At 38.3% G+C, this 288,358-nt stretch overlaps 20 protein-coding genes and 1 long non-coding RNA gene across 30 annotated transcripts; 10 read left to right on the top strand and 11 right to left on the bottom strand.

Annotated features, from left to right (window-relative positions):
* Positions 1 to 42,547: 42,547 nt before the first annotated feature.
* Positions 42,548 to 44,423, top strand: LOC125489752. Its single transcript, XR_007267215.1, has 2 exons — positions 42,548 to 43,353; positions 43,821 to 44,423. It is a non-coding gene; the product is annotated as an uncharacterized LOC125489752 (long non-coding RNA).
* Positions 44,424 to 58,671: 14,248 nt separating this feature from the next.
* Positions 58,672 to 59,804, top strand: LOC105388147 (protein suex-1). Of its 2 annotated transcripts, XM_048626794.1 has the most exons (4): positions 58,672 to 58,833; positions 58,993 to 59,290; positions 59,486 to 59,575; positions 59,618 to 59,804. In XM_048626794.1, exons 1-4 carry the CDS (start codon positions 58,825 to 58,827, stop codon positions 59,719 to 59,721), a joined length of 501 nt encoding a protein of 166 aa, XP_048482751.1. In that variant the 5' UTR covers positions 58,672 to 58,824; the 3' UTR covers positions 59,722 to 59,804. The 2 variants fall into 2 exon arrangements, with proteins under 2 accessions (XP_048482751.1, XP_011557310.3); XM_011559008.3 differs by having other exon boundaries at positions 59,486 to 59,804.
* A 1,300-nt stretch (positions 59,805 to 61,104) lies between these two features.
* Positions 61,105 to 65,237, top strand: LOC105388146 (ankyrin repeat domain-containing protein 27). The gene is made up of 3 exons (XM_048626791.1): positions 61,105 to 61,346; positions 61,433 to 65,160; positions 65,227 to 65,237. The coding sequence occupies exon 2, from the start codon at positions 61,435 to 61,437 to the stop codon at positions 64,198 to 64,200; it is 2,766 nt and encodes a 921-aa protein (XP_048482748.1). The 5' UTR covers positions 61,105 to 61,346; positions 61,433 to 61,434; the 3' UTR covers positions 64,201 to 65,160; positions 65,227 to 65,237.
* A 3,214-nt stretch (positions 65,238 to 68,451) lies between these two features.
* LOC105381209 (serine/threonine-protein kinase/endoribonuclease IRE1) lies at positions 68,452 to 110,283 on the bottom strand. The gene is made up of 14 exons (XM_048626736.1): positions 110,076 to 110,283; positions 109,847 to 109,964; positions 108,343 to 108,594; positions 107,951 to 108,151; positions 105,644 to 105,884; positions 104,907 to 105,480; positions 99,622 to 99,803; positions 98,836 to 98,985; positions 97,940 to 98,079; positions 97,337 to 97,527; positions 96,959 to 97,092; positions 96,558 to 96,705; positions 92,458 to 92,643; positions 68,452 to 69,767 (listed from the first exon to the last, which is right to left on the bottom strand). Exons 1-14 carry the CDS (start codon positions 110,145 to 110,147, stop codon positions 69,303 to 69,305), a joined length of 3,054 nt encoding a protein of 1,017 aa, XP_048482693.1. The 5' UTR covers positions 110,148 to 110,283; the 3' UTR covers positions 68,452 to 69,302.
* Positions 82,107 to 83,428, top strand: LOC125489765. Its single transcript, XM_048626737.1, has 3 exons — positions 82,107 to 82,164; positions 82,815 to 82,968; positions 83,162 to 83,428. The coding sequence occupies exons 1-3, from the start codon at positions 82,114 to 82,116 to the stop codon at positions 83,329 to 83,331; spliced, it is 375 nt and encodes a 124-aa protein (XP_048482694.1). The 5' UTR covers positions 82,107 to 82,113; the 3' UTR covers positions 83,332 to 83,428.
* A 575-nt stretch (positions 110,284 to 110,858) lies between the features above and the next one.
* On the top strand, positions 110,859 to 138,174 carry LOC105381184 (testis-expressed protein 2). Of its 4 annotated transcripts, XM_048626646.1 has the most exons (21): positions 110,859 to 111,084; positions 111,436 to 111,891; positions 112,256 to 112,359; positions 112,533 to 112,668; positions 112,899 to 113,425; positions 113,507 to 113,594; positions 119,223 to 119,376; positions 120,515 to 120,739; positions 121,002 to 121,075; positions 121,397 to 121,584; positions 122,723 to 122,838; positions 123,239 to 123,395; positions 123,736 to 123,858; positions 125,659 to 125,820; positions 126,346 to 126,535; positions 126,730 to 126,827; positions 127,028 to 127,146; positions 136,018 to 136,102; positions 136,453 to 136,470; positions 137,030 to 137,151; positions 137,861 to 138,163. In XM_048626646.1, exons 1-21 carry the CDS (start codon positions 111,066 to 111,068, stop codon positions 138,048 to 138,050), a joined length of 3,351 nt encoding a protein of 1,116 aa, XP_048482603.1. In that variant the 5' UTR covers positions 110,859 to 111,065; the 3' UTR covers positions 138,051 to 138,163. The 4 variants fall into 4 exon arrangements, with proteins under 4 accessions (XP_048482603.1, XP_048482601.1, XP_048482602.1 ...); XM_048626644.1 differs by lacking the exon at positions 137,030 to 137,151 and having other exon boundaries at positions 136,453 to 136,581; positions 137,861 to 138,174; XM_048626645.1 differs by lacking the exon at positions 137,030 to 137,151 and having other exon boundaries at positions 136,453 to 136,592.
* On the top strand, positions 113,634 to 119,028 carry LOC119693625. Of its 2 annotated transcripts, none has more exons than XR_007267209.1 (2): positions 113,634 to 113,769; positions 118,904 to 119,028. XR_007267209.1 is itself a non-coding variant. In XM_048626648.1 (2 exons), the coding sequence occupies exons 1-2, from the start codon at positions 117,348 to 117,350 to the stop codon at positions 118,939 to 118,941; spliced, it is 1,149 nt and encodes a 382-aa protein (XP_048482605.1). In that variant the 5' UTR covers positions 117,304 to 117,347; the 3' UTR covers positions 118,942 to 119,028. The 2 variants fall into 2 exon arrangements, 1 of the variants encoding a protein (XP_048482605.1); XM_048626648.1 differs by lacking the exon at positions 113,634 to 113,769 and adding an exon at positions 117,304 to 118,458.
* A 3,149-nt stretch (positions 138,175 to 141,323) lies between the features above and the next one.
* LOC105381183 (meteorin-like protein) lies at positions 141,324 to 173,866 on the bottom strand. 2 transcript variants are annotated; one of them, XM_011550865.3, is made up of 5 exons: positions 173,522 to 173,866; positions 145,816 to 146,042; positions 144,775 to 145,068; positions 142,749 to 142,896; positions 141,324 to 142,470 (listed from the first exon to the last, which is right to left on the bottom strand). In XM_011550865.3, exons 1-5 carry the CDS (start codon positions 173,611 to 173,613, stop codon positions 142,215 to 142,217), a joined length of 1,017 nt encoding a protein of 338 aa, XP_011549167.3. In that variant the 5' UTR covers positions 173,614 to 173,866; the 3' UTR covers positions 141,324 to 142,214. The 2 variants fall into 2 exon arrangements, with proteins under 2 accessions (XP_011549167.3, XP_011549168.3); XM_011550866.3 differs by having other exon boundaries at positions 144,775 to 145,065; positions 173,522 to 173,845.
* A 1,675-nt stretch (positions 173,867 to 175,541) lies between these two features.
* Positions 175,542 to 178,141, bottom strand: LOC105381182 (28S ribosomal protein S23, mitochondrial). Its single transcript, XM_011550864.3, has 3 exons — positions 177,981 to 178,141; positions 176,273 to 176,437; positions 175,542 to 175,897 (listed from the first exon to the last, which is right to left on the bottom strand). The coding sequence occupies exons 1-3, from the start codon at positions 178,022 to 178,024 to the stop codon at positions 175,624 to 175,626; spliced, it is 483 nt and encodes a 160-aa protein (XP_011549166.3). The 5' UTR covers positions 178,025 to 178,141; the 3' UTR covers positions 175,542 to 175,623.
* LOC105381181 lies at positions 176,837 to 177,968 on the bottom strand. The gene is made up of 3 exons (XM_011550863.3): positions 177,481 to 177,968; positions 177,199 to 177,399; positions 176,837 to 177,090 (listed from the first exon to the last, which is right to left on the bottom strand). Exons 1-3 carry the CDS (start codon positions 177,744 to 177,746, stop codon positions 176,928 to 176,930), a joined length of 630 nt encoding a protein of 209 aa, XP_011549165.1. The 5' UTR covers positions 177,747 to 177,968; the 3' UTR covers positions 176,837 to 176,927.
* Positions 178,142 to 179,021: 880 nt separating the features above from the next.
* LOC105381180 (transmembrane protein 70 homolog, mitochondrial) lies at positions 179,022 to 180,190 on the top strand. Its single transcript, XM_011550862.3, has 2 exons — positions 179,022 to 179,558; positions 179,917 to 180,190. The coding sequence occupies exons 1-2, from the start codon at positions 179,106 to 179,108 to the stop codon at positions 180,115 to 180,117; spliced, it is 654 nt and encodes a 217-aa protein (XP_011549164.3). The 5' UTR covers positions 179,022 to 179,105; the 3' UTR covers positions 180,118 to 180,190.
* Positions 180,191 to 181,245: 1,055 nt separating this feature from the next.
* On the bottom strand, positions 181,246 to 203,327 carry LOC105381179 (UNC93-like protein MFSD11). Its single transcript, XM_011550860.3, has 8 exons — positions 202,866 to 203,327; positions 191,484 to 191,653; positions 188,020 to 188,196; positions 186,342 to 186,513; positions 185,482 to 185,590; positions 183,016 to 183,141; positions 182,279 to 182,583; positions 181,246 to 181,916 (listed from the first exon to the last, which is right to left on the bottom strand). Exons 1-8 carry the CDS (start codon positions 202,950 to 202,952, stop codon positions 181,701 to 181,703), a joined length of 1,362 nt encoding a protein of 453 aa, XP_011549162.3. The 5' UTR covers positions 202,953 to 203,327; the 3' UTR covers positions 181,246 to 181,700.
* Positions 203,328 to 204,681: 1,354 nt separating this feature from the next.
* Positions 204,682 to 214,450, top strand: LOC105381207 (rho GTPase-activating protein 44). Of its 2 annotated transcripts, none has more exons than XM_038108878.2 (6): positions 204,682 to 205,075; positions 205,274 to 205,524; positions 205,935 to 206,110; positions 207,602 to 207,845; positions 211,151 to 211,300; positions 211,761 to 214,450. In XM_038108878.2, exons 1-6 carry the CDS (start codon positions 205,023 to 205,025, stop codon positions 213,527 to 213,529), a joined length of 2,643 nt encoding a protein of 880 aa, XP_037964806.2. In that variant the 5' UTR covers positions 204,682 to 205,022; the 3' UTR covers positions 213,530 to 214,450. The 2 variants fall into 2 exon arrangements, with proteins under 2 accessions (XP_037964806.2, XP_048482697.1); XM_048626740.1 differs by lacking the exon at positions 204,682 to 205,075 and adding an exon at positions 205,114 to 205,178.
* Positions 214,451 to 214,503: 53 nt separating this feature from the next.
* On the bottom strand, positions 214,504 to 217,671 carry LOC105381178 (tyrosine--tRNA ligase, mitochondrial). The gene is made up of 8 exons (XM_048626741.1): positions 217,293 to 217,671; positions 216,892 to 217,039; positions 216,633 to 216,811; positions 216,217 to 216,433; positions 216,061 to 216,139; positions 215,698 to 215,973; positions 215,259 to 215,447; positions 214,504 to 214,667 (listed from the first exon to the last, which is right to left on the bottom strand). Exons 1-8 carry the CDS (start codon positions 217,424 to 217,426, stop codon positions 214,504 to 214,506), a joined length of 1,386 nt encoding a protein of 461 aa, XP_048482698.1. The 5' UTR covers positions 217,427 to 217,671.
* Positions 217,672 to 220,987: 3,316 nt separating this feature from the next.
* LOC105381177 (phosphoribosyl pyrophosphate synthase-associated protein 2) lies at positions 220,988 to 224,885 on the bottom strand. Its single transcript, XM_038109087.2, has 7 exons — positions 224,726 to 224,885; positions 224,521 to 224,634; positions 224,263 to 224,382; positions 223,771 to 224,059; positions 223,123 to 223,292; positions 222,559 to 222,673; positions 220,988 to 222,212 (listed from the first exon to the last, which is right to left on the bottom strand). Exons 1-7 carry the CDS (start codon positions 224,743 to 224,745, stop codon positions 221,907 to 221,909), a joined length of 1,134 nt encoding a protein of 377 aa, XP_037965015.1. The 5' UTR covers positions 224,746 to 224,885; the 3' UTR covers positions 220,988 to 221,906.
* Positions 224,886 to 225,210: 325 nt separating this feature from the next.
* Positions 225,211 to 238,093, top strand: LOC105381206 (WD repeat-containing protein 3). Its single transcript, XM_048626873.1, has 18 exons — positions 225,211 to 225,478; positions 225,698 to 225,907; positions 226,235 to 226,432; positions 226,597 to 226,770; positions 227,318 to 227,514; positions 229,950 to 230,170; positions 230,478 to 230,598; positions 230,979 to 231,180; positions 231,383 to 231,472; positions 231,581 to 231,718; positions 231,862 to 231,953; positions 234,447 to 234,624; positions 235,060 to 235,215; positions 236,231 to 236,296; positions 236,617 to 236,777; positions 237,190 to 237,412; positions 237,843 to 237,998; positions 238,062 to 238,093. Exons 1-17 carry the CDS (start codon positions 225,308 to 225,310, stop codon positions 237,993 to 237,995), a joined length of 2,751 nt encoding a protein of 916 aa, XP_048482830.1. The 5' UTR covers positions 225,211 to 225,307; the 3' UTR covers positions 237,996 to 237,998; positions 238,062 to 238,093.
* Positions 238,094 to 238,662: 569 nt separating this feature from the next.
* Positions 238,663 to 242,581, bottom strand: LOC105394993 (ecdysone oxidase). Its single transcript, XM_048626900.1, has 4 exons — positions 242,333 to 242,581; positions 242,006 to 242,139; positions 240,419 to 240,582; positions 238,663 to 240,046 (listed from the first exon to the last, which is right to left on the bottom strand). The coding sequence occupies exons 1-4, from the start codon at positions 242,469 to 242,471 to the stop codon at positions 238,663 to 238,665; spliced, it is 1,821 nt and encodes a 606-aa protein (XP_048482857.1). The 5' UTR covers positions 242,472 to 242,581.
* A 1,156-nt stretch (positions 242,582 to 243,737) lies between these two features.
* On the bottom strand, positions 243,738 to 248,139 carry LOC125488521 (ecdysone oxidase-like). Of its 2 annotated transcripts, none has more exons than XM_048626815.1 (4): positions 247,967 to 248,139; positions 246,578 to 246,711; positions 245,994 to 246,157; positions 243,738 to 245,268 (listed from the first exon to the last, which is right to left on the bottom strand). In XM_048626815.1, the coding sequence occupies exons 1-4, from the start codon at positions 248,103 to 248,105 to the stop codon at positions 243,891 to 243,893; spliced, it is 1,815 nt and encodes a 604-aa protein (XP_048482772.1). In that variant the 5' UTR covers positions 248,106 to 248,139; the 3' UTR covers positions 243,738 to 243,890. The 2 variants fall into 2 exon arrangements, with proteins under 2 accessions (XP_048482772.1, XP_048482773.1); XM_048626816.1 differs by lacking the exon at positions 247,967 to 248,139 and adding an exon at positions 246,951 to 247,104.
* A 1,256-nt stretch (positions 248,140 to 249,395) lies between these two features.
* Positions 249,396 to 252,820, bottom strand: LOC105394994 (ecdysone oxidase). The gene is made up of 4 exons (XM_048626898.1): positions 252,694 to 252,820; positions 252,311 to 252,444; positions 251,691 to 251,854; positions 249,396 to 250,887 (listed from the first exon to the last, which is right to left on the bottom strand). The coding sequence occupies exons 1-4, from the start codon at positions 252,818 to 252,820 to the stop codon at positions 249,507 to 249,509; spliced, it is 1,806 nt and encodes a 601-aa protein (XP_048482855.1). The 3' UTR covers positions 249,396 to 249,506.
* Positions 252,821 to 260,560: 7,740 nt separating this feature from the next.
* LOC105394995 lies at positions 260,561 to 287,905 on the bottom strand. 2 transcript variants are annotated; one of them, XM_048627002.1, is made up of 10 exons: positions 287,574 to 287,905; positions 286,752 to 286,904; positions 273,776 to 274,477; positions 273,580 to 273,694; positions 272,642 to 272,772; positions 267,938 to 268,072; positions 267,107 to 267,232; positions 266,814 to 266,934; positions 265,824 to 266,053; positions 260,561 to 265,043 (listed from the first exon to the last, which is right to left on the bottom strand). In XM_048627002.1, exons 1-10 carry the CDS (start codon positions 287,724 to 287,726, stop codon positions 264,969 to 264,971), a joined length of 1,941 nt encoding a protein of 646 aa, XP_048482959.1. In that variant the 5' UTR covers positions 287,727 to 287,905; the 3' UTR covers positions 260,561 to 264,968. The 2 variants fall into 2 exon arrangements, with proteins under 2 accessions (XP_048482959.1, XP_048482957.1); XM_048627000.1 differs by lacking the exon at positions 266,814 to 266,934 and having other exon boundaries at positions 266,986 to 267,232.
* LOC125489812 (insulin-like growth factor-binding protein complex acid labile subunit) lies at positions 269,420 to 286,731 on the top strand. Its single transcript, XM_048627003.1, has 9 exons — positions 269,420 to 269,436; positions 274,451 to 274,666; positions 274,741 to 274,906; positions 275,915 to 276,097; positions 278,080 to 278,303; positions 282,630 to 282,828; positions 283,983 to 284,161; positions 285,812 to 285,981; positions 286,329 to 286,731. The coding sequence occupies exons 2-9, from the start codon at positions 274,640 to 274,642 to the stop codon at positions 286,612 to 286,614; spliced, it is 1,434 nt and encodes a 477-aa protein (XP_048482960.1). The 5' UTR covers positions 269,420 to 269,436; positions 274,451 to 274,639; the 3' UTR covers positions 286,615 to 286,731.
* Positions 287,906 to 288,358: the final 453 nt, after the last annotated feature.

Raw genomic sequence — 288,358 nt, 5'->3', positions numbered from 1 at the left:
CGTGCTGATTTAAGTATAAATTGTTGGATAAAGATTTATTCTTTATGAGTTTATAAAGTAAATAAAATTTTCATTCAGAGAGGAATCACAAATAAATCATTTACAACATGTATCTTGTATTTAGTGGAAACGGAACGCTATAAACAGATTTCAGCCCGGTGACGGCAAAGAAGCTGAAAGTGGTTAAAATCCTCTTTTACCCGTATTAAACTTTCACGTCACGATACAAGGAGTGGTTTTTTACAAGGGCCTGTGGAAAGCTGAAAAGTAGCGTAATTTTGTGGGATCAAGTAGCAAATAAAGCCTCATGTGTTTTCTTGTTTGCAGCACAGTCTGGGAATAATTACAGTTTTTTTTTCAAATACTTCACTTTAAATTACGTAAAAGTATGTTTTTATACCCAGTAGTTATAAACTCGTTAGGTTTTGAAAAATTGAAATTATGGGGTATCTATTAAGTTTGTCGTGTATTCTTCGATGGTAAAGCTAGGTGTATTCTGGTTAGAAGTAATTTGAAGCTGTTTTCACTGGAACCATTTCATTGCTCGCGAGTGTTTATTAGTATTAGTATTTATTATGACACGGCCGTAAATAGAATTGCATCATAATAGTAAGTGATACCTTCAGATAAGTTGATAAAACCTTACCGCGTCTGCGTAATGAGTATATGAAGGGTTTAAATCGGCCAATATCAAATCCTTTCATCGCTTATGTAGCAGTTTCGTACTTATGATATGGCTGAGCAACCGCAAGAGGAGTCAATATCCCCGCGATAGGTTACAACCAGACCGCATACCGCACTAATCCTTAACTTTATCCCTTAACTTACAGTGCAATAGCTGAATTTATAAATGAAGATTAGGTAAGTATTTGTATTTTTTATACAATCAAGAAACTATACTACTATCTATACATAAAAAAAACATTGTTGGAAACGCTTATGCGACCTTAATACGTTATAATATACAAGTAATATGAGGTATATAATATTATAACCTTCCGTGTGAGAGTAACGATGAGTCTATAAAGATATATGACGATCTTTGACGATGTGTCGTCGGTAACACGACCCGTTATGTTGATGTGGGAAGCAATATTTCTTTATCTTTATGCAAATATTAGCTTTTACTGCTTATTATGATGCCTACTTACACAGTTTTATGTCGCGATTTTACGACTCTCGGTTAGCGTTAATCGCCCACTAACAATAAGTTGTTAAATAACTTGATATTTCTGTGAACATGATACGAATTATTTAATGAAGATAAATGGTTGTATGTATATAGTCCACAGTTTTTTTGTATATTGTAACTTGCCCTAAAAAGGGATTAATGTATGTAACTCTTGTAAAAAATACCTAGTGTTGCGATTTCCGTGTTTGCAGTGCTGGTGGCATCTCAATTTGTTGGTGCTACGTGTCTCGTAGCTCGTAGCAGCGCTACGGCGCGGCGTAGCTGCCGCCGCGTAGCACTCGCGTAGCCATTTGTATTTAAACAAGTTCGTATTCTACTTTTATTAATTTAAAAAGTCTGCATTTTTTACGTTGGAAAATCTACATATGAAATGGTTAGTATGAATGCACAATATATATGATTTGATTATTTATAATAGTAAATATTTATAAAAACATCTAAAATAATGAGTCGTTAACTTTTTTATTATTTTATAATTTATAATCCACCATACCTTACACGTAACTTAATTAACGGGGATTTCAGGGACATTTACTGCAGCAAAATTGTAGAATATCAACACAGTAAAGAGGTTTCAGATAAGCGAAAATTCACGAATTTCGTCACCAAGATAAGCTAATTAGAACAGTTTGCGTGAGACAAGCGTGGCATGCTAAAATGTGACCTCGAAACACGTAGAACTGAAAGCATTTCTTTTTTCTATTTATTTATATAGTTTTATACGAGTAGTATCTATCTAATATCGAGATATTTCATTGTTTTTTTTAGTTTCTAACTAATTGAGTAAAACTTATTTATAAATTGTAATTTACGTTTAGTCAAAATGTCTTTAAAGCTTATAATTATCTTAAATATAATTGGATGTTTTTGGTTCATTGTCGATGATAATAATTATGAATGGCAAGTAAACTGCCCTTTATTTAACGTTTTATAAAAAAAAAAAAAAAAAAAAACACGCACTCACGCCTTGTACTAATGTACTCCCTTGCGGGGTAGGCAGAGGTGCATTTCTGCACCCACTTTTCGCCAGAGTGTTATGTTAGTCCCAATGTAATAGGGGGCGGGCCTATTGCCATTTTACGTTACGTTTTATATGATTTTTAAAATTTAATGGATTTATACATGTAATAGGTAGGTATAAAAAAAAATCTTATGTAATTCTTTCATAGGTCCGTGGGTTGTTTCGCGTTTCCCTAATTTATGTAGATTAATAGGTGGTATCTCGCATGAAAAATTCGTTCATTTGTTACACACGTGAGCTAGATAAGCTTTGCATTTTGTGAAACATAACAGAAGGTTTCACTGATAACATTGTAAGAATATGAGTAAACCATATTAAGTATCTAAGTAAAGGTTACACGGACACCTTAGAACGTACGGTCAGGTGCAAAGAAACCTGACCCCCCTCTCATACTAACAATGCTTCTGAGGGGGGTCAGGTTTATCTGCACCTTACATGTACAAATTGTCAGAGATCAAACTTTTCAAAACATATCGATAGGTACCTACCTACACTATACTTGCATTGTTTCACTTATTTTCAGGCATATATCAAATAAAAATGCATCAACGATTGATTATGATTAATGCCTTCTTTTCTTAAAGCAAATATGTCTTATAGGCCATATAGCACAAAATCGTGATTAAAACATACATACACTCCGGAACCCTATTTTTTGCTTATATATATAGAATCTGCATGCTAAATAACGGTCGCTAATATCTTTGTCGTTTTATTTCTTGAATCGCTACACAAAGACAATCGCCCTTTACTCGCATGTCGGTTAATCCGAGACTCGTAAACGGCTTCTACAAGTGCGTCCTGCACTTTGCTCCTTTCACTCTCCACTCGCCGCTGCCGTAAGAGGATTTGGATTCCTTATAAGTCTTTGTGCTGTTTATTTGTTGCTCTATACAGTATATAAACTACATTTTCTTAAACAACATTTTTTCCCTTCAGATTTGCGTCTGGTCATGGTCATCTTAGGTAGGACTTCGGGGATAGTGAATTTAGAACATAGATTTAGAGAATATGGTTATTCCTGAACAAGGCTGCTAATTTTATTTAAATCGAGTGTGGGTTCTTATTGCCGTATCACTGCTGCCGGTTACTGGAACCATTGAGTTGTTTTATGCGATAGCTTTATGGTATGCACGTGCAAGTGAATTAATTACGTAAAAATATTAAAAACCATTTAACGTAATGGAAGTTTGCAACCTCAATAATAAAATAAGGGACAAAAGCCTTCGTTAAAAAGAAACCTTTACCCGCCCTTCAGTAGGAACGTGCCTCAGGAGCAACCTTATTTAATTAATTCATCAGAAGCCCGCACTTCTCTGAGAGTCAATTAAAAAGTCTTTCGTCCTGGTTTCAAGAGTAAGCTTTCATTTTTATTTTAGCGCCACAGTTGCGGGGCTTTGATGCGAGCGAAAAAGTTTTTACCCGATGAAAATATGATATTTTAAGAGAATATTTAAGGTACACCGGGCTAGTAAATAGTCATATTTTGTAATAAAAATACATTATATACTTTAGATACTCCATAATCAGTATTGCGTGGAAGAAATCGCTTTAAGCGATAAGGCCACCATATTATTATGGAGATATGTGTTAGATTAAGTTTTTTGTAATTTTGCCCATGTTTTGTGAACAAATAAAGAATATCTATTATTAGCTATCAATCGTTACCTATCTATGTAAGCGGACCAATCCCATGATTCATGGTGAGTAATTTTAATGCGGCCTCAGAGTGCGCCATACGTTACCGGCCACCCTGTAGTTACTTTTACCAGGTTTTATTGTTTGTTTGGCTTTCAGCCGCCGCCGCCGCCGCCGCCGCACCGAGCTGAGTTATATGCACACCCTCTACCACCATTAGACGATTTATTGCGGGGCGGGAATATCGTGAGAGCATACCTAGGTAAGTTATAAATATATCTATAGCTGTTTTTTATTATGGTTATTAGGTGTTAAGTTAAAAGATGAAAGTTTTATATCGAATAAAACTTTGTAGGACAAACGTCGTAGATATGTAACCAATAGACTCAATATAAACTGATTGTAATGCCACAATATCCCTGAGTAACGTATTTAGAGTGCTCCTGGAATTTCTGTGGAAAAAAACCTTTTAATATGAAGAGGAGCTCGAGGGAATAAACTAGTTATGTATACTATAAATGGACGCGATTTCTGAGAAACCGATGCATTCAGTCCCTATCTATAGCTTCAGTTATTAATCAAAGCTGATAGACGTTAACAAATCCTTGCAAATCTGGTTCACAGGAGAGATGGGTTGAATGCATTGGCCTGTGATCGCAGAAACAAGGCACATACGACGTTGTAGAGTAGTGAATAGGCCACAGAATCGCTTGAAGGACCTGCGTGCGTGATCTCTTTGAGTACTCGTAGAGTTAGTGCCGAGTGCTACATCGATACATGCCGTAGAAATACTAAACAATGTCTTGTAAAGTATAGTTAAGTTACCATTAAGTGAATTTGTAATTTTTTGTATTTTTTTGTACAATTTATGATCGCATAACTTTTGAACAGCTAAACCTATTTTGATCATATTATGTGGCAATCAAAGTTCATCTATTTCAATACAACAAACATAAAACATCCCATGATAATAATTATTGGAAAACCATACAGTGACATACACTAAAAATAAAATTGTATTGGTGAAATCAATGAAAATCACAATAATTTTTGTACATTTTTGAGCGTTAAAGTCTTTAATCGACACTAGCATATCTCCATTTTAGTGTGATCTGTGCCAGCGCCGATGTAGGGCAGGGGAGAGCGGGGACGAGTAGGTGAGGAGACTACAGTTAATCCGCTTTTCAATTTCCATTATCACTGCAAGCGCTGCGTGCCCCACTTTCCCTATTATCCCCTAAAACCTTTGATAGTGGCTCCGCGTACTTAGAACTTTTTACAGCCCCCACTTAGTAAAGGCTGTCTTTTACGATATTCTTAACCGGGATTTTCAAGTTAACTGGTTAGTTTATTGGGTGCTTTTAGTTGTAATGGTTTACGTATTCCTTGGAGTTGCGGTGGTGAGTTAGATTACTAAGCTGCTAGTACTAGGTGATTCCCCTAAAATGTGACTTTTCATGTACGTTCAAAAATTATTGTTTCATACCATTCATTACTACCTAGTAACTTTTCAATATTGTCTTTCAGTTTTAACTTAGTTTCAGTTAAAATTTCAGAAATTGTTGGAATTGTTTACATTTCAAGTTTTGTTCATTCCAACTTTATGATGCAAAGTTATATCTGTTCGTTAAAAGTACTCAATTGGAATTTAAACTCTACATCATATATTCTATTCTATTCTCTGTGGGGGTGTTAGTAGATGACCTGGCTCTCTCGAATGGAACCTTTGTGCATATCCCCTAGGTCTAAACTGCCTTCCCAAGCTTGGACCATGTCCCACCACGCTGGTCCAATGCGGGTTGGTGGGTTCACATATCTAGATGTGCTGAATCTAGATATGCAGGTTTTCTCACGATTTTTTCCTTCAACGTAAGAGCGATGGTATACATTGTAAATTCAAAGAACTTATTGGACATGTCAGCGCCGGGATTCGAACATCTCGGGGCGTCTCTGGCGTGAGAAGCGGGTGCTTACCCAACTGAGTTACCACCGCTCTTCTACAATGTAGAATCTACTCTACATCATATATTACGAGTACTTATTACTATCATGAATGATGAAATGTTTGAAAAGTAGTCAGCTATAATGTTAAACTTTGTTGGTGACGTGACTTGTAATCTGCCTAATTTTTTTTACGAAATTTCCTAATGTCGTAGAGAATAAAATTGGTCCAAATGTTCACCCTTTTTCGGCTACAATACAATACATTTTCAACACTCTGTACAAGACGATGGTATAATTATGTATATATGTAATTGCTATTGTTTAATTGTAAAAATAGCAATTACAAATATATTTTTCTTATGTGAAAATAGTGTGATAGTGACAAATTATAACAAATTTGGCTATCAATTGTTTAGAATGACGAGTTGTGTGCCCTGCTAACGGCATAACGTTGACTAACGGGGCACCCTGTATAGTGCGCATGTTTTATGTAGGTAATGCTCGTTTATCTTCGTAAATTTTATAAAAACCTTTATATTATACCTACAGCATCCGGTTTCGTGCGTTTGAATATTTGGGACGCTTTCCAGTATCATGAAATATTGTTTGTTAGCGGCTGAAAATAAAGCTGCAAGCCTGATATGGCGGCGTGAGAGTTTTTAGAGATCCATAGTCATTTGGCCAACATGGAACCCTTGTATTTGAACCCTTGCACTTCTGAAGCTATTCTAATGAAACATAGAGTTAGATGAATTTACAAAACCATCAATTAACTAAAGTAATTCGCAAATAATAGGAATGTATCATTTCAGTGCATTTACCTAAAATTTAAAGCTACGGGACCACATACAAATGGACTGTAACACTTGTGTAACTAACTTATAACATCTTTGAGAGTCACAGTCTCTGTCTTGTCGCGAAATCAAACGGGAAGCTCAAGACCGGTTGCGATGCAAATTCACTGTGGATGAGGATTCCCTCTACTCTACAGGTTGTTAAAATGACTAAGCTTGATCATCAAAAATTGTAGATAGGAATAATGTTAATTAAATAAATAAACACTCACGCCTTGTACTAATGTACTCCCTTGCGGGTTAGGCAGAGGTGCATTGCTGCACCCACTTTTCGCCAGTGTTATGTTAGTCCCGATGTAATGGGGGGCGGGCCTATTGCCATTTTACGGGCACATCCAAGACCCGAGAACAAATATCTGTGTTTAAACTAATAACTGCCCCAGCCGGGAATCGAACCCGGGACCTTCGTCTCAGTAGTCAGGGTCACTAACCACTACGCCATTCGGTCATCTGTTAATGAACATGATAAAATATTAAAGTAGAGGGGACATATATTACATTCAAGGCATTTTCACCGTTGAGGCAGACTAGGATCTGTACCTGACTGCCAGGGCGCGCCAGATGTATATGTATAAGAAACAGGTGATACGTCACTCGCGGAGTACCCACATGACATTAAATACATGGGATAAGGTCCCCGAACCTTTACCGACTAGATATAAAAAAAAACATATAAAAACAAAATTAGCGTCCCATAGTTTGCAGGTAAATCGGATTGCTTAAATGGGGCGTGTGTGGCGTGTTTGTTTAATCCGGCGGCGACAATCGAGTTGTGTCCATAATGTATGGATTTGCAACTAGCAAACACAGCGTGCAGCGTGCTATCAGTGTTTGCGAATCATACGCGTGAAAATGTAGGATTCAAGTGAGTACCCCGATCATAAAGAGGGATATTTTAAACTAGCTGTTCCCGCGAGCTTCGCTTCGCCTTAAGAGGAGAGTATAGGTTCGCGATCCTAGCGAAATAGGTATTTAGGAAAAGTATTGCTGTCGCTCGTGCACTCGCCCGCGCCGGGCACCGCACACACACATGCAAGTAGCGTCACGCACACATCGATGGACGCTGCCGATGCCGCGCCGCCACCGCCGCCGCGCCACCGCGCCGCCCCGCGCCGGTTGGCGAGAAATTGCGACCAAACACGGAGTGTCTTCGTCTTACCTTCATATTATTATTATTTCTGTGTTGTGATTGTGAGTTGTGACCTTGTGAGCGAAACTTGAAATTATTGAAGATAAATAGAAAGAAGTATAAGTAATCCCATCAAAAACAATACTTGTCAAAAAAAACCAAGTCTCGTAACTCAGTTGTTCTGACGGTAAAAAGTTGTGAGATCCATGTAATACCAAGTCTTATCCACGCACGCATCTCAATCTTAAAAATCTTTAATGTTTTATATAAATATACGACTGTAGCAATTAACAATGTCGTAACTGACTTTTGACCATTTTTCAGTTTATTGCACTAGAAGGTCATAATATCAATAAGGAAGGTGTTAGGAAAGTTTCAGCTCTTAATTATGAATATTTCCCGATTTTTCTTGTGGAAAAAAGTCGGATCTGTTCATGGCGACCGCTTAACACTGTCGGTAAGTATGTTGCGACACTGTTCCCGGGGCGGGCGAGCGGGGCGGCCGGTCATATCTACCACTTCCCGCCATGTTAGCGGGAGGAGCCCAAGTTGCGTTATACAATTTTATTATGTGGTCTTTAAGATCAATTAATTTATAAAAATAATGAAACTATAATGTCTTGCTTTAAATAATGGTAGACTTAGTGTATCAAGGAACGGGTAAAGATCTCAAGACAATGTATGACAGAATTTGAAGATTTGTGTACAAACATGTTCCATTAAAACGGATACAATTAAACAAATATATATTTTTATAGCATCTCACATTAACATGCTTGCTTAATACAATGTATTTTTTTTAACAATTAATATTTTATTAAATTTTCGTATGGAAGTTGTATAAACAGTACTGAACAGGTAACATTGTAGCAAACGGCACATCCAACAGTATTAACTGCGCATTATTTTAATTTTGAGTCGGATGTACCACATCCCACATTGTTACTTGCTTGCGTTTCAAGTACTACTGTTGTATATGGTATTACCGACTTTATTATTTGTTCTTCTTTCCCTTGTGATTGTCGGATATGGAAGAACCGACCTTGTTATTTGTACATAATGTAAAACTATTGAGTTGGATGTGGGACAATGTACCATTATTTTCTGTTAACGTTGTAAAATCTCGACCGGCTCTCTATAAAAGTTAGAGCCCAGCCTCACTAGAACCTCATTGACCGCGTTACCAGCAACATGTCCAAGCTGTAAGTATTGAAATTTATGGTACCTAACTCACTTGGCGACGGTGTGGCATCGTCGCTAATACCATACATTTCAATATACCTACTGCTTGGATACGTAGTTGCTGATGTGACCATGGCCTAGTAAGGAAGGCCTCTTACTGAAAATTTATTAAGGGCAGATTTTTCGAATACAGTTAAAAGCTCTGGTATCTGCAAAAATAGTTTACTTTAATTTAACACTCACATCTTTAGAAATCCCATACATACTCGTAATATTCCAGAGTAGGTAATTCTGTATGAAAAAAAAAAAAAAAAAAACACGCACTCACGCCTTGTACTAATGTACTCCCTTGCGGGGTATGCAGAGGTGCATTGCTGCACCCACTTTTCGCCAGAGTGTATGTTAGTCCCAATGTAATAGGGGGCGGGCCTATTGCCATTTTACGGGCACATCCAAGACCCGAGAACAAATATCTGTGTTTAAACAAATATCTGCCCCGGCCGGGAATCGAACCCGGGACCATCGGCTCAGTAGTCAGGGTCACTAACCACTACGCCATTCGGTCGGTAATTCTGTATGGTAAACTGAAAAAAAAGATAATTTGCGTAGGTATGTCCCTTAGACTTTTTTAGTTGGACTGAAGGAGCACGTGGTTCATGATTTCAGGAGCATTGCTTTTACATTCTGTATGTTTATAGGTACCGATATTTTATTATTTATTTGTTGTGTTTTGGATAACAACCGTCAGTAAAATTCCTATTGGATTTGAAGATGAACTAGTGCAGTCACGTGCACTGTAACTTGCAGGTTTCTCGGCCTCTTACTGTACAGCTGCAAGGATACGAGTATGCTAGATCTTTAGTGATAACAATAATAAATGACATCAGCGTAGGGAACAACACTCTCATGAACATCCAAACGAGATTTTTGAGACACTTTCTGACTCCTCATTACAGAGTTCCAGGCTCCAATAAATTTATCTGAATTCCCACTTTCACTTTCTATAACCCCCTTACATCTCTCGTTAACAGAATACCCAAACAATACAAACTCATTCTATCGTGATCTTACACTCAGTCACCGTTTCATCTCTTTCAAACATCATTACTTTCGCCTTTCATTCCCTTCATTTTTAAACATCATACCGGAAAGTTACTTATTTTTGCAGCTGTTCTACTGACGATGATAGTAAGACTTAATTGTCAGCGTACAGCATGCACTTAAGAAGTAACTTTTCGATTCGCAATCCTCTTTATCATCTTTTATATCCCTAACATAACTTTCTTCAAATAAATGAAACACCCAAGGCGAAGCACACATTAAGCAATAAGCAGGGCTTAACACCCCTGTGGATGCTAAACCAGTCAGTGTAGGCTCTATTTATCCTAAAGCAAGCCAAAGTCCCTAAAGGGATCCCAGTGGTCGCGTCAATTGGCTGTCCACTCCATAAACGGACATTGTGTCCTACAAATCATTCCTCCTTACTATAAAAGCATTTCCTAAATCTAAGAAGGCACAGAACTCTGTTAAGCCAGGACCTATCTGTGACATTATACGTAGTGATAAGATCGTAATCCACAAATCCCATTCCCTTTCTTCAAATACCATGCCAACACATACAAGATTTTTTATTCTCTGTCTCCCTATATACCCTTTCAATCAATATTTTTGCATACAGAATCAACGATACTTAAGAGGCTGATGCCACGGTGAATGTTGCGGACCTGGAGAGAGCCTTTGCCTTTATGCAAAGGAACTATGACCGCTCCGTTCCAGTTACCTGGCACTGTACCGCAACACCAGCACTCATTGAGGAGTTGGTAAATCTCAGTTGCAGCCTATCCCAATGAGCGCCACAACACTCGGTTCTCGGACTTCCTCCTCCAACCGGCTACCCGCCTACGGTCCAGCGGGCAGGAGGGTATCCCACCCTGCGTCTGTCTGTTCGTGGTTTCCACTCGAGAACTCGTCTACCCCAACTGTTATCGATTCTTCGGCAGATATGACCAGCCCACTGCCACTTCAGCTTGCATATTTTGACAGCTATGTCGGTAACCGTAGTCCTCTGACGGATAACCTAATTTCTGATACGATCTATCAAAGAAACCTCAAGCATAGCTGTCTCCATAGCACGCTGAGCGATTTGAAATCGGTGGACCAGTCCTACCGTCAGTGTCCAGGTCTCTGCAACATACGTTCTCACTGGCAGGACTCACTGCTCTGAGGAATGGCCGAGGAGAATATGTGACGAAGTTTCCCGAATTTCCCGTTCTTAGCATGCCTTAAGAAAATGCGACATTCAGTTTTGTGTCTAGAACTATAAGCAGATTATTGTTGCATTATTATAATTGATAACTAAAATTTATCTTAGAAAATAGAAACAAAATAATGGAAAACTACAATTTTCATGGAAACATTTATTCAGGAAAGCATAAATCCGACATCGTAAAGAATATAAAGTCCACTTAAAATAGCAGGATTTCCCACTTCCGACAAAATTTTGAGTACCAAGTTCAGTGAACATTGTTGAATCTCCCACTACCAACAAAATTTATAATACCAAGTCCAGTTAACATTGTTGGATCTAACTCTTCCGACAAAGTTAATCTGGGATTTGACGGTTAATAATGTCACATGTGCCTTTTTTCACCTTTCCTATCAAAAATACTAACTTTTTATCTTACTACCTTGTAGCACATTTAAATCTAAGTCACCATGCCGAATTTGGTTAAGATAGATAGAGTAATGTAAATTTTAGAACTATTTTAGTCATATTTAAAACTTAAAACGGCTCTACTGAAAAGTAGCGGTTTTTCACTTACGACATTGTTAATTGCTACAGTCGATATTGACTCGGCCATCGCATGGAAACACGTGTTAATTAAATTATTTAGTGACAATTTTTTTTTGACAAGTACGTATTGTTTTTGATTATTTTATTATTTATTTATTTATAATCATTGCAGTGATACATAGGGTACAGAAGAATTCCCACAAAACCAATATTTTTGGTTTGACTGTGGGTAAACGGTGACATTTTAATTATAGTGCCACAAACTTATCTGTTCCGGTGAGAGCGAACTAAATTGGTCCATACCTCATTACTTACTGTACTAATGAATTTCATATTGACATAGATTATATGGACCAATTTAGTTCGCTCTCACCGGAACAGATAAGTTTGTGGCACTATAAGCTGTTATTTAAAAATTAACAAAATAAACAATATATTGACTGTGTCAAGTGAGCAGTGCAAGGAAGGCACCACTCTCAATCATAATAAGTTTTATGGGATCTCATTTCTTTTTGTATTTTGTAGACAGTTCTACTTTTTTTTCTTTTCGGTACTTTCTAGGTACGTAGGTGCGTTAACTTAGTTTGGTAGGTACCTACCTACATAAATCACAAACTTGAGATAAGAATCAAGAATCTTTATTTTAATGTACGTAATGAATAAACTTAACTTTGATACTTCGTACTGCATCAAATTTCCCTAATTAAATTTCAACCTTAGTTTCCTATACACAAAGTTCATTGTACATTAAGAAAATTTGACTATATATGTGTGCTTTGTCCGTAGGTAGGTAATCCATCCTTTGCGGATTTAATTTGCATGACGGGAATTTTTTGCTCGATTTGGCAGCGGCACTATCGTGCGCCTATATTTACTTGGTGGGGGCACTGCCATGCCGTGCCCCCAGATATGTGATTATGAAATTATTTAAGTAGTTATGTACCTATCTAGAAAACTGGACCAAAATTGAAAAATTTTACTCGAGTTGGTGGGGGGCACTACCGTGCCCCCAAATATTTTATTTTTTCCTTGATTCATACACCAAACACTACTTATATTCCAAATTTGAAGCTTCTAGGTCTGCTAGAAGTGCCTTAGAATTTTTATGATCGGTGAGTGAGTGAGTGAGTGAGTCAGTGACAAAATTAATTAAGAAACTTTGACCCGTTATAATTCTTAAACTACTGGTTCAAATTGAATGAAATTTGAAACATACCGTGTCTTTACAATGCCTGCATGCGGTTAGTGAAAATTCAGTCTTCTAGTTTTATCCACAACGAAGTTACAGGGGGTCGAAAATGGCGTGAATTGCTTCGAGAAAGGGATGGTACGGACGTGCCGCTTTTTTGCTCGACTTGGTGGAGGCACTGCCGTGCCCCCACATTAGTGTTAATTTCATGTGAGTAAGTGTGAGTTGAAACATTAAGAAAATGTTACTAAAGGTTAATACAAAAATCCTAAATTAAAAAATAATTTTATCTGAAATTTTTTCAGGCACTACACATTAAAAACATGGTCATTTTTTGCTTGAAAACCTACTAGTACTTTAAACTTTTTCTATTCACATCTTTTGATAACCAGGGTGTCCCAAATTAAAGTGCACAGTATCCAAATTATAGTGACTTAATTTGTTATTCTAAACAACTTTTGTTTTACAACTTTTGTAAATTCGTGAAAAAAAATCTACTGTCTATAGTAAAAAAATCTCATAGCCAACAAAGTTTCTATTAGCAAAAATAAAATTCGCAAACAATCAAAAGTCTTAAAACAAAAGATGTTTAGAATGACGAGTTGTGTCACTATTATTCGGATGTGCAATTTAACATGGGACATCCTGTATATCTATAGATATCGATAACGCAGGCGGGATCCCATCTCTACTATCGACTTCACTATGGACATCCCTATCGTACGTGTGCTTTGCTTCCCCCCCCGACCCTCAATCGTGCGATAGAGAGCACTGCAGCTCGTGACTGACAATAGGTACTTTTCTTGATGAAATTCTGGTTTTGGGAGAAAACGTTTTACACTAACTAAATATCAACCAATCTCTTTTATTTAAGTGTCAATCGCTTCAGCTTAATATATTCTAGGTTTATAGGTTTCGCTTTTAAAAAAAAAATACGTTGTTATTGATCCACAAACGGCTTAATTCAACAAAGTCGCAATCACAAAAAAAACTTTATTTGAGGTGCCTATAAGTTTGAATCTATAGAAAATTTTGAAAAAAGGAAAACCTATAAACCTAGTTATCCCTTGTGTCAATAACATATTAAAAAATCATGGAGATTGGATAATATTTAGGGGTAGTAAAACGTTTTCTCTTTTTGTATGGACGAGCAAGTGCTATACTCTACTCTTAAAAAGTTTTCCCTTGGGAATTCCGGGATTAAAAGTAGCCTATGTTCTTTCCCAGGGTCTAGAGTAGTCTAGACCGTATGTATACCAAATTTCATTTAAATCCGTTCTGTAGTTTTGGCGACAAAGATTAACAGTCAGTCAGACAGACAGACACAGTTACTTTCGCATTTATAATATTAGTTAGGATTAGGATAGTGTAACTCATAATAGTAGTTATTAACATTATTTTATATCAGTACTAATATACATCATGTGGTTAATATTACTTATCCTTTACAGTGTTTTGTATTTATATTATAAGTATGCTTACCGATTTATTTTCTATTTATCTAAATCGATGACCAGTCATAAGAGTATAAAAGAACTATGTACGCTTTTCATAAGGCACCTACCTACAAAATTCTCATTTGGATTAATTCAGTAATTACTCATATAGGTACCTATGCTAATTAATACTCACGAATGAGTCTGATTAGTCATTCATTACTGAGTCATTACCGACTAAAAGCCTGTGGACCCATCACATCGCTCACGGCTCGCATACATGAGCTATCACGAATCTGTTCCATTTATTTACATTTAATGGCTCACGGCCATATTCAAACAGAAGCCCAATGGAAGGGAAATCAGTTCAGCGGCCAGTGATCGAATTGATGCGACCAATGGCTCGGAACATTTTCGTATTGTTCCATTTTCGAATCTAGATGCATGGGAATCCCGCGGTCTGCATTTGCACTCGACAAATTGCAGCCAATATTGGGGCCAATCAAGTTTTACCACAGTCGCACTGTACTTCATTGGCTAAAGAAACTATATTGTACGTTAAAGTAAATTTTATACTCTAACCCCCAAATTCATAGAGCTTTTTGACACTTTACATAGGTTTAAAATTGACGTTGTGATATACGAATTTCATCTTTTTGATTGACGCAAAGAGTCGAAATTCGTGTGTTTCAATGTAAATTTTAACCTTGTTGAAAAATTAAAATACCGTCTATGAATTTGAGGGTAAAGCTTTTTAAAGAGAATAAACAAAATCAAACATAAATTTTAAGTAGAACCTATATTTTCTGTTCCCGTTGCTCCTCTGTGGCATGATGTGCCCTCAGTGTGCATAGTCCTCTATTGTAGGCCACCTCTTTCCTTGTCCAGTACCTGCGTTTATGGAGGACCGTGTGGAAATTCGTTAATGTGTTCGTGATTACAAAAATCAAATCAAACCTCCATGCAAATTGTGCTCTTATATACAAACACAGATTTAATAAGTACTTATAGAAAATATTTTTTACTGCTATGTTCAAATATTTGCGCCAATGTTGGACGATATGCATATTTGTCCCGATCCCGATATGTGTAGAGATAGAGGATAGATGCGATGCATTCCAGATTGTGACGGCGAGGCGTTGAAATAAAATTGGCGGTTTCGGATTTGAATAAGGATTTCAATTCAATTTCCGTGAACGGTTTTCGTGCAAGTGTTCGATGCTTATCTATTTACTCCACTTTATAGCGATTAATGATTTACGAATATACAAAAGTCACAGAACAAAAGTTGTTCAAAATGCCCCCCTGAGTTACCGTATTAGTTTTCGTATTAGTATATAGCACTTTTGCAACACTGTCGTTGATTGACTTGCGTTTTATTTTGTCGATGAATTTATAATTATTTTCAAAGCTTTAACTTTAAAGTTCTTTACCATCATACCAATTCATTTCCATCCCACAATGGGAAAATGGACACAAAGCAACATTTCTCTGATAAGTAAATACCTAGTCAGTTAATCTGTACAATAGCTAACCACATAGCCCGCCAACACATTAGACACAATGTAAACCATTCATAATCCATCCCCTATTACGGACATCAAAGCATGTTGCCGCCGAACTATCGCCATAAAGAGAGGCGCACAAAAGCTCCCACCAACAAAGTCCCATCCCACCTCCTATCCCGCAATTATCTAAATGGCAGTAGGCGCGTCCAACAGCTCAGACTCACTAAACCCGAAATGGATAAAAATATCACTTTCGAATGAGTGTTGAAATTACAACAAAAAACATATTATTTATAATGATGAAAAATTATCTTCTACGGTTACAGCTCATGTTAGTTAGTGACACTATATTCGCGCGATGAGTGCTGTTCGCGTTCAACGACCTCATACTAATTACAGCATCGATTTATGTTAATAATAATATAATTCCCATACTAAAATTACCCATTTAGTATGTAATACGACACCATTTACTGAACGCACCCGGAGGTGTCGCCCCCTCGCGGAATTATTCAACGCCCTTTTAAAATGTGCTTTTAGACGGTTGCGGTAAAGCCGCGCCGTTCGGCAAATTGTAATGGCGGCGAGAGACAGAGGATTATCAAAATTTATGACACGGCAGACGAGGTGGAGACAAAAATGCGTAAATAGCGCGTGTGCGAATAGTCGATTAATAATGCAAGCCGTGGAGACTAGGCGTCGGGGCGCTTTAGCTGCTTGTGTGCTCCTTTTGATGCCTCCCTGTTCCGAGTGGGTTGGGTACTGAAGTGTGAAGAGATGGCCTGTAAATATATTATTTATGACAAATTTGCTGATTAAGATACACTCGCGTACAATGAAAAGGTTTAACTGGCCGTTGGCATTCCATATGTCACTGGATTTATTTTATTGCTCGTGAGTGTATAAATTTAATTATGTAATGTCATGTCGTAGCATTTAGAGAAGTATCACTGGTGTAAACGCAAGGTAGGAAACTTATCTCAAATGAGAAATTTTGTCATAATTAAAAATAGCCTGCGTTTTCAATTAAGTTCCTAAATGTGCCTAGAAATGAACGTCAAGGTGATTTCTCAGAAAGATAGTAAAGTATTTTGTAGATTCTGAGAAAATTCTTGCTAGAAAGCTGCTAACAGTCTTGCAGCGCCCTGATTAAAATTCACTGAATATGCACATGACAGCACCGGGATGAAACTGGATGCTTTTACAGCAAATTAAGTAGATTTTTCTAAAGCAGGATTGCGTAATCTTGATCTCTGCTGTCTTTAAAAAAAACTACCACCGATACAAAATTGCATTTTGAACTAATAATAATCTCCTTACCTTCTTAGTTTGATAGTTTCGATAACCTAAACCTTTAAAAAAATTGTAGGTATATATTTTTGTACACCTAAGTTTATACTAAATAAATCCTTTAACTCAGTACCTACAAATATACATTATGGGGTCTGTTTCCTGCTACATTGAGGGAATCGCATTCGGACAGCATTTGCGCCTTAGCGCACAACCAATACTTCAATGATTTATAATACTTATACATAATATAATTAAAAAAAGTATTGGCTGACGAGACATCACCACAACAAAACCTCTAACAATATTCTCTAATTCTCCTTGGATTAATGGGGCAAGACGTCTGTCGATTAAGCTGTAAAGCGATCCGCCGGTATGCTGGAATGTCCCAGATTAAGCCGAAGCTCAGTGCGATTTACAGCAACTCGATTGAACCTAAGAATTAGCGCCATTTCGAATCTATTTCTTAGTGGGATTATGCTGAACAGAGTTTATGCTAAAGGAGCCACTAACCGCGGGTTCCGCATTTGCTTTAAACTTTTCTTCGGTAAATTGCCAGCCAATAGTGACTGAATTTACGGTACGGGCTAAGTAATTACGAATAATAAGTAAGTAAGTCCTTATTTAAATTACTATTTTTAAAAAGGTTACTAACCTACGTTTAGACTAAAATTGATTGAGATTTTTTGTTCGTTAGAGTAATGCTTTTGAATTATGCATGATTGTGTCGTCAATTTCCCAAAATTCAAACCCCAAAGGCATTTTCATCAGGCCTAATTATAATTTCTATCAGAATTCAATCAAATTCAAAATTTCGTTGTTCTAATTTTGAATGCATAGATTTTGCGGAAACTAATACCTACATTTGGTTAATTAGATTCACATTAGATTACATGCTTAGAATGTGGCACTCGTATTGTTTTTAATTTTACTTACGGTAATTAATGTAAGATAGAAATAATAACAACGCGAGTGCCACAAAAATCACAATTTTTATTGCCCGTGAGTGTATGTAGGTATCAGTCTGCATCAATATAAGTACTACATCAGTGGTCCAATCAAAGGCTAGTCTAAGATACCCATTTACACCTCGGTCGGCAAATAGTCACAACAATTTGACCAAGCTATTCCACAGAAAGGTTCTTCTGGAATATTCTGAGGCTCTTACTATGCATTAATCGGGACATCGGCAGTGTTCGGTTCAGAACAGCGCAGTGGATTATGCCGCCCAGTGCGCTGCGTGATTGCAGGGGTCACTCCAGGGGGTCTAATACAGGTTTGATAGTTTCTCTAAAACTATAAAAGTTTACGTTTTCTTGTATACTAAGTGGCGCCTCTAATGGAAACTATCAGGAAACTTTTGACAGATAATGAAGGCAGATGACAGGAAATAACGTAAACTTTTTTCGGTTTCATAAATAGCAAAACCCCTACTAGAAGTGCAGCTTTACGAAAACAATGTTTAGAAGAGGTAGTTATGAGATCATGAGAGAGGAGATTTAAATGCAACACGATAGAGCTTGCATAGCGCAGCAGCGTCCTTAAATACTGTTTTCGTAAAGCTACGCTTCCAGCTGCGGCCGCTGACCCGGTGACGTCACACAAATGTACCTATATTTATTGTTTGTTGTATTTCTGGTCTTAATTGCCTAAATAAATTGGATTTGTTATATTGAAACACATTTACTTATTTTCGCTGTTTTATTTTCTCAACTTCACTTTTGACACAGTAATTTCTTCTTTTTATACCATAGTGAATCGGACATACCGCCCACCAAAAACATAGTTTTTAAGATAAAATTAACTAAACAAATATACTTAACTAACTTAATATAGCTTATAAATAGCAATGGACTGCATAAAATTTAATAGTTTCTCCTTCCTTTCAATTGTACTTGCATGCCGCCCACCATGACTTACTCGGCCTCAGGTTGTTTCGGCAGTGGTATTATCTTGTACAAAGGTCTCTTCAATTCATTGTTTCCTTTGCACTGTACCGTCACTACTCTGACTATGTTATCTTCTCCTGGGTGAAGATACTTAATTCGACCCAGTAACCATTTAGTCGGGGGCATGTCTTCATTCTTGATGACTACCAAATCGCCTATCTCTGGTGATGGAACTGCTACTTGCCACTTAAATCTCTGAATGCTGCAATGAAGGCTTGTGCGGTAAGATCTGTCACTGCTTCAAGGTGAATTGCCCGAGTAGACATGCATACGAATAAGCAGATGTATCCCTTGTATGCACGTTGTCCGCGCCCTTTGGATGTTCTAATTAACACAGGCCCGGCGTAATCGACCCCACTGTGTTTAAACGCTCTGTGTTGATTGACTCTCGCGGCTGGTAACTGACCCATGAACTGATTCTTGCCTTTAGCTTTGTCTATAATACACGTCTTGCAGTTGTGTATGCATCTTCGAACACCTGACTTTAGACCAATCACCCAGTAGTTAGTTCTTATATAAGCCATCATTGCTTGAATGCCGCCATGAAGAGTTTTCATGTGTGCTTCTTGTATCAATAACCTTGTGATGTGTTGACTACTTGGGATAATTATTGGGTGTTTTGTTTCTTCAGCTATCTCAGCATTTTGTAATTATAGTGACTTAATTTGTTATTCTAAACAACTTTTGTTTTACAACTTTTGTAAATTCGTGAAAAAAAATCTACTGTCTATAGTAAAAAAATCTCATAGCCAACAAAGTTTCTATTAGCAAAAATAAAATTCGCAAACAATCAAAAGTCTTAAAACAAAAGATGTTTAGAATGACGAGTTGTGTCACTATTATTCGGATGTGCAATTTAACATGGGACATCCTGTATATCTATAGATATCGATAACGCAGGCGGGATCCCATCTCTACTATCGACTTCACTATGGACATCCCTATCGTACGTGTGCTTTGCTTCCCCCCCCGACCCTCAATCGTGCGATAGAGAGCACTGCAGCTCGTGACTGACAATAGGTACTTTTCTTGATGAAATTCTGGTTTTGGGAGAAAACGTTTTACACTAACTAAATATCAACCAATCTCTTTTATTTAAGTGTCAATCGCTTCAGCTTAATATATTCTAGGTTTATAGGTTTCGCTTTTAAAAAAAAAATACGTTGTTATTGATCCACAAACGGCTTAATTCAACAAAGTCGCAATCACAAAAAAAACTTTATTTGAGGTGCCTATAAGTTTGAATCTATAGAAAATTTTGAAAAAAGGAAAACCTATAAACCTAGTTATCCCTTGTGTCAATAACATATTAAAAAATCATGGAGATTGGATAATATTTAGGGGTAGTAAAACGTTTTCTCTTTTTGTATGGACGAGCAAGTGCTATACTCTACTCTTAAAAAGTTTTCCCTTGGGAATTCCGGGATTAAAAGTAGCCTATGTTCTTTCCCAGGGTCTAGAGTAGTCTAGACCGTATGTATACCAAATTTCATTTAAATCCGTTCTGTAGTTTTGGCGACAAAGATTAACAGTCAGTCAGACAGACAGACACAGTTACTTTCGCATTTATAATATTAGTTAGGATTAGGATAGTGTAACTCATAATAGTAGTTATTAACATTATTTTATATCAGTACTAATATACATCATGTGGTTAATATTACTTATCCTTTACAGTGTTTTGTATTTATATTATAAGTATGCTTACCGATTTATTTTCTATTTATCTAAATCGATGACCAGTCATAAGAGTATAAAAGAACTATGTACGCTTTTCATAAGGCACCTACCTACAAAATTCTCATTTGGATTAATTCAGTAATTACTCATATAGGTACCTATGCTAATTAATACTCACGAATGAGTCTGATTAGTCATTCATTACTGAGTCATTACCGACTAAAAGCCTGTGGACCCATCACATCGCTCACGGCTCGCATACATGAGCTATCACGAATCTGTTCCATTTATTTACATTTAATGGCTCACGGCCATATTCAAACAGAAGCCCAATGGAAGGGAAATCAGTTCAGCGGCCAGTGATCGAATTGATGCGACCAATGGCTCGGAACATTTTCGTATTGTTCCATTTTCGAATCTAGATGCATGGGAATCCCGCGGTCTGCATTTGCACTCGACAAATTGCAGCCAATATTGGGGCCAATCAAGTTTTACCACAGTCGCACTGTACTTCATTGGCTAAAGAAACTATATTGTACGTTAAAGTAAATTTTATACTCTAACCCCCAAATTCATAGAGCTTTTTGACACTTTACATAGGTTTAAAATTGACGTTGTGATATACGAATTTCATCTTTTTGATTGACGCAAAGAGTCGAAATTCGTGTGTTTCAATGTAAATTTTAACCTTGTTGAAAAATTAAAATACCGTCTATGAATTTGAGGGTAAAGCTTTTTAAAGAGAATAAACAAAATCAAACATAAATTTTAAGTAGAACCTATATTTTCTGTTCCCGTTGCTCCTCTGTGGCATGATGTGCCCTCAGTGTGCATAGTCCTCTATTGTAGGCCACCTCTTTCCTTGTCCAGTACCTGCGTTTATGGAGGACCGTGTGGAAATTCGTTAATGTGTTCGTGATTACAAAAATCAAATCAAACCTCCATGCAAATTGTGCTCTTATATACAAACACAGATTTAATAAGTACTTATAGAAAATATTTTTTACTGCTATGTTCAAATATTTGCGCCAATGTTGGACGATATGCATATTTGTCCCGATCCCGATATGTGTAGAGATAGAGGATAGATGCGATGCATTCCAGATTGTGACGGCGAGGCGTTGAAATAAAATTGGCGGTTTCGGATTTGAATAAGGATTTCAATTCAATTTCCGTGAACGGTTTTCGTGCAAGTGTTCGATGCTTATCTATTTACTCCACTTTATAGCGATTAATGATTTACGAATATACAAAAGTCACAGAACAAAAGTTGTTCAAAATGCCCCCCTGAGTTACCGTATTAGTTTTCGTATTAGTATATAGCACTTTTGCAACACTGTCGTTGATTGACTTGCGTTTTATTTTGTCGATGAATTTATAATTATTTTCAAAGCTTTAACTTTAAAGTTCTTTACCATCATACCAATTCATTTCCATCCCACAATGGGAAAATGGACACAAAGCAACATTTCTCTGATAAGTAAATACCTAGTCAGTTAATCTGTACAATAGCTAACCACATAGCCCGCCAACACATTAGACACAATGTAAACCATTCATAATCCATCCCCTATTACGGACATCAAAGCATGTTGCCGCCGAACTATCGCCATAAAGAGAGGCGCACAAAAGCTCCCACCAACAAAGTCCCATCCCACCTCCTATCCCGCAATTATCTAAATGGCAGTAGGCGCGTCCAACAGCTCAGACTCACTAAACCCGAAATGGATAAAAATATCACTTTCGAATGAGTGTTGAAATTACAACAAAAAACATATTATTTATAATGATGAAAAATTATCTTCTACGGTTACAGCTCATGTTAGTTAGTGACACTATATTCGCGCGATGAGTGCTGTTCGCGTTCAACGACCTCATACTAATTACAGCATCGATTTATGTTAATAATAATATAATTCCCATACTAAAATTACCCATTTAGTATGTAATACGACACCATTTACTGAACGCACCCGGAGGTGTCGCCCCCTCGCGGAATTATTCAACGCCCTTTTAAAATGTGCTTTTAGACGGTTGCGGTAAAGCCGCGCCGTTCGGCAAATTGTAATGGCGGCGAGAGACAGAGGATTATCAAAATTTATGACACGGCAGACGAGGTGGAGACAAAAATGCGTAAATAGCGCGTGTGCGAATAGTCGATTAATAATGCAAGCCGTGGAGACTAGGCGTCGGGGCGCTTTAGCTGCTTGTGTGCTCCTTTTGATGCCTCCCTGTTCCGAGTGGGTTGGGTACTGAAGTGTGAAGAGATGGCCTGTAAATATATTATTTATGACAAATTTGCTGATTAAGATACACTCGCGTACAATGAAAAGGTTTAACTGGCCGTTGGCATTCCATATGTCACTGGATTTATTTTATTGCTCGTGAGTGTATAAATTTAATTATGTAATGTCATGTCGTAGCATTTAGAGAAGTATCACTGGTGTAAACGCAAGGTAGGAAACTTATCTCAAATGAGAAATTTTGTCATAATTAAAAATAGCCTGCGTTTTCAATTAAGTTCCTAAATGTGCCTAGAAATGAACGTCAAGGTGATTTCTCAGAAAGATAGTAAAGTATTTTGTAGATTCTGAGAAAATTCTTGCTAGAAAGCTGCTAACAGTCTTGCAGCGCCCTGATTAAAATTCACTGAATATGCACATGACAGCACCGGGATGAAACTGGATGCTTTTACAGCAAATTAAGTAGATTTTTCTAAAGCAGGATTGCGTAATCTTGATCTCTGCTGTCTTTAAAAAAAACTACCACCGATACAAAATTGCATTTTGAACTAATAATAATCTCCTTACCTTCTTAGTTTGATAGTTTCGATAACCTAAACCTTTAAAAAAATTGTAGGTATATATTTTTGTACACCTAAGTTTATACTAAATAAATCCTTTAACTCAGTACCTACAAATATACATTATGGGGTCTGTTTCCTGCTACATTGAGGGAATCGCATTCGGACAGCATTTGCGCCTTAGCGCACAACCAATACTTCAATGATTTATAATACTTATACATAATATAATTAAAAAAAGTATTGGCTGACGAGACATCACCACAACAAAACCTCTAACAATATTCTCTAATTCTCCTTGGATTAATGGGGCAAGACGTCTGTCGATTAAGCTGTAAAGCGATCCGCCGGTATGCTGGAATGTCCCAGATTAAGCCGAAGCTCAGTGCGATTTACAGCAACTCGATTGAACCTAAGAATTAGCGCCATTTCGAATCTATTTCTTAGTGGGATTATGCTGAACAGAGTTTATGCTAAAGGAGCCACTAACCGCGGGTTCCGCATTTGCTTTAAACTTTTCTTCGGTAAATTGCCAGCCAATAGTGACTGAATTTACGGTACGGGCTAAGTAATTACGAATAATAAGTAAGTAAGTCCTTATTTAAATTACTATTTTTAAAAAGGTTACTAACCTACGTTTAGACTAAAATTGATTGAGATTTTTTGTTCGTTAGAGTAATGCTTTTGAATTATGCATGATTGTGTCGTCAATTTCCCAAAATTCAAACCCCAAAGGCATTTTCATCAGGCCTAATTATAATTTCTATCAGAATTCAATCAAATTCAAAATTTCGTTGTTCTAATTTTGAATGCATAGATTTTGCGGAAACTAATACCTACATTTGGTTAATTAGATTCACATTAGATTACATGCTTAGAATGTGGCACTCGTATTGTTTTTAATTTTACTTACGGTAATTAATGTAAGATAGAAATAATAACAACGCGAGTGCCACAAAAATCACAATTTTTATTGCCCGTGAGTGTATGTAGGTATCAGTCTGCATCAATATAAGTACTACATCAGTGGTCCAATCAAAGGCTAGTCTAAGATACCCATTTACACCTCGGTCGGCAAATAGTCACAACAATTTGACCAAGCTATTCCACAGAAAGGTTCTTCTGGAATATTCTGAGGCTCTTACTATGCATTAATCGGGACATCGGCAGTGTTCGGTTCAGAACAGCGCAGTGGATTATGCCGCCCAGTGCGCTGCGTGATTGCAGGGGTCACTCCAGGGGGTCTAATACAGGTTTGATAGTTTCTCTAAAACTATAAAAGTTTACGTTTTCTTGTATACTAAGTGGCGCCTCTAATGGAAACTATCAGGAAACTTTTGACAGATAATGAAGGCAGATGACAGGAAATAACGTAAACTTTTTTCGGTTTCATAAATAGCAAAACCCCTACTAGAAGTGCAGCTTTACGAAAACAATGTTTAGAAGAGGTAGTTATGAGATCATGAGAGAGGAGATTTAAATGCAACACGATAGAGCTTGCATAGCGCAGCAGCGTCCTTAAATACTGTTTTCGTAAAGCTACGCTTCCAGCTGCGGCCGCTGACCCGGTGACGTCACACAAATGTACCTATATTTATTGTTTGTTGTATTTCTGGTCTTAATTGCCTAAATAAATTGGATTTGTTATATTGAAACACATTTACTTATTTTCGCTGTTTTATTTTCTCAACTTCACTTTTGACACAGTAATTTCTTCTTTTTATACCATAGTGAATCGGACATACCGCCCACCAAAAACATAGTTTTTAAGATAAAATTAACTAAACAAATATACTTAACTAACTTAATATAGCTTATAAATAGCAATGGACTGCATAAAATTTAATAGTTTCTCCTTCCTTTCAATTGTACTTGCATGCCGCCCACCATGACTTACTCGGCCTCAGGTTGTTTCGGCAGTGGTATTATCTTGTACAAAGGTCTCTTCAATTCATTGTTTCCTTTGCACTGTACCGTCACTACTCTGACTATGTTATCTTCTCCTGGGTGAAGATACTTAATTCGACCCAGTAACCATTTAGTCGGGGGCATGTCTTCATTCTTGATGACTACCAAATCGCCTATCTCTGGTGATGGAACTGCTACTTGCCACTTAAATCTCTGAATGCTGCAATGAAGGCTTGTGCGGTAAGATCTGTCACTGCTTCAAGGTGAATTGCCCGAGTAGACATGCATACGAATAAGCAGATGTATCCCTTGTATGCACGTTGTCCGCGCCCTTTGGATGTTCTAATTAACACAGGCCCGGCGTAATCGACCCCACTGTGTTTAAACGCTCTGTGTTGATTGACTCTCGCGGCTGGTAACTGACCCATGAACTGATTCTTGCCTTTAGCTTTGTCTATAATACACGTCTTGCAGTTGTGTATGCATCTTCGAACACCTGACTTTAGACCAATCACCCAGTAGTTAGTTCTTATATAAGCCATCATTGCTTGAATGCCGCCATGAAGAGTTTTCATGTGTGCTTCTTGTATCAATAACCTTGTGATGTGTTGACTACTTGGGATAATTATTGGGTGTTTTGTTTCTTCAGCTATCTCAGCATTTTGTAATCGCCCTCCCACTCTCAGAATGCCCTTTTCATCTAAGTAGGGTGATAGGCTTATAAGTGAACTTCTTTTCTTCACTCTTCCGTCCCTTTTTATCTCTTCTATTTCTCTTCCATAAACCAAGTTTTGATAATATTTTATGCCTTCGCTTAAAATTTTATCCATTTCAGAAAATTCTATATAATTCTTTCTTGGTTCTGTCTCAGTATTCTTTATCATTCTTCTACAATAAGCTAATAAGTACTCTTTTCATCCTTGAAATTGAAGAGAATCTCTCCCAGATAGGTTTTTCTTCCACTGAAGTTGTATGACACGAAACCTTCAATTCTAAGTCTGTGGTTGGAATCTCACTTTTGTCAAATTGTATTGTGTCTTGCTTTAACCAATCAGGCCCAGTCCACCAGATCTTACATGCAGCTACTTCGCTGGCTTTAATGCCTCTCGAAGCGATATCTGCGGGGTTTTCGGCAGACTGAACATGATGCCAATGGTCACCGTCGACTACACGAGTGATGTCTGATATTCTGTTTGCTACGAAGGTTCGCCAATTATGTGAATCTGACTGTAGCCATGCTAGTACTACAGTTGAGTCCGTCCAAGCAAATACTCTCTCTTTCGGTATACTCAATGGCTCCACTATATCTTCTATAAGTTCTGTCAATAGTGCTGCTGCAGAAAGCTCTAACTTTGGAATCGACAATTGCTTTAACGGTGCAACTTTCGTCCGTGCTGCGATCATAGTTACATGAATCTCGTCTTCTTCCACTACTCGCAGGTATGTAACAGCAGCATATGCTTGAGTGGATGCATCTGCAAACCCATGTATTTCTGCCTTTTCTCTGTTTACTAGTGTAGAATTCACCCATCTCGGTACAGTTGCATTCTGCAGATGTATTATCTCTTGTCTGTATGTTTTCCATTCTTCGATTAAATGGTTGGGTAATTCAGTATCCCAATCCAATTCACATTTCCATAGTTTTTGTATCAGCATCTTTGCTATTATTATGACTGGTGACAGCCAACCAAATGGATCGAAGAGGCGTCCTACGTCTGAAAGAATTGCTCTCTTTGTTACAGGATGTCTCAGTTCTGGTAAATTAACAGTGGCTTTGAATTTGTCATCTTTCCTGTCCCATGTCAATCCAAGTATCTTGGTCCTTCGAACCAGTAATACTCAATGGCTCCACTATATCTTCTATTAGTTCTGTCAACAGTGCTGCTGCAGAAAGCTCTAACTTGGGAATCGACAATTGCTTTAACGGTGCAACTTTCGTCCGTGCTGCGATCATAGTTACATGAATCTCGTCTTCTTCCACTACCCGCAGGTATGTAACAGCAGCATATGCTTGAGTGGATGCATCTGCAAACCCGTGTATTTCTGCCTTTTCTCTATTTACTAGTGTAGAATTCACCCATCTAGGTACAGTTGCATTCTGCAGATGTATAATCTCTTGTCTGTATGTTTTCCATTCTTCGATTAAATGGTTGGGTAATTCAGTATCCCAATCCAATTCACATTTCCATAGTTTTTGTATCAGCATCTTTGCTATTATTATGACTGGTGACAGCCAACCAAATGGATCGAAGAGGCGTCCTACGTCTGAAAGAATTGCTCTCTTTGTTACAGGATGTCTCAGTTCTGGTAAATTAACAGTGGCTTTGAATTTGTCATCTTTCCTGTCCCATGTCAATCCAAGTATCTTTATAATCGCATCTTGTTTTATCACTCTGATTGTGTCTTCTCCTTGTATATGGTTCAAAACTTCTTCTGAATTGCTCGACCACTTTTGCATCTCAAACCCTCCACTTTTAAGTATTGTTCCGATTTCTGTACATATCTTTTTAGCTTTCTCTACATCTTCAGCTCCCGTCATGAGATCATCCATATAGAATGAGTGTTTTATCAATGGAGCAGTTTCTGGAAATCTATGGGCTTCATCATCAGCTACTTGATTTAGTGTTCGTACAGCTAGATATGGAGCTGCAGCTGTACCAAATGTGACAGTTGTGAGGTTGTAGTATTTTATGTCATCACTAGGGTCATCTCTCCAGACAATTCGTTGCAGGTCTGTATGTTCTTCAGTCATTTTAACCATTCTATACATCTTTGTTATGTCACCGACAATGCAGATTTTATGCGTGCGCCATTTAGTTATTAGGCTCCGCAGATCAGGTTGCAGTGCAGGCCCAATCATCATTGCGTCGTTCAGTGAGTGACCATTTGAACCCCTTGCTGATGCATCAAATACAACTCTAACTTTAGTTGTCTCTCTGTCTTCGCGAACAACTGCATGGTGTGGTAAATACACTGTCACTTCATTGTCTGGTGTTTTTGACTCCTTCATATGACCCATCTCTAAGGGTGGCTTTTATCAACGTGATAAATGTATTTAACTTTTTATTTAAACACAATTTTTATTTAAATTTCGTAAAACATCTTTTACCACGACTTAAATATGATTAGTAATCTGTTAAACCTAAATGCGGTCAAATGGCTATTTAACTTTACTAAACACATTTATCTACTACGCATGTCATGGCGTCAGTCGCGGCGACCAGCTGACCGACCGGCTGTCAAGAGAACTTTTCCATTTCTAGCATTTTTCCTCAGTGATGTCTAGTTGTTGTCTGTGAGAGATTCAGAGGTCATTGTTCAGAGGTTATTGAGGTTATCTAATAAATAATGGATTTGTGGGATATTTTGTTTGATGACGATGATGAAGAATTACTTCTCTATATGAATAGACCTCGCTCATTACGCTATATTGCAGAAAGAACTAACTTATTTGAGACACTACCGGATAAAATAATTGTTAGGAGATTTCGTTTGACAAAAAAAACTGTATCGCTATTCCATTCTATTCTATTCTCTGTGGGGGTGTAAGTACCTGCACCTGGCTCTCTCGAGTGGAACCTTTGTGCATATCCCCAAGGTCTAAACTGCCTTCCTAAGCTTGGACCATTTCCCACCACCCTGGTCCACTGCGGGTTGGTGGGTTCACATATCTAGATGTGCTATATGCGCACGATGTTTTCCTTCACCGTAAGAGCGATGATATACATTGTACTTAAGTTAAAAGAACTCATTGGTACATGTCAGCGCCGGGATTCGAATCGAACCCGCATCGTGAGAAGGGGGCGCTTACCCGACTGAGCTACCACCGCTCGCTAAACTGTATCGCTTATACTACAAGAAATTCAACATCATCTTGAATTTATTTCCACCAGGTAAGTAGCTAAGGTATTGAAATAATAAAGTTATCTGACTACATAATTATCTTATACTTTTATTTATACCTATAATTATTGTTACAGAAATAATGCAGTTACTCCAATGAACCAGTTGTTATGCACACTCCGATATTATGCAACTGGCAGTCAGTTAATTACTTGTGGAGATGTGATAGGTGTGGAAGAACCAACAGCTTGCAGAATCATTCATAGAGTTACTCATGCAATAGCATTATTGTATAAAATATACATTAAATCTCCTTATACCATTCAGGAACAACGTTTTGCTCTCTATAATGTGCAAGTATGGTTCCAATACATTGCACAATAAATCTTGTTCTTCCCTTGTAAAATTAGGGGCACGAACACGAGAGGAAGTTGCTTGACTATTCATTTTACTTTGAAATCACAACAACAAATAAATACAAACACCACCACGCGGTGAAAGCCGAAATAAGTTTTGTTTTGAAATAAATAGTGTTATTTTGTCTATGTTTGAAATTGATAGATTGACTCCGTTTTACGCTGAGTCGTTTCGAATGTTCAATAAAAAATATGAAGTCTCTCATTAAAAAGATGTGGAACTGAACGTAAATAACAAATCGCAGGATGCTAAACGCATTTAACTAAATAGTAATCGAAATACCATGGTGAATTATGAAGCTAAACATGTTTAGGATAAAATTGTTTAGTGCATTAAACGCAATTAGCTAAATGAATTTATGTAGTATTTAAATAGAAGTTCGTAACAGCCACCCTAAGTATTCGTGTATGACCTTTGTGTATTCAGTTTTCAATTTGTCATTTCTTTTGAATTTTCTCTCCAACTGCTTGAATCTAGCTATAGCTTGCTGCTTGGTATCTCCACACAACTTAACTGTTTCTTCTATACTTTGTTTCAGTGGTAAATGTACTATGTATCTTCCTGTTTCATCTCTTGTAGTACTATCTTTGTAAATATTTTCACACATTTCTTCTTCTTTTGTCATAAGCTTCCTCTTTTTGTATATATCTGTCTCTATTTCCCAGAACTTCCGTAACATATCATTGTCTTCTACCACTTGTCTTGTGATATGTAGGGTTGTCACATTATGTTTCATTATTTCCTCTGTACCTTCTCTCTGACCGGAAAGTATCCATCCCAACATTGTTTTCTGAGCCACTACTCCATCTGGCAGTTTTATTAGTCCTTCTTCTATTATTTTACAGAAGACTTCTGCTCCGAGCAATATATCAATTTTTCCCGGTGTATTGTAAGTAGGGTCAGCCAAATTTAATGTTTGTAGTATTTTCCAATTCATTATGATATCTTTCGACGGTAATTTAGTGGATATTGTTTTCAGAACGTAAGCTGTCACGTTTACAACCTTGTTTGTGTAACTTGACCTTATTTTCATCTCGACCAAATGTTTCAGAGGAATTTTAGTACCTTCTCCGACTCCCGACGCTACACCGTTGATGTCTGTTTTTCTTAGCCTCAATAAATCAACAACTCTCGCAGATACAAATGATGCCTCAGAGCCTTGATCTATTAGTGCTCGCAACGTATGTACCGCCCCATCCTCTGATTCCATTTGAACTTGGGCTGTCGCTAATAGCACTTGAGTACTTGGTTGTTGATTGGAGAAGTGTGCGGTTGTGATTGTAGGTTCTGGTTGTATGGTTGTTTCTCTCGCTCGGTGTAACAAGGAGTGATGTTTCTTATGACAGACGCGACATGTTGTTCTTTGTTTGCATTGATATACATTGTGACTTGGTATTAGACAGTTGAAACATAGATTGTTTTTCTTCACAAATTCTTGTCTATGCTCAACTGTTTGTTTTGCAAATTCTTTACAATGGTACATGTAGTGGTCTCCGTTGCAATACACACATGACCTTGAGTTTACCTTTGCATGTGCAATTTGACATGTATCTTCTTCACTTTCTTCAGCCATGGTGTGGAAAGATTTGTGTGTTTGGGGTCTTTCCCTCACAGACGATGGTTCGGAAGTGATTAATTCGAGTGTTCTAAACTTTGTCTCAAGAAATCTTTGCAGATCTCTCCACGTAGCCATCTTGTCTGAGTCTTCGTTATGTGAGTGTTCCTCCCAGCCTTTCAGTGACTCGGCGTCCATCTTCTGAGATACTAAGAACACTATGATTGGGTCCCAGGAATCAGTAGCTATCTTTAGATTATTTAGGCTGTTTAGGCAATCAGTCGTAGTATCCAACAGTGTTTTTATCTGACTTGCTGACTGGTTGGTAACTTTCTTTTGGCTAAATAATCGTTTCAGTATAGAATTCGCAATCATCTTTTTGTTTCCGAAGCGCCCTTTTAGTATTTCCCATGCCTGTGTATAGTTGCTATCTGTAATTTGTATGTGGCGTAGCAACATCTCCGCCTCTCCGGCGACACTTGTTTTCAGGTAATGTAGTTTTTGTACATCGCTCAGTGATGTATTGTGAACAAGTGCTGTGAATAGGTCTTGGTATGTAGGCCAATCTTCATATTTACCGGAAAATGTAGGAAGTTGTATTTTCGGTAGTGTGGCAAAGGACATTGGACTATGTGATACCTGTGCTGCTGTAGTTGTAGTTGTTTGTGGTAGTGACGGTTGTGTGAGACAATCATAATAATAATAATAATAATAATAATAAGTTTATTTGCCAAAAAGAACACAGTTACAATTAATGTACAAACAGTAGGTATATAGGTACAATGGCAGAGAGTCTGCAGTAGAAATATATGGGGTAGTAACCCCTAAACTAGGCAGAGCCTGTAACTTAGGGGATACTTAAATATCCTTAATTGCTACCGGTATACAACACACATTACTACATGGATTTACGTAGGACATTAATTGGATTGAAATTTTGGGATAAACATTATTTAAATTTAAAGTTAACTTATGTTACTGAAATAAATAAACAATGAACAATGATATTATATAAGCCAAGATATAACTACATTTTACATATAAAATACTACTTATCTAAAACTATTACAATAAAGTTTTGAGCAAATCCTCAATCTCTTCATAGGTTAAGGTTAGCAAAAGTGTTGTGACCTTTCTTTTACACTCAAAGTTATTTGTGTGATAAATATTGATCAGTTTATTTATCTTATTATAGAGTCGAGAGCCTTGAATATCGTAATTTTGACTGGAAAACTTCAACCTGTGCTTAACAGTCGGGAAAACATTTTTGCCTATACGCGAATTACTTATGGCAGCGAGATGTTCAGCTGTAATTGATTTGTGTTTTCGTAATACTGTTTTTTGAATATATAATTTCCTAACTGACAACACGCCACATTCTGAGTACAGTGCAGCAGTTGGATATCGGAATGGTTTAAACATCAACACTTTTAGAAGCGCGCGTTGAGCACGCTCAAGCTTCAGTAACAGTGTTTTCCCGGCTCCTCCCCATGCACTTATACAATAGGTAAGATTAGATTCTACTAGGGCAAAATATACCATTTTTAATGTAGAGAAGTCAGCTGAGCGACGGAGATTTCGGAGAATCGGTAAGGTTTGCTTGTAAATCAAGGTATATGTCTTGAATCTTGAAGTATTCTTCGTTCACAAAGTACTCGATGTCTTTCCTGTCCTCCCGCGGCGTGCACTTTGTGAGATTCTGAAATGCTTCTTTGTATGTACCCCAGTACTGTTCATTATTTTTTAACCTTGTTGTTATGTACCCTTCCGTTAGTCTTTGTTTCGGGCATTTTTTAAAGTTGACTAGCTCTCTTTGTATTATATGAGCCGTTTGATCCAATATATTTAAGTATTCACTTTGTTCTTTGTTCAGTAATGCCATTTTTCACACTGAAATTTACCAACTGTCACTAGTGCACCTTTCCAATTTATTTAGTGTAAATTGATTATCCGGCTCGAAGGACCATTATGTTTGTTGTATTTCTGGTCTTAATTGCCTAAATAAATTGGATTTGTTATATTGAAACACATTTACTTATTTTCGCTGTTTTATTTTCTCAACTTCACTTTTGGCACAGTAATTTCTTCTTTTTATACCATAGTGAATCGGACATTTATTAACACTTACTTTACCGTAAAATCATAATTTTTTGCTTCTGGCGTGTTTAATTTAAAATGAACAATTTTGACATTGCTAAATTAAAATCTGGTGCGATCAGAATCGCAATTATTATAATTAACAAAGTGCCAAAATATGATAGCCTTCTCTGGAAACAAGCATGACCATTGTGTTAGATAAGTATAATAACATTATTATACACCTACGTATAAAAATAGTACCATGCAAGTAACTACATAGGTATGTACTTACTCGTAATACCTAGACCAAACATAGCCGAAAAGTTACGCCAAAGGTTATCTGCAATCGTAATCCATGAATATTTAAACCGGCATGTTAATGGCAAACGCGCAGTTTTTCAGCAATATTTGTTGGTACTTAAAATCCGTCTTTATGTGCTGGCATCCTCGACTGAAGCTCGTGTTAAGGCGGAACTAAATAAAGGTGTGAGCACACTAGGCTAGACCAGTTTTTTTAAATTAAATACTAAACAAATCGCTATAGCTTTTTATCATTAAAGTACAGTATGGTTTTTAAGGTTTTTATCTATCTTGTAGAGCTTTAGATTTAATTATTAATAAAATTACTTAGATCTGATGTTAATTTATAAAAATAGAATAAAAAATATAAAATGACACCATTACACAAATTATTACAGTCCTTATTGTTGTAATTTGTGTAATGTAAGATTTGAGATGATTTACTAGGAGTCATTGACAGCGTTCCTCTATCATTATGTTACGTTGTGATACGCTATTATTTAAATTTTCTTTAATTAGAGACATGCGATGATGAGAGTTGAATAAACACAGTGGCGCTACTCAACGTAGATTTTATATTAGCCATGCTAGAAAGGTTTTACTTTTTTTAGTCAAATAACTGTGCCGTATAGGCAGCCTTACCCCAGCGTCGTGTTATGACGGCTCAGCGCTAATCCCCGCTCCCGTATGAATTACAGATGAGCCGCGCGGGCCAAGTGCGCTGATGTGCATCACGCTCTGTCCTTTCATGCACTCCTGGTACCTGTGATGTGGCTACTTATCTCCTTAAGTAATACTAGGAGGCCATAAACTATTACATATAGGAATAATAATAAGCTAATTTATTATATGCGTTAGTAAAATTACAAAAAGGTGTCAAGGTGAAAAAAAATAACAACGAATAAAACTTTCAGTTTATTCATACATACCTATAGATAATGGATTCCAACACATACGTGGGTAAGTACATTTTTTACTCTATTTCCGGCATAAAAAATATAGAAATGAAACACTCGGTTGTAATGATAAATCCTTATTCTGCCTCCTTCGCACACAATAAATATTACCTACAATATTACTCAAAATTCGGTCTTATTACGATTCACAGAAGTTGGAAATTGCCTTCTGAAACTGACCCTTACGAAGTTATGAAGTTGAAAGTTTCATTTCGCAAGTTATTTCGTGAGCAGTAAATACGATCACAAAACAATACAAACTTCCGACATTGTTCCCAGATCGCAGACCCAAACTCTTATTTAAGTAATCATGCTTTTTAATTCCGCAATCAAGTTCAGTTACTATGGTAAATTTTAGCCAGCCAAGAATAATGTTAAGTCCTTCTTATCGACAATTTACCCAATCACAGTGATACATTCCATACTAAACTCATATTATGAGAAACGAGGCGGTAGATAAACTAAGAACCTAAGACAGCGTGTCCCGTAAATAGTGGTCCACGGTTGTCTTGCGATTTTTATATTTTTACATAAGTAATTACCTAATTTCCAAATGTATTTCCTTGCAGAATGAAAGAAAATACAACCCCTTTAAGTTTGATTTTGAAAACCGTCGGTAAATGTAAGCCGATCATGTTAGCGTTTAAATTTACCAATGCTATTCTTTACTAATATCAAGCTACTTATTTCATCATAGGTCCGGCCGGATTACTAGATGTAGCTAGGAGTTGTTCTTTAGTTCATTTAGTTTCTATATTGTCTGTGATTCGCATTGACTGGCCGGTCACTGGATTCATGCGGATTCATTCAATGAGGCGTTTGTTAAAAAAAAAAAAAGTTCCTTTTTGGAGAAATAGATGGCGTTGTCTGGGGTTGTACCAACTTTCAAACCCTCAGAACACACTCAGATCACAATATGTTATTCTCTGAGGCTAACTTATACTTTATTTTTACAAGTTGCGACGGCACACATTCTCATCTTGTCTTGTAAGTATTTCTTTGGGATCTTATTTAGGATCATACAATAAATAAAAATAGAAAATCAGTTCTCGCACGCAGCACCCGTTCAAACGGCGCGCATAGAGAAAAGAACACAAGAACACTACGTGACGGCGCGGGTAGAACTATTCACAGAATACTTAGCACTATCCCAAGCCACATGCAGTCTGAGCCTCGGAAGGATGGCTCGCGCTACCACCCGACATTTAATCACAACTAGTGAGTTCTTATTCTGAGTTTAGTACTCTTTGCTCTCTATGTAATTTTTGACAGTTGGTACACTGCGTTTTCACGCCATCTATCGGCTTACCCAAAAGCTCAACTGACAGCTGTCAAGGAAAACGGCTCATTCAAGATGGCAGAAAAAAACAAGGATAACTTTTAAAAGACTTCTGTTTGTTATTAGATTCCTTTTTGAATAGTTTGTGTTCCTTATAAAAGTATTTTACTTCAAACTTCCTGAGTGTCTTATTTTCAGCATCTTCTATAGTACCAAGCTAACATTTCAGAATTGAGATGAGTAAGTCTACGCCCACCGGTAAGTGAATTTATTTCTGTGCTTAGTTATGAAAATTGTTATGGATATAACAATATGCAGTTTCTATGATTACTGAAAAGAAATTTACGTATTATTAACCACTATCTTAAGAAATTAATATCACGTAAAGTCCAAATAAGGTTATAAAAGGTAAAAACGCGATCATCACGCTATATTTGGCGAAGATTTTATCATTGTGATTAATTTCATTATCGAAAAGCGCAAAACACAGCTTTATAAGGTAGATTTGTATTAAAACTGTTGTCTTGCAAACAGCAACAGTGAATGCAAAGTACTTTACTTTACTTTATTTGAAATATCGCGTGCGTATTAGGCCTAAATGCAAAATGGAGAATTCGCAATTCCTCCCATTATTGTGAATTAGCAGTAGCAACTGTAGCAAATCAATAATTAATAATCATAAAGTTTATTTCTCTTTGATTTAATTGATCAAGTAATAACTGAATTTTTAGCATGAACTGACGATGTAATATCCTACAGAAAAAAAATCTTAATACCGCGATGTAATATCCACCATGGAATGCCAACCCTACTTTAGAGTATTGTACTCTATATCATTTAAGCGTGATCTATAATCTATAACACTAATAGAGTACGCTAAAATAGCCTTTTTTTTACACATTTTTATTTTTACTAGTCATATAATATTACGCAAAAACACATAATCAAAACCAAAAAAAGTCGACTATTTACTTTGGACGATCTTGAACGCAGCCACTTATGTCAAACGTCAAATGTCACATGTGACAAGTTATTTTGAGAAGTTTTTGAGGTTTGTTTTGTTTGTGACTTTGGTTTTGTTTGTTTGGAATACTTTTATCCATTCGTTATAACGTGATTGATGAACATTGATAACGCCGATCAAGCATCCTGTACTGATAATAATAACGCAAGTACCCCATCTAAAAATCGAAAAGTTTTGACGAAGAAAAAAAAGGACACAGAAGTACACACAACTTTGGGAAAATGAGTTTTCATGGCTAAGAAAAGACTCAGAAAGTGATACAAATGCAAAATCCATAATCTGTGGCGAAGTTTTCTCTCTATTCCATCAGCTGGAGTTGTACACGTACGTAAGAGTGTTTGATTTTTCTTCTGTATGCTATCTGTTGACGAAAATGTTTTGTGTGTGTGTATGCTTTTATTGGTGCCTTAGTGAAGGTGCATGCATCATCTATTTAAAATCTTTTCAGATATATCATTTCATTATACCCGCATGCTTACATTATTTTCTGTCATTTTGTTTTCTTATTTTCGAATCAATAAAAAAAAATACAACATATGAATTAAAACTATACATTGAATGCCTCACCATTGAGACAATAGATAAACAATACTCCAATATACCTATTAGTTATCATACCACCCAGGCGGTTCAACCTGGCTCACAAACTGTAAAATTTTGTTGAACTTCTTTCTTTAGGAAAAACTTTTAACAGGAAAGATAAAGATGTCCTAATAATATAAGTTATCTATATGAAAGTCAAATACAGAGATTAGTCAAGAACATTAAATTACCATTTAGTACCTATTTAATCATGACCTGTAACAGCTGTATTGCATTTTAACGTTACATTCATTTATTATTGTAAAGGTTTAGCATTACATTACTAACTTTCTTGCTTCCGAATATTATTGTGGATAGTAAGTACCTACCTGTATTTTAAACAAGTCAGGATATAAACAATGTCCAAAAGGATCAAATAGCACAGTCTATTCTGTGTAATTCATAGATATTCACATCGCAACAGGCAGGTCAAATCAGAAGTATTAATTAATACTATTAGTAATATCTGCAAAATCCAAGACGTATAATGTATTTTTTCTTGCTTGGCGCGGATCTTGAGCGGCCTTGGAGTGTCTTTTTATTTGAATTAATTTCAAAACAAATTTATGAAATGAAACATAAATACACATGAAATGAATAGAATGATTGATTTCGTAATTAAACCATTTATTCAATTCTTTATTTGTGAACATAGGTAATGTATGAATAACAGGTGTTCAGCAGAATATTGAGATCTGAGAGTACAAATCATGCACACATGCTATTTCCATAATTTAAACATTAGGTACAATAAATAATGACTTAACGAATTGTGTTAATACAAGTACAATAATGCCTCAATTAATAAATATCAATGTTGAATAACATTATTAATTTTATAATGTCATAGTGTATCATCAGTCAAATATTTATGTATAATAATGAGCATTTTCCTACTAGTAACTCATATAATTCCTTTTGAAACAAATCATAACTTAAACTGTGGACCTCCACAGTACCTAATTGGGAATTTCATTAAAACAAATTTTGGTCTCATACACAATATGTTATTTCTTCATCAATGCTGTTTTTACGACGGAAAACTTACGTTATTAATATATTGTGAACTACCTTATTAATCTGTTAAGAGTCTGGGAGACTTTGACAAACAAATATTTGTTTTACAAAAACCGCAACTTCATATATGTATAAAGATGGAAAAGTAAGTATTTTGGCTGTAGTTAATTTGTTTAATTGTATTTTTATTAAAAAGGACACACAAAGATTGTTTACCTTTTGTGCTGAGTGAGAGTGAATGTACATGCAATCACCCATTTTATGACATATTATTATCCGTATTAGTTTCAATATGGGTCTTTTCCAACACCTTTAAGAAGGCTGGACGTCTCAGACAACTTTTAAATCTGATAACATTATTTCCGTAGTTTAAAAACATTAAGTATAAATACATGTTATTATTCTGTTAGTAAATACCACTAGGTCCCTAAGTTTTGAATACTTTATTCATGATCTGCTAAATAAATATAAATTACCATAGGTATATTACAACTTTAATGTTTATGAAGTGTTATATTTTGTATTTTTAAGTACCTACTGCTTTGTTGAGTTTTAAGGAAAAGTCGTTATATCGTATAGGAGACTATGATAATGGAAATTATATGTATTTACTTAGAATTAAAACTAATGTAACACCAACATAGTTGCAATGATAATAATTTATATTATGATTATAAGCAATTTTAGAAAACAATATTTGTATTCCTAGACTTAGCAAAAGCCTTCATCTTTATTAGATAAACTTAAACGGGATTATATCCCATGCATTATCATGATACTATCTTACAAATGTCTAACAACAAACAAATTGCGGAACCTGGAATATTCTCTCTCTTCTTTATTGGTTTTCCATGACTTGTTAATACTAAATATAAATAAAACTAACTATTGACCAGTTTCCATACATAACAATGCTCAGCCTCACATTGATTTCAATCTAAAAATGCTTACATTTTGTGAACTTTAAAACTCAAACTACAGTGTGAAAATATCAATTATGCTCTGTCCATTATATTATTGGTTTTTGGACAGTTGAAATCCCATACATTTTTGACGACTAAAAGGAAAACCAACTTTACTTACCAGACATAAGGAAGCGTCAAAAAAAAAACAAAAACATAGTGGAAGCTATATAAGTCTCTCGAGTTGCGACTTCAACAATAATCACCTTGGTGTGAATCACATAACGTCAACAACACAGATATAATTAAAAACTATACCATAGGTACTATTTGTTTATTTATTTATTAATTTATTTAAATAAGGAACACGACTACTGACCACATATACAGTCTAACTATAGTCATGGAAGTAAAGAGTGCGAATTTGTGGAGACTTTATGTCATTGCCTGTTGAATACTTACAGTTACAGTTAATTATATTAGGAAATAAAATAGCAATTGACTATATCGTTTAACGGATTGGTGCTTAGATGAAGGTAATAGATCAATTTAATACGGTATTTTACAATTAGTTCGGATCAATTTCAGTTCTGGACTTTATAAATAGACTGTAAAGCTTTTGCACAGTCAGTCATCACATCAGTTACTTTAAATATCCCTGTAGGAACTGCCAAGAACCCATCTCATACTATTTGGGCATAGAGCAGTAATTAAAACAAAATATTTCAAATCTATTTTATTTCCTACATTTCAAATATATATTTTATTTGTGACGCCGCTGCCTTGCTGACGTAGAGGTTCAGAATTAATTATACATGATCTTACTTTGCTGGCTTTATTTACAAAAGGAGAAGTCAAACAAAGTGACATTATCCTATATATAATCAAATATTCTATATTCAAAACTCGTAATAAGCCCACGTCCTCATAATATGGCGAGGTTGACATAGTACCTACATACAAATTTCATTCCATTGGGCCTATCATATATAAAGATAAAAATTCAATAAAACAAAATTAAAAAAATAAACACCCTTTACATAAAAACGTAGAAATGATTTGATGAAACCTACTTTCAAATACAATTAACCTAACAGTCCTCCACTATTCATAACAAGTTGAATGAAATACTCTAGATCAATCTGAAGGCAATGACGGAAACAATAAAAAAAAAATTAAAAAAAAAACGAAGTACTTATAAAGAAATGTTTTTAAGAGTCTTTATTGTACTTATCTACAAATAAAAATAGTAGGTTAAATTAATGCACTGTACTTTCTTTGAATATGCTGACATCGATGAAATTTATAATGAAATAGGATATTTAATCAATATTTTGCACATATAAAAAAAAAAAATTAAGTATACAGTAGCGATAGCGGTCACCAAACTAAGCTTGGTCTGTATCTTGAGGTACCATTGGTATCTAAGTATTTTCTAGTTTTAATTATGCCGACACTGAAAAGGCTGTTAATTAAAGGTACGTAAGCACCTACTTGTATTTACCTCTACATATTTTTATTTTATTTAATCCTTTATTGCACAAATATAAAAATAAGTGTACAAAGGGTGGACTTAATGCTACAAGCATTTTCTACCAGTCAACCCACAGGAGGTGTTTTTACCTACTTATATGTGTTTACTTACTTGCTGAATGCTTGATTGTAAATTCTTATCATGGCATGCTAATTATTACCATGCACCATGTAATATGCACAAATATTGTCATGTTATGTAATGATACTCTCAAATATTTATACTCTTGATTTTGCAACTCATATGCATACTAACTCTAATTATATTATATTCATTTGATAGAAAACTTAATACTTAAGATAAGGTCAATTTAAAATAATTAATATAAAATTCCACGAAACTTTAACTAATTATAATATAATCATGTTACAATATAATAGGAATGCCATTACATCAACTAATTTATATATGAATAATTCATAATTAATTCGTGGCAACTGTAACACTTAACTTTTATCCGTGTCTCAAGCAATTAAAAACTTGTAATTGGCTATCATTATTTCAAAATTCTTATAATAAATTATTCGTTAATTTTCCTGTAAATAGATAAAGGTAATAAGAACTATTTATGATAAAAGTACATAATATAATATTATACCTTACTTAACTAGGTTCATTATTAAGCTGTGGATGTAACTTATTACTTGCGACTAATATGCAATTTATTTCTCACTTTTCTATTCTAATTCCTGTTCTTGTTTTAGGATAGGAATATTTAGGGTAACGTAACGTACCTAGGGACATTTTCGACTACCCCAACTTTGAATGAAGCTATCGCAGCGTACAACTAAGATATTAATGTGAAATTTTCTTTATTCGGTAGGATATATAATCTATTATCACTAGTATTTGTGCTTAAGCTTTAGTGTGGCCAGATTTTATTAAATTAAGATAAAAGTAAAAATGCTTGTTTTGACCCAAGGTACGTTACACGTTTGTACCTTGGGACACTGTTTCCTATAGCTTTGTACTATGGAAAATGCAAACTTCTAAATAACTCCTTATATCTCTGTTCTTATTTATTTACTGCATCTCTCTTCTGTCTAGTTTCACTCTGGCACTAATAAGAACAGAGATATAAGGCGTTATTTAGATGTTTGCATTTTCCATAGTACAAAGCCATAGGAAACAGTGTCCCAAGGTACAAATTTAATCGTGTCCCAAGGTACAAAAAAGCAATATTTAACCAAAATTTAAATATCTTTATTTTTAATTAATAGGAATCTTTCAGATAATTGCCATGTCATAAAATTAAATAACTGAAAAGTTATACGTGACATCCATGTCTTTATTTTGAGCATGCCTCAATAAGATAAAGCAACACAAAAAACTATACAAAAGCTACTTTTGACTCCAAAAAACTTCATACTGTCTTCACCACACACTCGATGCTGGTATGATCACGAGACTCACTAGTTTTGCCAAGCGAGTAAAATACTATGCCTAGGATAGAATTTTAATGTGTTTATTTAGCCGGTTTTTAAAATACAATCAATGTCCCGAGGTACAAGCGTCCCAAGGTACGTTACGTTACCCTACATATTGTATGATGAATATGATGATGATAAAGAAAACGATGATTTAAATATGAAGATATAATTGGAATAATCATAAAATGAGAATATGCATATAAAAATCTACATAATGAGAATGGCTGAGGGTCAGCATTGATCTATTAAATCAAGATCGTTAAAACACTTTAATATAATTACAAAGAAAAGGCCGATTTAATATTGAGACACAAGAATATAAGACATAAAATGAAAGGATTGGAATACCTACATTATGAGAACATGGAAAGAAACTTACATTTTATATACATATATTATGAGAATGGCTGTCTGAACAGTATTGTCCTAATAAATCAAAATGTTTAACACACTGTTGTTATTATAATAAATGATGATTTAAATATAAAAATACAAGAATATTATATATAAAATAGAAGAATTGGAATATATTTTGATACTAAGATACCTGCATTATAAATATATTATGAGAATGGATGACCGAACAGTATTGTTCCGATAAATGAAGTTGAATGGTATGCTGAAGTGCAAGCGGTGCTCACACAAGGATGTGATTGGTATGCCGAAGCACAAGCGGTACTCACTGAATGATAATACACACACTTTAATATTGTTATAATAAAAGGTGAATGGTATGCCGAAGTGCAAGCGGTGCTCACACAGGGTTGTGAATGGTATGCCGAAGCACAAGCGGTGCTCACCTAATGATAATTAGTATATAGTGGCTGGTATGCCGAAGTGCAAGCGGTGCTCACACTGGGTTGTGAATGGTATGCCGAAGCACAAGCGGTACCCACTATACTATTTATCTGATAAAGAGTAAGTATGTTGTCCGAGTATATGTGGCTGGTATGCCGATGTGCAAGCGGTACTCACACTGGGTTGTGACTGGTATGCCGAAGCACAAGCGGTACCCACAATACTAGTGACATTTTATATGTAAACTAAGCCTATATTTCTTATAATACTCTTATTAAGTATAATAATACTTTCTTTCACTTTAATGTTACTCAAAATAAATAAAGATTATGTTTAAATTTTAAAAATTATATCAGAAACAAAATCATATCAATATTCAAATAATCACTATTTAATTTACCTACTCGTACGAATTAATTTGATTTATTCTGCTACGAGGCCATTGTCCAGCAGTAGAAGACTAATAAGGAGGCCATTGTCCAGCAGTAGAACACTAATAAGGAGGCCACTGTCCAGCAGTAGAACAATAAACAAAAAAAAAAAAAAAAAAACAACTAATTAATATATAATTTGTGTACCTATTTCAGATTCTGAGGAACAATGAACATACAGTGTAGCCGACCAAAAATTCACCTAGCAACGTTGCAGCGTAGCAGACCAGCGTCAGACCAGCATTAAGTACATCAATAAGAACAGCCGGAATATGGTTTACTAATTACTTATAGTCTCTTTGAGTTTTATTTTAATTATGATTGCTAAGTGCATTTAATATCACCGCATAGATATAATAACTTTATTAATTTTGCTAATTCATTCAGTTTGTTAACATAAATTTAGAACTTGTTAGTTAGCGTTCGAATGGCCGACAGGGAATGGGGACATTCCCAATAACAGGACGGCCGACTGTTAGCGTTTAAATTTACCAATGCTATTCTTTACTAATATCAAGCTACTTATTTCATCATAGGTCCGGCCGGATTACTAGATGTAGCTAGGAGTTGTTCTTTAGTTCATTTAGTTTCTATATTGTCTGTGATTCGCATTGACTGGCCGGTCACTGGATTCATGCGGATTCATTCAATTCAAGATGGCAGAAAAAAACAAGGATAACTTTTAAAAGACTTCTGTTTGTTATTAGATTCCTTTTTGAATAGTTTGTGTTCCTTATAAAAGTATTTTACTTCAAACTTCCTGAGTGTCTTATTTTCAGCATCTTCTATAGTACCAAGCTAACAATCATGCTAATTAGCGTTAATGGCTACCTTTCAAGTTATTCATAATATAATTATTAATAATCATACCCTTTGCAGCACCTCATTTCATAAATGTCGGTATTAGGTACTCGTGTGTTTTATGATACACCAGAAATATATAATGACTGCTGCAATTTGATCTGGCATGTTTCATAAGAAGCTTATAAATACATTGAAGCGAGTGAGGAAATATCTCAATTTCCGAAATATGATATTTTAGGTACCTGCTAATACACCTGCAGTAGTAGTAGTAGTAGGTACAGTCATCTGCATAAGTAGCTATACACTTTCGAACCTTGTCCATCTAACAAACCGCCTATCCATTCATTGAAGCATTGACGTTTCGTCACTTTGACAAGGTACAGAAGTGTATAACAACTTATGCAGCTGACCGTACCTATGTTGTTATAGCATTGGAATTTTGCTGAATTTCTTTAAAATCAAAAGCCTGTAGGAAATCTCAATATTACCTCTATCTCTGTACATAGGTCGTTAAGTCCGTGAGTAGATAGACGAGACTAGGAAGGCAAGCACTGCAAAGCCTCATAACATAACGTACGCAGCGAAGCGTGTGACCGTCCTGGGCATGGCACTGTTGTTTGCGAATGTGCCGCGTAATCGATTAATCGCTCGTATGATTCGAATGAATAGCTCAAAGCGATGCGAGATGCGAATAGCTGTGCATGTTGAGGACACGCCTTCCAGTGCTCCGGCGCGGGTATTTCTGAATAACTCGTATGAATCGATTCGATTTCAGTGATAGCTTAGACGGAATGCGCCTCAATCAATCATAAAATAAACCATTACATCTTCTACACCTATCTGTGGTAGCGTAACTCCGAAACGGCTGACCGATTTTCGTTTTGTTTTTTAGGGTGATAGGTAATGTTACCCGGAGTGTGCTAAGCCACATTTTCATTAAAATAAATTTATATGAACTTATTTGTCGTTTTTAGGGCAGCACGCACCACAGTGTTAACTTTGGTGCATGCAATCTAGATTTAGGGCCACTTGCACACATCTGACAGTGTTTCATTTCGATTTAAAAAACGTCAGTCCAAATAAATTGATGGCATAAATGGAGATTTAACACTAAATCTAAATTTAATATTTTGGTGCAAGTGGCCCCTAATGTTGGTTAGGCTATGTTGAATTAATTTGAGATGCACGAAAGATATAATACTCGTTGGTAGTTTCATAGACTGAAAGTCAATGACTGACTGAATATTAATCCTTTCTCCAAGGAGACAAACTCAAGTCCAGAGCTGGGGCACAGATATATATACCTATCAGGGTTTATCATCGAAATGTTAGTAAGCAAAAAAAATTTTAGGTATTTAGGTATTTACTGTACCATACACAATTTATTTTATTTTAATTGTGCCCGATGTTTTGTTATAGTGTCTTGGAGGGGGTATAGTCCTGAACGATGCCCAACATAATATTTAAGGATAACAATTTTTTTTAAATTATTATTATAAAAAGGTAATTATAAATTACTTGTTATGACAGAAAACAGAAATAACTGTTAATTTTCTTTGCAAAAGCAGCTAGTTATAAAATTCAATTCATTTGTGCACTCTTCCTCAAAGTTGTCGGAATGAAACAAGCATTTGTTTAATTGGCGTGTAAAAATAATGAACTGCAGGTTCTAACGAAGTAAATTAATAAATGAACTTGCCATTCTTTTTTCGTTTTATGTGACAAAAATAATTGAAGCAGGTTTTAACAAAGGCACTTGACGATTCAACGCAGTTTCAACCTACTTAGTGCCAATGTCTCCATAGTTGGTTAGAACATAACCACGGAATAGTGGTTAACTTTTGACACATCTGTCATGAATTTTATATGGGGATGACGTTTAATTTATAAATCAAACCCTGTCCGTTAGATAACCGACTATGGAGAAATTGGCACTTATCATCTCACGTCACAACAATCGAACACAACATCGGATCGGAATATACGTGTTGTTATGTGAACTCGCACTGAAATACATTTCCTGAATTCCCTCTAAACCTGCCTGAAATTATATGTTCTTTTAAAGTTCAATGGACTGTAAAGGATTTTTTTTTAATATAACAAATTCACAACGTACGTAGGTAGGTACTCATACTATGAATTACCTACCTACTTTAAACTCTCCATTTACCAACCACTTTTGAATAAAATTTCAAACTGCACTATGCGCAACCACATCGGTAAATCTGCTTCAGGTACCCACAGCACTTATGTACATGCGTGTATTTTGCATTTTCCCTTAGCTAAGTGCCCTTAAAGGTTGTTTACGTGTGAAGGACTCTTAATAGCTGCTCTGGGTAATGCTGACTAGCACCATGTGTTTACGTGTATCAAAAACGCACTTTGTGAATGCTCCAGCGTTTTGAAGAGAAGTGCCTGCTAATGGTAATTAGGCAGCTAAATTATTCACGATGGTAAATGTGTAAGGCATTGTGAGTATGAGTATGGAAATAGTAATTCATAAATACACAAGAGCAATGAAAAAGTTCCACTGGCCATTGACGTTCCATAAGTCACCCATTTCTCCCATTCGTATGTATTGTTTACATTCTACATAAAATTATATCATGTTACTTGCACACATGAACATTTGCAGAAATGCATGTAAGTATCTGTTTGTAAAAAAAGATAACTTTCCAAATGAGTTGTCTTGGTTTTTGAATATCTTCTTCTTTTTAATTATAATTTTTCACCCTTCACCTCTCACCTCAAGTACCTACACTACAAATAATTGCTACGTTTAAAAAACTCTCTCAACAACAGGGGGAGTTAAGGAACTCTCTATCAATCAGCCGAGCCACGACTTCTCTGAATAGCCAACTAGTGTCAAGCGTATTTCAATTCTGACACCCTGTATCAAACAAGGCGGCGGCCTCACTGCTGTCACGTTCCGAAAACATTACTCGAACCTTTTCAATTTCAACCTTATTCAGCTGAACCAGAATTGACTTTCAAACGTCTTTTCATTGGAGCAGTCGGAAGTGTCGAGGGTATGAGAGATGGGATTAAAAGCTGTATTGTGTTGGTGTTATGGTGGGTATTGGCGTGGGGCTCGTCAGCTAGTGCACACAAGGCACTCGGTATGGAAAGCCCTCGCCGAGTGTATCTAGAGGGTGCTCCGTGGTCCTGCTAATAGCCACTTGCACTCGCCCCCGCGATCGATCATGTCAATTTTGTTTACAAAATTGTATCGCTGTTGTCCAAAAGCCCAGTGAAGCTGTCCTTTTAACTTCAAAAGAACAGTACGTTACGTAGCTACTATATAAATTAAGTATGATTATAAGGTCTTTGGTATTTACAAATTGCATATAACTTTCGATCAAATTTTCTTAATGAATTCATCTGCAATCTGAAAGTTAGAAAAAGAGAATACCAAAACCTCACCGAACTTACACTTTAAAGTGGTAGAGTCGCGGTTCTAGTTACTCATCTCTATCATTTTTTATTATATCTACGAGTTTACATGAAATCAAATAAACAAAAAGCATTTTCAAAAATATTGCGGTGAATATGAATGAACTTTAGTGAAGCATTCCAATTAAATTGTAATAAAAAGTAAAACCCCTTTTTTAATCTATTGTTTCCAGCAAACACTGCATTTGAAATAACTAGTATGTTTCCAAACAATAGGATATGCAATGGCTTAGAAAGAACAATATCAACTTCTGCGTAGTAGTAAACAATGTTTTTTGAAAAGTTTCATTTCACAACGAGTTATACATAGCTATCTATATACTCAAGTTACAGTTTCCACGATAAAAAGTTAGGAAAAAACATGTCAAGAGCGTTTACAATATCCATTTAAAGGGCGCTGTAGCAGGTTCGTTTATTCTTATTTCACTAGCTACAACTAAAAGTAGCATTAGCACTAGGTATATTATCCTAATCCTAATCCTTACTTCCTAACTAATATTATAAATGCTGTGTCTGTCTGTCTGTCTGTCTGTTACTCTTTCACGCCAAAACTACTGAACGGATTTGAATGAAATTTGGTATACATACGGTCGAGACCCTCAGAAAGAACATAGGCTACTTTTTATCCCGGAATTCCCACGGGAAAACTTTTTAAGGCGAAGCGAACAGCTATTATACTATAAATGTTTTTAACTGTCATAATATTCTGTACATCATATACAACGAGACCGCGTTGTTCTATGGTGTATAATAGTGATGGAATTCCCGCATGACTTTCTCTTAAAATATAATAGATACCTATCAAATTTAACCGGAAACTATAAGGGGTCTTGAAACTCTCCGCACTAGAAATCTCTAAATAAACAATATACATACATAGCTGAAGGTTTCTGCGATGTGTTTGAGCAACCCGTAAAGAGCCGGCTCCACCTATTCAGGAAGTGGAGTGCGGTGAGAGGCTCGACAACGCCGATATCTGAATATTGCATTGTGGCAGAAATACTCTGCGGAAAAACCGAAACCTTTCAGCCCCACGCAAATATACACCTAAAAGCTTCCGTGCTTCAGGCGTTTTGCACGATTTTCGGATGAACGATTGCGGGGACGTATCATCGGCGTAAGCGGAAATGGATAGGTCAGATGGAGGCAAATCCTGGATCAATGTTTCATGTAATGACAAGTTAAATACTTGGTTGTGGACGATATTGTCTTCGAAAACTTTTTATCGGTTCAAGTGGTACCTTCCTATGTTTTATTAACAAACTCTTTGGGTTTTTATTTGCTAGGTAAAAAATGATAAAGTAGTTAATTCAGAAGATATCTAATATATTTTTTCCTAAAAGTAGGTACCTACTAATGCTTTTAACTTTAATTTCAACACCGACAGCGTCAGTTAACAATGTTCCGGATCAAATTATACTAGTTTTTAACTTCGTTATATTCTACTCGGCAGGAACGTTTCGTGGCAGTAACTTTGTTAATCGTCATTTTTTACAAAATTGTACCTTCATTTAGGTAGACACTTTAAATTTGCAGTAGGTTTGTTTTATTTACTTACCTCATTTGGGTCTCTCAAAGGTGGATTTTGAGGTAAGGCATATTGTATTAATCTAATATCAAACACTAGAACACCACAGATGCTTTTAGCCTTTTGCATCAATGTAATATTGTATGCTCCTTGGGTCAATTTGTGACTACGATGCCACATGTATACATCTTAGAAAAACTATAACTTATTATAGGTACTTACTGAGAATCGGTCTATTTAAAAAAAGCTACATGAAGTAAATTTTTTTGGAGTTCACTCTAGCTCACGAAAAACGAAGTTTCGGAGCTGTGTGAAACCAAATGCATGACTTATCCCGTTCTTTTGTTTTCTACGAAGCTGGAGCCACCCTTGAGGGGCGCGACATTCCATCTTGGCGGCCGGAGTCCACGAACAAAGCCCGCAGGTCCCGGCAATCAGCTAAGAGCCCCCCCGGCCCTGCAATTATATAAACACCTTTTTCATTTCGCGCATTCTCCTCTCCCCCTCTTAAAGAGCTTTTGTTTAAAATCATAAGAGTTAGGTCGGAGTTCGAGGTGAGATGGCGAAAATGTTGCAGTCAAATAATGTCAGACCGTTTTTTGTATGGTTCGCTTATTATATTTGTTGACCGCTTTTGATAAAATTCATTTATTTTCAGTTTTTTTTTTTTATTGCTATGATAAGTTGTTGCAAAAGTGGTATAGTAATATGCAGTAAGCCTGTTTTGTATGGAGGTGAGTGACTCATGTGGACCTCCTGAATAACTTTTACTCAACAACTTTTGTTAATGCCGATTGGCACACATTTAAAATTCAATATTCTAGCCCATCGTGTGAAAAGTTGTCCGTTTCCAGTATAGCGAGCACAAAATAATGTGCAACAATTAATCATAGCGTTGTGTAAATGCACTCGCACTGCCGGTCAAGCGGCGGAAGTGGCACGCGGGCTGAAACTTTACAGTATGGTATCTTCAAATACTTTGTCTGAAATGAATAGGTATGTACTTACTCATTTTTCTTCTTAGTAGGGCGGTTATGAACACTAGAGCTGAAGTATGGTTTGCGGTCGTTTCTGTGGTAGCGGTAAATGCAAGTGTTATATTGGATCGCAGTATTCTGTTACCGCCAGCGATGGCGGATAACTTTGCGGTTCGAATGGGCCATGCGTTTGTACAAAGCTCCCTGTCTACTCATACCGTGAGTCCGGGGGGTCACTCTATAAGACGAAAAACTAAGTTTCAGAACGCTGCTGCGCGAGCCACGTCTCAGTGTGATAAACGTGCCCATTGCACGATGGCTCTCGTTCTTTTTCGTTTATTACACGACGGATCTCGTTGGTTACTTTTTCGTCAGTATAGAGTAAGGTCTGTCCCCCCAGGTCCGGTGCTGCCCGCAGCTCGCTCACTGGCCCTTCCTCCGCACCCGCAGCGAGGCCGGACGCGTTCCGGACCGTGATCCAGCGCCGGATCCGGTGCCGGGAGGCGAACACTGCTACTGCTTATCGGAATCTTTTTGCACCTGTTCCGAAATGATATTTATGATATGTTATATCAGTATGTGTAAGTCAAAAAGAGTTTTGTGGTTAGGTATAACAAGTTGCAATTAAAAGTGGTATAGAAAGCCGAAACGAAGGACATTAAGGGTGAAAACGTTGTTATAGGAACGAAAAAATGAATTATCGTATTTTCAAAAGTATCGTAGTCAAGTATTTCGGGTAACTATTATAAATAACACCGTGTATAATTTACATACATGGTAAGATGATGGCAGTCGAGATCGGAAACCCAATGGATCGTTAGCTCGCTGCAGTGACCGGAATATCCTGTGTCCGAATACTCCGAACTGAAGCGCCCGCTACTGAAGCAAAAGGGTTACTCCAGTAAAGAACGATCGACAGCTATCACGAGGCAGAGTCGTAGTTCTGCGCCTTTGCGTAGCTCTGAAATATATTTTTTCGTAAGTAAAGTGACCCTCTAGAAACTCTTATAAATTCTTTTGCATTGCCACCGTTAGTATCATATACTTACTCGTAAATTAAAAAAATAAAGTTTTGAAATTAATTAGACATGGCCTCACGAATCTGATTCAAGACCTTACCCACAGAACAGTCGAAACCATCACGAGTATAAGTATTAAATAGAAAGTTGCTGTAATTATTTCGATGTAATAATTAATAACTCTCCTTATATATAATTAAAACCGAGTCACATTTCGCTCCCGCTCGCTCTAGTGGCGCCGGAAGCAGTGCCGCGGCGAGCGCCGGAACCGGAAACGTAAGTTCACAGTCGTTATCCACGCGGGCACTTCCGGCGCGCGGCTATCATTTGTGCCGCCGCGCCGCATCTTCGCTAAACTGGCTGCATTACCTATAGAAATTGTATGAAAGGACCTTTTGAAATTCTTCTTCGTATGACTGTTCGGTGGTTTAACATGTGACTTATTTCGTACTTACTTAAGTTCTGCAATAACCTAAGTAACTATCTATTCTAATGTATTTGTTTGTGATTGTTATTGTATTTCATCCATGGGGTTTCGATAATAATATATTAATTAGGCCCTCCGATGAACTGTCCCTGTATTAACGAATCACTTTTACTTGAAGCTTGGTCCCGTACTACTGCTGCTTTTTCCACCTCCTATAGAAACCTCGTTTACCTCTTCATATAAATATAATATAATAGAAAATTTAACAATAATTACAATACTGAACCTGAAACCGACCGCATTAACCACAAATTGGCAATCAAACAACTGCCATTATAAAACCAATATCTGTGCTCATTAGGCACTTTCCCAAGAGCTGATATTTACTGTCATTTTATTAATGGCTAAAATGGCATGCATACATATACCTACTAACCGTGTTATTAAATATATGTTTGTTGAATACAGCGGCAACATTTTAATGAACCACAATAATTTGGGCGCGAAAATGTATCGCTAAATGCAACGTAGTTCCAACGTTGAGCTACAACTTCCGGGTAGTTGTTGCGGGGCCAGCGGAGCGCGGCAAAATGTGCGCACTGTGACTACACTCATAACGTGTCGTGTCGGGTAAATAATAACTATTTCTAAATGTAGATAATATTTAGAAGACGAGAAAGAGAGCGAGGAGATGAATAGAACACACAAAGAATTTAAAACGAAGCTGCTGGCTTGTTTTAATTACATATTATGCATTACATTGTGTCCAAGAATGGAAACGCCTGGTGTCAGGTAAGCGCTGGATTTCTTCGAGGAGAAGCGGGAAAGAAGAAGAAAAAATCTTTATAAACAATTTACCTCATCCGACACTGATACATCCTCAGATGGGCGTTGTTAGTTGTTATATTGCACGGTTGAGCCCAGCCCTGAAACAAGGGGGTCACCCTATATAACGAAAAACCACGTTTCAAGGCGCTGCTGCGCGGGCCACGATTCTATCTCGTCTCGAATTCACAACAATTCTCGTTCTTTCGTTTTTCATCAGTATAGAGTAACCCTCCAGAACATTCGCAGCGCCGCCGCCGCCCAGAGCCACTGCAGATGAAACCACCAATTTGTATGGCACGCATGCCTGCGCCCGGATATTACGTATGCATGGCCTGCATTCGCAATTATTTAAATTATATTTAAATCTCGCCAAGACTACGTTATACGGTACAAGCGCATTATTACTATTTCAGCCAATTTCCAACGCTGCATTCGACTCGTTAGTTTTGCTGCGTCAAGCGACGCTAATTAATTGCCGTCAGCAATGGATTTTGTGCTTTTATCAATAAATTAATAAAGTTTCGTGATATTTATCGATATAAAAATTAATATAGTAGTCGTTTTTTACACTTAATTTACCACGATAAAGTACATTGAATCTGGGTGAGTTGAAATTGAGCTCTTGAAGGTTACTTAATGGTTAGTAAACCACAGAAAGGTAAGTACAGTAAGTAGGTATAACTCACTCTAATACCTCAATAGTAACACACACAGGTTACATTTTATGTACAATGTTGAACGGGATAAACCACAATGTAGTCAGCGATATATCAAAGGGGCTCTTGTGATATCCTTCAGTCTTTGAGCTCTTCAATGGTCGTCGCGTTGAATTGTATAATATATATTTTCTATTGCATAGGTACTCTCATTTATATAAACCAAGATGATTTAAGATAAGTAACTATATTTTTTAGCTAGTAGCCCATGACCAATTAAAAATACCTTCTAAATTTTAGTAAGCATATTTTCTTGAAACTCTGTAACTGAACATTCTCTGCTGGGATTCAGTCATCATAATCAGTAGCAGCTCAACAATCCGTTATCGCCGGAAGATCCTCGGCGCCAGCTGGAACCGGAAGTGGGGTGCTGATAACGCAGCGGAGAACCACTTCCGGCACGCCAGCGCCATCTCTCGTTGTTCCGGTGCATGTGTAGTTGTGTACACATCTACAGGATACAGCCTTCTATTACGTAAATATGTTGTTAAGTTTAAACTAGGAGATTATTTTGTATATCCAATATTGGTAGACGTAAACAATGCTAATAAATTTCTTATTATTTTTTAAAACACATTACTATGACTGAATTGGCTTGTTTTGAAAAGACTGTATCGTTAATATCGTTATAGATAGATTTAAAAAAACACTGTTCAATAGACATACTTACTTTAAATAGAGAAGCAGAAATATTAGGTCCTTACATATGAAATTGGCGTTTTGTCGTACTGGCCACTTTGATCTCAAATATTACCTTTATGGTTAGGAATTCCAAATTCAAATTCATACAGCTATTTATTTATACTCATGCATTTGTGTTTCAAACCCCCTAATTCATTTGTTTTTTCTTCTTTTGTTTTTTTCTTTGTGTCACTCTGTTTACAAAATGGAAAACTTGAAATATCGCGTTATATACGAGTATGAGTTCCACCGTGGCACCAGTGCTGCAGAAACGGCTCGAAGGATTAATGATGTGTATGGTGACGGTGTCGCAAAAGAAAACACAGTGCGTTTTTGGTTCCAACGTTTTCGTTCTGGAAATTTCGACCTGCAGAACAAGCCTCGTGGACGGCCGGAGACCAAAGTTGATAATGAAGAATTGAAGGCTATTGTGGAAGCGGATCCATCGCAAACCACGTCCGAGTTACCTGCAGGCTCCGGTGTTAGTGATAAAACTATTCTAATCCACTTGAAGCAAATTGGGAAGGTGAAAAAGCTTGAAAGGTGGGTACCTCATGAATTGAGTGAAGAAAACCGACAAACGCGCGTCGACTGCTGCGTTACGTTACTCAACCGGCACAATAATGAAGGAATTTTAAATCGAATCATTACCTGTGATGAAAAGTGGATCCTCTACGATAATCGGAAACGCTCATCGCAATGGCTGAACCCTGGCGAACCAGCCAAATCCTGCCTTAAGCGAAAATTGACTAAAAAAAAGTTGCTTGTAAGTGTTTGGTGGACTAGTGCCGGTGTCGTTCACTACAGCTTTCTTAAATCTGGCCAGACGATTACGGCAGATATCTATTGTCAGCAACTGCAAACCATGAAGATGATCAACTCTACTGATTATACGAGCGGTCTAATTTAAAATAGCCTAGTACGTGGTAATTTACCTACGTAATTATTATGTACGACACCGTTTTATTAATCTTAATGCTGACAACTCTTTTCACATGCTGACATAAAAACCTTGCTGACAAGTCTACAATAGTCTTGTAATAATTTTGTTTTGTTAACCTCATTATGCCAATTTACCTAATATCCTAGTTTTTATTTATCTAATTAAATTTAAACTTTTACACCGTTAGTTTTATATAGATCGGATTAACTAAATTTTACTGTATTATTTTTGGATTTTTTATTTACATTATGTGCTCTTTAAGCATACCTGAGATACAAAGTACATAGCGTACCTTAGTTCAGGTTTGATTATATTAATTTAAGTTCTATAAATAACATATTTAGAATAGTTATAATTTGTATGATTTTTGTGGAATTTTAATAAATTTATCTTATCTTATCTTATCTTATCTTATCTTATGATGGAAAAGCTAGCTGCTAAACAACCGAGGCTGGTCAATCGCTCTAGGCCACTGCTGCTTCAGGACAACGCTAGACCACACACTGCACAACAGACGGCTACCAAATTAGAGGAGCTTCAATTAGAATGTCTTAGACATCCACCGTACTCTCCGGACCTTGCTCCAACAGATTACCATTTTTTTTCGCAATTTGGTAACTACTTGCAAGGAAAAAAATTCAACTCCGGTGGGGCAGTCCAAACCGCCTTCAAAGATTTTATTGATTCCCGCCCGGATGTTTTTTTTAGTAAGGGGATCAATGAACTACCTATGAGATGGCAAAAGTGCATACATAGCAATGGTACATACTTTGATTAATTTAATATATTTCATTTAAAAAAAAAAAACGACTTTATGTTCCTCCTATAGAAAACGCCAATTTCATATGTAAGGACCTAATATTATGTTTACGTAAGATATCTATGTATGCTTTTTCTAAAGTCTAAGGTGAACCAATGCTTAATTGGCAAACCCTATATAATAATTAAGTACACATATCTTGGTAAATACCTCCATGAACGTTGCTTGTGATCACAGTCCGCATAAAACCTATCACTCCGGAAGCGCCGCGGGACCGCGAGTGAGCAACTTGCACGCAACACGGTTCCGCTCTCAGCGCCACATCTGCGGTGAACTTGGGCATCACTGGTGGATTCTATGACAGATAAATCTGTTCTGCCTGCATATATAGACTGTTACGTGATGGTATTGTAATGTAGCCTATTGGTAATCTAGGTGAAAACCTTAGAATGAAGGGACCGTAGAAACTATTTGCTAGAGGTCGAAATATGCTTACCTTTACCTATATATTATTTTAAACTTTACGCCATCTTTTTTATCTATTCCTATATTATTTTATATCTTCTGGTTTCGGAACTGTTAACCAACCCCACCCATAATGCAAACCTCGTGTCTCCTCCCACTGTATAAGGCGTTTAGCCCGGCGGCTGCAATTCTTCAGTCACTTTTCCGTTTGCTACAAATAGTTCCTTTGACGCAAAAGCGGCACTTTGTCCGCGAGACATTTTCCATTTTCACTCACTTCACTTGAATATTTCACAGCACTAAGTATGGCTTCGCCTTTGTTCCATCGCCATCCTTAGTACCTACCACTACCCATTTTTTACGTAAGATTAAGTAAATTTGTCTACTCCGTAAAGATATTTTATGAAGGGAGTAAGACTGTAGCTTTATTAGATACAGCGAACAAAAGAGAGCTTGTGCTAATAGAATAAAATGCATAATGTTTATAAGTAGATAAGTAGGTTTGTATCGAATTGTGCAAGTTTTCTTGTTTCTTCTTTGCTAATGGTGTCTGCCACATCACATCACAAACCTATTATTTAGGCCATCGCGTCAGCACAGCCATCATAAGATTCATAAGTATTTTAAACATTGTTGAATAACGCAAACAAAAACAAATCCTTTAAATCTAGGACTCCGACAAACAAAACATGAAGCGCAATAACAGCAGTCTCACCAGCTCAGCACGCCGTGGAACAAAAACAAAAAAAAGAGCCTGTGCATTATACAAGTGCAACTGTAACCACCACCACCACTAGGCTGCGGGACTCAGAATATAAATTAAGCACTTCATACCCCGCGGAGGGCCGCCCTCAAACATTCATATGACCGCAGGCCGAGCCACTGCCACTGCCAACTACGTTTATACTGGTTTATACATACATGCCTGTTATGTTTATGTTTGTTTTTAATATGAAAGATCCTATGGCTATGGCGCTTATATCTTCCAAGTATGCTGGTAAATGGAAGAAACGTGAAAGGGATCCTGTGTGGCGATTATAAGATTCGAATCCTCCGTTTACGTTGCGTATCGTCAACTGTCACTGTCATAATGTAAGGCAAATTTGTTAGTTCCAAAAGTGTCATTTGTTTTTTCCATGTTAGGTGAAATTTCACCAAACGCTAAACGTATTTAAACGTATTTAGTAGCCTGTCATACGTCTGTCAGTTAGTACAAAATGTATTTAAAATTAGATTTAAATACGTTTAGCGTTTGGTTAAAGTGACCCTTCGTGTAGATTCGAAAATAGTATCGAATCCTGTGCTCGCGCCTCTGTATTACTCTTTATGTCTATGGCGAGTCTATTGGATAAGTAGCCAGCTATAGTGGAATCGCCATAAGCTACGGCATACGTCACACAAGCATGCATCGCTGATAGTAGGTACCTACCGCTACTTAGCACTATGTTAGATTGCTTCTTGTAACAAACCTCAAAGTTAATGTTTTCTGCAAGTTAATGTTACCTCAAAGTTAATATTTTCAGTTCTGTGTTGAATCTACAAGTGCATCTCGAAATCTAAGGTGAACTCCGCTAACTGAACAAGTTACAGCGCTCGCAATTTAAACGAAACTTCGTAATAATTCTACTAATAACTTTCTGGTATGACTTTCGTTTAAATATACTTTCAGTACAGTCACTATAAAATGTCCGTTCTATCAACTGTCCTTCATCTACCTATAGGTATTTGCTTCATTATAGGGAATTTCGATAATAGATATTGCATGCCTATTGCCTACTGTGGTCCAAAAGGTTATAACTATTAACAGTCAGTTAAAATTATAATAAAAAGGGCAAAAGTACAAGTTACAATGACTGCAATGCAGTGGGTTGCTACAAGTTGGGAGTTATGCAGAAAGGCTCGAATCACAAAGAGTTGTTCGCAACTAACTGACTCCGGGAGCCCGTGGCAACTGGGCCTGCGGGCTTCTGAGCAGAGTTATTGAATTATTGTGAATTCAAATAGAGTTGCTGATTTATTTACGATTTCTTAAACTTTTTCGTATTACTTACTTATAATACTCGTAAGTTTTTTTCCCAAGCTTACTTTGTATTTTAAATGTGTAGATAATATTTGAAACTTGTCTACTTCATGTAAATTAACCTACCCTACACAAAGTTAACTCATTGAGCCGACTGAGACAGTCGGACTGACTGACTGTCCTGTCCATCCCTTCTTCTCTTCTCATCGTGAACACAAGAACTGTATGGTTTGTCATCGTGATTTCACTTATCCCCCACAGGGTGCGTAAGTATTATAAGTTAGGTACTTAAGTAGTAAGTATATACCTACATGGAAAAGGTTATTCCCAGCGAAGTGATAAACATTTATCATTTACTTACATTTTGTCGCATCACCCATGACTCACGGAATTATTATGGAAACTGAAAAATTAACACCTTATTACTGGCCTGCCTATAAGAGGCTACTGCAGCTCTGTATATTCACTTAAATTGTAACAAAACATACTCAGAGTCATATAACATTTTCGGTAGTTGAGTGCATACAAACACAATAAAAATGAAGATCGTAAGTAAACCTACCTACTTAAAACGCCTTTATTACTGGTTTATTAGCCCGTTTCCCACTAGATCCTAAGTAGATTTATGATTTAAATTAAATAGTTAATGTTTATTATTACAAAATAACTTGCGATAAAGTATATGTAAAAATTTAATATTGTTTCAGGCTCATTCAACAATCAAGACTTTATTGCTATCCCTACTGGGGATATCCACCGTATTTGCAGAAAACAATGAAAGTAATATTGAAGTTATACCTCTAACAAACACTCAACATGAGAAACAACATACCTCGGACTCGGCCGTTCCTAACACCAATACCAACGTTTTAGATAATAAAAATCCATTGGCTGAGTTAATTTTGAATGACAATAACGAACGGATTAATCATAGTGAGGCTCAGTCAAGAGTGAAAAGGCACTTTCTACCGTATTATCCAGGATACTACCCCTACTACCGACCATGTAAGTAAACCTCTACCAAAAAGTATCTTTAAAATTGATATAAGTATAAGTACGTACATACCTAGCACTTACATATATTATGTATGTCTTACCTATCACCCTGTTCAGTTTACTTTCAGAGTCATCGAATCATGTATAATAACTAGTTACTTACCTATCATAACATTCATAACTGAGCTATTTGTTGTATTTCAGATCCCGTTCCTCTACCGCTAGTAGGTGGTTTCGGGGGAGGTGTGATAATCGGTGGAATAGGAGGCTATGGCTACGGCAGAGGATTCGGTGGCTATGGCAGAGGATTTGGTGGCTATGGAAGAGGCTTCGGAGGCTATGGAAGAGGCTTTGGCGGGCGTGGTTTTGGAGGACATGGATTTGGGTTTGGCGGCGGTCATGGCTTCGGAGGATTCGGAGGACACGGAGGAAGAGGATAACTTATTAAAAAGATAGAGGACCAATTGTAAACTGAAACGAAACGATTGAGCATTTAACTAATAAAAATTTAATTTAGAAGTTACAATGAGATTTCTTTCTTCCCAAGTTCCTAGGTGTATAATCAATTATATTGTTTATACAGTATACCACCTACCAATTTAATAACCGTGGAAATTCTAGTAATATGGTTAGGTTAGTGTGTAATGGCACCGACACACTAGTGGACGCGGCTTACGGACGCGGCCTGATAGTGTGCACGGTCTTTTGAGACAATTTGTGCCCGGACGTCTGAAAGCTGAAGGTCAGTCCAATGTTAGGTACGGTGGCCTGCGCCTAAAAGTATACAGGCGGAGTTTTTAAAATAGCGATCCCTGATGATGAAGGGACCAGCTACATCTGTTATAAATCCGGGGACGTGTTGTGTGTGATGTGTGTAGCAGTGGTGTTTATGTGGATGTGCTTGAGCAGCATGTGAGCTTGAGATCGCTATTTTAAAAACTTCGCCTGTATACTTTTAGGCGCAGGCCACTACGTCCGCGACTTACGTCCGATAGTTTGAACAGCGTAATGTACTACATTCCTTACCTCGATACCTTTAAGTCGCGGCTGTCAGCCGCGTCCGCTAGTGTGTCGGCGCCTTCAGGCTCCATTGGTGCGTTGCGCTACGTTACGACATAAAAATATGTCCGTTCCTTTGAGACGTCGGCGTCGCCACTGCTGCCGCCCCGTCGATCGCGACTCGCAGCGACGACCGACGCAACGATGCGCAACTCACCAATGGGGCCTCATTCTCAGCTTTACTGTTGTTCTGCTACCCTATTCACAGCACACAAGTTCGCTTGTTTTGGTATCGTTACCATCTAACTGAGCAAACTTTTGTGCTGTGCTGTGAATGGGATAGCTGGCTAATGTGTCCACATCCGCCACGCTTCGGTAGTGAATTCTATGGTTCAGAGGTTTTCCCGGGATCCAAAGCATTTGAGTTAATCCACGTTGACTGCTTCCTGAGTTCAGTTGTTTTTTCATGAAAGAGAATACTTAGGTACCTGTCATAGTTAAATAAAGTTATTTTTCTAGGTACTTATCTAATGTCACGAAAGCGAAATCGTTGCTTCGACCCACTTCGAACGATCATCAAGTCGATATCGAATGTCGACTGCCTCTATAATGCATAGAAAAACGCGGACTCGGGTGTAATATAGAATAGAATACTACTTTATTGACATAAAAAAAAACAATTTACACAAATAACAATATACCTATTATGTACCTATCTAACCAGTAAAAGTGAGTGAGTGAGTTAAAACTCTGAATCTTTATTCTGAGCTTTAATAAAACTAATCTGTGACGTATCTGTAACTTTTCACGATGAAAGTCGTTATTCTGTGACGATTTGTGGTGTGGGAAGAAATCGGTGTTGTTCCGGCTCCCTTGTTTTTTTACTCTTTCTAACTTATTTAATTAAATTTAGCCATTTCTGGCGTTTCTACTAAGTTATGTAATTAACAACAGTGGAATCTTAAAAGATAATCTACTCTAATAGTACTTTTTCTTCATAGTACAATAGAAATATGATATTTCTCGAACGACCCATTCCGAAGGATTTATAGTTAAATATTGAAAGGTCTGTAAATTGTAACATTTCGAATGGAAACAACAGCCTTATCTGTACATTTTTTTATGTAATTGCAAAATATTTTATATTTTCAGAAATGGACGGTTCATACGACGAGAATCTATCAGAAAACCCATTCTATGCAGAGTTCAAGAACGAGTATGGAAATTTGTTTCAACACTGCATTTCACAGTCATGGATCATCTGCGTCCCCCGCGTGGGCTGCTCCAGCTCGCGCGTCTACACGGTGGAGGACTTCTGTGCCCACATCCTTGTCCCAAGCGATGAACTGCCTGAGACACACTACAACACCCTCACAGAGAAACAAGTGACAGTCGTCAATAAAGTCATTACCGTAGAGGTCACCAAGGGCCTTCCGCTGCAAAGCCACATTCTCTTTGAAGAAACTTTCTACACTGAAGACTTCATGAAATACAAGGTATGGTGCATAGAGACTCCACTAGAGCCATCAACTGCTACAGGCAGCTCAATAGCTACTGATTACATCTCATCCATCAATGATTGCATAGATCTGCTCTGGACACAGGCGGCTGGCCGACAAGTCTTAGACCAAATAGAGCACAGTGTCAAAGAGTTTCTGAAGAAAAATCCTTCACTCCCACAGTCAGTTGGGCTTCTGCGTGATGCTGTGAGTGAGCTGTACACACAGTGTCTACAAATAGCTCTGCAAAACCGCCGGTTAAGAGAGAAATCTAAATCATGTAAGCAAGTTCTTGACAATATTAAAATAGCTGTTGAATGCTATATGCAGCATTTGCTGTTCAACTACATTTTCAAACCATTATGTACCTGCTGTGCTTATGAAGACTCACATCTTAACAAAAAGATTAGGAACTTGTCAGATATTCAACTGAGAGATCTAGACATCAGAAAGGACCTGTATCAAACAATACCACGGGCAAGACAGATTCTCTCAAAGCTCAACTCATATACCACAGTCTTAGAAAAAGTACTATGTCTAAAGCAGGCACTGAATGCGATCAACAAAGTTGAAAAAGGAGAAAATATCATTCTTCTGACTGCGGATGATATGTTGCCAGTGTTTGTCTTTCTTGTAATCAAATCAAACCTGCCTAATTGGTTCACGCAGGTGACCTACATGAAAGAATTCAGGTTCAGTGGAACAACAAAGGGAGATGGTGATGAATGTGCATTCTTGATCACCACACTAGAGGCTGTAGTACAACACATACAGTCCGGGGCACTGGCAGGACCTCCTAACCCTGAAGCCTATTACTATGAGAGTGACCTTACTGAAGAAAATCTTAATGGAAACCAGAAGAGAAAGAATAGCTTAACAGAATCTCTGTCAACATCAGACACCAATAGCGGGGAAGAAACTCTTGAATATATCTTTGAGTTGATCAAAGCATCTCACACTGAACAAGTAAGAACTATCCTGGAGAGGAATCATAAACATTTGAATGGGATTGAGCAGGGTGGAGACAAAATGTTAAAATTAGCCCTGGAAGGTTTAGAACTATTTGATGATGATGACAGTGATGAGGAAGCCCAACCCAAACTCTGTCACCCATTATGTAACTGCAAGAGATGCTGTAAGAAAATCTCTAAGAATCTCATTAAAACTTCGCCCACAGTAACTTCTCGTGATAACCACTGTCTGACTCCACTGCATGTGGCTTCTATTCATGGCAAAGCGGCCATTGTGGAGACCCTCATTGACATTGGGGCAGAAATAGATGCCAGTGACCTGAATGAATGTACTCCGTTGCATTATGCAGCATCTAGGGGTCACCAGAATGCCCTGTTACTGCTAGTGCATTCTGGGGCAAATATAAATCGTGTCAACATTGATAAGAATACTCCACTGCATATGGCAGTAAATAATGGTCATCTCAACTGTGTCAAAGCTCTCATCTATTTCGCTGAACACAGCAGAAAGGATCTTAAGATAAATTGTGCTAATGATTCTGGAAATACACCACTTCACCTGGCGTCCAAGTGGGGCTATGAAGGAATTGCTGAGTTGTTAATAAAAAATGGAGCTGAACCATCCATTCAAAACCGCTACAATAAAACCCCTTTTGACTATGCACACAACTTGAACATACTTCATATACTAAAGTCATGCACTCCCAACTTGTATGAATACATTCATATAACGAGTTCTAACATCAAGGCCTTGAATTGCAAATCAGACAATCCGGTAGCGGCGAAGCTTCAAGTGGCAACAAACAAAACACATGATGTTCAGAATGCGTCAAAAACAGTTGAAAACTTAAAAAGGATTGAGAGAATACTAAAAGCGATATCCTACGGAGACGTAAAGCTCGCCTGCTTTTACATGAATATAAATTACGTGGCATATGTTAGTGGAAGTAATGAAGCAAACGGCTCGCCGTGTCACCCGCTGTGCGAATGCTCAAGTTGCAGACAAAAATCTGAGTCATCGATATCAGATTTTGATGTGAACTTCTGTGATTCTAATGGCGTGACAGCACTACAGTTCGCATCTCGATATGGACTAGAAGAACTGTGCCGTATTTTGATACTAAACAAAGCAGATGTAAACTTGGCGGACAAAAAAGGCCAAACTGCAGTACACTTATCATCAATAAATAACAAGACGATAGTGTTGCGCCTGTTATTAGATAATGGCGGTAATGTTAATGCTATTGATATGTCAGGTAACACACCATTGCATGAAGCGAGTCAGATGGGAAACATCGGCGCAGTTAAGATATTGTTGGCCTACAACCCCGACACATCAATTATAAACACATCTGGCAAGTCTGCTCTTGATATAGCTAAGGAAAAGGTTCACTTGACTATTATTGATTTGATAGAAAAATATAGTCATCACGGAAACAAGGAGTTTTAGTTCAAAGTTATTAGAATTAGTTATCCAAGTGCAATTATGTATAAGTGCAATAGACATGTAAGTAGGTATGTATAACGTTTATATACATAAGTATAACATTTTCTGTAGGTATGTAGATACCAACTGATAATGACAATATTGATAATTGAGTTCAAAAGAAGATTGTAGAGGACTAGTTGAGTTGAATTACACTACTAAAAACCGGTCTGACGGTGTGTATTTTAGAATTTCAGTTTACTTACATAATTATGCAAAATCTATGCTGCAATGATTCACTCATCGACCTCTAGGCAACTTTTTATACTATGTTTAAGTTAATGTAGCCAGTAATAGGAACTTATGTAACCAACTCGTTTATATCTCGTTGCCTTAGTCGTCGGTATTATTATTCTGTCTTTATCTTGCCTATCATGTAATGAATAGATGAACTGACATTAAAGCTAAATTCCAAAGCTACTCTACATATTATGTAGACTAGTGTAGGTATTGTGGTTGACTAGTATGTGTGTCGGTATTTACCGCGGTACCAGATTCGATTTGCCTTATGTCTCTAGGTCACTTTTCTTAGTAACTAAATACATAGAAATCTGCTTAAACTATCTAACATCTGAATGATGAATATGAAACTGTTAAATATACCTCCTACATATTTCCAACTTGCATCAAACACTGCATTTATTTTATGGTACAAACATATTATTTGTTTAGGAATTATTAATAGTTACTGGTTATCTTATGTATTAACTAATAGTTATTTGAGATGTGCCATTACCGTATAGGTATAGGTTTAGTGCCTTTGCTTGTTTTTGTATGAATGTAATTCAATTAATGGACCCTAATTTTCGAAACTTACATTGCCAAAAAACTGATTAAGCATTGAGAGTGCCACATCGCAATATGTAATTAAATTATAAAGACTGATAAAATTATTTTATAAATACTCCTTTGTTATTTATGTATGTTATTATGACATTTTGTTTGTGGGTTGCAATGTCAAAAATATAATAAAAATATAGTTTATTCAAGGTTTGTATTTATTGTATGTTTGTATTTACTCAACAATCTAAATAAAAGAGTGTATTTTTCAAAAATTGCATTTTATTTCATTGCAAGCCACTGTATTAAATCAAGTTATTATTAGGAACAATAACAAATGTATTTTTATCATTTAACTCACCAAAAGTTAGTTTAAAAATATCTGAATGCATGATTGTAAAAACTCACCTCTGACCACATTTTTGAAACCTTTTCAATCAATTAAAAGTATTCCCTATAGCAATATGCACGTTTTGAGAATAAAATTCCGAATGTTAAAAAAATGAGAGTTTTTACAATAATGCATTCACTGTTAAAATTGAGATTAAACAATCAATATTCTATTGCGCTGATACTGAAATGGGCCTCCGCTGATATGTCCGAGTAAAAAGGTTATTTTCCGTTTTCTTAGTACCGAACACCCAAAACATATTTGATTTATGACTGTATTACGTACTTAATTATGTCAATTCTGAAGGCCTACAAATTGTAGTCGATTTTAAACAAAAAAAGGTTTTACAGCACTAAAATTATAATTTGTGCCTTCAGATCAATATCAATGATAAGTGGTTTAGTAAGTACTTCCATATATTTGCATAATACCTAACTATTTTTAAATACATTTTTGGGGTTTTTCAATATCAAATATGTATGAAAAATTAAAATGTGGCATGCATATACTTTATAACTTTTTTTTTTCATATGTGCTGAAACTCTGCATAACCATACAGTCCACATAAGGCATGTTACAAAATTTTACTATGTGGGTTTGATACCAACTACTGAAAATCACGGTTCTATGTCTAATAATGGTTCTTATAATTAAGATTTCATAATGAACATGAACTGTCACAGTGAGAAAATATTCACAATAAAATTTATTAGTGATTCTATTCATAAAAAAATAACTAGGTACTTATCAATATTTTTTTAAAAATGATGTTAGCACCAAACACAAAATATATTTGTAAAAACTAAACTGGAATGGAATGTTAATGTCAACATTTGCAACGAAATTATGCAACTACTATTTGTAGAATGTATAAAGTTCATAGATAATTAAACCTAGAAAATATTTTACATGATAACTTGATAAGCAAGTTCTTGTATTTAATGAAAGTAAAGTTTTGTGACGTTATATAATTGAATAAAGGATATACCTACTTACTTACAAAAACGCAACATACTACCAAATAAATAACAGTAAGTAGATAATGATGTCGATTCAGAAGGCACAAAATTTAATTGTAGCGATGTCAAAACAAAAAAATAGGGAACTATATTTTTTAACTACATTGGGACTAACATAACACTCTGGCGAAAAGTGGGTGCAGCAATGCACCTCTGCCTACCCCGCAAGGGAGTACATTGGTACAAGGCGTGAGTGCGTGTTTTTTTTGTTTTTTTTTCTATATTTTTTGCCAGCAAAGTTTATTTTTGTCATCAACTTGTATCAGCAAATTAATAGATCAACCACGACAAAATATTTTTATCCTCAAATAAATAAAAAGTGTCCTCTGGTATGAATTAGCAAATAATATCAATACAAAAATCTAAAATAATAGATTGATTGCCAAAAAAATTTATTTCATTATATAAATAAAAACTTTGTTTGCAGAATAGTAGATTTGCCAGCAAATATATTGACTTTAGGTCGCTTAGCTCGCCAACCCCGCACCAGAAGCAAAAAAAACGTGCCTATCGGTCAAAATATGATAAGAGGAAGCGAAGACGGTGCATGGAGAGATCTATGCTTGGGGTTTCTCTGATGAATCGTATCAGATATGAAGTTATCCGGCAGAGGACCAAGGTTACCGACATAGCTTTCAAAATATGCAAGCTGAAGTGGCAGTGGGCTGGTCATACCTGCCAAAGAACCGATGACCGTTGGGGTAGGTAGACGAGTTCTCGAGTGGAGACCACGAACAGGCAAATACAGCGTGGGACGCCCTCCTGCCCGCTGGTCTGACGACCTTAGGCGGGTAGCCGGTAGTGGTTGGATGAGGAAGGCAGAGGACCGAGTGTTGTGGCACTCCTTGGGAGAGGCCTATCTCCACCAGTGGATGATTATTGGCTGATGATGATGATAAGTGAAAGTTTAGGTTTTAAGAATATTGCTTTTGATTAGAAGAAGTTTAAGGTTTAAGGTTCCAGTATTTATTAGAAGAAGGTTGTTTATAATTAAGAATATTGATGATTTAATATTTTTTTTGTTTCATTTAAATATTAAACATACCATCCAGTTATGAGGACATACCTATTAAAATATATACATAAATGTTAACTTGCCACTTGATCATAAATCCCGGCGATATTAAGTGATTAATTGTTGAATTGATTTAAAATTGTTTGGGGGCAAAAATTTGCTGGCAAATCTACTGTTTTGCTTTCAACCCTATTATTTTGCAAATTCAAAACGGATTTAATTGGCGATCGTTTAAATGACACCCAAAAAAATATGCCAGTGAAAGTGATACGAAAAATCTTACAAGAAACTTGTAACAAAATTTAATGATGTGTCTTTCAGAATCGGCATCATTGTTTAGGCACGGAACTTTTTCGAACATAAGTACCTACTAAAAACTGAAGGCGATAATATACAGGGTGGCCCAAAGAGACTACTACTAAACTATTATCTCATAAATCTTACAACTCAGACTTAAACATTTTACTGAGAATTTACATTCTTTAATTTGATACTTTTTCTAACTGAATTAGTCCTTAGTAATGACATAACAGGAATCTTTCAACTTTCTGAAACAATTTACTAATTAGGTAATTTCCGCCCAAGTACCTTTGAAGGCTGTTTTCTGCAAATAATACCCCATTAAGCAATAGTTTATTTTTATTTTTATGTTATTTTGGAACCTTGCGGAGTTTTTAAAATTAATAAGGGACCATGAGAATATCTATTTCAATTTTTAATTTCAAGTAGAAAATTCAGAGCAGTCTAGCTCGATGATATAATTTGAACTTTCGATATAAAAATAACTAACTTACATTACAGCTAGGAAGCTGAAACTTTTATGGTTAAAAGAACAACTTAAGAGGATGACACAAATATAAAAAAAATATTTAAAAAAGTTACCCAAAAAAAATAATAAAACATAATTGATCCACTGAGGTCGATTTTCGTAGAAAATTAGTTAAAAAAATCATAACTCCTAAACTACTAAAAATTGCTGGACATACATGGGGGTGATTTGGCTACCCCTTGACCTAAGGAATCAAACATTTTCCTTTGGACGTCACTCTTTGGGCCACCCTGTATATACCCAGAACTAGAGCTGACAATTGAAAAAAAATACATATTTTCCGTCAGAAAGCCTTTTACCCACTTTTACCCATGTGGCCATCCTCCTCGTCATGCCAATACCCAGTAGAAACGGTCGATTAAGGCGTTTTTTTAGATTAACTTCTAGATTCCTGGTAGGTTCTAAAACATGGAAATAAACTCGACGAGGGATATCACCAGCAGAAAAAAAAACTAATAAATATTACCTAAATACCTACTTAAATGTAAAACCAAAATGGTTGTTTTTGGCCACTGCAGGACCATAAAAAATTTCAATAATCATAAATTACAATAAATAATATAATTCATTAGTTATTATCATGCATTCTCATTTCGAAATAAACGACCACAAAGTAAGTACAAGTAATATTTTTTACAGTCATGGTTTTTTAAATGTTTGATAAATAATTAACCCAGTATGGGTTGGTAGTTTTCGTCATAGTAAATGTCATGAGAATTTTAAAACCCGAGATCTATCATTTATTTATCTCATACGCATACGTAATAATGATCGTTAGGAATCAAATTGTACTTTAGTCCTTTTCATGTTAATATGACAAAACAACTCTCGTTAAAATTCCATTGTGGAATGATTTGCAAAATACTCGCTCCATAGGTACTCGTATACTTAAATACAAAATAAATACAAATCTATACATTACAATCTTAAATCTAAAATTATCTAAATGTAAATAAAATTCAAAACCACAGTTAGTTTCAAACGTAATCTGTGCTCATATCTCTTTGTGCATACCTATAACCTAACCTAAATTCACTGCGGAGGCAGACTCCAGACAGGAACGTCTGTATCTCTTTTCTTCTCTTTCCTTTTATAATATTGTCTATCTCTTAATCTGACGTCATCACTTCTATACCTGTACTCCACATCACCACGGTCTTCCGACCTCCAGTCATTATTTCTTCGCGGCGATCCCATTTTCTTATACCTAGGTTCATCTGTTTCGTCGACGTACACTTTGCTTTTCACGAAGAGTTGGTTCTCCTCTATATCGGTGTAGTCTGGCTGCGCGTTGAGCTCGGGCACGTCGTCGCGGTGCACGGTGAAGGCGGGCGGGTAGTAGGTGTGCAAGATATCCTCGTGGCGGAAGGCCTGCATCTGCAGCCACACGTGGGGCAGCAGCAACGGGAAGCGCCGCAGCCAGTACGTCACGAAGCCGTCGGGCAGCTTGCCGAGACTCGAACGCACCTCCGCTTCCAGCTCCCGGAAGTGGTGTTTCTGTGGATGAAAATGCATGGATTAACCAGTGAAATAACTGTTTGTACTTACAATGGAATGGTAGGTATGATAGATATCTGTGATAAATTATTGCATATCAATAGCCCTCCGGCCCGCTGGACCGACGGCTGGATGTGGGCGGTAGTGGCTGGACGGGGAAGGCCCAGGACAGTGTTGTAGGGCCCTATGGTAGATACATATGTCTAGTAGTAGACGATTACGGGCTGATGATGATGATTATCGTTAGCCTATACTTTGATATATCAAGATAAACATAGGTATCAATTTTATTGGTTATCATGTGGATTACTTGGGGTCAGTTCAAAATAATAACGTCACAGTGAAACGTTTCGATAACATTTAATTTCATTAACGGGTGTTAATACACTAATGAAATAAATGAGCAAGTAGCTATTTAATAAATGAGTTGTTATGTCCATGTTTAATGACACGTGCAACAAAAAAAATCAATTAAGTTAATAGCATAATGTACAACATGTTTTCTTATTAGAAACTTATTCTTTCGACACTCTAATCTAATTGCTATAATGTATCTACATATTAGATAAGTTATATTGATTTATGTTGTGCAGCTTTACAGAAAAGAACACACGGGGTTAAAAAGTCGCATGTTATTCGTTCAAGATGATATTTACAAATGTGTTAAGAATCATAACGATCATAGAAAATGCATTCGGTGTTGTTAGAAATCTTGACTATACGAAACACAATATATTGAGAATTTTATATGCCATCATGATGATAGCTGCTATGGCCATCCTTGATGTACTTTATGATTTTGATATTGAAGAAATAGCCGACACGGCGATTGAGAAGTATTCCGATGAGCACTTATTCGTATCCATCGCACATTCCGTACTGATTATAGTATGGGCTTTGTTGACATCGAAACAGTTTGAAAGACTCACAGTTTCTTTTCACAAAGTTCACCTAAGACTCCTTCCTATATTTGGTGAAGAATACAACGCCAACATCCTTGCACTGAATAAATGTGCGATTTCGTATTTTGTAACTTGCTTTCTACTTCTGCTGTTGAGTCTCAGTGTAGTGCATTATGTGAACTACAGCCTCTTGCCCATGTATGTGCCCATGTCTCTGTACATACTGAGTGGTGTTATCTTAACATGTGACTTGCGCTCAGGTTTTGAGTTCATAGCGTTTAATAGTATTTTGTCAATGTTGTCGGTGCAACTGGAGTTCATGAAGCGAGCATTGCAGGAGATATCCTTCGAGGAAGCCGAGGCCTCACCACGCCGTGAGGAGGTTTTGTTGAAACGACTGTTCGCTCTTACGGAGTGTGTGGAGTACACCGGAGATTGCTCACTTCTCATCAACTCTGTATTTTCACTACCGGTATGTATGAATAGAGTTTGTATTCGTAGGTACTTTGGATAGTTTTATACGAAATTTAATAAACCATAATAGCAGACCCTTCAATTAATACTTATGTAAAGTTGTACAAACATTCGGCCTACGCATGTAAAAAATATAATTATTATATACAAGTGTTCAAATAAGAGGCGATTCCTTGTCAATTTCCTCAGTAGATACATACATTAACTTGATTGAAAACAATGTGAGAGTTCTTAGTGAGTCGTCAGTCGTTTCTCGTCAAAAATGTTCTTCACAAATTCGTTAAACACCATCATAAAAGTAGAAAATGCGTTGGCTATATACAGAAATTTCTCATTAACCAAGGATCGTGTGTTTAAGTTAATATACGTGCTCATTTTGATCATAGTACCGATTCCAATACAGCTTTTGTATCAATGCGATATAGATGTGCTTGTAAAAAATACTAGAGTTAAATATACACACAGTTACATATACTTCACATTATGTAATTCAATAGTGATCGTAGTCACAGCTCTAACTACATCGAAACAGTTTGAAAAACTACACATAAACTTTGTGGAGACCCATCGACTGTTGAATAATTGTAAAATATACCAAAACAATTTGGTTAACTTGGACAAGATAATCAAAATATTATTTTTGTGTTTGTCCGTTATGTGCTCTGTTATAGTATCTTTTGTATGGCTTATAAACAGAACGATGTACCCTGACAATTCGACAATCCCTGTTTTATTGAGTCATTCCATCGTGGTGTTTAGTGAGCTGCAATCAAAGTTTGAATACATAACGTTCTATTGCTGCCTGAGCATCCTGTCGATACAGATGGAGAGCGCGATCCGTATTTTGGAGAACGAGGCTCAGTCGTTCTTGGAGGACAACATACCGGTGCTCGCAGAATGCATACACTACTGCGGAATATCTTCAAGTCTTATAAATATCATATTTTCGTTACAGGTACATTCTGGTATATTGATATAATAATTACTTTTAGCGTGTTACTATTTAAGGGTCAATTCATACGTACCACAACCACACCACAACCACAACCACACCACAACCACGCGGTGTGGTCGGGCGTATATTTTGTATTGACAATGAATAATCCAATTCACACGTGCCACATTTTGTCGTTGTTATCGACCACCTGTGTAATACGACCACATCGCAACCACATCGCAACCACAACGCAACCACATCGCAACGGCAACGCCGCCACGCGGCGGCGGCACCGCGGCCACCTCCTCTCCCTATTAAATGCACAAGACGACGTGGTTACCACATCGCAATGACAGCGACAACGCAACCACATCGACATTTTGTCGCTGCCACAACGCAACTGCAAAAAGCCGCTGTCACACAATTCACACGTAACCACAGCTTGACCACATTTTGTCGCTGCGACGTGGTGTGGTTGTGGTACGTGTGAATTGACGCTAATAGGCCTATTCATGACAGCCACAAATTTTTACTTCATTGTCATCTACATAAGGTACTATCGAGGAATGGGCTGTTCCACATTTTAGCTTAGAACCGTTTGAAACCTGCCCGTCTGTCTGTTGCACACAGCTCGCACGAAAAGTTGTGCACGGGATATGGTTTTGAAATAAGTCAAGAAGCATGTGTTTCCCTGATGGTACTTTTTTATTTTTATGGGTATTTTTATATTTGTAATTGAATAAGTAAAGAATCCTAGCCAACTTCATCATTATACACCCCTAAATATGAATTACGTCGATAAAACAAATAAGTACGTTTCATTATTTTTCCAATTCAATTAAGGTTCAATCAACAAAATTAACCCGCGTATAATGTGTCAAGTAGTCAGTAGTAAGTAACGTCTATAAGATAACTGCAATTTAAATAAAACTAATATGTTGTTTACAAAATCTTTAAAAACCCTTGTGAAAGTGGATAATGTAATGGGGGTCTTCAGGAATTATACTCTAATGAAATACAGGAAAAGCAAATTATTATACCCAATAACACTAATAGTAGTGATCTGCTTGGTGTATTGCTTTTTTGACTTCAACATAGATGGAATTATTAAGAACCTGGAGGGATTTTCCAAAATGCATATCTTATCAACGTTTACCACCTCCATCTTAACCATAATTTGGGCCGTGGCCACATCTCCACACTTTGAAAACCTGCTTAATCGATTCTATCAAATCCATCAGCACTTAATAAAAATTTACGATGTAGCAGATGTGGATAAAGGATTAGCCAAAATACAAAAGCACATGCAGTTAATCATACTATGTATATTATTATCAATGGTGTTGACTTATATAGGTTGCTGGCTATCAGGCAGCATTGTACTGCCTTCTGATCCCCCGATAGACTATTTCATACTGCAAACAATCTCATTATCGTGTGATTTGCGAAATTTGTATCAGAATTTAGTATATATTTACATTTTGTCACTTTTTTCACTTCAACTGGAATTAATATCAAAATCAATACCAAATATATTGTTTGACGAAAATTCGGAGATAAACCCAAATGATAACGAAAATGATATTAAACGTATATCAGTTTTGTCACAATGTGTGGAGTATTGTGAAGATTGTTCGAGGGAAATTAACGAAGTATTTGCAGTTCCAGTAAGTACTGCAATATATTAAATTTGTTTCAGTCCGGCACAGTCCGTATCTTTCGGTTGAAGTGTTTTAAAGTACATACTATCACAACATTACTCATCCCATCTCATTTCAATACATATTATATATAATGTTATGTTAGATGCATTTTTTATGCGTTGCATCTTGAATGATTAAAGAATCCTACCCGACTTCATCATTATACGCCACTAAATTTGAATTAAGTACATCAATAAAACAAACAAGTACGTTTCATTGTGTTTCTAATTCAATTAAGGTTCCATCTATAAAATTAATCCACAATATACCTATAATAATGTGACAAGTAGTCAGTAGTAAGTAACCTGGATAAGATACCTAACTACGATTTAAATAAAAATAATATGCTATTTACAAAATGTTTAAAAATACTTGTGCAAGTGGACAATGCAATGGGGATCTTTAGGAATTATACTTTAATGAAATACAGGAACTTCAAATTACTATACCCGATATCAATAATAGTAGGGATGTGTTTGGTGTATTACTTTTTTGACTTCAATATCGATAGTTTTATTAGGAATCTTGAGGCATTTTCTAAATTACACATGTTAACAACATTTACCTCATCCATATTAACAATGATTTGGGCGGTAACCTCATCGCAACACTTTGAAAACCTGCTTAATCGATTTTATCAAATCCATCTGTATTTAACAAAAATGTACAATGTGGCAGATGTGATTAAAGGATTAGAAACCATATATAAAACCGTCAAATTAATCGCACTATTTATATTTTTATCAATAGTATTCACTTGTTCATTTTTCTTCCTATCAGACAGCATTACACTACCTGTTGATCCCCCGATAGACTATTTCATACTAGATATTATTACATTTTCGTGTGATTTCCGCAATTTATATCAGAATTTAGTGTATTTTTATATACTGTCACTTTTCTCACTTCAATTGGAATTAATATCGAAATCAACACAAAATATATGTTTGGACGAAAGTTCGGAGATGAACCTAAATAATAACGAAAATGATATTAAACGTATCTCAGTTTTGTCACAATGTGTGGAGTATTGTGAAGACTGCTCTAGGGAAATTAACGAAGTATTTGCAGTTCCAGTAAGTGTATTTCGATTTAAGTATTTTAAAGTACATACGACATAAAATTACTTATCGCCTGTAATCGTTCCATACCACATTTGAATAACATGGTACATATAATTAGGATAAAATAGTGCAATTAAACCGTCTTATTAAATCCACGAGGCGGGGGTTGGCATTTGTAGCTCTCGCTACGCTCAGGCGCCAAGCTTCGCCTCAGGGACTGTATATAAGAGGAAAGCCCTTGGATAGCTATGTAATATTGGAGATAGAACTTTCTACGTGTCCATTTCTACTTGTAATCATTTTGATTGCATAAAATGTTTATCGAGTGTCATTTCAACCATATTCGTTGCATTAACAGGTATACACTGCAATGAGTAACATTAATGCAAACAAATTAATTGATTGTCCATTCTTACAATTAACACATTTCATGGCATTTGCGTTCTATCACTTCTTAACACGATGCAACTGATAAAAGGTTTAGCTTTGCTGTTATTTTGTGAAAACGTTTTGGGTATTTTCAGAAATATAACATCTCGGAGCAATATTAATATCCTAAAATGTATCTATGCAGCTTTTCTAGTGTGCGTACTGGTAGCTGGCAACACCACCTTCCAAGTACTCAGCAACACCTGTGCATCCGCACGTATACATAGCTTTCTAACAACCCTCGGCTCCATTTTGAGCATCATTTGGGGTTGCTCTAAATCAAAAGCGTTCGCAAAACTAATCGCATATTTAAAATTAACTCACGAATTTCTGAAACGACACAAGGAATACGTGAGCCGGTTGGAAAAACTGACTTCAGTCATCGTGATTCTTGTGATGTTCTTCACTGTCGCCAACTTTACCGTCAGCATTTATATCTACAACACCCGATTCGGCTACTTGAATATAAATAATGTTTACGTATACTATTTTTTAAACATTGTTTTACTGTCTTCTTTGCTCCGGTGCGCTGGTCTATACATGATGTACTACACTATACTGACTATTGTTGCGGAGCAGTTAGAGTTTGTTCGGCTGGAGTCGAAAATTCACGTCAGCAATTTACTGGGGAGCAGAGCGAATGATACTGAATCACATCGGTATATTAAGCTATACCATCGTGATGATGTTGAGCCAAAATCGTGTACCGAATGGTTCGCGCCGTACACTCACATCTGCGAATGTAGTGAATTGATCAATATCATATTTTCTTTTCCGGTAATTTTTGTTATGTATTGTTTTTCTTTCAGGGACTTGATCCGTCTTATTCCTTTCTCTACTTCATTGCTTCCTTATCTACTTATCTACAAATTAGACAAGAACTAGGGAAATAAGTTCACCATCATCAGACACTTTTACATGAATTTTATACATAGGTACATATTTAACTTTTTTTTCAGATGACGGTTGCCATTGGGATCACCGTTTTCTACCACATCGTTTTGGTCTACGTTTTTACCACGGAAAGCGTTCATGGAGTTAGTATAACATTTTTATAACTTAAATTATTTGTCGTTTGTGTATTGCTCAAAAACAGCCAGCTTTTGCATGGAGCTGTTAGCTCTATATAGATATTACACATTCTCAGGGTATAAAGCTAGACCAGCTGATGCTGTACGGGCTGATGCTGCTGCCCAACCTCCTAGCTCTATGCCTCATCTCTGGCCGGCCAGCTTTTTTATGGAGCTGTTAGCTCTATATAAAGTATTACACATTCTCAGGGTATAAAGCTGGACCAGCTGATGCTGTACGGGCTGATGTTGCTGCCCAACCTGCTGGCGCTGTGCCTCATCTCTGGCCGGCCAGCTTTTGTATAGAGCTGTTAGCTCTATATAGAGTATTATATATTATCCTCAGGGTATAAAGCTGGACCAGCTGATGCTGTACGGGCTGATGCTGCTGCCCAACCTGCTGGCTCTATGCCTCATCTCTGGCCGGCCAGCATTTGTATGGGTCTGTTAGCTCTATATAGAGTATTACATATCCTCAGGGTATAAAGCTGGACCAGCTGATGCTGTACGGGCTGATGCTGCTGCCCAACCTGCTGGCGCTGTGCCTCATCTCTGGCCGGCCAGCATTTGTATGGGTCTGTTAGCTCTATATAGAGTATTACATATCCTCAGGGTATAAAGCTGGACCAGCTGATGCTGTACGGGCTGATGCTGCTGCCCAACCTCCTAGCTGTATGCCTCATCTCTGGCCGGCCAGCTTTTGTATGGAGCTGTTAGCTCTATATAGACTATAATAACAACATCCTCAGGGTATAAAGCTGGACCAGCTGATGCTGTACGGGCTGATGCTGCTGCCCAACCTGCTGGCGCTGTGCCTCATCTCGCGCGCCGGCCAGCGCGTGCACAACAACGCCGAGCTGTTCCGCCGCGCGCTGGCGCAGCTGCTGAACCGCACCAAGCCAGGTCAGGAGCTTTTAGTCCTATGTATAGGGTGTTAAATAAGGGTATAGTGAGCCAAAAGTGACTGGCTCAGGGAGACATTCTGAACAAATTTTGATCTACGAATTAAAAAAACAAATGGTAAATAATGTAGTGACGTGACCAACAAAGTTTCTATGGAGAAGCTCTACATGTGCGGTGTGCAGGAATTCGAATCGGTTTGCTTTATACTCTAAAACGGATTGCGCTCATGCGTATAGTGCTCAGCAATGTTTATCAAAGTCGATTGCACCCTTGAAACTGCTATAACTCCCTAGAATTAATATCGTTTTTAGAACCTATCAATATATACCCTTTATTAACACCCTGTAAAGAAAGCTCTCTTTTGTTACTAAGGTGAGGCGCACTACAAGGCCATGCGGCGCGTGGTGGGCGTGGCGTCGGCGCGGCCCATCCGCGTCGTCATGTTCGGCTCGCTGCGGGTGGGACACGTGCTGCTGCCCACCTCGCTCGCCTTCTTTACGTCCTACCTTATCATTGCGCTTCAGTTCAACAATGTTGTTTAAGTTGTCTTTGTAATTATGTTGTGTAATATATAAATGGTTAAGTTCTTGTTTTTGTTGCGCAATGTAGCATATTCAGATAAAGCATAACGGTATTGAAAGAAACTCTTTGTGTCAATTCGTACAGTATTATTTTTAGTATGATTAATTTTATGTGTGTTTATTTAAACATAACTTATAAATATGGATTAAAAATCACTAGAAATATGATACCAAAGTAATAAAATAACTGTAATACAATTGTCAGTGTTTAAATTTAATAATCCTAACATAGTTTTTATAAAATTTAATGTAGGTACTTACAGTTTAAAGTTTAAACTTTTTGGTCACACTCTTTAGTAATTTCACTTGGTGCTAGTATATTTTTGTAAAAGAAAACAATAATAAATTTACCAATACATATTACTTAATATGAAAAAGTCCTATGCTATCAATCAATGTCACTCAAAGAAATTAACCGCATCGTTACATATGGAATGAATATTAAATGTATTTCTACATTTGTTTGTATTTTTCTAACATGAAACACTACAACATCAACAGTAACTTTATGCCATCAAATATAAAGAAAACGGCTGAACAAAATATTAAGAACAGCCCAGCAATAAAGACATTGCTATCTATCGAAAAAATATTTGGTGTATTCAGAAACTTAAAATATTCCAAGTTGAATCCTATCCTTAGACTTTATTCAATAATTTTAATAATTTCACTGTCGTGTGTACCTTTTATTGTTTTCAAATATAATATAGCACTGTATCAGTATGCTAGAAGAATGAACATAGTGGTTACTTCTATAAACTCAGCGATTTATATAACATTTTGTACTTTAAAATCAAAGTCATTTGCCGATTTATTGTCGAGTCTTAACAAAACTCATGTGAAGATTAGCCGACTTTGTCAACGATACACCGCGCGTTTAAAATGTCTGCACAGAATTATAGTGGGGTGTTTCTGCAGTTTAGCAGCCATCGTGTCTTGCTTTGTAATTAAACAACTTGTCGATGATATCATGCGTGCGCAAGGGTTCAGTTACCAAATATTGATCATACAATTGATCATAATAGCCAATTTATTGCGGGGTACTAGCCAACACCTCATGTACTATAGCATCCTCTCAATTATGTCCTACCAACTGGAATATCTGAAGGACTTTGGAATGAAAAATGAGATATTGCTTTTGCTTACGTACGAAAATAGGAAATCTACTATTACAGTGGATGAGCAAGACGTTGAAGTAACAACTCTTAAAAGTTGGTACCGCGACTATTTGAATATAGTTACATGCAGTACAAAAACTAACGACGCTTTTGGAACAGCGGTTGGTATAGTATCGTTATGATATGTTATTAGTTAGAATGAAATGCTTCATTAGTGCTATTTGCTATTTAATTAATTTGAAAATATGATTTGCTTTTTATTGTACAGTTAGTAAGATTTATATGGATGTATTTCCTACTATTTCAGATGACTCTGTCGATTGGGTTGACACTACTGTGCGATATCATCTTGTTGTACATTATTATTTGTGAAAACGTCCAAATGGTAAGGTTATTTCTATAAAAACTTCATATTTAGTTCTACGGTTTCTAAGGTGATGTGGGAAATGATTCCAGCGTCTCAGTGATCTCAGTCTTTGTGATGAACTTTATTTTATCATATTGTTATTGCAGGGCACAGGGTGCCTACGTGGGTGTTTTAATATTTGATAATGGATGATCTTCACTGTATCATATATTATTGTTATTTCAGGGTATAAACGTGCTTCGTATACTATTGATGCTAAGTATGCTGATGCCATTCTCTGTGCCACTGCTGCTGATATCGAGCGCCGGACAACGCGTGCACAATAACGCCGACGATAACATTAGAGCTCTAGTCAAGTTACTGAACCGTGCCCAACCAGGTAACATTTGCGTGTCAAAATCAAATCGTTTTATTCAAAGTACACTTCTTACATCTTCAAGGTACACTATCGTTAAGTCAAGGTACCATGAGATAATAATGCGCTTTGTGCTCTACTAGCGTTCACTGTTCGTTCGTTGTTGTGTGTTTATTTAAGCGATGAGATTCCATGTGAATGAACAGATCATGCCATTTTTTTTGTTGGTCGCATTTACAGACGTACCTAAATGGCTTTGCCACGTTGTTTGTATTATGCTCTTACATCACAAAATCTGTATACCTATTCTAATTTTCTATTTCATGTTACAGAGGACGCAAACTTCAGCACACTGCGTCGTTTGACGGCTGCCACCTCGACACACCGGGTGACGATCACTCTGTTCGGCTCCGTGCGGGTGGGCCACGCGCTGCTGCCCGGGGCCTTCGCCTTCCTCGCCACGTACCTCATCAACGGGTTGCAGTTCAACAGCATATTGTAGTGTTAATAAACACTTTACTAGCTTATTCCGTTTTTAATTGCATAATTTACCTATTGCAATCTTAGAAAGCGACGGTTATGATTGTAAAACAGATTTCTTAAATATTATTGGCTCGTAACTCGTAACATTACAGTTACTTATTAAATGAATAGATTTCTTGACCGAATAAATATTAATATATATAGTAGGTATCTCTATCCGTATTGGATAGCGGGATGACATTGCATAGGTACTACATAGATAGATACTCGTAGATAAACCTCAACCCGAAACAAAGCAAACGCTAATGGTTATTACATTAATATTTGCCCTGGGCGGGATTCGAACCCGCATCCACGAGCTTCGGAAGCAGGTTAACTGCAGCCTGAGCTATGTTGTCGTACGGTATTAAATTTATATTAAAAACTAGCTGTTCCCGCGAGCTTCGCTTCGCCTTAAAAAGTTTTCCCGTGGGAATTCCGGGATAAAAAGTAGCCTATGTTCTTTCCCAGGGTCTAGACCATATGTATACCAAATTTCATTCAAATCCGTTCAGTAGTTTTGGCGTGAAAGAGTAACAGACAGACAGACAGACAGACAGACACAGTTACTTTCGCATTTATAATATTAGTAAGGATGACAAATGCTACAAATCAATCAATGTCACTCAACAAAATTAATCGTTACAAATGAAATTACTATAAAATAAATTTCGATAAGTATTTGTTTTTTAGTATGAGGCAACACCACCACTTGAACAACACTTAAAAACATCAAATATGAAGAAAACTGTCGAACAAAATATAAATACTCCGAGCGCAATAAAATCATTGATAGCCATCGACAAAGTATTAGGTGTCTACAGAAACTTAAACTATTCTAAATTCAACCTATTTTTTAGACTTTATTCTATGATTTTCATTATATTACTGTGTTGTGTACCCTATATGGTATATAGATATGACATATCGATAGATGAGTACAATAAATCTGACGCCAACGCGAGTGCAACAATTAACTTAGGCGTTACTTGTGTAATCTCGTTAATGTATATATTATTTTCTAGTTTAAGATCAAAATCATTTTCCGCTTTACTGTCGAGTCTAAACAAAACTCACGAGGCAATGAGCAGCCGTTGCCTTCGATACAACGGACGTCTGAAATTTCTGCATAAAATTACAGTGGGATCTGTATCCTTCTTAGTAGCCATTATGTTGTGTTTTATTATCATATCATATAAAACCGAATTTGAGCAAGTGTTCACTTATCAAGGATTCATTGTACAAATTGTTTTATCTACCAACTTATTGCGAGGAACTACACAATACCTAATGTACTACAGCGTCCTATCAGTCTTGTCCCACCAACTGGAATATCTAAAGGAGTTTGGATTGAAAAATGACATATTGCTTTTAAATATGTACAAACAGGGGAAATGTACTATAACTATAGATGAGCGAGATGTTGAAATAAAAACACTTAAATGTTGGTATCGCCACTATGTGAATATTGTTAAATGTAGCAAGAAAACGAACGACGTTTTTGGAACACCGGTAAGGTACTTCTTACAGCTTAGGCCCGGGTCTCCTATTACGCGCCGTAGGTCGCGTCCAGCGTCACGCCGTAGGCCGCGTCACGATGCTCACTACATCTACGCGCCAACGTCGGCGTGTGAGGTAGACCGCATCAGTACATTTCTATAGTGAGCATTGTGACGCGGCCTACGGCGTGACGCTGGACGCGCCCCTCAGCGTAAATAGGAGACCCAGGCCTTAGTTAGAATTAATACATACTAATAGTAATTTGGCCATTTGGTTTTTTAATTTATCTTTAACATTTTAATTGTTCGTTGTCTACATTTTGAACTTATAGAGTTCACTATTTTAACTTGACTTCTAAATGAGCTTCTAAATATGTTTTACACTTCAATTTCAGATGACGCTATCGATCGGCTTGACGCTAATGTGCAATATTATTTTGTTATACGTCATTGTATGTGAAAATATTAAAACGGTAAGAATCTACAACTTGCTTAGAATAAAAACCGGCCAAGTGCGAGTCGGGCTCGCGCACAAAGGGTTCCGTAGCAGCAAATATAATAACCAAAATTACAGTTAAATCAACCTATCTCAAAAACTATAAGAGATACTTTGATCAAACCAAAAATCGTTGAAAGAGTTAATTAGCATGCATCACCTCTATTTTTTTTAGAATTTTATACCCCGTAGTTATAAAAATAGAGGGGGGGGACATACTTTTTACGACTTTGAGAGCTGATATCTCAAAAACCGTTCACTTTAAGAAAAATGTTTTTTAGAAAACTTTATATCATTTTAAAAGACCTTTCCATTGATACCCCACACGGGTATGTACATCGAAAAAAAAAATTTCATCCCTCAGTTACATGTATGGGGGGCCCCACCCCCAATTCTTTTTTTTACTATTTAGTGTCATATTTTTGTAGCGGTTCATACAACACATATTCCTATCAAATTTCATCACTGTAGTACTTATAGTTTCCGAGTAAATCGGCTGTGACAGACGGACAGACGGACAGACGGACATGACGAAACTATAAGGGTTCCGTTTTTGCCATTTTGGCTACGGAACCCTAAAAAAGAGACGTAGTTCTTTGTATAATAATAACATTATGGTAATTTCAGGGAGCAAACACGGGTCGCTTAGTAATGATGTTCAGTGTACTAATGACATTCCTAGTACCGATTCTTCTAATATCGAGGGCCGGACAGCGCGTGCACGACAACGCAGACGGCAACCGGAGAGCTTTGGTGAAGTTACTGAACCGGGCTCAACCAGGTAATATTTAATACATACTCGTCAAACTGATAATTTTTTATTTAAATTTTTACTAAGTTTCACACCTATTGCGCCTAACACTGTAATTGTATTGATCCGAATATGAGATTGCTCGCTTAGACTTTAAAGACGTGTGAACGAGATTTGGCTTCCTGTAACGTTTCTACTTATGGCGTTTTGTTTTCTCTTACAGCGGACGCAAACTTCCCCATTCTCCGTCGATTGACGGACGTGACCTGTACCCAGAGGGTGACGATCACTCTGTTCGGCTCCGTGCGGGTGGGCCACGCGCTGCTGCCCGGGGCCTTCGCCTTCCTCGCCACGTACCTCATCAACGGGTTGCAGTTCAACAGCATATTGTAATGTTAATAAACACCTCATTAGCTTATCTGACTTTTAATTGTAAAATGTATTACAAATGTAGAAAGCGCCCCGATTATAATAAAAGAGATTTCTTAGATCTTATTGGCTAGTAGCATTACACTCCAGTATGTACCTAGTCAGATTTTTTTATTGTAATTTATACCTAAATATACGAAATAAAGGATTTCAATAAAGTCAGTGCTCAAACCATTACGTATTTTTCATCCATTAATGAATAGATTTCTGTGACCAAACAAATATTAATAAATATTGTAGGGATCTCTATCCATGTTGGATAGCGAGATGTTAAACATGCATAGATAGATACATAAACCATAACCAGAAACAAAGCAAACACACTTGCTTATTACTAGAGATGCCACGAATATTCGGCAACTATTCGGTATTCGGCCTATTCGGCCAGTTTTTTCAGTATTCGGTATTCGGCCGAATAGTGCGCACTATTCGGGCCGAATACCGAATAGTAAATAATGTAAAAAATTACTTGTATTTTATTCAAAATCGTGTTTTTATTTCCAAATCACAACATTTTAGTACTTAAAATTAATCAGTAGTAAGTTGTGCTGGATAAAAACGAGCATTTCAGCATTTTTTGGTAGCCCACGATTGCGCTTCTCATTGTAACCATCCTCAGAAAATAACTTCTCACTATAAACGCTACTTCCAGGTGAAGAAAGATAAGTTTTTGCAAATTTCAAAAGGTCGGGATATTGTTTTTTGTTTGCTGTACTAACTACTATTATCAAATAAAAATTCAACTCGTTTGCCACAGCATTCTGCCTCTAATAATAAGTTATTACATGAACGTTTGCCCTGGGCGGGATTCGAACCCGCATACCTAAACATCGAAAGCAGGTCAACTGCAGCCTGAGCTACGTTGTAGTATATTTAATTTATATTAAAAGTAACAAATGCTATAAGTCAATCAATATCACTCAACAAAATTAATCATTACAACTAAAATTACTTTAAAATAAATTTCTATACTTTGAAGCAACAACACTACTCGAACAACACTTAAAAACATCAAAATAAATATGAAGAAGACTATCGAACAAAATATAAATACTCCGAGCGCAATAAAATCATTGATAGCCATAGACAAAGCATTCGGTGTCTACAGAAACTTAAACCATTCTAAACTCCACCTAATCTTTAGACTTTATTCTATGATTTTCATTATATTACTGTGTTGTGTACCCTATATGGTATATAGATATGATATATCGATAGATGAGTACAATAAATCGGACGCCAACACGAGTGCAACAGTTAACCTAGGCGTTACTTGTGTAAATTCATTAATTTATATATTATTTTCTAGTTTAAGATCGAAATCATTTTCCGCTTTACTGTCGAGTCTAAACAAAACTCATGAGCCAATGAGCAGCCGTTGCCTTCGATACAACGGACGTCTGAAATTCCTGCATAGAATTACAGTGGGATCTGTATCCTTCTTAGTAGCCATTATTTTGTGTTATAATATCATATCATATATAACTGGTCTTGAGCAAGTGTTCACTTACCAAGGATTCATTGTACAAATTGTTTTATCTACCAACTTATTGCGGGGAACTACACAATACCTAATGTACTACAGCGTCCTATCAATCTTGTCCCACCAACTGGAATATCTAAAGGAGTTTGGATTGAAAAATGACATATTGCTTTTAAATATGTACAAACAGGGGAAATATACTGTAGCTGTAGATGAGCGAGATGTTGAAGTAAAAACTCTTAAAAGTTGGTATCGCCACTATTTGAATATTGTTAAATGTAGCAAGAAAACGAACGATGTTTTTGAAACACCGGTAATCATAGTTAGAATTAATACATAATCTAGTACATTGGACCTTTGGTTTTTTATTTTATCTTGGTATATTTTAATTGTTCTTACTCTACATTTTGATCTTGTAGAGTTCACTATTTAAATTTGACTTCTAAAATATTATGTTTTACACTTCAATTTCAGATGACACTATCGATCGGCTTGACACTAATGTGCAATATTATCTTCTTGTACGTCATTATATGTGAAAATATTAAAACGGTAAGAATCGAAAACTTACTTAAAATAAAAAAGAGCAGTAGTTCTCTGTATAACATTATGGTAATTTCAGGGAATCAACACTGGTCGTTTAGTATTCATGTTCAGTGTACTAATGACATTTTTAGTGCCAATTTTGCTAATATCAAGGGCCGGACAGCGCGTGCACGACAACGCAGACGGCAACCGGAGGGCTTTGGTGAAGTTACTGAACCGGGCTCAACCAGGTAATATTTAATACATCACAACTCAACCTGTCAAACTTAACAGAGTCGTGAGCACAAGTTTCGATCCTCCGTTAACGTTGCGTATCGTCAACTGTCACTGTCAAAATGTAAGGCAAAGTTAGTTCCAAAAGTGACATTTGTTTTTTCCATATGTTAGTTGGAATTTCACCAAACGCTAAACGTATTTAGTAGCCTGTCATACGTCTGTCAGTTAGTACAAAATGTATTTAAAATTTGATTTAAATACGTTTACCGTTTGGTAAAAGTGACCCTTCGTGTAGATTCGAAAATAGTATCGAATCCTGTGCTCGCTCCACAGTTTTGTTTACTAAGATTAACACAAATTTTGCCAATCACTGTAATTGTATTGATCCGAATACGAGATTGCGCTTCGACTTTAGAGACGTGTGTGAACGAGAATTGGCTTCCTGTAACGTTTCTACTGATAGTTTTTTGTTTACTCTTACAGCGGACGCAAACTTCCCCATTCTCCGTCGATTGACGGACGTGACCTGTACCCAGAGGGTGACGATCACTCTGTTCGGCTCCGTGCGGGTGGACCACGCGCTGCTGCCCGGGGCCTTCGCCTTCCTCGCCACGTACCTCATCAACGGGTTGCAGTTCAACAGCATATTGTAATGTTAAATAAACACCTCATATTATCTTATCTGACTTTCAATTTTAAAATATATTACAAATGTAGACAGCGCCCCAATAAAACAGATTTCTTAGATCTTATTGGCTCTTAGCATTACACTCCAGTATGTACCTAGTCAGATTTTTTTATTGTAATTTATCCCTAAATATACGAAATAAAGGATTTCAGTAAAGTCAGTGGCTCAAACCATTACGTATTTTTCATCCATTAATGAATAGATTTCTGTGACCAAACAAATATTAATAAATATTGTAGGGATCTCTATCCATGTTGGATAGCGAGATGTTAAACATGCATAGATAGATACATAAACCATAATCAGAAACAAAGCAAACACACTTGCTTATTACATGAACGTTTGCCCTGGGCGGGATCCGAACCCGAATACCTAAACATCGAAAGCAGGTCAACTGCAGCCTGAGCTATGTTGTCGTATATTTAATTTATATTAAAAGTAACAAATGCTATAAGTCAATCAATATCACTCAACAAAATTAATCATTACAACTAAAATTACTTTAAAATAAATTTCTATAGTTTGAAGCAACAACACTACTCGAACAACACTTAAAAACATCAAAATAAATATGAAGAAGACTATCGAACAAAATATAAATACTCCGAGCGCAATAAAATCATTGATAGCCATCGACAAAGCATTCGGTGTCTACAGAAACTTAAACCACTCTAAAGTCCACCTAATCTTCAGACTTTATTCTATGATTTTCATTATATTACTGTGTTGTGTACCCTATATGGTATATAGATATGACATATCGATAGACGAGTACAATAAATCTGACGCCAACGCGAGTGCAACAGTTAACCTAGGCGTTACTTGTCTAAATTCATTAATTTATGTATTATTTTCTAGTTTAAGATCAAAATCATTTTCCGCTTTACTGTCGAGTCTAAACAAAACTCATGAGGCAATGAGCAGCCGTTGCCTTCGATACAACGGACGTCTGAAATTTCTGCATAAAATTACAGTGGGATCTGTATCCTTCTTAGTAGCCATTATTTTGTGTTATAATATAATATCATACATAACCGGTCTTGAGCAAGTGTTCACTTATCAAGGATTCATTGTACAAATTGTTTTATCTACCAACTTATTGCGGGGAACTACACAATACCTAATGTACTACAGCGTCCTGTCAATCTTGTCCCACCAACTGGAATATCTAAAGGAGTTCGGATTGAAAAATGACATATTGCTTTTAAATATGTACAAACAGGGGAAATGTACTTTAGCTATAGATGAGCGAGATGTTGAAATAAAAACTCTGAAAAGTTGGTATCGCCACTATTTCAATATTGTTAAATGTAGTAAGAAAACGAACGATGTTTTTGAAACACCGGTAATACTTCTTACATCATAGTTAGAATTAATACATAATCTAGTACATTGGACCTTTGGTTTTTTATTTTATCTTGGTATATTTTAATTGTTCTTACTCTACATTTTGATCTTGTAGAGTTCACTATTTAAAGACTTCTAAAATATTATGTTTTACACTTCAATTTCAGATGACACTATCGATCGGCTTGACACTAATGTGCAATATTATCTTCTTGTACGTCATTATATGTGAAAATATTAAAACGGTAAGAATCGAAAACTTACTTAGAATAAAAAAGAGCAGTATAGTTATCTGTATAACATTATGGTAATTTCAGGGAATCAACACTGGTCGTTTAGTATTCATGTTCAGTGTACTAATGACATTCCTAGTGCCAATTTTGCTAATATCAAGGGCCGGACAGCGCGTGCACGACAACGCAGACGGCAACCGGAGAGCTTTGGTGAAGTTATTGAACCGGGCTCAACCAGGTAATATTCAATACATACTCGTCAAACTTAACAGTTTTGTTTACTAAGATTAACACAAATTTTGCCAATTACTGTAATTGTAATGATCCTAATACGAAATTGCCCGCTTCGACTTTAAAGACGTGTGAACGAGAATTGGCTTCCTGTAACTTTTCTACTGATAGCGTTTTGTTTTCTCCTACAGCGGACGCGAATTTCCCCATTCTCCGGCGATTGACCGACGTGACCTGTACCCAGAGGGTGACGATCACTCTGTTCGGCTCAGTGCGGGTGGGCCACGCGCTGCTGCCCGGGGCCTTCGCCTTCCTCGCCACGTACCTCATCAACGGGTTGCAGTTCAACAGCATATTGTAATGTTAATAAAGAAAGACCTAGTTAGATTACCTATTTTGACTTTTACTACTACGCTACAGTTATAATAGGGAACGAAACAAATTGTGACTTTGTACACTGGTTGGCTGCCTTTATGTACGACTGGTTATAGACGTATTATTGGATATTAAAGGCCGTAAAGGAAACTACAGATATCAAATAGAAATATGATTTTTATAAACAGTTTGATAAGATAACGACTGGAAGGCTAGTAAGTACCTACATTAGACCTCTGAGTTGTTTTCAATTGTTCAAGTTGTCTCTGAGCTTAAAAATGACCACTTCAACAATATATTTTGTTTTCCAAAATAAATTTGTAACAAGCAAGCTTATGCTGAAAGAGTTTTCGGGTAAGTGAGCCACCTGACTACTAGTCAGTCAGTGACTAGGCTTAACGTCTGCTTCCAAAACAGCAATCGGGACCCACGGCTTAACGTGCCGTCGAAAGTACGATAGCGTCCAGAAAAGAAGTACTTGAAAACGATCTGGGCTGACCGTGCCATGTGTTGCTGAACCTCAGTGATCAGTTACGATCACTGAAGCTAGTTCGACTACGGCCGCTTCCATGTAGGGCATACATTAAATTGGGGCAATACAATACGTTACTGTATAAAATACCTATATTTATTAGGGGCTCTACTACAAAAACAAATTTAATATCCTTAGAACGCGCTCAACGTGCAATTCTAAAAGTAGCTTTTCGTAAACCCTACCGTTATCCAACAGACGATCTATACAAAACATGCAAAGTTTTGCGTGTAAGACAAATATTTATCATGTCCACTGCACTTAGATTTCATAAAAATGCCAAATCCTTAGTAGCAATTAGCACAAGATCGCAAAGATTGATGAAATGGAACGTCCCCCTCACTAAAACCAAACTTGGACAGCGGTCTTTTAAATTCCTCGGTCCCTTTCTATATACAGTGCTTAACAAAAACATTAACATCATAAACACTACAAAATACACTTGTAAAAAAACCATCACTAACTGGATATCAACGCTTAACTATGATCAAACCGAAAATCTGCTTATACCTAAATCCTAAGTTGTGCTGATGCTTGATTGTTTTGCTGCTTACTAACACTCTGTTTTTTTTTTTAATGTACATACATTAATTACCGATAAGTACTTAATACTCTCACATGATGTGTACATAATTACAGTTTTTTTTCTTTATTTTTAGAACCACGGAAGAGACTAGTCACCACGACACAGGGAATCCTAGTGTGGTGACTAGAGTAATAGCTAAGCTAAAGATAAAACAACTAGTTTTAAAACCCTTACATAAGCTTATATTGTATACTGTTTTGATGCAAATAAATTATTCTTATTCTTATTCTTATTCTAGACTAATTTATTCTAAGTGCACTCGTACGCTGACAGAAAGAAATCGATCATTGTTACTTCATGTAATGAAATGTCAAATAAAACTGATAACATCACCAAATTGAAAGACCTAGCTTATATTTTCCGTACATAATTCCTTAATTTTGTATATTGTTTTCATGTATAGACGTGAAATTGTAGAGGAAGCAGTATGTACAAAACTTTGGACCGAAATATAAAGTACCTAGCCCCGATAAAGTCAGTGTTACTTGCAGAATATTTCTTCGGTGTTTTCAGAAACAATGCACCTTCGACTAAGTACTTGCAGCTGCTATATACATCAATAAATATATTCGTACTGTGTTATTTTAATGTCATTGCTTTTATATCGAGTAATCCACTATACAAAAAAATGGAAAATGCCGAAAAAATATATCTAATGGTCATTACAACCGAATCAATAAGTATAATGATTTTCTCAATTTTTAAATCAAAATCATTTGCTTGTCTTATGTCGAGTATAAACAAGAATCATGTGAGAATGGGTCATTGTGACACATACAACCGGCATTTGAAGTTCTTACACAGAAGAGTGACTATATCTGTTGTAGTGTCAGTACTTTATCTAACTAAAATTACAATTGATGTACTAATGCACTCATATTCAGACCTGCATGGTCATGTGCACATTTTGATGACAATAAACGGCTGCCGATGGTTCTTCCAAAACCTCATGTACTACAATGTTCTCACAATACTCTCGCATCAGTTAGCAAATTTAAAAGACAATGGCTTCAAAAATCGAAATCCTAACTTTATTCTGCACAGAAAAGCTAAAAATCCTACTACCATCGAAAAAATTGAAGAAAGAGACGTCGCAATATCAACCCTAGTAGATTGGTATAAAACCTATTTCAATATAGTTGAAAGTAGCGTAATCACAAATAACGTTTTCGGTACACCGGTGAATATTTTCATTTCATATTTGTTTCTGTCTATGTTCGAAATTGTACAGCTACTTAATTTTATACTGCATGAACAATACTTACAATACTAATTTCACATAATCTTACGAATTCTAATCTTCTTAAAATTTCAGATGGCTCTGTCAATGTGTACTTCAATATTTTGCAACGTTCTGTTGGCGTACGCAATCATCAGTGGCAGCGTGAGAGATGTAAGATTTCTTATGGTCTAAACTACTCTAAACAGATGTGCAGTAATGGTATATTGCAAGGAATGTCTTTTTTAAGTAAAATTTGGTGACCTGTACGGTACGTCCAGTACATACTGATAATTTTGTCGAAAACTATAAGTTTACGTTTTCTCGAAAACAAAGTGGCGCCTCTAGCGGAGTCATGAAACTTTTGACATCTGTCATTATCTAATGTTTGGACAGTTTTTCGTAAATTGCAAAACCCATACTAGAAATCTCTGAATATAAGTTTCCCTTCAGAACCTATTTTATCTTTCAACCCTGTATACGATCGCAAATATTCCAGGGTCCAAACTTGGGGCGTACAGCAGCTTTTATCTTCTTCATGACCCCGTTTCTGACGTCACTATTGTTGATATCCCGGGCGGGGCAGCGGCTACATAACAACGCTGACACCAACGTGAGAGCTGTGGTGCAGTTACTCAGCCGGGCTCGCCCAGGTAATACCTAGCTAGTATATAGATAGTTTATTCCGCAAATTTTAACGAACACCCAGATACATAGATTAGTTCATTCCAGAAATGTCACTGTAAACTCTTGAAATATTCCTTCCGACCAGTGATATTGTTTCCGACTATAAAATACCTTTATAACTTACAAAAAATACTAGACTTCCGGCTACATGCTGTTAAAGTATTGATGATTATTTGTACTTAAAGTCTGTTTCTTAATCTCAGATACTAAATTGACAGATTCCGAACGGTTCAGCAGCAGTCGATTATCCGGCCGATAGAACGATACGTCACTTAATCTCGGTTTAGGTTAGGTTGTTTTAGTATATCAACCTGAACTTATATGACACGGTACCATTGTAAAACCATATTTTATTCCAGAGAACGAGAATTTCGCGACGCTACGTCAAATAGCGTCGGCGACGTCCACACACCGGGTGTCGATCACGCTGTTCGGCTCGGTGCGAGTGGGCCACGCGCTACTTCCCAGCGCCTTCACTATGCTCTCTAATTATCTGATTACCGGCTTGCAGTTTAATAACTTGTTGTGATGTGATATGTGATGAAATAGATTTTGATCGATGATTTTGCGTTTTATTGTCTTTGAAAACACGGTGTATTTTTTTTTCGCCTCAATGCGAATTGGCCACGCGATACTGATCCATCACACACCTATCATCCACCTACTTACTCATAACCGGCTTCCAGTTTAATAACTTCGGGTGATGCAAAAAGTGATGGAATGGATTTTGATTAAAGTTTAAGTCGCAAGACTTATTCCTTTGAACTCTCAAACATCCCGTATTTTCGTAAACGTCTAAGAAAAGTGTCGATAAAGATTCTGAAAGTTCGTGAAAGTTTCTAAAAATGGGAATTACCATTTATATTACCCGTTGCAAAGTTGCCCGTCAGAGACCCGCCTCACGTTATCATCTATCCTGTAAAACTACACAATCAACAACCACTCACCTTATTCCGTATAGCCCTCAGCAGATGGCTGACACTATTCCCCCTGTAGGTCCGTCTTGCGCGCAGGTCAGCCGCGACCCTCGCGCACACCCGCGCGCGCCAATCACCGCGCACCACTAGTGGCGCCCCCACTTCTAGAGGGTGCGAGTCATTGGCGGGAGATGACTCGACTTGGTCGCTTACGTCCTGGGGAATACAATTAGTTGTGTTCATTTGTTTCTTTTTCGTCGATTATCTGGTGTTTGGCTGAGTAAAATAAGATGTAGGTAATGTAATCATAATGGGTAAAGCGCACGACTAGTGGCGCCCCCACTTCTAGAGGGTGCGAGTCGTTGGCCGGCGATGATTCGACTTGGTCGCTTACGTCCTGGGGGTACAATGGGTTTGTGTTCATTTGTTTCTTTTTCGTTTATTATCTGGTGTTTGGCTGAGTAAAATAAGATGAAGGTAATGTAATCAAAATGGGTAAAGCGCACGACTAGTGGCGCCCCCACTTTCAGCGGGTGCGAGTAGTTGGCCGGCGATGACTCTATTTGGTTGTTTACGTCCTGGGGAGTATTGTACTCCTGGACGTGGATTGTGTTCATTTGTTTCGTTATAGACTAAATAAGATGTATATAATCTAATCATAATGGGTAAGGCGTACCAGCGGCAGCGGGTGCGAGTCTTTTGGCAGCGTTTATCGCCATCTTGTCAAAACGCACGAGACGCGACGCACAAGCGACCGGGTATCGCGAGACTAGTCGCGAACGCATAGAATACCAGTATCGTAGTGTGAGAGTCTCCATATAAATGTATAAATAAATAATAAATAAATCATTTATTGATCCAAAAAACATGTAAAAATATACATCGAGTGAACACTGTAAATATGGTAAACCTTGCCACCTAAACTAGGTTTAAGGCCTGTAATATAGGTGACAAGCTCTTCCGTTAAATCTAAGTAAGAGCATGTGAATGTATACAATTTTACAGACAAAAGTATTGACAAAACAAGAACATTATAAAAATAAAATTAACATGCAAACTTAACTATAATATCTTTTGAAAAACAATTTTGAATGTTGTATCATATATGTATGTATATAATCACTAAGATTATTTATTTTTATATATATGTAGGTATCTAGTTAGTAGACTAAAATTATAAGCAATAGCAGCTATACCTCACAGATAATTAATTTGAGTTACAGTATTTTCATTATAGAAGGAACTACATTATCCCCGAAGGGGGGATATTAATAATTTTTCTGTCTCTTCATAATTAAGTGGTTTGAGCCAGTTTAAAACTATTCGCTTGATTTCAAATTTATTAAGAGCATGAATATTATATAATTTGTTAGCAACATTATAAAGAAATCCACCAAGGTAGGTCTCTAATCTGTTAATGAAACAAGTCTTAAAGCCTTCAGTTTTAGAGATGTTATGGGAACGACGGGTCGCGATGGTGGCACAGGAGGGAGAATAATGCGTAGACGAAGGGTACCGAATTATAGCACACTGGATATATAACTGCCTCACCGTAAGTACACCGCACTCTCTGAATAGGTCGGAAGTTGGGTATCTAATGGGCTTGAAAGAGCTTACTTTCAGTATTGCTCTTTGAGCGCGCTCAAGTGGTAGCAAGTACGTTTTGAACGTACCTCCCCAAGAATTAATGCAATACGTAAGTATTGATTGGCAAAGCGTAAAATATACCATTTTAAGGAGACAAGGGTTAGCTACATGGCGTAAAGTGCTAAAAATTGCCATCAGTCTTCTTATTCTTAGGGTAAGGTTGGCAATATGGTACTTAAATGTAAGATTACAGTCGATAACAACTCCTAAATACTTTATTTTATCGACACTTTCAAGTAGAGTGCAGTTGCAATCCTGTGAAGCCGATGAAGCATCGCCAGGGCAGATGTGAGCCCGGATTTTGAGGGACTGAATTGATTTCCGAGGTTTGCGAATAGAAAAGGACATATACTTGGTTTTATCTGCATTTAACGTCAAACTATTTAAGAGTAACCAATTGTTTATTATGTTAAAACCGATTTGGGCGCAGTTAAAAGTATCGTTCCAGTCGTCCCCTTGAAACAAAAGCGCTGTGTCATCGGCAAAGGTAACGATTTTACCTTTAAGCAAATCTATGCTACACAGCTCATTTATGTATAGCAAAAAGAGAGTTGGCCCAAGGATGCTACCCTGTGGGACACCATAAGTAACAGGTAATGGATCGCTAATGTAATTTCCCACCCTAACAACTTGAACCCTGTCTGTAAGATAGTCTCTGAACAAGTCTAGAGGGACACCACGAACTCCAACGCTTTCAAGCTTACACAATAACTTCGGAACCGATACCGTGTCGAAAGCTTTTGCCAAGTCTAGAAATATTCCTAAGCATTTCTTCCCTTTGTCTAAATTTGTAGCAACAAAGTTAGTCAGGTGCGACACCGCATCGGCCGTTGATTTGCCACTTCGGAAGCCGAACTGATTAGGAGACAAAATAGACATTGACTCGAGGTATGAGACAAGACGGTTGTTCAGCAGACGTTCCAATATTTTTGATAGCGTAGGCAAGATAGAAATCGGTCTATAGTTGTTGATCAGCGTTCTGTCACCAGCCTTGTATACAGGTATAATAATTGCCTTTTTGAAAGCGGTGGGGAAAATACCAGTGGTGAGGGCCAGATTGCAGATATGGGTGAGAGGTGATATTAGGTATTCTTTGTTTTGTTTGATGACTTTAGAGGAGATTCCATCCCATCCTACTGAGCCAAGTAATTTAAGGGAATCAATAGTAGCATTGATTTCAAATTGGTCAGTTGGAATCATTGTAAATGAACTTGGAAGCTCCGCTGGTGGAGAATGACGCCGAGGTATATTGAGGTTAGCTATTTTCTCTGCCAGATTTTTACCTACGTTAGCGAAAAAGGAGTTTGTTTTATTTACAGCGACAGTCGGTGAGCTATCCGATTTCAGTATGTCCTGGGCAGAATCCTTTTTAGGTTTACGGTGAGTAATGCTGTTAATAGCTTCCCATGTTTTTTTGATTCCCAAATTGCTAGCACTTTCTAGTTCATTTCGATCATACTGCCTTTTTATTTTTTTTATTAATTTCCCGCAAAAATTCCTATACCGCGAATAGGTGAGTTTTAAAAGATAATTATCTGGATCCTTCCTAACTTCACTGTGTAGCTTGTCTCTATGTTTGACACAACGAAGAAGACCTGGTGTCATCCACTGCTTTAAAACCACTTTTCTTCTAGGTATCTTGACGTAGATAGTATTTTTAGTGACTATATCCGAGATACACCGGACCAGGTAGTCAGTTGCTATGTTGCAGTCGTTAGAATCTAATATTGGACTAAAATTTAAATTTGAGAGATCTTTGCTTATCGCCGGAAAGATAATTTTGGGTACAGTGGTACATGGTTTGAATTTTTTGAGGTCAGATTTTAGTGAAAATAATATTGAATCATGATCAGTTATAGAGCTCTTTATCACTAAAGTGGTGGTGGCATTATTACTTCTTACGAGCACGTGATCTAAACAGCTGTTAACTCTTGTAGGGATGGTATGAGAGGGCCAGAAACCTAAAGAATGAGTCATGTTTAAGTACTCCTCAGCATGCCGGTCTGTCGTCATAGGAGTAATATCAATGTTAATATCTCCAACTAATAAAATATTTTTATATCTAAGAAGTGAACCGAGAAGCGAGCTTAGAGAATCTAGGAAATTCTCAATTGACTTGTAAGAAGGTGATCGATATATAGAAACTATTGCAGTAGATTCAATGATTGAAACTAGGCAATTAGCATCTTGGAATTTTGGCTCATAAGATTGACTAGATATATCACTTCTGATGTACACAATGACACCATCATTTTGTAAAATATAGTTGCTAGTTATATAGGTGTAGTAACCGTCAAGTGGAGGGGCAGAATTATTTACTGATAACCAACATTCCGTTAACACAATAACATCCGGTAGTAAGCCAATTCGAGTTAGGAGAGTGGAAAAACTGTGAAAGTATGTGACATACTTCGCGGCGACTGACTAGTCGTATCCAAGACTAGAATCGCACGGGCGTATCGTAAAGGGAGAAGGGACCTCACCTGCAAGAAGTTGAGTATGCACTGCTTGCCCCAGAACACGGGGTGCCTCAGCACGGCGGCGCACGGCGGGCGCTGCGGCGGCCGCGGGTGCAGCATGGAGCGGATCAGCATCTTGGTTGTTAGGTGCTCTTCCACTGGTAGCAGGGCTCTGGGGGGTTAATGTTTTATTAGGATAGGAATAGATTTGAATGTAGATCTAGGAGTAGCAGATAGTGGATTTACAAATTACAAAATAGAGATTGGCGGTACGGGACTGGATGGAACCACATTTAACAGCCAAGCACGACAAAACATTTGAAATTACTGTAAAAGTTACATAATAATAAAATTTGGACTTTTAAATTGACTCTACTTTACACTAAAGTTTTCATTTATCGCAGGGTTTATGGAAAGTTACTTACTCAATTTGACTTAAATTATATTCTCCAGTTAGGATGTTAGCTTGTCTTCGAAGAACGTCCCCGAACGGATGTTGTCCTTTAGACAGCACATAGTAAAACACACATCCCAGAGAGAAAATGTCCACTGATGTCGTCTGAAACACATAAACAGAGGTTCAGGAAACAAAAGAAGGTATAGTTTTCACAACCACACGGTACACAGTAATACATACAGCCACACAGGGCGTGAAAAATAAAGCGGAACTAAAAAGCACCTGCTTTTCTTGTAGAAAAAATCGTTCTTGCGCCGTAAAGACTTTGTTTCTCTTTCGCAGTAATTTAATCAGAATTATGCTATTTCACTTTGTTTCACATTTAACTTTGTAACATAATACTCACGGTTCGCTCCCCATTGATCATCTCCGGCGCGATCCAGCCGTCAGTGCCGGTGATCCCCGACCTCCTGGAGAAGCTGACTCGTCCAATGTTGAGCTTCTTCGAGAGACCGAAGTCCGAGATCATGGCCCGCACCTCACCGGCGCCCGACGGCATTGATAGGAGCACGTTGTGTGGCTTTATGTCGCGGTGGACTGGAAAGTAATTATGTCATTTAATTATAGGCCTCAATTAAACATAAACATAACTTTTTTGTGCAATAAAAATAATTAATAATGATGGGAGTTTGGTGGATACATACTGCATTTCGGGGGTGTTATAGGTAATTTTTTTTTTATGTAGCCTTCTTTGTATCGCACTGCTGGAGAAAGACCTACCCAAGTTATAGGAATTAGAACAACAATATTCAATAATAGAGCTCAACATAATATTTTATCCCCTTGGAGCTATGCGGCTCGGCCGATAGTCATCCGAATCCTCTTGTATCATTCGTTCATAAATGCAACCTGCGTAGTTGGCCGCCATTTTCGTTCTGATACTTTCTTAATGTACAATGACCAATCGAGATAAGAGTCTAATAATTTTTATAAAATTAGTCTCTCTCACCAATATCCATGGAATGTAAATGCGCGAGGCCCATGGTGGCCTGCCGCAGCACCTCGACCGGGTCTATGTTGCACTCAAAGTCCAACTTCTTCTCCACGTAGTCTTGTAGAGTGGCAGAGCACAACTCTAGCGCTATGTAGCTGGAAATAAAGTAGAACCTTAGTATACCCTTTTTGCAACACTCTGTATAATAGGAGTCCTGTCTCACTAGGACGCCAATGCGACGTCGCCATTTACGGCGGAATCCATCTATGGCTCTTTTAGTGACGTTGCCAAGCCAAGTGAGGCTTTTGGTAAGGTGGATTAACTAGTTGGATACCGTCCGAGTGAGGCAGGGCTCTAAGTTATGGTATAGTATGGACTGTGCATCAATAATAAGATAAGGGCACACAGTTCGGATAAATGACTCGTGAACAAAGAAAAACTTCCAGCTGCCCTTGCAGTTATATATGTCACTGGAACTTTTTCACTACTTCACAGACGATGTAACAATACTAGTATGTACTGACCGGAACTGCTTGTCGCGCTCGGTGCAGTAGTAGCGGACTACATGTCCGACTCGCGCAGCAGCGACACCTCGCGGTCGTAGTCTATCACTATAGTATATGTAATGTTGATACACAACGTGGCTACACTGACCGGAACTGCTTGTCGCGCTCGGTGCAGTAGTAGCGGACTACATGTCCGACTACAGCAGCGACACCTCGCGGTCGTAGTCTATCACTATAGTATATGTAATGTTGATACACAACGTGGCTACACTGACCGGAACTGCTTGTCGCGCTCGGTGCAGTAGTAGCGGACTACATGTCCGACTCGCGCAGCAGCGACACCTCGCGGTCGTAGTCTATCACTATAGTATATGTAATGTTGATACACAACGTGGCTACACTGACCGGAACTGCTTGTCGCGCTCGGTGCAGTAGTAGCGGACTACATGCGCGTGCGCGTCCGACTCGCGCAGCAGCGACACCTCGCGGTCGGCGAACGTGAAGCACTCGGGCAGCAGTCGTTTTACTGCCACGGAGCGCTTGTCGAATGTTCCTCTGGAAAAGAAAGGCAATACAGTTATGTAACATTGTGTTAAAAACTTTCACGGTGGAATTCTTAGATTAGTCTACCTATAGGTTTATTTTTGAAGCCTTAGCAGGCGATTCACATGGGATTGTTGGATTGTTGCTCATGTGTAGGTATAGTAGATTATTTTATTATGTACATTTGTGGCACTAAATATCTCATTAGGGTTCTAGCTGAAAACCAGCGCTATGGTTTATCATAGCACCAAGCTGAGCTAGAACCCGTTTCTGCACCGGGAAGCAACAGCCTTGCTCATCTTCCTTTACCTTTTTTATTATTTGTTCTATTATTTATTTTTGTGTTGTTTCCGTGTGTGTGTGAAATAAATGTATTTTCTTTCTTTCATTATGCCTTTTAATCGATTATGACATGAGGTGATCTATGCATATTCATCGAAGACTTTGATATGCAGCCATTAGGCTAAAACACACACACACACACTCACTCCTTGTACTAATGTACTCCCTTGCGGGGTAGGCAGAGGTGCATTGCTGCACCCACTTTTCGCCAGAGTGTTATGTTAGTCCCAATTTAATAGGCTATTCTGACAAAATAAGCATTTTGAAAGGGATAATGATTTAACAAGCACAGTCCTATTCACTTACCTATAAACAAAGGTCCCTTCACAGCCCTTGCCCAGCACTTGGTCAGTATTGAAGGTGATTCTGCCGATCTTAACCACTCCGTCGCCGATGTCTTCCAGCTGACCTGTGATCTCCCCGTGCGAAGAAGTAGATGTGTTTGACCCTCGGGAGCCGCCCTGGGATAACTGTTGGAATTCTCGAGCCTGGAATGTTTTATAGAAAATTATTACTTGCGTTAGAAAACAGATAAATATCGATACATAAACAGCCAATGGAATGTTTTAAGACATATTCATACAGCTACATAATATTTTTTTAATATCCAAACATGCCTTTGCGGACTACTTACGTGACTTATACTAATAATATACAAAATTGGATTAGACCGATCTCTCGGGGGAACATGAATGTCCCCGTTATTTTGAACATTATCGGTTAAAAGAAATAAAAAAATGCCCTATAAAGGGGTTAAATAGAGAAAGAGAGAAGACTGCAATCATAATAATAGAAGGACAGGTCTATAATTATTATCAAATTATGTAAGTAGCTTTTCTGATAAGCGTATAATTATTTCTGATTGGCTTGCTCGAAATAGACGGCTACATTGATAATACCTTGTGACCTAGACGGGTGACCTAATATTATTAGGCTAGGTCACAATACAATATTGCTCAAATTTATCGCAATATTCATCAAAAAACAATGTCAACAAATATTTTTACAATGAGAAATAAGTCACTTTCACATGCTGACCTACATATTATGTTGCAGATAAACTTAATGTGGAAAACAATTTATCGCTAGGTAATATTGCATGCATAATTGGCTGATAATAAATCACATTTCTCGCTTAAGGCTGTCACTAAAGCTGGAAGAAAATCAGAATCTGTCAAATCTAGTGAGGGGGGGTTGAGGTATGCGGGGCGTTCTACGGACAATGACATGAAATTTTAACATAGTACTCGAAAACATAAAAGTGAAGACATGCCACTTTGTTAAAAATATACTAAGTAAGTAATATTGTTTTGTGATACGAAAATATTTATTTTTATTTGAAAGTATTTTTAATATTTAATAATTAATTATATATAAAGTCGTACCCGTGCCGATATTTATACAGGTTGTTGCAAAAAGGGTTTAATACTATGCCGAAACCTACGTGTGCAGCATGTTATTGATGTTATTTCTAAGCCAGGAAATGAAATCAGAATGTAAAAAAATCGCGAAAATATTATCAGAGTTTAATAGTTCAGGGTGTTGTATTAAACTCTGCCCCCGTGTAATAAAAAAAGTATAGTTAGCCGAAAGGGCGTTACTCAGGCGTCACTCTGAAAAACTTTTATCCTACGTAATTTTTTATATTCATGAAAAAAACGCTTCTTCATATAATTTTTTTTTGGTCACGTGACCTTTTCGTTAGACGACCTGTTTTTTTTTGGTGTTTCAAAAGCAGAACAGTAGTTTGCAGAACTCTGCATATACAGGGTGTCACAAAAGGTTACGTAGCTGGCAAAGGGATATGGGGAGGTCACCAGAAAAATAATAACATGTAAGTACCCCCGCAAGGGAGTACATTAGTACAAGGCGAGAGTGTGTATTTTTTTTTTAAGTACTTATGTGTATTTGGGATATGATAGAAATAATATTTTTGTTTCTTAAAAACCAAAAAATTTACACCTTGCTGCGCTCTTTTGCTCACTGTAAGTACACCTACAAATATTGCTGTATTAAAAAAAACGGTTTTGTTATAACGATTATTAAAAAAAAGTTATTTTCATGTCAAGGAGTCATTTACCTAATTACGATTTCACTCAACAGCAGGTGAACTGAAAAAATAAGTTCTAGTTCTATCATCACTTTAGATCGCAAACATTGTAACTCCACTTTTCTCGGCGAAAAGTACTCTTTGGTGTCAATAGAAACGTTTTTTGAATTCACATGTTTTCCTCTTTATTCGAAAAAAAAAAAACTGTATTCCGCATTTTACCATTTGTTTTCCTCTAAACCCCAAACCGTGATTTTTAAACAAGAAAACTTAGTAATTATACCCTTTATTCTCATATACAACGTGCGATGTAGGCGAACGTGAACGAAAACTATGCAATAAGCCTTTGTTTTTATTACTACTTTAGTAAATTACAATAACATACTCAACAATGTTAATTTTTTTTTGCAATGTTATGTTGTTAAATTAAGATCTAATATTTTATTAACATGAAGTTACTTTCAACTTTTTTTTGCATCTATGCGTCGAATCACAGCATGACGGCTGCTGCAGCTTCCTGCTGTCCTGTCCTCCAACCAATCCCACCAGTACTGCAGGTTGCGTCGAATACGAGCCATTCTCTTCGACTTGACAAGACAGGTGCTCCCGGAAGGATCATAGATCGCACGGAACCCGTACCGTATAGAGGCAACGGACTCCTTTGCAACAGCCCCCCAGATTCGGAAGTAGCCCATGCACTGCATGGCGAGCACAGCTGCAGCAATTTTTTCGTAATGAATCATTGGGATGTCATCCCCGAAGGAGGCTCTCAGCCTACCTCACGACCTGTGTGACATTAGAAAAATGCACTGTGCTAACGCCGTTTGCGAGCTTGATTTGCAGGACCGCGTTGTATGCCAAGTTCCACAGCAGAGGGGTCCAAGACCTACCGCTGTGGAACTCCGCAACTGAACTTCTTCAGTGAAAACAAACCCTCTCTTTTCGCATCCTTAATGTACTTGTTAGACACGTATGACCTCTGTCAATTTTCTGCAGATAAGAAGACAAGTGATGGTATACAAGAGCCGCCCTAAAGGTTCGCCCTCTAGGGGATAGAGTTGAACGCGGTTACTATTTTTAAGCAAACAGCCAGCGCAACAACTCGCCCGTGGTTCTTATCCTGCTCCGACAGTGAACGAACGCAAAGTATTGTACCCACTATTCGAATCCGCATTTCGGATGCCAAACTGACTGTCCGAAAGGTCGAAACCGTACCACCACAGAGGTATGACTCGTTCGAAGAGCTTATCAGGCTCTTACAGCAATCAGATGTGTCGGTACACTGAAAGATAATCTACAGGCCTGCTTTATTTATTTAGGAGCACTAATGGCCTCCTTTCAGTCATTGAGTCACTGGCACTCAGGCTGCGGTTGAACAGGAAGATAGACTGTCTAAACAAATCATTTTTAGGCTAGTTAAAAAAAACTTTAGGTGGGTAGTATGCCAACTAGAACTACAAATAAAACAGTATTTTTGTCTCCTCTAAAATTTGGTCACGAGGAGTTACGATGATTACGATCTAAGGTGACGCTGACGATATTTTATACAAGGTATTGAAAAAAGGGTATAAAGCTTAGCCAAAAGTGGATTTAGGTGCCATTCTGATCCACTTTTCTTCTACAATTTTGAAAATTCACGTAACAAAACCTTTTACATAGAAACTTATTCGATCACGTGACTTTTTACTATAGAGACCGAATTTATTTTTCGAGAATTTCCAAAACTTGGAGAACAAAAGTTGTTCAGAATAACCCCTGAGTCAAACCCTTTCGGCACAGTATACCCTTTTTGCAACATCCTGTATAGGTAATATCAGGTTTATAAAAGACCTGGGCCTGTAGAGTGAGACTCGGCATGGGGAGTCATAATTTATAGATCTTTTAGGTTGCAGTGGCGAATGGGCACTGGTAGCCCTGCCCTTTTCTATAACTATAACTATAAGTAATTTTATGGCAATTTAAAAATGGTATAACATTTATCTATTTGAAAAAATCATTAAAAATATACATTACCTATCACCCTAATTTAAAAAAAAAATTCAGCTCTTACTTTAAACTTATAACACCCCTCTATTTCCTTCAGGGGTTAAAAAACCTGTGTATTTAATATTTTCTTATGAGTTTTTTTTTAAAAACTAGGCTCTTACATAGTTGTACATAATATTATGCGGTATTTTATTCCACTTGTAACGCATAAAATTCATAGCTACAGTAAACATTTCATTTTTTTCATGGCGAGATACAGTCGCACTTAACCGCTTTTTTGCAAAGCTTGTTAAATAGATTTAAAAAATTATGTAAATTTTAGATCTTCAATTTTTAAAAATACTTACTTATTTTTAACAACCTGTAGTGTACAGACTGCCACATCTTAAAATATATATATTTTTAATTAACTACGGTTTTTGGTTTCAAATAAAACAAATTATGAACTTACTTTTCAACACCCTGTATATTGTGTAGCTTACCTACCATACACAACCGTTAAAATAAAATAAATTACCCCTCAGAATATAAACAGGCTCGCGCTTTGGCATACTGCATTGACCGTATAGTTCTTATTCGGAGAATCTAATAAGTGTCATTATGTGCAATGTTTACCTTTATCTATGCATCTGTAACTCTATAGTAAAAAATGTAAACAAATCGAAAAGGCGAAATGTTTTCTAAGAATTTTCGGCTTTTCTGCATCTAAAATGATTAGAAAATTAACTTTCCATAGCAAATGCATATGTATTATAATACTTGTAGTCATAATTTGTTGATTTAATCAGTTTTTGTGAAATATTTGATAAAAAATAAAATGGCGTGGGTATCGCTCCTAACAGGCCACCACCAGGGCGACGACTGATGAAATCTGAAATCTGTCACGGTGTCATCATTTTTAAACCGGAATTTATTAGTTTTTTGCAAAAAAAGTTGACTTCTGGTCCATTAAATCCAACTCTTTAAGGTAACTTTGTTAAGAATTTAATTACCTACACATACATATAAGATTCCATGAAAATGGGCCCTCTGATTTCGAGGGTTTTTTCATAATAAGTAAAAAAATGGCAAAAGACATGGTGTGTTTGCAATTTTTTTTAACATACTTATTATAATCCTGCACCAATTTATAAGCAACTAACATGATCAGTATACCCTCTGCTACAAAATATATTTTTATCAATGTGATAGAAGCCACCGTTTTTCCAATCTAATCAAGTATATCAAGCCGACTTTAGCATTTTAGCTTTAGGGATCCCCTTAATAAGGTAATTTACTACACAAGGTACACTTTTATCCGTGAACCAAACGAAGCCAATTAATTCATTCACTAATACAATACTACCTACTTGCGTCATCAAGACATTAAGAAAGTCGTGAGACGCAGATTTCTAGGAATAAGCTTTGATTTGTCATACCTACCTAAATAACATAGGAAATTGCAATATACAAAGAATAGAATAATCAATACTGTGATGATGGCAGTTATCATAATGGCAACTATCGTGACACAATAAATATTTGTATCTAATGAACGTAGAAATGATAAACTTACCTGATATCTCAAGTACCAGAAGAGTGTAATGACCAGTCCCACTAGTACTATAAGAGCCACTTTGAGGCCTTTATTCTCTTGCTGGTGAAGCCAGATGTACCCCTGCTTGTACCAGATGCTCGGTCGGAAACTAAACCCGACGAATAAGTCATCAGTTTGAACCGATACAGATATCAAGTTGGATTTAAGATTGGTCTCGTTTTCAACATCTTTGTCTCTCTCCGAATCTGTTTGCACTTGACCGTTTATCAGTTTTATGTTATTATTCTGAGAATCACGCAGGTTGAGAACATTCGTGTTTGGAATCTGTGGCAGCCAAGCAGTGGTTAATTCTGGCACCTTATAATGTCCCAGCAGCAAATATGGCGCCGAAACATGGAGGTTGAGGTCGTTGAGTTTGTAATGCACATTTGTGATTGGCTCGTATTTGCTCTCTTGTTTTTTCGTCTCAGTGGTTGGTCCTTCGAGTAGAAGCGGCGCTGTGTGGCCCGTTGATATGGTGATTGTGTTTTTGTCGACTAAAGACGATAGTGCGTACAAGCCATGATTATGTTCACCTATGTACAATGTAGGGCTGCAAATGAAATAAGCTATTAGAAACTGCTAGAAAAGGCCATGCTGCTATAAAAGTATAAAACACTAATTTTATTAAAATACAAGGGTATTTGGCATCAAATAACTCATACTTTCTGAAGCAAAAACCCCTAAAATTTATTAACAATCCAAAAGGTACTCACAACAATTCAATATTGGAATTCTTGATTCCCTGACCGTTCCTCAACGTCGACGCATCTTCCATGATGTGGTCGAGCGTGTCATCGCCTATAGAGTTGAAGGGGACAGATATAAGGCCATCTCTGTCTAACAAGTACGCCGCCACCACCGGCGTCTCAAAGTTTAGGGCCCACACTAGATCTCCGGTCTTACGGTTGAACGACATCACACGTCCACTTGATGTTGACGTGAAATGTATTATACCTGGAAAGAGTAGTATTTTTAGTAGGCAAATAACTTGATAATGCAGTCGGTCAAAGAGATTGTGTTGTAATCTGCTTATTGTCAAGGTTTCGTGCTAGAAGGTTCTGAATAGATGTTTTATTATTTATCATCACCAACTACCTATTGACTGTAATCAATCCGATGACCTCTAAAGGTATACTAAAAGAGATTCAGATATATTTTAGTTTAGCAGTGTGACTAAAATTTACTTAACCAAACGCCCACATGGAAATTATGAACTGTAAACAAGTTCGAGGCAAGAGTACTCAAGGGGATAATTGGGCAGCAAATGTCACTGCTGTTCATGGTAGGCCTCTCTCAAAGAACGCCAATAGATAAATAAGAACCCCCTAAAGAAAGCTGAAAAATAGTGTGCAGTTTTAACCTACATAATGTTATTTATGGGTAAGCGATAAGGCATCGTTTGTATCAAGATATACGCTACACAACAGCATTTTCATGCACACCACTCATGTAAAATGAAATTACACTCAATCATCTGTCGGAATGTTTTAAAGCTACGACCGATAATGATAACGAAATTACCTACCACGTGTTGGCCCATGTGTGCGGCTAATACGTTCGATGTGAATTTATTTATTTATGTCTACTCAATCTGTTTCGGTTCGTATTAGTGTGAACTGTTAAAAATATTGTATGGTGGTATTTGATATAAAAGAAGAGTTGAGTCAGTTAGAACTCTATTACTACGTTGGGAATAAAACGTTACATCCTAGTATATCCCTTTAAGTACATTCACTTACTAACTTACCGATTGGCAAGTTAGTTTAGTTACTAACTGCTAAACAATAAGGTAAGAAATATCACAGAGGAGACTGCCTGACCTTGGCATTCAATTTGTATTAGATAAGTTTGGCGACGGCAGGTCAATGTCTTGTGTGCATGTATGTATGATTCACAAGTTCAGGAGACGTTGAACTGAGGTAGGTGCTCTCGAGATGTGTATAGAAAAGATAATTATAGACCATTTACAGTCGTACATGAATAGTTGATCATCGATAACAATTTACGAGTACATATCGGTACTCATATCTGAAGAGTGGTTTCTTAATCAATCCAAACTATTCCAAACCTACGTGCGGCCTTGGTGGGTAGGCAGGTGGTTTTTGCAATTTGAAAAAATATTAGACTTTTTTGATTTTTGCGCAATCCAGTTAGATGTGAATTGTAATCATGAAGGTACATTGGACATGGTGGAATTACTGTAAAATTAGTTACAGAAGGTCATAAATTATATTGTTTATAACAACATTATAATGGTCGGTATCAGTTAAATAAATCTCGGCTCTCAGTACTGATACATTTGTTCCACTTTTATTTAACTCCTATAGCTACCAGTATAAATCATAGGTAAATAGGTTTCCAGATATAACTTTTCTGAATTTTCAATTTGAGTAGAGTTTTTGCTGCTAATATAATTTCCGGAAAACAAACACGACCGTCCAACCGTTGTACCAATATTGGAGTACGATTGGTATAGGTAGGTACTCTCACCTCGCGTCAAGTAATTCGGTTGGCTAATCCACCTCTTTACAAATTGTGTCGAAATCGTGTGTGTATTCACTTGTGTTGCTACCTAGTTTTCTTTAAGTACCTACTTAGCTAGCTACGACAATAATATATTTTAATAGGAACCGACTCATTATGTTTAATGTCTCCTTCTATTTATACGGGTAAATGTGATACGGGTGACGGAAAATATCATAAAGAAACCAACCCAGATTATACCAGCATGGTGGGGGCCAAATTACTTTTCAATTAGAGTGATAAGGCCCTTCATACTCTCTACGAAGAGGTTTTGTCTCGGGTCTCAACAAAACTACATTTACTATTAAAACTACTGGCAAGCTCTGCGGAATAGGTCACCGAATAAATCACTCTCATATTCGCTGCGTCTCATGTTGTTTTGTCGAGAGTAAGGAGCGCGCTACAATATACAAGGGTTCCATTGAAGTCGAAGTCCAGAGAAGGTACAGGAACTATCACCACACACTAACTAGAATGACCGTACTTTAAAAACTCACCATAATCATTCAGCATGTCCTTAGCCATAGCATGCGAAGTGTAATCAAAGAACGTGACATTCCACTTCTGGTTCTCGTTCTTGGAGTCATGCATGAGTATGTTGTACTCGGTGCGAGCCACGTAGACCCCGCGCTTCTTGTCCGGCACGCATGTGTTGTCGTCATCACCCTGGGTGTTGAATATCTTGGATTTGTCGAACCCTGTGGGAGGAAGTTTAGAGATCAGGAACTGGAGCATGAAGTTGTGGTTGACAAATATACTTTATTTAATTGTATGCAAAGTTAGAAAATGTGGTGAACAAATATAGACAAGAGAACCATTGACCATTATACGAGTTTCAGTATTTTCACAACAATATTTATTTGATTGCTAGCATTACAACCCTTCTCACCTGAAACCTGTTCCCTCGACCCAGTCAAAGGGTCGAGCATAAACCAGGTGTCACTCTTCTTCCCCGTATACAGAATACCGTCAGTGGACCTACACGGAGCGTTGGCCACCAGCTCTGGGATTGTGAAGGGGAGCTTCTTCAGCATCTGCTGGTCTCCTCGAGGACCGTACATGTAAAGGAACCCGTGGCGGGGGTCCGGCAAGAATTGGGGCATCAGATTTGCATCTTGATTGGGTACTTTTACTACTGGCTCTGAAAAGGTTACTTGATTGTTTAATAATTATGAATATATTAGACAGTACTCATATGAATGTTTAATTTACAATGCCATCAAAGTTATATTGTATTTTTGTTATGATTTTTTGAGAAGATAGTTTTGAACAAAGTTTTCACAAATTCCCACAGGATAACTTTTTAAGTTGAGTGCCATGTTACAAGAATATTCTATTTAGCTTTAAAATAAATGTGATAAGGTGATTAGCGTAACTGATATGGTTCATGGGAAAGAGAATTGTAATATAAAACATGGCCATCTGGCAGTTTATAAATCAGTTACCATGATAAATAATTAATCACCAAATATTATCTTAACAGGAACATCCAACAGTTGTACAAATAGGTATTTTATTGGTACTATGTTTGGTTACTAAAGTAAAAGTTTTACAACCTTATAACATTGTTTTTGGTTGGTAAAATATACAATTAACATATTAAACTATTTATTGAGAGGTACACTGATTTCTACAATGATTCTATTGATTACTATATGCTTAGGAAAATAACCCATAGATAAATTCTAATCTTAATCAATATTTAATTGATAAGCCTATCTTGGCCTAATTTGATGACTAACTATGTTTTATGTAGATTTCTAACCCTAAATCATAATCGATAATATAATAAGATATTCTATAATGAAAGTAAATATAGTATTCATTTACAAACATGAAGTATTCAAATATGTACTATTATCAAAAGTTGGTGAAGCAAAGCAGACTATAGGTAGGTACATATTATTATTTTGTTTTCAGGTTCTATCAGCAATCAGCTCATCCTCAATCAACAAGACTTCCAGGTGATAAAAGACAAAAAACACATACATAAAACAATGAAGGAACACTTAAAAAATGACAAAAATAAAAAAGACAAGGTTGGAAGGGTATTTTGTGCTTGCAAAGGATTTTGTGTAGTCTGGTAAATATTTTCTCTAGCAGGTTATCGCAGGGGTACATTATAAATTTAGTGTACCTACTATATTCCGTCAAGCACGGAAAACTAGACCAAAGCCCTCCTACAACTACACATACAAATTGTCTGGCCAACTGTACTGTGCGCCTAGTAGCTGTGTTTTCAAGACGAAGTTTGGCTTTGCAAGTCACATCAGAGCCCACCAAAACAACAATCCGGATTGAACATACAGGATTTGCCGTCTCCGGATACGGTGTGGAGGACATGATGATGATGAGTGTACTATATTTATTATGCTGAGGTAGGTGTAACTTACCATCTTTGAGTTTCCAAATAACACTGCCAGTGAGAGGTTCTACGGCCACCATGCCGCCCCCCAAAGTGGCAAACAACAGGGGGCGGTCATCAAACGCCTGCGACACCTCTGTACTTTCCTATAAAAGTTAAATTACACATTTCACACTACATTAATTATACACTCAATTAAATAACCATTTGCGTCGCAACAACAAAGCAGCGGTCGGCATGAATCCCACGTCTCTTACCTTGTCTTCGTTCAAAACTGATCCACAACCGGAGGACCAAAATATAAACAAAATTATGAACAGGCACTTCATGTTGACGAATTTTATTATAGCTTACAGCTAGTTGTTGTTGTTTTACATTATTTCATCATAAAAATATTACAAATCCAAACAAAAACAGAACACACGGATGTCTTGCAAAATATTTTTGACAAATGATTGAATGAATGAATGAAATCACAATAAAATGAACGAATGATATTTTGACATAAGACTCCGACTCGTTAGTATTCTGTGAAACAAGGGCGTTTTAGTGTAAAACGATTTTAAAAACGCTTTTTCTCATTTTATTTTGTTTTATCACAGCACAGTTTGAATCTGATTGGAAAGCAAGAAACATTAAACCGAAAGCCAGTAGACGACCTAGGTCATTTATGGCTACGATTTTGATTTTGATCGTGGTGTCTCTACGCCATTGCAATGTAAATAACAAGACATGGGAGTGTGTTTCGTCTTACTCCATGCAACTTCTGCAAAGAGGAGTTCTGGAGATTCTTATATTATGATAAAGGTGTTTATTTAAGCGGCAGTGGCCTGTTATGATACTGATCACGAAGCGTAGGTATGCTCTGTCCAAGCATAATTATTTGCGTGTTGGTTTAGGGTTAATTAATGGACAGCTATAACCTTCTGAGTAATGGACCCGTGCCGATGTGGGCGTGGAGCATGTCCATATTATCTTTTCAGACTAGTAGTCTATGATTTCCATAGACCAATAGAAGTTCACATTATTTGACGTTTACGCTTTTTTGACGTTTGTTTATTGTGTCTGTCACGTAGTCGCAGTCGAATTAATTTATTTTTCAAGATTGTAAGAATTTGTACTGTTTAAAACACTATAAATATAGGCTTTAAAGAATTGACCGGACTAAAAGTGTATTTAAATAATAAGATATCTATTGTGTAAATGATGTGGTGAACTTTTTTTGTAATTATCCTTTGTTTTGGACAATGGACATTCCCGGCGCAAGTAAGTTTTAACAAATAATTTCACAACGATAAGGACCACAAATGTTATTCTCTACTATGTTGGGGATAAAAATATAATAAAAAAGTTTAACTTGTAAAGTTTTAATAATTGCGTATTGCTCTGAATATATTTATTTTCTTACTATGTTGCAACTTACTTTCAACTGAGTACTTATCTTTAATTTAACACGCACAATGCGTACCACTCGATTTTAATGCTACCATACCACACCTAGTTTTGAACTATCGACACACACAAACATAAAATAATATGAACTTGCAGATTTAAGGTTTCCAGAAAAAAGTACTATTCTTATAAGAAATACTCTTACTAAATCAGTTAATATTACAGGTAAAACGCCAAATACTTCATTGTCGTTCAGATATAATGCCAACAATGAGGAATTAGAGGAGCTTTTTAATCCATGTGAAGATGACCCCCCTACACCCGTGTGTGACACTCCAGCCAGCACCAACAGTGAGAATGCTAGTCCCAAGAAAACCGATAAAACCTCCATCATAGACAAATACTTTAAATCTATGAGAGTGGAAAGGATTGACAAAATAGAAGAGACTAAAGGTGATTTAGGGAAGCCAATTGAAGATGTTAAAACCAGCACACCAAGCAAGGAAGTGTCATCATCCCCAGTCAAAGACTACTTGAGTCGCCTGAGCAAGCGGAACACATCATCTGCATCTGATGTAGGGCCTGAAGTGAAGGAAACTAATGAAACATGGAAAATATTTCACGATTTCAAATATAAAATTGCACAAGCTGTGGAAGACATGAAATCTCGGTCTGTTGATGGTAAGTCTTCTATAGATATGAATATCATTTACTCTATAAAATTGCTATAATTTTGTTTGTTACAGTAATGTTAAAGCAAATATTTACATTGTACCATACTCTTTGTCTTCATATTTTTTCTATTTATTATTGTATCTTTGACCTTCACATGTGGTTGTTATGTTAGATTGCTTCAAGATGGGCTCAATTTATATTATGCATTGTTATTCAAAGATCATTTTTCATTTTATTTATGTGAGAACAGACTAGGCAGAACCTCTCAGTTATGTTGTTGGTTTAGTAGTAGTATTAAATAGCAGATTTATTAAATAACATCCAGCAGCCCATAATCTTATAATAGTCTAATCTACACATTGATTTTCAGAGACAAAAGACAAGGCTGTCCAAAGAGACAACTCAATATCAGACTCGGAAGACAATTCTGCCATAAAAGATTTAGATATTAGTGTAGGAGATACTGACAATCAGGTATGTTTTGCACCTACATCTCGCCTCTAAATAATCTTGCTATATTCTACAAATGCACAATATGATACTAATGTGAATAATAAAACAAAAAAAAACTAGTATAAATTGTACCCTAAACATAATCATATTATTTTGTTATCTGACAATAATGAGGAGTGGTTATTCTGCAACAGGTGTCTTCACTAGATAGCAGTATTCAGAATTTGTCTGAGATAACCCAGCCTGTTACCGCTAAAGCGAATGAACTTGAGTCCAGCCTTCCTAAAGATGACAACTCCGATGCCACAGATGATACACATAAGAACTTAGGTAATCAACTTGTGGCTTTCTTTTCAGCCTCTATCTCTCCAGCTCTGGGGATTCTCTATGTCCTACCAACCTACCCTCATCTATCCTTCCTCAACTGATACTAACCCATTTCATGAAGGTATGCTCCCACCCATCCTATGCTTCCTACCCTTACCCTCCTTTAAACTTCTTTCTGTGTAATGTTAACTTTAACAGAATGTCTGAAAGTGATGTAGATTTTCTATTTACAGAAGAAAATATTGCTGACATTCTAAAGAGTGAGTTGGATGATGGCCTGGAGGTAGAATCAGGAGTGGAGGCATTTGAAGACATTGACATGGATGTGATTCCGGATAACTCACTATTGGATGAGATAGAGGGAGGGACAAGACCCGCCAATGCAGACCTGACGCTTAAACCCTCGACGCCGACACACTTCCCATACCGCCTACCTCAAGACAATGACAAATATAACAAGCCACAAACTCCAACAGTAGATCAAAAGACCTATCTCTTTAGTTGCACTTTGTATATTCTAACATTTCTACTTCTACTCAACTATACAATTTTTCCCAATTCCTACCTTTGGAATGGTTTTCTGCTAGGAATGTGGTTCTTTTATTTCTTGAGCAGCTTGAAGCAGTATGTCTTAGACACATATTTCACCGATCGAGATGATGATCCACCATACTTTAAGTTGAAGAAGAATAAGATACCTGAACCGGTTTCTTACACCATACCATCAGTTAAAGAACACAGGCCCTTGAAGAAATATGAGGTAAGAGTAAACAAATTCATTTTTGATATTGATATAAAGGTATCTGATTACCGTATTCCTAAAAATATATTTTGTTTTCAGGGTTGGATTAACCATTACAGGTTCCCAGAATATGACCCTTACACGTACCACATCAACAAAACTACAACTGCATTTATGAAACTCGAAGGTAGGTCGACCTGTCAAATAATTACAATCGTTTAAAGTTTTACCAGGGGATTCGGTTTCGTGCGTGACTGGGGTACCCACGTGTTCCTAACATTCATCGCGATTTCGGACCTTTTTCAGTCCTTATTTACATAGTCGATACCTGTTTTTTGTTCTTATTGTGGTGGTGGTAACTGGTGAGTGTTGTGATTGTTCGTAAATCCTTTTTCCCTTCCTGAAATGGAGTTCCATTCAGACCGACCTCCCGACCCCGACCCGCCAGATCTTTCGCCGGATATAATGTTGACAGACACTCCCCAAGAGACGCGAAAGCGCCCTAGGGATGACAAACAATCTTCGCAACAAGGTAAGAAAATTATCGTTAACCCAGACCTCGCGTCTGCCAGCATTCAGACAGTCTACACGCATCCGAGTCTCGACGCCACTAAGGTGTACGATGACAGCGATCCCGGACCATTTATTGTACATGTTACACAAGATAGCCCTTCAGGAAGTCCATCTTCTGGAATCCCGCTTAGGGCTATTAAGTTTGGACAGTTTCTATATAAACACAATATTTCTGACATCACCAGAGATGGTGTGAAAATGACAGGACGTAACCGCGTTACTGTAGAATTTAAGTCTGCAGGGGCAGCCAACAATTTTATCGACCACCCAGCTCTGTCTACTAACAAGTTTAAGGCAACTATTCCAACATACCACATCACCCGGATGGGTGTTGCTAGGAGAGTCCCAGTGGATCTCTCCATGGATGAGTTCGTTAGTTCTTTGGACCTTCCTCATGGATGTGGTATTGTTTTGAAAGCCCGGAGATTTAGCCGCAAAGTGATTGACAACGGAAATGTTACATATGTCCCTACACAAAGCGTAGTAATCACCTTCAGGGGACAACTCCTCCCAGAAAAAATCTATTCTTTCCGTGCCGCTGTAGATGTTGAGAGGTACACCTACCCAACCATCCAGTGCCATGCTTGTTGCAGGTTTGGCCATATGAAGGCTAATTGCCGATCAAAGCCACGCTGCTTCAAGTGTGCCCAACCTCACTTGGGTGAGACTTGCGATGCAGACCCTCCCACTTGCATTTACTGCTCAGGAAGTCATGCTTCCACTGACAAAAACTGTCCAGAACAAGCTAGACAAAAATCTATAAAAGTCATTATGTCTCAGGACAGCATCTCATTCGCTGAAGCCGATGCTCGACTTCCTAAGAGCAAAAAATCATTTGCTGAAGTAGCATCTTCTCAACCTAATGGCCCAGCTCTAAAAAAATCATACAAAAAGACAGTGACCACTCAACGCAGGCCTAGGTCTCCACTTTCTCCTGGCTATGACAGACTTGCCCATCAGGCCATTATCTCATCACCATCTTCCTCACTTCCTAATGGAAGTGCCCTGAATGTGATTACTCCGAATGACAACCTTTTGGATAACCTACTTTCATTAGTTGTCAGTCTGCTGTCTAAATTCAGCGACACAATACCGCCCCACGTAGCACTTAAAATTAGAGAACTCACATCCTTCAGCCAAAATGGCTCTGAACCCGACCCGGGTCCTTCAGTGGAATGCTCAGAGCCTTAAAAGCAAAAAACACGAAGTACTCAACTTAATAGATGACATCAGGCCCGTCATTGTTGCCGTCTCGGAGTCATGGCTGGCACCGGGTTCTCGTTTTCGAGTTCCGGGCTACTCGTGTCTGCGGGATGACAGGGATGACGGGTTTGCTGGGTGCGCTTTACTTGTAAAGCGTACCCTTACCTTTTCCTCTATCCCTACCCCTCCTCACGGTCAGGAATTTAATGTTGTGGCCCTTAGGGCTTTAGACATTACTTTCGTGTCCGTGTATTTCCCTGATCCCCACCCCTCTCACCTCCCATCTTTTTATAATATAATTTCTTCTCTCCCGCAACCTCTTCTGATCATGGGGGACTTTAATGCCCACCATACCTCATGGGGTTCATACCATACTGACGCTTTTGCAATCGCCCTCTTAGACATGCTTGATTCCTTAGATGTTTGTATTTTAAATGACGGGTCTCCTACCCGTCGAGTCCTCCCTCGTCAGAACCCAAAAAGTGCTGTTGATCTCACTTTCTCTTCTCCTCTTCTTTCATCATCAATATTCTGGAGGGTCCTCCCAAATACTTTTGGGAGTGATCATTTTCCCATCTCTATTACTCTTCCTACCAGAACCAGCATTCTTGCTGATACATGTGCCTTCCCAAGGTACATGATAGGCAGGAATGAGTGGTCCAACTTCATCACCTCTGTGGAAGATAAACTCAGTCTGATCCAACCCTGTACTAGTGACAACTTTCTTTGCATATATGACCAGTTTGAAAAAGCTCTAACATCCTCTGCCAAAAATAGAAAATCGCGTAAAGGCCAAAGAGTCTCGCCTCCTTGGTGGGACTCCGACTGCTCCTTGGCTATTGTCGAACGCAAAAATGCAGAGGATGTCTACATTGCTAATATGAGCATGGACAACTTCATCAACTACAAAAGGATAGCTGCACGTACCAAACGGCTCCTTAAGAAAAAAAAGAAACAGGGCTGGATCAGATTTTGTGAAAACCTTTCACCTAGGTCTCCCCCTTCTCTGGTGTGGAGATACATTCGCCGATATCGCGGTTCCCTTAACGTCGAAGATATCTTGAGCAACGATCCCTCTCTATGGCTAGAAGGGTTCAGCGATAAACTGGCTCCACCATATGTCCCACACTCCAGTGCTCTCCGCCCCCCACCAGCTCTCTTACCATCTTCAGACAGATTGGATTCTCCATTTTCTATGGATGAACTTCAATCTGCTTTATCCGGTTTAACTGATTCATCTCCAGGTATTGATGGCATCCCATACTCTTTCCTTTCAAAATCAAGCCTCAGGGTCAAGCATGCCTACTTGGAGCTGATAAACTACTTCCTTGAGTACGGAGTTACTCCGTGCTCATGGAGTAAGCAAATAGTCGTTCCCATACTGAAGGCCGGAAAAGACCCCCGTGATCCTAACTCCCGACGTCCTATCGCCCTCTCCTCTGCTTTGGCGAAAATCTTAGAGCACTTAATCAAATGCAGGCTCGAATGGCTAATTGAGAATAGGGGAATCCTAGCCAAAACCCAGTTTGGGTTTAGGAAAGGGATGAGTACTCTAGACAGCCTTGCAATACTTACAACAGATATTCACATCGCATTTAAGAGGAAAGAATACCTTGTGGGTGTCTTCCTTGACATAGCGTCTGCCTATGATAATGTACTTCTTCCTGTGCTCAGGCAGAAAATGCGCCAGCTGAGCATTCCAGTGAAGCTTACCCGTCTGGTTTGCAGCCTATTCATGGAGAGATCCATCTACATAAAAACCCCTACCACTTCCCTTGACTCCCCAAAATTTGTTTGGAAAGGCCTCCCCCAGGGATCGGTCTTAAGCCCTCTCCTTTACAGCCTATATACTTACGATCTAGATAAATCCGTTGACTGCTTTTGCGACATTCTACAGTACGCTGACGACTTGGCCCTCTACTATGCTTCTCCCTCGTTAGGGGAGATAAATGTCCAGCTGAACCTGGCTCTTAGGTACCTCACGGATTGGCTGGATAGACATGGGTTATCTCTTTCTCCCACTAAATGCACAGCAGTGATCTTTACTAGAAGAAGAAACATCCCAGATCTGGATGTTGTTATTGGAGAGCATTCAATCACTGTATCAAACAAAGTAAAATTTTTGGGTGTGATTCTGGATTCCAGGTTGTCGGGTAGCCATCACATGAACTACGTGGCTCAGAAGTGCGAGAGGGGTGTCAACGTCCTCAGGTCACTGTCGGGTGTTTGGTGGGGCGCACATCCATACTCTCAGAAGCTACTGTACAACGCCATTGTTCGAAGTCACTTTGATTATGCCTCATTTATCCTGGACCCCTGCAATAAGGCTGCACTAGAAAAAATCGATAAGGTTCAGTACAAGTGTCTTCGAATAGTGTCGGGTGCAATGAAATCTACCCCCACCAATGCCCTTCAGGTTGAGTGTGTCGACCCCCCTCTCCCGCTGCGGAGACAGTACTTGTGTGATCGGTTTTTCCTCGGAGTCTGGCAGTCAGAGTCCCATCCTTTACTGTCCAAGCTTGATACCCTTAAGCGGCTATGTAATGCTCAAGAAAACCATGGCCTTTCCTTCCTTCTGAAATCTTATATTTTTGCTACTAACCTTCCACATCCTACAATTAAATTTAACACGAACCCTTTGTTTAGTGTTCCCTATGATGCCTTGGTTTTTCAGCCCAATGTTGTTATGGACTTGGGCATTGTGAAAAACTCTCCGGGGGCAGAGAAAACATTGACTCATAAACTTCAGTCAGAGTGGCCTGGTTGGCTTCCAGTCTTCACAGATGCCTCAAAATTTTCAGATAAGAGCAATGTTGGTCTAGCTGTCTGGCTTCCTAAATACAAAATTACCCTCAATTTCAAACTCCCCCCTGAATCCTCGGTCTTCACGGGCGAGGCTACCGCTATTCTTGAGGCACTTCTCTACACTGAGTCTCACAAACTAAATAAAACTATTATCCTATCAGACTCTTCAAGTTGCTTACATTCTATTATTTCATTCCCATTTAAATCTAAATCTAAATTTCCTATCATTCTTCAAATTAGACAAACTCTCTTCCGTTGCAAGACTCAGGGTATTGAGGTGGCTATTGCCTGGATACCTGGCCACAGTGGCATCATTGGTAATGAGTGTGCAGATTCCTTCGCTAAGGATGCCATTAGCTTGGGCCTGGATACTCATTACCAAAATTTTGCCCACGACCTTGCCTCGCTCGCAGGACCGAGGCTTGATAATTCCTGGAAAGAGTCCTGGGACGCATCCAGGAATATTAAAGGTAAGTATTACTCCTTAATCCAACCACACATTCCCAAAAGGCCATGGTTTTTTAGAGCAAGACTTCTAGATAAACCGTCAACCTCGACAATCTGCAGACTCCGCCTTGGTCATGCGTGCACGCCTGTGCACCTGGCTAGGATTCGGGTGCGTGATAGTTCTGTGTGTGACTGCGGCACCAGCGAAGGATCTGTTGACCACCTCTTCTTTGAATGTCCCAACCTACAAAGTTCCCTCTATGATTTCCTCCCCCCTTCTATCCCAAGACCTGTAAATATCAATTACCTACTAACACTTGTACATACTCCAATCGCTAACATCCTGTACAAATTCCTCAAAACTAACAATATTAAACTATAAATTTGTTTGTGTTCACTATATATACTAAAATTTTACTAACCCTATATTTGTGATGTCCTTGTATATATTGTGTACGTCTGTTTCAGGTATTAATCTTGTAAATATCTCTAAATCACCACCGTAAAGACAGTTAAAAACATTGTGTGTATCTCAACACTATCGTAATTGGCCGGATTTGTTGTGTTAGTCACACACGACATATAGCCACAAACAAGATTGAAGTTGAAGTTTTACCATGCTACTCACTCAGCCCTATATACCTATGCATAAGTAAGGCCTAGATTGTCTTTTCCACGCACGAATAAGTCGAGTCGTAGTCGCTTTCAAGGCCAAGCGATGTGATCTAGCAAACACGCCTTTATATGCCTACACTACAGGGTCCTAATCTTTCCATCATTTATACAGGTTGTAGTCTCAGGATATCATACACAAAGACGAAAGTGGCCAAGCGCGCGCTGTGGGACGAGCAAATAGACAAAGTGACGTTCTACCAACACAGATTGTACAATCTGACTGGCGCCAGGGTGATACTGCTTCCTAAAGGCCTTGTGAAGAAAAGGTAAGACTAACATTATACTTGAGTAGATGCTCGTTATGTATTCACGGTTTTTCAGCGGGTTCTTTTTTTCATTCAGCACCTACTGTCGAATTTAATAAGGTTATTAAGGTTTAGTATGCTCTTTACCAGGGGTGGCTAACTTAATTAGTCCAAAGAACGACTTTTTACTTGAATTAACTTACCTACACCTACAACCTACGATCTACAAATTATGTAGAAAATGTTTGAATTCTCATATGGAACAAAATCGTTTTGTATTTGATTGTTACGGCGATCGACTGGTTGGCCACCCCTGCTTTTAACAGACGTAATGATATCTTTCGCATGTAATTTACTGAAACTAGTGCAAGTAACTAACTTATATTTACAATCGAATACCTAACTGATCCATGTTTGTTATATTAACAGTCTGTTTACTGTTATCAGATTAATACGTATGTTCCTTTTGTAAATTATAATTATTATCAATTCACAGAAATATTGACAATCTATTATTAGTTTAGATTATTTAAGGATAATTATCGCCATGTTTACTGCAGGTGTTCATTGACCGATAGTGACATTTAAAACAACGAATCAATAAAAACTGGTTCGTATTTTCTCAAGGTTCTTACCTTTCTGATCTATCACTCAAAATTTGAATCGAACTCAATAATATCCTCCAAAATTATCCCCAAATTTTGTAAAAATGCATGCAGAGCTGTTGAAAAGATGCTAGTGGTATTGATAAATATTTCATAAGAAACTAGGGGAAAGCTAGCCAAGCATTAAAATCAGACTTCGAACGAGTTTATATATTTTTGTTAGTTTAATCAAGTAACCTTGATCGTTGATGCGTGTTTTGATCGAGCAAACCAGTTTAGGTATATTTAGGCCAACACTAAATTCGTAATGAAATATTTGCCGCAACTTATTTAGTTACTAACCAGTTGGTCAAGTACGATTAGATATGCAAAGAAAACATTGAAATATTTGAGTAATTAATACTACAATTATCCTATGAGCAGGAATCTACATCATTTAGAATATTGCATTAAGTATTTTATCTTTACTACCATCTGACTAAAACTATTTAAATATATTTATAGTTTTACCACAATGCTCCCCAAAACTGAAATATTCTGGCTTCGCTTTACAGACAATGGAGCAAAAAGTACCCAATATGTGTGATACTGAGCGAGAACGAGAAGATAGAGGTTTTAGAAAAGGAGACACCGCCCGCAGCTGCCGAAACCAAGGACAAGAAATCGGCGGAGGCTACTCCAGACAAGAAGAAAGATGTTCCGGATGTGGAGAGTGCAGAGACGAACACTGCCAGTCCAGAGAAGAAGAAGAAGTTTGTGTGGAGGAAGAGAGATAAAAGGTATGCAAAAGACATCCTGAATAGTTGGTTTGGTTTCTCGGTACTTTAAATTATATCTTCATAAATATAAGTCGACACGCTAGACGCTAGACCTTAGGGAGGTCGCTGGGAAAGGCCGAGGTCAGAGTGTTGTGGCGAACCTTGGGAGAGGCATATGTCCACCAATGGATGATTACGGGCTGATGATGATGATTTGATGATGTTATAAATAATATAATCAATGAAAATGCGACATGTAATTTAAGTTTGTTTTTGTTTCTAGCGTCAACTCTCACACTGATAGTGAAGGTGGAAGGGAAGGACTTCGCCATAGACTCGTCAGGAAAATGCACAGAGGTAATCATTGTGTCATATTATTTATGTACCTACTTTTTCATAGCAACACTATTTAGCAGTCGCCTAAAACGAAAAATTACGTGTCTACTTAAATTATTGTGTTGACACGTAATTTTAAGAGGATCTTTATTTAAAGGAATACATCGACTTACCAATGACCCTGTATATTATATGCGTCCACCGTACTAACTCTTTCACAACAAATCCTAAACCAGCTCTAGTGTTTTGTCATCGATACGCCATGAAAGCCATGCTCAGCATGAATGTCATTGCCCATCTGCCAACCTACTAATTTGTGCAATTAACTTTTTTAAACCACAGACAAGAAAGCAGAATCAGTAGCGTCATCCACAGAGCCAGTGGAGGCGTCCACAGAGAAGGCCCGCACTGACTCGCCGACGCAGGAAGACATCGAGCTGGTCACCAGGTCCACCACCAGCACCAGGGTCCCTGATGATGAGGACGAGGAGCCGGACATGCTGAGGATCAAGGACTTCTTGGAGGAAGCTGTGAGTTGTGTTGAACTGTTGTTCTTATACTTAATGTAATTTAATTTGAAAGAATCCTTATTATGTGCTGTATTCGTGTGTAATGGACAACATTTCAAAAAACTAAAGCTGCTATAAATCGAAAACCATTTCGAGATTTATCTCTAAAGGCCAAAAAAAAAATGTTTTTGTATTTGTTGGATGTATCATTTTTGAGAAAATCATAAAATAGTAAAAAGTGCTGATGACGTCATGCATCAGGTGCGATGCATTTTGATGATCAAAGCCTATAGATTTAAAAACAAAGTAACTGTCACTTTCATTTTTGATTGACGTTGACGTTTTATCGTGACGTTGTTGTTTATTTGGGTCATTTTCATTAATTCTGTTCTGACACTTTCTGACTATTTTTTTATTTATTATTAAGAGATGACCTCTATATAATATGTCCCAGAGCATGACACCGCCTACACAGCTGAAAAAATGCTTCTGATTATTTTTTTACATGATAAGTACCTACTTTCCATCATTAGAAATATCAAGGTCATTTGAAAATGACCCATTTGTTGGTTGGCATGTAAACAAAGTTTAAATGTCACTTGTCAGTGTCATTTATGTTTTTTTTCGAGACTCAGGCAATAGACAAAAATAAAAATTGAGCCTAATATGTGACGTCACTTCCGGTTTTAAAATAATTAACTTTAAAGTTAAAAATAACATGCAAAAATTTATGTATATACAAAATAAAAAAATACGGGTCCACTAATTTTCTATAAACTTTCCGAATAACTAATAAAAATAAAGGGTAAAGAAAATGAAATGTTGTCCATTGAAGATGCATTTATCTTTAGACTGTTGTGTTTTAATTTAGCATCTAATTAATGTAATTTATGTTGGCGAACCTAATAAATAAACTATTGAGTCTAGCATCAAATCCACAACCAAAACACCACACATTCTATTGTTTGATGCCACCTAAAGCGGGCGTCACTGTCGAGCAAACAGACCCAAAGCGCACATACTCTGTTACACATTGTCATACTTATAACACCCCTCTATTGTAATCTCATTCGCAGCACACATACCCAGCTACACTAGTCTTGCTCATACCTAATACTCTTCTCTTACTCTAACTCATATATCTATCTCTTTCACACAGGAGGGTGAGGAGGAGGGCGCGGGGGAGGGCGAGTGGAGCGTGCACGTGAAGACGTCCCGAGACAAACACTCGCGCCTGTACTTGTTCACGAGGACCGGCAGGGACAAACATGAGTGGTAAGTGGCCTTTGTGCTTAGGCTCGTAAAGGCAATTTTGGTTAGTAAGCTGGGGGGCTACTACTAATAGTTTGCGGGTTTCTAATAATATGATCTAGCTGATTCTAGCTTGTTCTGGGCTGTCTGATAAATAATAACTTTTTGGACCATTTACCACCACCACGGTGGTCCACTGCCGGTTGCGTTCACATATCTTAATGTGCTAAATCTAGATAATATGCAGGTAGAGAGCGATGGTACTTTAAGTCCAAAGAACGCATTGGTTGATTTATTTAAGCGCCAGAATTCGAAGCCGCATCTCGGGCGTGAGAATCGGCCGCTTACCCGAATATGCTACCACCGCTCTAATCTGTAGTTTCATATTATAATTTTATAAATATATACCTATATCCGTCCCCAGGTTCCGCCGACTAAACCTAGCAGTAGAAGAAGCCAACGCATCATGCGAGTCGTCATCAGCCGCTGAAGACCGCTCCAGCGACGTGAGCGAGAGGGAGACGCAGAGCGCCGCCGTGTACTGCGTCCAAGACAAGGAGGTCAAATTCTCGGGGAAAACTGTGAGTTGTGTTGAGAGTTCATTGGAAGGAGACCCGTGCCCCAGCAGTGGTGACTTGATAGGTCGTGATGAATGTTAAGAGTAAAAGTTCTATTTTTCGACAGTGACAGCTAGAGTGAGAAAGGCCACGAGTGATTGAGAATGAAAATTTTTTGCATGTAACAAACCTTACCTGAGAGTACCTTATACAGTTTGAAGGCTCACGGGTTTTCTAATAAAAGTATGACCCAAGTCTGCTGTCTATCACCATCCGATAGTTAGCTAGTCACTCGGTCTGCGCATACTCGCATCTATCTTTCTATCTTGAAACACTTTTCTCTAACAGATGATGTTATTTTCAGCATAAAACGGAATCTATCTCTGATTCAGTGCCTCAGATGCCTTCCCAAGGTCTGTTGGACAACCAGCGAGACTTCGGTTCCTACGAGAAGACCTTCTGGCCGTTCCTCTTTAAAATTCTACAGGTAATTAGTTTGTATTGCTTTTATCTCCTACATTTGTTTATAGCATAACTATTCCTTTTTACTTTTATGGATATTTGCTTCGTATCTCTTGTTATTAGTCTTCGAAAACCGTTAGAAAATTTTAAAAAAGGGAGATCAAATAATATTGAGATGAGAGCCCCAAAATTCATATTTATTCATACACTTTTATTCATATTACGACAGAGCCACGAAACAGTGCAAAATCAAACGACAGATAAGGCTGTGATGTGTGATATAGAGCCGACAGGAAAAGACCGGAATAAATCCAAGAAGAAACGAAAAAACCATGTTCGTCTCAGAATTGTTTTAAATTGTTTTGTCTCTTATGCCTAAAGTAGTCTAGCAGGTCCTAGATGTCATAAAATTTGCATTGCCTGAGTTATTCTGGTATAAAAAGTTGCATAATTATTATCACTCACAGACCTACAACAATCATACCAAACAAGGTTGAAGTCATGTAAACTATGTAAAGAACTAACAACCATTAAATGTTACCTATTTTGGATAAGATATCAGTTAATAATAACAATTATGTAACATAGTGAGTAATGGACAACATTTCATTTTCTTTACCCTATATTTTTATTAGCTATTCGGAAAGGTTATAAAAAATTAGAGGACCCGTATTTTTTTATTTTGTATATACATTAATTTTTGCATGTTATTTTTAACTTTAAAGTTAATTATTTTAAAACCGGAAGTGACATCACATATAAGGCTCAATTTTAATTTTTGTCTATTGCCTTAGTCTCGAAAAAAAACATAAATGACACTGACAAGTGACATTTAAACTTTGTTTACATGCCAACCAACAAATGGGTCATTTTCAAATGACATTGATATTTCTGATGATACAAAGTAGGTACTTATCATGTAAAAAATAAGCAGAAGCATTTTTTCAGCTGTGTAGGCGGTGGCATGCTTTTGGGACATATTAAATAGAGGTCATCTCTTAATAAGTACTAACCATTTTATATGATAAATAAAAAAAATAGTCAGAAAGTGTCAGAACAGAGTTTATGAAAATGACCCAAATAAACAACAACGACTCGATAAAACGTCAACGTCAATCAAAAATGAAAGTGATAGTTACTTTGTTTTTAAATCTATAGGCTTTGATCATCAAAATGCATCGCACCTGATGAATGACTTCATCAGCACTTTTTTACTATTTTATGATTTTCTCGAAAATGATACATCCAAAAAATACAAAAACATTTTTTTTGTGGCCTTGAGAGCTAAATCTCGAAATGGTTTTCGATTTATAGCAGCTTTAGTTTTTTGAAATGTTGTCCATTATTTATAGTAATTGAGGATTCTGACTCATGTAGAATGATAGCAAGGTAGGTAGTAGATATATTTAGTTATTGTTATACTGTGACGTATACTTAGATAGTAAACATCAAAGTAATAATATAGTTCTTAAAATACCTACGAAATAACTAATTTCAAATGTGGTAAAGCTAAAGTAAAATAAGATTTTCTTAAACCATTCACGAATACGACGCCATTCTCATAGACAAAACACTCAATCTTTTACTTCTATTTAAAAGCCCTTCGTCAATTCCACGAACAACGCTCTAAAACTTTAACCTCTATTAAAAAACCGAATTTCAGCCAAAGAAAGAGCCCAGGACAGGAACGTCTGGAGAAGAACTGTGGAGGCCCTATGCTCCTCGTGGAGTTAGAGGAATTAATCATCAAAAAACCTAATTTCAATTCCATAGATAGCGGACTCAATCTAACCTCTTTTTAAAATTCCATTTATAAATTCCACAGACAAAGTCCTCTCCTACCACAGCGTGCGAATGCCGGATGCTTCCGCCGGAAGTGACGTGGGTGAACACGGTGCTCGCGCGGATGGTGTTTGATGCTATGAGGGACCCCAACCTGGTGGCCAGGGTGCAGGACCGCATACAGAGGAAGCTGCATACTATGAAGGTGGGTTTAATGATGCATTTTGATTGCTTACATACTATACCTCAAGCGTGGTAGTAAGACCTGATAAATTGGAAACTGGTTGAATTAAAGCTTCATTTTGAATGCTCGCATGGTGTTCGATGCTATGAGAGACCCTAACCTCTTGGCCAGGGTGCAGGACCCCATACAGAGGAAGCTGCACACTATGAAGGTGGGTTGCATTTTTAACGCTCTCTTGTGTTGTCCGCACGGACTATACAACGTTATATTATATGGTTAGTGGCACACGAAAAGAGTATTCCATATCACTCAAAGCTATTATTTTCTTGACGCCAGTCTGACTGGCCAATCATTTTACCACGATGTAAAACCCAAATATAGTGCTTGCCACCTACACGCACGCAAGAAGACTAGTCTAGTTTAGGCCATAATATCACACCGATGACTTCAATTATTGCTACAAGTGACGCAAATTTGGCCTATCCTTTCACCGCGGTGACGAAACTCAGCTGTAGTGTTACCATCACCAATTTCTTTTACTTCCAGCTCCCCTCATTCATGAGTCCGCTCATCGTGACGAACCTGTCTCTGGCGGGCGCGTGTCCACTGCTCGAGCACGTGTCGGCGCCGACGTGGGACGCGCGCGGCGTGTGGCTCGACGCCGCCCTGAGATACGACGGCGGCGCCTACATCACCATCCTCACGCAGATCAACCTCATGAAGCTCAAGGAGAAGAGTGAGTTACCTATATAATAAATTTGTACATAGGCGAGCGTAATGCTTGCATTTTCTTTCAGTAACCTCGGGATTTGTTGAGAAGGTGACTAGTATTGTGGCGCTCCTTTGCCCCTTTTGGTCGATTGTTGGCACGTAACTTTTATCAGCCCTATGAGTTGCTAAACGAGCTCTAAATGTTGGTTTTGTTCACAGACTTAACATTGGAAGAGCACTTGCTAACGACTGCGTCAGAAAATGTGGTGGAGGACGACTTGTCGGCATCCAGAATATTCTCCGAAAAACAACTCAGGGTGAGTTATGATACCTTTACCAATCTTCTGAAGCAAACTAAAGCTAAAAGAGTGGTCAAGCTCCTCTTGTTACTTATTCTGAGGATTTGTAACTGGACTTTTGTGAAATGGTAAATTGTTTTTCGGCTTTGTTAGTGACAAAACAATCCGCTACTAGTATCTCCTATAAGGATTTTATCATCTTGTAATGTTATTTTTAGGAGCGCAAGCCGGCCATCTTCGACTCTGAGTTCGAGGACTCGGCGGAGTCGAGCAGCGACGACGAGAGCCCGCAGATGCAGCCCGTCGACAGCAACGAGACCATGGCATTAGACGCACAGTATGTATTATTGTATACTTACTTATTATTATTGTTATTCTACAGGGTGTTAACTAGAATGCGTTTGAGCGGGAAATGGGGGTTAGTATTAGTCTAACCAAGCACGTTTCTAAGAAAAAAAACATCAGAATCTCGAATATTTATGTTTAAAGTCTAAAGTAAAGTGGAAAGTTTTACCTTAATCAAAAACATGGTCACCCTACACAAACACATAACCAATGAGACATTCGATTGCAAAAGAACACACACTGTAAATTTGTTATCAACTTCACTTTTCATAATTTATTTGATGTAACTATGATTGTAATTAATTACACAGTAGGTAATAACAATTATTAAATAAAATTGAAATTATTCATGGTGATTAATGACATACTAATCAACAATTAAACAGCTGATGTGCATAAAGTTTCATAGATCGTACAGAATATAATCTATGACTTTCTAGGAGCTCAGAACAATAATTAAACCTTTTTACTCAGAATAAGGTAAGCGTTTAGTATTCACCCTTGATACTCACCACGTTTTATTTTTCTTTTATTACCTAAAGATGCGTACAGACCGGCCCAACGAACGTCCACCGATGGACATTTATCATACATAATACAGGGGCAGATTGAGCAACGAAGGTCAACAAAACCCGTTCGTTGGAGTTCGTTTGGCCGGTCTGTATGCAGCTAAAGTTAAAAGACCATAATGCATAACAGGATGATAACAGGGTCTACTTCAATGACGAATTGGTTTACTTACACTCGCTCATCTCGATTTGTGTTGTGATTGAGACTGAGACGTCTTTGATGACGAATAGTACGGAAATCCTCATAATAAGTATGGCCTCACTTTAAATACCAGTAGAATAATAACAATCTCGCGTATCATAACCATCGAGTATTTATGATAGTCATTACCTTCTCTGTGGATCTAGTCTGTCAGTCAGTCATTGTTGTTTACTTGTTTACAATAATTTTTTACAATTATTACCTAAAAGGGAAAAGGTACCTACAATTCTATCTTTTGATTACCAAGCCTTGTTCCTCATTTCGTTTTATGTTGTGCTGTGCTGTGAATACGTGTGACCTACAGTGAAACTATAAAGTCCTGAAATTAAATGAGGGCACTGCTATCTTTCATGTAGCAACCCTATATAGCGAAACATAACTGACTTTGATACTTGAAATTTTGCCTGTTAACTTCCTACCTATTTGTGTATTTTAAAAACAACTAACCATCCACAAAAAAGCTCTTATACAAATTCAAATTCAAATTCAAATGGTTTAATCGACGTAAAATTTTACAATTATTTGTCGATAGTCATCTACCACCATTTCACAAAGGCCCCGTCATTGAGAAGGAAAGAAATGGCGAAAGAAACTCCTCGAGCATCTTTTCAACTTTTTCCTTATAATCTATTACAATTTTTACTTATATCTAGTACTTACAATTTTACTTAAGTACCTATATCCATTTCATTTTTTCAATAGCCTTAGCTGAGGTGGACAAGACCACGCGTTTTTGTCGTTTAAATAATCATTTATACTATAGTAAGCTTTACTACATAATGTAGCTTTAACATAATTCTTAAATTTTTGCTCAGTAAGGTTTATTGCTTCATTTGATAATTTATTATAAAAGCGTATACAGTTCCCCATGAATGATGTGTTTGTTTTCGAAAGTCTGAGTGTGGGGAAAAGCAACTTATTTTTGTTTCTGGTCTCAATACCGTGAGTGGCTCCTACTTTACTAAATGAATTTAAGTTTTTACGAACATACATAATATTTTCATAAATATATTGGCATGAAACAGTTAGTATACCTATTTCCTTAAACGTATCTCTTAATGAAATTCTAGACCCTAATACATATATGGCTCGAATTGCTCGTTTTTGCAGAACAAAGATTTGATTAATGTCAGCCGCTCGTCCCCACAATAGAATTCCGTAAGACATAACACTATGAAAATAACTAAAATACACAAGCCTGGCTGTATCTACATCTGTTAACTGTCTAATGGTTCTAACCGCATAAGCTGCAGAACTCAATCTACCGGCTATCCTCTCAATATGGGGTCCCCATTGCAACTTTGAGTCAATTGTAATACCCAGGAATACCGTTTCATTTACTAACTCTAGCTTATCGTTATTCAATGTCAAATATGTCTCTACTTGTCTTACATTAGGCAAAGTGAATTTAATACATTTTGTTTTCTTGGAGTTAAGAGCTAAATTATTTACAGTGAACCAATTAGCAACTATGGAAAGAGTACTGTTTGCATTGTCAAAATTGACTTCTTGTCGCTTCAACTTAAATATAAGTGAAGTATCATCAGCAAACAGTACTATCTCACATAATTTATCTACCAAAAACGGTAAATCGTTAACATATACAAGAAACAAGAATGGTCCTAAAATCGAGCCTTGGGGAACACCCATACTGACAGGACAGCCAGCCGAACGCACTCCATTTATGTCAACTAGTTGAGTTCTGTTGCTCAAGTATGATTCCAATAATGTAAGAGCTTTGCCAGTTAGCCCATAATATTTAAGTTTCATAAGTAGAGTGGCATGATCCACACAATCAAATGCTTTCGATAGATCGCAAAATACACCCACAGCATCAAGACGTTCCTCCCAAGCACTAAATATGTGTTTGACCAACGCGACACCAGCGTCAGTTGTAGATCGACCTTTGGTGAAACCGAACTGTTGGTTATGGAGAAGGCCGTGAATACTAAAGTGCGAAAGCATTTGATGCAGCATAATTTTTTCAAATATTTTACTCAGTACTGGCAAAACTGATACAGGCCTAAAATTATTGGGATCATTTTTCTCACCAGATTTAAAAAGCGGTATTAGTTTACTAAGTTTCATCAAATCGGGGAATACACCGACCTCAATGCATCTGTTAAAAAGATTAGCCAAGTGGGGTGCTAGGATATCAATAACATGACTAATAACTTTAACGGACATGCCCCATAAATCTTCTGTCATTTTTAAATTTAATTCTTTATAAGTGGTAATTATGGTCTGTGTATTTATACCATGAAATTGAAAGTCGAGATCGCAAGGCGGTGCATTCCCTCTTAGCAAACGTTCAGCTTCAGCGCAAGATGAATCAAGGTTCTCAGTTGTAGCTAACGGTATACTACGGAAAAAATCTTCAAAGACGGAAGCCACTTCTTCACTAGATGAAACAATTTTATCATTAATTTTAAGTTCAAAATTTAAATCACGTGGTTTATTCTTCCCGGTTTCAGTATTAATGATATTCCATACGGTTTTAATCTTGTTATTAGAGTTTTTAATCTTTCTATTTATATAATCTGATTTAGCTTGGTGGCAAACGGCTTTGAATATCTTTGTATATTTCTTTACATAATCTCTAAAGTTATCGTCATGAGTAAATGTACGCTGTTCATAGAGATCATATAATTTACGTCTGCTCTTATAAATTCCCGATGTTGCCCAGTCATTAAGACTTAGTTTACAATTAACATCTACTTCTTTCTTAGTGAACACGTTTTCAAATTCTTGAGACAAACCTTGAAATATTTCCTTAAAGGCATCATTGGGATTTCTTTCAGAGCTTCTACAGTAGCCAAGTTTACTGTTCAATCGAGATTTAAACTTATCAATTCTGTATGATGTTACTGGTCTGAACTTAAAAGTGGCTGACTTGCGTTCAAAAGTACAAGGAAACGTAATAATTTGCCCACTGTGGTCGGATGGTAAACAATTGATTACAGAATGATTAGTAAAATCACAATTACAGTAAATATTGTCAATACAAGTGGCTGAGGTGGGAGTAATTCTGGTAGGTTCCAGGAAGACATTACTTAAATTATATGACTTGAACAAATTAATTATACAACATTTCATAGAAGTCTCAACTAATAAATCAATATTAAAATCTCCCACCACGACCACTTGTTTTGAGCTCTTAGATAAGATGGTAAGACTATCCTCCATCACTTTCTCAAATACTTTATAGTCAGAAGAGGGGGGCCTGTACACGCTTAAAATTATATACTTGTCCATCTCAACACAAGCTAGTTCAGCTATTCTTTCGACCGATAATTTTACAATATCTTTCCTATCCTTACATTTTAAATTTTTCTTTACAAATATTAATGATCCTCCTTTGTCTAACGATTTCCTATTAAATGAGCTAATAACATTATAATTTTTTACATTAAAATTCATGTCATCATTTTTAAGGTGATGCTCAGTAATACAAATTATGTCTATGTCGTATTGTTCTAAAAATAACTCTAGCATTAGAAGTTTGCGAGAAAGCCCCTGAATGTTCTGGTGTACAACTCTCAGTTGCTCATCTCTTGTCGTGCCTGGCAGTTTAAATTTAAATTTACATTAGTATTACTACTAACTATCGTATCAGTTGGTCCTACTTCTGTTATACTACTTATAACAGGGTCATAAATATTGTAAGCTAACAATTTAGCTATCTGTCGCTTATAAAACTTAGGTACAAATAATGTACTCTTAGTCAAAATAAAATTATGAATAAATTTATTTGTATCGAAATACATCATTCTTTCTCTGTCACCAAAGGTCATGTTAAATAATAACATATTTAAATCACCTATGTAATTATTCTGCTTTGTAGTCCGTGAGGTGGAGTAAGGGAAAGCACAAATAATGGTTTTCCTAACATTAATAGAAGAAAGTGCGTCATAACATTGAATTATGTCCTCTTTCTCTACTTCTATGCTATTTCCTACTAGTAATACTATTGTAGTATTCAAGCTGTATTGCCCTGACACTATCCTATCTACAATTTGCTTAAATGAGGCACCTGGCATACATATATTAACTACTTTTTGCCTAAGATAGTCGTTCAGCATATAGCCCATTTTACTACCTAACTTATCAGAAAAAACAATTGTCTCATAAGGAGAACAACTGTAGCTACTCGATGGGGCTTCTTCTTGCAGACTGGTACATGAAGACGAGGCTGGGGTCACTGCGGGCTGCTTTGACATTGGAGTATAGAGTGATGGCGTGGCGGGCTCGTCGTTGCAGAATCCATCTGGCCGGAACTCATCTGGAGTGCACGTGGTGGAGGCCGGGGTGGACTGCTGCTGCTGCTTGGCAATGTCACCGGTATGAGTGCCCAGTGAAGTATTGGTAGCAGGCTGGATAGGTGATGCATCTTGGGTGGCCTCTGATAGAGCCAGAGCCGCTGACATCTGGGAGCTGGTGGTGTTTTCCTCAGTAGATGGTACCCTTGGAGTGTTTAAGACTAACTTCAAGTTATTTAGTCTTTGTTGTAGCATCGCCATATTTATCTCGTACTGTTCGTTGCAGTCTGCGAGCTCCTGGTTTTGTTTAGAAATTTCTTTCTCATATTTTTGGACCAGTGTTCCAAGTCTCACCTTTTCTGTTTTTAAAGGTTGGTGTGGGATGGTCTTATATTTCTTGATTGTTTTCTTAGTTCTACTTATAAATCTATTTATTCTACAATATTTCTTTAGTTTATTTGCACCTATTATCTTGATTTTCTTTTCACAACAATCATCATATTGCAGTTCCTTACAAGGTGTGGTTAGGTCTATTGTAGGCACAGTTTTTGAGTGGGAGCTAACTAGTTCGTCATACAAGGCCATTGTTTCATTATTTGCATCATGCTGTTTCTTCTCATTCAGTCTGTGGATTTCAGCATTTGACTCTGCCAGCTGTTGTTCAAGGCTGTGAATCTGAGACAGGGTGACTTCGTGTATATCTTGGCATTGCTGGTATGAGTGTAGCAAGTTACTCAACTCGTCACATTTGCCTTGCAAGTCCTGACATTGGATATCTAACTCGGTCACAACATTCTTCAGTGATGTGTTCTTTTTCAAGAGACATTCAAATTCCTTCTCATTTTCTTCCCGTTCTTTCATAAGTTGATCAGACAGGTCTCGAGATGCTTTAAGGTCTTCGAGTGTGTTCCTCAGCTGGAGCTCCAGGTCACGGGTTTGTGCTTTCCCACGGGTCATCATCTTTGGTAGTTTCCTGAAACCACACGGGGGAGTACGGTAGTATATCGATAGATAATGAAGATTGGTAGTTAAACTAGTGACATATGAAATTGTTTATCACTGTTACAATGATTACAGGACAACAAGGTGTTAAAAGATATTAAAAATAAGAAAATATATATATTTATGTAATTATGTAAGCATAAAAAGTACCTAGTTTACTTATTTGGTAGCTAAGCTAGTCTAAGGAAGTGAATGTTAGTTATCTATGTAACAAGTATAGGCATTCAAATTCACTTCCACATATTAGTCAAGTGAAACGAGCACACGAGTCATAGAAGGATTTATGTCCCTAAAGTACCTAAACCAAGACTACAGGGATGGGGACAAGGTTATGTTAGTACTTATGAAAAAAATAAAACCTACAACACAAGTTTAAAAAAATATAATATATAAATTCTATACTGCAACTTGTTCTTCTAACTATATTGTGATTAAATTGAAATGAAATAGAAAGTATAACAATGAAACATAGGGAGACTACAGTTATTGATAGATAGGAATACTAAAGTAAAAATACTAAATTATAGTAGCAAATTAGTAATGAAAAAAAAGGGTAGGAAATACAAAATAAACGGAAAATTACGTTGTAATAGGTGGTTATATAGAATTAGACAAGATATTAAGACTAAGGGGAGAAAATACTTAATAATTATAGATAATTTTACACAATACTCGCCTGATATTTCGTTGCAAATTCGAAATTTGACAGGTCACCGGTGAGTCCAATTTCCAAGCTCACCAATTAGGTTATAACTATGTTGTGAGGCACAAAATTCACTTTAGTTACTTGAATTAGCACTAGATTTTTACTATTACAATGATTTTAAGCTTATTAACTAGTTTTTAATGAATAAAATTAATTTAATTTTAAGCAGCTGTTTCATTGACAGCTATTCGCCAGGGTTGCCAGGCCTAAACCTTCATACAAGCTAGAAGGTGTTAATATGAAGGCTAATAGTGAAACCAATAAATATTTATTTAGATAACGTTATTACAACTGTATAAAAAAACTGGATCTGTTGACGAAGGGCACACATAGTAAAGACATCAATTTCCCTTTTTGGACGGCCAGTTCTGTTTCTTCCAGGATTTAGAAATATTCCATATTTTGCCCTCTTTGGCACGCTGGTCCGATATAACTATAAAATAAAGTAAAAAAATCTTTTTGAGTTACACAATGCCCCCCAAATTCACACAATGTGAATTTAGTAAGTAAACAAAAAATATATCTTCAAGTATCAAAATGTTAAGGTTTGACTCAACTGAAACCAGATGAAATCTACAATCAGTGTATGTAAACAATGTTCGACTTGGGCTCTAAACCTAGGTTTATCGATAAATGAAGCGTTGATACTAATATAAAATGAGTTATTACAATTTGTACAATGCTACATACCCGTCATAGACGCTGTACGAGCGTAAACATCCTCCAAATTCGACAAAATGTGTCCAGCTTGATGTTCCGCTAAACATTGTATTAAAACTCGATAAATAACTTCACTAGCTTGACTACGAATATTTTTCTTCATCTTCCTAATTGCAACCAAGCGTAAATTGTTGCTTTTATCTAGATTATCCTTATAATTAATAAGAAAATTAAAAAAACAGCCAACCGCCTATTGACATAAACAATTGTTATGACTTTTATGTTTCTTTTCTAATGGTGCCAGGCTCCTGAAAATTTTAGTTCCTCAAACATTAATTTCAGGACTTTATAGTTTCACTGTATGTTATGATAAAATGAAAATGTTCTGTGTTCATAAAAGATAATTGTGTATAAATAAAGTTATACTTATGGAGTAAAATGAAATGTCTACAATGGATTGGGTACTTTGAGTACCCAAAATCTCGGTAGGTACCTTGACGATGTGGCTCCACGAGTGTGGTACAGATGCACGCATACTTTTTTATTGACCTTGGCTTTGAATTGTTTGGCCTTGATCTTGGCTTTCAAGTTCATGATCATTCTGTCAAACGTACCTAAACCTGAATAGGGTGACTATGAAATTTTAAAATGTACTAAATAAAACTGTTTTATGTTGGTCAGCTTAAAGCAAATAAAATACGTTTTTTAATGTCTTATCGTGTTCAGTATCATCAGCTGTATCTACCATTTCCCGCTCCAACGCAATTAAGTTAACACCCTGTATACCCATAACATCATGGATCATGGGCGCTATAGTAATATATATATAGTATACGGGACAGATAAATTATAAAATGCTGTGCTAAGTCATTGATATATTTTCACTATTTACTAAAGCGTAGTTAGCAGTGAGTTCGAGACGCGCACGATAAGAGGTGATAAAATCATTTATGTTGCGCTTGCGCATATTCGGCGCGGCTTCGAGAGCACGATGTAAAAAAAATATCATGTCTTGCAGAGGTGCGTCTTGCGCCTCGTGCTTCGTATCCAGAAATCGTCTTTTTACTGCGCGTAGATATCTGTCTGTCCGCCATTTTTGTATAGTTTCTTTATCTACGTGTCTTACTTGAATTTTCTTACTATCTATAAAATATGTTTTGTATATTCTTCCTAAGACCTCCTGAACCGAATGGTGACAGAAGTGGACGCAGAAGGTACATGAAATGGGAAAGTTTCGGTGTTTGTGTGCAAATGTGACTTAGAAGTAGTTTAGTGAATGGGCATGGATATGGGTGTTTTAATGGGCTACCAAATAACTTCACAAGGATCACATCACACAAAACAACAACAAAAACACACATCACACAGTTTTTGACAAATGTGTAACGTAAACACTTACTAACAATCTCTCTCCCCAGAATTGCTAATGTAAATATTTATAAAACAATTAAATGTGTAATTTCAGGTCCAGTACCACTGACTCCGCCTACTCAAAGAAGAAGTTCCTAAAAATGGTTGACAGAATCGCAACAAACAAATACTTCCAAACCGTAAGTGTACCACAGTGTTGTTTATTTGGTGATCATATAATTATGTATTCGACGATGTTCAACGCAGATAGTTGATCTGGTTTTATTCAGTTATTTTGGACGACATCGTATCACTGAATAACTAGTCTAAATAAAATTATTCCCGGTTAATTAGATCTTTAATTACAAAGCTGCAAGTCGACAACGCATAGTCACAGGTACTCCATAGGAGAAAGCAAGCGCCGATTCTCGATCTTGAATTAATTCAGTCGCACAGGCCCTTAAGTAGCGCTAACATGAGCCTTGAGTGTACATTCTATGCCAGTATGTATCAATTACGTTCCACATAAAAATCCAACTTTCATGCACAGGTGACAGACTACAAGTACGTAAAGAAAGCCATGGAGGGGTTATCTAACACGGATATCAAGCTGCGGCTGGAGGTGCAGGGGCTGGAGGGGCGCCTCGCCGTCAACCTGCCGCCGCCGCCGCACGACCGGGTATGGATCGGGTACGTGTGACGTCATGACTACTCATGAACCGTGTGTTATTAGTTTATGACATAAAGGACACTAGTTGCAAAATAGTCGCCCCGCCGCACGATAGGATATGGATCGGGTGTGTGTGACGTCACTTGTTGAGTCATAGATCATCCGCTGAGCGTCGTCATAACGCGTGTGTAAAGCCGACCGTCCACTGCCACTAAACTAAATTAGTTTGTAGACGACGCACCTGTATGAAAAACAGGCTCAACTATGCGAACTAACTTTGTTTACCGGCAGTGGACGTTCGGCTTAAAGGTGAGGCTCTATCGCTATTTTTCCCTGTGTTGCGTTGCGTCGTCAATGGGGCATGTTGCAGCGACGACGCTAGACACAACGCACCGATGGGGGCTCGCTCTTTCACGTATTGCACACCTGCCAAATGTGACATAGTAAGTCAAAGTAGGTGAAGAAAGCCATGGAGGGTTTATCTAACACGGATATCAAGCTGCGGCTGGAGGTGCAGGGGCTGGAGGGGCGCCTCGCCGTCAACCTGCCGCCGCCGCTGCACGACCGGGTATGGATCGGGTGAGTGTGACGTCACTGTTATTGAGTCAGGGCAGCCGATGGATAAAGCCACGCCATGACCCGTTTGTAACTAGTTTAGTTGCAAAATAGTCGCGTCGCCGTCAACCTGCCGCCGCCGCCGCACGACCGGATATGGATCGGGTATGTGTGACGTCACTCATTGAGTCATAGAGAACATTAGCTGCAGTGGACGCTCTCTGACGTCATGACGCGTGTGTAAAGCCGAACTTCCACTGCCATCTAAACTAAGTTATTTCGTATAGTTGAGCCAGCTTTTCCTACGGTTGGACGCACCTGAATGAAAACAGGCTCAACTATGCGAACTAACTTTGTTTACCGGCAGTGGACGTTCGGCTTAAGGGTGAGGCTCTATCGCTATTTTTCTCTGTGTTGCGTTGCGTCGTCGTCAATGGGGCATGTCACAAAAATATAGAAATCTACAATCTCAATACGGATACTCTTACTATCTCGAACTTTTCACCGATGCTTCCCAATGTGCGTAGTTATATTATAGCCTCTACTGCACTAGACCCTTTTTTTTATTCCGAAACACAAGAGTTATCCAAGATGTTGCGTAACACGTATTGAGTGTGTCACAGCTAGGTGATTCTGTAGAAAACTAACTACTACATACGACGTAAGCTCCATTTCCTAAGTTTGCTATGGCATGATATGACATTATAACCAACTTTACTATATTTTCCAACAGATTCCGCACAAACCCGCAGCTGGTCCTGAAAGCGCGTCCGGCGTTCGGCGCGCGCGCTCTCCGCTTCGCGCACATCTCCAACTGGATCGAGGAGAAGTTGGCCAAAGAGTTCGAGAAGTTTCTCGTGTTGCCCAACATGGAGGACTTCATGATCGACCTCATGACGCCCACGCCCGTCGACTTCGAGTGAAAGAGACAGGTATAGTGGGAGAGGTTTATGGCCATCGACTTCGAGTGAATGAGACAGGTATAGTGGTGCGGTTAGTGGGAGCGAGACAGGTTTATTGCTCATTTAGAAACGCGGGACGTTGATTGTGTGCAGTATTGCAGTTGCAGTGCGGCGAAAATGAAAACGCCAGTGATCGTTTATTGATTATAAACGCACCCTTAACGCATAGACATGTTTTGACGTGTCGTGTGTCATGCCACGCAACGTACGCGACTCTTTGCCTTATGGTTCTATCCTGCTCTAACGTTTCGAGTCTAGCGTAAATACTGAATAGAATGTGTGTTAAACGTAAGCAAGTACTGTAGAATGTTATAAATTCAGAGAAAACAGTAACAATATTCGATTTATTTTACTTGATAAAAGACATGTTTCGATTGAAAGTTATTTGGATACATTCCAAGTAAGCGTCCCTTTGCATAATTTGTATTAAGTATATGCATTGAATAACTTTAAACTCATATTCTAATGATATCCAAACAGGAATTTGGTTTTTTTTAATTCTGTGTGCAATATTTAGTAGTCTTGAATTTGATGTCCATACATTGGTTCCAATCTAGATCATAACTAAGTTCCGATAGATGTAAATCTTTGGAATTAATAAATAACTTGTAAATGCCACAGGTAGTTACAATCTTACCACCTTATACATACAAAAGTTAGTGGATCCTTTAGCTATTGAACTGTTTTGTCACTGTCTGACAGATAACATTTTATCCTTTGACGGAGAGGGACAACACAGTTCAATAGCTAAAGTGTCTACTAACTTTTTTATGAATAAGGGAGTTATATTTTTGTGTCAAACATAATGTCAACTTGCCTTTTCCCTTAGAAAATAAGTGGTCATAGAGATTGGCTTCTATATTTACTGCATATTTGAAAACTCAACGTATTCAATACGTACTTACATGATAATTTTAAAGTATTCTATATTTATGTACCTTCTTATCTTTTACTAAAGCATACAGCTGTTTAAGTAGGTAAAAACAAAATCTATGAACCATTTCAGTGAGAATGTTTTCTCTTATATCAATATTTTGTAAATTCATGTAAGAATGTCTAAATATTTACAAAATATTTGACTCTTTGTGCAATGGGTAATAATATAATTTTTAAACTATAGTTTTATTTCAAGATTAGCACAATTTAATTATTTCTAATTGGTTTTATTAATGTCACATATTGTTATATTTATTTAGGTATATGTATTTTTAACTGTTAGTTTTCATATTTTATGTAGGTAGTGTACAGTTCGGTTCAAACAGCATTTTTGTACCTTGTCAAACTAACAAACCTCATCATTCTTTGATAGATTAACAGTTGGTTAGTTTTACAAAGCACAAAAGTATTACCAATTATTGTGATGTATATTCTGTTATATCGTTTCGTTGAAGGCATTTTTTTTTCTTTGTATAACCAGTTCTTTGTTTTAGTTGAGGCTTAATATTTGGGATGGATTTCCACATTGTTTTTTGACATCGGATGTCTGAGCTTCCCCAAACGAATAATTTGACAATAATCCGTCTTAAAATGTAATATTTCTAATACCCTGTTACATGTTGATAAAAATTTAAGATTATAAATACACATGCATAAAATATTATATATCAAAAATATCACATCTATTTTGAAATCTAATTACCCTTTATTTTTGTATCCTTGTAGCTTTTAGTCGATAAACTTTATGTAAAATGTTGTACTCTACCTGTATAGTATACACATCAGCACATCACATTTTAGTTGAATAATATTTTCTATGCTTGTGTTAGTAATAGTTAAAAGCATTTACGTGTTTGCTTGCACCATGTCATACGGCTGCAGTTTTAGTGTAAATTTGGTTGTCAATTTCCCTCCAGATAGTTAATATTTTTTGCATTTTGTAGCCAAATATATAAGCATATATTATATAGGATATATTATTATAACTCTAGTAATTTTTATAATTGCGTTGGATAACATTGTATATTTTTGTCAGCGCATTTGTTATGTTTTATGTCACGACCCTTGCTACGATGTCCCTCAGCTAAGTTTCATTGCTAAATTATTGGTATAATTGATTTGACATATTTATAATTAGAAGCACAAATAACTGTGTAAGTAAATGATATAGTTCAGGAAGTGTTAGTGAATGTCTGTGACCGAGACTGGGTAGAATGCAAGGCTGAGGTTGCTCATACTGCGTTTAAGGTTTAAGCTCTAGAGTGATATAATATACGTTTAATTTCATGACAAATGAGTACTGCTACGTAATGAAACTAAATCTCTATCAGTTACACTTCCATTGTTTAAACTTAGGATACTGTGTACCTTGGCTGATAGTCACATCTTCAAGTATTGTAGAATTATGTAGATTACTTATGGATCAGCATCTCCTGATTATTCCTATGTTTGTGCTATAAGTGTAGTTAGGTCGTGTTTCACCTTGAAAGTTTGCTAGATCACCAGTTGCCAAAATATCATCACTTTATATCGAAACTGCATAATTATCTATACTTATTTACCAAACCTAAGTATATTTTTTTAGATAAATCCTATATGAAAAAGTTATTTAAACCTTTAGACCTGTGTAAAGTCTTATGAATTTTTGAACCTGTACTAAGTATTTATGTGAGTTATTCAAATTTAAAGATGCATCACAAAAATATAATTATTACACTTTTGAAATAAGAACATAATATTTACATATCACTATTTGTTGTACCTGTACCAAATATATAACTTACCGACACACCAAGTAAGTATTGGTCTCGAGACGCGCAATGGCGACTCTCTGTCCTTTCTCACGTCTTCATTGGTTATTTCACCAGCCTTTATCCTTTATAATGATTAATGACGTCTATGAATTAAACCAAGATGTAATTTTCCCAATTTTTCGTTATTTATATTGATATTTTGTTTTTGTTATATCCTTATGATTTTTTAAAACTAAATTATCTATATTAAATATTATTTCTTGTATATAGTGTATGAAATTATAAGTGTTTATGTGATATTATAGTTAAGAGTTAAACCGTGCCGAGTAGTTTTTCTATGTGGTATGTTTTTTTCAATAAATGAATTGCTAATTGGAATGTATATTGTTTCATTCAGCTCAGTCCTAAGAGTCCTAGCCAACAACTGAAGGCCAGAAAGAAAGAAAGCATTTAAAATGCTTTCTTAATCTAAATCTCAACTTTTTAGTTTTTAGGTTTCAGACAAGCTCAAACTACTTCAATACCTATAATTAAAACAAAGACGTTATAATATTTTGAATGTTTTTATTCAACAGCTCTTTTCACTACACATATATTTATAAACTTTTTCTTGCAATATCCTAATGTTTCTTATACCTTGTTTACAAAGAAAAGTTCACTGTGTCAAAGCCACATTATACTATGATGTAGTTAAGGTAGGACTTTTCTTTTAAAACTAGGCAGACGAAACATCTATATTTACAATAGGCACTTTCAAGTTAATAATCGTTGTTTGTATTCTATATCACAAATCGTCTTAACTACTAAGCATTAAAATATATTATTGAGAACAATCTACTATCGCACCTTATACGATATCACTACTTTTACATCGTCTTTTTACGTAGGTATATAAAGCAAAATATAATTATGTTTCTATCAATCCAAATATATATTCATCAATTGTAAACTATTTACATATCATTTTTTAAACGGAAGAACTGAAATACTTAAGTTATTTGTTATCATAACTGTAACAGCACCAAGTTTTGTGCGATATCGGTCTATATTACCTTAATGTTACGGTATTTAAACTCTTTTATATTAAAAATATGTACAGTTGAGATCAACCTTACATCTATGAATGAAGATCTTATACAATTTGGCACTCTGGACCACACTTTTCTCTACTAACTAAATAGGCATATATGTATTTCTCTGTTATAACTATTTACAGTAACTAAATACATTTGTACATTATTGCATTTTGAAACAAGCTATTATATGGCAAGCTAATAGGTAATAACTTTACTTTCTATGTACCAATTTACACTGAAACATTTCAACACCAATACTCCCATATCTTACAATCATCACCTTATATTTACAACAACAAACTTAAAGTCCACAACCAACCACACGCCGCCATTTTGAAAACCGTTACGTTCAAAACCATTCAATGCTGTAGAACGCAATAGGCGCTGCCGTCGGCTTTTCTTCTCTTGACCAGGTCGATCCAGTCTTCTATTCTGGGCGCGCAGACCAGTGAGTACCGGCCGAGCCTCCGTCGTGCCATGACGAGGAACTCTCCGGAGCCCTGCGCGGCGCCGCACGCTGACGCCACGTGAACGTGTGCGTGTAGGGAGCGCTCTTTCCGCCGCCGCCTGTGGTTCCTGTGAGTCGTCGTGTCGAGACGATTCTCCGTGTCGTATCTGGGGAGGAATGATTGGTTTAGTTAGGCAGGAAGATAGGTATACGGTGGTAAAGGTTCGATTTTTACTACGTAACTAAACTTATTTTATCATCATGAAATTTCCAAAGTCATAAAACAACAGTGGTTGCGTATGCCCTCCTATGTCACCCTCTTTCGGCTTACTATACCTTTTTTTAACAACCTGTAGGTAGTAAGTCTAGGTATGTCTATGAAGGAGTGCTATAACGTATTCGTGGTCCCTATTCTACACGAACTGATCTATCTCTCAATCCTCACCTGTAATATTCATCGTCATCCTGTGGCTTCTCATCCCGGGGGTCCTCTTCTCTGCCGAGAGCGCGGATGAGCTTGGTCACCCGCAGCGTCAGCTGGGTGCTGTCCAGGTCCAGGCGATTCTCACTGCCCACGATTATGCCGCGGGATACTGTAACAAGGAGCTGGGATTAGTTTTGTGCCTTGGTAGTTGTGGTGCTGGGGTTGAAACTGGTATTCGTCATAAATGTTATGTTGTGTATTTCTATGTGATTGTCTTCATGATAACGTTCAGTTGTCATCTTCGATTATACATTGATTAAGGAATTTCATGTAAAATTCTGCTTTAAATATGTAACTGAACAGATATTATAATGTTCATGGTATCATCCGTAGTCTGTTTCAAAACTTAGCTAGACACCTAACCACATAAAATTAATTGCTGTAAACCTAACTTAATTGACCTCTACATATACTACGTATAGCTATACCTTGTTAGTGCACCCGTGTATACCTAATTGGTTTTCTGCCATTACTGCGTAGGTATGTACTCTAAACAAAATAGCAAATTGTAACAATTTAAACCAGTTGGCATCTTGTTGGAAGGTTAAAGCAAACGATTCCGTTTGACCGGCAATCTACAATGTCGTTCCATTAGCCAATAAATAATGGTTGCTATCAAATGGGTACGTTGACGTCAGCCTGTGTCTTGGACTTTTGAGTCAGACAAAAAACTCTTTGTGACCGGCACAGTCGTTTCAAGATATAGATTGGTTGTGACTTTGTGAGCAACACGGTACTACCTCTATCTACCCATTAATCACCTCAAGTTGCTTGGTATCTATTGTCAAAGGCGAAGATCGTTTTTTCGCATGTCAAAAAGTGAGTCAGCAAATAGAACTTTTTCTAAACGTTTGTCCGAGTTGAGATAAGTGAATGCGTTTAGTTAGAGTGATGGCGAGTAAACGGTCATCAACCCACGACAAGATCCGACCAATAATTATAGTGCAGTGTTTGACTAACTAGATATCATCCGTCAACGTTACTGCGTTCCCATGGATTAGTTTGGTTGTCTACAATTAAAAACTTTTTATTCTGCATCTAACATTCATTTTATTATCTGACGGTGCGGAATCGTTGTGGTTTAATAGCTTGAACTCATTACTTACGGCAATATTTTAAAGTTAGGAATATATTGTATCATTCATAGTAAAATAGTTAGATATAGTACGTAGTAGGTAGGCCAACTATCGGTATCTTGCCTAATAGTTACGTATAATTGGATTCAATTTTGTTGTTCGGTCGACCCACGTTTAGGCCTCAAAAGTGGTACGGTACGTCGATTAGTGTCATTTGAATAAAAAATATCAATAATTATGTAGCATGACAAACACAAATTTGAATGATAGATCGTGTGGAGCCGGCTAATGCTGGCTGGCCGCCCACCGCCCCGCGGGGAGCAGCGAGGCACAGCACATAACTCCACAATCATTTTAATATTTATAAAAATAAGAGTAAAACTTGGATAAAAACGTCCTACAGCTCGACGGAGCCCCGTGGCGACGCGTGCGCAGCCCGTCCTGCCTATCCTCCTTACGCAGATAGCGGCTGCATAAACGCTTCCTGATTATAATCATTCCGGTTTTAACGTAACTTTTATCACGTACCGACTTCTTAGAACGCATCTCGCGGAGTTTAATGCACTTAGCATTCGCTAACCACAAAAGAACCGACCGACAATGCGATGTTATGCTGATGTGCCAACCTACCCACAAGTTAGGTATGCCGTAATGTGAAATTTGGGGAAAACAGAGAGAATTTTTAAAATAACGACTTCACCGAATGACAAACTCGGTCGCCCGGTCCAAATACTTTTATGCGGCCACGCGAGAAATTATATTCCGTTGCTATTAAGTTTTAATTTAATTTAATTTGAGGCGCGGAGAATCTCAATGATTGCGACAAATTGGCGTGCGGCGGCGCGGTCGGGGGTTTATTAACATTCTCGCTTCTGCTTAGTCATTACTGCGGTGACTTTGTAATAGCTTACCTAGATCGCTGGTGCAGAAGGCGAGTTCCATCTCCGCTTCGGAGCAGGGCCTGCAGTCTGCGGTGGCGGGGTCGTAGTGCCTTCTATTTAGGGGGCGGGCTTCGTATCTGAGGGTGGCGGTTCTCTTGGTGGGTCCCTCCTCTGGTTCGGCCTCGACGTAGAGTGCGGCGCGTCCCTTGCGGCTCCGGAAGCAGCGCAGCTCGCGCGGGTCGCCGTCGTCGGGGGCGTACAGCGGCACCAGCTTGTGCGGGCTCTCCACGAACAGACGCGCCGGGAAACGCTGCGGCTTCACTATTGGCAATAAACACACATGATTAGACATAAATTAAACTACGCATATAAGTCTTCGTAAGACTGTTAGTGACATGAGGCAGCAATTTCTGTGGTAGACTGTACTTCTAGACCTGATAAGTGGAGATTATGGCATAACTGTCCAGATATATGGACTTGTGTCCAATAGCAGACTGCTTTATTGGTTTGCAAAAGTAACTTATCCTAAACGGTGCGAAGGAATCTGTTTTGCGGGAAATGCCCGCGAGTTACTCGAGGATTTAACTTCCATATGAGGAGCCTCTGAGTGCTAATAGCCTCACTAAATGACACTTTAATATTTATTTACCTCCAGCCAGATCCAGTACTGAGTACCTATATCAGGCACCGCTCGTGCCTACTTTACATATTGTACCGTGTAACGTATTTGAACTCCCATAGTGGAAACGGTTTCCCAATTGGAATTTACATATTGCTGGACCCTGCGTGTTTGTAAGAAACTTGTTAACCAAATGCATGTTGCACATGACATAGATAGAACTAAAAACGTTTTTTTTTGTGACTCTTACAGTAAACGATATAAGTAGAGGAGGGGTAGGTACCTAGGTTTACCTAAAAGTAGATATATGCCTAAGCTTACAGCTTTTTTCGTTTACATAAATTTGAAAACTCGTACAAGACGTACAGACAGAGCTCATAGACACACCGATGGACAAAACCCACCACCCCACCATCATCTACCAACGTCATCACATCACATCATCTACATACCTTCAATATCCTCCGCCCCAATCTCCACCTCCCGGAACAGGTCAGGCGGGTCGTCCCTCCGGATGACCCGGACGCAGACGGAGAAGTCCCGCTCGTCGCCCGGCAGCGGGGGGCGGAACAGCAGCCGCAGCGCCCCCCGCGGGTACATCCAGGTGACTGCCCCCTCGCGGCATCGCAGGTAGACTGGAGTCACCCCTCGCTCTTGAGAGGACGTGTAGGAGAGACCGCTGGAACAAAAGAGGGGGAATGTTAGTTGGGTGATAGGGTTTCTTTCTAGGGTAGGAAGGCCTAAATGCCAAAATTACAACTGTTAGTAACTATATATATATACCCATCGTTATAAGATGTGCCAGTGCAAAGGCTAAATGCTACTATTATATCAGTTAGTTACTCCCCATAGATAGGGTAAAGTAGTAGAGCAATTGGTTCCAGTCAACCTTAAGGTACGTTCTCATCATAAAGTTAGGTAGATCCTTGATGCGCTGGTTTTGTTGCAATTTTACCTCAAAGGACAGGATTTAAATCATGAAGCCGGTATTCTGAAAGTAGCCTTAATCATATTTGGACAGTTTGATTGGGCCGCGGCTACCGAAGACATTTTTTGGTGGAAAGCTCATTACATATTCCGTCCGCGGCGACACGGCGCGGCGAGTCCACTTATTTGACTCCATAAAAATTATTAAAAAATATTTCCAAACTGCCGCCGGGCCCTGCCGCGCCACCGCGCTTTATGGTGTAAAACAACAAAAACTGCACCCTGTAATTGGATTTTTGTTGACATGCCTCGAAATTAAAGACAATTCTTGTTTATGGAGCTGGGTATTTTATAATTGTAAATTTTACAGCCGAGTAACATTGTTTTATAAGCGTTGGCAAGTAAATGAAGCAGAGGTGCCGCCCACTGAGCCGGTTGCCGGGCAGTGACGCTGGATCTAGATCGCCGGCAGCGGCTAGATCGCCGAGTGTCAGGCTACTCAGGCTGATATCTGCGCCCGCCGGTCTCGTAAACCAGCTCACGGCACAATGGCAATCTGCGATCTGTGCACGTGGGCCGCACTGTAGTACCCGCGCCTACACGGCACCCACTCACCATGGAGAACGAACATTTCCTTTTTATATTTATTCGATAGCCGCATGTCAGTTATGGATTGTTATAAAACAGCTGTAAGTATAACTTATGAAGTTAGGGCCAACTGTTCAAATTTCCAGTGCGCGACTCGTTTACTCTGCTACCTAATGTTTATCTCGGTCACAAAAGCTCCAGTTGGTCTTTAACGTCTCTAAATCCGAGCCCACAGGCCCCGAACGGTAACTATAAAACTGTAATATACGACTGCAGCGAACATAAAAGATAACACGTAAAGATTTTACACGACTGCGTCATAAAAAATGCCCTTTGCTGTCCCTTGTGGTCAGGCCTAGATCGTAATGGTTGTTTTTCGTGTTTTATGGAAAGCTTTTCTTTGTTAAATTACCACTGAGCAGTAAGCATACCTTCGTGGTATTACGGCTTTACCGTAGTCTGGTAGAGGTTAAATGGCTAGCGGTGCCATGTGGAGTAATTAAACTGGTTCTGTCTAAGGACACTTTCTTATCTTAACCATTTACCTCAGTTGTCCTTGTTTTAGTTGAAAATCCTAATTTAGGTAGACATAGTTTTTGATTAAACATAGCCTCAATAAAAACATCGATAAAAAGTATGTAAAAGTAGGAAACTAAAATTCGTGTGAGTAGGTGTTTTAAGAACACCTTCAACGCTATCCATCAAGATTAACACATAAAAAACGTTTCTAACAGTATTCATTTGAATTATTTTATCACTTCACATATTTATTGGTATTGGCACTTTTATATAATTTATATGCACTAATATAAAAGGCGTATTTCGATTAGTTAATGTATTTCGTACAAAATGATACCCATATATCAAGTGATGTTTATTCAAGAACATACGAGCTGCCGTGAACGACTGAACTATCCCCATTTCCTATTGATATCGAAATTTATGGCTATAATCAATTACCTACAAATCTATATAACTATAAATGTCCCATGATCACAAATATTTCCGCTTTTTTTGTGTCTTTAATTTCTTGTGATCGTGGGCATTTCTTACCCTAAATGGGGTGTGTTGAAATATGTGTTGTGTAAATTAATACACTGCCAGGCAATGAAAACGTTCCACTCACAAAATTCCGATAACAAACGACCCCATTTTTTTCAAAGATTAAATTTAAAATTGGAACAAAATATTACCGATTTTAGTTTGTTATATCGTGATGCTCTGATAAATGTACTTTAATGTTGCAGAAGACGGCATTAAGCTAGCCTTTTCAGTTTATAAGTATTTTAGTGCTTTTCTGAGTGGAACCTTTTCATTGCCCGTGAGTGTATAATAGTTGAACAAGTGTGCGGCTAATGTGGTCGGTGCGGAGGGTTCGAGCCACACGTGTGCCCACAGGTTGCGTACCCCTGTGTCTAGGACAGCCCTTGTAAGATTTCAGGGGTGCTACACCTTTGGATAAGTTTTTTTAACGAAGAGATTCGAGAGATTCTCTATGAAGTGCGTCGGATATTACTTACTCGATTAGCTAATGGTTTGTTGAGTTTATGATTATGAATAATGTTATCAGCTTTTGTCATTATTTAATTACTGTTTCTGATAAAAATATGTAGGTACTTATATACTTCTTATCTACTCAAACTTACATAGGTACATGTAGATTACTATATTAAATATCAAATAAGCAACGGACATTTTGCTAAGTCGAAACAAAAAAGCATCTTCAAAACAACAACATTCGCATTTCGCTGCAACATTCGTAACTCGATATTTGTCCTAAGGGAAATAAAAGGAGTTATTTAGTGTCCCAAGAAGGTTGTGAAAGTGCCCTGGTTGCCGGCCCACGCCGCTCCACCCACGGATTATCAGGACGCGAGCTAACACAAACACAACAACAAAAAACATCACAAAAACTAAACTTTTTATTCCATAACTTTACGAGTGTTAACTGTTGCAAGTTGTTCCGTGTTCTATATTAGGAGCAATATTGGTAACGGCTTGATTAGTGACAAATATAGATATCTGCTGGTAATTTCGGCAATTTTGGCGGGGAAAGGGCATGACCGCATGACCCTCTGAATTCAACGGTATATTATATTTTTGTGGGTTCTTTATCATAGGTCTTCTAACTAAAGTACTAGCGTAGGTACCTTTAAAATTGAGGTCAATAACTTTATTGTGAGGCATGATCGACGCCTTCTCTCTTCTACGCTCTGAGCAACCTTCGATATGGAAAGTCAACATTACATGGAAGTTCGTGCAGTGCTTCAAAAAGAGACAAAATGAGCATTATCATCTAAAGATTCAAATTGAGGTAATCCCGTCCCATTACGAGGCAAATGACGCCGGGCGCCGATATCTGGCTAAAAGCAGCTAATGTCCCGAAACAAACGACTGACAGACCTTTTTGTCTTCCATCTCAGTCACACCTCACTTACATTCGTATTATCATCTCCCTCCGGCTTAGGTCAAAAGATGTACCGCCGAAATGTAGTCACGCGCACCTCCCGATCACCAAAATGTTGTCATTTGGACACTAATTTGCCGGACTTCAGTTTTTTTTCCTTTCATTATTTATTGCTCTATTGAATATCGAAAATATCGGAGAAGTAAGAATAATGCGCGATTTTAGCATACGAATGCTAATGCCCAAACAAAAGCTCGTTTTACGATAGCGACAGTTTCAAATTTATATTCCAATCTATAGCGGCATTAAAGAGCTTTGAGAATATCGACTTCGACGGGTTATGTAAATTGCTCAACTCTTTTGTGTAGTGTAATTATCTAAATTCCTTTTAAAAGTTAATCTTTTGCAGTGTCAAGAGTCAGAACCATCAGCCATTTGTTATGGTATGAAATTGTTATTAGAAAAAATGTTGTAGGGGAACCCGGGGTAAGATGGGGTCACGGGGTAAGACGGGACCCCCCCACATATATGCAAAACTATACATCTTAGGAATCTGAGTAATGAGTCAATAGAAAGGCTTAAATGATTGACCTTTAGTGCGCCAGTGACAGTAGGTGTGAGCGCATGCGTTTTTTGTGTAAGCCCAATTGTTTGTTTTTGCGTAGTGTCCATGTTATTTTTGACCGGTAGAAACAACGTCACAACACAGTAACTAAAACAGTGGTATTTTTGGTAATTGTGTGTTTTTATTTAAGGTTTGGTACGCTTTTTTTAATATCGGCAAAATCACTTTTACATTAAAAGTATTTTTTTTATGAATTATTTTTATAAAAAATACAACGTGGGGCAAGACGGGGTATTTTTGGAGGGGCAAGATAGGGTACGGATCTGGCTTGGTTAAGTTTTTTTTTTCTCCAAGTCGATATTTGACATTGTTGAAGGGCTCTAAAAGGGCTACAGGGAAGTTGGCTAAAAAGACGAAGCAGATACTGCCTACGAAGAAGAATAACAACGAAGATGACTGTGTCTACCTCTACTGTGAGGATATCAACAGTCCTACTTTAAATCTAAGGAAAACTGGGTCGGATGTCAAAGGTGCAGGCGTTGGGCTCACACTGTAGGTGCTGGTGTTAACGATAAAAACACAGAAGAAGTGTTGTTTGTCTGTTTTGTACCCCACATAGTATACTTACCCCATCTTACCCCGTACACGGGGCAAGATGGTTTATTTCCCATTTTTTACATTTCTTAAAATAAGTCAATTGTAATGATTACTTTTTTGGCAAAAGCTGTGCCAAAGTGTTCGTCATTAAGTTCCTAATGAGCCATAAATAATTGATAACGTTGTGATAATAAAAACCTGTTGTTTTTTTTAATTTCCCTTAGCGACCCCGTCTTACCCCGGGTTCCCCTAAGTTTTTGTTTTATCTGTGCCAGAATGGTGCATGTTGTATGTGTATGCTTTAGATGTAGAAAGTTCGTTATGATATGATAACAGGTCCCATAAAGGTTTATCGCGGGTTTACGAGGGGCTCGGCAGAATAATAAAATAAATGTGTGTCTTTTCTACGAAGAGTTTTATTTATTCTCGCCCAAACCAGCGAGATAACAATGTCAGCGAGCGTTCAACCGGCGCAGGGTTCACACTTCTTACGTTACCGTCTCCTATTTGGACAACACTAACCTTTTTTAAATAAAATACATACCGTGTTTGCTTAGGACGATACTGATAAGAATCTGCCTCCAATTAGCATTATAATTAAGAAATTACGAAGCAATAAAATGAAAAAGAATCGATTATTCTGTAATTGAAACTTAACATTCCAATTTTTATAATTGAGATAATATCTTAATGACTATGAATTCATATTGGTTTGATTTGTAGGTAGGTATTTATAGTTCCATCTGAGTTTTATTGTTTATATATATATGTCTATATATAAATATAGAAACCAATAACATCTTGATTAGATCTAGTCTTGTCTTGATATTATTTATAGACACTTAAACTTGGCATTTATATTCCCTATCTTAGAAAAACATCAATAATATCTGAAAATAGAATAATTTACAACCTGTCGGCTGGCTAGTTAAAAATATCTTGTATGCCTACCTAGATGGAATTAAGTATGATGTCCAACTTAGAATAAATTTGAAACCATGATTTGGACCATTATAAGTGTGTTTCATCTGAGAGTCACCCCTGCAGCGGCGCGGGCGCAGGCGGCGGCGGTGTCACGCGACGCCGGCCCACGCGCCGCATTGTGTCGCTCCATCGACCCGACACACACACACACACACACACACACCACCGTGTCTCCACGCCGCACCTACCTACCCACACAGCCTCCACAACACTCGCTCCGTTTTTTCCCCATCTAGGTCACAACAAGACTTGACGAAACAATGCTAGCAGCCAGTTCCGTGATCCAGTTTCATACTAAGTGCAACTATTATTCATACAGAGCTTTCAAAGCTCGCGGCCCAATGACAGGCAAAGTTAAAAGCCTCGTAAATCATGCATCACATGTATATGCGACAACGAATTCAAATTTATACGTTCGTTTAACTTTGAGCTCATACATACATAAATGTACTTCTACAGGCAATACAATTTATTGTAAGTGTCAAAGCGTGTATGCAGGATTTCCGTGAAACAATAGTGAGATGGGACAATGGTTTGGGCGGGTCGCACGTGGCCCATTGTATTCATATGCGGCAAGCGTGGCCCGGCGGCGGCGGCGAACAGCCCCACGCACCATCCCCGCGAGCGCACTGCGAATGGATTATTACGATTATTCGCCAGCCTTAACGACCCAGCACGAGCCAAAGAATTCAACGCATACACAGCCTGCAGCACTTTAAACGCGAACAATAACATGAGATCTAATCAGCCGGTATGATTCACGACAATCACACGCTACAGTTGCGATCGAAATTGCGTAATTGACGTAGGTCTTGGAGTAACCACATGCCTATTCTGGACAGATAACTGGCAGGCCAGCACTTTGCTTCCCGATGGTAACGAGTGTGGTTGGACGTGTTACATTGCCGGCTGCAGCGGCGCGGGGCGCGGGGCGGTCCGGTCTTGTCGGAGGATGGACAGCGCGCGATATCTCACGGCCGGTCTGGTTTAATGCCGGGGTACCGTGGGCTGATTGCGTTGATTGTATAATGGTGCCAGCTCGTGCCCGGGTGGGCGCGTGGGTGACCGATTGTCACCGGACTCCTCTAATAACACCTCCGCACATTATAAATCTATCTACACAAGTAATACGAGGGTACACAGCTGATTGATTTGGTCATGGAGTTGGATAAGCGGTGGAGTTAGTTTGTGGCATTGCTTCTTGATCAAGAAACCCAGCGATTATATTATTATGCTGCCTAAACCTGAATTTAATTTTTGGTACCTCTACAATTCATCTAATTTCGTGGAATAAAAAAATCCCCCTCATCTAATTATCAATGTTTTTATGTTGACGTATACAGCTTACATGGGCTTAAATAATTAGTGCTATGTAAGATCACGCGTGTGCACACAACTAAGTGACTCGGTACATGTTCCACGGAACCAGTCGGTGCTAAGTGCCCTCTCAACGACCAATCAGCGTCGTCGTGAGCGACTGCTTACACAAACATGACCTGTGGTTGACTCCACCGAACATAGAAGCATTATGTTATGTGACTTTGGTCGATAGAAGATGAATCCGGCATGAACTTTTAACCTCTAATGTGGAAATCAAATTAAAGGTGTAAGGATGATCGAAGAGTGAATGACACCCAAAAAATCCAGCAAAAAAACAGAAACAAAAATGCATTAGGTCTGAAAGATTGTGTAGGTATAAATCCTTCGAAATAAAAGTATATTTCACTGGAAAAATACGATCAAATCCACACACATGTCCGCATTAGTCCGCAACGAGTTCGTTAAAAGAATAACAAATAAATCTTTGTAGTAACGTCGTCGGTAACTGGAGATGTTTTTTTCACGCCTGAATGGGGCAGAGGTCGATCGTTTCAGGACATGTGTCGGCGCGGACTGTCGGCGCCGCATCGTCCGCTCTGACGTCACAGGCGCCGAGCGAACACATGCTACTGACAGATCGTCATTTAAACATAAATAAATAGCTACGGCTGCGAAACGACACAAAAAGTATCGGTACACATTAAGAACAAATTGACGATATTATTATGAGGTAATTAAGAAACGAAATCCTTAAAAGGTTATGAAAAACCTGAGTTAACGCGACGTATACAATACAAACAGTAATAAATGCCCCGTGAATGTCACATACATAATTAAACATACTACAAACTTTTCATTACGATACCGCACCTCGTAAACGTAATGTCAATAAACGAATCAATTAAACCATAATTTCTTCGAAACAAAGCACGGAGAGCCTGTGCGGAATACTGAGTAAACAAAATCAACTTAATTGGTTGCCTTCATTGGCAGAACAAAGGTAGGCGTTGAATATCGGTCCGATTACATGAAATTTCACGGTAAACGGTAATTATCCCGGGTGTGGATAAAACAGCTCAATTGCCATACTTTGTTGCGTGTGTCCAGTCGGTGCGATGCGTGTTTTTTTGTAATTAAATGCTTGAGATGTTTGGGAAAATAGGTCAAATTGATGTCACGCAATCGCAATGCAACGATGCAGATGAAAGGAAAGGCATTGTAATGAATACTTTTGAAAAATGTTATTAAAAAACTCCGTAAAACAGTGTAAATCTTTTTTCCTACTTACTGATGAGCGTAACAGAACATTTATAAACTGCATGCTTATAAATCAGTTTAAAAATTCTCACGTTACAAATTTTCATGTTTGTCGAACGTAAATAAATTAGCGAATACTTTATCCACACAAAATCGATGGGAAAGTATCCCAGATAAGACATGGATCCAGACTTTTATCAGGCGATCACATTCTCTCACGTGATGTGAACTTATTTATTTAAAGTATTTTATTGGATTTCGTGAGAATCTCGATCTCGTTTCATCCGTGCAATTTCGCAATCTGTTGACACTCCTTATTTTAAAACTACAAAATTTTAAGATTTTTAGACTGAAAAGCGTAGTTACAGTATTCACATATTTATTTCATAAGATTCGCACGCTACATAATCATTATAAAAATCAGATAAGAATATTTGTGAATACTCCATACGTAATCTTATACACTATCTAAGTTTTGTAAACAAATTAGAATACTTCGATAATTCCACATCATTATGTATATTTCCCATAAGGTTTTTATAACTTTATGGCGCTTGATGATGAGAACATAAAGTTTTGATTAAAAAAACACTAAATTATTTTAGGTTTACGATTTTAAAGGTTTTTTTTAATAAACCGGCCACGGATTTTGTATAAAAAGATTAAGACGTCTTGTTAATGGCATCACCATAATCATTACGGTATTAATATTAATTGAGATATCCTATAAATGTCTCTTGACACGACTTTTTCACGTGTAGCACAATGTTCAACCACCTTCATACATCGGTACATATTTATGCTACCTGCAGGTTGGTGTAGACTGTCATTTTACTTGTCCTGATATATTTTATATGGGTCATGCATCATACATATAAGGTAGATCGTTTGTAGTGTGATGTGAACTCAAGGAACATGTCATGTTATCAGAAATGATAAGGTCCCTTCACACGGGCGTCACCTGTCAACCTGTCTGTCTGTCTGTCTGTCTGCATGTCAATGCTGTCCCCTTTATTATGTACCGTCCATATATCACGAATGTCTCAAGTTAGTCATGTAAATACTGAAAAAAATATCAATAAAGATTACGATGACTATAATATTCAATTTATAATAGTACTTAACTTACATAGGTCATACGGATTCTGTATATACTTTACCATGTCGTAAAGATAAAAATTTTATTATAAAATATTACTGTAGTTAACATTAAGCAATCCCATAATCACTTGAATATTCCAGCTAGCTTTATGGATTAATTACACCGTAAATGAAACTCAATCATAATCATTTAAAAGTATTTAAACTTAAACCGGTGTATACGCCCAGTCTTTAACGACCAAACTATGAAATTGCTTCGCAAACGATAGAATAACTCTGAAACGTAATAGCAGCACTTGGAGATACCGACTAAAGCCGTAAATTTATTAGTGAAAGTATTTTGAGTCTTAGGATAAGCTGCTCTGGGAGGTGATTGCGCAAAACTGGTCCGTAGTTGGCGCTCGCAGCGTCTACGCGATTTGTTACGCTAACATATAAATCACAATAAAAGTCCCGCGATTCGATTAATTAATAACGGCCAATAGCTAATGAAGCTCATGTCGGGATCTAGTTTATTGTGCCATAAATTTGAAAATCGAACAAGCGGCGAACTGATTTCAAAAGAGATGGAAGGACAGTGGTTGCGCTGACGCGATGAAATCTGCTTTATGCTTATAATATCTACGATGCTGGTTTCCTGGTGGCGATATAGATCTAGATTAAGTGCAATGAGTTATCTGTGATGAAGTTTGCGGCCACGGTAGTGTTGTGTCAGCCGGCATTTGTTTTGTTCTCACGAGCACACAGCACACCGTGAGAACGTGCGTGCGTCGTACTCTGAATGCGTAAATCGTCACTCGCGTTTTCATTGCTCCGTTTATTTGTTTGTGGCCGCCCGCTACTAATGCATAATGTGGTTTTTTGACGCTGAGAAAGAAATTTACGACGCCCACAGACTGTTTTAAGACTGTTTGGTGGTGTATCTGTATCATATGTTACAACGACTATGGGTATAATAATAAAAATTTGGTTTCAACTTTAGTATTACTTACACTACATAGATTGTTGTAGGTTGTAATATTGAGGAAAAAAGAGACACACAGGTCCGCAATGCTCTATGTAAAGATTGAATATAATATAGTGTAAGTATAGCATATTAAACCCAGTTAGGTATAAAACTAATTATCCCCTGGAATCGTAGGTATAATAATTTTAAAATACATGCACTATGTTAGGATTTATGTTTTTATTTTATTATCATAATGATATTTTTTTTTAATATTTTAATATTTTTTTTATTTAAATGGAAAATTTGGCTACGACCGCTACAACTAAAACAAAGGTTTTTCATTGAAAAGAGTTCAACGCGCGTTCGCAAAAGAAAGTTTTTGTGTAAAAGCAATTTAAGTTTTATAATTTTCATATAAGTAAGCCATAAATATAAATAATGCATTATAAAAATTAATATTTTAAAAATTTAGTAAAATTTGTAAATTTTGCAACGTTTTTAAGCAACTACAATTGAGCTCGAGTGCATGGCTCACCCTAACCTGGACATCAATCCAGGATTGCTCCTGAAGACTATATGTATAGGTGTTTCAATCATCATGAACTATTCCTGATCTATACTTTCATCTTCTACCGTGGATCCGTATTGCGCAGGAACGGATTGCCCCATACCAAAGTTTTAGCTCTATCGATTCTCGACTTTAATCCGAAAACTTAAGGACACGCCACTTTAAAAAAAGCAAACTATAAAAGATAGAATCACCCCGTGTCGAAAGAAAACTGAATCAATAAGTACGGCACTAATCTGTGGCGCGATGGAGTAGAGAACAACAATGGCCCGGAATGTGACGGGACTCGAATACCGGACCACCGGTACCGACACTATAAGTGTGTAATTATCTTCGTCTGGCGCACCCTGGGCAGCCAGTGACTGACGCTATTCTGACTGGCCAATCCTGTCACCTTGGTGACAAACGCCAGGGCAAATCTAGGGCCACTTGCAGAATCATAATTAAATCTAGATTTAGTATTAAATCTCGTTTTTGTGTCAAATTTTATATGGACTGACGTTTCTTAAATCGAGATTTGACACTAAATCTAGATTTAATCTTTCTGCAAGTGGCCCCTAGTGTTTGTCACCTAGCGGTACCTTTAATAATGAACATTTACTTTCGTTATTTATCAGATTAAATGCAATCTTAAATATGTTGATCTCTTTTAAAGTGCTTGTTAATTTATTCGTAATTATTGACCTTTATTAACATGTTACAAAGTAAACACAAGTACTACACCTGTTGCTTACAATAATAATTAAGTAGATAGTGCTGAAGCCATAATTTCCACGCGTAGTATCGCCGTAGGCTTGCGTGATGTCTCGGCTTGTTCAGTTACAGCAAGAGAGGCCACAGGAGGAAATCAATAAATACGTACATAGGTATATATTTCATTTAAAATGACCTAACAAAACTTACAAAACAGTCAGACACCATTGTTGCTTCATATCAAAGAAACTTTTTTTAAAGCACAACAATCCTTTATTCTCTTTATAAGCAAACTTTGTACTCCACGAGTCATAAACGATCCTTGCTATGTTGCAACAGAAGGTTTCACTGCCAGCTCACTCCCGGACATAAAAGTAAGCAATGAAATCACCAAGATCTTTTCAAAACCGTGTTGTAAAATAAGGGCTTATAATTCTTTTATACTTTTCGAGGCGACTAAAAGATGAAAGTGGCGCTACTGTCGATGTCTGACAGATTCCAATTGGATTTTGAGTTTTCATATTATCCCGCGTGCATGCAAGTTGGCGGCGCTGTACGAGGCTGGTGCCACAGGCTACGCTAACTCCGTCTAGCTGGCTATAGTCGTAAACCAGTGCTCAGGTATAATATTTTCCGCATTGAGGTTGCGTGCCGCGCGCCGGGGGCTGTGGACAATTTATAGCTCGGCCGGAGCGGGGCGGCGGCGGCGGCGGCGGCGGCGGGCGCGGACCGAGGTTATTATTTCGCAAACCGAGAACCAGAGCCGAGTCGACTCCGGACATATCCCGCCCGCGGCTCACCGCAAATGTAATCTACTAAACATGTATGCGTTGTTCTGCTATCGACCGTCGGACAAAACGTCGTACAAATTCCCCGTACCAACCGCTTCTCTTGTACCCTACCCGACCTTATGTAGGCCACCGTGATCAAGTTTAATTTGTAAATTTACCACGAACGCCAATTTATGGCGTGCGTATGTTTCGCTTTGCATTCGAATGTGTTTTTTCTCAGCCAAATGTTCGGTGTCATCTCGCCGGATTTATGGTCATACGGTGAGTTTTAATTGCCACCAGTCGGTATATGTTTGGCTTTTTTGAGTAGCTAATTTGAATAAAGGAATAGCAGCGTCGATTGCAAAACAGTGCCTTATAGAGGTTACAAGTGGTCATCGATATCGCGCTCCGACAGGCGTGCAATGACGAATGCGAGGTGCTTCCCTATCGGGCGACGCTTGTGCGAATACGGAGAGGCATGACACCGCAGTCCTTATAGAGCTGGTGCAGCGAGCGGCTCGAGGAGACCTGACTCCTGCGCCGGCCTTGCGGCACGCGCCACACAATCTTATTTCGTTTTGTTTCACCTCATTAAATACGCCAACACTTGCAATAAATCTGCGGTATCGATATCGATAGAACAATGCTAGCTCTAGATCATATCGGTAGAGCAGCTTATCTTGCGAGTTGTTGCTAATTTATACACGACAAGTTTGAAATATGCGGAGCAGTTGGTGAAGATTTATGTAGTGTTTGACCTGAAACATATGTTAAAACACTTTAAGAAGGTTACGGGCGGTTACTAACCAATTTTTATACTACTACATACTATATGTAGGTACCTTTAAATAAAACAAGTTACTTATAATTATTTGCCAAATTTGGCTCAGCAGTGCTCAATTTCAATTTACGTACTACAAACCAACGATAATTACGCCCAAAATCTGATGTATGTAACTAGGCCTCCGTCGAGTTCATTAGGTATAAAAAAACTGTATGTCGAAAGCAGTATCAAGCGACATTCGTTTACAAGTCTCATTAAGATATCGGGTTTGTTTCAAGCAGTGGAAGGCCTTCGGAGGCCATATTTCTCGTCATTTGCCTCCGTAATTACCGCCTCCACGCCGACCTACTGAATTAATTACTGACAATAAATAAGGAGATAATTTTAATCGACTTTTTTAAAGTGGCTCTAGTCACAATATCTGATTGAGTGCTCACTTCACCAGTGACACATACAGATAGAATGTAATAAAGCTATGCCAGAAGGACTGCGAGACAGTCATAAAGGTTTGTGCACGTGCACGGTGCTGCAATAAGATAAAGATAAAGACTACAGTAAACCCACCCTGAAATAAAATCGCAGTTTATAGCTCCGTATAAAGCTCCGATAGAACAACGCAAAGCATTTCAACAGCACATAAACGTGAGATAATCTTAATAACAATAAAAGGCAGGATACGGCCGCGCGCCAATGTCCGCCTGAAAATAGGAGAATGTTCCGTTAAACAGTATTGGAGAGAGCAGGCCCTAGGGAAGAGACGAGGGGCGTAGGCAAAGCAGACCAGATACTTATCGCCGATACATAAATAAGCAGTTGTATCATGATTGGACCCGTTACTAGAACGGCTAGCTCGGACAATGGGTAGGACACTAACTACCTACTTCGGAAATTGCAAACTGTTGGCTCTAAACTGCATAACTATAATGACAAACTGTACTGCATTTTTGCTAGCTGTTTACCGGTGTAACTCAATAATATAATTACTAGGTAATCTAACATTCTAGATCTATTCTTAGATCGCAGTGTCCTACCTGAACTATGCTCATCTCAAACACGAAATGCTGTCGTAAAAGAATGTAGACAATCATGGCCAGATAATGGACAACATTTCAAAAAACTAAAGCTGCTATAAATCGAAAACCATTTCGAGATTTAGCTCTGAAGGACACAAAAAAAATGTTTTTGTATTTTTTGGATGTATTATTTTCGAGAAAATCATAAAATAGTAAAAAAGTGCTGATGACGTCATGCATCAGGTGCGATGCATTTTGATGATCAAAGCCTATAGATTTAAAAACAAAGTAACTGTCACTTTCATTTTTGATTGAATTTGACGTTTTATCGTGACGTTGTTTATTTGGGTCATTTTCATTAATTCTGTTCTGACACTTTCTGACTATTTTTTTATTTATTATTAACAGATGACCTCTATATAATATGTCCCAGAGCATGCCACCGCCTACACAGCTGAAAAAATGCTTCTGCTTATTTTTTTACATGATAAGTACCTACTTTCCATCATCAGAAATATCAATGTCATTTGAAAATGACCCATTTGTTGGTTGGCATGTAAACAAAGTTTAAATGTCACTTGTCAGTGTCATTTATGTTTTTTTTTCGAGACTCGGGCAATAGACAAAAATAAAAATTTAGCCTAATATGTGACTTCACTTCCGGTTTTAAAATAATTAACTTTAAAGTTAAAAATAACATGCAAAAATTAATGTATATACAAAATAAAAAAATACGGGTCCACTAATTTTCTGTAATCTTTCCGAATAGCTAATAAAAATATAGGGTAAAGAAAATGAAATGTTGTCCATTAGACCTCATTACGTGACCTCAAACATCTGTCATTCTTGTATTCTAAGTCTGAAAGCGAAATTGCAAAAAGGAGCAGCTAGATACAATTAGGGCTATTATTGTAATAGTAGGGGGTAGAGATCTAGCAGTGTCCGAGCCAGTTCTGTCGACGGAGCGGGGTGAGGCGGGGCGAGGCGGGCGGGGGCGGCGCGTGCGCTGCGCGTGTTACTCTACGACCGGTTCAACCCGGGTTTACCATGATACTTCTAGACTTCAATAGATAATAATATTTTAATATAATATATTATATTACTTATGTGTATACTTGTATATGTACCTGATGTGATTTCAAAAGCTTAGGTACTTTTATAAATTACTAGCTGTTCCCGCGCGCTTCGCGTCGCCTTAAAAAGTTTTTCCCGTGGGAATTCCGGGATAAAAAGTAGCCTATGTTCTTTCCCAGGGTCTAGACCATATGTATACCAAATTTCATTCAAATCCGTTCAGTAGTTTTGGCGTGAAAGAGTAACAGACAGACAGACAGACAGACACAGTTACTTTCGCATTTATAATATTAGTTAGGATTATAAGTACTTAGCTGTTAGTTCTTGTAAACGTTGATATAGATTTTTGATTCTTTATTGGCATTTTAATTAAATGCAAACTTTTAACAATAACTTGAAGGGTACTTATTTAAAACTTAGAAATACTGAAATACTTAGGTAAATAATATATTATTATACAAAGAGGTAAGTTCCGACGTCGGCAATAATGGTGAGTAATAAGAATAACTATAGCATCTAGATTCTAGACAATACAATAGTAGGATAGATATTTAGATAGAATATTGAGTTCAAGGATTATGTAGAGTAAATCTGTAGGTGGATTTGTAAAATGTATTTTAGAGATACAACTTGTGGTGTTCCAATTAAGTAAGTAGAATAGCATAGATCATTTCTAGTTATAGCAGCGATACGGTAGATGCCTAGTTAAGTAAGCAGGTGAATGGCAAACTGAGTTAAACGGAGTAAACGGTAAAACATTTTGCATCTAGTAATAAAGTTAGTTAAGTAACTAAAGGCTATGGTTTATTTATAAAATCTTTACATATGTTAAAATATCGTGCTTTTTTTCTTACATTTTCATACTTATTTATTTATTTTCATAGATAAATATTTAATGGACGTGACATGAATAACAATCAAACGTTATTTTAACAATAACCATTAATTTAAATTTGTAGATAATAACCACCTATGCTGAGGGCTATAAATTGAAATCTCAAATTCGTTGTCCTTTAAAAAAACTGGCCAAGCGTGGCAGGTAGCGTCGAAACAAAACACTACACGAATATGAATATTAAACCAAGATAACGACACGACAGCCGCGCAAATGATGCCCGCAAGTCAAAATATAGTCGCGAACACTCGGAATATTCGAAAATCGAATCGTGGCCATTTATATTATAATCCGGCCAGTGTTAAGGCCTTTTATTCAAATGAGCAACTTTTTGGACGCTTGAAATATCGGAGTCCGGGCAGACGGTCCAATTAAAGTGGCTTAGCGAACAGTTACTCGTAAATATCCCGAAATGACGGGTGCTTGCTTTGCTAAATCAGCTCACTTCGGCGAACTTATAAAGTGACCACAGCATTCCCTGCTTTATTGTGTCCTCGAAGAATGCCTCATTAGGGCCTGAAACGGTCGCCTTGTCCACATTATTGTCAGTCTGCGATTTATTTTAGCCAACGCCGACCTTTGTTCTGTAATATGATTTTTCTTGACACATAAATTTTAAAATAAATATTTCCGACAGTGGATTTTTTGGACAGAAACAATATAAAAGCTACAAGTTAGTATAGCTATATTCGTAATCTCTGTTATTTTAAATCGAATGCTTACCTATGACTAGGGACAGGTAATATTATGATATTGTGATTTAAAAAATATACGACTCTATAAGCGCGCTGCGAGTCTGCGACTCTTGACTACCTATTAGAGTCAAGTTACATGAATGGTCAATGTCTCGTTACAAATGAAAATATTTTGCCTCAGACACAATGCCACTGTAAACTGAACTGGACAGACGCTTTCTACTAACTCGTATAGTACTGTACACACAATATCTGATTTCAAATCTTCTGCAGCGGCAAGTCCAACTCAAGCTTAATGGTCTGTCTCTGTCAATAAATCAGACTCAGAAATGGTCTACTACGGTGGGATCACTTGTTAAACAATCATTGCTTATGCAAGATAAATTATGTTACATTGATTTTGTGACTGTTTCTATTATGCATTCACAATCAGTAGATTTGATTATGATGATGATACATATATACCCTCCTATGAATACTGTTATGAATAGGATGAAGTGTCTGTAGTAAGTACTTATTTCTTTAAACATCATCTAGACACGAAGGTGTTTAGAAACCACAAATTTCAAACAATGTGTAACCACAAACCCTCCATCGTCCCTCGATTTGTGCAAATAAAATATATCAACCGTCCTATACAAACACCACCACATTCTATATCGACGGCCACGAAGATTTTTTTCAAATTAAACTTACCTTCTTACGTAGCTTACTCAGTCGTCGTCGCCTAACACATGTCACTGATTTTATAGACAAGTCATAAACTAGCCGTAAAAGTGTTTGGCTTTCTAAACATTATAGTGAAATGACATCTCTGCCTTGGCATTTAATTCAGTGATGTTTTCCTAAGCTACTCGGTATGTACGTGAGCTCGGTGGGCACATAGCACAAGGCGGTAGTGGCCGGGGGGCTCATGTTTACATAACTAGTTGTGGCCGAGCGCAGGCCGCCTACGCGCCGCCGCCGCCGCCGCCACGACACACGATACAATATCTACAGCAGACGTCGCCAAACATTTAACAATCCTCCATTGTTTCTCCACAGGTGCACAGACTCCACACTTTGGGCATTGATTTTCCAAAACATTTAAGAAGGATCAATCAAGATCAAGAAGGTTCGCAACGCCAGCTCGATGTCGACTACATCAATCATGAGATTCATGAGTAAGGGTACGAGGTGTGGTGAGGTATGTTAAGCACAGTTTTTGCGTCCTCGTCCAGTTATTACAATGCGTCGTCGCGGCGTCTACCGCGGGCCGTGACGAAACCCGAGTAATGCACTTTTGATTAACTGCAGCGGATGACAGACTGCACTGCGAGCGGAATGAGCAATCAGCCTCCACAATAATGTAGACATTATCCAATTGCGAGGACTCAGTATCTATCTATACTGTACCTCTACCTACAGACATGTAGATGTCCGACAGTGATTCATTCCTGTACGCAAATGTAGACCTATAAGGCTTAATCACTCTAATGTTCCGTGTCGGTATATATTTATTTAGCGGGTCCGTACAGTTTTGTAACACGCAAAACGGTCGTAAGCCAACGACTTTCACTTGAACAATTGTACCTCGAGCACGACCTCTAGTCATGCAGATTGTTCGAGACGCACGGGCTTCACCACTCAGAGACCTTTTGAGCTTGATGGATGTGTCGTAAAAAGGTCGCGATAGCTTAATGTATCCGAAAGGTTGAGTGCCAGTGGACCACCACCGCGGGACAGGAATTCCAATACATATTGTAAGTGTGATATGTAAAGAGGCAGGCGCGAACTTTAGGGGTGAGCACACACGAGGCGTGAACGCTAACGCAGAGCCAAACACGGAGGTGTGAAAAGCCTCGCCGAGAGTAATAGTGGTCGTGCTGGTCTCATTGTGCCGCTAAGCCGCTTACACCGGACCCTGGACCATAAATCCTAATGGTCATGCTACACAACACTACTACCTAATACAAACTTATGGGTGCTCGGTTACGTGTATTTAAAACTTATAACGGCTACTATCTCCGTATTGGTTGGGTGGCATCTAAACTACGATCTTCATCACATTTACTAACAACAACATAATATTGTGCAATGTACCTACGGACAAACCACCTTTGTTTTCGAAGTCATCAATAATAAGGTGCCGTGCTGACCATGTGCAGACTGTGTTATTATTCTGAGACCTACTTATGAGGCAACACGTCATGTCGGATTAAATCGTCCATCCGTTGATTGTATCGAATGTCATTTTGCGTGTCCGTGTATTATGTTACCGGCCGATGTTGCCGGACCGTCCGTCATAAGCGCACCCAGCCGGCATTAAGCCATTTAACACGATATTCAGAAAGGAAGTACAGATTTTGTATCGGGCCAATATATTTTTCATTGTGGTGTCAAGTGGAAGGGCAGATAATAAGTTGTATGAAGCGAAGACTAAGATGGTACACAATCGCGGTGCATGGCCGATTGTCACCGATGTAGCGGCAAAGCACCTTATTAAGCTTCTTGCAGCCAATTTAACCATTATCGGACAAAATCTTTATATAACGAACGTTCACCGCGGCTGCGAGTTAAACTCGCGGGCAGCCATTGTTGTGTCGGCTTCGTTATGGACTCATGCGGCAGTGTAAATACGAGCCCCAGTAACACAAGCCGAGGTTTTCCGTTTTATGGCATTCCTGCCACTGTTCGCTGAGAGTTGAGCTGACTGAGCAACATTAACTATGTATACACATACATTTGCCTTTTAAGAATACCTTAGTGCTGTTTTAACGACCACGAAAATGCCTTAAATGTTATTCTTATGTCTAACAACCTATTCAAGGCGCAGGGATACAATAATACCGTGTGTTATGCAACGAGATAGTTGGAGTCTCACCGAAATTCAAAAGGAGGCATGATAAAAACTGAGAACAATCGTTCGGCAGATCACTACGCGGAGGCATTTCAGAGAGGGACCGCGCTCCATTTTTTGTGATACTAAATTTGAGTGCCTCGTCGTATACTATCAACCTCATTTATAGTCTCCGGACAATAGATAGGTTGACGATGGCCAGCAGAAGAAACGCTGCATGCTTATTTTTTAGCAGCCGAGATTGCAGTGCGCTATAAATGGCGCAGAGCCCTGAGGCGGTCGCCATTTGCAATCGGTTATGGAACGACCGCGAACCTCTTTTTACATTATAATCGGTCGTCCCCGCTCAGTCCTTTCTTTTTGCCCTTTCCAGATAAGCGATGGTCTTCCTAAATGGCCATGCAGGAGAGTCGGACAGAATATATTGGTATCTGAACGGTTCGCCGAAATCTGCATGAAAGATTTGAATAAGAATGTGTTTTTAGCGTTGAATAATGATGATTCATGCTCGTGTAAGATGTCGAGCTACGAGGGAGATAGGAGACGACACTGCTCATCAGCCAGCTCCTGTGAAAGTGATTGTGTGGACATGTGCCGTCCGGCGGCGGCGGAGGCTCCGGTTGCCGGCCCGGCTCGTGCCGCCTCATTAGCGACGTAACTTGACCACTTCGCCTCCACTGATTTGCATGCATTCCGCCCATTCTGCACTTCGTATCATATTTCAAGAAGTTTAGCATTTCCGTTGTTTCAACATAAGTATAAAACGCTGACATCAGCGTAGCCTATTTACAGAATCATGGATGTTTTCAGTATCTAGAGGCGCTAATAATTTATGTATTCATATCATGCGATAGGAAGGTTCCCGTTGATCATGACATTTCAATACATCATTTCGATCAGCTTTGGAATTCATATGGCAAAATGTTATTATTTGACAAGAGCCGACAAAATTGAGCAGCATTAATATGCAGTGTGCGGAGCGCGCCCGCGCCTCCTGCGCATCATCAGTATAATGGGCCACGATCCTCGATGCCCTTCATGTATTATTCAAGCAGTCCCTTTATCCCGAAACAGAATTTGGCGAAGGACATTTTTTAGGTTCTGAATATCTATAAATAAAATGTCTGGATCTTCATCGTTAACGCTCAAAATCTACCTACTAGCATTTATTGAAAACGTTATCCTGAGTGTTATCTACGAACATCTAAAACACCGGCCATTATGTGCTATAATTTATACGTTCCCTAGGCGTCAATTAGAGCGTTTTCAAATAACAGAAACGGACATTGATTTAGCGGTCGGTGTTCCGCTTACATTACAATTATCGCCACTGTAATTAGCTGGGACCGCGCCGAGATGAGGCCGGCTCTATCACATAAAGAAAAAACAAACTATAGTCCATAGACAACCGCGACACAAAGAACGCCTTCATCGAACCTCCGACACAATGCCGCCCCACTATTGCCGCTAATTAGTGTAGTTTCATTCAAAGAACTCCATGTTCAATGGAATGAGGACAGCGCGGCCTTTCCACTTGTTTGTCTTAGGTTTATGAAACATAAATCATCGCCTGGAGAATTTAGATACTCATATCTAAGTATTAAAACTACGACATATAACAATTTTACAGGACTTGTGATCTGCTTCTACCACTTTAAGCAAATAAGTGAAAAGGGTGACAAGTCGTTAATTGAAGTAAATTAAACTAGGTCAATAGAGATACTTAAATCAAGGCTAATAAAGACCGTCCAGCAGTGCTAGTAGGTAGGTATACTTATCATTTATGAGTCAACTCAAAGTACCTCCTTAGATACTCTAGTATCATTATAGTTTCATACGAGTGGAGCATGTGGACATATGCTATGAAGATCGAGTAACCCTTCAGTGGAAACATGTACTATCGCGTGTGATTGGAGCTTCATGAATGCCATAAAAATATTTCATGAAGCTTTCAGGGCGCGCTGTCGTGAGATCATATTTACATGCAGCGCTCAAGTGTCTTGGGAATAATAGGGGAAGTCCATTAACATGAAATATTTTTAGTGAAATTTATGGGGCAGACGTATTGATGTCAGTGATACGTTGGCGACGAGTTCAGCGTTGCAAGTCAACTAGCTCAATGAGAGGGCGAAGGCGAGCGTCGTCGCAGCAACACGTGGCTCTGATTGGCCCCAATTGGCGGGCGAATAAAAACAATCGTCGCGTAAAAATATCCGTGATTTCATCTGGAGCCGTATCCCGAACATGTGACGGTTGTTTTCTCTCAGCGAAGCGTCGAAGCGAGGAGTTCCCACAGGCCCATGTGAAATGTTCAGGAGCGCCGGTCCCAGGCGTCCAAATCGCGACGCGTCTCTCTGAATCACTAATGATATTAATGAATCGCGTCCGCGGAATATGAAGCGTGTAAGTACTAAGTACCCGCCGAATTCCCGGTATGAGAATCGTAAAAGCTTCTTTCGGATACGGTCCACCATATGGGCACCGTGAGATTTCGTGCGGTAGGTATGGTTTCAACATGTCTTATCGCATTTTCTATTTCGGTTTGCGATATTAACATCCGCACTTGACGCTTCGTAATAACAAAGTGGGTCATATTCAGGAAGTGCTTAGAACCGCAAACCAACAATGCCATCATGAATGAGTTCTAGAAATCCTCACACTACCTATAAGCATTACATTCGATTGCAAGTTGAGGCCACACTACAACTTGATTAAAGATGATATAACTTCCGTTTTTTGCTTGTAAATAACTGATCAAGACTCCACACTAATTGTGTCTCCTCACACGCATTATATCATCTGCAATATGTTGTTCTTCGTTTTGTAATACTCCCCAATGCGACTCACGTACATTTGTAATTAAATTTAAACGAAGAATTTCATTTATTTTTGCCAGACCTTTTTGAAAGAAAAATGCTTTTAGTCTGGAATTGTTCTTATCTAAAATACAATTTACAAAAGGAAGGTGGCACGAGACAAAATGCCCAATATGATAAGGATTTAAAGGACTGTTAAAGTTGTTAGTCATTCTCGGACCACTGTGCAGCGCATTATCTTTAAGTGGTTTTTGAAACTAATTTTCAATTGTTATTTTTTTTAATTCTATTGTCGCCTGTTGTGGCGCCACGCTTACGGTACATAACAAAAGGCATTGTCGTCAGTTTTTTGATTCAGATTTATATTCATACAAGCACCTTCATAAAAATTCTTATTTTATTATTTGAGATTGTAATTGCATGTGCAATTGCATTTTTACATTATGTTCATTACGCACTTCCGTTGTATGAATGCGCTGCTTGGGAGGGAATGCAATTAATTACAGACATTTCATTGTTTTATTTCTTAAGGGTCTGCAATAGGGAATCGAGGGTTGGCATTGTCATAGAATTATGTAGTAAATGATGCTCTACAGCCTTGAAAAAAATCACACAGGTAGTTGAAGAGTCTAGCTAGGTGCTGAATCATTCGAATTTAAGTAAATGATTATGGATAACTGTAAATTAATTCCAGAATATCAAGAAAAACCAGTCAATCACACTCCCGTATTGTAACAACTGTGTCGTAATTATAAAGAATTTTCATATGATTTTTATCATATTATAAAGTTAAAGGCTTGGACTAGGCGCTAAATACCTTGTTTTTTAATAAACACACACTTATTTTGTGTAAATTAATCCCAAACTTGAGCAATTTTTTTCCCTCAAATCTTCATACAAATATCTATGGCGGTTTTCTGTGTTATAAAATCATAAACACAAGTGACGTTTGACTCAGTTGGCCGCTGGCCTCCAAAGAAGGGTCACGTCGGTTTAGGCAGCACTGACAGCTCGCGATCTTATCGTGTACAGATACAAAATCACTGCACATTGGTTGTCATTGCACTTTTTCAACTTTTATGACACCAACATAATTTGATTTGAAATTGAGGAAGCATAATTCTTCCAGTATATTCAATACATTAAATTAAATTAGATAGTGTGCAATATTCTCGTGATATTACAGTCTCGTAAAGGTCTGATGAGGAGCAAGAATATAGCGAATGGATCTAAGTGATGACAATACGCACGAACATTAGGTTAGGGATCAAAAATACAATCCCTTGGTGCTGGTTGAGGTATGGTCTCGTGAGGATCTGATGAGGGCAGTAACACGGTGGTGGCTCAATTTTATTTCAAAGATGTTAATAGCTAAAAGCATCGAGTTTGGGCTATTAAGTATGTTTTTCAGAGAGAGAGAGAAAGAGATTTTGTTTTTCCTCTGCATGTGTTAGGTTTACTGGGTTTACTAAGTTCATTCTGTTAATGGCATCAAGTTGTTATGTGTTCATAAGTAATAATTATTTATTAACAAAATGCTGTTGATTCTCCACGAAAATGTAAAAATAAAAATAAAATAAATAAAAATAAATTCGTAACGTAAAATTGTCAATGACGGAATTTCTTCTATAGACAGTAGCCACAAAAAAAAACAAACGATAGATGGCGTGATTTGAAGATAAAGATACATTTTTTCGACACATAGACAGCAACAACAAAAAAATACAGATTTAAAGAAAAGAAACACATACTTATACAAAACAACAAAGAAAAAAAAAGGATACACATCAAAATAACTGCAAAAATATAAGCCCCAATTTACTTGTGTGGGACAGGGAGTACCATAATATTTTTTTTGGGGTACTCCCCATCTATGCGAAATATAAGCTTGATATCTTTACCCGTTTCTGAGAAAAAGGGCGGTGACAGACAGTCAGTCAGACAGACGGACAACAAAGAGATCCTATAACAGTTGCTTTTTTTCTTTTGACGTTCGAAACCCTAAAATTAAGTAAAAATATTATGCTGCCAAAAAATGTACTTACAGGTATTGAAAAAGCGGTATATAAACAAATTATACCAGCAGAGGGTTCACCATTTAGCTGAATGTTACTTAGAAAACGGCCTTGAGTGGCGGTCAAGTTGGTCCCCGCCTGCGATACTTTCCATTAACATTGGGACTCGTTTTCATGGTTTTAGCGTACAGTCAGGTTTTTAGTTTTTTATAATTGTATTTTTTTATTTGTAACTTTTTAGTTGTTTTTATTTTATGAAATTTTACGTCGGTAGGTAGTTCATGATCATTTTTTATTTCAATAATTTTGGTGTTGTTATTTAAATACCTTCAATATGAATATTTTTGTAATGTGAAAATCAAGTCCTTTCATTTGATATCTTACACGGCAAAGTTGAATTATTATTTTTTCGATCATCACGTTATGTCCTTAAGAGGGCGCTATGTACATTTTAATGGAACGTCACATAGCCTATAGCCATCGCGCCATCAATACGCTTCTAACAATACCTCATACATCAAAATCTATCAAGCCGTTTAGGCTACAGGAGGGAACAATGAAACAGACAACATACATATATACATACATACAATCAAAAAACATTACCCTCCTCCTTCGGCAGTTGGGTAAAAAGGAGTAAGACAGGGGGTCATTCTGAACTTTTGCTCTACGAGTTTTGGAAATTAACAAAAAAAAACCTTTTTCATAGAAACTTTGTTGGACATGTGACTTTTTACCATGGAAAACGAATATTTTTTTTCGCGAATTTGCAAATCTCGTAGAACAAAAGTTGTTCAGAATGATCCCTTGAGTCATCCCCTTTTGGCTTAGTATAGCCCTTTTGCGACACTATGTATTTACTTTGCTTTGTCGTCGGGGTTCAGTTGGCTGGAGGATGCCCGAAACTTATTATCTACACTTTAATACTTTTAGTTACCTTTCTACAAGTAAATACCACATTTGTTTGAGAAAGCTAATCGGGTTCCGAGTATAGAGTAAAGTGGCACCCCTATTAATTTCTACTCTTTCCTGGTGCCTACCAGTGTAAGTAAGAATTATACTTACTTACCCTAAAATCACCCAAAATGTACTTGAACATAATTGTCAATAAAGTTGGCGAGTAAAAGTTTATCGACCCACTGTGCAAACTTACATGTGTGCGTGTCACTGCGTGTGCTGTGTGAAGAGCATTGAAAACCCAAAATTGGCGCGGCACGTCACCCTGTACGGGCCCTTAACGTCATAATTTGTCTTTGGGTTTTAATTTAACTAAATTGACACTCGTATCATACTACGACACAAAAAGGGGTTTTCCGGAACTTGTTCGTGCCATAATCGCACTCACAACCTCGCAACCGACTAACTATTTCAGCAACCCACCTACGGGTACCTACGTGAGATTAGTCTTCGTTCATTACATGTACATTACATTACAAAGTGACACATCCAACGACAAAAATCCGTGCCCTCGCATATCGTGTGAACAGGTTATAATAAGAGGATATTATATTAAACAGATCCCGTTTATCCCGGCCCCTACGCCGCCCCCTCCAATAAATATTAATGTTGGTGCGTTTGCACTCGACGAGTGATGCTGGTACATTGACACTCAATTTGCTTGCCTCACTTGGCCCCGTACCTCACTTTTTGTCATTTGCTTCGTGCATTAACATAGACCATCAAGTGTCTCGTCCGAAGGTCATTAATAAAAGCTATCTATCAGGGAAGTAATTAGGGCGGGAAAATATTAAGTACCTACCTAGGTATCTCGACTCTAATACATATCGATACATTATTGTACTTTTTCAGATGGAGGTTTTTAAGATTTTATCGTTTTTCTCAGTCATCTAACCTTTTTATAAAGTTATGAAAATAAAACATTGAAATGTAATTATAATGACCTTTCTTACGTAAATACAATACTACCTAAAATCCTCCCACGACGATAGAAATTATTTATCTATCAATCAGTCAATTCAATATTAACAAAAAACACAAAGGGTAAGCCACCCCTACCGGATGGGTCACGTGTCGAGTATTCGGAACCATTTCCACCCCATTTTCCCACGTTCCCCTCGGCCCATACATTGCTGACTGAGTACCATCTCTCAAACAACACTTGTTGACTTCATACTTTCTTTGTCATAATCATCAACGTTTCCGGACTATAATTAACTAAACATTTGAGGCTTGTTGACAGCGATAATGTTTTGATGAGGCTAGGAAAGTTTAAGACAAACAAAAACAACGAGGAGCCATTATGATAGTGAGTTCATGTAGGTGCTTTTACTGTGTAGAATGGTAGATCTATGTGAACTATCTTAGCATAGATTCCCATAGGTGTTGTCTAGATTTCTACGCGATTAATCATAAGGCAGCTGAGTATGTAAGTACTACTTATGTATTACCTACGTATTGCACATTAGGTATGTATGTATCATGTACGTAAGTAAATAGTTATATATAATTAAAGGACAAATAATAATAAAACCATAACTGACATCAATGAGGTAAGTAACTATGATTGTAAAGAAAAAAATCAATGTCTGTGTGAAAAAAAATACTCACTGTTATTTCTACAAGTAACATATAATAATGTATGAAGATATCGATACGATTATCCCATAGATAACCTTTATCCAGTCATAGTGAAACAGGCGGTAAGTCTCATAAATTTCGTGGAATTTAAACAATAGAATGATAACCACAGGTTGATATCAACTTCACTAATGACCTAATAAACATGGACTCAGCATCACGCAACGGTTTCGTATTTTCGATGTAATTTAGCGATTTTTTTGCAAATTGCAGGTTTGGATGAGCCCGGGGCGCAGCTCGCTCTGTCTCGGCTAGCGGATTTGTGGAAAACGCAAATTGGAATTATAAAATGTAAGGAATTTAACTTAAGTACATTTATTATGAATGTTAATTCATACCCAAATAAGGGATGTAGAATTGTAGATATTGACAGTAGGTATGAAGGCGCGAAATTTTCAGAGTAGGTGGGTAGTAAATTACTTATAATTGACTTACTTAAAATACTTACCTATCTCTGTAACTAATACGTACGTAACTATGGTCATTTAATCATTTATTAACTAATTTAAATTACCTACCACATATTTTTTTACTTATTAAGAACTTATGTATATCTTAAACATGATGCTAATTCAATATTGATTCATAGTGGGTAGTCAGTACGCAGGTCATTAATTTGTTTTAGATGAAATTTCACAGATCTCGTCACTTAAAACTTAAAAACCCTGAAATTAAAATATTATATTTCTAAAAGGCTTACCTGCCGGTCCAGTCGCATTGATCACCCATCATGCACGCCTCTGCAGCCGTTATCAAAGCGAAGACAGTCCAAAACATTGTTTCCCAAATCATCTTACGAAATAATTTAAAAAACCACCAACAAGTTTTCAGAAAGTTTCACACAATTACAAATCACATCACTAAAGTTTTCCCAATCCTTTACTTAGTTTCACATAATGTTTATACGAAGTTTTAAACTTTTTATAAAGTAAAACAACCGTACCTAATACAAAAATAGGCGCGAACGTCAAGCCCGCACTCTTTTGTCAAGTCGACTAAACAAATCTGTAGATTCTGTAGTATCCGCCATCGCTATTCACACTGCTATGAGTGAGCGAGAAAGACTTAACAACACACTTCACGAGAGGCAAAAGCTTTATTGCTATCCCCTTCATGCTGGAGACAACTTTAAAGTAAAAAGGAGTTCAAAGATAAAAGTACCTAGTGCCTTGTAATAAAGTTCTTTTTGGAAATCCAATTAGGTATAGTGCTTTAAGCTTTTATAAAACTGTTGAAATTTGTTGGCGGGAAGCTTTTGGCGGCAAGTGATTATAATAATATTCTTAAGCTATAAAGTTTATTATAATATTGTAACTAGTTTTACTATTTTGCATGGCACAAAAGGCAGATTTGGTTGAATAAAGTTTAGAAAACTACCCACCTATACGTAATATGTACAATTGTACATACATACATAGGTAGGTATTTTGTAGATTAAGTTAAAATTTCCTATTTTAAATTAAGTATACTATGTAAAAGTTAACAATGTTCCCTCCTGCTCTAGACCCTATTTGGTAGACCTCATATTATATTTTTTATACCTTACTACCATTAGTGAGTTATGAGTTATGATATAAATAATAGTAAAACTGAAAATATTTAGCTAAACTGATAATTAGCCACTTTACCGACGCAGAAAATCTTTTTTCTATCGTCGTGAGTTTGCACGTCTTTTGTTATTTGCTAAAAGCCGATTGAGGTTTTGACGGAAAAAACCGACCAAGCGCGAGTAAGATTAGCGCACAAAAAGGACCCGTGATTTATAAGTAGAAAACTGTTTTTTCATAAGTTACTGAAACTGGCAGTGGATGATTTTTAACTGGTTCAAGGAATTTAATAGTATAATTTCATTTTGATAGTTCTATGCGTTTACGAGATAAGAGGCGTTGACAGACAGACGGATGTTACTATGAAAGGTTCCCTATTACCCTATTGTGGTACGGAACCCTTAAAAGATTCCATTTAGAAATTAGACGTGAAGGTTACTTTTTTTCTTTCCAAATGATCGTTATTATACCATAATAAATATCTATTTGATTTGCCAACATTAGAGACTCCTACTTAATTTAGTTTGTGCGTAGTCTGCTCTCCCTTTCTGCTTGCTTGGAGAGGGTAAAAGCTTATTACCTACTTGATGTTAGTTAGATATTTAAAGTACGTATAATTTAAAGGCACCCAAGAATTAGTATATTTTTATAATGTGATGTGAATCTATCAATACTTGTATAGCTGATATTTGAGACTTTTCGAGTTAAGGGTGATGCTCGTGCGTTATATTTGAATAGAGATACGAAGAATCAATAGTCTTGTTTGCGGTCTCGATAGATAGCCGCTTTGTGACCATTCAAAGCTTGTTTGAACAGGGCGATTATTCGCCTCTTATCTCGGCTAACGCAAATATGGTCAAAGGTAAAGTTTCTATATTCTATAGGTATACTTTGACGGATTGTTAAGGACGTATGATTATCTTCTTGTCTTAGGTACCTATATAGATACCTAGGATACCTGCCTAAAATAACATTTAAATACCTATTTATTAAAGAAACAATATTATGAAGATTGTCGCCGTACTCATGCTATCGCGCTCTACTCGGGTATAGTTAGTACTGAAACCTACATTTAAGAGCGACGCCTCATTGGTGCGTTAGTCACCTATGCGAACGTCCGGTGTAAGGTATAGGTACCTAGCCAATACAATTAGATAAAAATAATAGCTTGAATTCTAATCAATAAACAATTTATTAAACTAATAAGAATATCATCTACTTACCTAAGTTAACAATAACGGCTACATATTCAACTTCACTTCTCTTTGAAAATGTTCTTTATGTCAGCTTCTGCTAGCACCTGCCCAGTGATGGACTGAGGGTCTACATTGGACGTGAGTCTCGCGGCCTCTGCCTTGCTTTTCCTTTCGCTGATCACTTTTTCAGCACATTTATCCAAAATCTCTTCTTCTGGCACCCCCAAGGCCTTCTGGTTCTCATACTCTTTGATGAGATTTTTAGTCTGAGTTTCACCTGAGGGATTGAGCATGTTGACTGCAGCTAAACCGTGTCCTTTAGAATGGAATTTTCTGGAACAAAATTATAACACGTTAAAATTAGGTTGGACAAGTACCTACTTAATCGTTATTATGCATTAAGTATGATACAGGAGAAATTCACTGAATAATTTAGGTTGTACCTACATATTCGTAGTGGTCATGCTGATGTAGGTAGGTACTGTACCTAATTAGCTACTTAATTACATATCAACATTATTATAAACAGGAAAATGTACCAACGATAATAGACAGATGATGGGCAGTAGTGGTTGGGATGAAGAAGGCCGGGGACAGAGAGGACCGACACGAATGACATGTCTCTCTCTAAATTAGTTTTTATATAATTTATGAGATGGTTGTATTAAAGTTTAAATTCTAACTGATATGGATACTCAGTATACTCACGCCCTAAGCTCGTCTTCTTTGTACAGGATTTGCCTGATGGGCTTGATCTCGGGCTTGGGTCTGGCGAACCTGGGCTCCACGATGGGCGGGAAGGCCTTGTACACGTCGAACCACAGCGGCCGGTCGTCGGGCCGCATGCCGCCACGGGTTATCAGACCCTCCACTCTGGAAGAAGGTACTTTTAAGCTAGGTAATATTTAGACCTAACTGAAAGCTGCATGTAACAGTCAAATTCATAACAGATATTTACTTAGTATACTTAAATAAAAAATAAATAATAAAATTTATCTATACTAAAATAAATATCTATTTAGTTAATCATTCAATTTATTTATGGTGCCTTGCACCACTACTTGAATGGCATCTTTGAGTATAGATTTTCTAGGTAAGTACCTATGTTACTCGTACATCACAATGTTTCTCGTTTACCATAAGAGTAATGGTATGCCTACATAAATTCAAAGGGACTCATTGGCTGGTCCTATTTGCATATCTGGATTTAAAACAATGTCTCTAGATCTCTAGATGAATTTAAAAGTGAAAATCATTATTAAAACAAATATCCCAAATGAAAAAAGTTCTTTATTAAAGTAAGAATAAATTAATGTTAAAATGAATTAGGTACTTATGCATAACATATTTATTAATATTTTATTTAAAAATCACTTTCCATTTGAAAAATTTTCTTCCTCAAATTTTCCCAGCCACTTCTCTTGGTCTCAGATATCAACTTTTGGCGAAGTTCCTCTATATCTTGTTCTAATTCATTAGAAAGTTTATTTGCCTGAAGCTTCTGATCAGTTTCCATTTGTTCACACCTGGAGATAAAAAATATATATTAAAGTCGTAGACCAAATTATGAGTTACAGGAATCTTACACAGGTTGCTACCCACAAATTAATATGTAAGTAATAAAAGCAACTTACTGCTTCTTGAAGGTTACTAGAATTTCATTCAAAGATTTATATTTTTGTTCTTGCGCTGCAGTGGCTTGCGAGATGCATTTCACAAGGGCTGTGGATAGCTGCTGCAGCTTGCTCTGGTTACTTTTCAATGCAAGATAGTCTTCATTCATTTCTGTCATGACCTCGGACAAACTGTTCAGCAAGTTGGCGTTTATTTCCTTCCTAAAAGTAATAATAATCTTATGTTGGATAATGTATAAGAGTATAGTAAAATATTTATTAAATTAATGGCGGTAAAAAAACCTGATATCTGCTTGCTTCTCCATTGCTTCAAGTACCTTCCCTTTCACTTCTTTGCACATGTCCCCATTTAATTGCTGGTTCTTTTTGCTTGTGGTTTGATATTTTCTGCCTGATACAGGAATTTCTTCTTCATTCTGTGCATGTTCCCGTTTCAATGGCTTCTTTGTCTTAGATGGTTCCTTTATAAAGTTTGATCCATCTAATAAATCTTCTATATCTTCCAGGATGAACTTTGATTTCTTACTACGTTTCATAGGCGTAGACATTGTTTAAGTGTTCGTATTAAAATTTTAATTTATCGAAAGTAATTTGCACGTTTAACTTACGGTTACAGAATCGATTTTTTATCGGTTTGCCGCCAAAATAAATTTATTGTTAAAAAAAAACAAAACGGAAGTGATTGTTTTGTTTTTAAAATGCTCACATCATTTTCTTTTTATATACGTAAATAGGTTAGGTTAGAATCGGTTTGTATTTTGTGAATTTTGGTATTTTCTTACCTCGTAAAGATAGTCCCAATTTTTTCCAATCTGCTGCTTGCCATGGTGGATTACCTATTTGTATGAAGGATTTTTCAATTTTATTTATTTGTTATTTATTTTTGTAAAAAACAAATGTATGAAACTCTAATGAAATAGGGTCGAAATTCGATTGTCAAATTAACACAGAATACAATGACACATGACAGCCGTAGCTGGACGGAGTTTACATGCATGAGCCCCAGAAGAAGAACGTTTGGTTATTACGCGCAAGCCTGGCAAAAAAGAAAAAAGAAATTTTCAAAGAAAGAAAGAAAAATAAAATTGCAAAGACAAATACGTTATTAATTATTAGTAATAAGTTATTTACTTATGGTTAGCAAGTAAAACAAAATCCTTGTATAGAAGTAATAAACTATTATAGGTTACAGGCACGTTAAAGTTAAAGGCATTTTTTTTAAATTTTAGACCTATAATTTTCGCCATCGAAAAATGAGATCTACGATCTTCTATGAGTGTTTACTCATAGAATTTGTGTTTAAATAGGCAATGTCGTTTTTTATACAGCCAGATGACCAAAATAATACTTACAAATACCCCTTGGGATCAAAACCTAAAGATAGGCGAGCGGAGCGGAGCGTTTACGACACAGTTCAAACATGTTCCTATATGACATATTTATGTGTCAGTTCACCGAGAATGTATGACACATCACATTATATAGTCAATATTTCAAAAACTACTTGTCTCCTTAATGTGGGGTTGGAGGGGTAGGTTCCCGTTCCCCCCACACACCCCGCAACCCTTATTTCCATTGACGCTAATGAAAATTTTTACCCTTATTGTCACTATACAATATATATTATGGCCTCTAATATACCTACTCTAAGGGCCTCTAGCAGTTTATTACATTGTACATGAGTATACTATTTATTTTATTTATTATTCTGAAATAATTAAATTTCAGAATAATAACATTTTACTCTGTGATCACGTTATGTCGATCATATCGATGTCATATCAAATGTCAATGTCATAATACCAAACCATCAAAGTCAACAACTCAACGTCAAACCAAAATCAAATAAAAAATTGTTTAGGTTAGAAGCTAAAAGCGGTCGATGGATTTTAATAAAATCCTTTAAAATGTTACGATTCTGCCTAAAAAATAGTTTAACACCAACCAGCCCAATCCTGAAAAGTTGCTTCGGCAAAGAAGTTACATCACAATGGAGTGTTACTGGTGTCACAAAATATACTAACCTAACTCGGCATTTTGCTTCAAAAACTAATGAAAATAGTAAATTAGAGCGAATATACTATGGCATTCTTACACCACAAATAAAAGGTGTAAAAGTGTTTTCATTGTCATCTAGTGTACTGGGTCTTTTTGCCCAACCTATCATACTAAGAGAAGCTAGTAATATAGGCAGTACCTCTCTAATTGTGGCTATGTGCACCGTGGTTGGATTCTTCACATTTGTTACTCCTCTGATGCTACACTTCATCACTAAGAAATATGTGACAGAAATTCATTATGATCCAGACACATCTATTTATAAAGCAACAACAATAAGCTTTTTCTTAATGTCAAAACAGGTAACAAATTAAACTCAAATATCTTAATTCAATATTATGCTATCAAAGGCCTTCATTGATCAAAATCTAACTATATATTTTTACTTCTAAATATACGTACATAATGATGTTGATTCTGAAGGCAGAAATTCTAATTTTAACGCTGTCAAATTAAAAAATTTGCTAGCATAAAATGACATTTACGGAAACAATCATAGAGTCGAATTTTAAACAAAGAAATTAAGGTTTTGACATCGCTAAATTTAAAATTTCTGCCTTCAGAATCGACATCAATATGGATCTAATACCATTTAGAAGACTAACATTAAAGAATGGAAATAGGTGGAAACTAACATGTTAAACTTGTTTTTTTTTTCAGTTATCATTTAAAACAGATGATGTGGAAGTTCCAGACGTGCCGGGCATGTTCACTACTATGAAAGCTAAAGGAGTCCCCCTGTTCATTGAGGCCCGGCACTTCAACAACCCCCTACATTATGCTAAAATTATGGGCTACGACAAACCTATGGACTTCAAACTGGGAACAGAAATAGACGAAACTGAAAATAAAGTTAAATAGTTTTTGTAAATTATTTATGTAAATATGTTTAAGTTGTAGTTATTTATAGTTTATAAAATCTCTAAAATCAATACTCAAGCATTTTGATTTTTTATGTGATTTAAATGTTCTAGGTATAAAAAATATTATATTACCTATGAATAGAATAGAATAGAATACTCTTTATTTTGCACAATTAAAGAAAACATTACAAATTCACAACTTATATGTTTTGTTATAAATATGGTTTATCAAAATAATTTGGTTGCTACATAAAATAGTGTTGCCAAGATGTACATTTCCAAATCAATAACATAAGTACCTACTTACCTAACATCTGTTTTGTCTTTCCTCAGCAAGGACTTTGTACAAAGTCCTTGTTCTTCAGAAGGATGAGCATTAGGAATGAAAATTAAAATATTGCAGTAAATATTAAAATATTTTTATTTAATTTCATCTTAAAATTACATCTATTATATATCTAAAAATATAGTTTACTCTCAGTTTAGTCTTAATATATTCTCATAATTATTAGAGATACTAATATATTATAGGTATCTAATAGTTAAATTCCAGAAATGTTATTATGAAAAAAACATGACTAGATTGCATACATAAATAGTTAAAATTTCTTTACATTTCATAGTGATAAATATTAAAGCCTAAAATAAAAAGTATTAATATAAGCTGCGAGGGTAAATAAAAATTGCCACATTAAATGCACCAAAACTTAACAATTCAATGGAATGTTATTCGCCGTAACATGATACTTAATTAAATCTACATAATATTGATATATAATTATCTTGGTTACAAAAATTTTGTGACCTATATTCTTTCTACTTAGTCTTTGACTTTACTCTTTATCAACTAGCCTAAGGTTGGTTGTTGCTTTGCGATTCTTGCGAACTATTCAACTATGACTTATCTTTATATGATACTAGCTGTTCCCGCGCGCTTCGCTTCGCCTTAAAAAGTTTTCCCGTGGGAATTCCGGGATAAAAAGTAGCCTATGTTCTTTCCCAGGGTCTAGACCGTATGTATACCAAATTTCGTTCAAATCCGTTCAGTAGTTTTGGCGTGAAAGAGTAACAGACAGACAGACACAGTTACTTTCGCATTTATAATATTAGTTAGGATTCGTCGTAAAACAACATAAACTAAAAACAAATGACAAATACCCTTCCTTCCCAAGGGATTTTCAATCAGTACAGTTTTATTTATTGTTATTTTCAGGTAGATAAGCATTATTTTCATGTAGTAATTTAGAATATTCAGAATTTATAGTAAGTATGTAATAAATATGTACCTAATAAATTTTATGGGCCTTTTCTTTTAAAACACCCAACACCGAAGTTGCCTCGACTGAAATCCATTTTTATTTACAGTAATGTACGTTATACATTTAAATATCCTACGGATAAACTTGACCACCTTTCGAGCTGTACGTAAGCTCCTCGAAAATTACACGATCACAATCACAGATAACAGACAACAAAAGCGCGCCAAAAGCCACGACTGTTAATTCCAAATTTGAATCACACCCTTTTCGAACACTAGAATCTATGGTCGTCGATCTCAACGATCGGCATGTGAACCTCATTTCAGTCGTAGTGCAGCGTGTTATCGGCCAGTGAGTGTGTGGCGGGGCTTGTCTTGTCTATGGCCTCTAGAGCTGCGGCGCGCGCGCGGGCCCGCCCCGCCCACTCCACGCGGCAGAACGCGCCCGTGCCCAGGGTTGCCAAGACTGCTAGGATGCTCAGTTGCACGGAGAGTAGCGCCTTCGATGAGTAGAAGAAGCATGCTGCTGCCGCCAGAGACTGGAGAGGAGAAATAATCAAATCAAATTCATTTACTTCGAGCATGGCTCATAATCTATCAAATTCATTTACTTCGAGCATGGCTCATAATCACACAACATCAAAAATAATATAATAATAATAATGCATATTAGTAGCGCTGCAGTTTAAATGTCGTTAGGACCATGTTGATGTATCTTTTAAAATACCCAGTAGGTAATAAACTGCAAACTAATTACACGTCTTATATACCTACGAAGTGCGAGTGAGGTTGGTTCTCACCCTCTCAACTCACCCCGATCTACTTAGTCCATACTTCGCCTAAACTTCTCCAAAAGTCTTACTTTTAACATAATATCTAAACAAACAGTGCCAACATTTACCTGAGTAAACTTGAACAGGGCGAAGGCGGACGTGCTATTATCCGAGTAATTCCCTCCCAGTATCGAGTATATCTGCGTGTTGAAGCACGCGTCTCCAAACCCTAGCAGGAAGCTGCAAGTCATGGCCAGCGCTGGCGAGGGGTCGATGTACGAGACGGCGGTGGTGTCGCCGAACGGGGCTTCAGTTGGTAAGTTGATGAAGATGAGGAAGAAGCTGACGAGGTGGATGACGTAGCCCATGATCACGATCGGGTCGCGGCCCCAGCGGGTTGTTTTTGAGCCGAGTATCCCGAATAGGGCTCCTCCTGGAAATGGGGAAATGTTTATGGTTACTTTTAAATTGAATCTATCTTCTTCTTTCGATACATTATATATATATTATATACTTCGGGTCGCCTTGTGCTTATATACTTACGGGTGGGGTTGAATGGAAACTACGGAATGTTAATTGTAGGTACATGTCCCAGTATTGAAAAGGTTTTCCGATATTTTTTATGTGTTTACTGATTTTGAATGAATCACATTTTTTTTGTTATTTTGTAACTACCATGTTAAATTACCTACCTGCTTTTATTTATCGATTGTAATGTAAAAAAATATTAAATAAGTATAGTTACTTTGAGTGAGCGATATCCTAATAAAGGGCACCAATACAAATTAAGGGCACAAATACAAAGAACCCATCAGCTACATCCAATCCAATTAATATCAGTTATAAATAAACAACTTCATCTTACCCAGCACCTCCCCCATGCCTATGAACACGCCGGACAGCCCGACCAGCTGCTTGGCGTTGTCCCCCATCGCCAGCGTGAACCCGATGCTGGGGCTGTACACGCCGCTGAAGAACGACAGCTCCACGCCTGGTGGAGGAAATATGTGGTTTAGTGGTTATGACCTTTTAGTCTCGAGGCCGGCTTTTTGATCCGTAGTTTAACTCAACCATGGTCGTAAATGGCAACCATTACAGTTGTCGAAATACAGGATAAGAAGAGCACCTATGAAAGCATAGGTGCTCATCCGGAAGTATGTCACAGAGCTTTTCGGATGGGATTCTTTGGGATGACAGCTAGTGTCAAATCAAAATAATAAAAAATCATAATCATTATATCTTATAGTGCCACAATCTTTTCTGTTCCGGTGACAGCATCGCTGTATTCGAATCCAGTGTGGCCTTCGATAAAATTTTGCCTATTTGTGGTTTAAAAGACAATGCATTTCTGCTATTACTTATTGTTATAATTTGGTACATTCATAAGTATAGATAAATAAAAATAAAGGGGCAATCGTAAATGAAAGAGGATATAATAAAATATCAAAGGACATTGGGCGTTTTCTAAGGAAAATTTGTCCAAAGCGAACAAAAATAGAATTAGTTCTGATGAATAGGAGATTACATCGAAATTACAATGGTATAGGTACCTACTATGTCTGTGGATTAAATAACTAAATATGTGGGGACATCTCACACACGGCCATCCGACCCCAAGCTAGGAAGAACCTGTGTTATGGGTGTCGGACAGCTGATATATCTACACAAATACATAGATAGATAGATACTAAATATAAATATCAACACCCAAGACCCGAGTACAAATATTTGTCTTTAAACAAATATCTGCCCCAGCCGGGAATCGAACCCGGGACCTTCGGCATAGCAGTCAGGGCCACTAACCACTACGCCATTCGACCGTCTAAAGTGGGAATAACGAGATAGATAGACTTAAAAAAACGATAAAGTTTAAATTTATCATTTATTTATTATGAACACTTTATAAAGTAACAAAAACAACAGCATAACATTTAAAAGAAACAGATTATGTACAAAGGCTTATTGGTAAAAAGCATTTTTTTCCAGCCAACCCTTGTTAGGTTGGGAGAAGATGTAATTAACGCTTTTATGCAGAAGTTTTCTTAAAACCTCACGGCTGCCTTTGAAATCAATATCTTCTCTTAGAATGTTAAGCAGTTTGGGAATGCTAGGAATCTCCTTTTTCACCGAGTAAAATTCCTGAACTTTTCATCTTATGACACCAAGATCAAAATCATCAACTTCAATCCTTCCCTTTGTTCTGTTTTTGTTTCTTTTCTTCCCGGGAGTAGAAATCTTTTCACCTGTCTCCTCAGCATGTTTCATTTCTTTAACTATTTTTCTAACCAATCTGTCACTCACACCTGTAATCAAATAAAAATAAAGATTATAATATACTTTTCATCACGACCCATCCCGTCCCCACTGCTGAGGCACGGGTCTCTCGGGAAATATTGATAAAATTCCACGTGAGTAAGTATATGGGATATGGGTAAAATTATTCGTCATATTTGGCAACACTAACCTGTAGCCGCTGCAACTCGTTCTTCCAATTTTTCAAACGGAATTAAAGGCGCCTTATTACGTTTTTCTTCTTGCATAAAAGCGTATACATCTAATATAACTTTTCTTGCATCACTTTTCAACGCTTTTGGCATTATTTGAACCAGAAAACCACAAAATAAATTAAATTATGTAGCGTCAGCCTCTTTGCAGAAATTGACAAATCAAATGGATTTTCTCTTGTTTTTCACAATGACGTTGTTAGTTCCACAGTCGACCACCGGAACAGATAAGATTGTGGCACTATACTCGAACTCACTACCTCAGTAAGATAGTTAGTTGATAGCTCTTTCCTGAACCTCTTTATATATTATGTTTATTTATATATTCATAACTTATATATAGTTACGTATTTTATATTATATTTGGTAATTATTATTAAGTGACTTGTTTTAATTTTGTAGTAATAGTGTTGTTTTCTTTTTGCACACCTTATAATAAAATTCTCTTGCACCTCCTGTGGGTTGACTGGTAGAAAATGCTTGTAGCATTAAGTCCACCCTTTGTACACTTATTTTTATATTTGTGCAATAAAGGATTAAATAAATAAATATTTCGACGACTGTAGTAAAAAACCAACCAAATTCATATCCAGCTGTCATGCTTGTTCTGCAGTGGATTATTTAGTAGCCGTTTGTAGGTATGTTTTACTAAAATTATTTTTATTCAAATCTTTTCCATGTTGTGTATTCTTGAAGACCAACAAACTATTTCTTTCTTTCTAAATCTCAGTTGCAGATAACTGTTTATTGCAGACATAAACAACTAATTGCATAACTCTGATCTGCAAAGCCGTTTTTTTAAACATGTAAGTAAAATCAATGATTACCGGTATAAATGAAGGTGGCGCTGAGCAGGATCATCTCCTTGGTCATGAAGAGCCGGCACGCGCCGCGGAACGCGTCCATCGCGCTCTCCGGCTCGCTCACCACCTCCACCTGAATACAACATTAATCACGGATTAAGTTAGGTATGTTTCTGAATCTTAAGAGACACATTTCACATTTAGACCTGACAAAATGAGAAGACATTTGCTTACCGGATATTTAGGTAAAGTTAGTATATTAGTCTGGCTAAAAAGTAAGGGAAGGGAGCGGGCCATCAACAGCTCCGGCACCTGTCAGGACATCAGGGAGGGGTGAAGGGGTCTCACCACCCCGAGGCGACTCTCCTTGTGAGTACTGTGGCTATACGCTGCAGCGGCTAGATTATTAGTATTGGTAGATTAGTATTATTATTATTTCGTTTATTTTCCAAAAACACTGGGCCATGGATCCCTGATGTCAGACTGCCGTGTGACTGAAGGTATAGTGCCTGTAGTTTATGAACTAGTCGTCAGGAGCTACAGGTCACTATATAATTCGTTAATTATCACTATAATTTATAATATCAAGTAGTTTAGAAAACGGGTTACCTGTCCGCGTCGATGTGAGACTTGCCTTGGAACTAATAAGAAACCCGATACCGCATACCCCGCGCTCACCTTTAGGGACCAGCAGAAAACCAGCGCTGTGGCTTTATTGTCCACGGCACATGCTGAGCTGGTTTCTTTTTGACGCTTTGGCTAGCCACCATTGTTTGTTTCGTTTTACTTTGTTTGTTTGCGTTGTATTATTTTCTGTATTTTGTTGTTTCGTATCATTTTCTGTTTTTGTTGTTGTGTGTCAAATAAATGTTTTCTTTCTTTACCTTAGCATCGTCAATAGCCGGCGCGCGTCGTGTGGGCCTCAGCAGCAGCAGGAACACTATGCCCACGGCGCACACGGCCGTGAGCACTCCGAACACCACGTTCCGAGTGTCCACGTCGATGTGCGACTTGCCTTGGAACTTGATGAACACGAACAGGTTGCCGAAGAATAAGCTGGAATAGGGAAGTTTGAGGGTTATTTACTATACAGCGTGTTGCAAAAAGGGTATACTAAGCCGAAAGGGGGTGACTCAGGGGGTCATTCTGAACAACGTTTGTTCTACGAGTTTTTGAAATTCGAGTAGATAAATAGTCGAAGGCTAAGAAACATGAACCATGTCAGAGTGACAATGCTGAGTCCGGAGAGTCAAGTCAGTTTCTTTGCCCCAGACACAGGGTACAAACAAGGTGTGAATTACATCCTCTCGAAATTAGTAATCATGAAATAAGCCAATTCCAACCCTTCAAGACAATTAACTGGGGTTGATAGGTAGCTAAATCCATGAAACTCGGACTCGGGTATGGCTAATCCGCTAAAACATAACATTTATCTAACACTAGACATGTACTGATAGATAACTACGAACTAGGGCATGCAATACCGGAACAATTTTCAATACCGGTATTGAGTTCCGGTATTACAACTCAATACCGGGATCCCGGTATTAATACCGGTATTAGACTTCCTTGTCATAAATGGCATATACTGTGTTTAAAGGTCGTAAACGTCAAAATAAAACAATAAAATGCAATCATATTCTGTATTTTGCTGTAGATTTTTACGAGAATTAAGTTTAAGAGTTAAAATTTTAGAATAAATTATTTTTTTACATCCGGTGTCGGTGTACGCTTGGTCAACAGTAGATTTCTAGCAGCCGATAACTGCATTAAACGGTTGGGAACAAGTGCGCTTTCACAGTATATAGGAACACAAGGCTAACTTAATCTTAATCGCTTTATTTATAGGCGAAAAAAGTCCAATTCCGGTATTGCTTCAATACCGGTATTAACTTTCAATACCGGTACTGAAAAAAGCGGGAATTTTGTCCGGAATACCGGTATTTCGGATACCGGTATTACGGTATTGCATGCCCTACTACGAACGTGCACATTATGACGAACCACAACGCAAAAGTAGCATCAATACATTTTATATGAAGATAGGTATACATATCTAAATATATTTCACGCCGTGTATAGTGTTTTATATTTTATGCATTTAAGGATCGTATTCGTATCGTATCATTTGATATTATTGTTGACTCAATAATGTGTTTACCAGTTGCAACAATAAATTAAACGGACTAAAGAGGTTAATAGCTTTAGCATACTTGTATTCGGGCCATACAACCTTATAAACTTGATAATATCCTCAATAATACATATTATAATATTTAATATACAAAATATACATGGCAACATACAAACACACAGCGATATATATACAGCAGATAGGTCAACCCGAATGCGTTTATCTTTTGGATACAAACGTCAAACTTATAACACTACTCAATTTTACCACGGAGTTATACCCTAGTCTATAGCTCTTTATTCTCACTGAAAGAAAGGCCAATAAGAAGTCACATTATTTATAACATTCGTAAAATTTTAGCTTACGACCATTTATTTAAATATATTTTACGACTAATAACTCGCATTCAGCACCAACTCCCAGCTCACCTGCACTGCAGCATCGCCCAAAAAATTCCCGAGTTCCTCGAGATGGTCTCCGCGTCGCTGTTGAGCGTGAGGTAATTCCCCTGGCCGGTCCAGATGGCGGCCGCGCCGGCGCCAATCAGCACGCTCGCCACGTAGAGAAGCCACGTCTTGGGGAACAGGAATGTCACTATGAAGAACCTGTGGAGGATGTTGGGGTTAGTGGGTGGAAATTGTAGATGTAGGTAAGTATAAAGAGTCATTTTGATTATTATTGTTATAAACATCAAAAACTATTAAACCGATTTCGTGAATTGTTTCACCGTTAAAAAGCTACCATATTATCTCGCAAAGAGATAGGCAAAAAATCCACGGGAATCCCTTTAAAGAAGACGTAAAGCTTGCGCGGACTAGTTCGTAATTTTTATTTTCATGTCGAACGACCCTTTCTAGCTAGGTACTTTTAATAAGTACTTTGGTAATTTCATATTTGTTCGATAAAACATGGTCACAGAGTATCAACAATGCTACTGAGAGCGGTCAAGATTTTCTGCCGCCGACTGTACCTGGCTACAACTGCAGAATAACAATTAATTACGGAATCGAATAGAACTCACGGAGACGGAAGTCAGAAAGTTATAAGGAAAAAGGACTGTCGACGTAAAGATAAACTATTTGCAGTTTCCTCATAGCCAATAAAATATAACTGCATTTCAGTGTCCATAATAAAGACGAATAGTATGCTCTACAATGATTTTAATGACAAATACTTATGTAAGTACAAACATACATGACTTGTGCCTACTAGTTATTGTTCTGTACTACTAGTACCTAGGTCCTCAGCCCGGGTAGGTAAGTAATTTACTAGGCAGGATATTTTAAATATTACATACAAAAAATCTGCTTTTAGAGCTAAGTATAATTAAAACCGCTGTTTTGTTTACTTCAGCAGGTACTACGTATCGGAAATACCGACGTAGATGTGTACATATAAGTAGATACAAGCTAGGTTCTGTTAACACAGTGTGACATTGGGACCAAATCACTTTCTCTACATAGTCTGAATACCTAATATGTACGTATACGTGGTTATCTAGTAGAGGCGGACATGTGCGACCTAGGGGTGTGTAAACAAAGCAAAATAAACGGTGCAGTGAACGCAGGGCCTTCACTCGAGAAATTGTTCGTGAAGGTCGCAGACGAAATATACGCACGCCGCATAGGTGGGTGGGACTGCAAACTATAATAAGTAAGTACTTACTTTAAAAATAATTACTTACTAATAAGTATTAGGTAGGTATAAGTACTCAGTCAAGTATTATTGTATATTTTCCATAGTTCCAACTTGGTTCAAAATAGATAAAAATTATTTAAAATGTTTCATTTTCACAAAGTTTTCTTAAAGATTATAGAGTTATTTTAGTAAGGGGCCGTCCATTAATCACGTGAGGTCGTTTTTCTAATTTTTTGACCCCCCCCTCCCCCCTGGTGATATTTGGTGAGGTTTGGGACCACCCCCCCCTCCCCCCACCTGGATCACGTGTATTTTTTGGAAGTCTATGTAAAGGCTATTTTTTACTAGAAATTTTTTTTTTCAAAAATTAAAATCAATAATTGAAAATTAAATTTACCGCTGGGAGTCGTTGCTTAGCAACGACGGGCGAGTCAATCAAGGTCATACTTACTACGATTCGTTCAAATTTTTGCGCCGTTCAAAATTTCGGTTAAGAAATACCTACCGCTTTTTGAGAAAAAATAATACACGTGATGTCTAACGAGACCCCCCCCTCCCCCCTCGTGATGTTTCGTGAGGTTTTCCGTACCCCCCCCCCCCCCCCCCCCCCCCCTTTGAGCCTTACGTGATTAATGGACGGCCCCTAACCCTATTATCGTTGTTACCATCTTTATTATTATTGTCCTAATGTTCATGTATTATCGTCATCAACTCGTCACATCCACGAGTTTGATCTAACGTCTAACAGTTATCCTTGGAAAGGGCCATGTTTCCATTTCCTTCCAAAAGCACGTAGGTACATAATAATATTTGCTACAATTTTCGGCTTTTCCCTATTTGCATCATTAACCTTATCCTTGTCAATCTATGGTAATGCGAGAGTCTGTGCGTTGGTGAAGGAATATACCGGTAGCCTTGGACCCTAATGTGAAGGTTTGTGGAACTGGATATGCTACCAACTAGTTTCCAAGTGTATACTTTATGGACCACACCTACAAACATTGAATGGCTAGCATGCCTGCCTACTGACTGAATAATAGATTCTAAGTAAAAATGGATTGTTTTCGTTGGAGAACGATTCATTCTGAAATACGTAAGTATCTCAACTTGAAATATCGGTTATTACGTAACGTACAATAGCCAAGTTATGGATATAGGTACATATATTTGATTTTCACCGCAAGGTCCGATATTCATACGATTTGTGTAAGCCGATAAAAAACCTACATAAAACGAAAAAAGTAAAAGCCTTTATTTGTGTAACTTTAAAACACACGCAGTAAAATCGGTTTTATTATCGATTTGTCTGATACGGGCCATCGGTGTTGGGCAATCGCACCGAATTGAAGGCGAAATCTTCAATTAAGTACCTACTACCTATAATGTATAGTTGGAACACTTGGATATCACTACAATACCGGATTTGGTAGATTCATTCTTAAGTAATTTAATCGATTAACTGCATCGAATGGTATCGTTTGGTTCGAGAAGAAAGTTTTTTAGAACATCTCGAAATCTAGTACTGAGTACTTTTACAAACACAGTATAATTTTGTCCTAGCTCTAGAAATGCAGTTTTAACTCTACGTTTATTCTTTAACCGGCAGATTTGCAGCACCGCGTCAGATATAGTAATCTCAATTTACATAATAATACATCACTCCTACAAGAGAAAGTCCCCGCCTCTGCTAAGAAAGAGATGAAAACACTGTGAAATCTCTCCAATTCGCTAAGCGCGAATCAAACTGGTCGGTGGCTGAGGAAACCTGCTGCATATTTTAGCAAATTATAAATGGTATAACACATTAAATAACTCTTACGTTTCCACGTTTTAGTACAAATGTACGATTATGTTGTTAGTTAGGAGAGCTATTCGTGTTCAAAGCATAAAATAAGTAAGTAGTTAACCTAGGTAGGTAAGTACCTATTGTTTTTCAATAAATAATAAGATCATTACCTAAGTACATTTTGCTATCATAATAACACATTCCCATAATATTGATAGACTGTAAGGCCTGCAACCTATGCCAGCCAGATGAATAGGTAAGGGTTCCGTGAGGGTGCGTTGCTACACGCCCATTTCAACAAAGTTTTATATCACATCCTATTGCAGTCTTTCAGGCTCATCCATGACCCAATGTCAAATATAACACGACCTTTGCACAACAGTATGCGTTACTAAAAACCAATCGATCACCTTATTTACAGTACGTATGCAACTACATCAAAAACAGTAAATACATGCCAATACTTACAGATAAGTCAATCCACCAATGATCATGGCCCCCCGCGGCCCTGTGAAGGTGATGACGGAGGGGGCCAGCCAGTTGCAGAGCCCGAGGGTGGCGTAGATGATGGCCAGCGACGTGTAGCCATCACCCGAGAACGACGGGTCATCTTGCGAGATGCTGTCGAGAATCGTTTTCTGTAAACAAACGCGCACTGATTAGGCGAATCCTTGGTGCGATTCGCGAAGGCGCGAGATCAAGGCGACTTGGCTGATAATCCGGTGACATTTGGTTTAGTTTGCAACATAGTATGTAGTTTGTTGTATGTGGGTATCATCCTCTAGTGTAGCCCATTAAATATGCGGAAGCATGCCTTGAAAACACAACATCGATCGTTCATACTTCGGTATTATGCTACTCTCTTATGTTAATCAGAATTCCTATTAGATAACCTATGTTTCGCCTAGTCAAGTTGTTTCGCTTATCCCTAACCGCGTAGTTCAATATAATAAATCATAATATTATAAGTAATCAGATAAATTAAAACTACTTACAAAACAAATGCAGGACAATAGGAAATAAACTAGTAAGTATCTAGGTAGGCACTATTATTTCATAGTTGTTAAATATTTCATTAGCTATCATTGGTCCATCTGAGACGAGACAAAACTGGAGATCTTGACCATGACCGCTGATGTTAAATAACCAAATTAATTTATATCTAGCAGGTCACGCGTGTTTCAATGTCGACGACATCGTTCCGATACAATATATGGGAAGTGTAAGTATTAAAATAATTTATTGGACAAATATATTCAGCTGTTTAAGGTTAGGGCAGTAATTCTTAAAGCGGGGTTAGCGGGCGCCAACGCATATGCAAAAACTGGAAAATCCGTTACAAGGCACACAGCCATGTCAGAAATAAAATAAAATAATTTATACGTGTTTGTGGATTTACTGATTTGACCGGTTTACAAATCCCGATACTTTATAGGCGTGTCGGTGTATAAAAATATAAAATTGCATCCAAGTTATGAAACCAAGCACGTGGGTGTCAGATACACAACTGTATTCAGAGTGATTCGGCGATTCTACAGCAATATTTAATACGTAGAGCATTGCTGTATGGGTAAGAAAAGCTGTTCTGAATCAAATATTGTCTTCTTCATCAGCCTATACCAAAGCTGGAAGTAGGTCTCTCTCAAAGGACGCAACTGGATGCGATCTATAGCTGTCCGCATCCAATCATTACCAGCCGCCTTTTGGAAGTCGTCACCCCATTTAGCCGGAGCGCGTCCAACACTACTTCTCCACTCAAGAAAATGTTTACAAAATATTTTCTTTGCTTTGAAAACGCAGAGTTATCCTAAATATTGCTCGTAAGTAAAAAAAATGCATAATGCCCAAAAATGCCATCCATGTTTCAACATGGTATCAGCATTGTTTTACTGTTTTTTTATTAGTTAAGTAAAATATTGTGAAAACCGGTAGGTATAGTATCAAAAGTGGTTCTCGTTTAATAAGAGGTAGGTAAAACCACGATGACCATGTATGGACAGAATTTTGAAAGTAGTTACTTACTAAAAGAAAGCTTTTTAAACAAACAACAAACATCTCAATTTAATCAGATAAGTACCAATCATTAATGATCATCTGTATACATAGTTTCATTGAAATGTTTGTTGACTTCGGTGATAATAAATGATAGATATTCTTTATCAATATTAGGTGAGCCATTGAAAAAAGTGTCAAGTTCTGTAAATCTCTTGACCTAAATAGATGTAAATCCTTGATGTAATCAGCAGTTGTTTAGAGTCAATGACAAATATTAATATAATTCTGAAGATCATAACTATTTGTTTTTGTATCGACAAGATAAGAGAAAATAAACACCTAACACGGTGACTGATGTTACCTGATTTATTTAGACAGCATTCAAATATATAATTTTTAACATCACGCTTAAATGCCAAAGTTCGTAAGGTTGTTAGTTTTTCACGGAAATGCTGATGAACGGATTTAGAAGAAATTTTACAGTACAGCTTACACATGGGATATCAAGATTTTCCCAGGATTCCCACAAAATGATAACATTGTTTTTCTGAATAGTTATTGAAGTTAATGCTTTGGCAGTTCAAGTCAGAAACAGGACTCTCCAACTATAAATATAATTTTTATTTTTATTTATTATAAAGTACTTATTATTTACGTGATAAGCAGGGACACTTTTGAATAGCTACGCCTACTTTTGAGCGAGTTTAGGATAGCTCCGATGCCTACTAAATAGAGGACGAGGCCCGATGACACTATTCTGGCACATCCAACTAAATTTTAAATATATCATTTATTAGCCCTAGCCAATAAACGAACTGTAGTTTTTCAGCCTAACACTCAAATTAGCTTAGCTAAACACTTCACTATACATTCTTTTTTTTCAGATTTAAATGACGTTAAAACTGTTGAGGTTGTCATATTGAGTGTAAGTACATATTTTTCAATTTGCACATTCATTACACAATCTCGTAAGTGACTGCTAGTCGTGTTACCGAATGGTTTAATTTAATATTTATGTAACCTGTCATGAAGTAGGTGAATCGCATACTTTTTCTTTGTTAGCCGAAGCCGATGATGGTAAAAAACATCTATGAGTGGTTTAACCGGGTTCCGCTCATCTCGCCTAATCTTAATTGCCCTAAACTCGTTTCGCATAACTCGTAAGGTCTAAACTTTTTTAGTAGAATCATCACTTCGCCAAGAATTATGTGGCATAAGACTCGTTTCGCATAAAAATCTTTTGGCACAAACTTGAAACACCTAAGTCTCATTTGCTCAAATTGTTCATATTGGTATGATTTTGTTTCTCCTAATATTATTTTAATAAATACTATATTAAGTATGTTGTAAATGAACAAATTGGGGTATTTTTCTCCTACATCCCGAAATCACGATATTGAATGATCAAAACATCGAAAGTGAATGACCATTATAATTATTACAAACGCCATTATACCACATGGGATCGAAACCTAAAGATAGGTGCGACCACGAGCAAAGCGAGGAGGAGCGTGTTAGGTGTACATTTTCGTCAAAAGCAAAGCGGAGCGGAGCGTTTCCTACATAGCGGCCACAATACAAGGCACCAGTTTGCGCTATGGGAGACGCTCCATCAAAGTTAAAGCCAAACAAATTATATTAGTTTGTATAACGTATGCCATAGCATTATTAGGCTATTCAAGATTTGGCCATACCATTACTAGGCTAAACAAGATTATGCGAAATAACTTTTTACTAAACGAGATCTATGCCATACGATTTTCGGCGAAACGAGACTTTGACTAAACGTTACTATGCAATATGAGATTGGGCAAATAAATCTTAGGCCAAAAAAGGTAGAACCGGTTTAACCTGTACTTACTAATATGATTATCTTTAGTAAGTACAGTCGGCTTCATAATGAGCTGTACACTTTTATACCTTGTCAAACTCACAAACCAATTTAAACAAGACAAGGAACAAAAGTGTATTGCTACTTAGGCAGTGGCGGATTTACCTATAGGCCAAAAAGGCCAGTGCCTAGGGCGGCATAGTTTCGAGGGGCGGCAAATTTAGCAAATTTTTTTAACAGTTTTTTTTATACTTAATTGTACTGGCACAACTGTACATAGTCCATATATAAATAAGCGATTAATAAACGCACTGTAATATATACTGAGGTATACTTTTGTATTTATGTGACCATAAAATTTTAAATATTCTAATAGCGTTTCAATAAAAATAAAAAATAAAACTCGTAACACAGGATCTTCGGAGCCTAGCACGAGCACCATCTCTCCACAACTTCGTGTACCTAATATTGTTTTATTACCATGTAGATCGGCTCGTTTCCGAGTTAGAGAAATGGCAAAAGGCCTACCACACGAGTTAAACGAGAAGTTCTCTTTTCCAACTAAAATTAGTGAATTGTTACCATCGACCCTAACGGAAAAAGACATTTCGTTGGAAAAAAAATTATCCTAATAATTTAGAATCTTATTTAGTTAAGGAATGCTTACACTTTCAATGCCACGTTTCTTCTGAAAGAATTTCGATAAAACCAGATTCTGGATTATTACAAAGTCTATCTTTTTTACTGCAAAAACATAATTTGGAGCATATTTATCAAAACTTTTAACAAAACTGATATAGCGTTTCGCATGACACTGTGCACACCGGTGACAATTTTTCTTGCTTAAAACGGGGTAAATACTATCTAAGAAAAGCTAATAATCTATTTTGTGCATAGTCAGAACTCATGAAAAAGATTTGATATGACAGTATACTTAATTGATAATTTTGCAAAATTAAAATCGACGAAGAAAATAAGTACTTAATGTAAAATTATTTAAACTTATTGTCTGACATCATTAACTAATTGTTACATAATTTTAATAGAAATTGATTGTATTGTTTTTAAACTGTTAAGTGCAATAAACATATTTAACAAAAACAATGTTTGGTTAGAGTTATTAGGGTTAGAGAATCAGCCTTTACAGAAGTTTTAAGTTTTTAGAGCGCTTTAAAGTCGGGTTTTTTTTTGTTTTGACTTTAACAATCTATATACATATATAAACTTGTTAGGTCAAAATTAAACTTTCAGTACATAGCGGGTTGCAAAAATAATCTAGTCAATGACAGCAATATATAATTAAGTTCACGATCATCTAATAACAGGATTTAACTATTGAATTTCAAAAGTCAGTAGGGGCGGCAAAAATTGAATGGCCTACTGGCTGCAAATTTGTAAATCCGCCACTGTACTTAGGTATGCAGCTGACCGTACCTATCGTATTAAGTACCTATGTAATTCTGTTGGCGTAATGTTTACTAAACATAAATTATGAAAATTTTGGGACATATACATACATATTTGATTTAGCAGATGGAACCTCTCTACTGAATCTCTCTACTCTTGCTGCATGTTTACTATTGTGTAAGTAAATTTACAAAATGAATAAGTTCCTATAACCCTATCAGGTATTTATTAGTCTAATTATTCGACCTACTAAGGTATCAATCAAAGTTGTTTGTAATCAACTAATCACCGGTACAAGATGCTTAAGGGGATCCCTAAAGCTAAAATGCTAAAGTCGGCTTGATATACTTGATTAGATTGGAAAAACGGTGGCTTCTATCACATTGATAAAAATATATTTTGTAGCAGAGGGTATACTGAACATGTTAGTTGCTTATAAATTGGTGCAGGATTATAATAAGTATGTTAAAAAAAAATGCAAACACACCATGTCTTTTGCCATTTTTTGACTTATTATGAAAAAACCCTCGAAATCAGAGGGCCCATTTTCATGGAATCTTATATGTATGTGTAGGTAATTAAATTCTTAACAAAGTTACCTTAAAGAGTTGGATTTAATGGACCAGAAGTCAACTTTTTTTGCAAAAAACTAATAAATTCCGGTTTAAAAATGATGACACCGTGACAGATTTCAGATTTCTTCAGTCGTCGCCCTGGTGGCGGCCTGTTAGGAGCGATACCCACGCCATTTTATTTTTTATCAAATATTTCACAAAAACTGATTAAATCAACAAATTATGACTACAAGTATTATTATACATATGCATTTGCTATGGAAAGTTAATTTTCTAATCATTTTAGATGCAGAAAAGCCGAAAATTCTTAGAAAACATTTTGCCTTTTCGATTTGTTTACATTTTTTACTATAGAGTTACAGATGCATAGATAAAGGTAAACATTGCACATAATGACACTTATTAGATTCTCCGAATAAGAACTATACGGTCAATGCAGTATGCCAAAGCGCGAGCCTGTTTATATTCTGAGGGGTAATTTATTTTATTTTAACGGTTGTGTATGGTAGGTAAGCTACACAATATACAGGGAGTTGAAAAGTAAGTTCATAATTTGTTTTATTTGAAACCAAAAACCGTAGTTAATTAAAAATATATATATCTTAAGATGTGGTAGTCTGTACACTACAGGTTGTTAAAAATAAGTAAGTATTTTTAAAAATTGAAGATCTAAAATTTACATAATTTTTTAAATCTATTTAACAAGCTTTGCAAAAAAGCGGTTAAGTGCGACTGTATCTCGCCATGAAAAAAATGAAATGTTTACTGTAGCTTTGAATTTTATGCGTTACAAGTGGAATAAAATACCGCATAATATTATGTACAACTATGTAAGAGCCTAGTTTTTAAAAAAAACTCATAAGAAAATATTAAATACACAGGTTTTTTAACCCCTGAAGGAAATAGAGGGGTGTTATAAGTTTAAAGTAAGGGCTGAATTTTTTTTTTAAATTAGGGTGATAGGTAATGTATATTTTTAATGATTTTTTCAAATAGATAAATGTTATACCATTTTTAAATTGCCATAAAATTACCTATAATTATAGTTATAGAAAAGGGCAGGGCTACCAGTGCCCATTCGCCACTGCAACCTAAAAGATCTATAAATTATGACTCCCCATGCCGAGTCTCACTCTACAGGCCCAGGTCTTTTATAAACCTGATATTACCTATACAGGATGTTGCAAAAAGGGTATACTGTGCCGAAAGGGTTTGACTCAGGGGTTATTCTGAACAACTTTTGTTCTCCAAGTTTTGGAAATTCTCGAAAAATAAATTCGGTCTCTATACAGAGGTGGATGAAACTCCATACAGAGGTTGGCCCTATCTGATAAAGGTATTATTATTAAAGTAGTACAAATTTAATTATTCCAATATTATTATTATATTCGCCATGTATACTAACACTAGCTCTTAAGAATAAATTGTACATACTAACAACTATGGATCTTGTTAATCTGAAATAAATAAATTGAATTGAATTGAATAGTAAAAAGTCACGTGATCGAATAAGTTTCTATGTAAAAGGTTTTGTTACGTGAATTTTCAAAATTGTAGAAGAAAAGTCGATCAGAATGGCACCTAAATCCACTTTTGGCTAAGCTTTATACCCTTTTTTCAATACCTTGTATAAAATATCGTCAGCGTCACCTTAGATCGTAATCATCGTAACTCCTCGTGACCAAATTTTAGAGGAGACAAAAATACTGTTTTATTTGTAGTTCTAGTTGGCATACTACCCACCTAAAGCTTTTTTTAACTAGCCTAAAAATGATTTGTTTAGACAGTCTATCTTCCTGTTCAACCGCAGCCTGAGTGCCAGTGACTCAATGGCTGAAAGGAGGCCATTAGTGCTCCTAAATAAATAAAGCAGGCCTGTAGATTATCTTTCAGTGTACCGACACATCTGATTGCTGTAAGAGCCTGATAAGCTCTTCGAACGAGTCATACCTCTGTGGTGGTACGGTTTCGACCTTTCGGACAGTCAGTTTGGCATCCGAAATGCGGATTCGAATAGTGGGTACAATACTTTGCGTTCGTTCACTGTCGGAGCAGGATAAGAACCACGGGTGAGTTGTTGCGCTGGCTGTTTGCTTAAAAATAGTAACCGCGTTCAACTCTATCCCCTAGAGGGCGAACCTTTAGGGCGGCTCTTGTATACCATCACTTGTCTTCTTATCTGCAGAAAATTGACAGAGGTCATACGTGTCTAACAAGTACATTAAGGATGCGAAAAGAGAGGGTTTGTTTTCACTGAAGAAGTTCAGTTGCGGAGTTCCACAGCGGTAGGTCTTGGACCCCTCTGCTGTGGAACTTGGCATACAACGCGGTCCTGCAAATCAAGCTCGCAAACGGCGTTAGCACAGTGCATTTTTCTAATGTCACACAGGTCGTGAGGTAGGCTGAGAGCCTCCTTCGGGGATGACATCCCAATGATTCATTACGAAAAAATTGCTGCAGCTGTGCTCGCCATGCAGTGCATGGGCTACTTCCGAATCTGGGGGGCTGTTGCAAAGGAGTCCGTTGCCTCTATACGGTACGGGTTCCGTGCGATCTATGATCCTTCCGGGAGCACCTGTCTTGTCAAGTCGAAGAGAATGGCTCGTATTCGACGCAACCTGCAGTACTGGTGGGATTGGTTGGAGGACAGGACAGCAGGAAGCTGCAGCAGCCGTCAAGCTGTGATTCGACGCATAGATGCAAAAAAAAGTTGAAAGTAACTTCATGTTAATAAAATATTAGATCTTAATTTAACAACATAACATTGCAAAAAAAAATTAACATTGTTGAGTATGTTATTGTAATTTACTAAAGTAGTAATAAAAACAAAGGCTTATTGCATAGTTTTCGTTCACGTTCGCCTACATCGCACGTTGTATATGAGAATAAAGGGTATAATTACTAAGTTTTCTTGTTTAAAAATCACGGTTTGGGGTTTAGAGGAAAACAAATGGTAAAATGCGGAATACAGTTTTTTTTTTTCGAAAACATGTGAATTCAAAAAACGTTTCTATTGACACCAAAGAGTACTTTTCGCCGAGAAAAGTGGAGTTACAATGTTTGCGATCTAAAGTGATGATAGAACTAGAACTTATTTTTTCAGTTCACCTGCTGTTGAGTGAAATCGTAATTAGGTAAATGACTCCTTGACATGAAAATAACTTTTTTTTTATAATCGTTATAACAAAACCGTTTTTTTTAATAGAGCAATATTTGTAAGTGTACTTACAGTGAGCAAAAGAGCGCAGCAAGGTGTAAATTTTTTGGTTTTTAAGAAACAAAAATATTATTTCTATCATATACCAAATACACATAAGTACTTAAAAAAAAAATACACACTCTCGCCTTGTACTAATGTACTCCCTTGCGGGGGTACTTACATGTTATTATTTTTCTGGTGACCTCCCCATATCCCTTTGCCAGCTACGTAACCTTTTGTGGCACCCTGTATATGAAGAGTTCTGCAAACTACTGTTCTGCTTTTGAAACACCAAAAAAAAACAGGGCGTCTAACTAAAAGGTCACGTGACCAAAAAAAAATTATATGAAGAAGCGTTTTTTTCATGAATATAAAAAATTACGTAGGATAAAAGTTTTTCAGAGTGACGCCTGAGTAACGCCCTTTCGGCTAACTATACTTTTTTTATTACACGGGGGCAGAGTTTAATACAACACCCTGAACTATTAAACTCTGATAATATTTTCGCGATTTTTTTACATTCTTATTTCATTTCCTGGCTTAGAAATAACATCAATAACATGCTGCACACGTAGGTTTCGGCATAGTATTAAACCCTTTTTGCAACAACCTGTATAAATATCGGCACGGGTACGACTTTATATATATATAATTAATTATTAAATATTAAAAATACTTTCAAAGAAAAATAAATATTTTCGTATCACAAAACAATATTACTTACTTAGTATATTTTTAACAAAGTGGCATGTCTTCACTTTTATGTTTTCGAGTACTATGTTAAAATTTCATGTCATTGTCCGTAGAACGCCCCGCATACCTCAACCCCCCCTCACTAGATTTGACAGATTCTGATTTTCTTCCAGCTTTAGTGACAGCCTTAAGCAATACGCTTACGACATGAACACCTACTACTAGCCGCGCGGGTTTAGTGATAAGATCGTTATTATTATAAAGGTAGGTACTTTCGATTAACCATATTGTGATATGAGGTACCATCTCATATTAAAATACACCCTTAACCTAATGCTTAATTTTTAAACGTATGAGTCTACACAGGTTTTGTAAGTTATCCCTACTTTAAAGAATGAGATAGTTAGAGTAAGTTGCTGCAGTTACCTAACACCAAAGCTCTATAAACGTTCAGATTTATTACAGTGCATAAATTGGCATTCTACACGAAGATGCGAATCGTATTCACCATACTCTACGAAGAATATATTCAAGGCGGAAATGGCTTTAGAATGCAGTTTACGCTTGCACTTTGCAGAGCATTTAAATTTAAACCAGTATAGGAGTAGTAAATACAGCAAGGGGAAGAGTATAGTACAAACAATTCATCTTGCTAGTAAAGTACTTGGGTACTTATGCATGTTTTGAACATAATAAGCAGAGTTTTAGGTAAGACTACGGTATACATTAGGTATATCTACCTACTTACATTTAGAACTTAGCAGGACATTTTTGTATGACCTATTTCGCGAAAAATCGTATCTTTTTTTAATACTAGCTTACTAAGATCTTGGTGTTTCTCTTTAACAGTTTGGTAATAGGCTGTTCTTTATATACAGTTGTATTTAAAGTCGTAATACTGAAACCTCAATTAACTTCATAGTTGTACCAAAAGTTGCTATGTATAGGAAACACCAGAGTTGAATCAAAGCTAAGCAATAGGTATCTACCTACTATAATTTATTCTACTCGTGTTTTCTCGTACCGTTAAACGTACAATGCAGTATTCTGTGGGGTTATAAAAGTGGTAAATTGGTATTGCTAAGCACTTAATTCGAAACTGCATCAGTTTTTATTGTATAGCATAACTAATTCTAAGCTCCATTTTAGCTAACTACCGGGCGGCTTATTTTGAAATTATTACTTGACTTTTTTGCCCCATTCTACATATTCCGTTCAAAGACAAGGGCACTTTCCAAACATAAAGCTCAAATAAACAACCCACATATTTTCCTCACTTTAATGTGGTAAAATGTGTAATGTGGTGGACTAGGCCTTAATACCCTTCCTCATTGGAAGGAGACCCGTGCCCCAGCAGTGCGCGTAGCGTAGCGTAATGAGTCGTGATGATGATGATGATAACTTATAACTAACCGAACTTAAGAAATATTTATTATTGCAATCTACTTTACTCGACGTCAACAATAATAATACGTGAAAATTATTTTCTGAAAGAAAATAATTTAAGTTTTAGATTGAAATAAATGAATAGGTAATAATTAATCTTTGTTTTATTCCCAAAACCAACTTTTACTAGGTGTCAGTGGTAAAACCTAGCATTTACCAATTTCTAATGGTAAAAGCCCGAAAAAAATGACCCATTTTCACAAATCCTTACATTTACCAACTCATGTTGGTAAATCCTAAGATTTACTGGTAAATCCTAGGATTTACCGTTGTTCAGGCTTTTACAGTAACATATATTTAAAATCAAATAAAAATCCATCCTTTCACAGCAGTCCAGTAAACTCACTATACTCAAAAACTATAGTTATAAATATTATTCTCCTAATTAAAAAGATAAGAATTACTTCCTGTACTAAGATTAGAACTCAAACATCATGAACTGGCTGTTAAATTATTTAATTAAGAACTATTATATTTCCAAAACATATAAGAAAATTATAAAAAAACCAAGAATACTTGGTACAATTCAAGAAAAACTAGTAACTATATTGACAATACTATGGGTATGGAACCCATAGTTGTACTTAAAATAAATAAATATTCATATGAAACGAAATTATCAGACACCAGTAAAGTTGTAGATTATAATATTATAGGTATTTACTTTGAAGAGTTCATACAAATAAATTAGTTGTGTGACATACCTCTATGTTTCCCATCGTCTGGAACGCCGTGAATACAAACATAAACCCAAACCCCAGTAAAATAACGTTAGCAAATCTTCGCTCCATTGTGTATTTTTTATAGAACCACAATTAATTAAATCGCGAATATTAAATTCTCATACGAACGTGACAGGTTTCGTATCCGTTCGAATGCCTCAACCGCAATGTTGTGTTTGATATGATCAAACAATGTTATTGATACTTTCTATTCTAGTCGACTCCCTCCACCTCCACTAGAGCCCACTGCAACATTTACAATGAAACTGTATGCGACGGTCGTCGACGCAGTAAGTGCGTCAGAAAGGATAATAACGTGGTAGATTGTAAAAAACCAACGGCTATCCCCTCGAACCACTTTGAATATTGCAAATTTTACTCATTTCACAAAAAAACTATACTTTTTCATTTTCAAAACACTTTTGATCACTGTTTTGATTTCTGTTTTGGCCTGATTTGACGTTTTGAGCAATAAAGATTCTGTCAATGTCAAACTGTCTGATGTGTCATTAAAAATCTGTCAAAAGTGTCAAATATAGCACAATAACATGGTCAAGGTGAAATTAAAATCTTATCTGTGTAGTGGCGGTGAAGTGTGCGGTTCACACACTTCACCGCCTCACCGCGTGATTTCACATAGTAAAGGCGCCGACACATTAGCGGACGCGGTTTACGGACGCGGCTGTCAGCCGCGACTGATTATCGACTGAGATCGCTCTCGGACGTCTGAATGCTGAACGACAAAGACGTCCGAGAGCGATCTGGCACGAACTGTCCCAAAAGACCGTGCACACTATCAGTCGCGGCTGACAGCCGCGTCCGTTAGCCGCCTACTCTAGTGTGTCGGCACCTTAAGCGTTTTTAGGGTTCCGTAGCCAAAATGGCAAAAACGGAACCCTTATAGTTTCGTCATGTCCGTCTGTCCGTCTGTCCGTCTGTCCGTCTGTCACAGCCGATTTACTCGGAAACTATAAGTACTACAGTGATGAAATTTGATGGGAATATGTGTTGTATGAACCGCTACAAAAATATGACACTAAATAGTAAAAAAAAGAATTGGGGGTGGGGCCCCCCATACATGTAACTGAGGGATGAAATTTTTTTTTCGATGTACATACCCGTGTGGGGTATCAATGGAAAGGTCTTTTAAAATGATATAAAGTTTTCTAAAAAACATTTTTCTTAAAGTGAACGGTTTTTGAGATATCAGCTCTCAAAGTCGTAAAAAGTATGTCCCCCCCCCTCTATTTTTATAACTACGGGGTATAAAATTCTAAAAAAAATAGAGGTGATGCATGCTAATTAACTCTTTCAACGATTTTTGGTTTGATCAAAGTATCTCTTATAGTTTTTGAGATAGGTTGATTTAACTGTAATTTTGCTGCTACGGAACCCTTTGTGCGCGAGCCCGACTCGCACTTGGCCGGTTTTTTCTCTATATAAACTGTCATTTCTGCATACAACGATAATCAGCCTTCCGTGTCGGTGCGCGGTCAAGTGTGTGAATCGCCATAGAGCGTCGTGATGTAAGTCCCGGTATACCCTCTTGCGCCACGATGTCGTGTGTCGACGACGCATCGCACATGTAACACGTGTTACCTTACCCGCGCGATAATTTCATAGATTTGTGCTTAAGAACTAGTTTTATTTTTGTTTTCTAAACTTATTTACCAGGCTGTATCACTGAGTCTAGTTTTGCTTCCCACCCTCGGTAAACCGTAGCATCACTGCCTAAAATTATTTTGTCTACTCTGTGTTTTTCTTTTATTTTAATGTTAGCAGCACTGGCTTCGATCAAATCAACAAAAAAAACTTTTTTCGTTTTCGTTGTGGTTTCTTGTCTTGCTCATCACTGCGTTATTTATTTATTCTTCTTTATACCCATTTGAAAATTACTATCTGTTTGTGATGGTTTAATTAATTAGGGAAATGTAGTGCCTTAATGTTTGTTGTGCATTAAGTGAGTGCAGTGGTTAAATTCAATTGTGTTTTCATCATTCCGGGCCGAGGATGATCTCATTGACGTTCTGACATTACAGTTCGTTTTAGCAAGGATCTTAGTTTTATTATTTTTACGATTGACTAAGTCCAATGACCTTGTATTTTTACAAATATAAGTATCGAAAGTGATTAGTAAAAATGAAGAAACAGTTCTATCGAGTTAAACAACTCGCCGACCAAACCTTTTCAAGGTATGTTCATAGCTTTATCTCTACCCAGATAAGATTCTACAATCATTTAGATGATTTCTTGTCATCTCTAACTCGTTAGCCTTGCTGGTAGAATGCTTAACATGTCAGTGAGAAAATTAACTATTATTTTAGCAGTGTCAACAGTGATATTTATTTCCTAGATGAGCCACCAACTATTCGTATCCTTATTTGTTTTAGGTCTGGCAAACCTGAAGCTTTAACAGATGAGCTCCAAACAGCAGACAGGAAAGTGGAACACCTCCGCAATGCCCTGCAGCTGGTCAGTAAGAGGCTGTCCACTGGTGCGGGGAGCACGCAGGGCCAGGACCCCGCCGCACGGGAGAAGCGACTCAAGAAACTTCCAGAATACATTCTAGGGCTTGCCATGTTAGAAGCAAGTAATTTTGATGATGATGACAGCATCTTAAAATATATTTTGTATGAGTGTGGTGAGTTACTACTATATATTTTGTTTTTGTACTCCTGATTTAAATATCAAGTATTGCTTCTTTTTATTTATTATTGTTTTAAACTAATCATATTTTTTTTAAAAGACCCTTCTAAGCCAACTAACAATTATTTTATTAACTGATGGCTTTTATGTGTCCAATCTGTGAATTATTGACTTAAAACATACATTTGATAAGAATACATTAAAATTATATAGCTTTTGAGAAAAAAAATTAACATTCTGCCCTCCTTTTATCAGCTCTACAACATCCTAATAACATTCAATAGAGAACATTATGTCACCATTATCAAATATTCATAGTAATGTGACCTTTCCTTACATATTCACCATTAGCAACACTAGGCGTATAATAAGACTTCTGAATTAATGTTTATTTTCTCATTGTAGGTAAAACAGAGAAGTTTCTAGCAAATGAAATAGCGGAGCACGAACTGAAGGTGGAACAGCTGGTCTGTTCCCCACTCACGGTGATCAGCGACCAGGACCTACCTGCCATCATGAAGGCCAAGAAACACCTCACACGACTTATTAGTGAGAAAGAATCTGCAGCTAACAAATATCATGTAAGAAATTTATCATTTACTCATATTTATTTTGCTTAAATCTGAATCCTAAATCAGCCCAGTAATGTTATTCTACATAGTTACATAAAAGTTAGATATACATAATAATATTATATCAAGGCAAGAAATGTCTTAAAACCATGCAGTTATCAGAATAATAAATAAAACAAGACTTGGTAAAGCAAATGTGAATGTGTGGTTTAATCCTAACTAATATTATAAATGCGAAAGTAACTGTGTCTGTCTGTCTGTTACTCTTTCACGCCAAAACTACTGAACGGATTTGAATGAAATTTGGTATACATACGGTCTAGACCCTGGGAAAGAACATAGGCTACTTTTTATCCCGGAATTCCCACGGTAAAACTTTTTAAGGCGAAGCGAAGCGTGCGGGAACAGCTAGTGGTAAAATAAAAATCCATCTATTTTGTAGAACTTAACATATTCAATTCAATGTTTTAATACAATATGTATTTCTGGTTTTCCTCAAAACTGTATCAATTTGAGTTTATTATGTTGTATCAAAATTCTTTACATTATGTAACCACTTAATTTACATCCATTAACATTATATTAATATGATAATAACTGGAAAGTCTAGAGCGGACAATGATTTATGTTTTGGTTTGATCTCAATATATATCTCAGTGTTCTATTTAGCCAAACACTTTCAATAATAGGATGTTATGTTATGCATGTCTAGATTAAATATTATCAATTGACATGTCTAGATGTGATGAAGGTCAGGTATTCTTTTAAAAGATAAGTATGATAATAGAACATTGTTATTCCTAATACAATCTTCTCAAACTTTTACATTTTCTATTTGACCATATTAGAATAACTACTCACACCCACAAAATCTACACATTCTTATATGTAACATAACTTCTAGGTCGAAATTATACAGTAGATATACAGTTAGATGGGGAGCAACACAAATAAGGAATATGCTTATTTATTATGTATACTAAATATAGTGGTTCACATTATAGTGCTTTATGAATCACAGGCACTTGTCCTAACAATGTGGCACTTATCTGAAACTAAGTTAATCTGTTAAATGGGTTGATGAATCAACAACTCTGGAAATGTTTTTATCGTCTGGTTAGTTAATTAGTTAGCAGAGGGACATTGTAGTGACCTACAGGGTTTATTACATAACTTTCTGTTACTGATGTCTTTCTGTCTCAACATATTTTCCTTATGAACTTAAATATGCACCATGTTTATGTATTGTGTGGTAATACATCAATGGTTTTATTAAGTCGCCAGTGTATAATTTAAGTTTTTCCAGTTATCTGTATAAGATGCAGGTCACTTAATATTAAAAGCCGACACACATAATGTCCACAACATTATTTAAGTGTTTTCAAAGCAAAGCGCTTATCACATGGTATTTGCGACCACTAAACTACAGTTCTACCTATGTCCAGATTATTAGATGACACCCTATTATTTCAACACCACTCAAAAGCCTAACTTTCCCAGCACCTGGAGCGCGCGAAAGAGGAGAACCCAGCCAAGCTAAGCACCGCCCGGGACGAGCTCGAGGAGGCGGGCGCGCGCGTGGAGGCGGCGCGGGACGCCCTCGCCGCCGACATGTTCGCGCTCGTCGCGAAGGAAGCCCAACTGGCGCACACCCTCCTGCAGTATGTGAAGCTGCAGAGAGCGTACCACGAGTCTGCGCTGCATTCATTAGCTGATACTGTGCCGGAGCTCGAGCGGTTTATTAGTGAGTGCTTTTTTGTGTATTGATTAGTTGTGTGGTAGTAATGGTATTGCGTAGGTGGAAGTTTTAAATACGTACCTAACATAGTTACTAGGTCGGTGACCTTAGTTAGGTAGTAGGTATAGTGAAATGATGAGGTAATCCTATGTTGAGGATCCCGCTAATACAAATATTTCGGTCATATTAGGTATAATGCAATACCTATGAGATTAAGCAAAGAAATTCATGTATTTAGTAGTGCTCGCAACATCATACTTCTGCAAAACCTACCCAGTTTAAATTATCTTAAAGTGAAGATAAAGTACCTATAACACATTTAAGAATGAAAGGTCTTCAAACCCTAACATAAGAGGCTAGTTTATCACACATACATTTGTTACTAAAACTCATTATCTCGTTTTATTAATGCCAACAAAGTCATTGATAACGATAATGCGGCTAAATTAGCTCCAGTGTATTAATAATACAAAGCAGATTGTTTACCCCAGTGTTTTTCAACCTGTGGGTCGCGACCCCCTGGGGGGTCGCGAAGCTTCTGTAGGGGGGTCGCCAAAGGGCGAAAAAACTGGCAACTTTAGTAAAAAAACAATAAAGACAATTAGTATTAATTTATTAAGAAATCTTTCAAAATACTTTTACTTAATTTTTTTGTTAAATGCGAAGGTTGTTGTTTTTTAATTAAATTATCCCATCGTGAATCTGTTTTAGTACAATAGACCACATCCACACAGTAAGGCATATATTACACAGAAGACCGAAGAGTATAATCAGAGCCTCTGTATCTAGCCTTTGTGAATTATGAAAACGCCTTCAACTCCATCGAGACATGGGCAATTTTGGAAGCGTTGCAGAGATTTCTAATAGTCTGGCGCTATATCGAGAAGTTGAGGAGTCTGTACGATGCCGCTGGACATGGCATATATGTATAAAAGGCGAATACATGTCACACCTCTCTGTTTCGCGGACGACATCGTTATTATGGCAGAATCTCTGCAGACACTCAGCTTGATGATGGAAGTGGCCTAAATGCTGCTTCGCAACGTGTAGGCTGCGGGGTATAAACTTGGACAAGACGAAGTCATGTACAATGCTCACATTGAACCGGAGTCGGTGATCGTCGGTGAGGCAACAATCGAAGTTGTACAAGAATATGTCTGCCTTGGGCAGACTATTCGGCCAGGCGACTTCGACAAGGAGGCTGTAAGGCGCATCCAACTGGGTTGGGCTGCATTCGGGATCGTCAGCACATACTCTCCTTGGCCATCCCTCAGAGCCTGAAGACAAAATATTTCAACCAGTGCATCCTGCCAGTGATGACGTATGGTGCAGAGACGTGGGCACTGAAGGTAGGACTAGTCCACCGATTTAAAGTCGCTCAGCGTGCTATGGAGAGAGCTATGCTTGGGGTTTCTGATAAATCGTATCAGAAATGAGGTTTTCCGTCAGTCATAGGATTAAAATTACTGACATAGCTGTCAAAATATGCAAGCTGAAGTGGTAGTGTGCTGGTCATATCTGCCAAAGAACCGATAACCGTTGGGGTAAACGAGTTTTCGAGTATAGACCACGAATAGGCAAACGTAGCGTGGGCGGCCTTCCTGCCTGGATCAAAGACGACGACCACGAGTATTTTTGTTTTTTAAAGCCAGGTAATTTGTCTTTTTATTTTCATTTCCCCCTTGAACACTTTTATTCAAAAATAAAAAGCTAATTTTGAAAAATAAATTCCGCGTCGCAATGCATGCCATGGCATTAGTCGTACGTACCTAATGTACATGGCCACACGTATCCGATGTGTGTTATTGTAAAATAATGTGTTTTTAAATCCGATAACTATGTACTACTTCGAATCCTAATCATGGAGACCATAAATACGTCGTATCTGAATGAATATTGAGAATACTGTAACTGTTACAGTATTCTCAATGTAACATAATTATACATAGTTACATGATAAAAAACCGAAAGGGTCAAGGGGGTCGCGAAATATTTTTTTATACCAGGGGGGTCGCATCATGAAAAAGGTTGAAAAACACTGGTTTACCCCATTATCACAAAGCGTAAACAAACACACTTTTGTGCCCTAAATGGACTACACAATGAGTAATCTTGACATAAGTTTGTAGACATCTCGGCATTTAAGTTTTAAAGACAAATCTAATCAATTTCCAGAAAATGAACAATGAACAATGCACATTAATTAGAGGAACTATGTATTGTCCTAATTAATAGAAGACATACTCGCCAAGTCATATAGAATCCTAAGTGCATCTATTGCTAGACTTGAGATATCACTTGGTTTAAATTGAGTAGGTATGTCGTATCGTATTGTGTGAATGTGGTCAATGATCTCACCAGGGCCATAAATAATCCTATGCGATAGGAAATATAAGATTTTGGAAGGTATGAAGTTGGCTTTATGATGTCATTGTGTACATACCTTATTAGGTTTTTATAAAGTGTTATCAATATAGCGATTGAACAATATTTATGAAATCAAGTTAAATTTACCATGCGATGATTTAGATGAGTTATTTTCATTCTCAAGGGTGAGATTTAACTCGTTATCACAATCAGAACAATACAAACGCGACTGGCAGCTTGCACTGATTTTATATTTAACTCCTGTGAAGAGTTTATTCATACCAAGCCAGTGCCGATGCCGTGAATTCCATGCCTATCCATTTTTCTAGCCAGCGACTGTCGCCAGCATTACTGACGTCTTATAAACTTTTTATTGATTAACTTTTAGGTCACCGTGGTGTATGAATACTTTATGCCCTCCCATCTTCAATAACTACAGCTACCCCTGATTCCCCCTAACCCATTGACTTATACATTATATTACTTGTGTACTGGTACAGAGCCAACCGCTCAAGAAAATGGCACCCTTGCGCTGGCCCCAACATCTCATACCTATATCTTTCATAATTTGTTCGCGCGGGTGACATTTTCTTTAGGCAAAATGTTCTGACTGGCGCATCCTTCCTTTTGAAATCAAATCATTGCCCTAACCTTGACGGGTGGTAGGACAATTTAAGGCGATGGGATATGCTCCTCCAGACTACGTCACATCTTATAGAGTGTCCTAATGCCCCAAAGTGCAGTCAAGGAGAACTGATGAAGGCCAATGATCTCGCAATAAGAGTAGCAAAACACTAGCTTAGTGCATTTACACGATTGAAGAAGAAGACCTTGACGGGTCTTGAGGATTCCTTATATTATTATTATTATTATTTATTTAATTATAGGTAAAATACATAACATAAAATCATTGCCCCTAACCACCCCCCCCCCTCCCCCCGCAGACGACAGCGCGGTGAAGCCGGTGTTCGGCTACCCGCTGGAGGAGCATCTCCGCGTGTCGGGGCGCGCCGTGGCCTGGCCGCTGGAGCTGTGCGTGTGCACGCTGCACGAGCTCGCTCTGAGCGAGGAGGGGCTGTTTAGGATCGCTGGCGGTATGTGAAGTTTTATATCCTAATCCTGTAATAACTAATATTATAAATGCGAAAGTAACTGTGTCTGTCTGTTACTCTTTCACGCCAAAACTACTGAACGGATTTGAATGAAATTTGGTATACATATGGTCTAGACCCTGGGAAAGAACATAGGCTACTTTTTATCCCGGAATTCCCACGGGAAAACTTTTTAAGGCGAAGCGAAGCTCGCGGGAACAGCTAGTCTAACTATAAAGGCATTCCCAAAGGTGTTAAGAGTTTTAAGCCTATGACACTCATAGACGTTTTGTTATTTCAACAATCAGTCGAGTTGTTTTTCTCATTTGTCGCTCAATCAATTGATTGACACATATATTACGCATTTTTTCATCCTTACCTACCAAAATAGAAAATTAGAACTCCATTTAGGCATTCAATATATACTGGGAACCACAATACTTACTGTTCATCTCTATAACAGGATCATCGAAGGTGCGTCGCATGAAGCTGTCCCTCGACGCGGGTTTATTCTCCGTGCCGCTACCACGAGACTACCGCGACGTGCACGTCGTGTCCTCAGTCCTCAAGAGCTACCTGCGGGAGTTGCCCGAGCCGCTGCTGACGTTCCGCCTCTACGAGTCGTTCATGACGGCGAGCAGACAGCCCACGGAGCAGGCCAGGCTTACCGCGCTCTGGGAAACCATACACCTGCTGCCGGAAGCCAACTTCAACAACCTCAGGTACCTCATCAAGTTCCTCTCCGCTCTCACGCAGAACCAGAGCACGAATAAAATGACACCGTCTAATTTGGCCATAGTCATAGCGCCTAACTTGCTCTGGGCGGCGGATGAAAGCACGTTTGACATGAATGTGGCTACGGTCGTCAACTGCGTCGTGGAGTTGTTAATCAAACACGCGGATTGGTTCTTCAAGGACGATATAAACTTCTTCATGACGATCAGCAAGGAGGACCTGATCCCCGAGCAGTGCGAGTACGGGTTCACGCCGAGCTTCGTGCAGGGGTTCACGCAGACCGCGGCCCTCGGCCACGACCCCAACTCCAACGGAGAGTGCAATAGCCTCAGCAAGTCCATGTACGACTACCACGGGCAGGGCCGCTCGCTGGTCGACGGCACCGGCAGACACTCGAGGAGCAATAGCCACGATACGAGCCTTATACTATTAGATAATGGCATGAAGAAAGCGCAGTCCAACAGCTCCCTCTCCGACCAGTCTAGTCCGCCGCACGGCAGCCCCAAGCCCATCACGAGGCGGAAGAACAAGCCGCTCGCCCCCGTCCCGCCAAACTTCACCCCCGACAAGCGCCGCCCCGACCCCGCGCCCGCCCCCGCCCCCGCCGACGCCCCCCGACAAGACAACGAGAAGCCCGCCAAGCCGCCCCGACCAGTCATCTCCGACACCGGCAAAATCATATCAGGCGTACAGACCATAAACAGATCGACCTACAGACAACACAAAGCGTTGAAAGAGGAAGCAGCCAAAAACAGTAGCCGAGAAAACTTAACAGAATTCCGACGGCAAAGCTTAGAGTTCGAGAAAGACAAATTCGATGGTGTTCAGAGCTTAGAGAACAACGATAAAGACAAAGAGTCGACTTTAGTAGTGAAGAACATGAGTGCACAGTCGGGGGTGGTGAGTCGGATGAAGCTAATGGGGGAAGCGCTAAATAGTTCAACTGTTTCTCTGACTGACAAGGCGGGTGGTAAGGTTGTGAAGCCGGCGACGCAGCCGCCGCCGCGCCCCGTGGCCGCGCCGCGCACCATCGTGCCCGCGCCTATAGACGACGCCGAGGTGACGCTCCGACACAAGCCCGCCGTGCCCGAGCGGCCCGCCACGCTGCGCCCGCAGAGCTTCCGCGCGCCCCGCACCTCCGCCGACTCTGATACCAACCCGACTGTCTTAGAGCGGACGCACATATACTCCGTCGACAAGCACCAGCCCACGCTCATACAGGTCGGAGGCAACGGCACAGTGGAAAGACCATCAAATGAGGTGGATGAGAGTTCACGCGTGACGGTTCACCGCACGCATAGCTCGGGCGGTAAGGATGCAGAGCTTGAGGAACTGAAGGCGTTGACGAGTCAGAGCAGACAGCTGTCGCAGTCGGAGGGCAGCATCACGGAGTCGCCGGCGTCCCCCCGCGCGCCCCCCGCCGCCCGCCCGCCGCGCCCCTGCGTGCCCGCGCCCCCGCCCCCCGTCGCGCCCGCCCACGAGAGCACAGACCTATAGCCGACGTTACACACTCACAACATTCTTCACTAGCTGCATTAATCACATTCGGTGTGGTAAAAACACTATTATCATCATCAATTCTTATATCATTAACTAGTACAATAAGGAATTGCGTTTTAAAATATCATTTTCACACAAGTGAGACTGACGTTCATTACTAAAGTGCTTTTAGCGTGGTAACTTAAAGTTGCCGCTGAAATATTTAATATTTAAGGTGCGTGCTCACAAGGATAGTGATTACTCGATTAGATTACTTCTATGTTGAGAGCTAAAGTTGCAATACTTTTGAATGTGTGTTTTAGGCTTTAATCTAAAGAATTAGTTATGTAAAGTACAATTGGCTCTCAAGTATTATTCCAAAAGACATATCGTTATTGTCAAATTAGCTTTTATGCCGTCACGAGTTGTATTTATTAGCGCATTTTGCAATCCATTGTACAATATAGGAGTGTTTAAGTCATTGTGATATTAGAACGATTAATCACAGAATCGCTCTCCAGCCGAGCCACAAGGCAAGTTGTGGTCAATTTGACATATTGCTAGTATGATTATAACTTTAGTACATATTGTCTCTATACTATATTATGTATAGCCACGGTCCAGTATACTTTTATTACTCCAGTAGTCACTGTTCAAGCGAGATTTAACATTATTTAATTTACTTGCAGTGTCAAATTGACTAAGGGGAGAGTGCACAAACGTAATTATGTTTTATAATGATTTATGTTAGCCATATTTTTATATTTATAAATTGACATTGCAAATAGGATGAACTGCGCTGTTCAGGAAGTTTTTTTCTTAAGCTTAAGTATGTTATGTAGTATTTACGACGTTTTATGTGATATGCATTTTATTATTATATACTGCAAGTATACATGCTTCTGTTGTAAGTAATATAATAATTATATGCTGAAAATATATGTGTTTTCAATCCAAACCACGTAAATATTTTTTTAACTATTTTTTATTGCTTACGTTTGCCATTTCACAATGTAGTAATGTTTTTTACCGACCCTTAACAAAGATATGAGGTTAGGCAGTATGTGTGCAGATTCCGTGATGACCTCGTCTATGTTCTTCATCTTCTGATGGTTGATGTAGAAGCCTCCAGCATTTATTATTCTCATGGCGTCGGCTGTTGGCAAACAAATTTAATAAGTTGACTAAAACACGTCATCGACTTAAATATAGCATTGACTATTTGCATACGATCCTCGACGCATGCATTGTGTTGAGAAAACCTCGACCGGTCACGGTCATTCACTCGCGAGCTTTTATTACGTCTAAATTTAACTAACAAAACAAATTATAAAGACGCACTGTTAGAAATCGTCTGGATAATTATTTATGTTGTCAACTTGCGTGAGAACGCCTTTCTAGAGTTGCTGTAATTTATAATTAGGAAGCAGGGAAACAACTCTCTTTTTTAAACAAAGGGACAATCAAATGATAGTATCTAATTAGCTGACCCTTTTGTAATTGTAAGTTACGGAAAGCATCCAACGAGAAGAATGAGAAAAGCCCACCGGACTAGTGCATAAGCAAATATCACAATAAACTGTTGCCTTCTTAGGCCAGCCGCACACTATGCTTCCTGTCTGCGCATGGCATAATTATTATGACGTTGTATTGCCCGTGCTTTCGCACTGACAGCCACGTTTTACTGGTGGTAGAGCTTGGCTGCCTAGTATGCAGTCGGCTTTAGTGTAAACCCGCTAACACTTACTCTGTGAACCGAAGCAGTTAGCCTTCATGGCGAGGTCGAGCACGGTGGTGCCGGGCTGCAGCAGCACCCTCACCACGGGCGCGCCGGAGAACACCTGCTCCAGTTCTAGTGGTGACAGCGAGGTGAGTGACGTCACGTCCTTGCTGAACAGAGCGGATGTTGCCTTGCGCGCGCGCTCGAGGCCCTCGTCTGGAGGACAGTGGTATGGTTAGTATTAAGTTAATAGATAGGATATGTTGTAGTATGAATCATGAAAAAAAAAATTATTATTTATGTGGTTCCTCGGAAGGCCTGCTATAATATATCTTAATGTATTTGAAGAATTTCAGAAGCCAGGTAAAATAAACGTTTGCTGTAATCTTCATTCTCCTAGAGTAGAGGAGCATCTGTCCAGCAGTGGAGAAAAGCAAGTAATTCATTACAAAACTTCCTCACTCACTTCCATGAACCAACAGAATGAGTTGCTCAGCCAAGCTGTTCTGTGCAATCCTCTTCTCGGGCGCCTGCTGGTGCCTCATCATGATGTCCTTGACCTCCCCGAGGGTGTGAAACGTGAATAACTTCAGTAGCCTCTCCACATCACTGTCTTTAGTCCTCACGAAGTATTGGTACAGGCTGTAAGGACTAGTTTTCTCTGGGTCCAGCCAGAGGGCGTTGCCGGCTGATTTGCCGAATTTGTCTCCTTCTTCCGTTGTGACTAGAGGTAGGGTTAGGCCTGTGAAGCACAAGTAAATAAGATTGTTAAAATAATGTGTGTATGTGGTTAAATGCAGTTTTTAATGTATTATTTTAGTTTGCTTACCATAAACTTCTTTTTTAGCTACCCTGCTTATCAATTCGTGTCCAGCACTAATGTTTCCCATTTGATCACTTCCTCCTATCTGTAAAAATAGAGAAAGTCAATCAATAAGTTACAAAATTCTACTTAAATATTTTTTTAACTAGGAATATAACTTACTTGAAACCTGCAGTCATATTCCTTCAACAGATGCAGCCAATCGTATGCCTGGAAGATCTGGTAGGCGAACTCTGTGAAGCTCATGCCGACTTCAGAGTTGATCCGAGTCTGCACACTGTGTTTCAGCAGCATTGTGCCCATTCTGAAGTTCCGCCCGATCTCACTCACAAACCTGATAGAGTCCACCTTCCTGTACCAGTCCTCATTGTTGACTATCCTGAAAAGAGAATAATTGTATAAAAAATTTGCTCTGTGCTTCGGAGCTTGAAATCCAATGTTAGGTTGGCTTAAAAGCATACCTTATCAACTATTTCTTTAGTCTCACTTTAAAGGGCTGACAGAAAAGGACTAGATTTTATCTTGATTCCTTGATTCATGGAAGTGTATTAGAACAATGTCCTTAATTAATACATTACCTTACAGGTTTCAATGGCCCTTTGTTTTCAGGTAGCAGATATTTTTCATGATTTTCAAATACTGTCTCAAGATTTTTCTTAATACTTTTAATGTTCTCCTGTAATATGTCTTTCTGTAAAGCTATACGGTCTGAACTCCTACCGCTTGGATCTCCAATATGGCCGGTTGCACCTCCCAACTAAAATAAGAAAAAAAATATAAATTAAAATTTTGCTGAATGAAACATAAGAGAATGGCTATAAATAATGAAATACATACAAGTGCTACAACATTGTGTCCTGCTCGTTGCCAGTGTATTAAGTTTATAATAACTAGTAAGTTGCCAACATGGAGGCTGTTAGCCGTTGGGTCAAAGCCGGCATACACACACTGTGGGGATTTCTCCAATATCTCCTTTATTTCTGCCCTGGAAACAAATTTGTACTTGGTAAGTCTTTACTATACTATTTATTTCCATAAAAAGTAGGAATATAAATAAATTAGTAACATCAATACTTTTGGTCCACAAGTTTTACTATTTTAGAATAAGTTGGTACTTTGTTTAATTATTTTAAGGCATGTTGTACCTATTTGATACTGCTATTTTTATATTAGTATTGCTACCGGAGGGCTGTATAAGGCGAAGCGAAGCTAATTATCTCAATGAATGCAATACTTACGCAGATGTATTAGGAAACAGATCTTGATACATTCCTCGCTCACTTAGTTTCAGGATATTTTTGCTGTAAAAACAACTTTGAGACCAGCTCAAATAATGTTTGGGTATTCGTAATAAATTCTTTAGTAGGCGCATTTTTATTTACGTAATAACCAGAGTTTTTATATACGGAAAATATATTTGGAATAATATAACCTCAAAAATGCCGCGAATGTTTATACTTTTTCACTTCTTTCTTTACTTTATTATAAGTTATACAAAAGCTACTGTTTAGTTATTTGTGGTGAGGTTTCTTTTCATATATCTCCTTCTCCTTTTTACATTTAAAATTAAAAGTTTCAGCTTGTTACAGTGATATCGAAACGTCAATCGGCAGCCAGCCAGCTGTTTATGATACCCCATTTACACTCTCGCACGAGTGGCGAGGCGAGCGACAAGGCGAGGGGCGAGGCGCGAGTGTGAACAGACGCTCGTGGCTCGCCTCCTCGCTCGCCTCGCCACTCGCGGCGCTCGCGTCCGGAGCGGTTTTTGGGGCACGAGTCAAAGGAGCTCGCGTCGAGCTCGCGTCGCACGCGAGCGGGTGTTTACACTCTCGCGTCCGCTTCATTCTGGCTTCTACATCGTGCCGCGCAGGTTGTGTTCGTCGTCGTATAATTATAACGTAGTGTTTTTTCCTCAGTTGTATAATGGATTGGTCGCAAGACGAAACATTTAATTTCATATAAGTAAATATTTCAATAAAATAATAACAATAAAAAAACACTAAAACGTAAGAAATAAAAGCAGTACTTACCTGCTTAGATATATTAGTACTGTCACATAGAATAGGTCTAAACCATGTCTAAACCTTAAATTATTTCTTACGTTTTAGTGGTTTTTTGAAGTCGTTTTTTTTATCATTATTTTATTACTTATTTATACTTAGTTTATTTGCAATAATTGACAATCAAAATTAAGAAGCAAATGATACCTATAAGTCCTACTAGTCAGTAGTAAACACGAAGTAGTTGCTATATACCTACCGTTGAGGAGTTCCCTTGACTACCTTCCGTTTCCATCATCAGATCAGCTCAAGGTCACCATCATATTTTTTTTTATGTTAAAAATACCTATGTACTTTCTAAATTTCATTAACTAAAATCGGTTAATAGGTACCCAGAATGGAAATTCATAGCCTGTTTTTAACCCTTTACCCACCCTTGGAGGTGGAATCAAAATTTGAAAAAAATGGGATCTCAACCCAATACATAAAAAAAAGAATTTTCAAAATCGGTCCATAAACGGCGAAGTAATCGGTGATCATACATAAATTCTTTATTGTTGCGGCTAAAACTTCGACGTCCTCCATCGTTGCTAGCTCAAAGACAACTGAACTCTGCACGAGAGTGTAAACACCCACTCGCGTCGCACGCGAGTGGGTGTTTACATTCGCGCCTCCGCACGAGTGACGAGGCGAGCGAGGAGGCGAGGGCCGAGGCGAGAGTGTAAATGGGGTATGACATTTGGGTGTCATTTAAACGATCGCCAATTAAATCCGTTTTGAATTTGCTAAATAATAGGTTTGAAGGCAAAATAGTAGATTTGCCAGCAAATTTTTGCCCCCAAACAATTTTAAATCAATTCAACAATTAATCACTTAAAATTGCCGGGATTTATGATCAAGTGGCAAGTTAACATTTATGTATATATTTTAATAGGTATGTCCACATAACTCGATGTTATGTTTAATATTTAAATGAAACAAAAAATTAAGTTTAAATCATCAATATTCTTAATTAAAAACAACATAAACAACCTTCTTCTAATTATAACTTAAACCTTAATCTTCTTCTAATCAAAAGCAATCTTATTGTAATTAAAACTTAAACTTCCTCTTTTCATCATCATCATCATCAGCCAATAATCATGCACTGGTGGAGATAGATCCGCTCCCAAGGAGTGCCACAACATTCGGTCCTCTGCCTTTCTCATCCAACCACTACCGGCTATCCGCCTAAGATCGTCAGTCCAGCGGGCAGGAGGGCGTCCCACGCTCCGTTTGCCTGTTCGTGGTCTCGACTCGAGAACTCGTCTACCCCAACGGTTATCGGTTCTTCGGCAGATATGACCAGCCCACTGCCTCTTCAGCTTGCATATTTTGACAGCTAAGTATGTCGGTAACCTTGGTCCTCTGACGGATAATCTCATTTCTGATACGATCCATCAGAGAAACTCCAAGCATAGCTCTCTCCATAGCACCGTCTCCACTAATTTGTAAACTCATGTATTAAATTGCTAACGAATTATAATGTTTTAATAACTGGACCAATCATAATGTAACTACTGCAATGCTGATAAAATATGAATTAAAAAGAAATCGCAACATGCGACCTAGAGTCAATATATTTGCTGGCAAATCTACTATTCTGCGGGCGCAGTTATTATTTGAGGAGCAAAAATAATATTCTGCATACAAAGTTTTTATTTATGTAATGAACTCAAATTTTTTGGCAATCCATCTATTATTTTAGATTTTTGTATTGATATTATTTGCTGATTCATACCAGAGGACACTTTTTATTTATTTGAGGACAAAAATATATTGTTGCGGTTGATCTAATAATTTGCTGATACAAGTTGATGACAAAAATAAACTTTGCTGGCAAGAAATATAGTTCCCATGACATTTTACTTTTTCACAAAAAAACGCGTTCAAAAATTAATTTTCTACTTATGTCTTCCTTGATTAGTTAGACCAGCATACCTAGCACGGAGCGTAAGACGCTCACGTCAAGACGAGACAAAACTTTCCCGTTGCGTTGCGCTTACTCTATGAAGATAACATACCACACCTTTTCACCAGACAAGTAGGAACTTATGTTCCTTGTATCTTACCCATTCGCTCATAGAAGTAAATAAACTGTTCCATTCCAGTGGGCGTATTTTTCTAACTCGTATATCTCTCTCCAAGGAACATAAGTACAAGTGTAGTTCTCTAACTCCAAAGCTCATAATATGTACCCTAACGTAAAGGTGTGATATACAGCTCGGCATTCCTTCACCTCCATGGAACTAGAGGCAGACTCGCAGTTCTAGACAGACTTGGGTGTTCCAATCTCCACCGCCCCATTGAGTATACTTACATACTTACAAACAGTTCACCCGACTCCCTAGCTACTTAACATATTTTGATTATTTTTAACTCTTTTGCCATCTTCATCACATATTTTTTACTATAATCTAAGCAAATGGTCGAAATCATAACATTTAAGGTTAATGTTAGATATTACCATATACCCAGTATGCTACGCTCCATAGCTCGTTGGCAAACCTTCAGCCTAGACTTCTGATTTTCCGTCAAAGACCAAGTCTGTGCGCCGTAGGTTAGGACGGGCAGGATACACGAGTTGAGGAGCTTCCGCTTGAGCGATAATGGTAGTTCTCCCTTCATTAAAGATTTCATAGACCAGAAGCTTTTCCAGGCGTTTTCAATCCGTATTTCGACTTGTTGGTCAAAAATTATAACCGAGTGGGTGCCGAGCGACGGACGCAGGCGCCCAGGTAGACCTAGGCGGAGATGGCGGGACGACCTGGACAGATTTTTGCCGGATTGGCGTCAGGTGGTCGACAATAGAGACGTGTGGAGTAAACATGGGGAGGCCTTTGCCCAGCATGGAAAAAAAAATACCATATACATTTTTACAATAAAAAACACACTTTAATCGCATCCATTTATTGCGATTACACAATATAATAATCCTAACAAATTAATACAATTTATGGCTTTTCTAGGCACTATAAACTATATTAAATCTTATAATCTTAATAGGTGCAAATATTTCAGTGAAAAATTTATTATTATACAAATTATATAATATTCACAAAAGCTTTGGACAACATTTCACATTTTGATTTAAATAGTATACATAATAATAATTATACATCTTACTATAACACAGTAACAATAGTGAGAAGTTTTATTTCTATTTCAATTTGTGACCCAAAAATAGAAAACCAAAATAAATGTGGTTGCAGTGACAAAATATTATAAACGCAGCACCTAAATTTACTTAATAACAATATTATAATTAATTAAATAACACCTGTGTGATTTTCTAGCACTACCTATGATAACTTTACCATTTAAATGCTTTGAAATGTAAAACATGATTTAAATTAATACTAAATCAAATCTTATTGATGCATGATTAGATAACATGCTATAGCAGGCAATAGCATAGAATACATATGCTACAAAATGATACTTTTTACAGCACACATATTCTAGAAGGACAAAACATTTTTATATGGGTTGGACTGAAATTAGTAAGAAAAATATTTACTTGCTCTAAACCCAGATAGGAATTACGAGAAAATGGAGATGGAATATCTTACTCATTTACGATAATACTACAAAAATAATTCTTTAGTAATCCTGAGGAAAGAAAAATATCAATATGCCGTGGTCGAGTTGTTCGAACACTCACGCTGCATAAGCAAAGACCACTAACAGTTTTCATTTTCCTCTCAACTCAGGCTTTAAAATACAGTATCCTCCAGCGGTAAACATCCTCCAAAACCCTTAACAAGATAAAATAGAATAATCAATTACAATACTTATACATACAGACATGCCTTAATCCTCGAGGGTGACATTTTTGAACAGATACGACATGGACTCCTTGTTGTGTATGCGGCGGATGGCTTCGCTCAGCAGCACGGATATATCTATGGTCTTGATCTTGTTGCACTGCATCTTCTGCAGCTCGTGCGGCACGGTGTTGGTGACCACCACCTCGTCTATGGGCGAGTCCTCGATGAGGCGAGGCGCGTCGGATGAGAGCAGCCCGTGTGTCGCCAGCACGTATATCTTGTAAGCGCCACACTCCTTGAGCACCTCGGCGGCGGCCACGAACGATTGCACGTCGTCTATCATGTCGTCCTGGTGGGGAATAGGTTTTAATGAGGATTGTTTGTTTAGTCATGCGAAATTTCGTGTTGAGTGCCTAAAACTAATAACATAGGTAAAATAGACATATTGCGAATTTGTTCATGACCGAAGTACCTATGTGAACTGAGATTTAGGTTTAATGGGTATTAGATCAAGAGCGAGGTAGTTATATTGCTTATACTTCTGCTTTACTTCATTAGCGCGGAAATGTGCTGGACCAATGACCTTAGACAAGTAGTGGCTGGAATTAGAAAGACCTAGAATGTGCTGCTCATTGGGAGAGACCCATGTCCAGCATTACAGACAGCAGATGACTATAATGAACCACGGTACATACCACCATGATGGCGATACGGCCGCCGACGTCGCCCACCACGTTGATGGGCGGCTTCTCCTTGGCTGGGTGCACGGGCACGCCCACCGACACGTCCATCGTGCGGGAACGGTCCACGCTGGAACACAGAATACAACTGGATAAGTTAAAATGGATGAAAATACATAGATGATACAATAATTTTAAGTTTTATAAGTCTCTGCAGTGGCTAATGATAAGATTGACATCACTCAGTATCCCATATTTTATCACTAAAATAGAATTACTACCTACCCTGGCAGCCAAACTACTGTCCAACCACCTCAAATAATTTTCAGTCTCTTCCTCCCCCAGCGATGTGATAGAGGTTTGTCTAGCAATGGACAACTAACTATTGGCAAATGCTGAGAAGGGTGATATAATTGACTATTGTACAGAAGGACTAGCACGGAGCGCAATTAAGACGTGACCAGTTTTGCATCGCGCTCACTCACATCGCGCAGCCTCAAGAGCGAGCGCGACAGAGAACTTTTGTCACATCTTAAATGCGCCCCATGCTAGCACTTCAGGTAGTCAGTGCATTCTCACCCCTGCAGACAAGGCGGTGAGTACCGGCCGTCCACCTCGTCGCTCTCGGCCTCCTTCTGCTCGCCGTGTATGACGGCGATGGCGAGCCGCAGCCGCTCCGCATACGACGTCGCCTTCTTGGCCGAGCCCGGGTTGCGAGCCACTATGACTGAGTTGCGGTAGTCTGGGATCTGGAGTAAAGGGACAAAAATAAAGAAAAAACTGCATAAAGTTGAAAAAAAAATAACATACCTACATCATACTGAATATTTGATCTACTGGGTCTGTTATCTTTTTGATTCACAACATGATAACTTTGAGTAAGATCATAATCTAATATAGTACCTAAGTAAAAAATAATATTTTAAAAAGCTGTTTTATTTAGATATGTTGTGAAATAACTGTGTTATATGGTAACAAAGCTATGAATCTGGTCTAGTTGCATGGCACATAGAATTCAATTGAATATAAATTAGCATGAAGCATCAATTTACATGACCCTGGTGACTGATTGTAAAGTCCAATTTGCTATCTAACCAGCCTACACTATTTTTGTATTGAGATTGTATCATGATTTATTCAGTTCTACCAACCATTATTTTTACTATTCATATAGGAAAAATGTTCAGTATATATTTCTACATAGCAACAACTAGCCACTATACTTACACTGTCCTGAATATACTGCAGTAAGAATGGAGAAGCCCTCAGATTGTCAACTGGACAGTCAAAGAACCCTTGTATCTCTTTCTGATGAAGGTCCATGGTGATGATATGAGTCAGGCCCGACTTGCACATCATTTTAGCAAGCAGTTTAGTGACGATGCAGCCTCGCTTCCTCATCTTGCACTGCTTGCTGTATGGCAGGTATGGAATGACGCCCACTATGGACCGAGCTGATGAGGTCTTGCAAGCATATGCCATGATTAGCAGCTCCATTATGTTGTTGTTTACATCTCTGAAACACGTCAGAGTTATTGGATTTGGGTTTCATGCTTCTAACCTAGATGGGTAGGCAGATACAGTGCTGATTGATGTAAGTCCTGTTGTTATAAGTTGATGGGGTCTAATTTTATGGTATTAATGGGTTAAATTATGATAATTATTATGATAAACCCTCATAAAAATATGAACTTAGTTTTGCTCATGACATTTACTTACTTGGTCCCAGTTTGAATGATATAAATGTTTTTTCCGCGAATGGAATCAGCAATTTCCACCACTGACTCTCGGTTAGTCTTGTGATACACTGAACATCCTCCTTTGCGCACGCCCAGCCGACTGTAAGAAAGCAAAATTACCGGTAGAAAATTATCATGAGATAGGCGGGTTATTTGGGGCTGAGGGATTATTTTATTCGCATAAAATCGAAAGTGGTGACATGCAACTGGTGGTAGAAGTATGGATACAACAACATACTTGGCAACCAAGTCCGCGAGCTCGGGGTGCGAGTTGCCGGTCAGGATCACGATGTCGGACGAGCCTTGGTCAATCTCAATCATGTTGGAACGGCTTGAAGTAAATCCTACAAGCCTGCAATGTGATAAACTTATTAGTTTTCGAACTCACGCCGTCAAGGCGTAATATAAGCAAGCATGGGAATGAATATCTGGCGGATCCGAACCTAGTTTTATTGAGTAACATAACACACTAGTAACCGCTCTTACAATAAGCGCAGATTTTCTTTAGAATCTCTAATTAGATGAAAAATGTGATTTTATTTTCCACGCAATTAAAATGAGAACCAAAGCAAACTTGAGAAAACTAAAAAAGTGACGTTTGTTTCACAGATTAAATTGAATAATGAAGTGAACTAAATTTTCCGGTATTGAATGAATGAAAGTTCTTCAAACACGGCGATACGGTTCACGACCCACTGCATCATATAAGTTTATGAGGAATGCTATATTTTAGTTAATACTATTTTTATTATATTTTTAAAAACCATAGCTTAATGCCAGCCTTTCTCACAATGGCTATCTTTTTCCATTAAAAAGTAATGATTTTCACCAATCCGTCACTACCTACGATTTCTCAAGTACAGAATAATTTGGATGACCATATTTATTTATTTTAACTTTATAAACGTGCCGTGTAGTGTCAGTTGAACTATATTTGTCAAAGTTGTCATTTCCATGTTTTGTTTGCTATTTGAGGTTATGTTTTGGTCATGTTTATAAAGTTGCAGTAATTATTTTTAAATAAAATGGGTTTAACAAAACAATACCTTCGATACGCTCCAAGTGGAACGTTTAATATTATAGCTAGCGGTGATTGCAATAGTGTACATGTCAGCCTCAACGGTATCAGTGGGCGATACATCGCTACTGGTGCATGCGAGCATGTTATTATTTGGGATATGAGACTCGGTGAAAAGGTAAGTGTTTGATACATAAGTGCAAAATATTATGTAGACTGTTTAGAGTAAAACTATCAACAACCCAACCCCCACAGAGGTTTCAAACTGCCCTCTGGGTATTATAGTAATTGCCAGTTATAAATTAATAATAATATGTTAAATTTCTACATCAATTTCTTTAATTTATAATAAAGGTTTGTCTATACGACTCTGTTAATTCTCATTAATTAACTTCAGGCACAAGTGCTGCCTGGGGAAAGTATTCTAGTGTCACAGATAGCAGCCAGTCCGTCAGGACACCACATAGCAGTCGGCTATGTGGATGGCAACATCAATGTGTTTGAGCTGACCAACAATGAGATAGTGTGTGTCTTCTCCGGACACAAGTCTGCTGTTACATGCTTGCAGTATGATGAGCAGGGAACCCGTCTTGTCTCTGGAGCTAAGGTAAACATTTATAGCTGCTAGTTCTTTTTTGAATTAAATTTAGTAAGTTATATTATTTCATTAGCTTAAGCTAATTAGCAATTAAGGAAGCACATTTCAACCATTTCTGGTAGAAAGGCTAAAAAGATTTTTCACAAACATAATCATACTAATGAGTAAAGGTCTCTTAACTATACTATGACAAAAAATTAAAAAAATATACAAATACAAATAAGTTTATTTACCAAAAAACACAATATGAACATCCAGTAAAAATAGGTAAAAATATTATTTTAGATAAATATTCTTTCACTAGCCTGAATCTAATATTTAATATGCTGCTTTCAGGACACAGAAGTAATCCTATGGGATGTGGTGTCAGAGACTGGTGTAGCACGGTTCAGTGGTCACAAGGGAGTCATCACCAGCGTGCTATTCATCAACAGCAGAAATGTAGTTGTCAGCGCCTCAAAGGATTCCTTCGTTAAGTTCTGGGACATTGAAACCAAACATTGCTTCAAAACTTTGGGTGGACATCAGGCAGAGGTAAAACTACAAGTTATACTCAAAAACGATTATATATTGAATGGTTGCTTACCTTACATTTACTTCTTTTCTCACTATGTAAATCATGTCTTATTAATTTATTCTTGCTTATCTGACTTAGTAATCTTATTATATGTAAGTACATAATTTGCAAACACCTCCAGGTCTGGTCAGCAGTACTTCTAAAGGATGAGCGCTACCTGGTGACGGGCACAGTGGACCAGGAGCTGCGGGTGTGGAAGCTGCGGTGGACCGACCAGGACAAGGAAGAGGAGAAGGTTGCAAGGCAGCTCGAGATCGTCAAGTTAGAGGAGACTGAAAATGTTGAGGATAGCTCTGTAAGTATAGAAATACATAGATGTAAAGGGCACTTTCCTAAGTAGTCTCCAATGCATACTCATATGTGATTAGTCACTTCAGATCTTTAAATTAAAATACTTCCTCCCTACAAAGATCTAATCTGATTTACACCTGGACCTGTGAAATCCTTTGAACATGCTAAAAAAATGTTTACCAGCCACCATCACCTTAAGATGCTCTGACCATGTAACATATTGCTTGATGTAGCAATAGATAAAAACCAGAACCACCTACCTCCTGCTGCCAATAAGCATTAACATAAAATGCTCAGTGGCATTAGCTTTCACCACAGACTCGTTATCCACAAACAATAACCCCCCTTCTATCTACCTATCATGGCGAGCTGATTTTCATGGTGGGCTATTATGCGTGAAATACCTATGAGGTGACTAGCTATTAAGCCGCCCAAGCTCACGCCAGAAAGCCAGTACCAGTAGCCAGACTTTGCTGCTTTAAACACAGACTAACACTTCCTACTACCTACCTTTACCCACAAGCAATAACCCCCCTCACCCGCCCCCCCAGGTGCTCCAATGCCACGAAGCCGGCCGCCTCATGCGCGGCGGGCGCGGGCGCGTGGCCGGGCTCGCCACGGACGCGGGGCAGCGCGTGCTCGCGTGCTACGGTACTGACGCACTGCTTGAGCTGTTTGTGTTCTGTCCCGATGAGGAGGCCAATGCCAGGATGGATAAAAGGGTTAAGAAGATGAGGAAGAAGTTGCAGTGAGTAGAGTATGGTTGATGTAGTAATGTGTATAAATGGTAGAATTTAGTCATTTTTATTTTTAATTGACACTGTTGGCGCAGGTATCTACTCAATGAGAACTAGGTTGGAGATCAGTTTTACAAGAAATATATTGACTTTATCAGAGTTTCAAAATAAAAGAAATATTTGTTATGTTGATCGAATGGCTTATGGCTTGCAGTCTCAGAATGGCGGCGCGTAGTCTGCGTCTGCGCAGCGGGGGTGCGGGGCGCGGGGGGGCGCCGTCACTCGTCTAGTGATGGGGCGCACACGTAGTGTTGTGCTTCAACAGACACTGTAATATAAAATCTTATCTAAGACCTATCTCATTAGAACTCTCTAACTAACTCTCTCATTAGAACTATACTTGAATATGGATCTACTATTTGGTCACCCTTTTACCAAAATCACATAGATAGTTTAGAGGCCTTACAACGGCGATTCCTTAGATTTTTGAGTTACAGATATGACCTTAAATATAAATTAACCAACTATGATTTGAGACTCAAACATTTTAATTTTACATCGTTATATAATCGACGGCAAATACTAGATCTTTGTGTACTGCATAAGATAATTCATGGGAAGTTGGATACTAATATTTTACCGAATATACACTTTAATTGCCCTAGACCAGTGTTTTTCAACCTTTTTCATGATGCGACCCCCCTGGGAGGAAATATTTTTTCGCGACCCCCTTGACCCTTCGGTTTTTTTTAAATCATGTAAGTAAGTATACAGGGTTATTGGTAAGTATACCTGATCCTTTCAGGAGGCGATAGAGGAAGGCATTTCCAGTCGATTGAACTCTATATTGCATTATCCGAAACTTAAGATATTTAATATTTTTATTTAAGTTTTTTTTTAATTTTCACTTAAAAAAACTAGCTTAGTTATATTTCAATTACTTTTTTTGTTTTACATATAAGTAAAACCTTAATAAACTAATTAAAAGTGCATTATTCGACTTAAATTAGACACAATATTTACCTCAAAATAGATAACATTTTTTTATATTCAAAACGTAAAAACAAATAAGTTAAATTAAAAAAAGAATGTCACTCTGCACTACAGCTTAAAAACATTGTCAACTTACTTATAAGCTTTCAAATAAGATATTTCAATATCAAATCAATTTAGGTATCACCAAGATATGGCCAGAGACGGCGGAAAAAACTAATTTGAGGTATTGTGTCTAATCAAATTTAAGTCGAATAATGCACATGTATTTCATTATTTTAATTAGTTTATAAAGGTCTTACTTATGCAAAACAACCAAAAAGTAATTGAAAAATGGGTAGTTTTTAAATTTTTCGGTTTTAAGCTTAAAGTTTTCGCAAAAACTTAAAAAAAACTTAAATTAAATATCATAGAAATGGTTTAGTTTCAGATAATTAATTATTGGGATCAATCGACTGGAAATGCCTTCCTCTATCACCTCCTGAAAGCATCAGGTCTATTTATAAATAACCCTACAGGGTGTATATTATATGTGAATGTTACAGTATTATTATTTATGGTGTCCATGATTAATTAATAAATATTCATTGTATTTATTAATATTTTTTACTTAAGTACCCAGTTTTTTCGATTTCTGGCGACCCCCCTACAGAGGCTTCGCGACCCCCCAGGGGGTCACGACCCACAGGTTGAAAAACACTGCCCTAGACGAACCCCTCGTAACATAAAACCTTTTTTTATACCGGGTCACAGAACAAACTCCACAGTTAATACACCAGTACACAGAATGTGTCAACTATATAATAGTTTAATCAGCAGTCATAATCATATTGATATATTTGGGTCATCATTACCTGGGTTCCGTTATGCAATAAAATTGCTTCACAATAATGAATGAACACTTGTTAAGTACATAATTAAACTACTTATAGTATATACATACCTAATTACGTTGTTTGTATGCCAATATGTATACTGTCTTAGAATTAAAACTAACCTAATTAACGATTTAGTTTAACTAGTTACCTCATAGATTTAAAATTAAGTTTAAAATAAAATTACTAACCTAAACAAATGTTTGTGTAGCAAACTACTCTAGCATGTTTTTGTTACATAGTTTTGGACTGTTATTTACATTAAGATCCACAAGCATGAATTTATAAGAATGTGTTAATAACAATCTGTTTTTGTAACTTTCAATAAATAAATAAATATTCATACAAATAAACAATACTTTACTAAGTTAATAAATATAACGTTATTTTGCTGTATGAGCCTCTTACGAACGAATTGTATGAGGAGGAGCTTAGAAGCGGCCAGAGCGTTGGGGTTGTGACGCTCCTTGCGAGAGGTTAGTGTAGGTGCAACAATGGATGATTACTTATAGTATTTTGATGATGCGAATGCGACACCCTCACCTCCACAAAATAAACTCCATCATTCCATTCCACAGAAAACAAATAGCGAGCGGCGAAGTGGACCCAGAAACATCGTCAGTGCCTCAACTACTGACACTATCGGACGAGGTGCGCCGACTCGCGTCAGTGAAACTCGAGTCAAAGATCAAGTCCGCCTGTTTGCTGCTCGGGATGACGGGAGAGTTGAGGGCGGGGGTTACTCTGGCGAGTAATACTGTGGAAATGCATAGTCTGGCGATTGAGGGGGAGTGCGAAGGTTAGTGCTCTTTTTCTTTCTGTTACTTTCCCTATTTATGTCAATTTTAGTTGGTGAAAATAACATATCAAATCAATAATTACTATGACGTACTGGACCAGATAATTTTGAATGTCTATAACATAATGTACGTGTTTGTGATATACATATATAAGTTATGTAATTTTAATATAACTGACCCATTTATTACTTATTTTTTGTGTAATTTAGCCGGCTTGCAGCATTTTCCTGCACAGCATTCTTAATTTCGTCCCCACTTCCAATTTTTATATACCATAAATACTTAATCTCCATGGTTGCATTTTAGTGAAATGCCTGAAGCAGATCCGTCTGCCGGGGCACGCGAAGGAGCCGCGCTGCGTGGCCGTCAGCTCCGACAACCTCGCCGTGCTGTCCGCCGCTGCAGACACCATCAAACTGTGGAACCGGTATGAACTTAAAGTCGCATCTATGTCATACAATCTATGTAAAGTTTTTGTGAGTTATTTATTTGCCAAATGTAGTGCTATGCAATTATACAAATATTTATCACCAATGCTGACCATGATGTCTTATTCATTGAGATTTTACCAAAATATTAACTTTCCTTTGGAGCCCGTGCACTATTTTGATATTGACTTCCCAACATTTTGTTCATGTGTGGATTTACCACCGAAATAAAATAGCATTAAATTTATCCATGTCCATAGCTTCGTTGAGTTATAGTATTTTCTTAATTCATAAACGCGACTATACATGCTAAAACCACGCACTAATATTTTAGTCCATTAGCATACTAATATTTAATTTATTTCTACTCTACCCCCAGCCCCAACCAGACCTGTCTCCGCACGATCCCCACCCCGTGCGGGCGGCCCTCCGCCTGTTGCTTCGCGCCCGGCGACCGCCACGCCCTGGTCGCCTGTGTGGACGGAAACCTACTCATAGTGGACGTGGCCTCGGGGACTATTCTGGAACAAGTGCCCGCGCATTCGGGCGAGTGTAATACTGTCGGGTTGACGCCTGATTTGGTGAGTGGATTTCGCTCTAGTTTCTATTTGGTGAACAATTAATACGTCAACGAATGATACGCCCTAGTTGGTGGGTTGATGGCAACCTACTCATATCGGAAGTGGCTTCAGGGTCTATTCTGGAATAGAATAGATCCACTTCCGAACAATGTACATAGTCTTAATAAAAAATGTGTTTATAACTATAGTTTTTTCCTTACAGCGAGGGTGTTATACAGGCGGCGCCGACAAGACAGTTAAACTGTGGCAATTCGAATTGATATCAGACCCGATCGGCGAATCCAAAGCTAAAGTAAGTAAAAATAAACTCATCATCATCATTGTCACCCAGAAATTAGACCTTGACCGGTCATTTCCGTTTATTATTGAGTGTCCCTAATTTATTTTTGTTTTTATGCAGGTACTTTCATTATTACACACGAGGACACTCGAATTAGAAGAAACAGTAATGGCTGTAAAAATAAGTCCCAACAGCAAATTCATAGCAGTCGCTCTGTTAGATGCCACTGTTAAAATATTCTTCTTAGACACTTTTAAGGTGAGATATCGGGTTTATGTAGTTTTTCAGTCAGTCAATCCAAAAGTAATGATTAAATACTTCAGTTACAAACATAGTTAATTATTACAATAGTAATTGCATTATTTTTTATCGCGAATTATAAACTTCCTTTTTTATTCCAGTTTTACCTATCACTCTACGGACACAAGTTGCCAGTGCTATGTCTAGATATTAGCTACGACTCAAACATTATTGCCACTGGTTCTGCGGACAGGTAAGACTTTACTCTTTTTTAATATTTACTGCTAGCTGCCCGCGCCACCATTGAATTATTACGGCAATACCGGGAACTACAATGTAAAAAACAATTGCAGAAACATTAGTTCTGATTGTCATCCATAATAAAAAAAACCGACTTCAAAAAACCACTAAAATGTAAGAAATAATTTAAGGTTTACACAAATTCTACTCGTATGAGACAGTACAAATATACCTAAGCAGGAACTGTTCTTTTTTGATGTTGGTGCGGTGACAAAGTAATCTGAAGAAATATGGCACCAACTTCAAAAAAGAACAGTTCCTGCTTAGGTATATTTGTACTTTCTCATACGAGTAGAATTTGTGTAAACCTTAAATTATTTCTTACATTTTAGTGGGTTTTTGAAGTCGGTTTTTTAATTTTTTTAATTATTATTTTATTTAATAGTTTTCAGTTTATTTGTAATAATTTTCAATCAAAAGTAAGGTGCAAATGATACCAAAAAGTCCTACTAATCAATACGAATCATTCAAGCCTAAACACGTATATTTTTTTGTTATAAGAACTATATTTACGTTCTTAATTTCATTAGAATCGGTTAATATGTGCCCAAAATGGAAATTCATACCCTGTTTTTACCCCTTTACCCACCCTTGGGGGTGAGATAAAATTCTGAAAAAAAAATGGGACCACCTGGGAGCTCAACCCAATAATAATAATAATAATAAAGCGGCAGGGCAGCTTGTGGCGAGCTGTTGGGCATTAGCGACCCCACCCACCCGATGCCGGGGAGAACCCCTGTTCCTCATCTCTGGCTTGCCTTTATTGGTTGTCCAGAGTGAACACTGACGAGGAACAGGATCTCCCACCTCTTGCTTGCCTTCATTGGCTGGCTTGAGTGGTGTACCGCTAGAGCAGCAATGCTCGAGGAAGGATGTATTACCCAGTAAGGTGCTTGTAGGGATCTTGACCGATAACGCGATTGTCCTGAGAGCCGTGGAATACCTCTCCATCCTTAGCACCTCATGCCATGTTGCCCCCTTGTTGCTACGTCACTGTTATGTGCTAGCGACTGTTTTGGGGGGCCCATTTACTGTGTGTGCGAGTCACCCCCTGCCTTTTTATCCGTGTGTGAAACATATAGGTCCAGGCAGGGGCCATAGTCGGATCCTTCCATAGTCCCAGTTACCCAGTCCATTTAGTACCCCCTTCCATAACCCTGTATTAGTTTTCTCCATATCCTACAATAGTCCTGCACTAACCGAGGATTTTCCTTGGGTTTACTCCATAGTTTACACAGGGAAAATCTTCGGTTGGTGTCACATTTCATATAGATTAATGTTGTCAAACGGGCCTCTACATGTTGGCTTCGGCCCCATGCACGCCTTCCAAATGCCCGGGACCCCATGGTCCCGTGATGGTAACGACACAACATAATAATAATAATAATAATTTCTTTATTCAGATTACTAAGATCCAATTTTGTTAGTAGACATATTAAAATACAGTTTGTTAGTACGTACTTAAAATATTTATAACTTAAAACTATTATTTATTTAGGCCGACATGTTTGGCTACCGAGGATGGTGTTGGCGCTGTCGCGGGTCCTGCGGTAGATTGAGGCGATTCTTTTACGCACAATTGCATAAAAGTCGTCTGTATGCGCTTCTGCGAACATCGTTGACGCACTACAGTACCGCGGCAGCCCCAACAGCATCCTGAACACATTATTGTACTGCACGCGCAGGGCGTTGTAGGTCTTCAGCGTATAGTTAACCCACAGGCTGCAGGTGTAGAAAGTTTGGCAATAAGCTTTGAATAATGTAATCTTTACTTCCTTTGAACACCTAGCAAACCTGCGGGCCAACATGTTGCCTCTGACCGCCATCGCCCTGCGCTCGCGCTCAATATCGAGATCATCCTTTTGGTCCTCAGATACAATGTGACCCAAGTATTTCAATTTTGCCACTCTTTTGAGATCCTTCCCGTTTAATTTTATTGGTGGTATATGTTTAGGAGTTTTATTACCGGCCGCAAAAACCATTAACTCACTTTTCTTGGTATTGTATCTGAGTCCATGCCTCTCAGCATAGTTTTCACACATACCTATCATCTGCCTGAGCGAACTGACCGATGGGCCCAGCAACACCATGTCATCGGCGTAACTTATATTATTTGTGCGGATACCACCTATGGAGCAACCAACATGCATGTTAACCCAATACAACAAAAAAAGAATTTTCAAAATCGGTTCATAAACGGCGGAGTAATCGGTGAACATACATAAAAAAAAATATAAAAAAAAAAAAAGATCCCGACGAATTGAGAACCTCCTCCTTTTTTTGAAGTCGGTTAAAAATGATGGACAGTAGTCCTATTACGGATTTTCATTTTAATATTTGCACAAACTAAGAGCTTTAATTTTCACGTCTACAAAGTGGCGCCTCTAGCGGACACTACTATGAAACTTGACTGTGAACATATTTATGATTTCATTGTGGTTTGCAGAAACGTGAAGATCTGGGGCATGGATTTCGGCGACTGTCACAAGTCGATATTCGCGCACAACGACAGCGTGACTGGACTGCAGTTCGCACCTGGAACACACTACTTCTTCACTAGTTCTAAGGACGGCAAGATTAAACAGTGGGACGCGGATACTTATGATAATATAATCACTTTGAATGTGAGTACTTACATGTATTAATTTTTTTAAAGAGCATAATATGCTGAATAAAGGCCCTTTTGTTGCTACAGTACACATATACACAATGATTCCACTTTTGCCCATAACAAAACAATGCGTTTTACAGCATGTGCCTGTATTGCTTATCTGTTGGTAGCAGCGTTGTTGTAAAAATGTCTGTACAAACACGTTTAATGAAGTGGCCTCACTTGGCCATTCGCCTATGCCTATTTGTTTCCCTTCCCCGAGTATTCAGAGTTCACGTTACAATCCCGCATGCGTACATACTATTATTATTCATTGTAACGCGTGGAATATGCACGCGAGACGTGGGAAAATGGCGTGCCATCCCGCGTGCGTGATGAATTCCGCATGTTGTTAAAAACAGCCATAGGTATCTATGGCTGTTTTTACAAACCACTTTTTCTGTCTTAGGGTCACGCGGACGAGGCGTGGGGCGTGGCGGCGGGCGCGGGCGGGCTGCACGTGGCGTCGTGCGGCGCCGACCGCGCGCTGCGCCTGCACTCGCGCACCGACGAGCCGCTGGTGCTGGGGGACGAGCCAGACGACGCACTGGCCACGGGGGACAAGGTAACACGGGGGCCGGGGGACGCACCGACGAGCCACTGGTGCTGGGCGACGAGCCGGACGACGCACTGGCCACGGGGGACAAGGTAACACGGGGGCCGGGGGACACGCGGGGGCCGGGGGACGCAGCGACGAGCCGCTGGTGCTGGGCGACGAGCCAGACGACGCACTGGCCACGGGGGACAAGGTAACACGGGGGCGGGGGACGCGCGGGGGCCGGGGGACGCAGCGACGAGCCACTGGTGCTGGGGGACGAGCCGGACGACGCACTGGCCACGGGGGACAAGGTAACACGGGGGCCGGGGGACACGGGGGGCCGGGGGACGCACCGAAGAGCCGGACGACGCACTGGCCACGGGGGACAAGGTAACACGGGGGCGGGGGACGCGCGGGGGCCGGGGGACGCACCGACGAGCCGCTGGTGCTGGGCGACGAGCCGGACGACGCACTGGCCACGGGGGACAAGGTAACACGGGGGCCGGGGGACACGCGGGGGGCGGGGGACGCACCGACGAGCCGCTGGTGCTGGGCGACGAGCCGGACGACGCACTGGCCACGGGGGACAAGGTAACACGGGGGCCGGGGGACACGCGGGGGGCGGGGGACGCACCGACGAGCCGCTGGTGCTGGGCGACGAGCCGGACGACGCACTGGCCACGGGGGACAAGGTAACGCGGGGGCGGGGGACGCGCGGGGGCCGGGGGACGCACCGACGAGCCGCTGGTGCTGGGCGACGAGCCGGACGACGCACTGGCCACGGGGGACAAGGTAACAAAGCTGATTATGAAGGTGTCCAACCTTCATATACATATAATCGAACCACATTAGGCAGGTAAGGCATCAGGCATATACCTTCCTCAACAATAGAATATGCTGTAATATACAAAAGCATAAATTGATATGTTTGATAACTTTTCTGGATATTCAGCATAGTGTGACAGTAAACCGCATAGTTTTACTTTCGAAACTCTTTAGTACTTAATTTGTTTACAAAAACTAAATTGTTGAACTTTTGCAGGCTCCTGTTCCTGGGCTACCGAACATCAACATGCCGTCGAAGAAAACTGTAGGGGCTGAGAAAGCGGTAAGTCAACCCATCATTGCTATATGTATACTTTAACAAATGCTGATAATTAAAACTGATGCAGAAAACCCTGGAAAATCCTAAACCCTAATTCTTCATTTGACATTAATACGGGTTAGATTCTGGTATAGCGTTTATATGGGGAACCTGTGGGTCGTTAGTATAACTAATAAGTCTTCTGGCAGCTATATGTAGTGCATATAGTTGCCAGAAGCACCACCTAACCAGACATTCAACAGACCTCGAAAACGCATTTTATTGGCTCGATCACATTGCATTCACGTGCTAACATCCACTTTAAACCACAACATTCCTTCCAGGCGGACTCAATAATGGAATGCCTGGAGGTGGGTGCAGAGTACCGCAAGGAACTAGCCGAGGCTCGCGGGCAGACGGTGGCGCCGCCGCTGCTGATGGCCGCCTTCGGAGCCGCCTCGCCCGAGGACTTCCTCATGGAGACTGTTAAGAGGATCCGCTCCAGGTATAGCTTACCGCTTTATACTTAAAGGCTGTAATAGAACAAGCTAGTAGCAGAGGAGGGGGAGAGTGTGCCGACAAGTACTTCTTTTACCGCTCAACACACAAGGGCTAATGACTGTACAACAAGTATAATTATATGCTCCTGGCTTCTGGTATACCTGTCTCACTCACACATTGTCTGTACGGAAGTGAGCGCGGTAGATCAGCTCTGGCTTTTCACCATGGGTAAGATCCAGTGATCTTGAATTTCTAGTAGTATCAATCAGCTTATGGACTCACAAGTCTACCATTTTGAACTAGTTGTCCGTACCAAAATTAGTAAGTATTAGACTTACGTTATATTTGGTTTAATTATTATAATTAATTATCCTTCTTCATCCTATTCTATTTTCCCTCACTTTTCCCTTCTACAGCGACTTAGAAGAAGCGCTAATCCTGCTGCCATTCAAGTCAGCGTGTGACGTCGTCAAAATGCTGCCAGCGCTACTGGACCGTGGCGATAACACCGAGCTTCTCTGTCGGCTGGCGATATTCCTCCTGAAGGTCCACCACGCCTCGCTGGTGGCTAATGATGGGCTACTCAAGTACATGATACAGATACAGGCCAAGGCGTCTATGAGGCTTAATGAACTTAGGGTGAGTGGTTGTAACTTGTTTGTGCAATATTTAGATTGCGTTTTAGAGGTTTAAGTCGAGTATCCTGACTGTATTCGCCTGCACCCGTGTGACGTTTCAACTGAATCTTCCGTCCGGCTCACTAATATGCAAGCAAAATATAGCATGGGTTCTGTGCGTTTGATTGACAGATGCTTATGCCTTGACATTAACGATATTTTCCCCTTGTTAGAATTTTTGTATGGATTTGCCATCTGTTAATAGTACTATGCCTATGATATCGACTCTATGAGTGTTTTTTGACTTGACTCTATGACTATAATTTTTGCTAGCAAAATTTATAGTTTGACAGCGTTAAAATCAGAATTTCTGCATTCAGAATAGCTACCTATAAGCATCTTTCTTACCCCACTTCTGTATCATTATTCAACCTACTACCCCCCCTCCCCAGGACACGGTGGGCGACAACATGGCGGCGCTGGGCTGGCTGGGCCGCGCGGCGGAGGCGGCCGAGCGGGAACAGCTGTTCGCGGAGGCGGGCGTGCGACACAAGCAGCGCCGGCGCCGGCAGCCCGCCAAGCGGCCCATTGTCACTGTCACTTAGTATATCCTTATTTTTGTAATATAGGCAACCCACCAAGCGGCTGATTGTCACTGTCACTTAGTGTAAGTGCTTGTTGTTGTAATATAGATATGACTTTATGGAGATGTTTCACTGTGTACTTGTTGTAATATAGGTATGACTTTTATGACGGTGTTTCTTTTGCGGCCTATCTAAAGTAGCTTGAAATGCACTGGTGGGGTAGATGTGATGTGGAGGGCTGTTGGTAGAGTGCTGTGGCATACCTTGAGTGGCCAATGACTAAAGGGGGGGCAGATAGACGTACGAGTAAGTACGCGTACTTAAAGCACGACGAAAGGTTTTTGTGAAGTACGCAAATTGGAGGAAACGAGCGAAAAAGGTTGTAGAGCCATAAGTACGCGTACTGACTCGCACGTACCTATATCTGGCCCTTAACGGTGGACGTTTACGGGCTGATGATGATGTTGGCCTTCTTGTAGACCCTTCGAAAGATTCTGAAGGTATAGAGCTGATAAATATACGTCCTTATAATATGTAAGTAATATAAATAAAATCAATAGCACAATATATTCCAACATAATTTATTTGATCATAATATTACGTATTCGTACGAGTATGTAGAGTCGTATTTTTTTCAACGCAAACCATGCGTTAATTCGATATACTGTGGTGTGGTGTGTGCTACTATCTATGGTACTCGTACAGTCACAATGTTTTGGTTTCCATAATATTGTTCTTTGATGAGATCTGACGCGCGCTCCGCCACCATGATGGTGGGCGCGTTGGTGTTGCCGCTCGGCATAGACGGGAACACACTCGCGTCTACGACCCTGAGTCTATCCACCCCCAGGACCTTGAGCTCGGCGTCCACCACGCGGCCCATGGCGCACGTGCCGGCCGGGTGGTACAGCGTGGTGCCCGTCTGAAGAGCGTAGCACTTCCAGTATTCATCACTCATGTACTCCAACCCGTCGCACGCCGGCAGAATCGCACGCGCTACCTCGGAATTAAAACCTTTGAAATACTCTGTCTCCGTCAGGTTCAATATACGCCTTATCCCCGCCGTGACGGTGTCGAAGTCGTCGGCGTTTGAAAAGTATCCCGTGTATATTTCCGGTGCGGTGTTTAGTGAACGTATTTTAATTTCACCCCGCGACTTCGGATGGAGCAGAACCAGAAGAATAGCAAACAGTTCGCTCTTTTGGTTAGCATTGATAAGGGACGAGCAAATATCGTCATTGAAATTGAAAGTGTTTGCGCAGGCAAAGGCAAAAAATGGCGACGCCATGTCCATGTAAAACGGTATAATTTGTAGGTCTGGACGGCCCGTGCCGTTCAGAGCGAAGAATCCATTCAGAGTCGGGAAGCCGATCGTCCGCAGGTCGACTACTGGTAGTGCTGTGCCAATATCCGTTGCTCCTGTCAGCACTACTGGAAGGAAAAGGTGATCTTGCAAGTCTTTACCGACTGGAAGATCCGATACTACGTCGATGCCCAGAGCAGCCAGGTCAGCTGCCGCCCCCACTCCAGAGGCCACGAGCAACTTCGGGGTGTCCACGGCCCCGGCTGACGCAATCACTTCCTTGCTAGCGTAGAATCTGTTTCGTTTACCATTGACATCGACCTCTACACCAATAGCTGTTTTAGTTGAGTCAATCAAGATTTTTGTGGCGAGTGCATTTTTTAGGATGACTAAGTTCTTACGTTTCTTTGCTGGCACAATGTAGGCTTGAGCTGTGCCATAACGTATCGGTACGCGATCATTTGATATTGTGAAGTAGTTTTTGGATGCACCTAGCTGCTCAGGTCCGTTGTAGTCTTCGATTGTCTCGATGCCGATTTCCGAAAGAGATTGTAGGAGAGCCTCTAGTTTTGTCTCTTGTGTTCGTTCGTGTTCAGGTCTGGATACTTTCAGGGGTCCCCTCGTGTTGTGATAGTCTGTTAGTGTTCTATTCTGCATAACATCGCTTACTTGTAAATTCTCACTCTTTTTAAAATAAGGTAGAACGGTATCCCAGTCCCACCCCTCAAAGCCAGCATCCGCCCAGCTGTTGTAGTCTTCTGGGTTTCCTCTGAAAATAATTATAACGTGTAATGTGTAATAACATAAACTAGTATTTTTTACAAAGTTGGTCCATTCCATTGATCCCACCAAAACTTTCAATCTTATTGATATACGTACAGGGAGTTACGAAAGTGGTGTAGTAAGCCGAAATCCATTTAACTTGTGGACGTTTGGATTTTGGAAATACGTGATTCATTTATAGATTTACCTTGATTTATATCCATATCATACGATGGACGAAAAGATAATTCAGTTTTACGTAACAAAACTCGTAAAATATATAACACCAATAAATCTATCTATAAATAAAATTAGGAAGGACTTTAGAAATAATAATATTACACTTGACAAATCAACGCTGTTACATCACAATACTCACCTCACATACATCATGTAGTTATTGCTGGAGGAGCCTCCGATCATCTTGCCGCGGTTGTACGGGATGGAGCCCCCGATCTGGCCCTGGCTGGAGTAGCCGTCGTTCACCGTGAAGTAGTTCCAGTCATACTCGGAGCGAGCGAGTAGCGCGAGTAAACCGGGCACCTTAGTAGAAATACAAGCACATATGTTACTGTAAAAGCCCGAACAACGGTAAATCCTAAGATTTACGCGTAAAACCTAAGATTTACCAACTCTTAATGGTAAAAGCCCGAAAGATTTTGCGATTCGCACTGCTTCGGCAGCAGTCGTTAAGCCTAGTCAGAGAGGCCTTCGGGCGGCTTGAAAACGTCTTACAGTCAGATTGCCCACTTACCCGACAACTCACTCAGCACAAGCTTGCTTGTGTTGGGGTCCACCAACCCGCACTAGGCCAGCGTGGTGGACTAGATCGAAACCCTTCCTTCATTGGAAGGAGACCCGTGCCCCAGCAGTGGGGACGTAATGAGTCGTGATGATGATGATAACTTATAACTAACCGAACATAAGAAATATTTATTATTGCAATCTAATTTACTCGACGTCAACAATAATAATACGTGAAAATTATTTTACTTCCGGTTTCCGTGTTTAAATTATCGTTCAGTGAATGAGTGAAAATAAAGTTATTTTCCAATAATCCAGCATTCAATGATAATTCGCATCTATTACTATACACATAAATACCATAATCCGGTGCATTACATCGCCCAAAAGTTGATGAATGACCTTGACCTCCAATTTCTTTTCGACAAGTGGTTATTGGGTTGAAATAAATGAAAAGGTAATAATTAATCTTTGTTTTAATCCCAAAACCAACTTTTACTAGGTGTCGGTGGTAAAACCTAGCATTTACCAAATTCTGATGGTAAAAGCCCGAAAAAAATGACCCATTTTCACACATTTACCAACTCATGTTGGTAAATCCTAGGATTTACCGTTTTTCGGGCTTTTACAGTAACACATATACTATTAAAAGGATATAAAATACAAGGTAGAATAACATAATTGAGCTCAATGCACATCACATGACTTTCCTCAAATCAAAGTTCATTTCGAGCCAGTATTAGTCAGTTCCTGCAGAGATTCTGCCATGATAAAATTGTCGTCCGCGAAGCGGAGATGTGGAAGGTACCATCATACATACATACATACATACATATTCCATGTCCATTCCATTCCTTAGTCGTTACGTCATATGCCGCCTCTTCACTTAGGCTTTCTTTCTATTTCCTATCAATTTGGTTGTCTGGAAGAGATTACTTTTAGTAATAAGGCCGCCGATTGTGCTATTTATTTTCTTTTCTTGTTTGTAACTATGTTTCTGTTTGTGTGCAATAATTTATCTTATCTTTATCTTTAGGCCAGAACATTCGCCAACGCCATCGCCACAGCGTTGGCGAAGCTACTGGCACAATGTGTAGGCGCATTTGCGGTAGGTATTTGAACGTTGGCTGGCACTTAGGGGAATGTGCGGGCCTATGTGAAGAGGCGGCAATAGGTAGGTACATAGCGGTGGTGGTAGAGGTATTATCTGCAGATAACTTACGACACTGAGCAGCGGCGGCTCCGCGCCGGCCTCCAGCAGGAGCACGCGGCACTCGGGCAGCTCGGACAGGCGGCTCGCCACCACCGCGCCCGCCGACCCCGCGCCCACCACTATGAAGTCGAATGTGGCGCCATCTGAAGCGAATTAGAAAATATACCGGGAATTCTAAATAGGTAGGGGCAATTTGCTCAGATAACTTCTACCGTCCATCTCCATAGTCACCATACTCTTAGCAACAAAACTTAACAAAACTATGGACTTATGTCTGAAATAAAAATTATTCTTTTCTATTCTTAATCCCAGATTTAAAATTGCAGAAATTCTTACCTTGAATACTGACACGTGGTAGCTTGACCTCATATTGAGTAGCTTCTAACGAATACGGCACTTGACTTAAATTTGCAGCTATTCTTGACAAAAAAGTGTAGATAAGACTTCCAAAAGCACCAAGCTCTCCTATCAACATCTTGAATAGTATGTCTAGCAGTTATTAATAAAAATAATACGGCGTAACTATTAATACTTATATACGTACTCGTACATACATATAATTATCATATACTTAAACAAAACGCAGGAGTTATCATGAGATCTTAATTAGGTACTTACCATTCCGCGATGTTCTATGTTACCTTCTTCTTGTATAAATGTAGGTAATTATGTGGTAGTTATGTAATGCAATAATTCAAAATGAATCCACCAAGGTAGTTTACTTAAATGTGCTTTTTTACGTGGTATTTTTACCTACCATAAAAAAAAAAACGTGTTTTGGTTGCTGCAGATTTTTAATGCGTCTAAACTTTAAGAAGGCCTTCTCTGATATTATAAAATATATGCTAAAAATGTTGTTATACTTATCGAGAACTGGTTTAGTTTGATGCGTATTTTTATGTTTGCAAGAGCACAGGATGATTAATAAATTGTTTTATTAAAATAAAATTATCTAAAATATAATATTAACATAATATTTTGTATTATTACCCCTTCATATTAATTAACTGCATAAAATCAGATAAATAACATAATGTCATATCGTATACATGTGAAGCGTCCGTAGTCGAGCGAGCTTCAGTGATCTTAACTGATAACTGAGGTTAAGAAACAACTGGCACGGTCAGCCATTGGATGGGTGACCGATTTCAAGTGGTTCTTTTCTGGACGCTTCCGCTTCAATCCTGACACGCGGTAATTCGAACTCATATTTAGTAGCTTCCAACAAATAGGGCACTTGACTTACATTTGCACCTATTCTTAGCAAAAAAGTGTAGATGATGCTACCCAAAGCTCCAAGTGCTCCTATCAACATCTTGTATGTTTGTATAGTATGCCCAGGAGCTATTATTAACCAAAATTAAACGGCCTACGTTTTTACAACACATCTTGTAGCTTATCTACATGATATAGGTCCAAAGTTAAACTATCTAAACAAACAAAGGTAAACTGTCCCAAAATACCGTGCACACTACTCGTATCAGTCGCGACAGACAGCCGCGTCCGTAAGCCGCGTCCGCTAGTGTGTCGGCGTCTTCACGATTATGCACATCCAGTTTCGTGCAGCCATGATGCTTCACAATCCAGGCCCTGTTAAGTTCACTACTAGTGAACTGGTACGGCATTTCGATTGTAGTATATAGTATTGTTGTTTAATGAGATCGGCGGCGCAGCGCACTCCACCACCATGATGGAGGGCGCGTAATATCCTTATAATATCTAATACAAATAAAACCAATAGTACAACATATTCCAACATAATTTATTTGATCATAATAAGTAGGTAATCGTAAGTAGAGTCGTATATTTTTCAACGCAGTTTTGTGCAGCCAAAGCCGAATTGATGTCAATTCGATATAGGATTAGCTACGCTGGCATGCTGGCATCGTAACTATTATGGTACAGTCACAATATTTTGGTCCCCATAATATTGCTGTATGATGAGATCGGCCGCCCTTTCCGCAACCATGATGACGGGAGCGTTGGTGTTGCCGCTTGGCATAGACGGGAATACACTCGCGTCCACGACCCTCAGTCTATCCACCCCCAGGACCTTGAGCTCGGCGTCCACCACGCGGCCCATGGCGCATGTGCCGGCCGGGTGGTACAGAGTCCGGCCCATCTGTAGAGCGTAGCACTCCCAATACTCGTCACTCATGTATTCCAACCCGTCGCACGCCGGCAGATTCACACGCACCACCTCGGAATCAAAACTTTTGAAATAATCTGTCTCAGTCAGGTTCAGTATACGCCTTATCCCCGCCGTGACGGTATCGAAGTCGTCGGCGTTTGAAAAGTATCCCGTGTATATTTCCGGCGCGGAGTTTATTGAACGTATTTTAATTTCACCCCGCGACTTTGGATGCAGCAGAACCAGAAGAATAGCAAACAGTTCGCTCTTTTTGTTGCTATTGATAAGGGACGAGCAAATGTCGTTATTGAAATTGAAATTGTTTGTGCAGGCAAAGGCAAAGAATGGCGACGCCATGTCCAAGTAAAACGGTATGATTTGTAAGTCTGGACGGCCCGTGCCGTTCAGAGCGAAGAAGCCATTCAAAGTCGGGAAGCCGATCGTCCGCAGGTCGACTACTGGTAGTGCCGTGCCAATATCCGTTGCTCCTGTCAGCACTACTGGAAGGAAAAGGTGATCTTGCAAGTCTTTACCGACTGGAAGATCCGATACTACGTCGATGCCCAGAGCAGCCAGGTCAGCTGCCGCCCCTACACCAGAGGCCACGAGCAACTTGGGGGTGTCCACGGCCCCAGCTGACGCAATCACTTCCTTGCTAGCGTAGAATCTGTTTCGTTTACCATTGACTTCGACCTCTACACCAATAGCTGTTTTAGTTGAATCAATCAAGATTTTAGTGGCGAGTGCATTTTTTAGAATGACTAAGTTCTTACGTTTCTTTGCTGGCACAATGTAGGCTTGAGCCGTGCCATAACGTATCGGTACGCGATCATTTGATATTGTGAAGTAGTTTTTGGATGCACCTAGCTGCTCAGGTCCGTTGTAGTCTTCGATTGTCTCGATGCCGATTTCCGAAAGAGATTGTAGGAGAGCCTCTAGTTTTGTCTCTTGTGTTCTTTCGTGTTCAGGTCTGGATACTTTCATGGGTCCCCTCGTGTTGTGATAGTCTGCTAGTGTCTTATTCTGCATAACATCGCTTACTTGTAAATTCTCACTCTTTTTAAAATAAGGTAGAACGGTATCCCAGTCCCACCCCTCGAAGCCAGCATCCGCCCAGCTATTGTAGTCTTCTGGGTTTCCTCTGAAAATAATTATAACGTGTAATGTGTAATAACATAAACTAGTCGTTTTTACAAAGTTGGTCCATTCCATTGATCCCACCAAAACTTTTAATCTTATTTATTGATATAGGTACGTACAGGGAGTTGCAAAAGTGGTGTAAGTAGTTAGCCGAAATCGTACTCAGCTCGACATTCTAAACAACTTTGGAGCTTTGGAAATGCGTAAACCATTTATACTTAGTTACCTAAGTAATTGCTTTGTAGATTTATCTTGATTTTTATCCATATCATACGATCGACGAAAAGATAATTCAGTTTTGCGTAACCAACTCGTAAATAGGTAGGTAACTAATATCTAAGATCAATAAATCTACGATTATAGTCAATTGGTTCTTTGCCACTTATTAGGGGAAGAGAGGGTACAGTTACTGTTACAGATGTTAGCGGGGCATAGTTATTATTCTAAAAAATACCTACCTTATCTTTAAGTATTACATATTTAGAAATTCTAAGTTTAGAGCTGTCATAAAGTAAAGTTAAAGTAAAAGTAAAAATGTTTATTTCCTTTAAAAATATACAAGAGATGGTGGTGAACCTCAATTTCTTTAATTAAAATTAAGCTCTATGAGTGTACCCGTATATAATAATGTTATAGTTTGATAGCGTTAAAATTACAATTTCTGCCTACAGAATAGCTAAAATTATCGTACTTGACAAATCCACGGTGTTACAGCACAATACTCACCTCACATACATCATGTAGTTATTGCTGGAGGAGCCCCCGATCATCTTGCCGCGGTTGTACGGGATGGAGCCCCCGATCTGGCCCTGGCTGGAGTAGCCGTCGTTCACCGTGAAGTAGTTCCAGTCATACTCGGAGCGAGAGAGTAGCGCGAGTAATCCGGGCACCTATGGAGAAATAAAAAAACAAGGTAACTAGAATATCATAACTAAGTATAAGCATTAAACATGACTTTCGTCTTATCCAAAGTTCATTTCGAGCACTATTTTGAAGCATGTTACTGAGATCCTGTAGAGATTGCCCGATAAAATGGTCGTCCGCGAAGCGGAGATTTGGAACGTACTCGTTATACATATACCTACATATTCCATGTCCATTCCAGGCCTTAGTCGGTACCTCATATGCCGCCTCTTCACTTAGGCCAGAACATTCGCCAACGCCACGGCGTTGGCGAAGCTACTGGCACAATGTGTAGGCGCATTTGCGGTAGGTATTTGAACGTTGGCTGGCGCTTTGGCGAATGCGGGGGCCTATGTGAAGAGGCGGCAATACATAGCGGCGGCAGGTTTTATCTACACTTAACTCACAACACTGAGCAGCGGCGGCTCCGCGCCGGCCTCCAGCAGCAGCACGCGGCACTCGGGCAGCTCGGACAGGCGGCTCGCCACCACCGCGCCCGCCGACCCCGCGCCCACCACTATGAAGTCGAATGTGGCGCCATCTGAAGCGAAATAGAAGAGAATTATACTTACCGGGAATTCTAAATAGGTATAGTTATAGAACCAAAAGGAGGGGCAAATTGCTCAGATAACTTCTACCGTCCATGTCCATAATCACCAATGTCACCATACTCTTAGCAAAAAAAACTATGCACTTATGTCTGAAATAAAAATTATACTTTTCTATTCTTAGCATAGTTAAAAAAATCCCAGATTTATTTAAAATTTCATAAATTCTTACCTTGAATACTAACCCGGGGAAGCTTAAACTCATATTGGGTAGCTTCCAAGAAATACGGAACTTGACTTAAATTTGCAGCTATTCTTGACAAAAAAGTGTAGATAAGACTTCCCAAAGCCCCAAGCTCTCCTATCAACATCTTGAATAGTATGGCTAGCAGCTATTAATGAAAATTATAGTTACGGCCTTTATTAATACTTATAGACGTACTCGTAAGACATATAATTATCATATACCTACTTAAACAAATTAATGCAGTAGTTATCATGTTCTATACAGGGTGTTGCAAAAAGGGTATACTAAGCCGAAACCTACATGTGCAGCATGGTATATCTAAACCTGAAACTGAAATAAGAATTTGAAAATTCGCGAAAAAAATATATCATTTTCCATAGAAACTTTGTTGGTCACGTGACTTTTTACTATGGAAAATTAAGTTTTTTTTTCGCGAATTTCCAAATTCTGATTTCAGTTTTGGGCTTAGATATACCATGCTGCACATGTAGGTTTCGGCTTAGTATACCCTTTTTGCAACACCCTGTATATGATACCTTCTTAGGTTGTATGTGGTAGTTAAGTATGTAATGCAATATTTCAAAATGAATCCACCGAGGTACCTATGTACTTTTTTACGTAAACATATGTGTGGTTGCTGCATATTTTAACGGGTCTAAACTTTAAGAAGGCCTTCTCTGATATTATATAAATGTTTCTAAAAATGTCGAGAACTGATTTAGTTTGTTGCGTAGTTTTATGTTTACAAGAGCACATGGTGAATTAATGAACTATTTTGTTGAAATATAATGACCTAAAATAGAATATTAACATAAAATTTGGTAAGTATTATTATCCCTTCATATTAATTAACTGCATAAAATCAAATTAATAACATTAAAGTCATATCGATACATAATTATTGTACATATAACATTAAAGCTAGGGCCTGTCCTAGAGGATAATATTATGACCTATGATTAAAAATAATGTTTAAAATTCCAAATTACAGAAATTCTTACCTTGAATCCTGACACGCGGTAGTTCGAATTCATATTTGGTAGCTTCCAACAAATAGGGCACTTGACTTAAATTTGCACCTATTCTTAACAAAAAAGTGTAGATGATGCTACCCAAAGCTCCAAGTGCGCCTATCAACATCTTGAATAGTATGCCTAGCAGCTATTAACGAAAATTAAACGACCTAGGTATTTATACTTGCTTATGTACTTATCTACATGATATAGGTATTTATCTTATAGTTAAACAAAATCAAATTTATCAAAAGATCTTAATCCTTCTTTTAAAATCAAGCTCAAACATCACTATCTCTCCTTAATTTTATGTAATAGGTACCTGAGTATACAGCGTGCAAAGATAAGAAGAGTCTAGCTCCAGTACTACTATCTCCTATTCTATCCTATCTACTACCTTAGACCCTGGGGGCCGACCATTATTTACGTGAGGTCGTTTTTCTAATTTTTTGAACCCCCCCCTCCCCCGTGGTGATATTTGGTGAGGTTTGTGACCACTCCCCCCCCTGGATCACGTGTATTTTTTTGGAAATCTAGGTAAAGGCTATTTTTGACTAGAAAAAATATAATTTAATGGCGAGTCAATCAAGGACATACTACAAATCGTTAAATTTTTTGCGCCGTTCCAAATTTCGGTTCAGAAATACCTACCTAGCGCTTTTTGACTAAAAAATTATACACGTGATGTCTAACGAGACCCTCCCCCTCCCCCCTCGTGATGTTTCGTGAGGTTTTCCGTACCCCCTCCCCCCATTGACCCTCACGTGATTAATGGACGGCCCCCTGACAAAAGAGTACAAAGCGGAAATGGAAAATTGCTTTAGACATTTTTTATTGATTTATTTTTACTTTTACACAAATCTATTCTTACACAAATACAATATCTATCTTATTTTTACACAAATCTATTAAAAGGAGATTATTTTTTCTTTTTTTTTCCTTTAAACCAGTATCTTATTTTTATAATAATTTTACCATTATGTAACTGCCTTTGCGAATCTACAAATTCAACCTTTTTCATCTTCGACTCTTTTTTTTCCTAAAAATCTCTATGTTAGCTAATCTTTTCCTTTTTTAAATAACTCAAATGCATTAATCTTGCTTGCCTCGACCGAGTTTCGGAATCTAACCTGTAACTAACTAGTTTAATTTGATGCTTGGTGGTATTAGGGTAAGAACTGTTAAGTTGGCAAGAACACCCTATATAAACTGATTTTTTATCTATAAGTATAAATTTTCCAACATAGAGTATTGAGATAAAAGGCCTATTACCTAAGTATATCTTCATATTAAATAACTGCATAAAATCTGATAAAACAGTATTTGCTGATTTTATACGAACGCGCTGCACAGTCGGGTTACTATGGGTGCTTGTAAAGGAAAAACAGAAAATGAAAGTCATTATCCATATTTTATATCTACTATTAATTTTTATTGTCCCCTGCCTTAGTCCTGCTTTACGAGTATGCACATCCACAATTTCGTGCAGCCATGATGCTTCACAATCCAGGTCCTGTTAAGTTGACTACTAGTGAACTGGTACGGCATTTCGGTTGTAGTAGTATTCCTGTTTGACAAGGTCGGCCGCGCGCTCCGCCACCATGATGGTGGGCGCGTTGGTGTTGCCGCTGGGCAGGGAGGGGAACACACTGGCGTCCACGACGCGCAGGCCGCCCACGCCGTACACGCGAAGCCTCTCGTCTACCACGCGGCCCATGGCGCACGTGCCGGCCGCGTGGTACAGCGTCGTGCCCGTCTGCAGCGCGTAGCACTCCCAGTATTCATCACTCAAGTACGTTAACCCGTCGCACGCCGGAAGATTCAACCGCACTAATTCCGAATTGAAACTCTTCAAATACTCCGTCTCGGTCAGGTTCAGAAGACGCCGTATCCCCGCCGTGATGGTACCCAAATCTTCGGTGTTTGAGAAATAACCCGTGTATATTTCCGGTGCGGAGTTTAGGGAGCGTATTTTAACTTCACCCCGTGATTTTGGATGTAGAAGAATCACCAGGGTACTGAACAGTTCCGCCTTCAGATTGGCCAAAACAGCGGACGAGCATATATTGTCATTGAAGTTGAAATCGTATACGCATGAAAAAGCGAATTCAGGCGACGCCAGGTCATAATAGAGAGGTAGTATCTGAATGTCTGGTTGCTTTTTTCCAGGATGGAGTGACAAAAAGCCATTCAGAGACGGGAAGCCTAGAGCCTGAGCGTCCAGTACTGGTAGTGCTGTACTAATATCCTTTGCTCCAGTAAAAAATAATGGTAAGAAAACGTGGTCCTGCAATTCTTTTCCGACTGGTAGATCAGACACCACATCAATACCCAGATCGTATAAGTCTTCTGCAGCGCCTATTCCAGAGGCGATGAGCAATTTGGGGGTGTTGAAGGCCCCGGCAGACGCTATCACTTCTTCTGTAGCGTAAAACCTCATTATCTGGCCACTGACGTCAGCCTCTACACCATAAGCCATATTATTTGAGTCTATCAATATTTTCTTGGCAAATGTATTCTTGAGAATGACCAAGTTCTTTCGGTCCTTTGATGGGGCAATATAAGTTTGAGCTGTGCTCGAGCGAATCGTGAGCGGTTGCTTGGATTGTGTGAAGTATGTTCTCGAGACACCCAGCTGTTCGGGCCCATTGTAGTCAACGATCGGCTTAATACCAATTTGCGAAAATGCTTGAAGGAATATGTCACGTTTTACCTCCTGTGATTCCGGGTACCTTGTTTGGGTTACTTTCAGTGGCCCCTTCGTATTGTGATACCGAGCGAAAGTTGCGTTTCTGAACAGTTCTTTAGATTGCATATCCTCGCTCTTCAGAAAGTAAGGGAAAACTGATTTCCAATCCCATCCCTCGAAGCCATCCCTCGCCCAGCTGTTGTAGTCTTCAGGGTTACCTCTGTAACGAAACAAAAGATGTGCAGATGTTTTGTTTATGACGGCACCGTAGCTAAGGCGGCAGTGAAGCTGCTTCCGAAGCTTGGGGCCGCGGGTTCGAATCCCGCCCAGGACAAACATCTGTGTGATGAGCATTTGTGTTTGCCTTGTGCCTGGTCGTCGTTTTTATATTAAATATGTATCTATCTATGTATTTGTGTAGATATACATGCTCTGCCTAGTTTGGGGTTGGATGGCCGTGTGTGAGATGTCCCCACATATTTATTTATACTTATTTATGTTTGTACCATCAACCATACCGTACCACACTCTCTGCATACGGTATCTCACTTACCGTACATAGAGCATATAGTTGATGCTGGAGGTGCCGCCGAGCATCTTGCCGCGCGTGTAGGGGATAACGGCGCCGCGCTGGCTCTGGCTGGAGTAGTGGTCGTCCGACGTGTAGTAGTTCCAGTCCTTTATATAGTTTATTTACATAGATAGATAGATAGACAGATGGATGACGTTGTTAGAACAACTCACCGCACATACAGCATGTAGTTGATGCTGGAGGTGCCGCCGAGCATCTTGCCGCGCGTGTAGGGGATGGCGGCGCCGCGCTGGCTCTGACTGGAGTAGTGGTCGTCCGACGTGTAGTAGTTCCAGTCCTCTAGTTTATTTATACAGGGTGTTCCAAAGAGGGTATGCTAAGCCGAAACCTACGTGTGCAGCATGTTTTACCTATCTAAATACCCTTTTTGCAGCACCTTGTACCTATAGATAGATAGATAGATGAAGATGATGTTGTTATAAAGAGCTTACCGCACATAGAGCATATAGTTGATGCTGGAGGTGCCGCCGAGCATCTTGCCGCGCGTGTAGGGGATGGCGGCGCCGCGCTGGCTCTGGCTCGAGTAGTGGTCGTCCGACGTGTAGTAGTTCCAGTCCCAGCGCGTGTGCGGCAGGAACGCCAGCAGCCCCGGCGCCTGAGGATCAAAAGTAGTGAAAAACCCGCCTCTTGTACCTTGTTATGTTAGAATAAATTATATCATTGTATGCTATTTTTGTGCACAATTAAATAAAATCTATATTTAAACCTAATCATCATCATTAGGTCATGGGAACGTAGTCGTGTTTAGGTAATAAACTGGTTTTTGTTGGATTGTTGGTAATTTACATCAATAAGGAAGTAATAATTACGACTCACTGTTCACACCGTACGCCTAGTTACAGTCAACCAAAAAAAATAAATAAGTAAAGTACTTACAAACAAGGTAATGTCCGTAACAATTCAGTGATCGTATCGCATTAACCTGTTAGTTTTGCTTGGAAGCAAGCACCAAACGTCCATAGCTCATTCTTGGCCAATGGGGTAACTGGCTGGCCTAAAATAATTATTTACTCTACGGCCGGCGACCTCGCCCCCTGTGAAGTAAACTCACAACACTGAGCAGCGGCGGCTCCTCGCCGGCCTCCAGCAGCAGCACACGGCACTCGGGCAGCTCGGACAGGCGCCGCGCCAGCACACCGCCCGCCGACCCCGCGCCCACTATTATGAAGTCGAATGTGGCGCCATCTGGTAAGTCAAAACGGCAAGTCGAAAGCTTTAGAAATGATTCAAGTTAAAAGTACTCAGGAATATAAATTCCAAAATGTGCTTTGTCAATGATTGAGAGACACTCACTCCTGATTTTTTGGTAGCTAGCTAATAGGACAGACACACGCTGATATCACAAAATTCTATTTTAGATCGTTTAACTTTGTCAATTTCCAATGGACCATAAGTATAATCAGGACAGGCTCTAGAAATATAAAAAAAGCTTACCTTGTATCTGCACAGGTGGTAGTTCTAAAATGAACTTGGACGCCGCAAACAAATACGGAATTTGACTTAAATTAAAATTGATTCTTGATATGTAAGTGTAAATAACACCCAGCGTTTCGAACAACATCCTGAATATCATTAAAGAATATTGAAGTGTAACTCTCAGATATAAATATACTGGATTTATTAGGTACTTAGGTATTATATATTTCAGATATGCCTATAAATCTAACAACCTTCATCGTAAATGGCTACTGCTTCCTTCGTGTATCATGCTATATATATTTTCAGGCCTCATTATTTTTGTCCTCTGAGTCTGACACACTATTTGTACATACAATACTTACCTAAGTATATACTTTTAAGAGGGCACAATTTTGAGATTTATTGTTTCACTATTCAAGATTCTACATCATTGGTACTCAACCTTTTTTATATAAGGGCCACAAACACGTTTAAGTCATGGGGTCGCGGGCCGCAAGCAATTTTTTAAAATAAAGCGATGTAAACTATCTGTTATTCTAATAATAATATAAAAAACACTTGCATATTTGGGCCGCAGTTTGAGTATAGCTGTTCTACATATAGGTGTGTTTGCAATTTCTCTTTAGGTAAGTATTCATTTTATGCCCTAGCAAAATTATGTAGGGTATTGTGTACGCGACGTAGGCAGGTACGGTCAGGTGCAAAGAAACCTGACCCCCCTCTCATACTAACAATGCTTCTGAGGGGGGTCAGGTTTATCTGCACCTTACTGTACAGTCAGCAAGAGGTCGCCAGTGTATTATGAAATTATGATCCACCATGGAAGTAATAAGTACTTATTACGCTACGGCTACGGTGGCACACATATATCTGATTTACCACGATGTTTTTTATTATGTAGTCTGAGCCTATCTGAAACCTAGTTAAACATTGTGAGATATGGCGTTTCGACTTTCTCCGTGTTCGGCATCATAAGGGTCACAGTGACAGTTAAATAAAGTCAATTTTTCTCTCCACCTTTAGTTTGCAAGGTGCGGGTGCCTATATAAATAGAGTGAGTCGCCCGCGCGCCTCAGTTGGTTTTTGATTTTTGAAGTGAACACTTCGGCAAAATGGCTCAATGTAGCCACGGTTCTCGTCGGCTTCGCTCCGAACGGGGAAAAATATAATATTGAATTTGCGGAGTCCTCGCTGCCGGGAGCAGCGTGATGCGGACCAGGCGGCGCGGGGCGCGGCCACCGCGACACGTGGCGTCGGGGAGCGGGACCTGCCGGCTGCTGCGCACGCAGCCATTGCTGAGGATTTCGCAACGAAGGTTTGAGTTGATAAGCCGTGAGTAAAATGCTATTATTTACTGCTTTTAAAAGCTCAGCCACTGGTCATAATGCTCCAGCGCTTGGGGTTTTTATCCCACGCAGTAGGGTCCGATTCAATAGTCGTGGTGATGATTGATCACATATTCCGGTCCTACTAGTGGCGCTTGAGCTAGATACTTACATTAATGACCGCTTTAAGTAAAGCATATGTTAATTTTATACAGGAAAAAATAATAAAAATATATTTTTCTACCCTCAATTTCTAATATTTTTAGAAAACAGTTGATAAAAACTTTGCTATTACAATAATGCACTTGATTATAGCTTATGTAAGGCTTTACAAACAGGAGCTTTCCAGGACCGTCATAGGATTTTTTACAGGAAGCACGTGGCTCCGAGTTTCAGTATGTTGGGACATTGTGGCATGTGCGGCAAGTAATGTGATCCGCCGGTACCTACCCGCTGAAGGGTAGGCAGGCCGATTCGGTGAAATTGAAGTTTCGTGTAACCTGCACCCGGCCCTGTGCTCCCGCGCTGGCCGCCGTCTCGTGCCACCTGCATCGCAGCGTACACCCGGCCCGGCGCTCCTGCCCTGGCCACCGGTTCGTGCCACCTGCATCGCAGCATACACCCGGCCCTGTGCTCCTGCGCTGGCCGCCGTCTCGTGCCACCTGCATCGCAGCGTACACCCGGTCCTGGCCCTGGCCACCGGTTTGTGGTACCTGCATCGCTGCATAGACCCAGCCATGCACTCCTGCCCTGGCGGCTGTACACCAGGTCCTGGCCCTGGCCACCGTTTTGTGCCACTTGCATCGCAGCGTACACCCGGTCCTGGCCCTGGCCACCGGTTTGTGCTACCTGCATCGCTGCATAGACCCAGCTATGCACTCCTGCCCTGGCGGCTGTGTTGTCCCACCTGCATCGCTGCGCACACCTGGCACTCCTGTTCTGGTTGCCAGATCCAAACGCCCCCTGTCTGGGAAGAGATTTTATGCTCAGCGGAACCGCCTGCACTATTGCTAGCACGGTCATCATCATCATCAGCCATCATTATGAGTGACTTATTTAGAAGGTATCGAGTAACGTGCGCTATTCATCAGTGATTTTCGCATATGCAGACGAACGTTTACTGCCAAGGTTGGTCATGTTAGCCATACAAGGGCACACCAACGAAGCCTGAGTAACCACCTGCAGTCGCCGTAGCCGCATCGGCATGGATGACGACAAATCGGGTAACGTGCACCGCTTCTAAAAGTGTTATAGCACTTAAATTTGATGCCTCCGCTGAGGTAGGGTATTCTATTAAAGCAGCTTTCTTCTGAACTACCCAAAGTGACCTGCAGACTGCTCCTGGGGATAGTTGTGCAATCAATTTTTTATTTCGATGTCTCTGCTGAAGAAACTGTCTAATGCAGCTTTTGTTCTAAACTGCCTAAAGATCATTGGACTGCTCATGGGAATGGTGACGCACGGTAAGTACAGGAGCGTTACTCTATACTGATGAGAAACGAACGAACGAGAGCTGTCGTGCAATCGGCACGTTTAATACCTACATACAAACAGATGGAGCGGCTCGCGCCGCAGTGCACTGAAAGTTCGTTTTTCGTCATATAAAGTGACCCCCCCAGACACTATCTTAAGCAGGGTGTCCACTCAGAATGCTCCAAAAAATTCCCTGACTTTTCCCTGACTTTCCCTGACCGTTTCAAAAAATTTCCCTGACCGAAGATCAAAATATAAACCTAATTTAAGTAATTTGAACACGAAAGCTTCATTTCAAAGTTTTGTGTTCATTTGTTTGGCACTTATTCAAACTTGACTGCGTAAAAAAATTATACAAAGTCCCCAAAAATTGTATATTAAGAGGGAAGTACTTTATAGCACTTGCTCGTCCATACAAAAAGAGAAAACGTTGGTCTACTTCTAAATATTATCCAATCTCCATGATTTTTTAGGATATTGGCGACACAATAAATAATTTATAGTTTTTCACCTCAAGTAACGCAATTTTTGTTATCAAAACTGTGCCGAATGACGCCATCCTAATCCTAACTAATATTATAAATGCGAAAGTAACTGTGTCTGTCTGTCTGTCTGTCTGTCTGTTACTCTTTCACGCCAAAACTACAGAACGGATTTGAATGAAATTTGGTGTATATACGGTCTAGACCCTGGGAAAGAACATAGGCTACTTTTTATCCCGGAATTCCCACGGGAAAACTTTTTTAAGGCGAAGCGAAGCGCGCGGGAACAGCTAGTTGTTGAATAAAAACAATGTTTTTTTTTAATGATACCCTAGAATATATTATGCTGAAGCGATTTACATCACAATCAAAAAGATTTGTTGATACTTGAACTTGGTGAATAACGATTTCAGCACCCATTTATCTCTATAGAACCCGAGCCCCGGGGCATGAGTGCACAAACGATAGCAAATGTTTTCCTCATTACCTATTTCTCAAGGTTCCCTCTTAAGCCTTAGGAGGCGATTCTGAACAACTTTCTAAAAAAAAAACCTAAAAAAACGCATCCGCCTTGCAGCTTGCAGCAAGTTGCTATACTGCCTAGTTTCATCATCATCATCATCATCATCAGCCAATAATCATCGACTGCTGGACATAGGCCTCTCCCAAGGAGCGCCACAACACTCGGTCCTCGGCCTTCCTCATCCAACCACTACCCGCCACCCGCCTAAGGTCGTCAGTCCAGCGGGCAGGAGGGCGTCCCACGCTGCGTTTGCCTGTTCGTGGTCTCCACTCGAGAACTCGTCTACTCCAACGGTTATCGGTTCTTCGGCAGATATGACCAGCCCACTGCCACTTCAGCTTGCATATTTTGACAGCTATGTCGGTAACCTTAGTCCTCTGACGGATAACCTCATTTCTGATACGATCCATCAGAGAAACCCCAAGCATAGCTCTCTCCATAGCAGGCTAGTGACTAGTCTGCCTAGTTTAAGTCTGACTAAAATTTTACTGATTACCATCGAAGTAGATATTGAAACCGAAATTGAAACAGAACCAATTTTTTGTTGTATGGCACTCCTTTGCCTGACAAAGTTGTTAGTTGTGTAAGTATTTTTTTATGAAATTTTATTAAACATGCAGTACAAAATAGAATGAAATTCGTTTTGCTCTGCTAAATTAGTAAAAAAATAAGTTATAGATTAATAGATGCTGCGCGGAGGCAGCGTATGCGGTCTCGCTGAGGTAAAACAGTTCAATAGCTAAAGTATAACGTTTTTATGAATAAGGGAAAGTTAATTAAAAAAACTTAATTAGTAAGGATCAGTCAAAAAGAGATTTTATTTTATGACTTACTTATTTCACGTAAAAAAGAAGTATTACTAGTAAAGAAAAGTACCAAAATTATGCTAGAAAAGGGTCATTTTTCCCTGACTTTCCAGGTGGCCCATCAATTTCACTGACTTTCCATGACCACCTAGAGCTTCCCTGACTTTTCCCTGACTTTCCCTGACTTTCCAGATAGTGGACACCCTGTTAAGTGTCATGACACATCGGCAGATTCCAGCTTTGAGTCTTTTCTTTTCTCGGCTGTGAGCAAAGTGAATCCCACCGGCGAGTGTTCAACCTAAAAGCACTGAGCTAATTCCTGATTTCGTGAAAGTCGCTGTTGCTATACCATACCGCTTCACAAGTTACCGAATTTATTATGATCCTACTGTCGGGTGATCATGATCGGAGTGTCATCGCGGTTTCTGAGTGGCACCATATTAGCTGTCTTCCTTATGTCCCAGTGGATTGTGAGTGTATCCGAGCTCTTTGTTGAAAAATGCGTGAACCTCCTACGCAGCAGCTGTCTACTAGTTGTGTATCGAATAAATCGAGTAACGGTGCTCTTGCACGAGACGACTACCTTTTGGTAAAATTATAACTTCCACTATTCTGGGAACATGCATATACCTACTGTGTACTGTGTATCACATCACGTGTAGCCGCAGCCCTACTCAATGTACGGGGCTAGATAATAAACAATGGCAGTCGTCATTAAATTTCTATAAATTTCGAAGGTCATCATTTGGAGCACAATCCAAAGGGTGAAAGTACCTATTCATGCCTAAACGGCTTCTCTAATGAAAATGTATTTTTAATTCGATTCTGGCGCAAACATTTCATAACTATTTTTCAACACCGTATCTGCTGAAACTACTTAGACTGACTGGTTAAGATGCAGACGTGCCGTTTTCACAATTCCATTTTGAGTAATCCTCAACTGTTTTATGGATCTTTCAGTTAGTTACGTAACTAGTTACCAAGTAAAAAATTACTTGTGTCATGCTCGTACTCGCATCTCATTTAGGAGCTCTCTCTCTCGCCTCTAGCTGAAGGCTAGAACTGGTATATATATCTACCAAGCTAGTACAGAGCTATAACCGGGCAGCGGTGACGTGGTAGCTGCTTGATTTATTAGAGTTTGCTGAAAACTTTCTAAATAAGTAATAATTATTAGTGTTAATATATTAACTCTTCGCAGTTCTTTCAGAATGCAATACCAGGTCGCTGGAGTAGGTAACCTTCCTTAGCTGGACAACAACAACAACAAGCCTTTTTGTTTTAATGAATGTCACAGTTATTCGCTGTTCCACTCTCATATCGATGTCCAAGGAATTTTTCTTGGGTATAGCTAACTACCTAAGTTTACCTATAGATAGCCGCAAGCTATCTGCTGTTGGCGAACTGTCAGTTCTCAGGCTCGAGGTGGCTCGTCCAACTGTCCATGTTCCCGCCACCGTGATTGTTGCTTCCACAGATTAGAGAGTCTATGTTGGCTGTCGTTGCATCAGGTCTGATCAGGTACAACTAACATCTTTACGTACCATCTTTATTTAATCGAGCTATTTTGTTTTATCTAGGTTGACTTAATGGTTTTAAAATCGAACCTACAACAATGTAAGTAGGTACCTACCTACGTACCTTTGAAGTTGCAACAAGGCGAAGCCTTAAGGTTTTGACGAACATACCTAAAGGTGACCTTGTTAATGTTTTTCATATGAAGTACTGAACATTTTACTTATCCTGGTGGCATGACTGATCATTTACTTACCCAGTTAAGACATGTTAGCCGGGTTTCATTTATCAACTATTATAATTGTTATTGTTGTATTAATCAATCTTTATTAATTGATGTCATCTACCAAGGAATGCTGCCAGAGCTCATAATATTCACACATGATGATACAGAATGATAGTAGCCCACAAAATCGGTGCAAAGGCTTATAAAATAACTTTCCTTCCTAGTAGGACTGCACAGGAACTCGTTAACCGCCGAGTTAGTTAGAATACAAAATTAGACTGTGAATGTAGTGACCTGCATCATGTTTTGAAAAACTGAATACTTAGTTATCCGCCAGTGTCACAGCCTTCATCTAATCTTTTCCAGTAGCTGATGAGGCTGAGATATTTAGTAAAATTATCTTCCCTTCAAGCACCACTCCTCGTTCCAAGGACTAGATGCCGCGCCAGGTGTTGCAGGCCGTGTCGTCATACAGGGCTGACTGAGCAGGTCCTCGAGGCTCCACGGTCGGCTGCTGCATTTCTGAGGTCAGTCCAGAATTACATACCCTCGTCAGCATGTGCTGACCTGAGCCCCAGCGGCCTGGATCGATATTCTACATTTTACAGCTTTTAAATATTGTTGCAAAGTATTTCACTGGTTCCATCCATTCGGCTAGTGTATGTTAAAAATATTTCCTTGACAATAACAAGATTTTGATCAATAATTACTTATAAGTATTGCTTTCGAAGAGGCACTGTGTGTATCCATATGTATAAATACCTACCTATATTTATAGGTATATACCTTCCATAACTTTCTGACAAGTCAGGAATAATAAGGAAGTACCTACTTAAGTCTTATGTATACTTATACCTTTCTTTTTAGTATATCTATTACCTAGAAATCTATGCATTATAAATTTATAGATTCAAATATTTATCTACTGATACACTCATCAGTAGCTTATGGGTCACAGTTGGTTTTCTCTCCACCATGCGATAATAAACACATCTCACAATGTTTAACTAGGTTTCAGATAGGCTCAGACTACATAATAGACGCATTTTTCCTGAAATAAAAATGACATATTATGTATCTAGCCTATCTGAAACCTAGTCATTTCTGCATGGTGATATTACAACTGAGGCGCGCGGGCGACTCACTCTATTTATATAGGCACCCGCACCTTGCAAACTAAAGGTGGAGAGAAAAATTGACTTTATTTAACTGTCACTGTGACCCTTATGATGCCGAACACGGAGAAAGTCGAAACGCCATATCTCACAATGTTTAACTAGGTTTCAGATAGGCTAGATACATAATATGTCATTTTTATTTCAGGAAAAATGCGTCTATTGTGAAGATTAAGTAGTGGAGGTTCTCACCACACAAGATCACGACACATCCGTCAATCCATTCGCTCAAGTGGCACTGTTTACGATATTTTTCTAAAACTATACCTATAAAATATATTATACCAAGTTTACAAACTAATATTTTTAAAATTTTGTCTAAAGTTATTATAAGGGAAACTAAATAATAACAAACTGTTTAGCTGCTATAATTTATTTGTAAAAAAATATTCTACTCACTACATAGCCAATATATCAGTTAAAATTTTAATAATTTAAGTATCCATCCCTGCGTAAGTCACATTATTATCATCTATACAACAATAATTAATGTATTTTTTTCAATGAGTATTCCAGCCACATGTTCACATTCTCAATTAACAGATAATTTATGCTGAAACTTCTAACTATTGAAATAACAATAAGGTAACAGTGGTCCGAATGGTAAGTCTGTATACTGAAAATAAACCTAGGTACATACAATCTGAGCTTTTTTTTACAATAGAACACCAAGATATAGCGCTGAAATTACAAAGATAGAGCAATTTTATCCTTATAAGGAATAAATGTACTTTAGGAATAGTAAAGTTTTTAAATTCGAGGCGTGTGGCCTAACATTATCGGAATATCACCAAGAACTCTTGATATTTCACAACCACACTAATGCAATAATGTTGAAAGTTTTTTTGTTTTATGTTACTTGTAATTTAGGATTAATTTAAATTAGACTGCTGACTTTCAAGCATATTTTAGATTAAAATACCAATAAGTGCAGTAATTTGTAGGTAACCGTCATTTTATAGACATAGTTAATTAACAAAATAATACATATTATAGGTATGCTATGCTATAGCTATGTGTAAATCATTTTTATTATTTCAAAACTCTTAATTTTTTATGAATTAGTATCGGTTATTCCTAGGAGAGCAGATAATAAATCTGCAATCTAATCCGAAGCGACCTTGCTTATTTCAGTAAGCTATTTTAGAATCTATAAGTTACAATTATTATTGCTTTCGTTACTATGAACTAGATCAAGATGATCGACAGGACAATACTACCTGTATACGTTAACAATATTCGCGTTTCCAAAGGTTGCAATAATTAGTATCATTACAAGAAATATTTCAACATCATGAAAGATATTGGATTTAGTAAATTATAGTATAGGTCGTGTTCACGTATGTAATTAGCTATTTTCAAGTACGAAACATATTTTTTTGCTGTAAGTAAATACTTATTTTATAAAGGTAGGTACTAATTAATTATACTAATATTGTCCTGGCTCATCTTGAATTTTGCAGACTATTAATACGATTTTAAAAGTTTGGCCGTACTAATAGTGAATCTACTTACTTGAAAATTGACCACAATATTTTGCATTATTACAGAATAAATCTCTTGAGGCGCACAGTACAAGGCCCGTCGCCACTTATCACATCATTATTGCTTTCTGAAAAAACACACATTTACATTCTCAAACAAATATCACATTTTAATTAAATACTTTTGTTATATCTCGATTACTATACAGATAAATATTGAGAGCTTTGTATTGTAGGAAAAGACTTCAAAATAGCTGAACAATCATCAGTCTTAGTATTCATTCAGTAGTGCGGTGAAAGCGGAATGAAATTTCATAACGTTAATGCCAATATTTCAGCATAAATTATAAACATTTAACACAATTAGCTGCGCGGGGCTACGGGATTCAGGACCAGCCGGCCGCCACGTTCCCATCGAGGTTCGGCCGCGCCTTCGACTGGCGCTGAATCTAGGTGCCCGATACATACCATTACAATATAATCACAAACACATGCTTGTTAGGGCGTAAGCACACACAACACAACCGGTTTGTTAGTAACTTAATATCAATAATTGTTCATCAACTCTAATACAAAAGTTAATTAGATTTAACCTAAAGTAATAATAAATAAACAATGTGGAAGATCAAATAGCATACATATTGCCACGACAGAAGTACAAGGTCACAATTTTTAATATTTATAATCAAAATTGTTTTAATAAATCATACTGATATCTATAAGTAGTTGGTAAGAAACGAAAATTCAATTAACCTCTGCATTAAATACCATGGTTTAGGAAATTAAGAAATTAAATTCGATAGTCAACTAGATAAAAACTACAAACATATAATTAAAGTAGTATCCCTAACACAAATTTACACTGTTATAATTTAAAAATAATACTGTATCACTATTCCCACTGACAATATTAGTGAATAGTGCAATGGACATTACGTAGACACACATAATAAACTGATATCAACCAAAAAGGTTGGCAAAATAATTACAATACGTATCAATCGATGATACAAGCCCCCGGTTTCACAAAAGTCGACCATTTTAATAATGTCGCTAGAGATAACTTAGCTGGCGGACTCAGCCCTCCAAAACCGGAAGTAATAATTAAATAATACATATAGGTACAGCTAATGAGATTACAATTTCAGAGGAGAAAGGGAATTCGTGTATAAATCACAATACATAATAAATTATCAATAGAGAGCAAAGACATGGAGAGCATATTCTGAGAATCACACGTTACCACATGAGATGATCATTTTGTCACGGGTACTGCTCCTTTATTACAAAGAAAAACAAAAACACAGGGTTGTCTTAAAAATATATACATTAATGATCCCAATAAATAAATAATCTCAAATTTTAAAGCTTTTAAATATGGTAAGCTTACGAAATATCAACACGATTTGTTATTTTGTTGTAGGGCATATAACTAAATACATAATAATTGCCAAGTGTATGGAAGGTGAGCATTGTCTACATAAATACTATCACAATGTCTCAGAGACTTGCTTTACTGGCCCGTCGGGTTCGACACTAATAAACTAAAACTAACGTTAAGTAAGGACGGCGAAACTAAACAAAAATTCGGATGGAAGCAACAACAAACAGCCAAGTACAGGACAACGATACAAGTAAATGCTTTTTGCTTTAATAATACATAAAAACTGACCATTCTGAGGTGTACTATATAAATTATAAAAAACCAAAATACATAATGCCACAGTGATTTGGTTATGTTATTCAACAACTAAATTGAATGTTTCATCTCAAAAATGCGATTATATAAAACTATTTTTAATGCATTGGAAAATATGCTTCTTATATAAATATGTTAACTAATATCTATTCAAATAATGCCATGTTCTTATTGCTATACGTTTATATTATAAAGGCATAGATCAATACACAGTAAAGGTGTAAAAATATGTGTATTGGAAGGCAAATATAACTGGTAATGTGTTTTGGAGCAAAACAAATAGAAGCTTAACATCGACGAATTATTGCAACAGGTAGTTGATAACTTCAGGTAGAGTTTTAAGTAACTAAATACGAATACTTGAACGAAAATACTTACACTTTAAATACTGACCGACAAGGGAAATAAATTAGACAACTACCGTACCGACGACGTTAATACTAAGTAAATAATATACAATTTAAAAAGTCCTAATCCTAAATGAATACTTGCTTCCTGAAAAAGGTAACCGTAAATATAATTTCATCATTTTATCAAGAGAGCATTATAAGGCAAGGCTTAATAGGTTTCTATTCTCGTTACTCTACCCTTACGCGTACTCTACTTTGAGATTTTACCTCACTTAATTAGAATTGGCATCCATTCATCGAATCACGATTCTCTGTCATAATTCACAATATCATATCCGACTCGACCTATATTCAATAATATAGTTATCAAAGTAGTAAGGAATAGAACGAGACTCTATCCCTAAAGTGTCGTCCTATTCCTACACTCTTGAATCACTCTATTAGTATGATTGTGTAGCTTCAGAACTTTATCTTACAAACTTTTTATTCATCGCTCGTTTTCAGCATGAATAAATTATCCATACTTTAAATAACTTAGCCAATTACAAGAGATTACTAAATAGTATAATATCCCAAGTTCCATTTAACTTTACTACCACAGATAAGTATATCGATTATTTATTTTATTATTTGCTTTTAGTTTCAATAGGCACTACGTACAACGACTGTATCTCCTGCTAACGGATGCCCGTCACATTTTATATACCCAAAAAATAAACATTGATGATTCCCTCAGTCAGTTTCGATCTCCAATAAAGAATGGTTATTTATTATTACTTGAATGTGAAAAAGCAAGCAGGCAACTTTCATTCAACTTCAGGCTGCAGTAATACGATGAAATATTTTTATATTTATGTGCGTAGATTTTTATTTTTATTCGATAAAACTGTAATCTCATTCTTTACTTGATTTCGAAACGGACTGGGTAATAAACACTGGCCTCACTTATCACTATAAAATATAAAACTGTTATTTTAATTACGACGATTCATAAATCAATCAAACTGATTGAAATAGAAATTAAATACGGAGTTTGTATATCCTTCCAACGGGGGAATTAAAAATAAACTGGCAGAAAATGAAAGTTTGAATCTCGAACAACAAAACAAAAGACAACGTCGCTTATCTCACGTACTTGTTTGCGGGCTTTTTGTCTATGGAACTGTCAAAGGAGGCCGGTGCGTGTTGCTTGCATCCTCCCCGGGGGGCGCGGTGCGGGGCGCGGGGGACAGTCAGTGCGTCTCCTCCGTGACGTGGCTCGCGACCAGGTTCAGTGGAGCCTCGTCGTAGTCCGCCGTACTTCCCACCTGTGTATCATTGTGTGGCGTGAGTGTATGGTAAAATCTAAATAATATTGTTATCACTTGATCATTATTGGGCTAGTTTTCCTTAGTAGGTAGTTTAGCAAAATTTTACTCGCTTACTACTTTATACTACAGTTTACTCGGATGATTATTAGCAGATATTTGTTTAAACACAGATATTTGTTCTCGGGTCTTGGATGTGCCCGTAAAATGGCAATAGGCCCGCCCCCTATTACATTGGGACTAACATAACACTCTGGCGAAAAGTGGGTGCAGCAATGCACCTCTGCCTACCCCGCGAGGGAGTACATTAGTACAAGGCGTGAGTGCGTGTTTTTTTTTTTATTAGCCGTGTGTCCACTGCACACCCGTCACGTCGCCATCAAGTCATATCAAACTCAGTCTGAAATATTCTCGTGACGTGACGGTGACGGCGTGCGGTGGACAAACGACCCAAGAGTATGTACTGACCGGGTGACAGTTTAGGAAGAATCCTATGACGTTTGATTGACAGATGCTTTTGCCTGGTATATAAAGTAAATTTTCCCTTGAAAACCAACAAATGACAGATAAAAACTATGGATTTGACAGCTGTCTTCTCTTCCTATATTAAGGGAGACATGCACTAAAGTGTTAAATCTGGATTTAGGGTCTAATCTCGATTAAAGAATTGGCAGTAAATATAAATTTATGGCATAAATCGAGATGGAACGCTAAATCTAGATTTAATATTTTGGTGTAAGTGGCCCTTAACAAAGTATGGTAGGTATGGTCATGTCGTACCTGCGCATGCGGCGGTCGCGCAGAGTGCGCGTGCAGCGCGGCCAGTAAATGCGGCTGCAGCTGCCGGCGCAGCGCCGCCAGCACGGCCTCCTCCGCGCCCTCCCCGCCCCTCCCCCGCCTGTAGTCTGACTCGTCGCCCGTGCGTCGTGGGTAGTCGTCCTCGGTAGTCCCCTCGCCGGGGACTGGTGCTATCTCTACCGGCTCCGCGCAAGCTGTGTTGCCGCGACGCTCTGCGGAAACAGTAGTATGTGTGAAGACTAGGTAAAAGTGACCTATCATGGCGACATAAACATTGCGAGTGATATAGGTATGGGGTGGAATGCATCGCTATGTAGGTTTAAATATTTAATAAATTCTTTTGTTTCGGGAATCCTATCGATATTAATGAATGACTGTAATAATTATTAGAGCAACTTGCACAAACATATTAAAACTAGATTTAGTGTTAAATCTCGATTTAAATCAGAAATTTGTATGGGTTGACGTTTCTTAAATCGAGATTTGACACTAAATCTAGATTTAATATGTTTATGCAAGTGGCCTTTAATGTTTTTAGAGAATTTAGTGCACACCATCTCTACTGAATCTATGCGTGCCTGGTACTTGCGGTGGTAGTTACTTAATGTTCCTAGTGCTGGGGTCTGGGGCGGCGGCGCCTGGTGTGTATGGTGCTACTCAATCTATGCGTGCCTGGTACTTGAGATGGTAGTTACTTACTGTTCCTAGTGCTGGGGTCTCGTCTGGGGCGGCGGCGCCGGGTATGTATGGTGTCGCGGCGCATAGCCGTGGGCCGCGGCACCCCGTGCAGCTTGTAGTACAGCCCGCACGCGTTGCACACCATCTCTACTCAACCTATGCGAGCCTGGTACTTCAGACAGTAGGAATACTCACTGTTCCCAGTTCTGGGGTCTCGTCTGGAGCGGCGGCGCCTGGTGTGTATAGTGCTACTCAATCTATGCGTGCCTGGTACTTGCGATAGTAGTTACTTACTGTTCCTAGTGCTGGGGTCTCGCCTGGGGCGGCGGCGCCGGGTGTGGATGGTGTCCCGGCGCATGGCCGTGGGCCGCGGCACCCCGTGAAGCTTGTAGTACAGCCCGCACGCGTTGCACACCATCTCTACTCAATGTATGCGTGCCTGGTACTTGCGCTGGTAGTTACTTACTGTTCCTAGTGCTGGGGTCTCGTCGGGGGCGGCGGCGCCGGGTGTGTATGGTGTCCCGGCGCATGGCCGTGGGCCGCGGCACCCCGTGCAGCTTGTAGTACAGCCCGCACGCGTTGCACACCATCTCGCCGCGCGCGTCGCGACGCCATATTGTCGTGGTGTGGGTGCCGCAGTTACTGCAAGACAGTTCGACGCGGTTGCCGCCGCGGTACGCGTTGCTAGCTGTTGTTGAGTCCGATGGCTCTTGCTGTGGTGGGGATAAGGAATACTTTATTAATGGTTTGTACAAATTGTATATCAATTGCTGAGATAGATTGCTCGAGTGGAGACCATAAACAAGTAAACATAGTGTTGGACGGCCATCAGCCCTCTCTGGACTGACAACGTACAGATAGTCTGTATTAGTTCAATGAAGAAGACAAAGGACAGTGTGTTTTGGAGCCCCTTAGGAAAGGTCAGTCCAGTAGTAGAGACGTTAAGCTTTAGATTATGATGATGAGGTATTTTCTTCTTAGCATATCGGTGAAAAAGGCTGAAGTGAGACTTGTCACCGTATTGGCCATTTAGATGCGCAGTGGCTGACTACCAAAGACGTATATACAAGCAACAGAAGACACGTCACCTTAGGGATCTCCTTTTGTGCACTCCATTTAACTTGTCTAATGCATAGTATGCTATATGCCGTGTCATGTTCTCCGAGGCGTTGTTCTGCGGCCAGGGCAGCGGCGGCGCGGCCTCGGGCACGGGCTGCGCGCGCGCCGTGAAGCAAAGCTATAAGGTCTCATCGTCATCAGCCTATAGCAGTCCACTGCTGGACGTAGGCCTCTTCTAAATCACGCCACTGGATGCGATCTATAGCTTCGGAGGGCGTCCTACGTTTGCCTAGTGGCGGTCTCCACTCCAGAACACGTTAACCCAATCAGCTATAAGATCTATGTACTAGTGGACTCACATTCTCGGAGGCGTTGTTCTGCGGCCAGGGCGGCGGCGGCGCGGCCTCGGGCACGGGCTGAGCTCGCGCCGGGAAGCTCTGCTTCCTGCGAGCCGTGCCCGCCACGGCGCCGCGCGACCCCGACCAATCACCGTTCTGGAACAGTCACACATAGATTACTTAATCTAGAAGAAAAGTTTTGTAAAGCCACGGGCGGATTAAGAGAATAGTGAGTTACTCTATAGAGGTTTTGAAAATGTATAGGGAAAGAAGGGAAGGGAAGGAAAACAACGTGAGGAACCCTGCACTATGTGCAGTGCTAGGTTCTAGATGTGTACCCTAAGTGATTGTACTCATTAAAACGGCGATACGGGTCGCGATCTATCACTTGAGTAGAAATGTACAGCGTAAAGCCTCTATACCTTCGGGGATTACAGTCGTGACATGTGTGTATGTAAAGACTTTATCGCTAATCATTGAGCCACCCGCGCGAGTAGAATCCACTTTTATGTGCAGCAATGCACTCCAAATTTACTATGTCCTTGGTTAAGATTCCATATACCAATAAATAACATTTTTTCCTGCTCCGGTTTAAATAAAAATACAGTATAAACATGAGTTGAATTCGACGTCGTCACTGTGTTACTGGACTTCAACGTTAATGATAGATAATGACTAGGAAGTACATGACTTCGCATACTTTAATGAGATTGAGTGTAATAGTAGTAGCGTGGACATTTTGTCTCGCTGTGTGCTTTATAAATATGTACAAGAATGTTGTTCGTGTCTTCGAGCTATCACTATGTAGATGTGAGTTTTTCAGATCATATTTAACTAGTAATCGATTAATGATAAAACATATATTTTTTGCACATGAAATGGTGATACGTGAGTAATTCACAAAACTTAGTAAGTACCTATATTGTTTATTTTATTATTACGTATGATAAATATAACTTATTAATTTACCATAACACCCTAAGTTATTAATACTATTTAAAACCCATTGTTGTCAGGCAAAAACAAATTGATCAAGCTTACTACAGATGCACACACAAACACGGTAATGGGTCAGTGTAGACAAGTGTGAAACCACACCGTTTCGTAAACTCTCGAATCATGTGATCGAATTTATTATTATTTGTTCGATTACGTCGCCCACAGCCGGTCACCAGCTCACGTGACATACCAACAACCCCATTCAAAATAAAGCACTTACCTGACTACAACTAAATTAATCGATTATAGCTATCCATTAGTTAAGGACCATGATTTGCGAACATGGAGGAAAACGGTACATCTATCGATTAGCATTAGAAGCACCTATTTGTGTTGTCAATTTGTATACGTAAAAGACCTAATTTATGCAGGCATTCTTGTCGTTATTGAATACAGTGATTCCTCGAGGCTCACCTCAGTAGTGAGGCGGTGTCGGCGCAAATCCTACGCGTTACAAGTTTCCGTATAAATAAATAATAAAAGACCTTCGCTGCTTAGTTCGTCGCGATCACGCTACACCGGTATTGTGAATCAAACGACACATTTCAGTTCATCGACCTCAAACAAAAACATTAGACTTTTTGGTTTCGTTTTGGTATTTTATTTACGATGTTTTTTCTTTGTTTTGTTTTGATTGGTTAGTGTTTGTTTCATGTTTTGTTCAGTGATGCGTGTCGTGAGTCAAATGTATGTACCGAGACTAGTTCGTTTCATCTGACATTGTGTGAAACCTTTGTCAAACTAATTATAGCGCATCGCAAAGTGTGTGAAACAAAGTGACATTACATAATAGACATAATAGAATATTATTATAGCTTCGTGACTGTGTGACTTTACTGGATATTTTGTATTGACAAGCGAGGTGAAAGATATAACAAATATCCAAGTATTATACTTGCAAAGAGCCTCAAGTTTTGTAGGATACATCTCAATAAGTTAATGGTAGATATTTGATACAAAATGACACAAACTAGGCAGTTCAAATAATTATGTTTTCTATCTAAGGCAATGTAATTAATAAACGATTAAACTTGCTTATATTGTTATGAATTATATAAATAATCACAACTGCGCTCTATATCTGTATTTCCTTACAATTCACAAAATCTAGATTTTAATTTACCGAAAATAAAATACCGGTAGGCAGTAGGGACGGTAGTAAATATAATGGAGGTAAAAAGTCGAGGTCACCACCAACCTTGAATGTTCAAAAACATGTGAGCGTCGAGTTGTGATCAGAATAAACAGTGTTTTGTTGTGGTTTACACTTTACATCGCTTTGTTGGGAGGAAATAGTTATACCAAACAAATAGTGCCATTTAAAATAGAAATCTAGGATTTTAAGTGATTTACGTGATGTTTTTCTTTTAAGGTCGTATACTTTTTACAAATATAATGTTACTTTCTCAATTTCATAAAATTACATATTTTATGTAGGTACATAGAGCAGGAAAAATCATTGTAAACTACAGGGAGATTATTAATCTGCAATCAATTCAAATTATCTACACTGTTCATTGTTTACCATGCCATACTACGTTCTGTGCTGTATAATTTTCGCTATTATTCTATAGTTTTGAACTATTCATTGGATTGATACTCCAATATTCTCATTGATAAAGCCTTTTTGAAACCGGGACAAGTTTATTCGTGGTGTAGCAAATGAAGTTATTTCTGTACTGAAGGAGCGGTTACTGGTGTTCATAAATTCGTAATCTTGCCGCAAGTATATAATTTTTCCAAAAAAACGGCCACTATAAAATTACTTTGATATAAATTCAATTAAGTACAGGGATATCACTTCGAAAAATATCGAAGCAAAAATGTGAAAGGTAGAGCGATTCATTTTAGACAATATAATTTGAATGAGGGTAATATCGATACTAGATTAACAGTGGAAAAAATGCTCTGCGCTATACTCCGTCATAATTATATTGTGTGCCTGGGCCAAGTCTAACCCCCTTATTCATAAAAAAGTCACTGGACGCTTTAGCTATTGAACTGTTTTGTCACTCTCTGTCAAAGAACAAAGTGATATCTGTCGGAGAGTGACAAAACAGTTCAATAACTAAAGCGTCCAGTAACTTGTTTATGAATAAGGGGGTGAGTCTTTCAAAGATCAATTTCTTACAGCCTAAATGGCCATCATCATGATCCTATAATTCCCTAAAATATTGTCGTCTTATACATATATGAGACGTCATAAAGCCCGTCACGTCCCGTCGAGTATTGAGCGACGCTGTGTGTGGTATGTTTACACGAATTACCTACAACTATAACTCTAGGCAGCACGTGTTTTTTTTTTAAATTATACCTCTTTACACTTATAGATCCTATTCAGTGCGGATTACGTACTCGCGCGTCCGCGACGTACGGTTGAGTCCTGTGTGTCTATCACGGGCTAACGTGGCAATAGGCTAGCGTTGTACGATACTACTCAAATATATGGAAAAATAACAGTGCCAACGTAGTCACTTAGCATACAAATTGTTATCGAATTTCGCTAGCAATTTGAGTTGAGAGCACTCGTGCTCGAGGCCCTCCATGCTAGATCTAACGAGAAGCTATAGGTCTTATTCTTAGAGTATCAGTGAAAAAACAGAGGATGATCCATGGGCAAAGGATTAATTAGTCAGTTGCTGAGTGCCCCGGGTGTGAAAGTATGCAAGTAAGGCACAGTCGATAATACACCCGGGAGGGTGTTTCGTGCACCCCAAATTATAGTTCGGACAACTCAGACAGTAAAATCCTTTTTCTTATGTGGAAATAAATATTTTTAGTTTTCAAAATTTACATTTTAACTAGATATTTCATAGAATATATTTAATTAAAATCAACGATTCCATCATCATCACATCAGAAAATATACGTTAAATATGTTTGACATCAATAAACAGTTTAATCGACATCGATATTATATTCCCTCCTGTCTTGTGAATATTATTCGTGAATTCATCGTCATATTATTGATTCAGCAGCGTTGTATAAAGGTGTTGCACAAATGTAATAGTAAGCCGAAACGGGAGACACAGAGGGTCATCCTGAACAACTTTTTCACTACAAATTTTAAAAATTTGCGAAAGTCTGCTCCTCATAGAAAAAAAGTCACGTAGCCAACCAAATTACTATAATGCGTAATATTTTTTTTTGCGATTTTCAAAAGTCATCGAGCAAAAATTGTTTAGAAAGACCCCCCGAGCCCCTTTACGCTTACTGTAAAAACAACCCTTAATACTAATGAAATCATCAATTATCAGTTGAGTGTATAAAAGTGAAAGACACTTTCCATCTTTACTGCATCACCGAAGCAATATATAAACTAATACTAGTAGGATGAAACGTCCATAGTCCAGCTGGCTTCAGTGATCGTAACTGATCACTGAGGTTAAGCAACAACTGCAACATGGGTGACCGTTTTCAAGTGGTTATTTTCAGGACGCTTCCGTGCTTCGGACGGCACGTTAAGCCGTGGGTCTCGGTTGCTGCTTCGGCATCAGTCGTTAAGCCTTGTCAGAGGTCTTCGGGCAGCTTGAAAACATCTGACAGACGGGTTGCCTACTTACCCGACAACCTCAGTTCATTGTACTCATTCAAAAACGGCGATACGGCCCGCGACCCTATCACGTTAGTACAAATGTACAGCGAAAAGCGAGTCACTTCTGACTAACCCTTCGGGGATTACAGTCGTGAGCATAATGTATGTATGTAGGATGTAAACAAACGTACCGGCGACACGTTCCCGTTGGCGGGCGGGTGCGGCGCGGCGGGCGGCGCGGCGCGCAGCGGGGACACCGTCATGCCGAGGTGCTTGCTGTTGATCAGCCGCCGGAGTAGTTGAGTCGCCTCGCCGCCGCGACCTTGGGAGTAGATGGTGGTGGTTTATAGGGTGATAAAGATTCGTACAAAGGTATATTATATTAGCATACGGAGTGGAAATCGCCAGCTAAGCTAAGAATTAGCAGATGTTGCATGAAGGAGGATAAACCAACCACCCATGAAGTGTTACTGTAAAAAGCATTTTGCCAAAAACCCTGGGGTCTGAAGACCTGGGCAACCTAGGTATTCTGGCGACAATTTTAGTGGCTAAACTAGACCTCAGGGCCACACAAATTAGCGTAAGGACCCCCTACACAGTCAAATGGTGGAAGGGAAAATAAAAGAGGTACATATAGGGTCTTCCCCGAATTATTACTGTATTGGATAGTTTTAACATGCGACAGACCAACAAATAAACATAGCATATACAACTACGGCCCGTTGAATACGTTCCTGTTCATGCTCCTTGGTAAAGGCATAGGTATATGGTAGAATAGTAAGAGGTATAAAAGTGAACAATACATTTGACAACTTTGTAGATTGCTGCTGGCCATAAATATTCATTTGTCAACATTTATTTGCAGACATGCGGAAGAGTATAAATTTCTACATGATAAGCAACAATGATTGTACTTAGATATCTGTTTTGTTGGATAAACATAAACATAACTACTTCTTGTAAATTCGAATAATACTTATACATGGTGTTGCGGTTCAAGAATGATCAGAATTAGAACTTGTGTCATTTACGGTTTTGGTTTATATGCCGAAATTTATATGTACGAATGTGACCGGACCGTACCGCCGTATCCCTTTTATCGAAAACCTCAAGAGGATCATTATCATACCGTTGTTCTGTCGATGTAACGCCTGCCATAGAGATTCTTTGTCGGTGTTGTCTTCGTGGTTCGGTTGAGGCGACGACTGCGTGGATCGCGCAGACTGCGTCTCTTCTGGGTCATCCTGGAAGCAAATGTAAACTCTATTTTAGTGCTGTCGGGGTTTAAACCTTCATAAGTAAGATTGTTGGTAGTTGTTAGTCACCTGTGACATCTGGGATATATCCATCTGTAGCCTGTCGGGGTCCGACTCGCTGCTGCTGAGGCTGCAGTCATCGTACACTGAGTTATTGTCCTTGCTCTTCTTGTGTGAGTGAGTGCGCTCTTTGCTCTCTTCCGAGTAATTCGACGCTTCATTGTGAGCGATACTTCTGTAATACGTGTCACGTTCTAGCTCTTTCTCGTCTGCTGGCTCGTTCTTGACCGCGCTGTAGACGGATAAGTCCATCTCTTTCTCCGCGCGGTCGTCGTCGGGCGGCGTGGGCGCGGGGTGGTGCGGGGCGAGCGGGGTGTGCGGGGTGTAGGGGAACTGCTCGTCCGAGAACTCCGCGTTGGGGTACTTCTCGCTGACGCGCTTGTACAGCGTCTCCTCCTGCTCGCGCTTCACGGCCACCGCCTTGCTGATGATGTCGATGACAGCGTTGCAGTGCATCACCTCTCTCGCTCGCTCCGCCGGCGGCAGCGCGCCCACGCTGTTGAACACGATGTGGCTGTCCTGCTCCTTCACTTGGTACTTGGTGGGGTCGTAGTTCTTGATCTGCAGCAGCGCGACGGCGGCGCGGCGGCTCTCGGCCTTGGTCTCGTCGGTGGAGTCGGGCGAGCGCTCGCTGTACCGCGCCTCGTACTCGCCCGGCTCCAGCGGACGGATCATCTCCTCCAGCTTGGCGCCCGTCACCTTCACCACCTCCTGCAAACGTACATTGTTCCAATTAAACAAACAGCGGCATAATGCTGCTCGATATCCGAGATAGGGGGACCGTGCTATGTCAATGATAAGGCTTGTTGTCTCAGTGATAAGATAGCGGCTCGGCGAGATACGCCGCAGTACTCCGTTGCGTTTCGTTCGAAAATGTGTCGTGGATCCGAAATATGTAAAGTGAGTAGTGTTGCCGAATTCCTTATGTGTTTGTGGAGTGAGTTAGGTGTGGTAACGGTGTGTGTTTGTTGTAGGTGTTAGCGTTGTTGGCGGCGGTGGCGGTGGCGGCGGCGGCGGCGGGCGGCAGTGAGTGCGCGAGCTCGGTGGACGCGCTCAACACGGCCACGCTCAACTGCTCGCGGAGACACATCGATGTGCTGCCAGAAAATTGGCCGCAGGAGATACTGGACGTGCCCGCAGGTAAGGCCCATATCGACTAGCTTATAATGACAGCCACTCCCTGTTTTGTTTGTTTGCGGCTCGAACAAAGGAATGCTCAAGAAGATTTATGACGGCACCATAATGATGATTTCTTCGACTAATGCCACTGAGCTGCGTCAAAATTTTATGAGTTAATCTGATTTGTAGTCCGTAAAATGTGTGGGTTTATGGGAAAGTGCGCCTTAAAATTACCGGTTAGATCCAGTAGCCATTGTGTTCATTGTTTTATCTGTACCGCGTAGATAGGATGATTACTAAACTGACATAGTTTAATTGCAACACCGACTCCAATTTTACACTAATCTAAATCCCTTCTTCGAATTTTAATTTGCTTCTTAGTAAAAAATAACCCGATAAATTGATAGCTCAAGTACAAATTCAAAGTTGGCAATTAAATACTCTAGTTTGACTTATCATATCATGCACAGAATATCATGCATTACTGGATAAGAAACTAGTATTAATTACAGTGTTCGACATTAACATGGCTTAAATTATAACATTTCAGTATGATCAATAAATGTTGATAATTACGATGTAGATAATACGGAGAAACTGGCCGCAGGTAACCGACAACAGTCACACCCCCTTCAGAGATACCATCGTGAAAATTAGTGAGTCATGCTTGATTAAACTGATAATCTAGCATACGGAAAGTGGCCGAACTAATGTCTGTGGAATGTTTCAATGAAACACAAGTACCTACAGTTTTTAAGCTCCCATTACAAGCAGATATTATATTCATACCTAATACTACAATTTATGTATGATTGATTAGTAGATTTTCAATCTTTGACAATAATTCTAACATAAAAAAGCTGATGAATCTCGCCAGAGTTTCCAAAACTGTATCCGGAGACAGGGTGAAGTGGCGAAAGTTAGAGACACTACTGCTCACCACCTCAGGGGTTCCATAAGAACAACATAAACAACTACAACATCTTAACAGCCAATACCCCTCACTAACCACCCCTCTTCTCCCCGCAGACCAGCACGTGCTGATCACGTTCTTCAACAACAGCCTGACCCGCGTGACGCAGCTGCCGGCAGCACCGGGCGCGCGCGTCGCCGTCAGCTTCAAGAACAACACCATACGAGACGTGGACGATGACGCGTTCAGAAATATGCCTAATCTGGTGTATTTGGATTTGAGCAATAATGCTATCACGGGTGAGGAACGTAAATAATAAAGAGTTTGGTACTTCTTGGCGTGTCGGTGAAAAACACTAGGGTGTGCAACCGTGGTGAGAGGATTGGTCAGACAAATTAGTTTCATTCGCTGATTGATCAGGGCGCGCTGGTATGAAAGGAACACCTGAAACGTCAATTTGAAGAGCCTCGATAGTATTTAATTATATCAATATTAAGTAAAATATCTGCTTAAACGTGGAATAAACCCGAAACCCTCGGTTTAACAGTCAACGTTACTATCTATAGCGAAATAGTCACTGAAAAAGATAGAGAATAATGAAATTTACTTGGGAACATTGTAACTTTGAATACTTTAATAAGTACTTGAGAGGAGTGTTTTTAAGTTTGTCTTTAATGTTAGTGTCACCTAAAACATAGCAGGTTTAGCCATACCTTGTTTTATATTTTAGTTTGTATGTCGAAGGTTTAAGGTACACAGTTGAATGCTGGTATTCCTTTTCAGGCCAGCCCTATTAACACCATGTCAGTGTCATAGTAAATGTGAAATCGTAAAACGAAAAGGGACTGTCTGTAGTGTAATAATCTAATAATATACGAGCAGTAACTTCTATTACTGGGCATTTTTTAATACTATACTTATTTAAATATTGGATGTTAATGTATCACATTCTCACTCTCCTAAGTAAGGCGCTTACCCAGGTTGCCTTGCACTATTGGTATTAGGTGCAGTCAAAGGGCAATGCAAATTTTATCATCTGAAACTAATCCAACTGGCTAATCACGTTATCAACCCACCACACTACGGTGACAAACCCAAGTCTACCTCTAGTGTTTGACACGCTAAAAAGAAGTGAAATACTTATTTCATTAATTTTTTGGGCTCTTTCCATTCATATTTCTGTAAATAGTGATAAAATATTCTCTCTTCTTCTTGTTGACCTACCAATGAGGCAAAAAGGATAAATAATTTTAAATTAATCTCACAAAAAACATGTAGGTACATTCCGATTTCTCAAAATCTTATCCAAAGACGAGAAATAGGTACCAAGCCGAGTTAGTGATACCATAAACATAATAAAAGCTATTCTCGTTTGAATGTCACTGCATATTTGCTACTATTATACGTATATGGCGCAGTTTCCGAAGCGATCGTAAAATAGAAGAGAGTCCTTAAATTATTCTACAAGTCCATAATTGATAATATAAAATGCAGTAAATCATTTCAATTTGAATTTGAAAATGCAAAAGTATGTGGTTTGAATTCTGAAATGAGATAGCTCCAGACTGGAGAGTGACATGAATTTGGAAATTTTTATGCCTAAATTCCCGCAAGGAAAGCTAAGGGCGCTGGAAAAACTTTAGCAATTTACGGCAAACACCGGTTGTACAGCAACAGTGTAGGTGTTGCCGGCATTATCTTTATCAACTGTCCAAATTATTATGTCAAACTGGAGCTTAACTAATCTTGGCTGTTGACGCTACTCCAATCATGACTCGATCATGCATTTATAGATATCACGCAATGTACGGATAGGGTAAAGAGAATCAATTCCATGAATGACATCAGGTAAAAAACGAAACGCGCTAATTTACGTTATCATAACGCAATCTGTCGGCGCCGGTCGCCTTCATTCATGTGGCTCCGATATTTACATATTTATCTGCGTGATTCATTTTAGCTAGTAGGTCTACAAGTATGTCCAAACTTTCTAAAGAGCGGCGTAATCCGTTTATGTGAATCATAAACATAATATGAATCTTATGAAATATATTGAACAGGGAAAACCAGAAAGAACGGAATATTTTAATTTATTTACGTTTATTGTTTGTTTTAGCAGATAACGGAAAAACACTACAGCAATATTACCAAATAGAAAGCTCACAGTCATACAAAATGCTGATTCATATTTTGATCTCATTCAGATTTTTCTATGAATTTACTAGTATGTATATCTAGTAAAATTTATTAAAAGGTGATACATATTTATGTGATATTTCAGGAGAAGTCCTCCGAGGGGAGATCTTCCAGGGCCCGTACCAAGATGGCGTCTACGACAGTATCGCGCTAGAAACACTGAACCTAGGATACAACCAGATCCACTCCCTGGACCGCAACCTGTTCGAGTACACGCCCAATTTGACACGGTTGTATCTCAACAACAACCCCATTGAGATCTTGGACCATGTCACTATACTGGCGTTGGCCACCGCTACCAATTTAGAGGTGAGAAGCAACAATATGAGCATGCTACTATTGCGTGCGCTTGAATAAGTGAGAATATTGAGAGTGTGATGGACTATGCCCAATGTTCTCTTACCTACTAATCTAATTCGCAGTTATTACACTGGCAACACGTGCGAATATTTTTATATAGACATACCAATATAAATTATAAGCAGTCAAAAAGTGCAATTTGACAGCAAATAAATGGGCCACTTGTAACAAATACTTGTGATCTTGTGAATGCAAAACGCATTCATATCTTTAGTAAATGACATGCAGCTGTTGAATTTGTATCAGACACAAACACACTTAGCATTAAAAACCTTGATTTTACCAAGATAATGCTGGAAATAGATGATACCAAGTCATTGTTGATGTCATGTAATGAATCTTAGCGGGAGGAAGCCGTGAGTCAGCGGCTAAATATAGGGAATGCATTAACGCAAGACAAATCCTGATACCGAGACGGGATAATAAGATAAGTTAGCACTAAAATACATCATAACTCTTGAAAAGCAACCGCTGTCGGGTGAGAATATTGACAGTACGTTTACAACTTCACAACGCACAGAGCGTCAAAACACCTATATCGAATGAAACGAATGACTGTTAGGCAGCGTTCCCACTACGCCGGACTGGCAGATCTGCCGAAAACCGGACACCGGACAGAGTGTTCACATTACATCGGATCCCGGAAGAAATTCAGACAGTCCTCAGTTGAATTTGGACCTGCGCGCACAATGGACGACGAAATTTTTGTGTTGTGGTGGTATCTTAAGGGTCGGCAATAGGGAATCGAGGGTTGGCATTGTCATAGAATTATATAGTAAATGATGCTCTACAGCCTTGAAAAAAATCACACTGGTAGCCGAAGAGTCTAGCTAGGTGCTGAATCATTCGAATTTAAGTAAAAGCTTATGGATAACTGTAAATTAATTTCAGAAAACCCGTAAATCACACTCCCGTATTGTAACAACTGTGTCGTAATTATCAAGAATTTTCATATGATTCTTATCAAATTATAATGATAAATGCTTGGACTAGGCGCTAAATACCTTGTTTTTAAATAAACACACACCTATTTTGTGTAAATTAATAACAAACTTGGGCAATTTTTTTCCCTCAAATCTTCATACAAATATCTATGGCGGCTTTCTGTGTTATAAAATCATAAACACAAGCGACGTTTGACTCAGTCGGCCGCTGGCCTCCAAAGAAGGGTCACGTCGGTTTAGGCAGCACTGACAGCTCGCGATCTTTTCGTGTACAGATACAAAATCACTGCACATTGGTTGTCATTGCACTTTTTCAACTTTTATGACACCAACATAATTTGATTTGAAATTGAGGAAGCATAATTCTTACACTATATTCAATAAATTAAATTAAATTAGATAGTGGGCAATGTTCTCGCGTGACATTACAGTCTCGTAAAGGTCCGATGAGGAGCAGGAATATAGCGAATGGATCTAAGTGATGACAATACGTAGGAATATTAGGTTAGGATTCATCAAAAACACAGTCTCATGGTGCTGGTTGAGGAATGGTCTCGTGAGGATCTGATGAGGGCAGTAACAAGGTGGTGACTGAATTTTATTTCAAAGATGTTAATAGCTAAAAGCATCGAGTTTGGCCTATTAAGTATGTTTTTCAGAGAGACAGAAAGATATTTTAGGTTTCCTCTGGATTAGTTAGGTTTACTGGGTTTACTAAATTCATTCGTAACGTAAAATTGATAATGAAGGAATTTCTTCTATAGACAGTAGTGACTAAAAATAGTAATGATAGATGGCGTAATTTGCAGAAGTACCTATCTAGTCACCCTGTCACGGGGTGACTTCGGTTGGTAACTCAGAAAAAATACTATATGTTATTGCATCAATAATAAAAAAATCAAGAAAATATTCAAAGTTTCCATCCTCGCACACAAATCACAAACTCATGCCCTGTTCTAGGAGCAGGGTCTACCCTAGTGCATTTTCATGACCACTTTTCGGTTCTACCTTTTTTGGCCCAAGATTTATTTGCCTAATCTCGTATTGCATAGTAACGTTTGGTCAAAGTCTCGTTTCGCCGAAAATCGTATGGCATAAATCTCGATTAGTAAAAAGTTATTTCGCATTATCTTGTTTAGCCTAATAATGGTATGGCCAAATCTTGAATAGCCTAATAATAGGTTTATACAAAGTAATAATATTTGTTTGGCTTTAACTTTGACGGAGCGTCTCTCTATAGCGCAAACTGGAAAACCTGGAAAACGCTCCGCTTTGGTTTTGATGAACATGTGCACCTAACACATGTGCTCCTCCTCGCTTTGCTCGTCGTCGCACCTATCTTTAGGTTTCGATCTCATGGGGTTTGTAATAATTATTGTATGTGTATTATAAATGTATGTTGTATTGCTCGTTAACTTTCGATTTTTTAATCATTCAATATCGTGATTTTCGGGATATATGAGAAAAAATACCACAATTTGTACATTTACTACATACTTAATATATTATTTATTAAGATAACATTAGGAGAAACAAGATTATACATAGGTATAGACGAACATACATTTGAGCAAACGAAACTTAGGTGTTTAAAGATTGTGCCTAAAGAGTTTTAGACGAAACGAGCCTTATGCCACATAATTCTTGGCAAAGTGATGGTTCGGCCAAAAAAGTTTAGACCATACGAATTATGCGAAATGAGTTTTGGTCAATAAAGATTATGCGAGATGAGGGGAACCGCCACTTTTCACTTGTGTCCCACCGGTTTCGGTGCTCAGCGGAATAGCACCATTAACCATTATTATTCTGAGATATCATCACTTCTTATTCTGAGTTACCCAACATAAAAACACGCCATCTATTGAAATCATTTTTTGATTAGGATGTGTCTATGGTGTGGTCCCCAAATTTAAGGGTAAAAGCAAAATAATTATATTTTAACCTTTTTTTATTATATTAAAAGACCAATTCAACGATACCCTAGCTACACCATCAAAATAACCGGAAAAAATATCAGCCCCAATTTACTTGTATGGGAGAGGGAGTACCCCAATATTTTTTGGGGTACTCCCCATATCTATGCGAAATATCAGCTTGATATCTTTACCCGTTTCTGAGAAAAAGGGCGGTGACAGACAGTCAGTCAGACAGACGGACAACAAAGAGATCTTATAACGGTTGCTTTTTTTCCTTTTGAGGTACGAAACCCTAAAAATAAGAAATATACTTACAAACATACAATCGAAAAATATTAACCTCCTCCTTCGGCAGTCGGGTAAAAACAAATGAGACAGGGGGTCATTCTGAACTTTTGTTCTACGAGTTTTAAAAATTAACAAAAAAAAACCTTTTTCATAGAAACTTTGATGACACGTGACTTTTTACCATGGAAAACGAATATTTTTTTTCGCGAATTTGCAAAACTCGTAGAACAAAAGTTGTTCAGAATGACCCCTTGAGTTGAGTCATCCCCTTTCGGCTTAGTATACCCTTAGTATCTACACTTTAATACCTGTAGTTACCTTTCTACAAGTAAGTAAATACTACATTTGTTTAGAAAGCTAATCGGGTTCCGAGTATGGAGAAAAGTGGCACCCCTATTAATTTCTACTCTTTCCTGGTGCTTACCAGTGTAATTAAAAATTATACTTACCCTCAAATCACTACTTGAAAATAATTGTCAATAAAGTTGGCGAGTAAAAGTTTATGACCCACTGTGCAAACTTACATGTGTGCGTGTCACTGCGTGTGCTGTGTGAAGAGCATTGAAAACCCAAATTTGGCGGGGCACGTCACCCTGTACGGGCCCTTAATAGAAGGCAAAATAAAAGAAAACATTGGGTACACCCTATTTTACAGGAAAGATTTTCCATTCTTTTCATTTTACATCCAGGGGCGAGGGGAGCACGAGCGGGGCGAGCGGGGGACAGATACCGGCACAAACTCGTTCACATTACTCCGGGCCCGGTCGTTCTACCGGCAATTCGTAGTGACAAAACGTTCGGTAGAAATGCCGGGGTCGGCAAAAATGCCGGACCCGGGATAATGTGAATAGCTTCATATAAATTGTACAGCCACTAGCTCTTCCGGCAGATTTACCGGCGCGGCAGATCTGCCGGTCCGGCGTAGTGGGAACGCTGCCTTATGATTTTGGCTCGACAAAATTTATGTATTTAAATGTACAGTATGTAATGTACAAGGCAGGGAAAAGACTTCACAGTAGGCATAATATCATGATCTGACTGATACAAACCTATCCTATAACTTACTACACGACCTAAATTACGTATACCAAAAATTATACCAACCCTAACAAATTTCTACCCTCCAGGTGCTAGACCTGGCGTACACAGACATCGACAGCATCCCGCTCGACGCGTTCCGCGGTCTGGAGCGTCTGCAGCAGGTGGACCTGTCGGGCAACAAGTTCCTCGAAGTGCCCGAGAGCCTGAGCCTGGTCGGATCCAGTCTGGAGTACCTCAACTTCAATAATAACCCTATTGTGGAGTTGAACGATGACAGTTTTATAGGTAAGTTGACGGTTATACCTTAATGAATTGAAGTCCAACTAGGACCAGTGATCCTAATAGGTCGGTGGTGGTTACCTAGGAAGGCCTAAGATAGGCGCTCCACGAGAGAGACCTGTGTCCTGCAGTGGTCGAGTGTTAGCTGATAATGATGATAAAATAATCTGCGTGTATAAAAAGAAAACATTTTGCAAAGTGACCTATCAATAGGCAGCTCTAACTACAGCGTAAGCTAGATCTAACATAGGTAATACCGCTGAAATTGGCTAGGCTGCGTGGATAATTGGATATTTCTTTCCATGGATATGATAATATGTGTATGTAAGCATAAAATACTAGTTTCTAATAGCAAAGTACCCTTGACAATGGCAATGGTAATCACATATGAACCTTCTATTCTATTTATTACGAACATAGATATCAATACACGCCGTAAAAGTAGATCAATAACATGCATTTTGACATTGATTAAATCTGATTTAATTAAAGTTTACTGCTAACAGCTATTTACTTTTATCGCCCATGTAAATGGTTCGATTCCATCTGTTACATGCTCGATTGCTTCAGAATCATTTCACATTATGTATATTTTTTCGCATCGCCCCGCGGGGTTTTTAATAATAATTCATTAAAAAGCGTGTTGATTTGATAAATTGGCTCAGTCAGTTTATAAAAACGTATCGACAAGCTGGACAAGCTCTTAGGCTGTAGTGAGCTGTTTTCCCTAATAATTATAAATGGCTTGATAAATGATATTCCAATTATCATCATTCAATGGTCTCGATTCGCTTCATTGGAGATTCTGGTCGAACAAAGCTGCGCCCAGATCGCCCATATTGATAAAGTGTTGCCAATATGCATTAGCTGTTATCTTTCGTGTTATGTAACGGACTAGCTATTGTTATGTGCTAATCTGTGCTAATCCTGTCCTTAAATATTTCTGAATGCTTCAGTGTTAGGTCTAAATGATAATTTCGACGCTCACGCCTTTTATCAGTAACAGTACCTATACCTAGTACCTAAGGCGGGACCGGTAGAGTACCATTACTGCATCTACACACACCTTTTCGCCGGTCTTAATAAGTTCCAATGTACCTAACAGGGATAGGCCCAATTTCCCCATTGGGGGGTCTACAATAAAACGCATCAATTTTCAGGACTAACAAACCTCAAGGAGCTGGAGGTAGGAGAGAACGAGTACCTAGAGGAGGTGAAGCGCAGCACCTTCTCTCCACTGAAGAGTCTGAGGGTCCTGCACCTGTGCCACAACCGCAAGCTGAGCTACATCAGCCACAACGCTTTCCGGGGCTTGAAGGACGCGTGGACTTTGAAAGAGGTTCGTTTGTTATCCTTGTAAATAGGGTTTTTTCTCGTCGAATTCAATGTGTACCTACTGTTTTCCGCTTTACGTGATTTTAGCTTCAAAATATTTATTTTACTAACGTATTTTATAGAAGTTACTAGGTCTTTTATCCCTATCTACCTAAATTACTATCTATGGAAATTGAAACAAGGCAACCATTACGGGTACATTATCAACTACAATTAACAGCACTATGGGCTTCTTAATCAATTGATCCATGTTTAAATTTTAAAATAAGAAAATTCAATCTATGTAGTATAATGTACAGTGGCCTGCGCCTAAAAGTATGCAGGCACGGTCCGCACAGTGATGCCATCTAGTAAAAACCTTGTAACTACAACGTATTGGACGTGTGTGTTGATAAGTGCATGTTGTTGTATTCGCTGTTTTTACTACTGTGTATATTAGGTAGTTAATTTCTTACAATTTCGTCATAGTGACTGTGGCGTAGTTGTTAAGGCGTGGCGCGGCGGTGCCGTATGAGTTATTACGAATTTGTTGATACTTACTTCGCATCCTGTTATTGTTTTTTGTGACTTTAAAGATCATAATATGATAGAAGTTTCCTTTACTTTCTTTTTTTAATTTTTTAATTCGATTAAGGGTTTGTTAGTATTTAAAAAACTAAATTAAAATTGATTGTTAATCAATAACACACTTGATGGGATCAATAATCTACAATAGTTAGTAGCAGTCAGGTGCAATGTAGCGGACGACTAACTAAAACTTGCTTCTTTTTATTTATTGAGTTGTTCTCATAAGATTGTGGGTAGAACTATATATTATTATTATTATATATTAAGTATATGTGATCATGAATCCCAAAGTTCTTTGAGACAATACAACACTTGCGTTCCACTCAACGTTTTATAAATCGCTTTGGCTTCTAAATATTACTTATCGGTGCTTACTACTGATATCAAGAATGTTAAAAGGCATTTAAAAATAAAAACCAATAGTTTTACTATTTAGTGGAGGACTTGAACACAGGGACCTCATGCCGCCGCATCAATTCATGAATGCTTAACCACTCAGACTATCACCGACCATGACAGCGTTCTCGAAATATGCTATCATTATGCTGTTATTATTACCGCCACCGCCCCGTAACTTATATTTACAAGCTGGTTACTAGATGGCATTACTGTTTCCAATTCGCCTGATTACTTTTAGGCGCAGGCCACCGTACATGTTCCCAAGAGAAAAGCATTATTTTCGAAAGCATTGATAAATTAGCACGTAAATATATCACCAAACATAAATTATTAGCAATAACATGCAGTGATCACAGAAATGTATTGGATTTGGCCCAGATTTTCAGCTTACATGACAACACCATGATCTAGGTCAGCTGATTAATCACTAGGTACAAAGCTAAGCATGTTTTCATATCAATCAAAATCTGATTGCAAAAGTCATCCCAGAATGAGGGCAATTAACCCACAAATAATTCACAGAAAACATACATACCATATTATTTCTTAACCACTGAATTGCATTCTTGAAATGAGATAAACTATCCAATGTATTCAAGAGAGCCCCATATTTCTAACAGGTTTAAGATATACTCATGAAATGAGATAAAGTACCCAATGTATTCCAATCAGCTAATATTTATAACAGGTATACCTGGATGATAACAACCTGAGCGAGCTGCCTTCAGATCTGATGCCATGGAGCAAGTTGGATACCATTGGTATGACTGGCAACAACTGGCTCTGCAACTGTGACCTGGCCAACATCGTCATAGCCCAGGGCGCCGCCCGCAAGTTCAAGACTGGAGATATCCCATAGTAAGATACCTTAGAATGCCTTAGTACATATACTTATTACTGTTTTATTATAGCCTTTATATGTGAAGACATAAGACTACTGGAAGTACAATGGGCAGCTAATCTAAATGAGATATCTTGAAACTGTAAATTGCATGTAAAATAATGAAGCTCTATTTTATTTCCTTGTTTATATTCACCTGATAACTCAGTGTATGAATAACAAATGAATAAGGATATAGATGTGCTAGGAAAAAACCATTGTAAACATTCACTTTCTAGAGATAATGGGAGTTGTTTAGTTAAATTCACTGTGGTTTTAATAATATCACTGAGACAATTAATTGAGATGTTACTTCTGTTTCCAGCTGTGTGGCACCAATGCGCTGGAGTGGAGCCTACATCACTAATGTAACGCTGGACTACTGCCCAACATTCGACAACACATTTACACCAAAGCAAAAGAAATCCTTTGGCATCAGAGACTTGAAGCCTAAACATGTATTATGGAGCATCTTTGGAGTGGCCATGATAGTCCTGGTTGGCATGGTCATTGGACTGCTGGTCAACACTGTCAAGGCTTTCTACAAGAAGACCTTCAGGAGTCAGCCCATCCACTACATCAACATCAATGATGACTCCAGCTTTGCATAAAATTATTGCATTGTAAATATTTTTAAATAATTCTGTATATTATAGATAATATAAAAACAAAAATACTAGCATAGTAAGTGTTGTGAAAATGTACATAAAATATTTTAGTTATTACAACAGTTTGTTTCTGTTCTTACCTCTTTTGGGCCAGACAATGAGTTGGCATACTGTAGAAACTGTTCCAACAATCTTTCAGATTTGTGTGAGAGCTCTCTGAATGTGTGGAACTCATCCAGCTTGTGAGCACAGCTCCCGCACACCACCTGCGGCAGCGGGTCCGCCGGAGACACCTGCAACACATTACACATTGTAATAAACACAACACAATATCACTCTGAGCTCAACATTCATTATAAGACATGATGTGGACAGTGACCTTTTCTCAGAGTAATCATAGATGATGACTCACACTATAAGATGGCAAATTACTGATAAGTGGTTTGAAAAAACCCAAGATATTTATGTTGTAAACACTGTGTCCAACAAGAACACAGAGATATATTACAAGCAAATAAGATACCATGCAGTTGATACCAACAGTACAGATACCCTGGAGTGTGATTCCCTTAAAATGTATTATCTAAATTTAGACTATATTGAAATCTGTAAATAGCATGCATGTTGTGAATAAGTGCAGGGGGCAGTCGGTGCTGCGAGTGAGTGAGAGGCAGCGGGCAGGGGCGAGACGGCGGCGAGATCCTTTGTTATCAGCGCACGTCGCCGCTGATGCAGCGCCTTCACGCCTCGCCTATCACTTCCACGAACCACATTAGTCATCCGCCCGACCACTAGCTGCGTGGGCCGTAATATGATATCACAATGCGAAAATACTCAACACCCGCGAGAAAGTTAATGGCGCTTATCAGCATCCACAATCTCGTACGTTTATGCTAAACTTTCACACGAGAAAACGGAACCTTCATACGAGACTACACTGAAAACTATGTGCAAACCATTACCATTATTGATAAGTAAGACATTATCATCTCGGAAAGTCGTGATTTATCCTTATCACGGTCGAAAATTGGAAGTTTAACATCACTGCAATTATCGCCACAGAATGATAAACAAAGGCGACACACTGAATGGAACTTCGGCGGCAAATTACACATATTTAGAAATTAAACACGAATAAGGTTATCACAATAAAAGAAAACATTTAAAAAGTATTCGAGTAACTAATACAAAACTAAAGATTGTTGAAAATATAACTCAGCGTGCGATGATGTAGAAATACATCACATCGCGATTGTCAACCAAACGAGCAAGCTAAAAGCTACGCACACAAACAAAATTCCTTATACATACGACACTGATTATTGCTTATGTGTGTGTAATCTCAGTTTGTTTTCATTTACACATTGATAAGTTGATAATATGATAACACTATCACATTCTTTATCACTATTTTTCTCTGATTATAAATATTGAATTATAATCAGTTGTTTACGTTAATCATTTATCTCTTTCATAAATAAATAACCGTCACTGATTCTCAATATCAATATATGATGAATATGATGATTGATGATGGTTGGACTTCTGTGGATTTGGCTTGGGCGACATGATTGACTTGTGGCTATCAAGGACTTTGTATTATACTTATTTAAAAATTGAGGATTTTCAGTAATCCTACAACCTACCCCTGATACGTGGATGACTGGCAATAAACAGGCATATTATTATGGTGAAGAAAGATTGGACTCAGCATTAACTACTGTTGTTGCGGTTGTGAAACTGCTAA

The sequence above is a fragment of the Plutella xylostella genome, chromosome 17, assembly GCF_932276165.1.
Source record: "Plutella xylostella chromosome 17, ilPluXylo3.1, whole genome shotgun sequence".
NCBI lineage: Eukaryota > Metazoa > Arthropoda > Insecta > Lepidoptera > Plutellidae > Plutella > Plutella xylostella.
The sequence above is the reverse complement of the archived record's forward strand: the minus strand, read 5'-3'. Positions and strand labels throughout refer to the sequence as shown.

Excerpts from the sequence above, each read along its gene's own strand:
- LOC105388147 (XM_011559008.3), top strand. Across the intron at positions 59,291-59,485 it reads CTACCCCTACTACCGACCAT|ATCCCGTTCCTCTACCGCTA; the intron begins GTAAGTAAACCT and ends GTTGTATTTCAG.
- LOC105388146 (XM_048626791.1), top strand. The coding sequence starts at position 61,435 with ATGGACGGTTCATACGACGAGAATCTATCAGAAAACCCATTCTATGCA.
- LOC125489765 (XM_048626737.1), top strand. The coding sequence starts at position 82,114 with ATGTGCAATATTATTTTGTTATACGTCATTGTATGTGAAAATATTAAA. Across the intron at positions 82,165-82,814 it reads TATGTGAAAATATTAAAACG|GGAGCAAACACGGGTCGCTT; the intron begins GTAAGAATCTAC and ends TGGTAATTTCAG. Across the intron at positions 82,969-83,161 it reads ACTGAACCGGGCTCAACCAG|CGGACGCAAACTTCCCCATT; the intron begins GTAATATTTAAT and ends TTTCTCTTACAG.
- LOC105381209 (XM_048626736.1), bottom strand. The coding sequence starts at position 110,147 with ATGAAGTGCCTGTTCATAATTTTGTTTATATTTTGGTCCTCCGGTTGT. Across the intron at positions 108,152-108,342 it reads GTCGAGGGAACAGGTTTCAG|GGTTCGACAAATCCAAGATA; the intron begins GTGAGAAGGGTT and ends TTCCTCCCACAG. Across the intron at positions 105,885-107,950 it reads GGACATGCTGAATGATTATG|GTATAATACATTTCACGTCA; the intron begins GTGAGTTTTTAA and ends TACTCTTTCCAG.
- LOC105381184 (XM_048626644.1), top strand. Across the intron at positions 112,669-112,898 it reads TGATACACATAAGAACTTAG|AAGAAAATATTGCTGACATT; the intron begins GTAATCAACTTG and ends TTCTATTTACAG. Across the intron at positions 136,582-137,860 it reads CGCCGCCGCCGCACGACCGG|ATTCCGCACAAACCCGCAGC; the intron begins GTATGGATCGGG and ends ATTTTCCAACAG.
- LOC119693625 (XM_048626648.1), top strand. The coding sequence starts at position 117,348 with ATGAACTACGTGGCTCAGAAGTGCGAGAGGGGTGTCAACGTCCTCAGG. Across the intron at positions 118,459-118,903 it reads CGCATCCAGGAATATTAAAG|GTATTAATCTTGTAAATATC; the intron begins GTAAGTATTACT and ends CGTCTGTTTCAG.
- LOC105381183 (XM_011550865.3), bottom strand. The coding sequence starts at position 173,613 with ATGATTTGGGAAACAATGTTTTGGACTGTCTTCGCTTTGATAACGGCT. Across the intron at positions 142,897-144,774 it reads CTTCTGCACCAGCGATCTAG|TATCCCGCGGCATAATCGTG; the intron begins GTAAGCTATTAC and ends TCCTTGTTACAG. Across the intron at positions 142,471-142,748 it reads GATGACGATGAATATTACAG|ATACGACACGGAGAATCGTC; the intron begins GTGAGGATTGAG and ends ATTCCTCCCCAG.
- LOC105381181 (XM_011550863.3), bottom strand. The coding sequence starts at position 177,746 with ATGTCTACGCCTATGAAACGTAGTAAGAAATCAAAGTTCATCCTGGAA. Across the intron at positions 177,400-177,480 it reads GAGAAGCAAGCAGATATCAG|GAAGGAAATAAACGCCAACT; the intron begins GTTTTTTTACCG and ends TATTACTTTTAG. Across the intron at positions 177,091-177,198 it reads CTAGTAACCTTCAAGAAGCA|GTGTGAACAAATGGAAACTG; the intron begins GTAAGTTGCTTT and ends TTTTATCTCCAG.
- LOC105381182 (XM_011550864.3), bottom strand. The coding sequence starts at position 178,024 with ATGGCAAGCAGCAGATTGGAAAAAATTGGGACTATCTTTACGAG. Across the intron at positions 176,438-177,980 it reads ATTGGGACTATCTTTACGAG|AGTGGAGGGTCTGATAACCC; the intron begins GTAAGAAAATAC and ends ACCTTCTTCCAG. Across the intron at positions 175,898-176,272 it reads AAAGAAGACGAGCTTAGGGC|AAAATTCCATTCTAAAGGAC; the intron begins GTGAGTATACTG and ends ATTTTGTTCCAG.
- LOC105381180 (XM_011550862.3), top strand. The coding sequence starts at position 179,106 with ATGTTACGATTCTGCCTAAAAAATAGTTTAACACCAACCAGCCCAATC. Across the intron at positions 179,559-179,916 it reads TTTTCTTAATGTCAAAACAG|TTATCATTTAAAACAGATGA; the intron begins GTAACAAATTAA and ends TTTTTTTTTCAG.
- LOC105381179 (XM_011550860.3), bottom strand. The coding sequence starts at position 202,952 with ATGGAGCGAAGATTTGCTAACGTTATTTTACTGGGGTTTGGGTTTATG. Across the intron at positions 191,654-202,865 it reads AGACGATGGGAAACATAGAG|AAAACGATTCTCGACAGCAT; the intron begins GTATGTCACACA and ends GTTTGTTTACAG. Across the intron at positions 186,514-188,019 it reads TGGGCGATGCTGCAGTGCAG|CTTATTCTTCGGCAACCTGT; the intron begins GTGAGCTGGGAG and ends TCCCTATTCCAG.
- LOC105381207 (XM_038108878.2), top strand. The coding sequence starts at position 205,023 with ATGAAGAAACAGTTCTATCGAGTTAAACAACTCGCCGACCAAACCTTT. Across the intron at positions 205,076-205,273 it reads GCCGACCAAACCTTTTCAAG|GTCTGGCAAACCTGAAGCTT; the intron begins GTATGTTCATAG and ends TATTTGTTTTAG. Across the intron at positions 207,846-211,150 it reads GGAGCTCGAGCGGTTTATTA|ACGACAGCGCGGTGAAGCCG; the intron begins GTGAGTGCTTTT and ends CTCCCCCCGCAG.
- LOC105381178 (XM_048626741.1), bottom strand. The coding sequence starts at position 217,426 with ATGCGCCTACTAAAGAATTTATTACGAATACCCAAACATTATTTGAGC. Across the intron at positions 217,040-217,292 it reads CTGTTTCCTAATACATCTGC|GGCAGAAATAAAGGAGATAT; the intron begins GTAAGTATTGCA and ends ATTTGTTTCCAG. Across the intron at positions 216,812-216,891 it reads GACACAATGTTGTAGCACTT|TTGGGAGGTGCAACCGGCCA; the intron begins GTATGTATTTCA and ends TTCTTATTTTAG.
- LOC105381177 (XM_038109087.2), bottom strand. The coding sequence starts at position 224,745 with ATGTTACTCAATAAAACTAG. Across the intron at positions 224,060-224,262 it reads ATCATTCAAACTGGGACCAA|AGATGTAAACAACAACATAA; the intron begins GTAAGTAAATGT and ends GACGTGTTTCAG. Across the intron at positions 222,674-223,122 it reads TCACCGCCTTGTCTGCAGGG|CGTGGACCGTTCCCGCACGA; the intron begins GTGAGAATGCAC and ends TCTGTGTTCCAG.
- LOC105381206 (XM_048626873.1), top strand. The coding sequence starts at position 225,308 with ATGGGTTTAACAAAACAATACCTTCGATACGCTCCAAGTGGAACGTTT. Across the intron at positions 225,479-225,697 it reads ATATGAGACTCGGTGAAAAG|GCACAAGTGCTGCCTGGGGA; the intron begins GTAAGTGTTTGA and ends AATTAACTTCAG. Across the intron at positions 227,515-229,949 it reads AAGATGAGGAAGAAGTTGCA|AAAACAAATAGCGAGCGGCG; the intron begins GTGAGTAGAGTA and ends TCCATTCCACAG.
- LOC105394993 (XM_048626900.1), bottom strand. The coding sequence starts at position 242,471 with ATGTTGATAGGAGAGCTTGGTGCTTTTGGAAGTCTTATCTACACTTTT. Across the intron at positions 242,140-242,332 it reads ACCACGTGTCAGTATTCAAG|ATGGCGCCACATTCGACTTC; the intron begins GTAAGAATTTCT and ends AATTCGCTTCAG. Across the intron at positions 240,583-242,005 it reads AGCCGCCGCTGCTCAGTGTC|GTGCCCGGTTTACTCGCGCT; the intron begins GTAAGTTATCTG and ends ATTTCTACTAAG.
- LOC125488521 (XM_048626815.1), bottom strand. The coding sequence starts at position 248,105 with ATGTTGATAGGCGCACTTGGAGCTTTGGGTAGCATCATCTACACTTTT. Across the intron at positions 246,158-246,577 it reads AGCCGCCGCTGCTCAGTGTT|GTGCCCGGATTACTCGCGCT; the intron begins GTGAGTTAAGTG and ends ATTTCTCCATAG. Across the intron at positions 245,269-245,993 it reads AACTACATGATGTATGTGAG|AGGAAACCCAGAAGACTACA; the intron begins GTGAGTATTGTG and ends AATTATTTTCAG.
- LOC105394994 (XM_048626898.1), bottom strand. The coding sequence starts at position 252,820 with ATGTTGTTCGAAACGCTGGGTGTTATTTACACTTACATATCAAGAATC. Across the intron at positions 252,445-252,693 it reads ACCACCTGTGCAGATACAAG|ATGGCGCCACATTCGACTTC; the intron begins GTAAGCTTTTTT and ends TTGACTTACCAG. Across the intron at positions 251,855-252,310 it reads AGCCGCCGCTGCTCAGTGTT|GCGCCGGGGCTGCTGGCGTT; the intron begins GTGAGTTTACTT and ends TTTGATCCTCAG.
- LOC125489812 (XM_048627003.1), top strand. The coding sequence starts at position 274,640 with ATGTGTCGTGGATCCGAAATATGTAAA. Across the intron at positions 276,098-278,079 it reads GAGCAATAATGCTATCACGG|GAGAAGTCCTCCGAGGGGAG; the intron begins GTGAGGAACGTA and ends GTGATATTTCAG. Across the intron at positions 278,304-282,629 it reads CCACCGCTACCAATTTAGAG|GTGCTAGACCTGGCGTACAC; the intron begins GTGAGAAGCAAC and ends TCTACCCTCCAG.
- LOC105394995 (XM_048627000.1), bottom strand. The coding sequence starts at position 287,726 with ATGTGTAATTTGCCGCCGAAGTTCCATTCAGTGTGTCGCCTTTGTTTA. Across the intron at positions 273,695-273,775 it reads ATATATCCCAGATGTCACAG|GATGACCCAGAAGAGACGCA; the intron begins GTGACTAACAAC and ends ATTTGCTTCCAG. Across the intron at positions 272,773-273,579 it reads GTTACATCGACAGAACAACG|GTCGCGGCGGCGAGGCGACT; the intron begins GTATGATAATGA and ends TCTACTCCCAAG.